The sequence below is a fragment of the Manis pentadactyla genome, chromosome 5, assembly GCF_030020395.1.
Source record: "Manis pentadactyla isolate mManPen7 chromosome 5, mManPen7.hap1, whole genome shotgun sequence".
Taxonomy (NCBI): Eukaryota; Metazoa; Chordata; class Mammalia; order Pholidota; family Manidae; genus Manis; species Manis pentadactyla.
Genome location: NC_080023.1, coordinates 3,609,352 through 3,870,659, shown reverse-complemented (window position 1 = coordinate 3,870,659; position 261,308 = coordinate 3,609,352). Strand labels below are relative to the sequence as shown.

Genomic DNA, 261,308 nt, shown 5'->3' with positions numbered 1-261,308 from the left:
CCTTCCCTCTGCCTTGCAGACCCTGCGCAGGGGCAAAGATGGGGACGGGCGAGGCGGACGTCTGTGTACCTTCCTGGCAGGAGTATGTGTGAGGCAGCCAGTCCGGGAGCTCTGGGACTCCGGAGAAAGGACACTGCTGGCCTGGGCCTGCCTTCTGCCCGCTGCAGCTCCCGAAGCATGGTGCCTGTCCACCCGTAGGGGCCGGGTCTGCCCGGGGGCAGTTCTGGCAGTAGCCACTGTGGGGCAGAATTCTGGTCTTCGGGACAGGGCTGGGGTTCCCATACCCTGGGAGAGCAGGGGGCCTGGCAGAGAGCTGGGGTTCCAGTGAGCCCCAGGGGTCCCGCCAGGGGGCGCTCTTCCCCCGTGTGCGCTGTCGGCGGGAGCTCAGGGCGGTGACGGGGCCCGCGAGGACAGCGTGTCCAGCTGAACTGTGAGCGTCCACTGGCAGGATGGGGCCCCCCCAGACCAGGACTGTCACACGCTCAGTCACTCCTTTATTCACAGGACAAAAGCGCCGAGCGCCCTCTCTGTTCCAGCACTGCTCCAGGCCCCGGGGCACCGCTGTGGGGTTGGCCTTGTGGGGGGGTGGGAGCAGACAGCGGACGACCCAACAAGCAAATACAGAGCATGCGGGGCGCAGCAGTGCCGTGGGGCAGAGGGAAGGGGGGCACAGGTCGTCCCTGGGAGGGCCCCGGGGCGCCCTCCAGCCAGTAATGTCTGGCCGCCTCCCCACAGGATCCCTGCCCCACCCCACACACACCATGGAGGTTCACCAGCCCCTGTAAGCTTCCTGGGCTAGGGGCTCACTCCCAGCCCATGCCAGCTGAGCAGAGGCTCCTCCCAGAGTCCCTGGCGCACCCAAGGCTAGGGCAGCAGGGGACCCGGGAGAGGGACCGGAACAGTCTCAGTCCACCCAGAGGGGGTTTGGTCCCCACACCTGGCAAGGCCCAGCATTCGCAAGGGTGCAGGCAGCCCCCACCCGAACTGGCTCAGCAGCTCACTGGTGGGCGGTGGGAGGGGCAGCCTCTGTCCTGGAGACCAGTGGTTCCACTGGCCCGGCTCTAGCCCCTGCTCTGGGACCCCAGGAGGCCCCCTCACCCTCCGCGCTGCATCGAGGTTGGGGGCCAACAACCCTCAGGCCCCTGTGGACCTGGAGGGCAGCTCCCACCAGGGACCAGCCCTGCCTCCCCCCCCCCCATGGGCTGGGGCTGCTGGGTGGGTTGTCCTGCACCAGGCCGGGGCGAGGCAGCCGGGGCACTGGGTGGGCCCGAAGTGGGGTGGCCTCCCGCAAAAGCACCACACTGGGGAGGCCTCTAGGAATGAGAAGCACATGCCAAGCCAGCCAGTGTCCCTGTGCCCGGGCCCTCGGGCAGCTCACACGCAGAGCGAGCCAGGGCGGGGCCAGACGGCAGGGCTCCGCAGAGCCTTCCTGCCCCGGGGCGCTGGCCTCTGCCAGGAGCACACCATCCAGTCTCAGCCCCTCAGCTCACTTTCATCCTCCTCCCGGAGGCTCCCGCCTTCGCCTGGCCTGCACAGGGGGAGGGTGTGCCTTGGGAGCTGAGGGTCAGGGCTGCCCGCAGGCCTGGCATTGGAGGCCCTGGGCCTCCAGGCTTTAAGGAGGGAACCAAAGACCCCTCCTCCCCCAGTGGCATGAGCAACTGGGCCGCACAAGACCCTGGTGCGGTTCTGGGGGCTCCTTTCTTGGCAGGCACCAGATTATAAGCAGCAAGGGGCACTGACCCTCAGCCCACCTCCACAGCAGCAGGCACCGGGCAGGTCCTGTCACCCAACACAGCGGCCGGGGCCCCAGCCTCAGGCCTAGACTGCGCTTCTCACCCCACCTCTCCATTGGGGGACCACTGTGGGCCAGCCCAGCGTTGAAGGGCTTCCTGGAGAAGGTGCCCGACAAGCTGGCCAGCCTCTCAGCTGCCCAGGAGGTCTCTGTGTCCTCCTGGGGAGGCCCCACCCCACCCAAGGGCCACTGGAGCCAGGCAGAAACAGCCGGGTCTGTGCCGGCCCCAACGTGCTCAGCCTTTCCTCAGGGGCGCACCCTGCACACCAGGTGCTGCTTGCCTGCCAGGAGCATGATCTCACTTACCCCCTTAGCAGGGTGGGGGCTGCGGTGGTACCCCACCCCACCAGCGAAGCTTGTGACTTGCCCAGGTCCCACCTTGCCCTGATCATCTACCCACCTCCCTCTGCTTCCTGGAATGCCCCAGGGTTCCCAAACCTGTGTGTCCTCGCACAGATGGCGACAGCCCAGGGGAGGGCTCTGACCAGGGAGCCGAGGACAGCCCACAGCTGGCTGGCACGGCGGGCAAGGGCAGAGCACAGGCTCGGCGGCACCAGAGGATGCAGCGACAGGGCCTGGGCCCCGCCTGGTCAGGACCCCTGGGAGGGCAGGCCTCCGGGGCCCTGGGTGGCGGGAGGGCTCTGAGAGGCGGGTGGTTGAGGCCCTCACTGACTGTTTCTCTTGAGCTCTGGCAGTTGTGCACCAAGCAGGAAGTGCCGGCAGCTCCCGCGGCCCCGGGCCAGGCCTCCTGGCGCTTCTGGGAACCCCCTCCTCACACACTCACAGGGCAGGAATGTGCCGGGGCCCCAGCCCAGGCTTGTCTGGCCCCGGTGCCCCAGTGAGCCCAGCCTGACATGCCCCTCCCCTGGCCGGGGACAGCAGGTGATGCTAGCTTCCTGGGAGAGGTGCCCGGGGCCTTGCTGGACACCCGGCCAGGAGGGAGGCTATTGGGCAATGACTCTGTGCAGGGGCTTGGTTCAGGCAAAGGAGGGAACAGAAAGACAGGGACCAGGTGACAGAGCTTTCCAGCAAGCCCGCTCTCTAGCTGTCCCCTCCTTCATGGCCAGGCTCTGGACCCTGTCTTCACACTGAAGTTCACAGACCCCAAAGTCCAGGCGCCAGAGCTCACCCTGAGAGGGGACAGTCACCGCAGACCAGCGTGCTGACAGGCACAAGAGCCTGTGAAGCACTCCTGCTGTGTCCCCGGCTTCTGCCTGCAGCCTGTCCACACAGGGCCTGTGCCCACCTCCCACTGAGCCCTGCTCAGCAGGCGTGGCCAGGGCTCCATCTCAATCCTCACAGGGCCCTGGGGTGCCCCTCCAAGCGCTTACTGCTCATGGGCCCTGGACATCCCCCCGCAGCCCAGGACAGGCACTGTCCCCTGACTATAGATGAGACCTAGGCTCAGGGGACTGGAACCCAATGTGTGCGGCTCAGGGCCAGTCCCTGGCCTGGGCACATAAGCCCACGGAGGGCCAGTGAGGGGGGAAGTTTCGCGGTAGGGGATGGGCTAGACAGTGGCAGAGTTGGGGTGGGGGTGGCACGGGTACCAGGTCAGAGGGGACATGGTCACAGCACAGCAGCCACTAGAGCCCTGGGGGAGTGACTGCCACCAGTGACTGGGGGCTCTGGGCCTCCACACACTCTGGGTAGGGGTGGGGTGATGTGGCCCCACAGCCAGGCATGCTGCCCCCAGCCCCAAACCTCAGAGGGCAGGTGGTTCCAGGGCAGGGCAGCTGTTTTGAGCAGGATGCTCCTGGCACTCTCAGGATCGCCCTCAACCCCAGCCACCAGTGCCCAGGCCTGGGGGGCTGAGCTGAGGGTCACGAGGGTGGCTGCCTGAGGCTGTGATGTTCCAGGGTCTGTGGCTACCTTGGGTCCCTTGGGGAACCTGAGCTCAAGGTGCACTGAGGGGCCAAGCACTGCAGGCTCAGGGAAGGGCGGGAAGGCTTCCCTGGAGGAGGTGCCCACGCAGGGCCCACCCTGTTCCTGCCCCTCGGGCCACTGGTCCCCAAGGCTTTGGCAGACAGTTCTCATCAACACCGGAGCCCCACAGGGTGGGGTGTGGGAGGCCAGGCAGGCACCCCTCGAGGCCCCCTCATGCCCCAAGCCCACCCTGGAAGATGAAGAACAGGGAGAGGGAGCAGCAGGACAAAGCTGAGGGTCTGGTTGCCCACCGCTCGGGCAGCGCCCCTGATGGGCGTGGGGCAAGCCCCTTGCCCTTGCCTGGGAGCAGTTGGTACGGAAGGTGCCCTCACGTGACAGGAGCCGTTGGGGACAAGGGGCTGTGGGCACAGCAAGCCCTTGTCTGTCGGACCGCAGAGGCCCCCGGCGGGAGGCTTTGATGGAGGCGGGGAGGGCAGGCGGGCGGGGGGCGATGCGCCGATACTGGATGTCAGCACAGTCCAGTTTCATGACCAGCCTGGATTCCACCCCAGCCGAGGCAGGCACATAAAAACCCAATATGCTTTGATTACATCTTTGAGGGCCATGAGCACAAACAACTGCTTCCAGAGGAAAACCCTGTCGACAGCCATGCTGCCCTGGGCCTGGGGTGGAAAGAGGGAGCGGGGACGCCGGGCCCCCTTTGGGGTGACAGCGGCCCCCATGGCACAGGGCCCACTGCCCAGCTCCCTGCCTGGCCAGGAGTGGCAGGTACTGGTCACGATCTCCATTTTACAGATGGAGAAACTGAGGCTCAGGCTTACTGGGCTGCACAGCCTGAAGCAGGGTTAGTACCTGGACTCCCAGCTCGGGGCTTCCTGGAGCAGACCAGCCCAGACCCTGGAACAAGGGCCAGCAGGAGCCCAGGGTGTCAGGGACAGGCAGGGAGAAGGCCTGGCCCACGCTGCCCAGGGGGGGCGCCATCTCCATGGGGGGTAAGCCAAGACCCACTGGCTGCCAAATGGTGACTCCGTCCAGGCTCCAAGTATGTGTGGGATGCTTCCGGGGCTTCTGCACGGAACCCGCAGCTGGACGGGCCTCCCACACACCCCTTCAGCTCCCTCCACACAGGGAAGTGCCCTGAAACTGGCACAGGGCACCAGACCAGGGGCAGGACAAGGACCAGGGTGGCCACCACCTGGCCAGAGCACTGACAGGGAGCTGGGGCCCTGCTTCTACCTGCTGAAGGGGACCGGCCTCCAGGGGTAGGGCGCACACAGGGCGGGCAGAGAGGAGGAAGGTTGCTGGGTGGGCAGTGACGGAGCTTCGGGGGTTGGCTGGCCGATCAGATTTGCCTGGACCCTTGTTCCTGCTGCCTGGCTGCATGGCCACCCCAGCTCGGCAGCTTGGGCGGGCAGGGTGCGCCAGCCCAGCCCATCTGGGCCTCTGCAGCCAGGACCACTGCCATTTTTGGCCCTCCCACTGCCCAGCCTCGGTGCCCCATCTGTGAATGGCACAGAGTGGAGGGTCCGGAAGGCATGAGGCTGGCTGTGTCCTGTGGGAGCCTGGCATCTGGGCAGCTGCCTCTGCCTCTCCTGGCTCTGGTCTCAGGGGAGGCCCAACCAGGACCCTCACCTTCTGCCACAGCCAGTGCCCCCCAAGGTGACCCAGGCTGACCCCCACCAGGGCCAGACTGCCACAGCCCAGTAACAAGGCAGGAGATCCAGGAGACCCAGAAAGGCTGGCCAGGGTGTGCGGGGGACAGCTCCTTCCTCCCAGTGCTCTGCGCGCTCAGTGACCCCAGCAGGACCAAGGTGGGTAGGGACTGGCCTGTGACGCCCGCACAAGGCACAAGGACCCCGTGGCAGACGTGGCATCATGCTGTGGCCTCGTGCCCACAGGGAGAGCCATGGAGGCACTCGCTGGGCCCCCCAAGGCAGGTGGCACCCATCTGCCCAGGCTCCCACCACTGAGACTCACCCCTGCCCACCCATGCCACCAATGGCCCTGCTCACCAAAGGGGAGGCAGAGCGCGCCCCACTGCGGCCAGAATTCTCCAGCCAGACCCTGGTGGGACTCCAGCCTCCTGGTGCTTCCGCAGGGTCCCCACACTGCTAGTACCGACAGCCACCTCCCAGCTGGAGGCCCACCCGGCACACGCCGGCCTGACAGGCCACAGTATCTGACACATGGGATTGAATGGGCCAAGCCTGTTTGAAGCTTCACCACCTTCCTGACAGCTCAGAAAACCACACACACTCTGGGTGCCAGCTCCCAGGACCCCAGAAGATGCTGACCTCCATTTCTATTCTGCATTCTCCATATGCTTCCTCCAGCCGCCTGCCACACCTCCATCCTCCACAGACACCCCTACACCCACTCAGCCCTCCTCCACTTGTCTGAGCCCCCACAGACCCACCAGCCATGCCCATCTCTGCACCCCGAGGCATGCGCTCAGCCATCTGCACACCACATGGCCATCCACAGACCTGTAGACCCTCAGGCACCTATGTCCACTCCTCTGGCCACCACTGTGCATCCTCCCTCCCACCTAGCAACACCGGACTGGTCACTCATCGACGATTTCCCTGTCTCACCATCCGTCACTGAGCATGGTCGCAGGCACCGTTGGGACAAGGCCAAGCTCTATGGAGCTTCCTCCCTGGCCAGGGGAGACTGTCAGCGTGTAAATGGCCACCTGCTCCCATGGCTGTGATGTGACAGGGTGGGCTCAGGAGGGAACAGGGGCAGGCAGGAGGCATGAGGGGGAAGAGGTGCAAGAGACAGTCCCAGGACAGACCTGGTGAGCTCCTGCTGTAAACCAGGAGAGTCCGGGACCCCAAGGAAGGAGCCAAGGGCCCCCTGGGACAGCTAGGTCTGGGGCGAGCAATGGGACTCTGGGCTCCTCTCTGTCTGGGGGTCCCCGCAGCTCACGGAAGGCCCCAGCTGTGTGTGGGAGGAATGGGACTGGCCTGCGTGGGTGGAGTGTCGACCCCCTTCACACCCAAGAACACGGGGACGAAGCCCTCATCGGCCCTCAGTGCAGCGGGCCAATGGAACTGGGCCCTGAGAGCCACAGTTAAGCTTCCCGGGTGTGGGGTGAGCCAAGGTGAAGGAAGGCCCCCAAACTGGTGCATCTGTGCAGGTCACTGGAGGACCAATAGGTATCTACCACGTAGAGACCAGAGGAAATGGGGCGCACATGCTTGGCTGGCAAGTGAGCTGATGCAGGGCATGGAAAGATGGGGCGGCAGGGACTGGGCCAGGCAGAGCTAGGAGCCCCGAGGCATGCGGACGGACCCTGGGCTGCAGCTGCGGATTCCCCTGAGCTTGGGAGGTATGCTGGTGGCAGCTAAGCGGGTACCTGTGGGGCTCTCGGCAGAGATGGGGACAAGGGTTTCTCCTTGGCTGTCCTGTCTCCTTTCTCCCCGGCCCTGGGCCCAGCGGAGATGGAGCAGGAAAAGAGGTTCAGAGCGAGGACGTGTCAAGTATGCACCCGCTGCTGGAGCTGGGACTCGGCCAAGGTCCTAGTACAGCAGATGGAGTGGGGAGTTGCGGTGGGAGGGGGGAGTCAGGGTCCAGCTGAAGCCCGCCCCCATCCCCCTCCTGCCCTTCCTCCAGCAGGAAGGCCCCTCCCTCTCTCGCCCCCTCTCTGGGCACCTTGTTCATGCCCATGTGTGCCCCCAGGCCACAGAGTGGCTCCCTGGAGAGAACGGGGGGCCCCCAGGACCCTCAGTGGGCGCCCCAGGGAGCTGACCACCACCCTCTGCCTGGCTGACCCTCCAGGGACTGCTGCAGGGTCCACTGTGGGAGGGCCCGTCCAGGCCCCGACCAAGGCTCTTGGTGGCCCCTGCCTGGCCACCAGGCCTCCTCTGGGCTTGGCCCCAGGGCCCCACCCCAGCTGGGACGCCACCCTGCCCCCTTCCCCGGACAGAGATAAGTGTGACTGAGGCAGAGATAAACTTTGCTGTCCAGGCCCTGATTAAGGCAAATCCCAGGAAGTTCCCGCCCCATCCTGAAACCCCATCTGGGGCACGGCTCCAGCGGTGATCCTACCCATCCGGCGCAGGCCTGGCCCCAGGGGCCCTTCCACTGCCATGCCCGGATTGCCCGCCCAGGCATCCAGCCTTCCCCACCTGCCTTGGCAGTGAGATGACTGAGGGCTGGGGGGCTGACACACCCCCACCGGCCCTCCTCACCCGTCTGCCCTAAAACAAATAAAGGCCAAGGATGGGGTCCCAGGCCTTGCTGTGGTTGGGCCAGGGCCCCTCAATGCCCGCCGGGGCCAGCAGGGGCCCTCAGTGAGAGCTCAGTGAGGAAACTGATTTGCGGTGTCTCATCCCCAAATCCGTTGCCCCAGGGTCCCCAGCAGACTGGACTCTCCCTTTGAAATGGTGGGGAGTTGTGCAGAGAGCCGGCCGAGACCAGCCCACCCAGGCCTGGGGTTCTGGGGACCTCCCCATGTGCTCCCTTGAACAAGGTGGTCCACCCACCCACCCCAGCCAGTTCTGGAAACCCCCCTTCATCCCCTCACCAACTCCCAGTTAAGACCCAAACTTAGGATGGGAAAGGCCACAGGGCATGAGGGTGGGGTCAGGGAAGAGGATCAGGCACCTGGGGTGTGTGGGGACAGGGTCACCCTGGCACTGGGACCTTCCAGGCTCAGCCAGCCTGCAGAACAGACCGGTACCCTGGGGTAAAGAGGTCTTGGCTGCGGTCACCTGCAGATCAGCGGCAGAGCTGGGCGGGTGTCATGGGCAGCCGGGCAGGCGGGTGTGCTGAGGCAGACAGCCCTGACTACAGTGCAGGGCAGTGCACCTGGCCCCAGGATAGGAGGACGGCTGGGCCGCCTGGGCTGCCTGGGTGTAGGCAGGCGTGGCCCTCGGTTGCCTGGGGGGCATGCATGGCGCCACCGGGCAGATGACTTAATCACAGGAGGGCTTTGTCCCCAGGCACCCGCGCCCCTACCCGGATCCTCCACCCGCCTTGCCGCCGGCAGCACGCCCCCACCCCCCACCCAGCTCCTAGCAACCTGCAGCCAAGCATGGGCAAATGAGGAGGGCTGGGGACTCTCCACCCCAGGGCCTGGGAACAGCGCAGGGGTGGCCGTGGGTGTGGCCAGGGCGGATCCGTCCCAGGCTGGGCTTGGGGGATGCCTGCCCAGCCTGGCCCATGCCAGTGCCCCTCCCCACCCCCAAGCTTAGGATGGGAGTGGCCCTGGGCTGGCATCCTGGCAGAAGAGGCGCCAGGGCTGGGGGTGGCGGCTTTGTATGCTGCAGCGCCCCCCCTCTTCCTGGGCCCCCACCCTGCTGATCCTGTCAGAGCCTTAGAAAGAGAGACAAAGGCCCAGAAGACCCCAGGAGGGCCAGGACACAGGCAAAGATAGGGCTTTAATGACCCGCCATAACAGTAGGGGCGGAAGTGGCTTGTTAACCCTGTCAGGGCCTTGCCTTGGGGCCTCCCCCCACCCCAGGCCGGACTCTCCTTCACTTACCCCATGATTCTGGGAATGAAGGGAAAATCCCATCTCCAAAGAGAGGGCCAGGGGTCCAGGCTCCCCAGTGCCCAGACGCAGGCGACCTGCCCCAGTCCCCTGCCAGAAGCATCGGGTAAGACAGCCTAGGACATGGCCAGACACAAGTGGGGCCCCATCTGCCATCACCGCCCCTCTGCACCTGCCACCCGCCTGCTCCTGACCAGGACCAGGAGCTGAGCTGACCAGTGCCACCTGCAGCACGGGATCCTGCTCCTCCTCCTGCCTGGGAGACCCCCCAGTGCAGCTCCCTGCAGCCCCTACGGCCTGAACCGAACAGGGCAAGCCTCCCTCCAGGCACCAGTTCCCAGTGGGGGAATGCTGCACCCTCAACCTGAGCCCACCCTGGGGGGTGGCCCTCTACTTCCTGCCCTGGGCAGGGAATGGGCTGGGGTGGAGTGTGGGGCCACCCTCACAGAGCACAGGGGGCAGCGTGGCAGGCTCCTGTTGGCACTGTGGGCCACTTCTTGAGGCGAGTTCAGGTGGGGGCTGGCCCAAGGCAGCTGGGCAGCAGGCAGAGGCCAGGGTTCCCTGCAGGACCACCTCTGCTCTCAGGACCCCAGTGCCAGCACACAGCCAGGCACTCAGGACTGTGTGGCCCACACACATCTCCCCAGGACTGCTCCACTGAGCAGACTGTGGGGCCCTGTGCACACAGGGACACAGTGAGAGGCACCTGGGGTGGCCCGGGACAGTGTGATCCAGCAGGTGCTCTGCTGGTTAGAGGGCAGGCAGACTCAGAGGACTCCAGGGCTCAGGCCTGAGAGCTGGGTCAGGCAAGGAGCCGGGCAGAGGCTGGGAGTCAGAAGCAGGGTGTGGCCCTGTCAAGTTCAGGACGCCCAGTCAAGATGCCCAGTTAGCTGGGTCCAAGTGCAGACACCTAGCAGAAAGCACACAAGTGTGTCCCTCTGTGCGCATGCTATGCACGCATGCCCATGGCCTATGTGTGCCCTCCCAGAGCTGGGCCTGGGCCCCAAAAAGCTACCAGCAAGACTCCGTGTGGCGGGCACTGATGTCAAGGCATTCACTGTGTGCCCGTGAGTCACACACCCAGCAGCTGGTCCTCTCCAGGAGCCCCTGAGCTCTGCCCACCCTAGTATGCCTGTCTTCGGGGCTCCCAATTTCTCTCCCAGGAGGCCTGGCCCTGGTACCCTAACCCCTTCCTCCTTGAAGTAGGTCCTGGGATGGGGGGACCCTGCACACACTGGTCATTCAATCACACACCGTGATGAAGGCCTTTCCCAGTCTCCAGCAGGTAGGCACAAACCCAAGAGCCTCTGAGCAAAGATGTGGGTGACCTCTGGAGTCTAAGCCCCGGGCAATCTACCCGGGTGGAGACCTGCATCGGGCTGAACCAAAAAACAAAGAAATGAAATTATGCCCACAGCGCCGCCCAGGCTGCTCACCTGTGGCCGTGTGCTGCAGGGCGCAAACGCCCTCTGTTTTCACCCAGCCGGCTCCACAGGCTTCCAACATCTTAATAAGGAACGTGGCCCGGCGGGAGTGCGGTGGCCGGCCGTGAATGGCGCCTGTGAGCGCCGAAGAAAGGCCGTGCTCTACAGCGGCCACGGGATAAAGGCCCCAGTCATGCCGGCGGCCTGGCCCGGCGCGAGTGTGCTAAGTTGAAGCTATAAATTACCCACCTCGACCAGCGCCACCACAGTGCGGGCGGGGCGCCAGGAGGGGGGCGTGAGGGGCTCTGTAAATCGGTCCTTTCACCACTGGAGGCCCTACACGAAAGAAAAACTTTGTTTTATTAAAGCAACATCAGGGTTGTGGCCGCCCGGCTGGGAGGCGCCAACAGTCGGGCTGGGCACTGGGCAGGCTGGGGGCTCCCGCCGCACCCTAGCCACAGAGAAAGGCCCCTTCAGGGGTGATGGGCTCAGCCAGGGGGCCGGGGGCTGGCCCCACACCCTGCCAGGCCGGCCACCGCTGCACACTCTCTAGGCAGCCTAGCCTTGCCCCCCAGATGCCTATGGGGCCCCTGAGCTAGTCTGTGCCCAGCCCAGAGCAGTGGACACCCCAAGAGCCGTGTCTGCCCTTCAGAGTCTGGGCTGGGCCAGGGGAGGAAGAGGAGGGGCACCCTGCTGTGGGGCCACAGCACAGGCTGGCCCTCGGGGGCAGCCCTGCACCCCCCCCCCCCCACTCCTGACTGCTCCAGCTCCCAGACGGGAGAGGCCAAGGGCCTTTGGGAGCTGCCTGGGATAATATTTAGACAATTTAAGTGGAAATGAATGGAAATAAGGGGCTTATCTCCACCCCTCACACAGCCAGGAGGGCTCTGGGGCCCTGCAGACCCTGTGTGGTGGGTGGGTGGAGACTCCGGGAACCTCCTCCGGCCACATGTCACCCTCCCACCCCCACTGCAAGAAGGCCCACAGCCCTGTCTCTGCAGGGACTCCCCCTGAGTGAGGTCCTCTGCCCCCCACCTTCTGGGGCCTAGCCTCCTCTAGAGCCTCCCCTTGGAGCACTCCCAGCCCCACAACCACCTTCCCTCCCTCCCTCCCTCCTCTCTGCCCTCTGCTGGAGAAAGGGTCCCCCAACAGGAGAGGTGCCTGCTAGTGGAACCTCACGGACTGAGTCAGGGGGGTGAGGACTTTTAGGACCAGAAGTTGTCTGGCTTCTCCGGCCAATGTGCGTCTCTGGCCTACTGGTTTCCCAGACATGTCAGCTGAAAACAGGGCCTGATAGTCAGGGCTGGGCTTCACTGGGGACTGAATGCAGCTCTCCAAGCCCCTTGCCCCCGCCCTCCCTCCCTACCAGGCCACAAAGAGAAGCCCACACTCCATGCCCCAGGCCTGGTCCAGGGCTGCCCTACTCCTGGCCCGTCTGGCTTTCGCGCTCCCTCAGGTCCTGGCAGCCAGGCCCTCCTGTCTCCCAGCCCTGGCTCTCAGGTGAGTGGAGGTTCCAGGGGCACAGGGGCTGACTGAAGCTGGAGCCAGTGGAAGGAGGGGGCTGCCAGGACCAAAGCATGATGTGCCCATCTACTTGTCCCCATGGTCCCCAGGCTGGCAAAGCTCCAGGGACAATCTGGAGTCCCAAAGCCCAGGCCCATCTGCTTGGCCCAGTTCATGCCACCACTGCCTCCTCTGCCATCACTCACATCCAGACCAGAGGAAGCCCCCCACTCGGCCACTCAACTTGACCAGGCCAGAGCAGAGCCCCATGGCTCACACTGACCTCTGCCCTCAGAGAGAGGGCAGAGGGCACCTACCTTAAAGGCAGACCCCATGGGAGGCCTGGGTGTGGGCCCCACACTGCAGCCCTGCTCCATGCATGCCTGGGCCAGTCTGAGCATGTGCTGTGCATCAGGCCGCACCAGCCTCCATTTATTCCCTGTGGGGATTCAGAAACCAGGCTCCCCAGATGAAGAAATGGGATCCCCGGGGGTCACACAGCCATTTGCAGATGCCAAGCCCATGGGCACCGATGACTCATATCTGTCTTCCAACTTGGGGCAGGGGCCCAAGAACTAGACTGGCCAGGACAGGCTGGCCTCCCAGTGGGGACAGACTGTGAGTGAAAAAGACCCAGCATAGGGTTCACACAGGTGACGGAGTGTGGGGCACCCCAGCAGCGACAGGTCGGGGCTGCCTCGCAGCAGGTGCTCCTGGGTTGAGACCTGAATGATCTGAAAGAGACAGGCTGGAGTGGCTCTGAGCTGTGGGGTACCCAGTGGCCCAGGAGCCCAGCACAAGTAGCCGGGGGGAGGTAGGAACTGGGGCCACCAGGCCCAGGGCACTGGAACTCCTTGTGGGCATGGCATAATGAGGCCTTTGGCTGTGACACAGGAACCACTACAGTGAAGCCTGGCACGTGGACAGGGCAGGTAGGGAGGCAGGAGGGCAACACAGGCCCTGTGGGGAGCTGGGGGCTGAGTGGGTCAGTGGCTGGCGGGGTTCTGCACCCACGTACATGGGCCCTGGGCTAGGTGCTGCCGATCCCCACCCTCCCATCCTGCCCCCAGCCTGGGGTCTCCTCCTTGGTCCAATGGCAGAGCCCAGGCTGGCCTGGAGTGCCGGGTCCTTCTAGGTGCCAGGACGCAGGCCTGGGAGGTACTGTGCCCCAGGGACCATCAGCCCCCAGCAGGCCCCCAGGAGGCAGAAGGCCCTGCCTGTGACAGCCCCACATCACCCTTTGAGGGCTGTAGGAACACCCATGGGCCAGGCCTATGCCAAGGCTGCCCCTCAGCTGAGCCCTGGCTGTCCTCCCAAGGCCACACCGCCATGCCCTTGCCCCATCTGAAACGCTGAAATGCCCGTGGACAGTGGGGGGGCAGGCCTCAGTCTCCCCATCGGGGCTGCCAGTAGAGACAGGGTCCAGGTAGTGACAGCTTCACCGAGCCCAAGGGCCCAGGAGAAGGCAGGCCCTTGGGGGCCCCTCTCGGGGCCACCACCACCTCTTAGTGATCAGCAAGACCTCCAGCCAGAACAAGGGTGCTGAGCCTGCCCCTGCCCTCTTCGGGAACGGCATGCCCGAGCCCGGGAGAGCGGGCAGCCCCTGCCATCACTGCGCTCTGTCTGGGGACGCCCGACAGCCCGGCCCCAACTGCCACCAGTGGAGGGAGCAGACTCCCCAGAGCCTGTGGGCAGGGGCAGGGACCATCGCTGCAGGGCTGGCTGGGGCTGGAATGTTTACATTCGCTGTTTGCCTGAGAGGTGCCCAAGGCCCCTCCTGGGGGGGCTCCTCCCAGAGCCCAGGGGCCCAGGCCCCGCTGAGTCCACAGCTCGACTGGGCTGGGGCGGTAGTGGGGTTCCGAGGCTTGACGGGGAATTCCAGGGCTGGCCTCGACACAAAAGGCTTCCCCCGGCCTGTCAGCTCACCTCCTCCAGGCCCCTGCCGTCGGGAGACCCCGGCCTAAATAGTTGCTCAGCCGGCTCCTCCCCCGCCCAGCCCATCAGGGGCTTCCCAGCCCAGCTCGGAGATTATGCAAATCCCCAGAGACTCCTTAATTAAATCCCTAACGAGGCGCTGGGGCCGGGCCAGGGGCGTCTGAAAGCCGGGGTCACGCTCCAGAGGGGCCCAGCCTGTCTGCATGTGAGGGGCCCGCGCCCCTCTGCCTGGGAACCGCAGCGCAGCCGGAGGGCAGCTACCCGGCCCAGGCCTGCCACCCCGCAGCTCCGCCCCGCCCGCCTCGGGACCTCAGTTTCCCGGGCACCTGCTCCGCGTCCCGCAGCCCAGGCAGGGGGCCGGGCAGGGAGCCGGGGCGGGGTAGGCAGTGCCCCCGCCCGCGCTCCCCTTTCAGGCTCCTGTTGTTGGGCCAACAGCCCAGCGGCCCCTGAAAGGCCGGGATTAGTGCACATTAGCAGCCCTTTGAGCACACCCGGGGCGCCCCTTCCGCCCCCGCCCTCCGCCCGCCAGGCCTGCGGCCAGGAGTCCTCAAGTGTTGGGCCTCGGGTCAGGGCTGTGGCCTCACTGGGAGCCCAGCAGCGGCGAGCAGGGAGCCCACCCCACAGAACCGCCTCCCGGGCACACAGCTGGGGTGGCCCAAACCCCCTTAACCTCCACGGCGTCCAGGCATGGCCTGGACAGAGCCCCAGCCTCCTTCTAGCGCGAGGTGGTCTCCAGATGGGAGGAGGGGCTGCTGCCCACTAGGCCAGCTGGCCAGGGCCGCAGTCCCCATTCAGCCCAGCCCCGGGAGCTATTGCTCGGGCGTTGCCAAGCCCACCTCCAGGCCCTCGCTTGCTCCCAACCTCCTACCCACACAAACATTGCCTCCTCCCTAGCAGCCTGCCTGGATTTCCCCAAGCTCAGCTCCAGGCCCCTGGGTCCCTGAAGCCTTCTCCTCCTACTACCCCTGGCTCCAAGGTCGCAGGAGCAGGTCAGCATCCCTTCCTCAGCACCGTGCCCACATGGGTGCCAGGCCCATGGATCTCACCTTTTTCTCCCAAAATAATTCTTGGGCTCTGAGACCAGTGACTCCCATGGGGGCCAGAGAGGGAGGACACTGTCCCCTGTTGGAACTCAGGGGTGACTCCGCTGTTGAGCGCCTGTTGGACCCTATCCCAGGCACCCAACTCAGATTAAATTATAGGAAGGTGTTCCTATTACTCCCATTCTACAGTTGGGGAAATTGAAGTACAGGGTGGGGAAGCAGCCCAGGGTCACACTGCCAGCATGACCTCGCCTTCGTCCCTGGGGTCTCCTCTCTGGCTCTGGCTCTCACCAGCCACCCACTGTGCGGGGGCACCCCCAGGGGACCTTCCACATGTCCCCAGCACGACAGGCCCCTGGGGCAGGGAGTCTCTACCTACACTGGGCCGCCCCTCTCTGAGCCTCCCTTCTAGCTGAACCACACCTGCCACCTGCGAACCTTGTGCTCGCACACACAAGCTCATGCATGCACACTCATGCACACACATGCACACTACCGCAGCAAGCATCCCCCCACCCTCTCCCCAGGACGAGTAAACATCTTCACCAGAGGAAGCAACAGGCCTGGCTCCTGAGGGAAAAAATGTGGCCAGACCAGACCAGGCAGCCTATGGGCCCCACTCCTGTGCCACCACCCTGGAATCACGATGGCCTCTCAAGCTTGGTGGTAAAACATTGACAACCCCTCTCCACAGGCCTGGCACCCACATAGACAGGTGCTATGGGGCAGCTGGGGGCCGGGCAGGCCTGCAGGCATGGCAGGTACGGCCAACGAGGAGCACCAGCATTAGTGTGTGTGCAGGTGGGCTGATCTAAGTCCCCCCACCCCCCCAGGGAGGGACCCTCGGGGCCTGTGGGGCCTCCAGGGCTGCCCCATCTGCCTCTGGGTTCTTGCCTGAGAGGACATCAGGCTGCCCCGCTTGTGGGACCACAGCTCTGACACGTACGCCCCTACCCTGTGCCCCAGAAGGCTCAGGACTAGCTGCAGACAGGCATGGAGCTTGTGGGAGGCCCAAGATGGAGGACCCTGGTCCCAGGCCCCTCTGGGACAAGGCCAAGCCCAGAGCTTTCCCTGTGCTGGCTGCGGGGTTGGGGGTGGGGGTTGGCTAACTCTGACCCCTTCACCTCTGGAAAGGAAGAGGCGAGGCAGGCCCAGGCCCCCTGGGCCCCAGCCCCCCAGCCAGGACAAGGACAGGCCTGGTCGGATCCCGTGACTCCGGGGAAACCACACGGAGCCTGGGGTTTGCAGCGGGAAACCCGATCAAGTAATGACAGGGTTGGAGCAGGGGTGACGGGCTGAGGGAGTGCCACCACAGGCCTGTCAGCGGCAGAGGACTACCATGCCCCCTGCTCCCTGCTGGACAGCAGATGCCAGAAGCCAGCCGCCAGGGCCCTGCACACTCGCCTGACCCCCTAGGTCCCTCGGCCAGCCCATTCCGGGGCCTCTCCAGGAAACTCCTGGAGCTCTGGGGCTGCTCTACCGGAGTGAAACCCAGGGGGCATCAGGCTGAGGGGGAGCTGTGCCCCTTCAATGCCCCCTGACCCTCTTTGGCCAGTCTGGCCCCTCTGTCTGAGCTCTGAGCTGCCACCAGGCCCCCGGGCTCCAAGGTGAGGGCCTGGGACCCCCGAGAACTCAGGGTGGCGGGTGTCCTGCAGCTGCCAGCCCCCGTGAGCTCAGCCTGCGGACGTGCACAGGAACCCACACACGTGGCTTGTCTCTTAGGGCCTGGTGTCCTCTCCAGGCCTTCGGCAGCTCTGGGAAGCTGGAGGCAGAAGCCGGCCCAAGGTCCTGGGTGCCCAAGGGTCCTGGAGTGGCTGGCCACACCTACACCCCACTCAGAGGCCAGAATCCACTCATGAGCCACTTTACCCACCACCCTGTGACTGGCACATCAGCCCAACTTTCAGAAGGGGAAACTGAGGCAGGCCCCAGAGTGTGGCAGGATGGTGGGCATGCTGATGTGGCCCTTAAGGGCTTGTGGGCACAGGGCACCTACTGCAGGCCCAGCCAGGGCGGACAGCTTTAATTACCACTCTCGGGCCCATTGAGCCGTGCTAATCGGGGCCCGCCGCAGGCAGCTCAGGCGGGTGCCCCCCCCAGGCCCGGGCACGGGGTCCCGGGGTTCTCACGTCCCGCCGGCCCCAATTAAAGTGAGCTCGGCAGGGCTGCTGCTGTGCTAATGAGCTCTGTGGGCCGCTGGGCTCCGAGCCAGGGGGCCGCGGGAGGAGTCGGGATGGGGTTGGCTTGACGAGGTGATTTGGGACCACTCCTGAGGACAGACCCAAGGGACTACCCCTGTCTGTGCCCACCCCCAAGTGGAGCTGTGTGACCCCACCCTCCCCATGAAGGAGAAACACCTGACTAAGGAAAGGCCCCTCCCAGTGCAAAGTCCCCCAACCGCCTGCAGGAAACACCAGGGGTCAGGATGCTCCCATGCAGGGCAGTGGCTGGGGTCCAGAGGGTGAGTGTTGAGGTTACTGGCCTGGCCAGGCCACCCCCACACCCAGCTGGGCTCCCTCACCTGGACAGTGGCCCTGTGCTTGTCCTGCTGTCCAGCTGGAGCTTAACACTTTGTGGTAGACCCTAGGGGGGGGTCACCTCTTGGCATGTCACTCAGAGGGGTGGCCTGGGGCCTGGGGATCAGAGGTGAGGGGCTGGAGGGGATCTGCAGCCCTGTGTAGCTAGAGGCGGCCAGCGGCAGGACCAGGGGAATTTTCTAGAAACTTCTGAAGCCAACCTGGGGTGCCCTGCTCAGACTGGGTGTTGCCTGAAGGGGCTCTGTGGGTTTTGTAAACTTCCCCCAACTCAGAGCTTCAGGCCACTAGTTGCTGTGGCCAGAGCAGGGTCCTGGCTCAGAGTTGAGGCCTGCTCTGTGGGGGTGATGGGAGGGTACCTGGCAGATTGGGTGCTGGTGGGCCTTGAAGGATGGCTAGAGGGGGGCTGGCGTCAGGGTGTCACTATTAGGAGTGCCTCCAGTCTGTGTGCAACCTAGGAGGGGCCACCCCTCTCTGGAGGCCAGGCTGTGTATGTGGGAACCCTGAGGGGCTGGGACTGTAGGCTGGGGGCACACCCCCCACCCCCAGCCTGCCAAGTCAGGGGCTCTCAGTGCTGGGAACTCGTGGCTTTGCCAAGGCCTCTGGGTCTGGCTTGTGGTGCAGCCCTCCTCCGGCTCTAGTTAGGGACTGCGCTTGCGGGGCCCCAGCCTTTGAAGGGGGGTGGACGGGGCCCTTGGCAGGCAGAGGCCCCATCTCAGCCCACAGACGCCCAGGGAGGGGCGACAGGCAGCGTGTGGCAGGTTGGCCGGGAGCACGGGCCCCAGCTTCCTGCTGGCAGTGCGTGTGGGGCCCCTGATCCTGCCAAGCTGACCAGGGAGCCAGGGGGCCCAGGGCCCGATCAGCAAGTCCTACCAAGGACTCTAGCATGGCCCCTCCCTGCACAGACATGCAGACCACACGCGTGCACATGCATGTGGACGTGGGGCACACACGCAAGCACATGGCCACTGGACGCTGGGCCTGACCCACCACAGGGTCAGGGCTACATGAGTATTTGTGGTGTGTGGTGCTGACGAGGCTGGGAGTTTGTAAGGCAGATCCGGAGGTTGGCGGTGGCCCAGTCCCCTGGGCAAGCCAGAACCAGGCAGGGGGCCCAGGATGGGCCCGTGCACAGGAGACTGACCAAAGCCAGCTTCAGGCCATCCAGAAGCACGAGCACCTAGACACAGCCATCAAAGACCCAGTGATGGCAGGGGACCCAGGGACAGGCCGGCCCATCTTACACAGCGGGATACTGATGAGGCAGTGGGAGGGTGGGAGGGTATCACGGCCACTGAAATGTGCTCACAGACCCCAGCCAGGGATCCTGAGAACCAGGCTGGGGAGCAGGGCCAGACCGGCCTGTGGGCCGGGGCTGACCTGTGCCCTTGAGGGCAGTCCCGCAGCGGCCTCCCCACCTCCTCCCCACCGGCCACTTCATCTGACCTGGGGTTTGGATGCAGGGGCAGCTGCGTTCTGGAAAGGGGACCCCCCTGGACTCCCAAGTCTGCTCTGTTCTCACCCCTCATCCCTGAAGTTCCCTGTGGGCATGGGCTTCCATGAGCAGGGAGGGGGATGAGGGCCAGGAGCAGCCCCTGAGAGAGGCTGCTGGGAAGAGGGCCGGCTTCTTGCTTCCAACCACGTCTCCCTTGGGCCCTGGCCCTCCATGCCCACCTCTCTGCTTGGCCAAAGCCCAGTGCCAGCCCTTGTTCCCTGGACAGCCGGTGAGCGGTGAAGGTGCTATATCTGTGACAGCCCCGGACTGGGCCTGTTGCACCCAGGGCAGGTGTCGGCGCCTGGGAAGGGGCCAACTGGAAACCCAATCCCACCTGCCAGCCCCCACCTGCTGCAAACCTGGCAGACTGTCCCCCCGGGACTGCAGATTAGCAGGACCCTCATCCCGGCCCCTCCCAGGTCAGTCTGCCCCAGATACAGGAAGGGCCTGGGCCCAGGGGACGTGGAACCAGTTCCAGGGGGAGCTGGGCGGGGGCAGGGGCTCGGGGCTCGGACTGCCATTTGCACACAGGGCCCACACTCTCGGTGCTCCAGTCGGCAGTGGGGTTGGGGCGGAGGCCTAATCTCAGATCCCAGTTCCCTTCCTGCTCAGATAGTAGCGAGATCTGGGTCAGGATGGGGCTGGGACAAGAGGTGCAGGCCGGTGTGGCTTACTGCTCTCACACCTGCCTGTCCCCAGGGGGTGATCACGAAGGGCCAGCTCACACACTGCCTGCCAGGACTCCGCCTGCAGTGGCCCCCACTGGCGGCCCCCAGAGGCTCATCTCCCCCACTCCCATCCAGGCAGTGCCCCTTCATTGGCCACACGAGGCCTCGATGCCCGGACTCTGGCCCAGCTGCGGCCTCCTCTGGGAAAACCTTCTGGAGCTCCTGCCTGGAGGCTCGGTCTCCCATCCCTCACTGCCTGTGATGGGGCCCCCAGAGAGGCCCCACCTCAGCGTGCCCTGCATGCCTTTGTGTGTCGTGGCCCACAGCACCTGTTCTGACCCCTGTGGCCAAAGTGGGCCCTGGGGATGCCATGAGGTAGGCAGGAGAGGACCTGGGCTTAGCCTGTTCTGCACCCCGGCCCTCAGCACAGCCCCCCCAGAACCAGGCAGCCTGAGGAGGCTCTCAGCTCACCCTGCATCCGTTCCCTGCCACTGGCCTCCAGGCATCCCCACTGTGCTGGTCGCCAGGACAGCACCTCCCCATCTGCCAGGCTGCTCAGCCACAGCTGCCGATGGCCTCTGTGGAAGCGCTCTCTGGGGCCGCACCCCAGCCGCCACCCTGCAGCCCTGGCCCAGGCCCTCTCTGGCCTCTGCTCCAGCCATGCTTTCTGCTTAGGAGGCTCTCCCACGCCTCTTCTGCCTGCTCACCACATCTTGGGGATTTTTCCGGAAGCCCTGGGCCGTCCACTCATCTCCCCAACCTGGACCAGATACACTGGGGCCTGTATGGACGCTGCCCCCCAGGCTGACCCAAGGCCCCTCCTGGGCTCAGCGCAGCGTCACATCTGTTGAGTCCACACTGTGGGTCCCATTGGCTGTTGTTGGCCATTTCCAAGCCCAGGGGGCACCTAGGTCCCAGAATGAGACCAGAAAAGGGGCAGTGGGGGTCCCATGGCCCACAGTGAGGCTCCAGCATCCCCAAGAGCCACATCCTCCTTGCGATCTGTCCCAGATGCTGGCCTGAGCACACCAAAGCCACACAGCTTGGGTTTTCTGAAGGCACCCGCTGAGCTAAGGCAGAGCATGGGCTGCGGCCCCCGGGAAGTGTCAGGGTGGGGCTGCAGAGCCGTGGGGCTGTGGGCAGTAGCGGCCACCACAGGGTGGGGCTGTGGGGACACCATGTGGGTCACCAAGAGACAGTGCCTCCCTGACCCTATAGCCTCTGCAGCCTGGGGGCTGAGACCACTTCTCACCTGTCCGCTGGATGGGGGCTGGAGCCCAGAGCTGCTGCACGTCAACACGTCACATTAAGGCAGGTAGCCTCCAAGAGGGTGCAGACTGATGGACACTCAGGTCCAGGGGACAGTGGCACAACAGGGGCTGAGTGAGGCCCCCACAGTCCCAGGCTCACCCCACTGAGCTCCTTGGATGAGTCCATCAGCCTCAGCCTCAGTGTGGTGGCCCAGAGGAGCTGACCTTTGGGACTTAACTGGGGGCTTCTAACCACCAGCAGGCCAGCCCAAGGGTCTGATCAGCACCCCCTGAAAGGTCACCTCTAGAGGGGCATGTCCAGCCTGGGGTCCCCTGGGTGGCAGGGCCCTTTCCATGTCCTCAGCCTTCCTCTTCCCACAGCTTCCTGCGCAGCCTCCCCATCTGGGCTGCAGAGCAGTCGCAGCAGCTGAGGCCACAGACAGCCTGATGTGGACAAGACTGCAAGTGCATGCTGGTCAGCACTGCTGCCCTCGTGCTCTGCCCGGGCCAGCCAACGGATGCCGAGGCCTCTGCGTCCCAGCCTCCTCTGTGCATGGGCCATGTTTGCACCTGGGGCGGCACGGGCAGGGGCAGCACCAGAATGAGGTGGCCTCTCCCACCTGGGGCCCTGCCTGGGGGGAGACACGCCACGTGCCCCAGCCTGTCAGCCTACTTCTCTGCCTGCTCCTCCCTCCAGCCAAAGATGCCTCCACCAGGAAGCCCTCTGGGAAGAGGATAGCCTGTGTCCCAGCTCTGTTCCGGGGCCTCCAAGGCCCTCATCCAACATCAGCCCTCAGTGTGAGCAGTCACAGTGCGAGGGGTGGGTCCTGACCTCAAGGGACTTCATCGCATGGGGTGGTTGAGGGGCCAGCGGGGTGGGGGTCCGCAGGCCTAAACCCAAGTCCTGCCTTTGCCTAAACACACCGCCCATCTCTCTCACACCCGCAGCCGAGCTGTCAGCAAACGCACCTGCTTTATCTTCACTTAGCAGAAGTCTGACCCTGCTGGCCGTCCCCAGCCCCCGCCTGGCCTGGGCCTCCAGACCCCCCGGCCAGGACCCTGTGCTCACTCACCTCCCTGGCCTAGCAGCTTCCCCAACACACAGTCTGTTGAAAAACTTAATCAGGTCATATCCTACCTGGTGTCCCAGGGCTCCTAGCTCACCCCAATAAAAGTCTAGTGACCAGTGGGCTGCCCCCCAGCTGCTCAGCACTGGCCTCCACGCGTTCCCTCTCTTCCTCACGCTTGCCAGCGGGGCCCAGCCTCAGAGTCCTTGCAGGGGCTGTTCCCTGGGCTTGGAGCTCTGTTCCCTGAACATCAGAGCCGTGTGTCTTGTGGCCAGAACCAGGCCTCGGGCCCTGCTCAGCGTCGCCCTCCTGAGCCCCAGCTCCCCTGCAGTCGGCGAGTCTGGCTGGCCACATGGGCACAGGGGCTGAGGTGCTGGGACTTTGCTCTCCTTGACCCCATGGGGCTTGCAGGGTCCATGTCCCCTGCGCACAGGGGTCTGTCTCCCCCAGAGGGCTCGTGGTCGGGCCTGGGGTGAGAACGCTTGAGTTCCCCACGGGTTCGGCACTGGCTGTGCGCCCCACCTCCGGCCTGGACCACTGTCCCCACCCCCACAGACACGCACACTTTCCGCAAACACAACTCCATTTCCATTTGTGCCATTGATTGTCTGTGCAGACAAAGGCCCCTTTCAGGGACGTCAGAGGTTCAGCAAATAAATAAATGAATGAAGTCTTGGTGGAAGAAGAGGTGGTGGGAAGGGGCTGGGCGGGGGCTGGGGCGGGGGGGTGGCATCAGTTTGCTGGGCTCTGGACAGAAAGGATGGCCAGGGTTACCAGGCGATGTGCCCGCCAAGCCCGGAGGCCTGGAGCTATATTTGGGAGGGCTTGGGGGTATGAGGCCCAGGAAGGGGGTGTCACACATAAAGGCTCCCACAAAGGCGAGGGGCTGGCTTGGCTGGAGTTTGGTGGGCCCTGTAACCCACCCTGGGGGCTCTGGGTGGGGCAGATCGGGGCCGAGGCCCAGGTGATGGAGGGTGGCAGGCCTGCATTTGGTGCCCTGTGTATCCCCACAAGCCAAGTGCCACCCTTGACTATGAAACTTCCTGGGGTTCCAGCTTGGATCCAGAGACAACACTTAGCCCAGAGCAGGGACCCTCCCGACAGATCTGCTCTCTGTGACAGACAGGAGAGAGCTGGCGACCCCCACGTGCTGATCCTGGGACCTCCTCTCTGTGGACCCAGAGCTCAGGCGACACGTGACCATGCTCCAGAATACCAGCCTCCCTGAGAGCCCTGTGCTGCCCCTGACCTGGGCCTGAGGACCCCACAGAGGTTGGCCCTGCCTCCCACCCCAGCCTCCTCTGCCACTGCTACGGAGTCCGTGGGGGCACAGAAGCCTTCATCAGGCCCCAAGAGCGTGGCCCTGAATGCCTACACCCTCCCGCCAGGGCCCCATGGTGCCTCTGGAGTGGGGACCCAGGAAGGTCAGGGCTGCATTCTACAGAGGGGCCTGGCCTACCACGCTGGGAGGCAGCAGGCTATGGGTGAGGCTACCAGCCCTGGCAGGGCCCTGTTGGGTGTCCTGCTGTCCTGCCCTCCAGGACAGACAGAACCAAAGCTAGGCAACAAGTACAGAGTGCTGAAGGGACCCAGGAAGGCTGCCTGGAGGAGGGGGTAAAGGAAAGGGCTACAGGAGAGAAGGCGCTGACCCACTGCCAGGGCTGCAGTTCCAGTCCAGGCGGGTCCAGCCCCAGGGCAGCGCTGACTCCTGGCCATTCTAAGGACAACAATGGCCAGCATTTAAATTCCAATTGAGTCAGCCTGAGTGGCCCCGGGCGTGAGAACCGTAGCCCTCACCCGGGGCTAGAGCCCCGCCCACCACATTCCTGCCTCCCCGGAGATGGCCGTGGCAGGGCCGTCGCCAGGGGGCCGGGAATGCAGTGCTCAATGGCCAGGGACAAGGGCCCATTGAGTGGTGACGGGCTGGATTGAGCCGTCAGAGCCCCTCCATTGGGATCCCTCCTCCAACGCACACCCTCCCTGCGTCACCAATGTCAGTGGCTTGGGGGACCTGCTCTTGCCCACCAGGTCCCAGAGCAGGGCAGGGCCTGGGTCCCCTCTGCTGACTCACTGACTGCCAGGCCCCTGCCCTCTCACCCCTCTCCACCACAGACACCTAATCTCAACCGATCACAGCACACTGCCGCCTCGGGCCCTCAGGGACCGCCCAGTGCCCACAGGAATTGAAGGCCGTGCTCCCCTGGCAAGCAGGGTCAGCTGGTGAACCACCAGCTGTCCCCTGCCCTGTGGCTCCAAGAGGCCTTCCCCATGGCCCACAATGCCCCTGTGCTGGTCCGCTGTGCCTCCCCCACCCTGGGGCTACCTTCCCACCACCCCAGTGCTGTCAGTCCCAGAGAAGCAGGACCCGGCTCCCTGTCCCAGCACCTGTCCCTGGGCCTGGCTCTCAGGGGCCCCCACAGGTATGCGAAGAACCAAATGTCAATGCAAACGAGCAGCAGCACCGCCAGGACCCAGGCAGGGCACAGGTCCCTGCAGCCCCCTCAGAAGGGAGGATGAAGGTGGCAGGGGGCAGCCCTTGTCCTGGCCCTGCTTGGGTCCTGAGAACTGAGACCTATCCTGTGAAGCAACCAGGAGCCACAAGATCCCGATCCCACCTCCCCCCTGGATCTACCTTCTGCCCAAGTGGCCTGCTCATCAGCATCCCTCCCCACCTGGACAGGTCCCCGAGCGTCACTACCCTCTGGGGCTGGGCACAGCCCACTCTGTCCCCCAGACCGTGTTAGTTACCTTGTCTCAAGCCAGGGCAGCAGGATGCCAGGCAGGATGCCAGGAACCCTAAGCCCAGGGGGTGGTGGTGGTGGGTGACCAGGAGGCACAAAGCCCTGGCTGCCAGGGCCCCCTCGGGCTGGTGGTGCCCCTATGCTTGGGAAGGTGAGTCTGCCGCCTCCTGGGGGCACTGGGGTTGGGGGAGCTGGCTACAGGGAGGGAGACAGTTGAGGGAGGCGTCCCTGGCTGGGGTGGGCAGCCGGCCAGGCCTGACACGCATCTCCAGCAGGCTCCGTGGCCTACTGCCCCAACAGGTGGCAGGGACCCCAGACCGAGTGAGGCGCGAGGCTCTGGGCTTTGCGGGAGCCCCCAGAGATGGACAGGGGTGGGGGCTGCAGTCAGGCACCCCTGCAGGCCCCAGCCACGCTGACCACATAGACCCCCAGCGGGGGGCTCCCTAGAGCACTCTAACCATGCCACCCGCACCCTCAGAACCTGATCTGGGAGCACCCAGAACTCAGCCACTTGCCGCCTGCACTGCCCACACCTGAGAAGCCCCTCTGGCCCCCAGCTTCTGCCCTCGCCCTGAGGCCCTCGGTCAAAGCAGTCCCTCCTGGGCTCTCTTCTCACAGGCTGCCACCGCCCTGCCCTCCTCTGTCCCCTGGTCCCTGGCCCTGCCTTTGGCCTCTCTGCCTAGAGCCCCACCTCATCTGTGTGTGTCCACGGTCAGCATAGTGTGGCCTCCTTTCCTGTGTGCTGCAGTCTGAGTCCCACACTCCTCACACCAAGGGGTTCATCTTACAACTGCCACACCGTCTGTCTCCCCGCAAAGGCCAGCCCAGCCCTGGAAGGCCAGCCACGGTCCATGTCATTCAAAGGAGCTGATCACAGGAGGCACGCAGAAGGTAATCAGGGGCGGCTGTGGGATGAGTGGATGACAGCCACGGCTGCAGCCTCTCTCTCTCTCTCTTTGCCCTGGCTGCCAGGGAGCTCAGGATTAAGCCAAGGGCTCAGGGCAATAACTCACCTCCCCAGGTTCTGGAGTATTTCTCTTGGCCAAATAAATCCAGTGTGCAAAAGCTGTATTTATTAAAAGCCAAATCTGCTTGGCAGGAGTGCCTGATGCCCACTTCCCCAGGGTCCATTCGCCTTCCGTCCTGGCCCCAAGGCCCCAGCAGGGATACCGCCTGGCCCTGCCACACTGGCCCTGATCCAGACGGCCACTGGAAGCCGGGCTGGGCTTGGGCCACCCTGAGTCTGGCCTGTGTGGTTTATTCGAAGCTGGTTCTCATGACCCAGGAAGCCCCAGATCCTGTCCTGTCCTCAGGGGTATCAGCACATGCAAATGCACAGGTCACCTGTCTGCACAGGACTTCGGGACTTACCGGAGCTCCAAGCCACCCCAGGCAGAAGGGGTGTCCTGAGCAGGGTGAGTGTCCTGTCCTGGAAGGGGTCAAGCCGAGGAGCCCCGGTGTCCAGGACCTTGGCAGAGCTGCCCTGGGAGTGCTGAGCTCGGCTAAGTGTGGTGCGCCGGCAGGGGAGGGCAAGGGGCCGAGGCCCTGACACCTGGTCCTAGGCTGCCCTGCTGGGCGCTGCTGAAGGGCAGGGCCCTGGGTCCGGGGAGCCAGCTGGGGGCTTCCTGGGCCCAGCAGGCATCCCAGCGAAGATGGCTGTGCTCAGACCACTGTCCATGGGCCATGTGCTACCCGAGGGCCACTAACCCTGCCAGGAGAGATGTGTCCCTGCTGCCAGGCCCTGGCTCCAGCCGGTAGCAGCTGGGGGCTGCGCACAGCCTGGATGTGGGGTGCCTTGGCCAGGGCCACTGGCGCATCCTGGGGACTCTGGGAGCCCCATCCTGGGCAGAGAACAAGCCCTGCGCTCTGCCACCCCTGCCCACAGCTGGCTGTCCCAGGGCCGCACTCCCTGCCTCAGTGGGCAGGAGGACAAGCAGCTGTTGTCCGTCCCTGGGGGCGCAGGTCCTGACTCTTGGCGGTCAGTCCTCCTCCCCTGGCTCCTGTCCCTTTCCGCCAGCCCTGGAGCACCTCTACAGATGCGTGGCTGGGCAGGAGCCCACAGGCTCAGCAAGCTCCCTTGGCCCCCCAGCACCCTAGGCATCCTCCTCAGATAAGGGGGCTCAGTGGTCTGGGACTGAAGAGCAGCTCCAGAGACCTGGGGGTGGGGTAGAGGGGCAGGGGGGCAGGGGAGCAGAGCAGGGCAGGCTAGCTGGGACCCCCACACCTGACAGACCCTCTTCCAGGGCTGGCCTTGGTGAAACTGAAGAAATGGACCCAGATTTGGCCACAGGCTCCCAGTCCATGGGTAAGGGCAGCTGTGTGGATAAGGGTTCAGAGGCCAAGACCCCAGCCATGGTGCTGCAGCTGCCCAGTGATGTCTGCCGGGGCTGGCTGGCACATGGCGGCACACGTGCCATAGCTGCCATCCCGAGGTTTCTGACCTCCTAGTGCTGACACTCTAGCTTCACACACACACCTGGCACCTCAAAGACCCCAGCCCTGGGGCCCTGACCAGGTCTGAGTCAGCAGAGCGGCTGGTGGAGAACCCCCCTTATCCTGAGTGAGCTGGCCCTCGGCTGGGGGACGTCAGGCAGTGGCCCCAGTGGGGAATCTCTGGCCAAGGACAGTGGGCAGGGTCTGACCTCATGGGGTGGTCCCCCAGGGCTGAACTGCAGGGGGTTTGGGCAGGGCCTAAAGCAGGTCTGTGTCCTGCAGGAGCCGGACACTTGGGTGTTGGCCCAGCCTCCAGCCACCTCATCCTCCCAGTGGCACCTGCTCAGTCTCTATTCTACAAACATGCTTGAGACCACTCAGCAAGTGCCAGCAAAGCTGGGACCCCTATCGCCAGGGCCTTCTGGGCTTGGACTGGACAGGAGCCGTGGGCAGCCGGGGCAGATGGTGCTGAGGCCCTGGGACAGGGCTGCGGCACCAAGACGTCCAGAGGTGCAGAGAGTGGAGGGGTCTGCAGGGCTGGGGTCTGGCGCCCCTCCCTCCCCGCCCCGGAGGTTATCTTCAGGGATGGGGAGTGGGACAGGCTAGGGAGAACCTGGACCAAGAGGCCCTGAGGGTGGGTTGGCGCCCACCGAGTCTCCACCTGCCCAACCAGACAGATTTCTGGCACAACCAGTTCTGTGAGCTCAACAGGAGCAAACAGCCTGGATCCTTTAAGCTCTTAACAAGGAGAACACGGTGTCAGAGTTGTGTGTGTGCGTGTGCGTGTGTGTGTATACATGTGTACGTCCATGTGTGTGCATGTGCATGCAAGTATATGTGTGTGCATGTGTTCAAGCACAGTTGGAGGAGAGAGTGGGAGGGGCACTCTGAGCCCCCCAGTCCCTGCAATGTGGGCCAGCACAGCAGCACCCGGGGCTGGGGGCTGCAAAGTCGCAGGGAGCCTGCGAGCTGGACTAGGTGGGAGGCGGACCTGCCACCAGCCAGCGATCCCATCAGGGCCACCTGTCTTGGGGACAGTGCAGGTGGATGGTCAGGGGCAGGGCTGGGTCAGGACTGGCTGCAGTATGTGGGAATGAGGGGGTCTTTAAGGCCCCACCAGCTCTTCCCCCACCCTTCAGCAGGATGACGCGGCAAGAGGGCATGAAAGTAGGACTCGGGGGTTGCCCCAAGCACCACGGCATGTGGATGGCCTTGCCCTCCTGGCCAGCTGGTGAAGACCACACCCAGGACACCGGGCTATGGGGCTAGAAGGTGGCTCGGTGGGGGCAGCTGCACCCTTGGCCCTGTGCCTCCACCCTCTGTGTGCACAGCCTGTACTGGGCTGGGCTGCTCTCTCCACCTGTCTGGGCCCCAGGGTGGGGGGCCTGGACGTCTGGCCTGAGGTGCCTGTGACACCGCAGCTGCAGGCCCCAGCGCCTGGAGGGTAAGCCATCAGCACCTATGAGCCCCGAGGGGTGGGGCGTTGGGGGACAGGCCTCTCCAACCCCTGGAGACTTCTCAGAGGTGCCTTGGAAGGGACAGCAAGTGTCCTGAGAGGGACATGGGGGGTGCAAGTCAGGGCCAGGGTGCCTGGGAGAGCAGCTGATGGGGACAGTCAGGCTCCAGAAAGGCATGGCCTCAGGCATTCAGAGAGGACTGGTCCTTCTGGATTTGCTGTGTGCCCTAGGGCAGGTCGCAGCCTTCTCTGAATCAAGGTAGATGCCTCATCGGTCTACCTGAGCTCATTCATCTCCTTAGTCCCAAAGACCCAGGGACTGGGGAAGGAGCCCTTTCTTGAGCTGGCCAGGACTGGCCAGGGTGCAGGAGCTACTCAGCTTACATGAGCTATCCTGGAAGCTAGGGTAGCCTGGAGTCTGCACTGACCACAGGTTGCCCTCAGCCAGGTCAGTGCCTGTGGGGCCAGGATACCCCAGAGCCAGAGCGGAAGCTGTTGGATGAAACCAACCCTCCTCATAGCCCCCAACAGGCACGCACGAGCACATGCACACATGTGGACACGCGAGCCCAGGCTTGGCCTGGACCTGGGGTGTGCTGGGACCTGAGGCCCTTGCCCTTGCTGGGCATGTGCTGTGGCAGCACGGGGAACCTGCCCAGCCTTGCCCTGACCCAGTTTCCCAGGCCAGGCCCTCCTGCCTGGGCGGCAGGTGGCACTAGAGATGGGGGTGCACAGGGCTCAGCAGCACTGGCGCCCTGGGCCCGCAGCCACTCACTGGGGGTGCCAGGCTGGCATGGTGAGTGGAGAACTGGGGCACAGGCTGCTCTCTGGGGACACGCGAGGCCAGCGTACATACTCACACATGCGCACACAGACATGGGCTGTGTGAGTGTCCTTGTGTGTGCTGAGAGGTGTGTCCCCGTGTGCTCCCTCTGAGGGGTCCAGGCCGACAGTGGTTGCCCCTTCCAGGACTTGGCTGCCGCTGGGCCCACTGTCCTGCCCTTGCCTGTCTCTGCCTTCGGCACAGGCCATGGACTGTCCTCCCTGCTGCTCTGCCTCAGGATGAACTAACTCACTGTCCAGAGACCAAGTCGTATGGCCCTCCACCACCGGCCTGGTGGGGGGCTTCCTGTTGCGCCGTTCTGGAGGCTGTGCACGGGAGCCAGGCAGGAGGGGGTCACAGAGCAGGGCTGGGAAGGCCTCAATAAATGCCCCAGATGAGGAGCGGGAGGGAGGGTCCAGATGGGCGGGGGTCTCAGGGGCACTTCCAGGGCAAGGACTGCCGGGAAGTGGGCAGGCAGGATGCCGTGGGAAGGAGCCCTGGCCTGATAAGCTCCTTTGATCCACACTGAGGCAACACAGACCACGTCCTGAGGAAAGCTGGGCCTGGGAGCAGGGCTCCAGCCCAAGGCCCCTCCCCAGAGCACCCTGCCCCCACCCACTCCAGCCCTGGGCAGACCCTGGCCCAGAGGGCAACTGGTCCTTGGGGCAGGATCAGCTGGATCCACCTGACCAAGACCCAGCAGGGCCCCCCCAGAGCACAGTGACCCTGGCAGCATGGGGGCCTGGTGTGTCCCCACCCCCAGGGAACTGCCGGGTCTTCACCTGGTCCACAAGGCTGTCCCCAGCCCAGCCTCACTATCCAGCCCATTGCCTGGCTCCCCCCACTTTCACCCTAAGCCTGAGGTTCCCCGTGAGGCTGTGCCCTGGCTGTGGCCCATTGGGTAGCTCTGTCCACTCCGGATGGTAGACCAGTGTGGACAGAGGTGTGGGCACCCTTTCCATGACATTTGCCCTCTGCCTGGGTGGTGATCCGCATCCCCCATGTGCCAGGGTGCTACCCAACAGCACCTTCAGTTCCCTGCAGGGTGGGCCAACCAGACAATAAAGCTGTCAGTGGCCTCAGGCCATGGGGAAGTCAGGCAGGCGTGGAGGGGAGGGAGGCTTCGGGCAGCCCTGAGAAGACATCTCTATTAGGGGGCTGCAGACCATGCCCAGCCCCGGGGCCCCTGAGGGCTGGGAGGGGTGGGCTGGCATGGGCAAGGGTGCTCTCGGGCTCAGAGCAGGTAGGAGGCGCACCGTCCATCAGGGCCCACAGAGGGCAGGGCCACCGGACCAAGGAGCAAGCAGGCTGGGAGCTGTGTGGGAAGGAGGTAGTGGGGCACCAGCACCCTGAGTCTCCCTCTGGGTGGGGGTGCCCTGGACCCCACCGTGCCCTGTCCCTGCACAGACCCTCAGGAAACACTTGGTGGGACAGACCCCTTGAGAGGTGCCTTGCCACACCATGCTTCAGTTTCCGCATCTGTAAAACGATGCAATGCTGAACAAGGTGGACAACTCTGGCTTAAATAGACATCCCTCGGCAGGTGCCCACTGTGTGCCCAAGCTGAGCCGGAACGTCAGGACAGCACACTCACTCCTGCCCCCAGGCTTCCGCCGGTTCAGGCTTTCAGGAAGCTCAGGGCCTGGGGGAACCACAGAAGCCCCTGATCTCCTGGGAGAATGGGAGCAGGGCAGGCTCCCTACCACCCAACCTGGGCAAGCAAGTCAGGGGCTGGCAAGACCCCACATGAACTGTAACCTCTACAGATGACCTTGGGAGAGGCCCCCCATGGGCCGGTCACTGCCCACCTCTCCTTCCTGGGGCTGGAGAGGGCGGGTGACGGGGAGCCTGGAGTCCTGGGCCAGCGAGCCCAGCCAAGGCCTCCCCTGGAATGCTCAGACAGGCCCCTTTCTCTGGGAAGCCCTAGACCTCCTCATGCCCTCCTGAGCGCTTCCCCAAGCTGCCTCCTTCCTCCCAGCCCGCCTCCAGGTGGGTGCTGTCAGTCCCCCTGCATAGCTAGGAGACCAAAGCCCTGCATGAGCAGCCACGTTGCGCCACAGTGGCACTGGGCCAATCCAGGGCTGTCCCAGACCCAGGCTTTGACTTTTCACTCCCAGCCCACCCCCGGGCCAAGCGCTGTTACAGCCTCTAGCAGGCTGCCCACAGTGTCACTGGTACCAGCCAGGGCACATGGGCTGAGCCAGCTGTGGGGGCAGCCTGGAGTGGGGACCATGCCCCCCATGCCATATTCTCCTGGGCAGAGAGCCTGGCCAGTGAGTGGGGAAGGCAGGGGGCAGGGGGGTGGGGAAGTCATGGCTCAGGGCTGGCCTGGCTGGGGGGTGCACCTGGAGAATGGGGCTCCCTGCAGCAGCTCCTGGGCAAGCCGGGGCCTCTGCTCAAGTTCACTCTGCAAACAGCTGCATCCTCTATCACCAGCTGACCCTGCGTGGGGGCGGGCCCAGCCGTCCCTCCACTGCTAGGCTCCTGCCTGAGGCTGGGGATCTAGCCTGCTCTCTGGGCTCCCTAAATACAACAGAGAACACCCCACCCTTGCCAAGCACAGCAGAAACCTCCCCAGGGCAGGGCACTTGCACTTGGCCGCTGTGCACCTGAATGGCCATGTCTCCTGAGGTCCAGTGCCTCAGCTTCCCTGCCTGTAAAACACAGCTGATATGGGGCGGGTGTGAGGACCAGCCTGGGGGGGGCTCCCAGCCTCACAGGACGTGGGTTGTCCCAACCTGGGGCTTAGGAGGGATCCCCTGGCCCTGGCCTGGACTGGACAGTACCTCCCACCTGCAAAGGCTGAGGTCCTCACTACCTGCTGGACCCGGATGGCCACTCTGAACTCGCCGGCTGTGGCTGGAAGCGTGGCTGAGGTTTGTCCCTGGGCCACCTGGGCCAGGACCAGAAGGGGCAGAGGCCCGGACTGAGGCCCTGAAGGCAGAGCTCACAGGGGCTTCCCAGGGCAGGTGACACCCCCTGGGAAGGGCCAGCAGGACCCAGAGGAAGGGGCATCTGAAGAGGGTGGGGGCTGCCTGCTGGAGGGAGGGTGTAGTGAGGGGTGGCCTGGTGGCCCGAGGGCTGAATTCCCACTTCGGCTGGAGCCTGTGGAGCCAGGCCTTGTTTGTTCTTAGCAGGAAGGCGGGTGCTGGGGGGTGGGGGAGAGTGGAGCCTTTTCCAAAAAAAAATAAAATAAAAACGCTCATTTAGAAGGCTCCTAAGACATGCTGAACTCCGAAAGGGTCTTGGAAAAAATGCTGAGAAGGTTTAAATGTAAATGGACCCAAAACACCATAATTAAATTTCCCTTAAATTTACCAGAGTTTGGGGTCAAAGAAAAAATAAAACTTAGGGAAAATACACTTGAGGTTTCAGACAAATGCCAAGTGCTTAGGAAAATAGATTTCTGAGCTGCTCAGCAGCTACCGGCCTGGCCCTCGCCAACCCCAGGAGCCAGGGCGGCCTTAACCCCTCCCTGGCCGGCTCCGGCCACCTCTCCACTGCCCTCGTATTCAGGCCCACCCCCGAGGGCCTTCCTCACACCCTGGCTGGCCCTCCCCAGCCAGACCCTCCTCACTGCCAGCTACCCCCTCCCCTCTGCCCTGTGGAGGGGCCCTCTGTGCCAGGCTCCGTGTTGGGAGCTGGGGGCCCCTCACCCTCAACCTGGGTTAGAGTCCAGAGGAGCCAGAGCCTTCATTTCCCCCCAACCCCCAACCCCTCTCACACGCACATCCCCTGAACCCCCTGCCATTTCTCTCTCATGTCCCCCCCAGACCCTCTGCCACCCCACATCTCTCTCACGTCCCCACCACCGCCTCTCTCTCGCATCCCCCACAACCCCCTGCCACCCCACCACCTCTCTCATGCGCACCCCCCTGCCCTGATGGCCACCTCTCTCTTGCTCCTGGTTTTGCTCATCCTGGAGCAACCATATTCTCCAAACTTAAAGTCAGGACTTGAGGTCTAGTGGTCTGAATGAACCAAGAGGCAGAAAGGTCAAAATGTTTGGACTGGGGTTGTCATAGCACATCCAGGAAGACAGCCACCCAACAGCATATGATTCATGGTGTTGCCCTTTTTGCACAGCCTGCCAGGAAGCTCAGAGCTAATTGAGGATCTCATACAGTAGCTACTGTTGGCCAATGGAGTTTGGAATATTTTCTCTTCTCCATGTTCTTTAAAACTCCATTTTCATATAATGAGCAAATCAGTTATTCTTTTCTTAAAACTCCTCCTCAAATTTTTTGAGAATAAATTAAAAAGAAATGACCAATGACCCACAACAGCCATGGCTTCTCTAAAATCTGCCCTTTCTTCTTTGTGAGGAGGGGGCCAGCCCACCCCAACTCAGTATGACCACCAAGGGGCCCTCTTCCTTCACCGTGTGGCACCACTTCCTGGCACCACTGTGCCCTGCCAGCAATGTTTCCGGAGATGGTGGGGTGTGTGCTGGGAGGTGGGGAGCTCCCACAGGAAGATGAGCAGCCCCCTCAAGCTCCCAGAAGGCTCCTGAAGCTCCCTCAGGTCCCCCATCCCTCTGCTCAGCCTTGCGGCAGGGCAGAGAGGAACTCCCAGCGGCAGCCCCATCTCTGAGCCAGGTCTCCTTCTGGGAGGCAGAGCTGAGCACAAGGCTTCAGCCAGGGGCTCCCGCTGCCCTGGATTTCAGGCCAGGCACTGGCCTTGATGGGCACCTATCAGGTACAATGGCGGCCACATCCTGCCAGGAGTGCTGTGGATGGCTGCCAGGCTGTGGATTCAGGTCCACACCAGGGGCATTCTCACTGCTGAGCACACCTCCCTGCCATCAGCCTGGGCCTGGTGGGGGAGGCAGGCAGGGTGGAAGCAGGACTGGCTGTGGGCAGCCTGCCAGGGTCCCTGCACCCAGGCACACAGCAGTAGGCACCCCTCCCACTGCACCCTGCTTCACTCTCACCACACAGGCCCCAGCAAGCCAGCCACCCCACTCTGAGTCACCGACCAGGATGGGCTGGGCTGGGCTGCCCGTCAGCCCCTGACTCTAGCCCTGCCTTCAGCCTCCCACCCTCACCTTCACCTCCACAGGGGCCCTTCTGGGTGTGGGCCTTGAGAGACAGGGTGGGCATGTGGGGGGAGGGGACAGGGAGCCATGAACACTGAAGCAGAGGCTCTCCAGCCCCGCGCACTCGCCCCCTGTTCAGTGGGCCCAAGGAGGGCCTACCTCACTGGGTGCCTGAGGCCTGAGCCAGGTAATGCTGCAGGGGTCTATGGGAAATGCTCCATCACAGGGTCTACAACAAAATAGTGATTACTAATGGCTAGTTTAGAGATGGCATTGCCGCAAGCTAGGAAACATGGGGCTGATGGCAACGCACACAGCAGGCCTCGCCCTGACGCCAAGGGAAGGCCCCGAGAAACAAGGTGCTCCACCTGAACACACTGGCTTGGAAACCGTCACGGTGGACGATACAATTATGTTGTCAATAAAAATGCCTTCAAGCGATGCCCTCCCCTGGTGGCAAGGGTGGGGCCAAGTGAGCTGCCACTCCTTTGGCATTGACAACAGGCAATGCTCAGATGCCCTGGGAACAATTTGGCAGAATCAGCTAAGAGCCACAAAGATGCTCCCATTCCTTGAGCTAAATGCCCCTGACAGGGCCGCCGCAGTGGCAGCGAGGCTGCAGGCAGCACCAGAGGAAGCATCTGCCACAGGTGTGTGGGGGCCCCCAAGAGATAGGCCCACACCTGGACCCCGCAGCCTGGGACCACGACTTTATTTGGGAAAAGGGTCTTTGCGGGTGTTATAAATTAAGCTCTTGAGATGAAGTCATGAATTATCTGGGGAGCCCTACATCCAATGAGAGGTGTCCTTAGAAGACATGGAAGAGTAGAAGGCCATGTGACTGCAGAGGCAGAAACTGGAGGGATGCGGCCACAAGCCAAGGGATGTCTGGAGCCCATGGGGCAGCTAGAGGCAAGCAGAGGGAGCTTGCAGAGGGAGCTGACCCTGCCCGCCTGGACCTCAGCCTGCTGGCCCCCAGAGCTGGGGGGGCTAAATTTCAGCCAGTTGGTGGCAATTTGTCACAGCAGCCCTAGGAGAGGAAGGCTGGCTGTGAAGTATCTGGGGTCGCCCAGGTTTGTGCCAGGTAAGGGCAGCATGGCCCCCAGCCTGCACGCTGAGAGAGGGGGAACAGAGCAGAAGTGGGGGTGCCCGTCTCCACCTCTCTCTCCTGCTAGTACTACCCACTGGCCAAACCCACGCAGAAGCTGGAGGGCAAGGGAACTGAGATGCTGGGGTGATGGGGCAAGCTCACAGAGATGGACAGGAGAAGAGACTGGTGGTACATGGAGAACGGGGAGCAGCCAAGACAGGCCCACGGCTCCTGTGGGCACCTCTGACAAGGAGACCGTCCTGGGGACACAAAGATGGACAGTGTTCCCTCTCAGGGGCAGGGGAGGCAGGATGCCGTGCTCGGGTGTACAAGGGCACACAGGGCACAATGTAGAGGCCCTTCCTGGGCCTCAGAAGTGCCCTTTGGGAGGCTATCCCTCTGGTACCAGCAGATGGCCCCTTATCCTTGCCCTGCCTCAGGCTGACTTCCACAAAGGTTTCTGGAATACAGACCCAAATAATGAGCATCCCCAGAGAAAGGGGGCTGAGGGGCCAGCCATCCACCCAGACCCAGGCATATGATGTAACTGATGAAGCAACTGGTTAATAGATAAGAACAGAATGTGCTGCTGTGGCCCCTGGACAGTATCCTGGGAGAGGACCTAGATGGGGTGGCCTAGGGCTGTGCACTGGAGGGGTCTGGACAGCCCCCTGGGGTTCAGGGGGGTCTCGGGTCTGTCTGGGGGACACAGGCTTAACCAGGCAAAGAAGGCAGCATACGACAGAGGGGCTGATCTGTTCAGGTAAGCACAGGGGTACTTTCATTGTCCATTTTCCTGATGAGCGAACCAAGTCCCAGGAGCCACAAGCCGGGTGGGTCAGAGACACTTGTCTGAGACAATCTAGAGCCACAGCCAGGTGCCACCCTCTGACTTCCGTAGGCCCCTAGCACGCCCTTGGCTTTCCTGAAAGTGGGAAAAGAGCCCCTTTCCTTGTGAAGGTGGGCACATCAGCCAGTCACCGTGGGCCCTCCAGCCCCTTGTTCTCCAGTCTGATGCCTGGCAAGCACCCACTCTCTAAACCTGCCGCAGGCGCTTAGTAAACCCATCAGTGAGCCCAAAGCTCACGCGGAGCGGGCGGACAGGCAGAGGCGCCTTTCTTCCCCTGGCCTTCGCTCACCCAGCCGCGCCCCCGCCCGGGTGCAGTCCTCTGCTCCTCCATCTGAGGACCCGCTGCTCTAACCCTTCTCAGTGAAGCCCCTCTGCCATGCTTCGCTCACTGAGACCACCCCTCTCGGAGTCTCCGCGTTTCCGGGTCTGAGCCCCTGATATGCGGCCGGGCGGTAACTGGGACTGCGCGCTGGGCAAGCAGAGGGCAGCGAGCGGCCTCTCTGTGCGCCCGCCGGGCCCAGTGGAGACATAGAGGGCCTCGCCGGCGCTGCCCCGACTCCCACGCCCTCCGAGACCGCCCGGCGCCCCCGCCCGGTCCCGCCCCCTCTAATCGGCTCGTCAGCGGGCCAGGCTAGCGGCGGCCCCGCCCCCGGGCCGCCCCAGGGGAGAGGCGTGTCCCCGCGCCCCAGAGAGTCGGGGCGGGGCGTGAAAGGGGGCGTGGAAGGGGGCGTGGTGGGCGCGGACCGGCCCCCACTGGCTGCCGCGCGCCCGGCCGCCAAGGCTCAGTGCGCGGCGGCGGAGGCGGAGGCGGCGGCGGAGGGGGCGCGGGCAGCCGGTGCTCCGCGGTCCTGCTCCACCCGCCGCACCGACGCACCGGCGAGCCGACGACTGGAGGAAGGGGTGCAGGCGCTGGGCCGGCGGACAGAGAGCCGGCGTAAGAGCCGCACGCAGCGAGTTGGGCGCCGGCGGCCGCCAGGTCGGTGTGTGGAGCCGGGAGGGCGCGGAGGGGTCGAGGCGGGCGCACCGCGGGGCTAGAGCGCGGGGCGGGCTCGCATCCCCAGCGGTCTTCGCGGCCGGGCCTGGCGCGGCGCAGGCTTCCCGCTCTGGAAAGTTTGCCGCCGCCGCCGCCGCCGCCCTGGGAGGGCTCTGCGGCAGCCAGGGAGGGAAGGGGGGAAGGGAGGGACCGCGGCGGGAGGCGGCCGGCGCCTGGCGGCCCGGGAGCCTAGGGCGAGGGCGGCGGGCGGGCGGCCGGGGACCGGACGCGCCGAGGCGCGGGAGCTGGGCCGCCGCTGTTCCCTCCCCTGCGCGCCCCGGCCCACCAGGGTAACCAGCTGCCCTCCTCCTCCGGCAGACTGCCGAGCTGCGCCCTCCTCCCGCCGGTGCCAGAGCCGGGCCATGGGGGGCAGCATGCCAGTGTGTGTCGCCTGAGGACACCGTGACCCCGGCCCCGCTATGGGAGTCCCGACTTGCGCCGTCGCGTTCTGCGTGGCAGTGGCAGTCGTGACCGGCGTCGCCTCGGGGCCCCAGGGCACGGAGCAGCGCGCGGTGCGGAGAGCGGCAGGTGAGGAAACATCCGAAAGGTCCGCGGGAGGGGCCCGGGGCTGCAGCGGGCGGAGGCGTGAGGGCGGGGAGCGGGCGCTCGCGGGGGGGCTGCTGCGGGATCTGAGCGGGCCCGAGGGCGCGCCCGGGCTGGCACCGCAGGGCCTGGGGCCGGGCTTTTGCCGCCCTCCCTACCCGGGGATCGCGGCCACAGCTGAGGCGGCAGATTGTGGGGCGCCTGGAGCCGCAAGGCTACCACCCAAGCGGCTTCAGCCGTCCCCGCCCCCCGCGGCTCCCCAGTGGAGCGCAGCGGGCCCCGGGCGCCGCTGGAAGGACGCAGCGGCTGCGTTTCCACGATTCCCATTGTTGTTCTGCGAGTTCTGCTCTGACCGCGGAAAGTTTCGTTGTTGGGTGCGCTCTCCACCCCGCTTCGCTCCCCAGTGTATGGCCAGCTTCGGCCAGAGCAGGGGCTCGGACTTTGGAGGAGCGTGGGGGACGCATCAGCCCGCGGCCCGACCCCTGCCCCCTGCAGGACGAGGTGACACCTTCTCGCGCCTCCGTTTCCCTACCCTCCACCCTGCTCTTCTGCCCTGTGGGCGAAGGGTGCGCGCCGAACTCCAGGCGGGGCGCCGGGAGGTGAGAGGGAGGGTGTCGGAGGGACGCGGACCGCGGCCCTGGCTGGCCGTCAGGGTTCGGCCGGACGTCGGAGGTACGCGAGGAGTCCCGCGGGGCGAGCGCAGGAGAAGGGCGGGGGCGCGTCTGTGCGCCGGGCCCGCCCCGCACACGCGCCGCGGCTTTTGAGGAGCAGCGCGCACGGCCCCCCGCCGGCCCGGCAGAGCGCCCCGAAGCCGCCGCCCGCACGCGCGCGGCCAGGCTGCAGGCTGGGCGAGAGGGGCGTCCGCCCCCGGGGACCGCCGGCTCGGGGCGCGGGCGGGGCCGCACGCAGGGAGGCCTTCGCCCGGTGAGCTCGCGCCCCACCCGGGCGAGACCCGAACAGCCGCCCCTTTGTACCTCGGCGCGGCCACAGACCGCGCATTGATGGCGGCCTCGCGGGGAGGTGTGAGCCGAGGCGGCGGGCGCGCCGTGCCAGGGGGGCGGCGGCCGCGCAGGATGGAGGCAGATGGCCGCCCGCCCCTCCCTGCGCCCCCGCGCCCCATTCTCCCGCGGCGGCTGCAGCCTCCCGGAACAATGTCATTTTTTTATGAATGAAGTGGGCCCGGCGCTTGAATGCGCGTGTCATTCAGCGGCGTGACAGAGGCCGTCGGGAGGTCAGCGCGCGCTTTTAGCGCCTGATCTGGCGGCCCCCGCTTCCAGAAAGCCGAATAGGCTGTCGTGGGGGGAGCCCGGCATTAGCATTCGCATTCAGATAAAGATATTACTCCCTACGACCAGGGAATGTCAACTAGCCCCGGGGGAGGGGGCGCGGGCGGGGCTCCAGGCCCTCCCCTGGACCTCCTGCGGCTCCGGGGCTGCGATCCCCTCCATCCCAGCGGCTCGCACCGCCAGGCCTGGGGGCGGAGCTTGCGGTGCCCCGACCAGGGGCAGGCCTGGGGCAAAGGGCGAAGGAGGGCCTCCAGGGGCCAGGGCCTTCTCCCTCAGCCGGAGCGTGGCTGCCCCCTGCCCCCTGCAGTAGAGCTGGTGCCACAGGTCAATAAACCTAATCCGGTTCCTTAAGGAGATGGGCCTGTCAGTGAAATACAGAGGCCCGGCTGCCACTTCCCTGGAGAATGTAAATTAAGGAGCTGGAGCTGGCTGGGGCCAAGGGCCGCTGGACTGCCCTGGCCACCCAAGGCCTGAGCAGGGCAGCCTGCCTTCCCACATGGGCCCGTGCTGAGGGCGGAGGGGCCTGGTCGGGAGTCCCCACCGTGAGCTTCATGGGCTGGCGCTCCCCCTGCAGGCTGACCCCACCCGGCTAGGAGGGGTTTCTGGGGGCTGCAGGGCATGTCCTGGGAAGGCTCAGGCCTCAGCCTCCCCCACCCTTGCTGGTTGGGGCTGGACTTTGAGCCCCAGGATCCTCTAGGTGGTTCATTAACCTGGCTGAGCCCAAGGCTGGACTTCTGGCCTCTAAGCCCCTGCAACCCAGCCAAGGCATACCCTCACCTCTGGAGCCTCCGATTCTAATTGAGGCCCCACCTCAGGCCTTGTGCACCCCGTTTCCCTGTTGAGCCTAGAGGGGAACAAGGGACCCCAGGCACAGGTTTGGAAGGGGCAGGGCAACAGGCCTGAGTGATTAACAAGTGAGCAGGCAGCAGGTGGGCCCTCTTCTGGTAGGGGCTCCCAGCCCCAGGCCCTGCTTGAGGTGTTGAGTGCCACCACGGGCCCCCCCACCGTCCCCTCACCTGTCCTCCTATCTGTGAGGACCAGTAACTGCAGGGTTCTGGGAAGGCAGGGCCGGATGAGCCTGTATGCCCACATTAAGCTGCTTGGCCTCCCAGTCCCAGCTTGTTTGTTCTGTTACAAACTTTTTCAGAATGTTCTGGGTGCGGAAGCAGGAAGGCCGTATCTTCCCCCATGACATCAGGTCCCTTTGGGATGCCCTCCTCTCTTGAGCTCTTTTAAAGCATGTACCTGCTGCATAGCCCAACCTTCTGAGGGGCCTGGACCAGACCCCCCTACCATGCAGGGATCTTGCTGGGCGTCTGCTCCCCCTGCAGCAGAGAGCTCCCCACATGCCCAGAGCCAGGACACTTCATCCCACCCAAGAACCCACATCCTTTGGGGTGGCCGCCTCCAGTGGGTCCCTCTGAATCAAGTCAGACTGATGTTCATTCTCTGGGGTCACCCCAAGGCCCTTCTGATGGTGTTGTCCAATCCCTGTGCACCACCATGCACTGGGGGGGCCTTAACTGTAGTGACCCCAAATGGGAACAATCACCCTGGCGGGGTGGGCAGCCCCCTGGACAGGCTGGCTCCACCCATGGCCTGGGGGGTGTCGGTCCATGCAGTAGCCCTGGTCAGGGAAGGTCTCTTGTCCCCGCTAGCACTTTAATCACATGGTGGCCTCTAGCCGGCTGGCGGCTGGGTTTTTTACCCTGTACTACAGCAGGGAAAACTGAGGCACAGGGCCAGTGAGTCAGGGGAACTCTGCGTGCAGGCTCAGCTCGGCCCCACAGGGGCATTGTAGCTCTTGGGCTGTACAGGTGGGCTACCCTGGGCGTGCAGCCGTGGTCAAACTCACCATGTGGCACGTGGCACCCGCCTTGGCACACACAGTCTTTCCTCCCATGTGTAGGCTCCGGTGCTATATGGGGTTGGTGAGCCCCTTTTTGTTGACCAAAAAAGACTCCTTTCTGGAGCTGCTTGAGGGCTGAGGAACCCCCTGCTTGTGCCCCATTGCTCCCCGGGGAGAGCCTCAGTCTGCCCATCACCTTGGGCTCTGCCCACGCTCAGCATCCTGTAGCCTGGCACTGCCCACACAGCCACTGCTGGGCTCCCATAGGGTCCCTGTGGCCCCGGGTAGGCCTGCAGGACCAGAGACCCTGCAGCTCGTCTCAGCCCTGGTCTGGTGGGTCCCTAGCCTTGCAGGCACCTAGTTGGGTAGGGAGATAGTCAGGATAGGGGTCGGCCCTTGGCTGAGTGCAGGGCCCTGCCCCCTCCTCCCCAGCAGATAGCTGCCAGGCATGGCTAGTTGGGGGCTGTTCTGTGTCCCCCTGGTCTCCTGCTGGACCAGGTTGAAGCAAATACTTGTGTGGATGGCTTGGCCTGCCATCACTACCCGGACCAAACCGGAACGAACCGCTGTTGCCTTTGGGCCAGGGCCTGGTGCTGAGGCCGCCGCGCCAGCCTGTTCTCTGCCTTCTGGGGGGCCTCGAGGCTCCTGGTGCTGGGTGGTCCCCACAGTGGCCAGGACTGGGGGTGTGCAGAGGTCAGGCCAGGAGCCCCACTGTGTGGTCCCTAGGGACACAGACTCCATGGACACTTGGGAGACGCTTCTGGTGGGCATGGGGCTGGTGGGGCTGTAGAGGTGGGTGAACGGAATTGGGCTTGTCCTGGGAGCCACGGGCTGGTGTGGCCAGAATGGACAGCTGGGCCCTCGGATATAGGCCACACATCGGTAGAATGACAAGTAATGGCACAGCCGCCCCAGCTGGGTCTGGGGAGGGAGGCTGGCACAGTAGGATCACCCACCCCTGTCCCGGGCCCTGAGCCCAGGCTGCTTGCCTGCACTGGGCATTGTCTGGCCCTGGCAGGGAGGCCTGGGAGTGATGCTCAGCCCTGCCAGTGGGGTGTCCCTTGGTCTTGGGCCTTCTTAGTCCCTTGGGTAACCATTGGGCAGAGGAGGAGCCCAGGGGGTCACTGGTAGACATGCATCCTCGGCGAGCACCCTCCACCCCAACTTCTCAGCACCTGTCAGCTCCTCAGCCCAGTGCTAAGGGTCCTGCTCTGGGCATCATCCTGTCATCTGTAAACGGGGGTCCCAGGGCCCTTTCCCCAGTGGCCTAGAGGACCCCTCGGCCAGACCTGGTATCCCATCTATTTGTATTTCTGATTCTCTGCTCAGCATGTGTTTATGCCATCGTGCTGCTAAGGTGCAGGTGGCAGGGGCTCCCTTCTAAGTCAGCACAGAGTGTCCTGTGCCCCGAAAGCCCTACCCCAGGCTGGGCCCAGCCCGTGTTCGCCTCGGGTGACAGCCTGTAGTGACTGCTTGTCTCCACGTTGTCTGTGTCAGCACTGCAGCAGCAGAGCTGTCCTGGGGACAGAGACCTGTTGGCAAGGCTGAGACTCTCCGCTAGCCCTTTGTGGGCTCTGGGTGTGGGCTCTTCACCCCTGCCCAGCCTGCCAGGCCCCAGATGCCCCCCTGCTGCAGCCTCTGCCAGCATGTCTGTGAAGTGGGGTGCTGTGGTGCTTCTCAGGAGGGTGGAGTGCCCGCTGTGCTTGGTTGGAGGTACCTGCCTCACAGTCCCGTCTCACCCACAGAGGCCCCAGGACCTGAGCCTAGCCGGCAGGAGCAGCTGGTCTTTGGCAGCGGGGACACCGTGGAGCTGAGCTGCCCCTCGCCTGTGGGTGGTCCCGTGGGGCCCACCGTCTGGGCCAAGGACGGCGTGGGGCTGTTGCCCTCGGACCGCATCCTGGTGGGGCCCCAGCATCTGCGGGTGCTGAATGCCTCCCACGAGGACGCTGGGTCCTACAGCTGCCGACAGCGGCTCACCCAGCAAGCTCTCTGCTACTTCAGCGTGCGTGTGGCAGGTGAGTGCCTGTGGCTGCCAGGCAGCACTCTGCCCTGAGGGGCAGGGTGGCCGCTGGTGGGAAAGGAGAACACCCCCAAGGAGGCAATGTATGAGTGGGAGCTCCAGGCGGGCAGGTAGAGGCAGGCCGTGAGGGAAGCATGCCACTTTGCAACTGAGAAGTGTCAGCATCGGGATGTGGGTGCTGAGCCTTTGCCCCTCACCAGCTGCTCACACGCGCCCTTCCCGGCATTGCAGATGCTCCATCCTCCGGGGACGACGAAGACGGGGAGGATGAGGCTGAAGACACAGGTGAGACTAGGTTTAGCGCACAGCTCAGGGGTTGGGTACCTTTTCCCAGCAGGTGGGCCTGCTCCCCACCTGCCTAGCCCCCACCATCCCCAGGTATGGGGCCTCCTGCTCATCAGGAAGGTGAGAGATGGAGGCCTCGGACCAAGTCCCCAGGGTCACACCAGGTGTGGGGTCCCCTCGGTGTGAGGTGGCCTTGAGCTCTGGGTGGCAGGCTGGGGCTGGGAGGGGACACTGAGCTGCACAGAGTAGCTGGGCCCAGGATGGGCAGTGGGGCCAGTGGGCGAGGTGCCCCTTCCGCAGTGTGGGTGGGCTGCTGCAGGGCCAGCTGTGGGGTTGAGGGGCTTGGGCATTGGGAGAGGACATTGGCCATGGCACCAGGGGCACCGAGTCTGGCTGTGTAGAGGTGGTGCTGACAGTGTTCCCTGGTGACAGGCTGTGGGTATGGGAGACCAGCTGAATGACAATATGCAGGTATTTTGGTCTGAAACTGTGAAGAGCATTTGGTGGTGGAAGAGCGGAGTTTGAGATGCCAAGAGATGGGGCCCGGGGGGCCTCGGATGTAGCAGGCAGGGAGGCAAGGGGAACTTGCCAGGGAGACAGAGCTGGACAGAAACCAGAGAGAGGAGGGGTCCTGGGCAGAGGGGAACCTGGGGGAGGACCAGGCTCCAGGGGCTTGTGTGTCCACCCTGCCTGAGGTGCTGCTGGATTTCTTCCCTTCTCTTTTTTCCCTTGGGCTGCCAGGAAGTTCAGAGCCAAAGTCCCAGCCTGGCTGCTCTCCCCACCCCTCTCCTGACTAGGCCACCCCCTTCAGCTCCTGTTGGTCCCTGTGCCCCGGCCACCTCAGCCTGGTGTGTGGTGGTTCCACCCAAGTGGGCCGGGACCCTGAGGGTCACTGGCAGGGCTGCCACCCAGAAGGTGCGCTCTGTTGTTGAGTAACTGATGTCCCCCAGTCCCAGGGAACAGCCCCTGCCACAGCCTGCTGGCTCTGGTCATCCCTGGGGTCCCTTCCCCAGCCTCCAAAGGCCTGGGCAGACAGCCAGGTGTCTCTTCCCAGTGTCTGTCCATACTACTTCCACCCCAGGCCCCAGCATGCTCACTGTCCAGCAAGATGGCTCTGTGGACAACAGCGAAGTCATGGAGAGGCGTTGCCTTCCCCCGTCCAGGCCTCTGCTGCCTCCCTCCTGGGAACTCGAGGCCCAACGGAGGAAGACCAGTTGGGCTGTGAGGGTGGGGTGGGGTAGGGTAGGGCCTCCCTGACGTCATGTCCTTTCCATGTCGCCATGTCCCCACTCCTGGCCCATCAGGCCCTGGGGCACTGCAGAGGGTGGCTCAGGGTCTCCAGGGGGCAGCTGGGCCTGACCTCCTGGGAAAGTGTCCCAAGACCTGGCCCTGTTCGTCTGTCTGACAGGGCTTGGTGACCTGGATGACTGGTCCCCCTGCCAACTAGGTCTCCCTCTCAATGGGCTTGCCCCCAGTGTGCCTTCCTGGGTGGGTGGGTGTTTTCCAGGGGGATGCCCTGGTGACCTGAAGGGTCCTGGGCCAGGGTGCAGTGCCCTGGGTCCTCTGGGCTGGAGTGGGCACTAGGGGAAATGGACAGGGAAGAAGGCACTGCGGGCCCGGCTCTGAGAGTGCCGGTGGTGGTGCCGAGGCACCTGGGAGCCTCATCTGGCCTGAGCAGGGGCCCTTGAAAGGCCAGTATTCCTACCCAGTAGGGGAAGCTGGGGAGCAGCTTTCAGAGAGGGGGCAGGTGGGCCCCCACCTATCCTGGTATGGACTTCATGTGCTTCTCCACCAGCAGGGGCCCCTTACTGGACACGGCCCGAGCGGATGGACAAGAAGCTCCTGGCTGTACCAGCCGCCAACACTGTCCGTTTCCGCTGCCCGGCCGCCGGCAACCCCACTCCTTCCATCTCCTGGCTGAAGAATGGCAAGGAGTTCAGAGGCGAGCATCGCATCGGGGGCATCAAGGTGGGCCTGCAGCAAGTGGGTGGCACAGGGCCTGGCCATGGCAAAGGGTCTTCTGCCCACTGCCGCTCACTGTGTCTGCCCACAGCTGCGCCACCAGCAGTGGAGCCTGGTCATGGAGAGTGTGGTGCCCTCCGACCGCGGCAACTACACATGTGTGGTGCAGAACAAGTTCGGCAGCATCCAGCAGACATACACCCTGGATGTGCTGGGTGAGGCCCGGGCCGGGGGCGGGGGTGGGCGGGCACAACCAGAGCAGCCCCTGAGCGCCGCCTGCCCCACAGAGCGCTCCCCGCACCGGCCCATTCTGCAGGCGGGGCTGCCGGCCAACCAGACGGTGGTGCTGGGCAGTGACGTGGAGTTCCACTGCAAGGTGTACAGCGATGCGCAGCCCCACATTCAGTGGCTGAAGCACGTGGAGGTGAACGGCAGCAGAGTAGGGCCGGACGGCACGCCCTACGTCACTGTGCTCAAGGTGGGTTCAAGGTGGGCGCCGCCACTGGCTGGCCACAAGCGGCGGGCTGGGGGCTCCCTGTTTGTGAGCCCGTGGGCCTGGCCCTGCCAGGCCCCTTGCCCAGGGACTGGGAAGCTCGTTGAGTTAAAGGGGTGGTGGTTGGGGCCCAGGCTGGGGCATGGGCGTTGGACCTTCAGGGAAGAAGCGCTGGGGGCTGGGGCCCGCCCAGCCCTGGGTGGGGCTGGCTGGGGAGGTGGGTTGCGTCAACAGCAGCGCCCTGCAGTGAGCCCTCTGCCTCCTCTGCTCAGCGGGCCTCAGTCTGGGAGGCCGCCTGCAGGGGGCGCCAGTTCCAGGGCCTGGGGCCCAAGTCTCCTCCCAGCACCCTCTGCGCCTGAGAGGCTGGAGCTGCTCCTTGGGCTGGCCCCACCGGGCGGGGCCAGCGGCCAGCACCCTGCCTGCTGCCCTCGGGGCAGGGCAGCCTCGGCTTTGCCCCAGGCTGCAGGGCTGGAGGCCGTCCCAGTCGGAGTGGCTGCGGCACTCTTAGCGCAAAGAGAAACATCTGTCTGTAGAGACCAGACAGGCTGATGGGGCCGGGAGCCGGCACACCGGCTGAGGGTGGGGGTCCAGGCCGAATCGGATAGGCCTCTGTGAACCCTGTGGGGTGGTGGCTCTGTGCCCTGGCCAGCACTTCCACTGTCGGCCCAGCGGCACCGCAGCGGGTCCAGCCTGGACCCCAGGGGTGGACAGGCCCAGCCTCAGCCCAGGAGGCCTCTCTGAGGGGCACCAGCCAGGGCCGACCTCCAGGTCGTGGAGGGTGGACACAGAGGGCACATCCTGTGGAACCACAACCATGAGGTGCCTCTGTACCTCCCCCAGGCAGCCTTCCGGCTGGCCCAGCCCAGCCCCCATCCATTCCTCCGGGGTCTCCCATTTCCTGCCTCGGAGCCTCGGGATCTGGCCTGTCCTCGTGGCAGGGTCTGCACCGGGCCTGCTCCCTGCACGCTGCTCTGCCTGGCCAGCGGCCACGGGCGCGCCTGAGCGGGGGTCTCTTATCCCCGCAGTCCTGGATCAGTGAGAGTGTGGAGGCCGACGCGCGCCTCCGCCTGGCCAATGTGTCCGAGCGCGACGGGGGCGAGTACCTCTGTCGAGCCTCCAATTTCATAGGCGTGGCTGAGAAGGCCTTTTGGCTGCGTGTTCACGGGCCCCAAGCAGGTAACAACTCTGTCCCACGCCTGCCGGCACGCCGAGCTCCAGCTCCAGCGCCCTGGCCGTGTGCCCACCTGCACGCCCCGTCCTGCTCGCTCCTGCCCCCGTGGCTCGCACTTGCTTCGACATGGCCATCTCTGCAGTGCTGGCGCCTCTGGCCTCTGCTGCAGCCGCCTGCTTCAGGCCCCTGTGGCCTGTGCGGACCCTGCCTGCACCCCATGCCCCCCAAGGTCCTCACCGTGGCAGGGGCTATGCCCCCCGTTCCTGAGCGTCCGCTTCTGCCTCTCTCTTGCCCGGCTCCACTGCTGCTCACCTCCTGTCAGTCTGTCCATCCGTCCCCCTGCCTGCACCCTCCCATGTTCACGCTAACCCACATGCTGCATTCAGTAGCACGCTGCTGGCTGCACGCCTGGCTCTCACCTGGGACAGAGGACTCGCCGGTGGAGGGACTGGCTTCGGGCTCGGTGTGGACGCACGAGGCGGAGGACCCTCGGCCATCGTGGCCGTGGTGGTGGCAGCATTTCCCTTGCAGCCTGGCTGGATCGTCGCCATGTGGACCTGGCTGTGTGGTGCCCGTGGGAGGTGCTGGCGCTCGCCTATCGCACTCTGTTCTCTCTTTGTAGACGGCGGGCGCTAACACTACCGACAAGGAGCTAGAGGTTCTGTCCTTACGCAATGTCACCTTTGAGGATGCGGGGGAGTACACCTGCCTGGCGGGCAATTCTATCGGGTTTTCCCATCACTCTGCGTGGCTGGTGGTGCTGCCAGGTACCGGCTCCTGCAGCTGCTCACTCTGCACCTGTCCTCACGGGTCGCTGGCTCGGGGCACACCAAAGCCGCCAGGGACAGGCAGGGAACCCGCAGCTCATGACCGCCTGCCCCACAGACCCTGCACCAGGCCCTCCTGTGCCTGGTACGGGAACAAAGCCAAACACTGCTGGCCAGGTCCCCGTCGCCTCGGTGGCAGCTCTGGTGTCTCCCTGGGCGGCGGGTGTGGGTGCTGCTGGCTCCGCTGGGCTCCGCTCCTGGGTCTTCCCCTCCTGACTCAGGTGTTTCTGACTGTAGGACCCTCAACAAGTGGGGCCTTGAGGCCTCAGCATCCCCAACTGGATGCTGAGCCCCCTCTGTTGCCCCCGTGCTGGTGGCTCTGGCTGCAGGCTGCCCATGGGGGCCCCCAGGAGGCTGGGCTGGGTCCCCAATGCCAGTGTCTTTGCAGCAGAGGAGGAGCTGGCGGAGGCCGGCGAGGCCGGCAGCGTGTACGCAGGTGTCCTGAGCTACGGGGTGGGCTTCCTGCTCTTCATCCTGGTAGTGGCGGCAGTGACGCTCTGCCGCCTGCGCAGCCCCCCGAAGAAGGGCCTAGGCTCGCCCACCGTGCACAAGGTCTCCCGCTTCCCACTCAAGCGGCAGGTAACAGAAAGTAGCTGCCAGGTTCGGAGCCACCCGTCCACCCATCCCAATTTCTAGTACCTCCCCTCAGCCCACTCCCCTGGGCCCCAGAGTGCAGGGCCACCCTGTGGCAGCAGAGAGCTGGGATCCACCCAGGGACTCAAGTCCGCAGTGTGTGAGCCAAATTCTCTGTGTCCTTGTGATTCCTGCGTGGGCCAGGGTTACTTTGGACTATAAACATTAAATCTTCACTTAGCACCTGCTCCCATGCCCAGCACTCACCCAACCAGACCTGCCTGCTCAGGCAAGCCAAGGCCTTGCCTTGCGGCCCTGCCCCATACAGCCGGATGCCAGCCCGCCCTCCCGACCCAAGCAGGTGTCCCCGGGGCCACACCCCCTGCCCTGTGCAGCCCGGGCACCAGCCCGCCCTCCTGACCCAAGCAGGTGTCCCTGGAGTCCGACTCGTCTATGAACTCCACCACGCCACTGGTGCGAATTGCCCGGCTGTCCTCCGGGGAGGGCCCAGTGCTGGCCAACGTGTCAGAGCTTGAGCTGCCTGCTGACCCCAAGTGGGAGCTGTCCCGAGCCCGGTCAGTGGTGGCAGTGGGGCGGTGTGCCGGGGCTGGGGGCACAAGCAGGGTGGAGCCCTGTGGGGAAGGAGAGAGACCTGACCAGGTTCACATTGGGTCAGGGAGAAGTCAAGGCTTGTTGGTGTGGCCTCTGCTGGGGGTGGGGGAGTAGAGGAGCCTGGGCTGGGTCAGAGGCCCTGAGGTGAGTGCCCTGGGTGGCGACCCCCTCCCACAAAGTGCTGGGTCTGGATGGTGTGGCACAGGGCAAGGGGCCAGAGGGCAACATCCTTCATCCTGGTGAGCAGGGTCTTGGGCGAGTGGGCATGCTCCCTGGAGGTGGTGGTGCTGGCTTCAAAGGCTCTCTGCTTTTCTGCTGTGCTGCCAGGCTGACCCTGGGCAAGCCTCTGGGGGAGGGCTGCTTCGGCCAGGTGGTTATGGCAGAGGCTATCGGCATTGACAAGGACCGGGCCACCAAGCCCATCACCGTGGCTGTGAAAATGCTGAAAGGTGAGGGGGAGCCAGGGCCGGTGCCGGGGGGCTGGTCCTGGCTGGGTCAGCCATGCCTGACACGCCCCTCTGCCCATGCAGACGATGCCACAGACAAGGACCTCTCAGACCTGGTGTCGGAGATGGAGATGATGAAGATGATCGGCAAACACAAGAACATCATCAACCTGCTGGGGGCCTGCACACAGGGCGGTGAGTGAGTGCGTGGTGGGCAGGGGGCCTGGGGGCCTGGTGTCCCTGCTGAGGCACCTGTGCCGGCAGGGCCCCTGTACGTACTGGTGGAGTATGCCGCCAAGGGCAACCTGAGGGAGTACCTGAGGGCGCGGCGGCCACCTGGCATGGACTACTCCTTCGACACCTGCAAGCTGCCTGAGGAGCAGCTCACCTTCAAGGACCTGGTGTCCTGCGCCTACCAGGTGGCGCGGGGCATGGAGTACCTAGCCTCGCAGAAGGTGAGTGGGGGCGGTGGGGAGGGGCACCAGGCTGCCATCACGCCACGGCAGGGTATCTGGGCCTGCCAGGGCTCTGGGGGGTGGGCCAGGGAAGGGCCTCAGCCTTGCCCCCCGCGCCCGCCCAGTGCATTCACAGGGACTTGGCGGCCCGCAATGTGCTGGTGACCGAGGACAACGTGATGAAGATTGCGGACTTTGGTCTGGCCCGTGACGTGCACAACCTGGACTACTATAAGAAAACCACGAATGTGAGCCTGGCCCAGGGCAGGGGGTCTGAGCCAGGGGGAGACCTGGCTGCCAACATGTCCCTCCCCTTCTCCCAGGGCCGGCTGCCTGTGAAGTGGATGGCGCCCGAAGCCTTGTTTGACCGTGTCTACACCCACCAGAGTGATGTGTATGTGGCCCAGGGTGGGGGGCGCTGGTGGGGGTGAGCTGTGGGGGTGGAGGACCCCCATAGTAGCCCCCACGGCCTGGCCCATTCCTCCAAGCCCCAGTGTGGTCCATTCTGGGGCAGGTGGGCTGCTGTGGGCTTGGGTGGCAGAGTAGCTAACAGTTCTGGGCCTCCCCCAGCTGGTCCTTTGGGGTCCTGCTCTGGGAGATCTTCACTCTGGGGGGCTCGCCGTACCCTGGAGTCCCTGTGGAGGAGCTCTTCAAGCTGCTGAAGGAGGGCCACCGCATGGACAAGCCGGCCAACTGCACGCACGACCTGTGAGCGCACTCACCGTCCACCGCCCTGCCCGCACCTGTCCACAGGGGGGCTCCCAGGGACTTAGTGCCCTGGTCTCTGTGGCCTCAGCCCCAGGGTGGGAGAGAGGCCGCCCCAGGCCATTCCTGAGGGAAGGCAGGGAGTGGGCCCCAGGCAGGAGCTGGACCTGAGCACCCCCACCAGGTACATGATCATGAGAGAGTGCTGGCATGCAGTGCCCTCGCAGAGACCCACCTTCAAGCAGCTGGTGGAGGACCTGGACCGCATTCTCACCGTGACCTCCACTGACGTGAGTGAGGGCTCAGCTGGGTGGGGGCGGAGTGGCATGGGGAAGGCACTGCGCTGACTGCTGCTCAGCCGCCTGGCCGCCCACCTGCAGGAGTACCTGGACCTGTCAGTGCCCTTTGAGCAGTACTCACCAGGTGGCCAGGACACCCCCAGCTCCAGCTCCTCAGGGGACGACTCCGTGTTCGCCCATGACCTGCTGCCCCCAGCCCCACCCAGCGGCGGGGGCCTGCGGACGTGAAGGGCCGCCGGCCTGCAGGCTGAGCCCAGTGATGTGAGGGCGGAGCCCAGCCCACTGTGCTGCTGCTGCTGTGCGGCTGCCCACGGGCCCACCAGCCCAGGCATGAGACCTGGTGTGGATGGATGGAAGGACAGGCGACTTCACGCATGCGCGCGCGCGTGTGTATGTGTATGTGTGTGTGTGTGTGTGTGTGTGTGTGTGTGCAGGCCTCGAGCCCCCTGGGTGCCCACCCTGCTATATAGTGACCTCCTGGCCACCTGTGCTGGCAGCACCAGGGGCACTGAGTGTAGAATGTAAGGGGGCTGCTCGCAGGGCACCCCCTCCCCAGGCTCCCTTGCTCCCCCCTGCCCCCAACAGGAACTATGGGGGTGGTGGCCAGGTTCCAGAGTTCAGGACAGGCCAAGGCCCCTCCAAGTGCCCAAGCTGAGCTTGCAGGGAATCCCCCCTGTGGCACAACTCCCACCCGAGTGGCCCCTTGCACCCGTGTTAGCACACAGCCCTCACTCCCCAGCCTCCCCACTTCCCACCCTGCCCCTCGGAGACTGAAATTACGGGTACCTGAAGGCAGGAGCCTTTAACTTCTCTCTGAAAGGTTTATTCCAGAAATGTGTGTACATTTATATAAATAGATGCTGTGTGTATGATATTACACATACATATATTTAAAAAGTCTATATGGAGGAAGAAAGGCCGGTACAGCTGAGGCCGTGAGACCCTGGGGATGTGGGGTCCCTGGTGGGGGGCCCTGGGGGACTTGCTGTTGAGACAAATGCAGATACCAGCAGAGGATGGAGGGGCTTTCCCAGCACCACAGTTTTGTTTTAAAAATTGTACCTGGACTTGTATATTTGTAAAGCTATTTATCGACCCCAGAACCCCTGTCCCCATCCCTGGGCCTCAGGACTCAGTGTTCAGCTGCTGCATGGCAGAGAGGGTCCCGCTTGGTTTAGAGGAATGGTTGAGGGTGTGCCCAGCCCACACCCAAAGGCCAGAACCAGCCTCCTTGCACCCCAAAGGACCATGAATAGCTGGAGGTTGTCCCAGGGAGGGTATTTTATCATCTTTGCAGGAGACATAGATTTCTATAGGGTTTTTCTTTAGGAGACTTATTTTGGGGCATTTCCATGCAGTTAACAATTGCCATGTGTTCCGGGAGGGAAGACAGTTTCCAGCAGGGGCGAGCCCTGCATGCAGGTTCCCAAGTTACTAGATGTTACAAGTTTTTATATATATATATATTATACATATATATATAATATATATATATATAATTTATTGAGTTTTTACAAGACGTGTTTGCTGTAGATTTAACACTTAAGCAATGCTTCTAGACTTTAATAGCCCAGACTGCTACCTTTCAAAGCTTCAGAGAGAAAGCCGTGAATTCAGTTTTGTTACATACTGTTACTACCCCGAGTTCGGGTGGCTGGTCTCTGCTCATCAGCCGGCCCATGGGGCAGTGGCTCAGGGCACTCTGTTCTAGGGTCCCCAGCCTTTCGGGAGCCAAAGGTGTCAGCCCAAATGGCAGATGGGCTTTCCAAAAAATAAACAGATGACTGGTTCACATCCTCTCCTGTTTTCTTGTCCCCTGCCCTCCACCTGGGACAGACAGGGTCTGCCCTGGGAGGGGTCACAGCTAGCCGCTAGGACAGAGTGGGACTGGCTGCTGGGGTCACACATTCTAAAGGTCTCAGTCCAGGACGAGGCCTGGATGAAGCCAGGGTGAGGGTGGCCCTGTGCGTCCAGCTGCATGGTGGCCCAATACTGATAGGGCAGGACCTCGGTCACAGTGGACTTCATTACCTTAGGCTGGGGTCCCCCAGGGCAGGGGAATGTAGGGGACATGGTATCCATGGGAGGGGCTGATGGGACCCCCCATAATGGAGAGGGGTTTGGTGCAAGGATGAAGGGCTCTGGGCCTGCTGAGGCCCCTGGCTGCCCCAGCTCACGGAGTCCAGGTCCCTGTAGCCAGTTCTGAGGCTGCCGCCTCACCCCACCCGCTCGCACCTGCCTACCCAGTCAACTGGGGTGGGGAGGCTTCTAGGTGAGTCTCCCCACAGAGCCTCGGGTAAGCAAAGCCTCACCCCGTTTGAGCCGGACGTAAGATGAGTGCCTCCTGCCTGAGGACCCACCAGTGCACTGGTACTCTGCCTCCAACCCTCAGCTAGTTGGAGTAGAGGACAGTGACAGGATCTGGCCCACTCTGTTCCAGCTGGGTGCGCTCAGAGCAGTGGAGGGGAATGCATCTGGGAGGGCTTCCTGGAGGCTGTGGCAGTGCCCAGGACAAGTGGGGAGACCAGGGTGGATCCGGGGCAGGCAGCCATGCAGACCTGCACAGGTTCCCCCGGAACCCTACGCTGCCCAGGGCTGGCTGTCACTCCCTGACTTGCCCCTCCTTCCCCTGTCCCTCCTCTAGTCTCTGGGTCTCGGGGAACCAGCTGGTCAGCCAGCCGCCGGACGGTGTACACGTTACTCTCAGAAATTCACCTGACTTTTGCTGTGTTCAACTCACCTACGTGAGGGCCTTCCGGGGTCTCGGGGCAGGCGAGGCCGCCAGGGTCTGTTCAACGGGCTGCCAAAGCCTTGGCCCCACTCGGGGAAGGCCCCCGGCACCGCGCCCCAAACCTCGACCCCCACCCCTCCAGCCTGCCCGGCCCCGCATCTGTGGCCAGCAAGGTGGGGACACGCGGCTACTGTGACGGGCGCGCCCAGGGAGGCCAAGGGGGGAAGGAGCCTGGAAGCAGTCGGCAGGGCCAAGGTTTGAGATGGAGCAGGGAGGAGGGGCCGGCAGGCGCAGGCGGGGCGCCCCCTAAGCGCTGCCGACGGCCTCCCCGACCCTCTCCGCTCGTCTGCATTGCCCAGGACAGCGGGGCCTGGGGAGAGTGATGGTCCCAGGCAGACAGACGGGCACAGATCGGGTGGGCACCGGCAACTCCGCCCTCTCCTGGGCCGGCAGCTTCCCTGCCCCGGCCCGCCTGGCCCCCATCCTGCAGCCCGAGCCCCGCCCCTTCCACCAGTCCAAGGCCCGCCCCTCCGCCAGCCCCAAGCCCGCCCCCTCGACCAGGCCCCGCCCCTCCCGCTTCACCTCCCGCCGCGCGGGGCGCAGTCTCCCCATCCTTGAGTCCCAGAGGCCGTGGGGTACGCCTCCGGCCCGGAATTAACTGCAGGAGCAGAGCGCCGACCGTCGAGTGCCTGCCGAGGGTCCTGGGGCCCCGTTCCCGGACCCCCAGGCCCTACCTCGCCCTGCATTGTCTCCTGACGGCCTGGGTGGCTCACGGGCTTGTATCCTGTGGACCCCCGGCCGGCACGCCCTCTCCAGGAGGCGCTGAAAAGTCTTGGGCACAGGGCCCAGGTCAGACAGGGGCACAGGGTCGCGGAGAAACGTGCGCATTATGCCCAGGGCGCGTGCCAGTCGCCCCTGCCGGCTGCCCCTCCTCAGTGCCTAGTCCGAGGGGCCTGCCCTCCCTGCATCTGCTGTGGCCCTCCGGGAGAGGCAGCTGTGGCTGGCTGCTGCGTCCAGGACGCCAGCCCCACCTTGGTGAGCACCCCCAACCCCACCCTGGGTCCACCTTCTCAGAGGCCTGGTGCCTTTACTTGGCCTTCTGAACTGAGGAGGCAGGAAACAGGCTCCAGCCAGGCCCCGTGTCTGTGCACCCGCTGTGGCCCAGTTCAGACCCCTGCTGCCCACACTGAGGGGTTCACATAGCCCTGGTCCATCACCTACTCCTGGCCTGACCCGAAACCAGAGGGACCACACGCAGTCCACAGCACACGGGGTCTGGGTACCTGCCCAGGTCCTGCGATGAACCTGGATGAGGACAGTGGGTCCAGGAGCCAAGCACGGGGAGGGCAAGGACTCATGCCCAGCAGCCCCCTGCCAGTGCTGCACCTACAGAAACAGCATCAGGAGCCATGGCCAAGGCCAGCTGCAGGGCAAGAGTGGATGCAGGCAAGGGCAGGGTGCTGGGCCTTAGCAGAGTGGAAACCACCCATACAGCCCCCCAGAGCCTGGTGTGCATGCAGGGGTGAGGCCACCTGCAAACAGGCTGGTGTCCTGGGCTCAGGGTGGGGAAGCAGGGCATTGTGCCTGTCCTGCTTCTGGGACCCTCTGCCTGGTGGCCCTCTGGGGCTTCCCTGCCCATACTCCAAGTCACGCCTTAGCTGTCCACGTGGGACAGGGCAACCCTGCTGGAGCCCAGGGACTTGGGCTGGAAAAGGGGAGGGACAGCCCTGTCGTGGATGTGGGTGAAGTGGAGGCTATGAGCTAGCCCCTTTACCCATGTACCCCTTAGGCTCTCTGGGCCCTGCCAGGCATTGGGGAGCAGGCTGCAGTGCAGGGAGAGCCCCTGCCTCCTCTAGGGTCCTTCAGATACGAGAAGGCATGGCCCTTGAGCAGTGCTGTCCCCACTCCCCGGGGCCTGCAGAGTTTTTTCAGAATAGACCTGCCCTCTCCTAGCGATCCCTCGGCCAGGATCCCAGCCCTGCATGCTCAGGAAACTGGCTCTTCCTGGGAACCCCTGGCTATGTTACCCACTGAGGGTGGGGGCAACTGGGAGGGCCTAGTTGGGCAGCAGCCCTCTTAGCAACCTGGACAGGCCATCTCTACACAGACAGGTGTTGAGGCCACACTTTATTAACCCTTCCCCTTACATCGAGGTGAGTGTCCAGTCCCCAGCACAGGGTCAGTCGGGGTGCAGCCCCACAGGATGGGCAGGGCAGGCCATCACAGAGCACGGAGACAGCGAGGACAGGCCTTGTGCCCCGGGAGCCGTCACCTGGCCTCACACAGCACCCCCACACCCGCGGTCCACTTGCCACTCTTCAGCTGCAAGGCCAAAACCAGAGCCCGGGCCACACGCCCATCACAAAGGCAGACACTCAGACAATTCTGACATTTTCCACCTTTACTTCTGATGCATCACATGGTTTAGAAATCTTACTTTAAGCTTTACAGGAACATTAATTTGATACTTTAATAAAAATGCTATTTCTAAAAAAGGTGTTTATACACAGCCCTGGAGTGAGGCTCTCAGGTGGAGCTGGCCTCAGGAGCCCCGGAGGACATGGTGACAGAGACAGCCCTGCACGCCCACGTGGTGCAGCCTTGCCGGCCCCAGGGCCCCACTGTGAGAACCACTACCTTTGAAGTTATTCTTCAGAAAGTACAAGGTGCCCTTCATTTTTTAAAAGTCTGGATTTTTATATTCCAAAATGACTCTGGAAGCCACATATCAATTTGCTGTATCTGTACTAAAAATATGGCCATTTAGATGGAGTAAAGGAGGAAACCCATGCTAAGAATTTCTGACTCACTTTCATGCAGGCATAGACACTGTGGGCTCCCGAAAACACACCAGCACCCGCCTGAGGAGGCTCCGGAGGGCCAGGAGCACAGGCACCGGCAGTCATACAGCAAATGGGTGAGACACAGCCACTTCTCAAAAACCTTACTGGATGCTAATCTCAGCTCTGTCATCATGTTGAGGACAGTAAAAGCAAATGGAAAAGCCAGTAGCAGACCATGGCCAACATTACAAAAACAGACTGGCACCTGTGCCCACATGTGTGCATTGAGCCCCTGCAGCACTGAGGGGCAAGTGGTTTCTCCTCCAAGATGCAGAAAACCCGGGGGGACAATTTCAGAGCAGGGGGACGGCTGGAGTGAGTGCCCATGGCAGCTCCTGTCCTGTGGTGGCACAGTGGTGGTGAGGATGTCCAGGGCACCTACCAAAGACAGCGAGGGTGGGCACGGCTGACTGGGCCTGCGCCACTCCCAGGAAAGACATAAAGACATCCACCACCCAAGGGCGCTGCCGGCCACAATGCCCACCTGCCAGCTCACTAACACAGTGTGACACGATTCACAGACACGGATCCAGCATCTAAGACATACTTCTTTCTTGAATAACTGGAATAAAATAACTTAGGAACATGACTGTCACTACAAAGACTCACATTTGAGAACATATAAGCTTAGTCCTATTTTGTCACGTTTCTTCTTTTAGCGGCTGAAAAAAGTGTTTCTAGTAATTAGCAGCTGTTTTCCAGATCTCCCTCCTCTCCTGGTGAATCTGTCCCGCTAGTTCTATTATGCCTTTCAACTCCTATGTTTGGCTCTCCCTGAACGAGTATCCTTGCTAGGGACAGACCCAGCCTTTGAAGGACGAGTGAGACCAAGCTGAGGCCACAGGTGGCCCTGCCCCGCCACCCCGGGGACATGTTCCACCTGAGCTGCCAGGTGGAGGCGGCCTGGCTGATGACAGGGCTGGATGCAGAGCCAATGGAGGCCACCCCACTCCACCCAGAGCAGCCTGAGCGAGCCCTACGCTTTCCACACAGCCCGCAAGCTGCACAGGTCCCACTGGGGGACTACCCCACCACGTGACCAGGAGCATGGCCACTGGCCTGATAGTTCCAAAGGTGTCAGGGGTCAAGGAAATCAGTGTCAGGAGCAGGTGGAGGCCCTGAGGGGCAGAAGAACCATGATGGGGCACATGAGTTCAGAGGCCCGGCCCATGGCTGGCTGCACAGTGGAATCTGTCATCACCCACCGGGGCAAGGAGGTGCTAACAACCCAAATCAGGGCACTCTAAAAGCCACACAGCACAGTAAACTACTCAGACACGAAATGCTACACTTTCAAGGGTTTTGTTAGTACCTCTCACAGCATGATTTAACCTAGACATTACTCACACATTAGGCAGACTGTCACGTGTGAAAACCCTGTCCTAGTTAACTGGTTAAAGGAGAGGGTGGAAATCAAAGATAAATTGAAAGTGAGCCCTGATACACATAACAGGAAACCCATTCGAATGCCGATGTTCCTGCCAGGACTGTGATCTTTCCGGAGGCCACGGAGAGATGAACGGACCTGTTCTCTCAATTGTTTCTAAAAGATGACTTTGGACGTGTGCATGAATCAATCCTATTTATACAGATATTCAGGAGTCCAAGTCCACAGATTAACGGAAGTGTCTTCTCTAGAGCTGAGGAGGGCTGTGTTTGTTAAAATATAATTCCCATGCGGTGTCAGGCTCCATGGCTGGGGAGTGCATGTGGCTGCTCCTCTCTTCTCCTGGAACAGACACCACCAGGGCAGCAGAGGCTGGGAGGCGCCTTCCCACCCCAGTCTGGCCCATGCCTGCTGCGGGAACCAGGGGGCCTGTGCCCGGCCACGACCCCAACCTGGCCACCTGCAAGCTGGGTGCTTGGCCACTGTGGCTGGGGCCACTGCAGGAATCCAGATATGATTCCCTGGAGGGGCGCTGGGATTCCAGACTGTCTGCATCTTCATGGAATGATGAAAATTAAAAATTACTTGATTATGGAAGTTTCTGATTTATTCCAGACAAAATATTAGATTTGTTACCAAGAATCACCTCAAAGCAATCACTATCACAGTGGGCACACAGCAGCTGTGCAGTGGGATGGAAGCAGACCCACCAGGGTCCCCAGGTGCCCGAGAGCAGATGGGCCCTAATTCTTCACCTCCACAGCCTCCTCTGAGGCCTCCTCCTTGGCCACCTTCTCCTTGGCCTTCTCCTTCTCCTCTACCTTTCCCTCTTTCTCCAGCATTGCCACGATCTCGGCCACCTGGCCGGTGGAGATGTGAATGTCTTCTTTGTCCACCAGCTCAATCACCTACAACACAGGGAAGGGACAAGCCCTCAGGGTGGCTCTAGCCCTATGCAGCGCCTTGCCCTCAGAACAGGGACAGGCAGGATACAGCTCCTCTGCCCAGCCACCTCCCCAGCTACCAGGTGCATATGCTGCCGTGCCCTGCCAGGGGTCCCCAGGTCCTGCAGGCTCCAAAGCCCCAGGCCAGTGTACAAGCCAGCAGGGAGAGGGGTTGGAGAACAGGAGGCGTGGGGTATGTGTGCCTCCCGTAGGCTGGGGGCTGCAGGAAGGAGCCCAGTGAGGCTGCCAGGCAGGCTCCCTGCTCGGGGCCACAGGACCAGGCCTGGACAGAGGCTCCGCCAGCACAGAGTGCAGATGCACGCAGTGTGGACATCTGAGCTGCCATCCATGCCAAGGAGGGCCCCAGGCAAGGGGCAGCTGATGTGGGCTCGACCCTCACAGCCTTTGCCCTGGGAGCTGACAACGTCAACATGTGCATCTGGTAACACCTTGCTTTCTAACTGAACTAAAAGTTAGCCAGTATTCCAGGTAAGTGAGTGAAAATCACTAACTGGCTGGGAAAACTAGGGGCCATTGGTACCTCCTGCAAAGAAATGCCAGAGCTTGCAGACCTCCTTATGAACGCGTAATCCCATTCCACATTTCCTGGCACCAGGGACCCAAGTGGCACCCTTGGGTCACCTCTCAGGCCTTAGGCAGCCTCTATGCCCACCAGTTTGCCACCAGGGGTCCCCCAGCTCTAAGGGTCACCCGCACACCTCCTTCTTCAGGGGTCTGCATGCCATTGCCCCACTACCATGCTTCCTAGGTCCAGCCAGGGTCCCCCTGGAGGCTAGGAGGGGTCGGTAGAGGCCAAGTGTCTGGTCAGAAATAGGTGGCTTGCTCCAGAGAGACTACCTCTGGGTGAAGTATAAGCCAGGCATTGAGTGAGGGCTGGGACCAGACCCGGAGGGGCTCATGGGTGGAGGTGCCACAGAAAATGCTGCTCAGGAGACCCCCAGAAGCCTCCCAGGGCCTGGCTGGCTAGGCGGCCTGGCCTGTCCCCAGCACCCACCTTGACCAGGTCGTTGATGTCAACCTTGCCATCCTTGTTCTCATCCAGCGCAGAGGCCAGGCTGATAAGCTTGTTTTCTGGAATGTCCTTGATCTGCTTCATGGCTGCGATGAGCTCAGCGATGCTAATGACAGTCTCCCTAAAGGGGGAGCTGGCTGCACTCAGCCTCACCAGGGCAGCACTAGCCCGGGCGGCCCCTCCCGCCAGAACTCCCTTGCCCTGCCTGTGGAAATGCCCAGCCAACTTGGACACACAAGCAGGAAACACCACTCAGTCTGGGACTCCTATACAGGCATCCGGCAAGTTCTGCCTCTCTACTGGTGACGAGGACAGAGCCCCACAGTCACTATGGCATGCCTCAGGCCTGTCTACACCATGGTTGGAGGTCGGAGGGGGCAGGGGGAGCTGAGTATGGCTATGCTGCTTTCTGCCACACAGGGCAGCATGTCAACCCAGGAGGGACACTGACCTCATCGGGGGGTAAAGGGCCCCCAGCCCAAGGACAGGAGGGCCCTGCAGCCAGCCCACCTGCCCCCTCGGAGAGCACAGCACCTGGCCCAAGGAGTGCTGAATGTCAGCTCCTATGGCCTAGTGGGCTCGTTCATTGGCCCAAGAGCTACTTGGCCACTGTTGGCCACTGCCCCAGACATCTGGGACACCCTGGTGCAGAGGCAGCCCCCCGCCCCCAAGTGGGGGCTCATTACTGAGTGCCTGTGTAAGGGGGATTCAGGAAGAGGGAGGCGGCAGGAAAGAGCCTGACAATCCGAGGAACCAGGAACCGAGGGCGCTGAGGCCAGAGGGAATGGGGGTCAGGGCCGTGGGACCTAGGGCAGCCCCGGCCCAGCCTGAAGACAGCCTGGACAAAGGGTGGGCAAAAGCGGGCCTTGGAGACCAGCCAGGACAGAGCCATCACCCTTCAGCCGATACCAGGGGAGGAGGGCGTGTGCGCGCACACGCGCAGGGTAGACAGGAAGAGAAGCGCCCGCACTCACCTTGCAGGCGCACTCTGAGGGGCCTGGCCCAGCCCACCAGCCTCAGGACCTGGCTCCAGCTGCGCGAGCAGGCTGTCCATCTGCCCGATCATCTGCTGCACACGCTTGCTCAGCCTCTGGCTGGCTTTGGACTCCTCCACATGCATCTCTCTGCCCGCCTTTGAAAGCTCCTTCTTGATCTCTTGCAAATCCTAATAAAGTTATTTAGTTGTAAAAGATGGCTTAGGAAAAAAAAGGAACCTTACAATTAAGTTTACCCTGTAAATGTGATTAAATGGCAACCCAACCCAGAATGAAGGTACAAAGTTCTAGGCTGTGCACAAAGCAGAAACCTCTTAATTCAAACCACAGAGTTGCAAAGTCTTATTTGTATCCATCATGCAAACTTGTTTTTATTTTTAAAAACCCAAATATTGTTTTTGTAGCAAAGGAAATGCAATCTGTTCTGAACCTCAATTTTCTTCATATTTGTTAAAAGAGTAGCTAAATGAATGAAAGAATCAAGGAATGGTGTCGTCTGAAATTCCAAGTCATGATTTTCCCCAGGAATAAACATTACTGAGAAGAATGGGAGGTGGGGTAGGAAGGAAGGAAAGGCTGAGGGTTTCTGGTGAACACCTGATTTCCAAGGGAGGCCCACACTGCAAGAGGGTTGCTATGAGAAAATTCAGAAAACGGCAAATTATTTTTATCAAACTCATAATTAGTCATCTTTTCCTAACAGAACTATGAAAACACAGTTGTTTTAAATCAGATTAGGAAGTAATATTTGTAAATCCAAAGGACATACTTCCCTTTAAAAAAAACAAAAACCACTAGTGTGTCAGATACAAGTCTCTTTCAGGGAATCGTAAGTGAGAATAAGATCTCATCTTTTAGAGCCACAGACCAATGGAACAGAATAGAGACTCCAAACATTAACCCAAACATATATGGTCAACTAATATTCGATAAAGGAGCCATGGACATACAATGGGGAAATGACAGTCTCTTCAACAGATGGTGCTGGCAAAACTGGACAGCTACATGTAAGAGAATGAAACTGGGTCACTGTCTAACCCCATACACAAAAGTAAATTCGAAATGGATCAAAGACTTGAATGTAAGTCATGAAACCATAAAACTCTTAGAAAAAAACATAGGCAAAATTCTCTTGGACATAAACATGAGTGACCTCTTCTTGAACATATCTCCCCGGGCAAGGGAAACAAAAGCAAAAATGAACAAGTGGGACTATATCAAGCTGAAAAGCTTCTGTAGCAAAAGACACCATCAATAGAACAAAAAGGTGTCCTACAGTATGGGAGAATATATTCATAAATGACAGATCCGATAAAGGGTTGACATCTAAAATATATAAAGAGTTCACCCACCTCAACAAACAAAAAGCAAATAATCCAATTAAAAAATGGGCAGAGGAGCTGAATAGACAGTTCTCTAAAGAAGAAATTCAGATGCTAACAGACACATGAAAAGATGTTCCACATCGCTTGTCATCAGAGAAATGCAAATTAAAACCACAATGATATCACCTCACACCAGTAAGGATGGCTACCATCCAAAAGACAAACAACAACAAATATTGGTGAGGTTGTGGAGAAAGGGGAACCCTCCTACACTGCTGGTGGGAATGTAAATTAGTTCAACCATTGTGGGAAGCAGTATGGAGGTTCCTCAAAATGCTCAAAATAAAAATACCATTTGACCCAGGAATTCCACTTCTAGGAATTTACCCCAAGAATGCAGCACTCCAGTTTGAAAAAGACAGATGCACCCCTATGTTTATTGCTGCACTATTTATAATAGCCAAGATATGGAAGCAACCTAAGTGTCCATCAGTAGATGAATGGATAAAGAAGATGTGGTACATATACACAATGGAACATTACTCAGCTATAAGAAAAAAACAGATCCTACCATTTGCAACAACATGGATGGAGCTAGAGGGTATTATGCTCAGTGAAATAAGCCAGGCAGAGAAAGGTAAGTACCAAATGATTTCACTCATCTGTGGAGTATAAGAACAAAAGAAAACTGAAGGAACAAAACAGCAGCAGAAGCACAGAACCCAAGAATGGACTAACAGTTACCAAAGGGAAGGGACTGGGGAGGACGGGTGGGAAGGGAGGCAAAAAGGAAAAAGGGGCATTACGATTAGCATGTATGGTGTTGGGGGGTCACGGGGAGGGCTGTGCAACACAGAGAAGACAAGTAGTGATTCTACAGCATCTTACTATGTTGATGGACAGTGACTGTGAACGGGTATGTTGGGGGGACTTGGTGAAGGGGGGAGCCTAGTAAACATAATGTCCTTCATGTAATTGTAGATTGATGATACCAAAATAAAACTAAAAAAAGAAAAAAAAGATCTCATCTTTTAAGTAACCAGACTATTCATCTGGTACCTTCAGAGGTTCATACGCAAGGGCAGCCAGGGGCAGCCAGCCAGCCTTCTGGGAGGGAAGCCACCCAGCCAGGCAGGGGTGGGGAGCCCACAGATGCAGGCGAGTGGGCGCTCACCTCACTGTAGTCTTGCACATCTTCCTTCAGCAGCTCCAGCTCCTCCTTCTCCTTCATCAGGGACGTCTTCTGCTCCTTCAGTTTCGAACAGGCGTCACTGAGTATGTCGATTTCCTCCTTCGTTATTTCCTCTTCCTGGGAAGAAAGCAAGCCAGCAGAGCAAACACCCCTGGGCAGGGGAAAGCACAGGGGAAGCACACTGGCCTTGCGGCGTCTCGGGCTCGAGTGGCACCTGAGTGGCTTTTGTAGGGGCATATCCAACATGCATGGACATGCACAAGGCCATCTCCCCAAGACAGAAGCCGTCACCCCAAAGGCTGCCTCGAGCCCATGACCCCTCCCTCCAAGCCCCAAGCCAGGCTGGCTCCATCTGGAGCTCAACACCAAGGACTCCCTGGCAGGGGCATTTCCACAGTGCCACTTGGCCCGGTTCTCCTGCTCACGGCAGCATCTTGGCTATCCTAAGTCCTCTGAACAGCCATGTACGTTTTAGAACCAGTCTGTCAATACCAACAAAGAAGTCTGCTGCCCCGTTCATGGCCTTGAGTCTGCAGATCAGTCAGAGGGACTGGCCTCGCTGACACCGCTGCACAGCCACGGCACAGCGAGCCCCGAGATCTGCACAGGTCTCCAACCTATGTGGCATCACTTCCTGGCACTCACCACATAGGCCTTGCATATCTATTTTCAAGTTTTTCCCCAAGTTCGTTTTTTTTATGCTTTTGTAAAAGATATACTTAAAAAATTTTTAATTTCTGACTGTCATTACCAGAACAGAGAAGTAGAACTGATTTTTCGATGCTCCCATCACTTGTGAATAAAGATAGTTTTGCCTCCAGCTTTCTGGTCTACAGGGTTTTATTCTGCATCCACCTGCTGCCCTCAGTGCACTGCTGAGGGGGCCATGCCAGCTGCAGGTGTTTCTGCAGGCCACTCGTGGGGCTGAGGACACCACCTCTGCCAAGGGGCTCCTGTCGTCATCAACAGGGCTGGTTTCTATCATGTGCTCTTTCTGCGTCTGTTCAGATGACCAGACGTGGTTTCCCTCAAGTCTGTTAACATGGTCATTACACTGCCTGCCTGTGTCCTGGACAAACCCCACAAGGCCATAATGTATTATCCTTTTTATAGAAGAGCTACACCTGACTTGCTAAAAGCTTGTCAAGAATTTTTACGCCTGTGTTCATGAAAAACACCAGTCTGTGGTTCTCTGCCATCTGTCCAGTTTGGGTGCCAGGTACCCCAGCTATCAGAATGAGCTGGGGCACACCCCCTTCTCTCCAGCTTTTTGCAGGGTCTGTACACCGCTGGCAGGGTCTCTTCCTTGTGTGTCTGGACCCACCAGCCAGTGCCCCTGGGGACCACATGGGCCTGGGGCATTGTCTGCACAAAGGTTTCCAGGTAAAATTCAGCTTCCATGGAGGTAGAGCTATTCCAGTTCTCCCTCCTGCCCTGGCCCTCAGGATGGGCCTGAGAATGGTCAATACTGATGAACCCAGGTCTGCACCAAAAAGGGGACAAGGGCACTTGTCTCTCCCACTCTTTGTTATGTCTTCAATGAATACAAGTTCTTCATTGTAAGTTTTTAAACTTGGTGCTTCTTGTTAGGAAACCCTTGGCAATCCTTAGGTGGTAACTTCTCCCGAGGGTTCTAAACATCTTTTGGCATCTAAGGCTTTAATTCACTAGAAATGGGACACTCCTCTTTCCAAGACAGTCAACTGTCCTGGCCCCATTTACTGATAGGGACCCCCTTCTCCCAGGATCCACTGAGTGGGCTCAGCCAGGCTCCACCCCAGCCCCTGGCCCCACCACCGTTCACTCTTCCCTTGAGCCAGGCCCTGGCCTCCTCAGGAGCACCCACCCTGCCTCCACCGCAGTTCCCTGCCGACACTCCCTCCCTCCCAGTGTTACCTTCAAGCCTTCCAGGACAGGGGCAGGGTCCTGCAGGGCCTCTGAGGGCAGGACTACGTCAGGCGCTGCCGGCTGCAGCTCAACCACAGGCCTCCCTTCTGCTGCTTCCAGCTCTGCTTCCTTCTGAAATGCAAGGCCGCGTGGGGTCAGTGCCCCACAGCCTTCCCGGGCATCCAGAGCAGCACAGGGGGCCCTGGTCAGCAGGCACACTGCACAGGCCTGGCACATGCCCAGAGCAGTGGTGCCCTGCCTTCCCTGGGTCTTAGCTCAGGACTCTCCACAAGGGCGCCTTTAGTGTGTGACCAGATGCTTTTCCACGACTCATGGGGACATGCACTGATGCAAACCGGGTTGTCTGAGCCCCATGAGGAGGCAGTCACAGCATCTGACTTCATCTTCAGCCCTCTCCTGATGACTCCACGAAGCTGTCCCCTGGACAAACACCTCCAGAACGTGTGTGCCAGGGGGACAGGGTGCCCCACGACCCAGTCAAGGGGAACCCGAGAGCCCCGGGGCACTGCAGTGACCCTCTCTGCCTGCGGCTGGCTTGGCCCCCTGCCCTGACCAGCCCCCACCTGCCTCTGGGGCGCCACCCCAACCATCCCGGAAGGAGGAGAGCATACAATCCCACAGGGCCGTTTCCAGAGCAGCTGGACTGGGGTGGCCTTTGGTGTGTGCCACCTCTGCAAGGCGCCCACTCCGCAGAGCAGGCCGAGCCGCCGGCCACTCACCGCTGCCTCCATCAGCCTCTGCAGCTGCTTCTCCCGGTGCTCCTGCTGGATGGCTGCCTCCTCCTGCAGTGTGGCTTCCAGCTTCGCCCTGTTGTCCACCTGCTCGCCCTCCACCTCAGCCACTTTCACCTGGGCTTCCTTCGCCTTCAGGGAGGGGACACCTGTGAGTGGGCTGGATGCCCGAGTGCTCACCAAAGCACAGCCAGGGGCCCATGTAAGACCCTGTGCCCATCCCACAGCTGCGTGCAGGTGCCACCTGATCCTCCAGAGGGAAGAGAATGCACCCTGGGGCCCCTGGCTGTTGGCAATGCCACAAAGCACTGAGGGCACCTGACATGTGGAGAAGGGACAGCTAAGTGAGTCGGTGGGTGATTCAAGGGCCCTGAGCTGAGGAGGTAGGTCTCCCCCACTAAGCAAACGGCCCCTTTACAGAGTGAGCAGTGAAGGGCAGCACACACCACAATGTCTGGGAGGGTCTGCAACGTGGACGTGAGCTGGTCCTCAGGTGAGAGGGTGTCTGGAAGATACATGGCCCGTGACAGGATCAGCAGTGACGTGGGGATCTCCTGATGCAGATGCAGCTCCAGCCACTGGATGGGAGGGAGTTCAAGACCCAGACTCACATGCCGGCCTTGTCCCACCCACGTCTACCATGACCTGGCAGGGGCTTTTGGTCCTGGAACTTTCCTGTTCTGGTCGGGCTGGGCGGGGAGGGGGTTGAGGAGACAGGAGGTGACACCACAGCAGGAGCTGAGCAGCCAGAGCCACCAGGCCAGGAGCAAACCTCCCAAGGGCCCCATTTCTAAAAGCTCTGTGTACCGCTGCATTTTATAATCTGTGTCCACCTTGGTCAGCTATGCACAAGACACCCAAAGGGTGGTTACTTAGCAGCCCTGCAGGGAGGCTACTGGGGCTGGGAAAATACCGAGCAAGACCCCCAGATTCTCTGTGACCAAAGTTCTCTGCTTAAAAGTGGCACCAAAGCTCCAAAAGTGGCATCTGCAAATTCATTCAACAGGCAAGGCTCCGCACACTGCCACGGGCCAGGCATTAGTTTAGGTTATCAGTGACACACATGTTCAAACAGACAAAAAAAACCCATGACAATGTTTCTCCCTAAGCATGAGGAGAAAATGTTGAGCCAGAGTAAAAATATTCCAGAGAGAAGACATGGGGCCCTTAAACGAGATGCCCTGATGCCAATGTCCTGGAGGAAGCCTGCCCCAGTCACACGTGCCCAGCATGCCCGGCACGCCCAGGCAGATGCAGGGTGGGAGAGCTGCAGTCAGGAAGGCAAGGGGTGAGAGCGCGTTGCACACTGAGCCCTGTGTGTCAGAGGAGGACCTAGGTGCTGACCGGTCTTTGTCCACACCTAGGGCGGGGCCAGCGGGCACACTGTACCTCCGCTGAATCGCTGTGACTCTGGCCAATCCAACATCTCCTCTTCCCAAACTGACGCCGCCAGCTGTGCTGGCAGGTGGCACTGCAGCTGGCCTTTGGGACTTGCCCGAGGACCTCGCAGCTGCTGGAGAAGGTGGCACACTAAAGCCCAAGTAGATGACAGCAGGGGTCCTGGAGGATGGGCAGGCCTGGGCCCTACTGACCCAAACACCCTTGGCCTCAATTAAAGCCATACAGAAACTTCAAGGGAAGTGACCAGGAAAAGGAGAGTGAGTGAGCTCGTGAACACCAACTGAGAGCAGGTAATACTCCGCAGGTGAGAATATGGGTGGTAAGTGTGCAGCAGAACCAGGTCACCACACAGCCTTGCCCAGGCCCCTGACCATGTGGGAGCTGAAGGCCTGGCTGCGGGCCCTGGGCTTGTGGAAAGTTCTCTGCCCACGAGCCTATCTATGCGGGTCAGATGGAAGGGGGCCCCTGAAACTGGGAGCCATGGTGCCCACACCTGTTTCAGCTGGTCCCTCAGGCGGTCTTCCGTGACGCCCAGGGCCCGCATGCCCCGTGCCCGACATGCCGACTGCAATTCCTTGACGTTCAAGCTGTCCACCCCCTCTGCGGCAATCAGCTGTAAAACAAAGTCAACATGATCAAGGGCTGAAAGGCCATTGGAGGTTCATGGTGTTCGCTCATTACACACAGGGGCCAAGTGTTAGCCACTTGCCTACTATACTTTGCCAAGCACAAGACAGATCGCCAGCACCCAGGCCCCAGCTCAGGGCGTGCAGTGACCCGAATCGCCTGACAGAGGGTGGGGACCCTGGGGCAGCACACAGCAGCAAGGACCAGCCCCAGGATGCGAGGCAGCCCACCTCTGCACAAATCCCACGCTTTCTACCCTGGCCCCACCTGCTCCTTGTAGTCAGGGACGGCACTTGGCGACCATAGCTGGCTGCCCGCACCCCTGCTTTCCTCCCTGATCCCCACAGCCCGCTACCAACCCAAACGTTCTTGCTGTTCACAGGACAGAAGAGGAAGGATGGAGAGCATGGGGCAATCCTAACCCTCCAAATGTGCCTCTTGGCTGCAGCCAAAGACCTTCTCCCTGCCTTGGCCTGAAGTCACAGTGACCCAAGTGGGAAAAGCAAACGAGTCCCAGAGACAGAGGTCATAGAGCACAGTGTGTGGGCAACCCTACAAGGAGCACTTGAGACAAAGAGCGGCAGCGGGGCCTTGTCTGGGCCAGGCGGGGGCCACACCTGCCACTTCACTTGACCGCACTGAACCTCACACCAATCCTGGGAGGCAGACGGTAGGTCATTCCCATTGTCTTAAGCTTTTTATTTTGAGGAAACTGTAGATCAACACTCAGAAGTGAGCAACACAGAGATCCCAGGTTTCTCCCAATGGCAGCATCTCAGACTACAGTACAAGGTCACAACCAGACGCCGACTGACACCAGACACCGGGCCAATCAAGGCCGGAAACATCCCCATTGCCATGCGAGCCACAGGCTGCGCCTTCCCGGACACACCTGCCCCAAGCCCACTCACTCATCTGCACTTTGTTCATACAGCTCCATCACTGGTAGCATGTTATACCAACGGGGCCATGCAGTGTAAGTTTTGGGATCCCTTGAAGAGCCACGTGGTTGTTGAACCTATTCCTGTTGGGACCCTTTTCTCTGCTAAGCAGTACTGCCCAGAATCGGTGTCCTGGCTCCCCCATTCACCCACCAAAGGATATCTGGGTTGTTTCAGGTTTTGTTTTTATGAAACAGCTGCCTTTTGTCCATTTGCTTGCCCCCATCTTCCTGTGGGCCCCATGAACACCATCTGGACTCACCTCCAGAGCATCTGACGCATTTCCTTTCACAGCATTTCAGTGGCCGCTCTGTGGGCAGAGACACACAGGGTGCCAGCCCTTGTGTCGCCACTGTTCCAGCCCAGCCCACCTGCAGACATCAGCTGCCACCCAAAACAAGACACTCCACACGCATGCAGGTCCTCCCGCCCTGCACACTTGCTTTGGGGGGTAAGCATCGCAGTGCTGTCACTTTTGCTTCAACTGTCACACTCAATTCAGAAGCCATGTGAGAGGAGGAGGAGAGCCCACTGGATCTCTGGGCCCCTGCATGCCCGGCTCATCCTTCCTGGTGGCCCAGGGTCCTCCCACTAGTTCCTGTTTGGAGCGCCTCCTCAGGTTCTTTCAGGGCAGGTCTCCTGGCTTCCCTTCATCTTTGAAAGTCACTTCCCCCTCATTTCTACACGGTATTTTCATGAGGCAGAGGATTCTGAGTGGACAGTTCTTTTTTGTCACCACATGATAAATATTGTCTCATTTCCTTTTTGCCTCCATGGCTTCTGATGCAAAACCTACTGTCGGCCGAATTGTTCCTCTGGTAAGGTGCCATTCTCTCTCACAGCTTTCAAAATCACTTCTTTGTCCTTAGCGTTCAATTGTCTGACTGGGATGAGCCTTGGCATGGATTTCTTTGGGTCTGTCCTGTCTGAGGTTCACTCAGTTTCCTAAAATTTGTCGCTTTCTGTCTTTCACTGGCTTTGGGAAGTGTTCAGCCATTATTTCCTGCAGCCCTTTTACAGCTCCGCCTCTCTCCTCTCCCTCTGGAGCCCTGAAGGCATGTGCCGGACATTTTGCTGCGGCCCCACAGTTCCCTGAGGCTGTAACCTGTCCCGCAGTCATTCAGTTCAGATGACTTGTGTTCTGCCTTAAGCTCCTGGGCCCTGCCTCTGGCCTCTCCTTTCTGCTCCAGAGCCCACCCATGGCGTGGTTATTCTGGACCACATTTCTCACTCCTCAATTCCCACTTGGCTTTGCCTTAGGCCTTCTCTCTATTTGCTGAGACTGCATGTCCATGTGGCTCACTTTGTAAGCGTGCTGAGGCCACTCAGCAGAGCTGAGGCGGAGCGCTGTCGGTCTCTCCAGCTCTGTACCTGCGCTGGCATCCACAGCCACCTCTCCTCATTCACTCTGACGTCCTTCTGGTTCTTGGCATGAGGAGTGGTTTTGACCGAAACCTGGACATTTTGGGTACTAGATACATTGAGAGACCCTGGGTCTCACCCCAGTGTCCTGCTTTGGCCGCTCCTCTGACACTGACCTAGCAAGGGGCTGAGGGTGGTGTGCTGACCAACCTTCATGATGTAACTGGTCAGCTGGCACCTACAGACCCAGACAAATACCAAAGCAGTTCACGTTTCCCCAGTGGCCCGGCTTCCTCAGGCACACAAACATCCCCAGCCACTACCCTGACCCCGTGTCACTTCTTGCCACTCCCAACACACTGGGAATTAAGGCTGAGCTCTAGGCCCTCCCTCGCTCCCCCGTCCTGGTCCCTGGGCACGCCACGGTCTGATGTGGCCCTCAGCGGGTGCTGTACCCCTTCCAAGGGGAACCACTAAGTGACAAACTCCTTTCAGTGGCACTGACCTCTCGTGCCACCACTCAGTCACAGCCACAGATTACATCCCAGGCCCATTTGGAAACAGGTAGGGTGACCTCTCCATTCAGCCTCCACTGAGCCACAGGGTAGAGGTGCTCCTGTTTCTGCTGGGAGGGTGGAGTCCTAGCTCCCCACTCAACCCCCCCGGCCCTCATTCCTGGCCCTACCTGGCTCCTGCTGAGCTAGCACCACCCTAGAGGGGATGCCTGTCAGGCTGGGGTGGAGGGCCGGGACGCCCCAGTGGTCTACTGGCACCACGGGGGTGGGCAGCTTATTGCACCTACCAGGGACGAAGGAGCCAGCCCCCTTTAGCTTCCCTGACACCACCCAGCGTCCCACCCGTTGAGGCTGAGGTCCCTGCATGTGTGTTGCGAGGCACTTTTCTGTGGTGCCTGGCCAGAGTGGAACAGTTATCGTCTGATGCCTTCGACTCTGTGAGGCAGCCCCTTCCCTGTCCCTGGGCCAGAGAGCAGACTTCTGCTGGGGTCCTCACAGTCTGCACCCAACATTTTGTGTTGCTGCTTCCTCTGTCCCCAAGGCTGGGATCTGAGGGACAAACAAAACCCACGATGCTGTCCCTAGTGTCCCAGGGTTGTCTTCTCCCCACTTTTCAGAGTCTTTCTATGTTTGTTTTTCACTTAGCATCCAGGATAAAGTATGCACTCTCCACCTTGACCACGGGGTCTGGCTGCTATCCCACTTCGCAGAAATCCGAGGCACTGAGCCGTGCGGTGGCCTGCCCAAGGTCACAAAGCTGTGAGCGGCCAGCATTCAGCCCCAGGACACCTGCTTCGAGCTGCCTGTCCCAACATGGCAGGTGAGAGCTGAGGCAGCCAAGGCCTCGCCAAGAGGCAGCACATCAGGGGCAGCCCACGTCAGCCCCGTGCCCTCCAGCAGAGTAGCGTCCTGAGCACCCCAAATGACACAACTCACAATGTGTCAGGGGTCCTCTCTCCTTCAGAAATGCAGTGATAACCCGTCACGTCTAGACACAATGAGGAGTCGTGTTCATTAGACCCATGCCCCTGCTGAGGGCTGGGAAGCCCAGGTGAAACTAAACAAGTGCTCCTGGTGGCATCAGAAAGCTTAGACAGGCAGTGCTGGGGCAGTGGAACAGACTGCTGTGGGCCAGGATGGACCAGGCAGCCATGGGGGTGGGCGCTGCCCATCTGGGAGCCGCTGGGGCATCTGCCAACCTCTGATAGCCTCAGCTAAGAGGCAGAGACATCTGCCAAGCTAAGACAACAGCTCAACTCAAGGGGCTGCTTGGCAGACAGGCATCAAGCCCACCCCCTGGGGAGATGGAAGAGCAGGAAGCCTCCCTGATGCACAGCAGGGCCCCCTGGGCTGCGGGGTGGAGGCGGTGCCCTGAAGAAGGGGCTGCCCCCCAGGATGGGGAGCCAGCCAGTGGGCCCCTCTCGGAGGGAGCAGCACCCCCTATGACCTCTGAAATTTTTCACAGACAGTATTTGCACTTGAGAAAACTAAACACTACAAACAAAACCAAGCAGGAAAACAGAAAGCACCAACAGACTGTGCTGTGACTGGAACAAACTACGATTAGCATGTTCAATAGAAGAGAGGGCAGGAAGGGCAGTTTTACCTGAGAACCAAAATCTTGACAAAAACCAAAAACCAAAACAGAATCTCCAGTGTTGAAATTAGTAACTCAAAAAATGTGCTTAACAGAACCCAAGAATGGACTATAGTTACCGAAGGGAAAGGGACTGGGGAGGACGGGTGGGAAGGGAGGGATAAGGGCGGGAAGAAAAGAAAGGGGGCCTTATGATTAGCATGTGTTGTGTGTGGGGGGCACGGGGAGGGCTGCGCAACACAGAGAAGACAAGTAGTGATTTTACAGCATCTTACTACACTGATGGACAGTGACTGTGAAGGGGTATGTGGGGGGGAGTTGGTGAAGGGGGGAGCCTAGTAAACATAATGTCCTTCATGTAATTGTAGATTAATGATACCAAAATAAAAATAAAATAAAATAAATAAATAAAAGATGTGCTTAAGTGTAACTAGACCAGGAAGAAAGAATCAGGAAACAGAAGTACACAAGGATGAAGTGCAGCAAAGGGCATCTGTGAGGTAGGGACGCAGTAAAGTGCCGGGAGAAGGAGGGGCACCTGGGGGTCCAGCAGGCAGCAGGGGGGGTGGCACTTCACGACAGCAGGAGCCCCACAAGGAGTGGCAGTGAGCAGGCCGGCATGGCACCCACATGTCGGCTGGGGGCAGCAGAGGATTCAGGTCGCAGACAGCCCTGCTGGGGCAGAAGCCCTCCGCACGATCAGACTAATGTACCCCAGAGCACGAGGGCGTCTGAGACAGTGACCTGCCCATCGAGGGGATGGAGTAAACACTTGATTAAGCCACAAGACAAACAGGGAGAGTAAGTGGAGCACAAAGCAGGGGGCAAATGAAAAGGACTGGACTAAATACAACAATTGAGACTAAATACAACAAGATGAGACTGTTGGACCTAAGAGTAACACACACATAAACTAAGGAATAGGCACCTTGAAAGTAAAAGGCTTGCTCTGAAAAAAGCTGGCATGGCTACTGGAATAGCAGACACCAAAGACTTTAAGGCAAAAAACATTACTAGAAAAAAGAGACATTTCATGAGCTCTTTAACAAAAGCACACTTGTGAACAGAGCAGCCGCTCAGCTGTGGGCAGACCGGGCAGGAGGACACGGCGGTCAGCATGGCCCCAGGAGACATCTGGTCATGGGCCAGGACTTGTTTTGACTTCCTTCCTTTTACTCAGGAGCCCCAATTCTATGTCACTATTTTTATGGACATTATCAAAGATCTGGGGCAAAAAACCACATTCAAAGATATTCATTACAGTGTTGTTTAGGGGAGTAAAAATGTTAACAGATTACGATGCGTTCATGTAACAAAACATGGTGTGGTTATTAAAATTCCTCTTTTCAGTGAACACTCAGGAACAGAAGAACGCCTAATGTCACGCCAGCTGGAAAACCGCAGGCTGGACAATTCCAACTCTTAGCACTCTCAGGGTATGCAGGGGGCATGGGGGGTACAAGCTGTGGACAGCCATCATCAGGACAGGTCAGTGATCCGCCGCTCTCACGCAGGACCAGCCGCGTGCCTCACCTTGTCATCTGCCTTGATGGAGCGCAACCGCATGGTGAGCTGGAAGCGCAGGAAGTTGTTGGTGCCGATGGACTGGAGCTCCAGCAGCTTGCATAGTGCCACCAGCTGCGGCCGCGTGAGGTTGTCCAGGGTCAGCTCATCCTCAAACAATTTGGAAAACCGCATGATCTCCTCATTGCTGGGTCTCTCACCCGTCTCCCGGATCTGCAGGAGCAATTATCAGCATGACCCAGGGCAGGGTGCACATTTCCCAGCCAGCTAGCTCGCTGCAGGACTGGCTGGAAGAGCCCCAACCCCCTCACCCTCCCTCAGGGTACTATGCTCCTACTGGGGGCTGCCTCTCAAAGACTCAAACACCATGCAGCCTGCACTGGCCCCTGCAAGTGGCACTCCCTGAGCACAGCGTCTGGCTCCAGGCCTGTTCTACCCAAGCTGGCAGAGCCAAGGCTGCTGGCCGGGCAAGGCCCAAAGGCCTCTCAAGGCTGAATAGGAGCCTTGACACCCTCTCCATGCTGCAGCAGGGCTGTGAGCAGCATCTCCTCCCTCAGCCCAGACCCCCAGATGGTGGAATCTCAGGCCTCTTATCTGCCAAACTCTGCCTCCCTGGGCTGCTGCTGTGAAGACCAGAGACACAGGCAAGCAATCATGAGCGTCAGCAAGGCTCAAGCCCTCAGGACAGCAGGCCTGGCCACACTGGGAATGGGGCCTCTGGGCTAAATGCCTGCTTGGGGCACTTGGCCCTTGTCAGGTATAGTGAAGGAAGGGCAGGAGGACAGGAGGAATGTTCCCACGTAGGGCAGGGTGGCCCGAGGCTCCACCAGCACTCAGGACCAATGTGCTGAAGCCACAGTGCTCAGAAGCATCACGGCACCTTCTGGAAAAACACAGAGAAGTCCTTGGTGGCGTTCCCCTTGGCTGCCTTGTTCTTCAAGGCCATCTCCTCTATGGTGTCCTGAAGGAACTTGGCCAGCTCCAGTTTGACCCGCAGCTCCTTCTTCAGCCTCTCCTCCTGCAAGGTCAAAGAGAGGGCGCTGCCCTCCTGGGCCACTGCATCCCAGGACTGGGGGACTGGCATAGAGGCTTGCTCCTCTGACCGGGACCCCAGCACTACTGCATTTACACCTCCCCCAAGCACCGCCCACATAGACATCTTCCAAACCAGCCCAGGTGTTGTGTATTCTGAAACTTTCTCTTCTATTTTATGATATTAAAATATATTTGTGTGGCCCTCTGGCGCAGAGCCAGCAAACTTTTTCCCTAAAGGCCCTGACAGTAGGTGTTTCAGGCTTCATGGGCCATGTGGTTTGAAACAACCCCTTAACTTCTAAGGCAGCACAAGAGCTGTGGAACCACAGTACACAAGCATGTCCCCAGAGCATCTTCCTACTCAAAGTGGGTGGGGCCAGCAGGGCCCAGGGGCTAGTCATCTGACCCTGCCTTAAAGAGCCCTGGTATAGAGAGACCCTACTTTAAAACACATGTAAGAGAAACAAATCCAAAACCTGGCATGTATTAAGCAATCTCAGCACAGCATGACTCAGTTATGAAGAAAACATAAAACTTCAAAAACATCTAACACCTAAAATGTCAGCTAACAATGAAGCCGTCCTAACTCCTCTTGGATGTGCTCTGCCCCATCACCTTGCTAGACTGTGTCTCGAACGTGGACGGCAGCATGTTGGGGAAGAGCTTCACAGCCACAGGCAGCAGGAACTCCATGAATGGCACCACCACAAAGACCAGGAAAGGGACCAGGCGGAAGAGGTCAGCACAGATCCGGAGAAACTAGAAAGTGGGGAACAGGGTCAGAGGGGGCCATAAGCATGTGACACACAACGGTTGAGAGGCACACAGGCAATGCCTCACAGGGACCAGCAGACAGTTCCTGAAGGCCACTCCCTTGCATGTCCAAACCACATGTTCACAAGCCTCAGGAACACTGGGTAGGGGCTACTGCGTGGGTGGAGCTACGCCCATCACTGGTGCTACCCGTGACCCCACTCCCCAGAGATGCTTGCAGGGGTCCTGCTCTGCAGAGACAGACATGGTGCTACCACTTTTGCTTGGAGGCCAGCAGGACGGAAGTGACAGGCTGAGACCCCACCACCCGCCCCAAATGCTCCACAGAAAGGACAGTGCTGGCGGTGCATCTCTCAGGCTTCCTGAGAAGGTTGGACGCAGGGCTACAGTACATAGCAAGATTAGGAAAATCAAGTGCTTCTTCGACATAAATGAACTACTGCCAATGCCATTAAAGAAACATGAGACTTGCAATTACCAAAAATCCTGAGAACAGAGAACAGCCGCTGCTGGGTCCCCAGCCAGCAACCTTCCCGTCCATCAGTTTGTCCTTAGCACGGGCCTACTCTGCTACAGGAGCCCACAGAGACTGCGCTCCCCTCCACGGCGCCACTGCAGCCCCACCACTACTTAGACATTCTTTGCAAGAGAGACGCCATTCCCAGGCAGGCTGGCTCAGGGCTTGCAGGGTGCCTCTCCCTGCTGGGCCAGCTGATCCAGGGCACTGTAGCGCCACCACCCCGGTGCTCCTGGACCGGCTTGTTTTTCCACTTGTGACAAATAAGTAACCTATAAGGAGACATTCCAAAACCATGCAAATATGCACCTTTCTCCCAGACAGCACACAATCACAGTTCTTCCCAAGCCAGCCTCTACTCGGGACACTCACAACCTGTGATTCCCCACCATTTACCAACTGTGTTTTCTCTCACTTCTCTATTTACAATCAAAATGGTTTCATGGAGTCTTTTATTTTTCAGTTATTTACAATTCATTACTATTTTTTTAAGTGTACAATTCAACAGTTTTTATTATATTCCTAAAGTTGTACAATTACCACAATCCATTTTAGAACATTTCCATCATCCCCAAAAAAGAAATTTCATGCCTAATACTAGTCACTTCCTATTCCCACCCCCAACTTCAGCCTTGGACAAGCACTAATCTACTCTCTCTATAAATTTGCCTATTATTCAATTTATATATAGATGGAATCATATAACATATAGTCTTTTGTGCCTGGCTTCTTTCTCTTAACACAATGTTTCAAGGTTTCATTCATATTGTAGCATGTGTCAGGGCTTCATTCCTTTTCTTTATTTTTTAAATTTTGGTATCATTAATGCACAATTACATGAGCAATATTCCGATTACTAGACTCCCCCCATTATCAAGTCCCCACCACATACCCCATTACAGTTACTGTCCATCAGCGTCGTAAGATGCTATAGAATCACTACTTGTCTTCTCTGTGTTGCACAACCCTCCCCATGCACCCCACTACATTATGTCTGCTAATCATAATGCCCCTTCCCCCCCCTCTTATCCCCTTCCTTCCCACCCATCTTCCTCAGTCCCCTTCCCTTTGGTAACTGTTAGTCCATTCCTGGGTTCTGTGATTCTGCTGCTGTTTTGTCCCTGCAGTTTTTGCTTTGTTCTTATGCTCCACAGATGAGTGAAATCATTTGATACTTGTCTTTCTCCACCTGGCTTATTTCACTGAGCATAATACCCTCCAGTTCCATCAGTACTGTAGCAAATGGTAGGACTTGTTTTCTTCTTATGGCTGAATAATATTCCATTTTGTATATGTACCACATCCTCTTTATCCATTCATCTACTGATGGACACTTGGGTTTCTTCCATTTCGTGGCTATTGTAAATAGTGCTGCAATAAACATAGGGGTGCATCTGTCTTTTTCAAACTGGGCTGCTGCATTCTTAGGGTAAATTCCTAGGAGTGGAATTCCTGGGTCTAATGGTATTTCTATTTTGAGCTCTTTGAGGAGCCTCCATACTGCTTTCCACACTGGTTGAACTAATTTACATTCCCACCAGCAGTGTAGGAGGGTTCCCGTTTTTCCACAACCTCACTAACATTTGTTGTTGTTTGTCTTTTGGATGGTGGCAATCCTTACTGGTGTGAGGTGATATCTCATTGTGTTTTTAATTTGCATTTCTCTGATAACTAGCGATACGGAGCATCTTTTCATGTGCCTGTTGGCCATCTAAATTTCTTCTTTGGAGAAGTGTCTGTTCAGCTCCTCTGCCCATTTTTTAATTGGATTATTTGCTTTTTGTTTGTTGAGGTGTGTGAGCTCTTTATATATTTTGGATGGCAACCCTTTATTGGATATGTCATTTATGAATATATTCTCCCATACTGTAGGATACCTTTTTGTTCTATTGATGGTGTCCTTTGCTGTACAGAAGCTTTTCAGCTTGATGTAGTCCCACTTGTTCATTTTTGCTTTTGTTTCCCTTGCCCGGGGAGATATGTCCATGAAGAAGTTGCTCATGTTTATGTCCAAGAGAGTTTTGCCTATGTTTTTTTCTAAGAGTTTTATGGCTTCATGACTTATGTTCAGGTCTTTGATGCATTTCAAGCTTACTTTTGTGCATGGGGTTAGACAATGCTCCAATTTCATTCTCTTACATGTAGCTGTCCAGTTTTGCCAACACCAGTTGTTGAAGAGGCTATCATTTCCCCATTGTATGTCCATGGCCCCTTTATCGTATATTAATTAATTGACCATATATGTTTGGGTTTATATCTGGACTCTTTATTCTGTTCCACTGGTCTGTGGGTTTGTTCTTGTGCCAGTACCAAATTGTCTTGATTACTGTGGCTTTGTAGTAGAGCTTCAAGTTGGAAAGCAAGATGCCCCCTGCTTTATTCTTTCTTCTCAGGATTGCTTTGGCTATTTGGGGTCTTTTGTCATTTCATATGAATTTTAGAACTATTTGTTCCAGTTTGTTGAAGAATGCTGTTGGTATTTTGATAGGGATAGCACTGGATCTGTAGATTGCTTTAGGCAGGATGGCCATTTTGACAATATTAATTCTTCCTACCCAAGAGCATGGGATGAATTTCCATTTATTAGTGTCCTCTTTAATTTCCCTTAGGAGTGTCTTGTAGTTTTCAGGGTATAGGTCTTTCACTTCCTTGGTTAGGTTTATTCCTAGGTATTTTGTTCTTTTTGATGCAATTGTGAATGGAATTGTTTTCCTGATTTCTCTTTCTGCTAGTTCGTCATTAGTGTATAGGAATGCAACAGATTTCTGGGTATTAATTTTGTTTTATGTACAATATCATGTCATCTGCAAATAGTGACAGTTTGACTTCTTCCTTACCAATTTGGATGCCTTTTATTTCTTTGTGTTGTCTGATTGTCATGGCTAGGACCTCCAGTACTATGCCGAATAAAAATGGGGAGAGTGGGCATCTCTGTCTTTTTCCTGATCTTAGGTGAAAAGCTTTCAGCTTCTCGCTGATAAGTATGATGTTGGCTGTGGGTCTGTCACATATGGCCTTTATTACGTTGAGGTACTTGCCCTCTATACCAATTTTGTTGAGAGTTTTTATCATGAATGGATGTTGAATTTTGTTGAATGCTTTTTCAGCATCTATGGAGATGATCATGTGGTTTTTGTCCTTCTTTTTGTTTATGTGGTGGATGATGTTGATGGATTTTGGAATGTTGTACCATTCTTGCATCCCTGGGATTAATCCCACTTGATCATGGTATATGACCCTCTTGATGTATTTTTGAATTCTATTTGCTAATATTTTGTTGAGTACTTTTGCATCTATGTTAATCAGGGATATTGGTCTGTAATTTTCTCTTTTGGTGGGGTCTTTGCCTGGTTTTGGCATTACAGTGATGCTGGCTTCATAGAATGAGTTTGGAAGTAGTCCCTCCTCTTCTATTTTTTTGGAAACTTTAAGGAGAATGGATATTATGTCTTCTCTATATGTCTGATAAAATTCAGCAGTGAGTCCATCTGGGCCAGGTGTTTTGTTCTTGGGTAGTTTTTTGATTACCAATTCAATTTCGTTGCCAGTAATTGGTCTGTTTAAATTTTGTTTCTTCCTGGGTCATTCTTGGAAGCTTTTTTCTAGAAAGTTGTCCATTTCTTCTAGGTTATCCAGTTTGTTAGCATATAGATTTTCATAGTATTCTCTAATAATTCTTTGTATTTCTGTGGGGTCCGTCGTGATTTTTCCTTTCTTGTTTCTGATTCTGTTTATGTGTGTATATTCTCTTTTTCTCTTAATAAGTCTGGCTAGGGGTTTATCTATTTTGTTTTTTTTTTGTCAAAGAACCAGCTCTTGGGTTTCATTGAATTTTTTCTATTGTTTTATTCTTCTCAATTTTATTTATTTCTTCTCTGATCTTTATTATGACCCTCCTTCTGCTATGGGCCTCATTTGTTCTTCTTTTTCCAGTTTCACTAATTGTGACTTCAGACTATTCATTTGGGATTGTTCTTCCTTCTTTAAATATGCCTGGATTGCTATATACTTTCTTCTTAGAACTGCCTTCGCTGCGTCCCACAGAAGTTGGGACGTTATGCAGTTGTCTTCACTTGCCTCAATATATCACTTGATCTCTGTTTTAATTTGATTATTGATCCATTGATTATTTAGGAGCATGTTGTTAAGCCTCCAAGTGTTTGTGAACCTTTTTGCTTTCTTTGTATAATTTATTTCTAGTTTTATACCTTTGTGGTCTGAGAAGTTGGTTGGTAGAATTTCAATCTTTCTGAATTTACTGAGGCTCTTTTTGTGGCCTCGTATGTGGTCTATTCTGGAAAATGTTCCATGTGCACTTGAGAAGAGTGTGTATCATGCTGCTTTTGGGTGTAGAGTTCGGCAGGTGTCTATTAGGTCCATCTGTTCTAGTGTGTTGTTCAGTGCCTCTGTTTCCTTACTTATTTTCTGTCTGGTTGATCTGCCCTTTGGAGTGAGTGGTGTGTTGAAGTCTCCTAGAATGAGTGCATTGCATTCTATTTCCTCTTTTAATTCTGTTAGTATTTGTTTCATATATGTTGGTGCTCCTCTGTTGGGTGCATAGATATTTATAATGGTTATATTGTCTTGTTGGACTGACCCCTTTATCATTATGTAATGTCCTTCTTTGTCTCTTGTTACTTTCTTTGTTTTGAAGTTTATTTTGTCTGATACAGGTACTGCAACACCTGCTTTTTTCTCCCTATTGTTTGCATGAAATATCTTTTTCCATCCCTTCACTTTTAGTCTGTGTATGTCTTTGGGTTTGAGGTGAGTCTCTTGTAAGCAGTATATAGATGGGTCTTGCTTTTTTATCCATTCTATTACTCTGTGTCTTTTGATTGGTGCATTCAGTCCATTTACATTTAGGGGGATTATTGATAGATATGTACTTATTGCCATTGTAGGCTTTGGAGTTGTGGTTACCAAAGGTTTAAGGGTAGCTTTTTTACTATCTAACTGTCTAACTTTAACTCACTTATTATGCTATTATAAACACAGTCTGATGAATCTTTATTTCTCTCCCTTATTCTTCCTCCTCCACCCTTTATATGTTAGGTGTTTTATTCTGTATTCTTTTGTGTTTCCCTTGACTGCTTTTCTGGATAGCTGATTTTATTTTTTGCCGTTAGTTAGTATTTAGTTGGTCTGCTTTCTTTGCTGTGACTTTATTTTCTCTGGTGACATCTATTTAGCCTTAGGAGTACTTCCATCTAGAGCAGTCCCTTTAAAATATCCTGTAGAGGTGGTCTGTGGGAGGCAAATTCCCTCAGCATTTGCTTATCTGGAAATTGTTTAATCCCTCCTTCAAATTTAAATGATAAACTTGCTGGATACAGTATTCTTGGTTCACAGCCCTTCTGTTTCATTGCGTTAAATATATCATGCCATTCTCTTCTGGCCTGTAAGGTTTCTGTTGAGAAGTCTGATGATAGCCTGATGGGTTTTCCTTTGTAGGTGATCTTTTTTCTCTCTCTGGCTGCCTTTAATAGCCTGTCCTTGTCTTTGGTCTTTGCCATTTTAATTATTATACATCTTGGTGTTGTCCTCTTTGGGTCCCTTGTTTTGGGAGATCTGTGGACTTCCATGGTCTGAGAGACTATTTCCTTCCCCAGCTTGGGGAAGTTTTCAGCAATTATTTCTTCAAAGACACTTTCTATTCCTTTTTCTCTCTTCTTCTTCTTCTGGTACCCCTATTATGTGAATATTGTTCTCTTTGGACTGGTCACAGAGTTCTCTTAATCTTTCATTCATAGAGATCCTTTTACGTCTCTCTACCTCAGCTTCTCTGTATTCCTGTTGTCTTATTTGTATTCCATTAACAGTCTCTTGCACCTCATCCAGTCTGCTCTTAAGCCCTTCCATTGTTTGTTTTTTATTTCTGTTTTCTCCCTCCAGACTTCATCCCTTAACTCTTACATATTTCTCTGCTGCTCCATCAGCATGGTTATGACTTTTATTTTGAATTCTTTTTCAGGAAGATTGGTTATATCAATCTCACCAGGCCCTCTCTCTGGTGTTTGAGTGATTTTGGACTGGACCAGGTTTTTCTGCCTTTTCATGGCGATAGAAGTGATCATCAGCGAGTGGCGCATGTGTCAGCTGGGAGAACAAAGTCTCTTCTTGCTTGCTGGTCACTTTGCTCTTCTCCACTGACTGTGCCAGTTAACCACACACAGGGAGCAGTCTCTGGGTTAATCCCCTGAGCTGCCATGGGAGGGGCAGCCCTTGGGATAGCCTAGGGCACTGGCAGGGGTCACAGATGAGCAGCGTGTGTTCTCCTGTGAGAATGGCACCCCTCCTACCTTCTGGACTTTGCACTGGCTTCCTCTGCCTGTGCTGGGCAGCTGCAGGCAGGGGACAGCCTCTGGGTCTGGCCTGGTTAGCTGTGTGCTGGTAGAAGACTCTGTGTGGTTGCTGTGGGTGGGGCTGCTCCCCGGCTGGTCTGCAGCAACGGTGGGTCAGCCAGTTTGCTTGCAGTGCCAGTGGGTGGGAATGAACGGCAGACTGCTTATCAACATGGGGGGGCTTCAGAGCTGCATTGCCACCCAGGGGTTTAGGGGGCCTGAAGTTCCTTAAAATTCCCAGCCAGCTGGGCTGAGTATGCCAGGATGATTTTGTCTACCTGTTAAATCTTTGTGCCTTTAAGACTTAAAGCACCCGCTTTTCTTTTGTCCCAGGGGAGTCGGATGTGGGGACCCTCTTGCAGTTTCCGTCTCAGATTTTACTTTTCCGTTTCTCTGATATCCAGTACATCATGCAATATATGTCTGTGTTCCCAGTGCAGATTACTAGGGCTGGTTATTTAGCAGTCCTGTGCTTCCATTCCCTCCCTACTCTGATTCTTTTCCTCCCGCTGGTGAGCTGGGGTCGGGGGAATGCTTGGGTCCTGCTGGGTTGTGGCTTTGTATCTTACCCTTTTTGTGAGATGCTGAGTTCTCACAGATGTAGATGTAGCCTGGCTGTTGTACTGTATCTTCTGGTCTCTCTTTCAGGAATAGTTGTATTTGCTGTGCTTTCAAAATATATCTGGTTTTGGGAGGAGATTTCCACTGCCCTACTCACTCCACCATCTTCAGAAATCTCTCATTACTATTTTTATTTAAAACAAATAACATGTTGGCTAAAACACCACAATGAAAAAAATAAAAATAAATGCTGGAGAGAGACAGTTTTATAAAAGTTGAGCTAATAATACTAGGAACATCTTTTCATGTCTCTTTTTATTTTTATGTTCAAATGTTCCCAGATTTGGCCACAGAAAAGACCCTTCAAGTTGGTGCCTGTGTTTTTTTGACATTCCTCCATTAAAAGAGGAGTTTTTAGCAGTTCTAGCAGGGTTTAATTTACATACCATAACATTCACCGATTGTAAGTGTATACTTCAACGATTTCTGGTAAGTTTATAGATTGTGAAACAAACACTAAAATCCAGGTTTTGGATATTTTGTCATGCCACAAATTTTCATTGTGTCCATTTTCAGTTAACCTTCATTACCACTCTCAGCCCTAGATGATCAGTAATTTGATGTTTCTGTATATTTGCTTTTTCTGGATATTTCCCATGCATGGAACATTTAATATGTCCTTTGGTATCTGGCTTCACTATCAGGTGAATGTCTAGGCGTGGCATGTCCTTCTGCTGATCTGGCCACCCTATCATGCCGAGGTAAGCCTCTATGTCCCTGATGATCTCTGCTCTGAAATCTACTCTGTCTGCTGTTCATGTGGCCATGCCAGCTTCCTTTCTTCTGGTGTTAGCACCACTTATATTTGCCATTCTGGAACTTTTATCTATTTGTGTCTTTACATTTAAGGTGTGTTTCTTGTAGGGTACATATAGTCAGAACTTGCTTTTTTATCTAACCTGACAATTTCAACACTTAATAAAATTAAAAAATGGAAAACCACATGGTTGTCTAAATAGATGCAGACAAAGCACTTGACAAAATCCAAAATATGTTCCTCATAAAACCTGATGGAATTTATAAAAAATATACTAGAACTGATAACTGATTTTGTCTGTCTGCAAGATACAGATGAGCAATATATAAAAATCAACTGTATTTCTACATATTAACAATTAGGAACAAATGGAAATTGAAATTTTAAAAATTCCACTTACCTACAATAGCCAAAAAGGGGAAGCAATCCAAGTGGCCACTGACAGACTAATAAGCACATTGTGGTCCACCCAAACAACAGAATACTATTCAGCCTTAAAAAGGGAATTTGGGAGGGCGGAGCCAAGATGGCGGCATGAGTAGAGCAGCGGAAATCTCCTCCCAAAACCACATACATCAATGAAAATATAACAAAGACAACAATTCCTAGAATAAAGACCAGAGGACACAGGACAATATCCAGACCACATCCGCACCTGAGAGAACCCAGCGCCTCGCGAAGGGGGTAAGATACAAGCCCCGGTCCGGCGGGAGCCGAGCGCCCCTCCCCCCAGCTCCCGGCGGGAGAAGAGCAGGCAGAGCGGGAGGGAGATGGAGCCCAGGGCTGCCGAGCACCCAGCCCCAGCCACCCGGGCCAGAGCGCAGACACAGTGCGTGCCCAGGGGGCCCTGGATGCTAGGGAAACAGGACAGCAAGAACAGTGAGCGGGCACCGGAGGCCGGGCGCTGGAGGACATAAGAAAACTGCGCGACCATTTTTTTTTTTTTTTGCTTTTTTGCTGTTTTGTTTTGGCGAGCGCTTTTTGGAAGTCTTAAAGGGATAGGGACCCCAATACTAGGGAAACAGGGCAGCAAGACCGGTGAGCAGAGGCCTGAGGCTGGCACAGGAGAATAAAGAAAAACGAGCGGCCACTTTTTTTTTTCTTTAATTAAAAAAAATTTTTTTTTTTTTAATTTTAATTTTTTTTTTTTTTTGTGGTCGTTGTTTTGTTTTGGCGGGTGCTTTCTGGAAGTCTTAAAGGGGCAGGGCGGGACACTTAATCCAGAGGTAGGGAATCCGGGATCTCTGGGCACCCTAACCCCTGGGCTGCAGGGAGCAGGGAGGCCCCTTACGGAGATAAATAGCCTCCCAGCCGCTCCTGCTCCAACGCGACTCCACCATTTTGGAGTAGCTGCCCGAGCCAGGCCACGCCCACAGCAACAGCGGAGATTAACTCCATAGCAGCCGGGCAGGAAGCAGAAGCCCTGTCTGCGCGCAGCTGCGCAGCACAAGCCACTAGAGGCCGCTGTTCTCCCAGGAGAGGAGGGCCACAAACCAACAAGAAGGGAAGTCCTTCCAGCCGTCACTCGTCCCAGCTCTGCAGACTATTCCTATCACCATGAAAAGGCAAAGCTACAGGCAGACAAAGATCACAGAGACAACACCAGAGACGGAGACAGACCTAACCAGTCTTCCTGACAAAGAATTCAAAATAAGAATCATAAACATGCTGACAGAGATGCAGAGAAATACGCAAGAGAAATGGGATGAAGTCCGGAGGGAGATCACAGATGCCAGAAAGGAGATCGCAGAAATGAAACAAACTGGAAGGGTTTATAAGCAGAATGGATAGGATGCAAGAGGCCACTGATGGAATTGAAATCAGAGAACAGTAACACATAGAAGCTGACATAGAGAGAGACAAAAGGATCTCCAGGAATGAAACAATATTAAGAGAACTGTGTGACCAATCTAAAAGGAACAATATCCGTATTATAGGGGTTCCAGAAGAAGAAGAGAGAGGAAAAGAGATGGAAAGTATCTTAGAAGAAATAATTGCTGAAAACTTCCCCACACTGGGGGAGGAAATAATCAAACAGACCACAGAAATACACAGAACCCCCAACAGAAAGGATCCAAGGAGGACAACACCAAGACACATAATAATTAAAATGGCAAAGATCAAGGACAAAGAAAGAGTTTTAAAGGCAGCTAGGGAGAAAAAGGTCACCTATAAAGGAAAACCCATCAGGCTAACATCAGATTTCTCAACAGAAACCCTACAGGCCAGAAGAGAATGGCATGATATATTTAATACAATGAAACAGAAGGGCCTTGAACCAAGGATACTGTATCCAGCACGACTATCATTCAAATATGACGGTGGGATTAAACAATTCCCAGACAAACAAAAGCTGAGGGAATTTGCTTCCCACAAACCACCTCTACAGAACATCTTACAGGGACTGCTCTAGATGGGAGCACTCCTAGAAAGAGCACAGCACAAAACACTCAACATATGAAGAATCGAGGAGGAGGAATAAGAAGGGAGAGAAGAAAAGAATCTCCAGACAGTGTATATAACAGCTCAATAAGCGAGCTAAGTTAGGCAGTAAGATACTAAAGAGGCTAACCTAGAACCTTTGGTAACCACGAATTTAAAGCCTGCAATGGCAATAAGTACATATCTTTCAATAGTCACCCTAAATGTTAATGGGCTGAATGCACCAATCAAAAGACATAGAGTAATAGAATGGATAAAAAAGCAAGATCCACCTATATGCTGCTTACAAGAAACTCACCTCAAACCCAAAGACATGTACAGACTAAAAGTCAAGGGATGGAAAAACATATTTCAAGCAAACAACAGCAAGAAGAAAGCAGGGGTTGCAGTACTAATATAAGACAAAATAGACTTCAAAACAAAGAAAGTAACAAGAGATAAAGAAGGACATTACATAATGATAAAGGGCTCAGTCCAACAAGAGGATATAACCATTCTAAATATATATGCACCCAACACAGGAGCAACAGCATACGTGAAACAAATACTAACAGAACTAAAGGGGGAAACAGACTGCAATGCATTCATTCTAGGAGACTTCAACACACCACTCACCCCAAAGGATAGATCCACCGGGCAGAAAATAAGTAAGGACACGGAAGCACTGAACAACACAGTAGAGCGAATGGACCTAATAGACATCTATAGAACTCTACATCCAAAAGCAACAGGATATACATTCTTCTCAAGTGCACATGGAACATTCTCCAGAATAGACCACATATTAGCCCACAAAAAGAGCCTCAGAAAATTCCAAAAGATTGAAATCCTACCAATCAACTTTTCAGACCACAAAGGCATAAAACTAGAAATAAACTGTACAAAGAAAGCAAAGAGGCTCACAAACACATGGAGGCTTAACAACACGCTCCTAAATAATCAATGGATCAATGACCAAATCAAAATGGAGATCCAGCAATATATGGAAACAAATGACAACAACAACACTAAGCCCTAACTTCTGTGGGATGCAGCAAAAGCAGTCTTAAGAGGAAAGTATATAGCAATCCAAGCATATTTAAAAAAGGAAGAACAATCCCAAATGAATGATCTAATGTCACAATTATCGAAATTGGAAAAAGAAGAACAAATGAGGCCTAAGGTCAGCAGAAGGAGGGACATAATAAAGATCAGAGAAGAAATAAATAAAATTGAGAAGAATAAAACAATAGCAAAAAATCAATGAAACCAAGAGCTGGTTCTTCGAGAAAATAAACAAAATAGATAAGCCTCTAGCCAGACTTATTAAGAAGAAAAGAGAGTCAACACAAATCAACAGTATCAGAAACGAGAAAGGAAAAATCACGACGGACCCCACAGAAATACAAAGAATTATTAGAGAATACTATGAAAACCTATATGCTAACAAGCTGGGAAACCTAGGAGAAATGGACAACTTCCTAGAAAAATACAACCTTCCAAGATTGACCCAGAAAGAAACAGAAAATCTAAACAGACCAATTACCAGCAACGAAATTGAAGCGGTAATCAAAAAACTACCAAAGAACAAAACCCCCGGGCCAGATGGATTTACCTCGGAATTTTATCAGACATACAGGGAAGACATAATACCCACTCTCCTTAGAGTTTTCCAAAAAATAGAGGAGGAGGGGATACTCCCAAACTCATTCTATGAAGCCAACATCACCCTAATACCAAAACCAGGCAAAGACCCCACCAAAAAAGAAAACTACAGACCAATATCCCTGATGAACGCAGATGCAAAAGTACTCAACAAAATATTAGCAAACTGAATTCAAAAATACATCAAAAGGATCATACACCATGACCAAGTGGGATTCATCCCAGGGATACAAGGATGGTACAACATTCGAAAGTCCATCAACATCATCCACCACATCAACAAAAAGAAAGACAAAAACCACATGATCAACTCCATAGATGCTGAAAAAGCATTTGACAAAGTTCAACATCCATTCATGATAAAAACTCTCAGCAAAATGGGAATAGAGGGCAAGTACCTCAACATAATAAAGGCCATCTATGGTAAACCCACAGCCAACATTATACTGAACAGTGAGAAGCTGAAAGCATTTCCTCTGAGATCGGGAACTAGACAGGGATGCCCACTCTCCCCACTGTTATTTAACATAGTACTGGAGGTCCTAGCCACGGCAATCAGACAAAACAAAGAAATACAAGGAATCCAGATTGGTAAAGAAGAAGTTAAACTGTCACTATTTGCAGATGACATGATACTGTACATAAAAAACCCTAAAGACTCCACCCCAAAACTACTAGAACTGATATCGGAATACAGCAAAGTTGCAGGATACAAAATCAACACACAGAAATCGGTGGCTTTCCTATACACTAACAATGAACCAACAGAAAGAGAAATCAGGAAAACAACTCCATTCACAATTGCATCAAAAAAAATAAAATACCTAGGAATAAACCTAACCAAGGAAGTGAAAGACTTATACTCTGAAAACTACAGGTCACTCTTAAGAGAAATTAAAGGGGACACTAACAGATGGAAACTCATCCCATGCTCGTGGCTAGGAAGAATTAATATCGTCAAAATGACCATCCTGCCCAAAGCAATATACAGATTTGATGCAATCCCTATGAAACTACCAGCAACATTCTTCAATGAAGTGGAACAAATAATTCAAAAATTCATATGGAAGCACCAAAGACCCCGAATAGCCAAAGCAATCCTGAGAAAGAAGAATAAAGTAGGGGGGATCTCACTCCCCAACTTCAAGCTCTACTATAAAGCCACAGTAATCAAGACAATTTGGTACTGGCACAAGAGCAGAGCCACAGACCAATGGAACAGACTAGAGAATCCAGACATTAACCCAAACATATATGGTCAATTAATATTTGATAAAGGAGCCATGGACATACAATGGCGAAATGACAGTCTCTTCAACAGATGGTGCTGGCAAAACTGGACAGCTACATGTAGGAGAATGAAACTGGACCATTGTCTAACCCCATATACAAAAGTAAACTCAAAATGGATCAAAGACCTGAATGTAAGTCATGAAACCATTAAACTCATGGAAGAAAACATAGGCAAAAACCTCTTAGACATAAACATGAGTGACCTCTTCTTGAACATATCTCCCCAGGCAAGGAAAACAACAGCAAAAATGAATAAGTGGGACTATATTGAGCTGAGAAGCTTCTGTACAGCAAAAGACACCATCAATAGAACAAAAAGGAACCCTACAGTATGGGAGAATATATTTGAAAATGACACATCCGATAAAGGCTTGACGTCCAGAATATATAAAGAGCTCACACGCCTCAACAAACAAAAAACAAATAACCCAATTAAAAAATGGGCAGAGGAACTGAACAGTTCTCCAAAAAAGAAATACAGATGGCCAACAGACACATGAAAAGATGCTCCACATCGCTAATTATCAGAGAAATGCAAATTAAAACTACAATGAGGTATCACATCACACCAGTAAGGATGGCTGCCATCCAAAAGACAGAGAACAACAAATGTTGACGAGGCTGTGGAGAAAGGGGAACCCTCCTACACTGCTGGTGGGAATGTAAGTTAGTTCAACCATTGTGGAAAGCAGTATGGAGGTACATCAAAATGCTCAAAACAGACCTACCATTTGACCCAGGAATTGCACTCCTAGGAATTTACCCTAAGAATGCAGCAATCAAGTATGAGAAAGATCAGTGCACCCCTATGTTTATCGCAGCACTATTTACAATAGCCAAGAATTGGAAGCAACCTAAATGTCCATCGATAGATGAATGGATAAAGACGGTGTGGTACATATACACAATGGAATACTACTCAGCCATAAGAAAAGGGCAAATCCAACCATTTGCAGCAACATGGATGGAGCTGGAGGGTATTATGCTCAGTGAAACAAGCCAAGCGGAGAAAGAGAAATACCAAATGATTTCACTTATCTGTGGAATATAAGAACAAAGGAAAAACTGAAGGAACAAAACAGCAGCAGAATCACAGAACTCAAGAATGGACTAACAGGTACCAAAGGGAAAGGGACTGGGGAGGATGGGTGGGTAGGGAGGGATAAGGGAGGGAGAAGTAGGGGGGTATTAAGATTAGCATGCATGGGGGGGTAGGAGAAAAGGGAGGGCTGTACAACACAGAGAAGGCAAGTAGGGATTCTACAACATTTTGCTATGCTGATGGACAGTGAATGTAAAGGGGTTTATAGGGGGGACCTGGTATAGGGGAGAGCCTAGTAAACATAATATTCATCATGTAAGTGTAGATTAGTGATACCAAAAACAAAGCAAAACAAAACAAAACAAAACAAAAAGGGCAGTTCCTGTGTGGTAACCTCCAATGAGGTCTACACAAGGGTATAAAGGGCATATAAAAGTGTAGGCAAAGGGTCTGTTTGTGTTTATACAGAGGATTAAAGCCTATTGGGCTACCCCGAAAATGAACTAAGATACGATATGAAAAAGAACTTCCAACATCAGCACTCTCTGGAAGACTCATGCCAGAAGATGATCATCAAAAAACCCCAACAAAGATCCACGCACTGCTACAGCTGTAGATGCACTCATCCCACCGGTTCCTGGACTTGCCATGGGAATGATGAAGGAGATATCTAAGCTGGCCTGTGCATACAGTAAAACAACAAATTTGACTGCATCTATACTGTTGGAACTCAATCAAGAATTAGGAGAAGTGCAAATTGTAGTGCTCCAAAATCTTACAACTTACAGACTATTTACTGTTAAAAGAACATAAGGGATGTGAACATTCCCCAGGAATGGGTTGTTTTAATTTGTCTGATTTCTCTCAGACTGTTCAAGTTCAGTTGGACAATATCCACCATATCATAGATAAGTTTTCACAAATGCCTAAGGTGCCTAACTGGTTTTCTTGGTTTCACTGGAGATGGCTGGTAATTACAGGTATGCTTTGGTTATGTAACTATACTCCTATTATGTTAATGTGTGTGCGCAATTTAAGTAGTAGCTTAAAACCTATATATGCTGAAGTTACTCTACAGGAAGATATGTCAAAGAAATAATCAATCTTCCCATGTTTTCTTCCGCCTGCTACTTCTATAGCTTTTCTTCTTCCTTCCTAATTACAACCCTTAAATAGAATTCGTGCCTCATATCAAATTTACCGAGTATCATAATTCTTCCAAGTGGTAAAGATACCTCAAGACAAATGCTGGGCATAGAAGCTACAGGGCATAAATATGCAAAGAAATAAAAAGCTAACCATTTCAAACAATAAGGCTTCTCTCTCACTTACCAACTTTACATTTCCCTGTATGGCCCCGGAAGATGACTGGTTAGCCAGAGACGGGTAAGATTCCTCAAGGGAGGAACAACCTAAGACAGGCACAGTCGCAGGGGGGTCATCAGATGAGAAATTGGGGATCAACAGAGGTGAGGCTTAGAACGTCACCCCCCCGTTCTGAGAGAAATCTTCTTCATACGTGGATGTTTTATTGCCCTTGTCTAGCTTGGATTAACACATAGTCTACAGGCACACACCTGATCATCTACATTTGCTCTCTTACAACACTAAACTATGTTTTCCACCTTTATCTTGTATCTACCTACCACTTCAGCATTTTATTAAAAATAATAATAATAAAGAGAGAAATGTGGTATCCACATATAAATCAAGTATAAAAACCAAATGAGTATTCATATTTTAACTGACTGTTTATAGTTCATAATGCATGAGCAAAACCAAAAGTTTCTGTGATGACTGCCCTTGTACTGTTCACTATGTAACTTATTCACTATGTAAGAATTTGTTCTCCATGTAAGAACTTGTTTGTTATGCCTCAGAAGATTGGAGACTGACGAAAATTAGGCTTGGGGTGGATTAATGATTGTGCATTGAGCATTGACTCCCCTATACAGAATTTTATTGTTGTTAACAACCATTTGGTCAATAAATATGAGAGATGCCCTCACAAAAAAAAAAAAAAAAAAAGTATACACTTCCAATGGTAAAATAATAAGTAACCGGGATGTAATGAATATAGTCAAGATATTGTAACAGCTTGGTATGGTGATAACTGGTACCTAGAATTGTCATGTATATAAATGTTGAATCACTATGTTGTACACCTGAAACTAATGTATTGTAATACTGTGTGTCAACTACCCTTCAGTAAAAAAATAATTATCTAAAAAAAAAAAAAAAAGGGAATTTGGGCACATGCTCCCATATGCTAAGTGAAATAAGCCAGTCACAGAAGATCAACCATGTATGATGCCCCTAACGCGAGGTCCCCAGAGAAGTCACGTTTGTGAACACACGAAGCGGAGCAGTGGGTAACGGGTGCTGGGGGAGGGACGGGAGGGAGGTACTGGCACAGCGCATTTTATTGCACTTCACCTTATTGTGTTCACCGATACTGTGCCTTTCACAAACTGAAGATTTGTGGCAGCCCCACATCCAGCAAGCAAGCCTATCAGCACTATTTTTCCAAAAGCATTTGTTCATTCCGCATCTCTGCATCACATGACATTTGCTCTGGTGCTGTAACCAGCAATAGTTGATGTCACCACATCCACACGCACCTAAGACAGAGAACTTAATCGATAAATGTGTGTGTTCTGACTGCTCCACCCACCAGCCATTCCCATCTCTGTCCCTCTCCTCAGGCCTCCCTCCTCCCTACACAGCAACACTGAAACTGGGCCAGTCAATAACCCCGCAGAGGCTTCTCAGTGTCCCAGTGAAAGGAGGAGCCACACGTCTCTCACGTTAAATCAAAAGCCAGAAATGATCAAGCTGAATGAGGAGGCATCTTAGAAGCCAAGACGGGCTGGACGCTGGGCCTCCGGCACCAAACAGTTCACCAGGTTGTGCATGCAAAGGAAAAGTCCTCGAGGGATGTTGAGAGTGCTCCTCGGCGACCACACGAATGATAGAGCAGCCTTATCGCTGATCTGGAGGACATGAGCGTGGTCTGCGTAGATCAAGCTGGCCACACATTCCCTGAAGCCAAAGCCTCACCCAGGGCAAGGCCCTAACTCCCTCCAATACTGTGAAGGCTCAGAGAAGTGAGGAAACCACAGAAGAAAACCAGAAGTTGGCAGAGGCTGGTTCATGAGGCTTGAGGGACAAAACCGTCTCCATGACAGAAAAGTGCAGGTGAGGCAGCAAGAGCTGATGCAGAAGCTGCAGCAGGTCACGCAGGAGTCCAGCTGAGATCATTAATGCAGGTGGCGGCTACACTGAACAGCAAGCACATGCTCACGTGGATCCAACAGCCTTCAGCTGGAGGAAGAATCCGCCCAGGACTTTCACAGCCGGAGAGGGGAAGTCAGTCCCTGGCTTCAGAGCTCCCAAGGACAGGCTGACTCTCCTGTTAGGGGCTAATGCAGCTGGCGGCTTTAGGTTGAAGCCATTGCAAAAACCCTGGGGCCCTTAAGAATCATGCTTAATGTACTCGGCCCGCACTCTATAAGCAGAACAACGAAGCCTGGGGGACAGCACGTCTGTTCACATGACTTACTGAATATTTTAAGCCCACTGTTGAGACCCACTGCTCAGGAAAAAAATTCCTTTCAAACTACAACTGCTCATCAGCAGTGCACCTGGTCACCCTAGAGCTCTGACCGAGATGTACACGAGATCAATGTTGTTTCCATGCCTGCTGACAGAATCCATTCCGCAGCCCGTGGGCTGAGGAGTCACTTCAGCTTTCAAGTCTTATTATTTTAAGAAATGCTATCGTCAGGCTACAGCTGCCTTGGACGGTGATTCCTCTGATGATCTGGGCAAAGTAAACTGAAAACCTTCTGGAAAGGATTCACCATTCTAGACGCTAAGAACATTTGTGATCCATGGGAAGAGGTCAGAATCTCAACATGAACAGGAGTTTGGAAGAGGTTGATTCCAACCCTCATGGTGACTTTGAGGGGTTCAAGATGTCAGTGGAGGAAGCCAGATGTGGTGGAAACAGCGAGAGAACTGGAATTAGAAGTAGGTCCTGAAGATGGGACTGCACTGTGGCCTCTCATGGTAAAACCTAAACACCTGGCAGAGCTGCTTCTTAGGGTGAGCACAGACAGTGGTCTCTTGAGAAGAAATCTACTCCTGGTGAAATGCTGTGAGGACTGTTGAAATGACAACAAAGGATGTAGAGTATTACAGGAACTTAGTTAATAAATCAGTGGCAGGGTTTGAGAGGACTGACTCCAATTCTGAAAGTTCTGCTGTGGGCAAAATGCTATTGAACAGTATTCATCCCGAAAAACGTCTGTGAAAGGAAGTGTCAATTGATGCGACAAACCTCATTTATCGTCTTCTTTTAAGAAATGGTGACAACCACCCCAACCTTAAGCAGCCACGACCCTGATCATCAGCAGCCATCAACACTGAGGCAGGACCCACCACCAGCAAAAAGCTCAGGACCCACTGAAAGTCCAGATGATGGTTAGCATTTTTAGCAATAAAGTTTTAATCAAGCTATGTACTTTTTTTAGACATAATGCTATTGCAAATGCAATGACAATAAAGAAGTTTGAAATACTGCAAGACTTACCAAAATATGACACAGAGATAGTAATTACACACTTAGTACAGCTTAGGTAAACATAACTTTTAAATAAAAGCTCTGGAAAACCAAAAAATTCACCTGACTCGCTTTATTGTGACACTTGCTTTACTGAGGTGGTCTCAAATCAAAATCCACTACCCCCAAGGTCTGTCTCTATTGTGTAATGGGTGCTGTTTCAGTTTGGAAAGATGAATTGTTCAGGAGGACAGTGGTAATGGGTGCACATCAGTGTGAGTGTCACAGTACTGTATACTTAAAATCGGCTAAAATGGTCAATTTTAGGTTGTGTATTTTACTACACACAAAAAATTCCATTTACAATAGCATCAAAAAGTATGAACTATACTCTATCGCTTGGAGAAATGATAAAAGCTCTGTTTTATTCCCCACTGGCCACCCTTAGAATTGCGCCCATTGTTCATGTTTGAGCCTTTTCTGCTTTTCTGACCCCTGCTGTCCCCATCTTCGGACCAGCTGCACCCCAGGGAGCCCTGGATCCTCTGAGTAGGGCAGTCAGGAGCCCAGGTTGGCGCCAGGTGTACTCACTGCTACGGGGGAGTTGTGGCCGCCGGGCAGGCCCTCAGACTGAGAGGGAGCAAGAGGCCCGACCACAGGAGGGCCTAGGGGCAGGACGAGGGTGATTCAAAAAGCCAGAGACCAAGTCACACGATGAAACCCACTTACGAGGCCTCGTAAAGAGAACTCGGGAACTTTCAGCAAAGTGTTTGGCATGGAAGGACAGACAAGTAGCTTAATCATCCTAAGAGAATCACGGGGTGGTAAGGGCGGCAGCCCTTCCAAGGCTCCACTTTAAGCAAGCACTCAGGGGAAAGCTCCAGACGGAGGAGCCATGAGCACACGGAGGGGCAGAGATTAAGTCCCCAGAGCCCTAGGCACCCGCCAACCCAGCGGGCCGCAGCTTTGCTGCACCATCAGCTGTCTGCCACACACTGCCCCAGCCAGAAGGGCACTGAGGCAAACTTGGGTAACTTGGCAAGATCTCAGGCTCCGGGGCACACAGCCTGTGCACAGCCACTGCCCACACCTGTCAGTACAGCTCACACACACTGTGTCAGGGTGTGACCGTGTCTGCTGTTCATCACCATAAAGCCCTTCTCCAGGTAATCCAGGTCTCCTGTGCAGAGGTGGGCATTTGGAGGCAGAAACACACCCACCGAATACTTCAGGCCCATAGAGCCTGAAGCCAGATCACAAAGCTGCTTTCCCAATGCGTCTTCCACAGCAGTGCTCAGACAGTTTTGTCACTCTCCATCTAACATTATTAGCAAACACACAACAGTTACATGAACTAAATCCAAATTTCAAATGTACCTTCCACTTAAACAATGCTTGTACAAATTTTATTTACTTATTTTATAATTTTTTACATGGCTTTTCTTTATCTTTGTAAATATCATTTTAAGGGTCACTTTTCCATTAATTATCAGGACCTCAAACATTTTGTTCAAATGCAAATTATTTATGAGGCCCTAAAGCAAGGGAAAAACAACATAGCTCTACAACCCCCTTCTTAATGCTGACAGTAGGGATCTGGCCCCCCTGCCAACCCCACATCCAAGCTGGGACCTCTCCCTGGGATTTAACCCATCTGCTCCAACTCTTTTTTTCCCCTTAAAGCCTCATAATCTTCCACGAAGTAGCAAACATGTAACTTGTAACTTGCACAGCAGAATGGGGTGGGGTAGGAGCAGAAGGGAATCAGGGTCTTTCTTCAGTGTGAACTTGTAATTATCTAAGCTACAATGGGTGTTGTAATCAATGCCCAACAAATGCCACAGGATGATTCTGAAATGCAAGTACCACTGTTCCTTCTTCAAATTATCAATCTGTTCCCTTCTCAAAAAGCATTCCCAGGAAAAATTCCAACCAGTTAAACAAAAACAACCTATATTCTCAACGAAGTTCATGAGCACAAGTATGTATACTCAGAAGCCAGAATCGCTCTCACACGTAACAGCTAATTTCCCAGCGGCATTAAAATAAAGTCCTTGTTTTCTCCCTAAGGAATCCTCTGGTAGTCAACCTTCAAGAGAAGGGACCGTTCTGAGCCTTTCCTGGGGGTCCTGGGCTGAGAGCTTGAAGCTAACCTTGTACTCTCGGGACGCACCAAGAGAAAAAAGACCAAGAAAAGAAGAAAAAGCAGCTGACAGTGTAACTATCAATTACTTCATGGACAAAATAAGACAGTTCCAGAAGGTCTGAGCTCCTGGAAAACCAAGTCTTTCTCTAAGAGCTGCAGACGACAACACAGCGGTGCACTAGATGCCTAAGCAGAGGCCTCGACAGCCTAGAGTGGGTGTGGGGGCAGCTTCTAGAACTGGTGACACACCTGTGACACCACAGGCTCAGGAGCTCAGACCCCAAATGACAAACAACAAACCCTCAAGGAAGGGAACACACAGCTCTGAAGACAGAGGTCTGCATAGTGAGACAGAAAAGGCAGTTCACCTGAGAATAAACACAGCGGGGTAGACTCAGACCTCTCAACAAGGAAAGGAGAAGCCGGGAGAGAGCAGGACGACATCACAGCGTGGAGGGAAAACAGCACGTGCACATGAACGACCTCTGGCAGGGGAGATGTGTTCGTGGTGGTGCACTTCAGTGGCGGCCTCAAAGGGAAGTTCACGTTTTAATAGGTTTCTCTGATTTTTTTCTAATCACAAGTGCAGGAAAAAAGCCCTAGAAGCATTTTAAGCAACTGCAAGGTGAACCAACTGGGACCTGGAGAGCCCATTACCTGCCTGCGCTCGCGGCGGGTCAGGCTGTGGCCATTGAGGACCTGCCAGAGCATGCGCGCCGCAATCTTGGTGTCGATCCAGAGCAGCCGGAAGCCGTGGTAGTAGTGCCTCAGCTCGTCCAGGACCCTCTGCCCCAGGGACTTCTTCACTGCCACCTCCGTGCGGGGGCTGTACACCGGGCCACCCTCTTCCAGCTTCTTGTTCTTGTCCTTTAAGGACTTGAGGGACTTCTCCACGATGGAGTCTTCGCGCAGTGTGGGTGATGAGTGCCAGCAGCGTGTGGGAAAGTACTGCGGCCCCGTGACAAGCAGACCCGCCGAGGCGGGGGCCCATGCTGCTCGAGCCACCGTGCACGTGCACTCTGGCCTCAGAGTCCGACGACAGAGGGAATCACCTCTGAAGGGAAGAAACACGGAGTGGACAGGAGTGCAGCAGCCAAACGGGACATTCCTGGGAAAAGGAAAACAGCATGAGGGGCTACTTTCTAGGACTGCGCAGCACCAAACACCAGCAAAAGTGACACAGACCATAGCCAAATCAGCCTGACACACCCGACTTCCCCTGTAGATAAGACCCCCAAACACACTTGGGGAGCCCTTTCCAACAGCCGGAGAACACTAGAGCATCCAGGGACAGCGCCAGGGCACGAGGAGCCCAGGCAGGAATCGGAGGCTCAAAGGGACAACTGGACACAAACACAACGAGCAAAGTCCTGATCTCTGCACCAGACAGACCCAGCCTCTGGCAGGGCCTCCCAGGATGGCTCCCACAGACTTGGGGAATTTGGGGAGGGGGACAGGCAGGGCCTCTCCCTAACAGCTGGCTTTCTACAAAGACCTACCATTCTTGAGCAAGTCCTGAAAGTCAGCAAGAATGCAGAAGTCAATGGCAACCCAGACCCATGTATCAGCTGACCAAAGGCATTTGTGTAAAACGGCAAAAACCCAACAAAAAAAATCCAAAGCCCATTTTCTATGGCTACTCTGGTGCTGGCCTCCTCACCCAGGTGTGCCGGCAGGTCCCTGGTGCAGAGCCTCATTTATAACCCAATATTGGAACAATTAATTCTCTTCCTGTCACACAACCTTCACTTTATCTCTCCAAGCACAGCAGGACCCCTTCCCACCCTCACACACAAATTTTTCTCTGGGTGGCTGCTGGCTCTGACTGACTTCAGAGGCACCCCCAGCCTCCTCCACCTGTCCCAGCATCTCTCTGCACCTGGGCGGGTGCGACAGTGAGAAGTTGACCTCTGCAACAGACTTCCCAATGCAAATTCCAGCTGCACTACTTATTTATTTTTATTAAAGTATCATTGATATATAACCTTATGAAGGTTTCACATGAATAACACTGTGGTGTCAACATTCACCCTTACCAAGTTCTCGCCCCCCTACTGCAGCCACTGTCTGTCAGTGTATTGAGACGCTAGTATGTTACCAAGTCCTCACCCCCCTACTGCAGCCACTGTCTGTCTGTGGAGTGAGATGCTATAGAGTCACTGCTTGTCTTCTCCGTCCACCTCCACTACTTATTTCCATGTGACCCTGGGCAAGTAACTTAACCTCTCCATGCTTCAGGGGCATCCTTCGTGAACTTATGTGCTAATATACGTGACCAAGTAAGTGCTTAGCTCAGTGTCTGGAGCAAGCCACACCCACCATAAAAGTGGCAATTATTACTGTCCACTAAAGCGACTGAGAAGCCGCGGGCAGGGCAGGGCAGGAGCCCGAGGTGTCTAGTCCAGCTGCTCCTTCTGCGACTGGGACACTGAAGCAGGAGAAAGCAGGGGCCAGCTCGCCTGTGCTCGCAGCTAGTGGGCAGGTACAGCTGGAGCAGAACACTGTCGGTACTGCCAGCCGATCCCCCACTGGCCTCTTGTGTCTGGAGCCCCTGTTCCTGCCTTCGAAGGACAAGACCAGCCCTGTGGGGAGCCTCTCAGCCCACACTACCCTGACTCGGTCACCAAGGGCCAGGTTGCACAGAGCACAGCAGAGCTACTGGGACCCGCAGCTGCAAGGCTCGGTCGCCGGCAGGCCAGCTATGCCTTCTGTGCCCCGGCTCGCCCCACACAGAAGTGAACCTTACCTCCTGGCTTCATCAAGCATAACCAACTAATTTCCCAACCCTCAACTAGCAAGGAAGCAAGTGGCTTCCCAAGAAGGCGTGATGTCAGAGGGCATCAGGAAAAGCAGAGACACATGAAAACAAACCAAGCAGAGAAGCACCTGGCGTTTCCAAGGAGGGCCTGCCAGGCTCTGAGACCTGGCTGCCTTCAAGCACATTAGAGAGACTGTTATTACTAATGATCAAGCCAGAAAGTTTAGCTAATTTCAAAAAGCAAAAAATTGCCTAATTTATAATTTAAAAAATTTGTCCACATAAAAGTAATCTGGGCACTGCTGCTTTCCCAAGGCAGCTGGGACAGAAGACCAGCCCTGCTCTCCCAAACCTACCAGCACCCAGTGTTGGCGCTGCTCAGAGACACACCCGCCCTCACCTGAGCAGGCCAGGGCCAGCTTCCCAGCACCCAGCCACCTGACCTCCTGCTGCTGCTTTTCCTTCCTTTTTTAAAAAATATATCACCTTCACAGAGGGATAAAACACTGGGCGAAAGCAATATTTCAAGAAGAAACATGTGGTCCCCAGAGGAAGCCTGTCCATTCACATTACAAAGCCCAGGAGTTTCTGCAGAGTCGCTCCCTGTATGTCAGGACACTAACTCCCATGCCCATCTCAATCAGGATATCCTGCCATCACCTTCAAGAGGAGAAAAGCTAAGCAGTGGGCCAGGGAAGAGCACGCACAGGTTCAAGCACCTCCTGCAACTTTAGCGCACCGGCGACACCAGCACCACCCAACAGCAGACACAGGGAGGCAGGCCCACGGAGCCAGACCTGCTCTGTCACAGCACCTCAATGCTTGAAAATCACTGTGATTTCAAGAAAATGCCACAGGCACAACACCCGTGGGAACACGGCCCCTTGCCAGGAGAAAGCTTGCCAAGCTAATAGCCTGAGGCAGGGCCGGGGATGATGGCAACCCTCAGTGTGCCATCTCTTCAGGAACATGACACCTGCAGGGGCAAAGGGATGCCAGCAACAAAAAGGGACATACAATGGAGCAGCAGGCACCATGACCAAGAGGGATGATTGCAAAAGTACAGGACACCTATCTGCCCAGGGATAAGAGGCAAAACAATGTTCTCCTGCCAGACATGGGGAACCAGAGAGCACTGCTGTCTTGACGATGGGTCTCTGCCCTGGGCAAGTTCACTGTGGATTGACTGTGACAGTAGAACATACTTGGGGTGAAAGGGTTATACCCAACTTTATTCCCATGGTGGCAGGTCAATCACTAGAATCCCACCCACTCAGAGCAAGTCTGCATGCAGCAAGCCGGTCTCTGCCTCTGGGCCTTTCTGCCCGTGGCAGCTGCCTCAGTCTCTGTCCTCAGCGCTGCCACCACTCCAGCATCTGCTCTGCTCTCCTGCAGCCTTGCAGCCTTATGTAGCTACCATGTTGCCCAGAGCACTGGGTGGAGCTCTTTATATAGTCAATAACGACATATTGCTGACACGTGTAGTGAGCTAGCCGACCAGGGCCAGGTGAGAATCCTGGCCACAGGAACCATCACTTTACCCACAGCTGCCCACAACAAGTCAGAGACCTAGGGCTCCATACATGCAGGAAGGGCCCCAGGACCCAGGGCGGCACCTGTCACCAGCACGTCAGTGTCTCTGCAGGTCTGGCGGTTGCCAACACTGACATCTAGGAATGGAAGCTGCTTACATCAGCTCAGGTTTCCCATGAGCTTCAGTGCTTCCAGTGTTTCAGGACCTGCCCACTTTCTCTCTGCCTTTATTTGTATGATAAAGCAGGTCAAGAGCAGCCAGATAATGTCTTGGATCAGAAACTCTCCACCTACTCACCCTCTGAGAGGTACGGACCTTTTCAACTGAAGACTGAGATTGCAAAATAACTGTTAAGAAACTAATAATACAAACAGTTATCACCTGCAACTACTTATCCATGTGACTCAGTATTTCTCATACTGGGAGATCCAAATAAAAAAAACTTTCTTGTTATCATTAATCTACAAGTACATGAAGAACATTGTTTACTAGGCTCCCCCCTTCACCAAGTTCCACACACACACCCCATTACAGTCACTGTCCATCAGTGTAGTAAGATGCTGTAGACTCACTACTTGTCTTCTCTGTGTTGCACAGCCCTCCCTGTGCCCCCGCCACACTATACATGCTAATCGTAAGGCCCCCTTTTTTTTTCCCCACCCTTATCCCTCCCTTCCCACCCATCCTCCTTAGTCCCTTTCCCTTTGGTAACTGTTAGTCCCCAAATAAAATTTTTTGGAAGTTAAGACTAACACAAGGCTTTCTTGTCTGTAATACTTAACTTAAAATTCTGAGTTCAGCAGAAAAGCTTTATAGTTCTCATTGCTTAACTTCTGAAACAGTGTTTAACCTTCCAGAAATTAGGAACTTACAAAAAATTTACATGAATAAAGCACAACTTCTATGTTTTAATATAAATCTTAAACACAGATGCATTTGAACCTTAAAAAGGTGCTTCACAGATTTAATACCCATTCCTAGTAAAAATGCTTTAAGTTAAAAACAAGCAGAAATGGCAGACAGTACTCAAAAACAAAAGCTAAGGTCATAGAGTAAACCACTACATACTACATTCTTTCTGTGGTGAATACATGAAAGACTACAGCATCCCAGTAACCAGGCTGGCTACTGAGTAAGGATGGAAACCACAATAGAAACATGTGCACTGGAAAGGAGACAAAACCCAATTAGCTCAAAATGTGCTACAACATGAGTTAAAGTAATAAAAAGGCTGTGTGAAGAGGCAGACACAAGTTAACTTATATGCCAGCACTAATTACTTAGAAATGATAATGAAAACGGAGGTCCACTAACACTACCAAACAGGATATATCTGGGAACTGTCTTAAAGGTAACACATGTGGGAAAGAAAATTGCAAACCTTTTTCTTAAAGAGGGAAAAGGCCCTATTGAAGAAAACTTAAACCTGGAAAGACTCCATGTGATCTCAAAAGTTCATATTCCCAAGTGATTCTATGGGTCTAATGACATTTCAAGTTACAATCCCAAGAAGACCATTTTAGAACTGAAAAGAACTCAGAAGTACACCTAGCAGAACTGTTCAGAAAGGAGGCATGCGAGGCCTGGTCTCCTGCAAGCGAAAGTGGCTAGAAAACTCGCTAAGGTAAGTTGACAGGCTGTGGATAAAGTGAAGGTTCCTGTAGCCAGGATTCTCACCTGGCCCTGGTTGGCTAGCTCACTGCACACGTGTGGGCAATGCACTGTTATGGACTCTACATAAGGAGCTCCACCTAGAGCTCTGGGCGACACAATGGCATGGCTGCAAGGCTGCAGGAGAGCAGAGGCTGGAGTGGTGGCAGTGCCGAGGATAGAGACTGAGATGGCTGCGTGGGTAGAAAGGCCCAGAGGCAGAGACCGGCTTGCTGCATGAAGACTCACTCTGAGTGGAAGGGATTCTTGTGATTGACCTGCCACTGTGGGAATAAAATTGGGTATAACCTTTTCACCCCAAGAATGTTCTACTGTCATCTCTTTGGTCACATTGAATCCATAGCGAACTTGCCCAGGGCTGAAATCCATTGGCAAGACAATTGGTGACAGTTGGGAGGGTTCATTATTGATCAAAGAAAAGAACAGGTTGCCCTCATGGGAGGAGTGTTTCAGTGGCTGCCCCTATGGACAGGGAGACATCCAAGTGTGCTCCTAGGGACATGTGGACTGTGAAGGGGTAGAGGACTGGGGTCCACCCCAAGAGAAAGAAAATTTGTTGCTGACTGAGATGGCGTCACTACCAAGGGCTGTGGAAATGGTAATGGTGTCATGGTGGCCCGAAAGGAAGCAGCACAAGAAGGAGCAGCAGCACGAGAGCACAGGCTGCTGGGTGCCGTGGGGCAGGTGAAGGAGGTGAAGGTGATGGCTGGAGCCATCAGCCCTAGAAATGGAGGAGAGGAGGCTTGACGAACAGGTTGGGGTGGAGGCCCTGCCGGTGCCAGAGGCATCGACCCCTCCTCAGTGAAGACCCCACCTGGTTGAAAGCTGGTGGAAAGCCAGAAGGACTCAGCAACTGCAGGTTCCTCCAGGAGAGGTGAGCCCCCTCCCCAGGCTGTGGAGCCCTCCATGTTCTGCTCCTATCCTCAGGCTCAAGCACAAAAGGAAATACGGTCTGCTTCTTGAACGAAGAATTGAAAGGGTCCGTGAAGGTCACAAGGACCCAGATGTGGGTTGGTTTGAAAAGGCAGGAGCAGACAGAAAGAAATTGGATGACTGGAGCTGTGGCAACAACTGAGACAGGAGCAGCAGTTCCGGCTGCTGAGGATGAAGCAGAGTCTGCACAGAGATAAAGTAAAAAGATTGGCCTGTGTGTCTGCAAGACTCTTTGTTGCAGAGGCTGGAGAAGGTGGGTATTGTAAGGCCCTCCCTCCCATGGTTTTTTTACAATGTTCCAGCCTCCTTGCACAGGGACCATTGCAGAGGACTGAGGGCACATAGATCGAGAGGAAAGAATCCTGGAGGGGTGGAGTGTGGATAAAGTGAAGATTCCTGTGGCCAGGATTCTCACCTGGCCCTGGTCAGCTAGCTCACTGCACACGTGTGGGCAATGTGTTGCTATTGACTCTATATAAAGAACTCTGCCCAATGCTCTGGGTGACACGGTGGCATGGCTGCAAGGCTACAGGAGAGCAGAGGCTGGAGTGGTGGCAGCGCTGAGGACAGAGACTGAGATGGCTGAGTTGGTAGAGAGGCCCAGAGACAGACACCAGCTTGCTGCATGCAGACTTGCTCTGAGTGGACAGGATTCTAGTGATTGACCTGCCACTATGGAAATCAAGTTGGGTATGAACCCTTTCACCCCAAGAATGTTCTGTCCTTTCTTTAGTCTCACTGAATCCATAGTGACCTTGCCCAGGGCTGAAACCCATTGGTAAGACACACAGGTACAGGCCACCAAGGAATGACAGGCACTCCGTGGACATGGGGCAGGCATGGCCAGCCTGCAAGCTGCTGGGTCACTGTAGGTAGACCCCATCCACACAGGGCTGGGGCTGGTCCATACAGCGGTCCTCTAACTCGTGCTAGTTGTCTGCACTTTAAAATGAGAGCCTTCACACCAAAACCCAGTCTTCTGGCTTACTTTCAAACACTCCTCCCCCAGGCCGTCCCCCAGCCTAAAGGGCTGGCCCTGTGGGACCATGCCCATCAGGACAACCATGTGCTGCCAGGTTACTGGCCACCATTTCTAACCCCCCTCCAAGCCCCAGGCTTCTGAAACACTATCTCAGATTAGAGTTTACTCTAGGACGGAGTCTAGAAAAGCACATTTCAAGAGTAAGGATGTTCTTTGCTTGTACGTTAATGACTCCACATCATAAAAAGAAAGATTTCATGACAAAGTCTTATGATTATCAGAAGAGAAAAAAACCTAATTCAAATCAAAGCCAAGAGCTGGGTGACAGTGCTCTGGCAGCAAGCAGGGGGGTCTGTGGCTGGGAGGGGCTTTTAAGCAGCCTTTGTTGTGTCCCCACCAAATGCTGCTCATGGGCCGATATCATTCCACAGAGATGTATGCATGCGAGAAAAGCCACATGGGCCTGGCTGCTCATGTTAGCACTTTACAAACGCCATAAAACAGAAAATACGCTTAAGCATAACTGCTTTAAATAGAACCAAGTTTCCATGTATGACTTGTGCAGTGTGTCTTTTAGGGAATTAAACCTGTCCCAGGAAGCATCCTCCAGGAAAGCTTTACAGCCAAGATGAGCTGGCAAATTAACAAGCTCAAATGTGTAGGAAAACCCAAAAGACCCCACAGCTCCAAGGGTGAGGGGCCAGACAGACAGCATGGGAGGGCAGTCCTGGGCCCTAGAGCAGGAGGAATCATGGCTGCAGAGAGAGACGAGCTCTGCACTGGGTGTGCAGGGATGTGGCCAAGGGCCTGGTGCCAGGAGAGCTCTGCACTTCCCACCACACAGGCAAGGGGGCCAGAAGGGAGACCTCCTTGGGATACTGGGCACAGGGGACGGCAGATGGGAGAGCTCAATGGCCTTGAGGGAAATTCAAGTCCGTGTGCAAGTGGACAGGAAAGTGTGGATGCCACTCCCTCCAGGACGCCCTCCAGCCTCAGAGCAGTACCACAGACCTCCCACCGAATGGAACGACTAGGTCTTCCATTCGTGCCCAGAACCAGGCAGGGGCACGCTCCATGGGGCCAGCACTCGCTCAAATACTGCTCCTCTGAAGCACTACATGTGTTGTGAGGGACAGTCTGTGTGTGTTCAGACAGGGCCTGACACCCACAAAACTGCCTGGCATGACCAATGTCTTTCTGTGCAAATACATGAAAAGCCATGAAAGTGGCATCATGTAGGCATGGAACAGGTGTGTACACGATAGTATGCACACTGTGGTTACTACTGTGTGTTTTCAAAAATGCACATAAAAGACTGGAATAAAATACACCAAAATGCTAGTGATACTTGTAAGAGATTCTGACCAGGATTAAAAGTGTTCATTTATTTTTCAAAGATTCACTAAGGTATGTGGTTACATATTTCAAAATGAAAGGATAAAAAGAAACAACAACTAAGGACATGAATGCAGGGTATATCATCTCCCAAGTTGAGAGCCACATGCCACTTGTGCATTTTCCAGCTCCCCCTTTCAAAGAGGTGAAAAGTGACATTTACTTACCTGCGGCTCATCATCCTTGCGACGCCAGCACAACTGAGGCACCAATCCCCCAGGCTAGCTGCAACAGACACAAGGGAAATAAGAAAGTCAGTCTCAGGCTAGGCGCTTTACACTGACACTGCCTTTGAGGGCATGAAAAGACTATGGCTCTCTTTGGCAGAATAAGTTTCTGGAAGGCTGGTCTCGGTGTTACAACGTTTCAGTGTTTGTAAAGTGAAGGGTCTACTCCAGCTGGGAACACAGTGTCTTGGGGTAGCCCTCGGGAAGATCGGGATCTGGAGTGCAGTAGACCCACAGCTAAGGCCTCAGTTTCACAAGACTACCCTCACTTCACATGCCAGTGGCAAGTCGGGTGGGTCCTCAGGCCACCCACACTTCTGCCAAGTACAAACTCAGAGGTTCCCACGACCCCCTCAGTTTTGCCAGTTGGCTAGAATGGCACAGAACTCAAGGAAGTGCTCTACTTACTATCACAGTTTGTTTTAAGGGGAACCTGCAAGCAGCTTGATGGAAAGGAATGGAGCGTGAGGGCTGGAAGAGGCCTTGTGGGGTCAACATGCACCATCAACCCAGAAGCTCCCCAAGCCTCCCTGCTCAAGTCTTCATCTGCATTACCTAGGTGGGATTGATTACATCCTCGGTCTCTGACGACTGAACTCGATCTCCACACCCCTCCCTGGAGGTGGAGAATCTGGCGAGAAGGTCCAACCCTCTACTCCCAGGTACCTCGTTAGCATAAACTCAGGGGTGAGGAAAAAGCAGCTCACTATGAATAACAAAGACATCCTCTCTCAGGAAATACCAAAGCTGTAAGGAGCTTGGCTAGAGACCCAGATGGAGGACAGACACCAAATGTATTTCTGCAGATTCCACACCTTCCTTCCCCTGGCTTCCAGGAAACTGCATTTTCTGGGTTCTCCCCTCCAGCTGCTCCAGGCAGGATCCTCTCCACCCTACCTCCAGCTCCTCCTCAGGCACACAGTGCCTGCAGACCTGTGGGTAGTGAGACCCAGACATCCAGTGGGCACCTCACACCAACAGCTCCAAGAACAACTCCCAGCTTCCCCAGCCTGCACCTTCCCGAATCCTCCCGTTTCAATAATGGCCAAAGGCTGGCCCTTGCTGCTCTCACACCCAGTGCCTGGCAAATCCAGGCAGCCCACCTTTACGGGGCCCCAGACCCCTCCCAAGTACAGGCCCCACATAGCAACTTCCTCCCAAAGAACACGGTGTGGAAAGGGGGAAAGAATAACTCCAGAGGAGAGAGACCTAACATACACCACCTCAGCCCAGCGATCGAGGTCAGCACTGAGCTCACTAAGTCATACTGCTAGTGGCGCCCTTGTTAGGATGTGATGAGGACACTTTAACCCCTGCGGTCTTCTTCCCCAAAAACCCGTTAACTCACTTGGATGAAAAAAAAAAAACAGCAAACAAATCCCAATAGCGGGGCATCCTAAATATTTTCACCAGTCCACACAGAACTGTCAAGATAAGTCTGAGAAACTTACCAGCCAAGAAGAGACTAAAGAGAAACGGTGACTAAAGGTAATGTGGTGGCCTGGATAGAGTTCTGGGACCAAAAAAAGGCATCCGAATAAAGTATGTGAAGAACAGAGGAAATGTACTTAACAAATAGAATTTGTGCAGAATAAGGAAAGTATGTAAACAAAAAAAGACACCAGAATAAGCAACAGGCAAGATAGGGTGCTCTGAGGGCAGAGGGGAACACTACGAGCTCTGGACTGAAACCTCACTCTTCAGTGCCCTTCCCAGGGCTCCAAGGCAGCCAACCAGCCATTTCTGTTAAAAATTACACAACCGAGTTTCTCGGGGTTCCTTTGTATGCCGTAAAGCACCTTGAAATACATAACTTTACTTGGGTATTCTCTATTTTATAAAGCAAATATAGTGTTTACTCCAATCTTACAAATAAGGAACAAACTCAGAAAGATTAATGTAAAAAGAGACGGAGATGGGTGAGGGAGAGTGCCGACGCCCTAGGCATGGACCCCTAAGAGCCCTAAGTTAGGCGTTATTTTCACGTCACAGCTAGGGCCGCTAAGTCTCGGGGTACAAGAGGACCTCACCCGAGGTCATGCACAGCAAGGCCTGGGTGTTGCTCGCAAATGTCTGCCAGTGTCTGCCAGCCCCCGGCCGTCGCCTATCGGGGGCTCTTGACGTGGCCCCCGGGCACGACCGCCCTCGTGGGTGGACGCCACGTTACACCGGACTTAAGCACCGGCGGAGTGCGCCCACACCGTCAGCGCCTCCCTTCTGAGCCCTTCTCTAACCTGCTCGCGACTCGGCGGCCAGCGGCAGGTCGACTAAGGTCACGGCGCCAGTGAGTCACCACCCGCCGCCCCGCGCGCCCGGCGCTCACCGCGCCCGGCAACCGGCGACCGGGGCGGAGAAGCGAGGCCCCCGAGGCCCTGGCGCGCCCACCCACCCGGGCGCCGGGCCCACGGCCCTCCTCGGCTTCGGGGCCGGCCGCTTACCCCTCCGGGCGGCGGGGCGGGGCGGCGGGAGACGAGCGGGGCCCGGGCCGCGGCAGCTCCGCAGCAAGATGGACGCCATGTGCCAGCCGCGGCGGCCGCTCGCTCCGGCCTCCTTGCTGCTGCCCGCTCCTCTCCTCGCCGGCCCGGCGGCGCCTCGGCACCCCCGCGCGGACCGCTGCGGGCGGCGGCTGCCTCCGGGCGGCTGGCGCTCAACTCAAGGAACCGGCACCGGCAGCGGCCCGGTCCTGCCACAGGCGTCGGGCGGCGCGGGGCGGGGCCCCGGGCCGCCGCTCCCATTGGGCCTCGCGGGCGCCCACTGCCGGCCAGGTGAGGGGCGGGCTCGCGCCGCCTCGGACTCCGGTCCCGGCGTGCCCCGCGGTGGCCTCACACTTCGGCCTTGCGCCGCCCTGAACTATAGGTCCCGGCGTGCATCGGGAGGCCCGCCCCGCAGGCGCACTGCATTCTGGCTCTTGGCAGGCGGCCGCTCCGGCGCATGCGTCCTGGCTCTTCGGAGGCGGAGGAGGAGGCGGACCGGGAGCTGGAGTGCAGCAGACCGAGATCCTTCCACGGCACGCGGCCGCCGCTCCGGGACGTGGGGGTGGGAACGTCGGCCGCGGAGCCGATCGGGCCAAGCTGTCGCGCCCAGCACAGCCTGCGGCGCCCTCGCCCGCGCCGGGACCCCAGGTCTCCCGCCAGCGCTGCCTAGACTCTGCAGAGAGCGGGGCGGGGAGGGCGAGGCCGGGCCGCCCTGACCTTCGGGACCGCCTTCCCTTTCCTGAGCGGGGCCTGGGGCTGGGGGAGGTGGGTCGGCGGCTCCCGGCCCCGGGGAGCAGGTTTTCCCGCAGGCTTCTCCCGCCAGCCTCTTTCCCGGGGCTCGCTCACTGCTCCCCACCGCCCAGCCTTTGCTCTTCTCAGGTCCTCAGCCTGGAAGGGCTTTTCCGTCCTTGTCGCCTGTCTTGCCAATGGGTTTCAGCCCCCGGTAAGTTCACTATGGATTCAATGTGACCAAAGAAATTGACAGCAAAACGTTCTTTGGGGTGAAAGGGTTTATTACCCGACTTGTTTTCCCGGCGGTAGGTCGAGCACTGGGCCGAGCTCTCTATATAGTGCAATAATAGTTTATTGCCTAGAGGTGTGGAAGCGGTATCCTAGCAACAGGCCAGTTACATCATCAGGTGGTTAAAGTTCAGTGAGGATCCTGGCCACAGGAACCCCAGCTTCTCCACATCGCCCCATCCGCCTGCCTCGTTCACTGGTGACACTCGGGCGCCGCCCGGTGAGGGTCCTGGAGGGCACACCTGCTCTGGATGCAGAGAGCGGGCTCTCCAGTCTTCAGAGACCGGTAATGTCAGAGTAGATAGGTAGGCAGATGAGAGCAGGGAGGCGAAAACGGGGCCAGCACAGCTTCGCGGAATGTGGAGAACATAGGTGACCGGGGAAGCCTGCTGGTTCCAGTGAGGAGAGGTGAACGCAAACTTAACCGCGCAGCACACTGCACCCCATGCCCATAAGTCCCTGGTGGGGACCAAATACGGGCAACCGCCCCGGCCCCGTGAGGGTGGAGCAAGCCCAACTCTGAAGACTCCGCCTGTTCTCTGTGCAGCCTCTTCCCACTTATTAGGTATTCATTTTCCTTTTCATAAAAGAGCTCCGGATTGTATCCTCACGGCAATTCACTCTCCAGTCTGCGCTCAACTCTAGAGCGTATGCTTTCGCCTTTCTTTAAACTCTTATCGTCCCATAAACAAGCTCAGCTGCTTTTGCGGCCGTCCTTGACATCTTTCTCGCCACAAGACCAAGAACCCAGCTCTGACCACATGTGGTTGGCATGTCTCCCCAGGGGGTGTCCCGCAGCGCTCGCCCTCACCATCTGGAATAAGTAACCTGTCTGTAGTGGTTTTCCTGACCCAGAACTGTCAGGTGCTGGCCTGGGGTGGGCCTGGTGTCCCCATCTCAGATGGAGCCTGTGAAAATGACCCGAAGTGCCTGTGTTGGCGCTGGGCAAGGAGCACTGTAGATATCACTGTAAGCACACAAGTGCCCCAGACAGAGGCCTCCACTGCCAATAAGGCATAAGGCCAATCCCCTGTCCTACCCATCCTCCAGAGGCAAAGGAGGGACAGGAAGGACAGCTCTCCTTCCCCAGCCTAGTCAGGTCTGAGCCAGGGCATACAGGGCCTGTTTGATAGGGCTAGCCTTTGAATGCCAAAAGTGTGGAGGCACACTTGTCCCAGTGCTGGTAGCTGACATTGGCCCTGAGCTCCCCAGGGCTCTGTTTCAAAGCTGTCCAGGGGCACAGAGGGTTGCCCTGCACAGTGGGTGGGAATCAAAGTTGGTCCCTGAGATGATGCAGGGGCTAGCTGGCTCAAAGCAGGGCTAAGTGGGAAGCAATGACCACTGAAGTAGGCACCAGCATCTGTTTGCAGGACCTCAGAGGACACTGGAGGGAAGGAGGGTAGGCCCCACCCGCCTCTGCGTTGCTGGAGGTACCAGATGTGGGAATGAAGCAATGCTGTTCACCTGCCCTTGCTTGGGATGACTCCTCCCCAGCTAGATGGGGTGGGGGAGAGATACCAAAAATAGGGTCTCCAAACCTTAACAAACAAAAAGCAAATAATCTAATTTAAAAATGGGCAGAGGAGCTGAACAGACAGCTCTCCAAAGAAGAAATTCAGATGGCCAACAGGCACATGAAAAGATGCTCCACATCGCTAGTCATCAGAGAAATGCAAATTAAAACCACAACGAGATATCACCTCACACCAGTTAGGATGACCACCATCCTAAGGACAAACAACAAATGTTGGTGAGGTTGTGGAGAAAGGGGGACCCTCCTACACTGCTGGTGGGAATGTAAATTAGTTCAACCATTGTGGAAAGCAGTATGGAGGTTCCTCAAAAAACTAAAAATAGAAATACCATTTGACCCAGGAATTCCACTCCTAGGAATTTACCCTAAGAATGCAGCAGCCCAGTTTGAAAAAGACATATGCACCCCTATGTTTATCGCAGCACTATTTACAATAGCCAAGAAATGGAAGCAACCTAATTGTCCACCAGTAGATGAACAGATAAAGAAGATGTGGTACATATATACAATGGAATATTATTCAGCCATAAGAAGAAAAAAATCCTACCATTTGCAACAACATGGATGGGGCTAGAGGGTATGCTCAGTGAAATAAGCCAAGCAGAGAAAGACAAGTATCAAATGATTTCACTCATCTGTGGAGTATAAGAACAAAGAAAAAAACTGAAGGAGCAAAACAGCAGCAGAATCATAGAACCCAAGAATGGACTAACAATTACCAAAGGGAAAGGGACTGGGGAGGATGGGTGGGTAGGGAGGGATAAGGTGGCGGGGGGAAGAAAGGGGACATTATGATTAGTATGTATAATGTGGGGGGGGCACGGGGAGGGGTGTACAACACAGAGAAGACAAGTAGTGATTCTACAGCATCTTGCTACGCTGACGGACAGTGACTGTAATGAGAGTTGTGGGGGGGACTTGGTGATGGGGGGTGTCTAGTAATCATAATGTTCCTCATGTAATTGTAGATTAATAATACCAAAATAAAAAAAATATTTGTACATTTTAAATATCACATTTTTAAAAAGGCCTTTCTGCTGTCCCCCCTAAAAAAATAGGGTCTCCATAGAGGGGTGGGGAGGGGTGTGTCTGGCTTTTGGGCACCATCTGTGATGCTCTCTGCAGCCCAGGCAGGGTGGAGTTTAGAGAAATTCATTTTTCCACAGTAACTTTATTGGGTTTTCTGATTAGCTAAAGAACATGTGCTTGTGACCAACAACAAGTTGATAAAAAGTTAATATAAGGAAATAAGTAGGAGTCTGACATCCCACCAGCTTGCCACACACACCGTTAATGCCAGGTGGATGGTCTCTTCATGAGACAGTCTAAGTGTGCAGAATCCTGGCACAGATGATTCGTTTTAACTCTTTTTGCCTTTTTCTTTCTCTCTTCTCTCATTTGAGGAGGGAGTCCTTTTCTTCTTCCCTATGCTCCCCACCTATCATACATAGCCTTCCGTAGTCACTTCGTGTTTATACAAGTGACAAAAATTGAGAGAAATGGGGTGGGACGTCCAGGCAACATTAACAACCCAGTTAAGGAGTTAGAATCAGGTTAAGGATGAGGTTAGGGACGGAGTTAGGGGTTGTGTTAGAGATCAGGTCAGGGAATCAGGTTAGCTATTAGGGCACCAGAGGGTGAGTCTGCAGGGCTGTGCGTTGTTCACTGGCCACACTCAGGTGCTGAGCAGGAAGAGTTGGATTTGACCGGGGTGGTCAGGCAAGTGTTTGCCTGCAAGTGTGATGAAGAAAGAGAGGGACAGTGGGGTCCCAGCTGTGTGCAGGAGAGTGGCTGTAAGGCTTGACAGGGAAGTTTGCACTGGGGAAGGAGGGGAGGTGTTGGAGGTGCTCGGGACAGTGGAGGGTGACAGAATCAGTGGCCTGTGGGGCTGCTGGGCCTAAAGGGGGTTTGGAGTTGGGCACCAGAGGGAGCAAGCTGGCAATGGAGGGCTGCTCACAACTGGGTGGTATGTGGCTTGCACTACTGGCCATGGCAAAGGCTGGGATGTGATCCCAGAAGAGGCGGAGGTGAGGCTAGAGGGTGCAGTCCTTGGGGAAGAGGGTCAGGATGCCTTTGAGCCCCATGGGGAAAGGCATGCTTTCCTCCAGCTGGAAGCACCCACAGCTGGGCCAACAGAGTAGGGGGGGCAGGTGCTGGCCTCCAGCCTCCTCTCTCCCAGTCGGAACAACCGGACAACTAAAGGAGTGGCCCTGGGTTGGAGAGATGGAAAGGGCATGTGCTGGGTCTCAAGAACCTGAGAATGGTGTCTGTGGGGCTCAGGTTGGGCCTCCTGGCTCACCCAGCAGCACCTGTCCTCTCCTGCCTCTTCAGAGAGGAGCCCTGGGATTACTGGGTTTAGTGGGAAACACCGTTCACCAGCCTCCCATGAAGATAGAACTGGAAGTTCAGCGGAAAGGTCTTTCAAGGAAATGTGTCTCCTCGGCCCTTCTGCTTCCTTCTACTTGCCTGGGAGTGTGGGTGATGGATGGAAAGAAACGGTACTGGACTGCTGACCTTGGGTGGTTTTGCATAAGAGCGAGGAAACATCTTTCTTATCCACCTTTGTTGGAAGGATTTCTATATATAAACCGCAGGTAACTGTAACAGATTCAAGAACGGATAGATCCCTGGAAGCTGGGCTGTTGGATCACCATATCTGCAAATGTATATTTTTGTAAACCTTTAAAATTAAAATTAAAGGTTTAATTTTAAAGGCTTTAATTTTTAAATTAAAAGTAACTTTTGCTTTTTAACAGAGCTGCATGGAAGTGGAAGCATTTTCTCATTGTGTGCACACCCATGCAGCTCCCACTCCAAGCTCCAGCCACAGCAGAAGCTGCCCCTCTACCAGCAATGCTTCTCAGATATTAGAAGAATATGAATTTACCACAAATTGCTTATCAGTGCTGTGTTTGATGGGCCCTGAACTTTGGGCCATTATGAATAATGTTGCCATTAACACTCTCAAACATGGCCTTTGTTGCACATACACAGGCCTTTGATAGGAGTGGAATTGCTGGCCAGGATATGCTAAAGGTCAACATTAGCAGACACTGACAGTTTCCCAAAGTGGTTCTACAGCTTCCCACACCAGCAGCAGAGCAGGAGCGAGCAATCACCCACATCCCCGTTAATCCTTGCTTTGGGGGTCATTGTGATCTTGATCCTCCTGGATGGTGTGAGGCATGCTGTGGTTTCATTTTACATTCCTTCCATGATTAAGAATTTTGAGGTGCTTTTTAATATTATTTTTCATTTGGACTTCTTCTATGAAGTGCCTGTGTAAGGCTAGCTTTTTGTCCATTTCTCTATGGATCATATGCCTTTTTGTTACTGATGTGGATGAGTTCTTTGTACATTTTGGATATGGGTCCTTAGTTAGATGTATGTATTGCATTCTCTCCCATTCAGTGGATTTACATTTTCAACTCTTCATGGTGTGTTTTGATGAATACAAGTTTTTTTTAATGATTTAATCTCTTTTTTGGTGAGTACTTTTTGTGATTGAAGAAATCTACCCCAAGGTCATGAAGACATTTTCTTATATTTTATCCTAGAAATTTAATTGTTCACCTTCTCTCACACTTAGGCTTATGATCATCTGGAACTGGTGTTTGTCTTGCATACTGTGAAGCAGATACCAAGGATTATTTCCCCCCTGTGGGTACAAAATAGATCCAGCACCATTTATTGGAAAGACCACGTTCCCCCTTCAGCAGGAGAGCAATGGCCCCAGCGATGTCCATATCCCATTCTAATTCCAGAATTTATTAATATGTTACTTTACACGGAAAAAGGGATTTTACAGAAGTGACTGTATCTTGAGATGGGAGATTATTCTAGATAATCTAGCTGGGCCCAATGTAATCATAAGCATTGTTAGAAAAGGTGGAGGGAGGCAGAAATGAGCAGCAGAGGGAGAGTCCACTACAGAGGAGGACGTCAGCATGATGCAGCGTGTCGAGGTCTGGAGCAGCCATTGCTGGCTTCAAAAATGAAGGAAGGGGCCTTGAGTCAAGGAATGCAGCTACCTTTAGAACCTGGAAAAGGCAAGAAAATGAATTCTCCCCTAGAGCTTCCAGAGAGGAACGCAGCCCTGACAACAACTTAATGTTAGCCCAGTGAGACTTGCTTGAGTCAAGGAATTTCATGGCTTGACATCAGATTTCTGGCTTACAGAACTTTAAGATAATAAATTTGTGTTATTTAAAGCCACGAAGTTCATGAGAACTTGTTACAGAAGCAAAGGGCTAATATATGCCACTGTTTGTTGTAAATCAAGTGGCCATGTTGGGATTCTAGTCTCTTGTTTGGTATTTTTGTTTAAATCGGAGTCCACACCAAGTAGTTGCAATCGCTGTAGTTCTCCAGCTCGTCCTGGCACGTGGTGTTCTCAGGTCCCCAGCTTGCTCCTTTCCTTCAGGCTCGCTTTGGATGCTCTTGATGTCCTTTGATGATTGTTTGTGCAGTCAAGCCTGAACTTTCCCTTGTCCTTTGAGAAATAATGGGTTTTCTCCCCTGTCCTTTTAGAGAAATCTTCCTTGACCAAAGGTCATAAAGGGTATTTAAAAGATTTAAAGGTTTTCTTTTACTAGTTAAGACCTTGACCCATCCGGAGTTTTCAGGCATTTTTGCATGTGGTGGGAGATAAAATCCCAATCTCACTTTTTCACCCTGCAGATAATACAGCACTTTCCCAGGTCTCCTCATTGACTACTCTCCTGTCCCCTAATTTGCCATGCTCCTCTGTCATATATCATGGGTCTGTCATGTAGGACTCTGTTTTTGGGCTCTTCTCTTCCCTTCTCTCTCATTGGTGATCTGTACCACTACAGCTTTTTTTTTTTTTTTTTGTCAAAGATGGCAAAAATGCAGTATTTTGATCACTGTCTCTCTCCTCACCACCCACCCCTCTGGTTTGGCTAGGAAGTGCGTTCGTGTGGCATGTAGCCCAGCAGGCTGAATCCTGCTTGGGGCTTGATGAGCTTCTTGGATGTGTGAGTCAATATTTTTGTCAATTTTGGGCCATTATTTTAGCAAATATTTTTTTCTGTCCCATTCCTATACCTTTTCCTCCTTATCAGGCTCCAGCACACATATGTTAAACCTTCAATATTGCCCATCAGGTACCAGCACTATCTCTGCCAGCATTTTCCTCTCCATTCTTCAGACTAGACAATTCCTACTGGTCTGTCTTTAAGTTCACTTAATTTTTCTTCTGTCACCTTCATCTGCCAGTCCCATCCAGAGTGATTTTCTCATGTCAGTTACACACTTTTCATTTCTATCATTTTCATTTGGTTCTTTTTAACATCTTCCATTTTTTTGTCAGAATTCCTTTTCACTCACAGGCTCTCTTTTCCTTGAATTGTCGAGTATCTTAATACAATTTTTTGAAAGTCTTTCTTTGTCAAAACTAACACTAGGCTCAGGGTTGATTTCTACTGATTGCCTTTTTCCTTGATTATGGCCACATTTTCTCTTTTCTTTGCATGTTTAATGACTTTTTATTGTATATTGGCTATTGCAGCATCTCTAGATTCTGTCATCTTCCCCTGAAAAGGACAATGTGTGCTTTTCCAAGGCCAGACCCTAGAAGACTGCAGCTACTGCCTTCCTCCCCTTTGGATTTCCTCTCTGGTGGAAAGGCCGCCTCTGGGTTAGAAGGACACTCAATCAGCTTGGGGAGAGGCCCACCTGAGGAACAACCAAGGCCCCCTGCCAATGAGCAGCAACGCTGGAGTAAGCTATCTTGGCAGCCCATCTGTGGCCTCCGTGGAGCCTCTAGATGACAGTAGCCCTGGGCAACCAGAACTATCCAGATCACCCACTCCTGAATTCCTGACCAGAGAAACTTAACGTGATAATCAATGTTTACTGTCGTCTTGAAGCACTGAGTTTTGGGGTGATAGGATCCTCAGCAATAGGTGACTGGAACAGCCACGCCTAGAGAATGTGCTGCTCTAAGGTGCAGCCCCAGTGCAGATCCTGGCCATCGGCCCTGGAGTCACAGCTGCCCAAGAGATGTGGTACATGGGGCTTGGCTGGGGTTTGCACCCTGGCCTGCTCAGAACTTCCATTGCAGTTGTTCTCTGCTAAGTCCAGGGGCCTCACCCTAAGCATGGGCAGCCAGGGACAGTGGGGCATCTCAGACTCTCCCCTGCACCCTTGCTGCTCCTCCAGAGCTCTGCCGCTGGATTCCAGCTGCGCCACTGCCCCTCGGCTCAGTGCAGCAGCGTGCCCTGGCTGGACTCCAACCCCCTGTGCCATGGTGGGAGCCTGCCAGAGAGCCGGGTGATGCAGGTGTTCCTCATGCACTTCACTGCAGTCCTGCCTTCCTGTTACCCACACCTGAAAACAAATGCCTCATCTGTTTTGTCCATGTTAGGTGGTTTCCAGTGACAGGGCCACTCTGGTACAGGAATCTTTGTTACAGCCCACAGTGGAAGTCTCAAACAGATTTGCTTTAAGAGATCTTTTCTACATTTGTGGGAAAACTGGTGAGCTCTAAATCAAGTCTTGAATTTAGCTAATGGTCATGGACCAACGTTCCCTAGTTTTGACAAAGTTACCATGCAAATATAAGGTGTTAACACTAGGGGAACAGGTGGGCAGATTCTATATTATCTTAGCAGCTTTTCTGTAAATGTAAAATTATTCCAATAAAAAAGAAAGGAAAAGGATCCTTCAGGTGGTGGGGCTGGAGGGGAGGAGAGTGCAGGCTCCATGTCCTGTGTGGCTGCCCAAGGCCCGCTCTGAGTGCCCTACTCAGGCCAGTGAGGTCAGCACCAGTCCAAAACAGAAGCCCTAGGAGCCCCCCAAACTGTTACCAACATCTCCCTGCAGGCCAGGAGCTCAGGAAGTACTCTCTTATTTCTGCTGTTCTGGGTTTAACTTCCCACAATTTTCATAATTAGAAAGAGAAGGGCTGCCTTAGCACAAAACAGTGTTTCCTCACCCAAAGCCTAAGGGAGGGCTCCCCGCGCGCGGGGCGGGGCGACACGGCGATGGCCGCCAGTCTTCCCACCACTGCCGTCGGTTGTCTGCGGCCCGGAGTGGCCACAACCAAGCGGCAGGGCAGGCGGCCGCGTAGTGTCAGGAGCAAGACGCAAAACCGGAGAGGCCCCCAGAGGGAGGGGCCAGAGCAGGGGGGCGGGACCCCGAGGCGCGCGGCCAATCGGGCGAGGCGGGGCGGAGCGGCGGAGGCCGCGGGCCCGCGGGCCCGGCAGGTCTCTAACCCCTTGGCTCCAGGGCTGGGTCAGCTTCCTGTCTCTCCGCCAGGATGTGCGCGTTGGCCTGCCCCGCACTACGGGGCCCCTGGCTTCTGGAGGGAGGGCTGCGCGGCACGTGGAAGCAGACCTGGAGGAGGCCCTGACCTGCTACAGCCATCCCTTCCTCGCTGCTGTTCCCTGAAGTGGGTACCGCTCTGCCATCACATCTTACACACACGGGCCTCAAACCCTGCCCAGGATCGTACAACTAGTAAGAGAGATGGTGTGAGTTGAATGGTGTCTCCCAAAAGATCTGTCATGTCCTAACTGTGCAAGGATGCGACCTTTTGGAAATAGTGTCTTGCAGATGTAACGGAGTTAAGACAGGTCATTAGGTGGGCCTAATCCAGTGGCTGGTGTCCTTAGGATAAGACAGGTGGACACAGGGAGAAGGCTGTGTGGAGGGAGCGGAGTGACGCCCACACAAGTCAAAGGGCACCAAGGCCTGCCCACTACGGAGCCAGGGAGAGGCAGGGAAAGATTCTCCCCAGAGCCCGGGAGGGAGCATGGCCCTACATACACCTTGGTTTCAGGCTTCTGGCCTCCAGGACTGTGTAGAAGTAACTTTGTATTGTTTTGTGGTAATTTCACCACCGTGGCCCTAAGGAACGGACACACTCGAAGGGAACCAGCACTGGAAGCCTGGCAATCCAGTTCTAGGCAGCATTGCCACCTGGAGATAAACATGGGGCTGTAAGTTCTCTCCAGTGGGACTCAGCCAGCCTGGCAGGGCATTAAGGCAGGCTTCTGGAGGAAGTGGTATCCCTGCAAAGATCTGACATGAAGAGAGAAGTTCTGGCCAGGGCTTGCTCAGAGTGCATGTGTGCAGCTAAGGGATCATGTCCAGTGAGGTTCAGCTTAGCCTGGGGGCTTTGGGGAGAGTGCTGGGCTGGAGATAGGGCTGGATGTCCTCCCACCTCTTGAAAGTCCAACGCAAGACTGGCTGGGGAATGGGTTTCATGTGAGGGGCACTGGGAAGCCATAGTAGGCTTTTAAGCAGGTAGGGTGACATGGTCAGTTTGTGGTTAAGAAAGCACCCACTCTGCTTGACTCCTGGCTCAGTGCAGAGAATGGACTGGAGGTGGGGAAAGCGGGTGGGGGGAACCAGTGAGGAGAAAGCTGCCTCCTAATTCCAAGTAGGAAGCTGAACCAAGGCCCTGGTGGTCAGGGGGCAGATCGTTTAACAGGAGAGGGGTTTAGGAAGCAGAATCCCTGGGAGGGATGGGGCGGAGATGAGTGGACTCTCCTGGAAGCAGCCTTTGTAGGGGAAGGTTGGTCTGCAGTTGCCCCAGGACTGAACCCAAACCTGGCCCTGGGCTGTGGTTTGTGGAGGTGACCACTGAGACTCTAATGACAAGCACCTCTGGCGCTCCCATAGGTCAGCCCCAGGGCAGTCAGAGAGAGGGGTGGGCAGACAGGGTGAGGAGGCCTTCTGTTCAGGCCTCTCAGCCGGGACTTGGGCGGGGGGGCTTCTTAGACAGGTTTCTGTCTCTATGCCATCTCCCCTGTCTGACAGGGATCCCCACTCTCAAGAAGGGTTGGCCCTTGGGACCCTGAGGAGCTGGCAGTGCTGCCCACTGGCTCCTGGTGGCTACAGCTGCTGCTCCTGTGGGCTGTTCAGAGGACTGAAGTAGTCCTAGGGCTGAGCAGGAGCTGAGGTAAAACCAGGCCTTGGGAAAGGCAAACTTCCAGCCTGGAGAGCAGAGTGGGCAGTATTGGGAAGGGGCTGCTGAGAAGGTCTAGGGGTGAGAGGCCCCTGCCACTGCCTTGCTTGGGTTCTGGGCCTGCTCTGGGCTGGGGGATGGGCCTTCGTTCCCTCTCCTCCTTGGAGGCAGGGGCCGCTTGGGGCATGGGAGGAGGGGTGGCTTGAGACTGCCAGTTTCCACTTGGAAGCCTTCTTTATTTGGCCAGGGATGGAGAAAGGCTGGGGTCAGAGTGCATGCATCCCCATGGAAACAGCAATGAGCCTGGCCCCTTGGGGACCCTGGTCCTGGTGGGGGATGGGGCTCCTTCAGCTAAGGGGCCTGGGCCTTGCCTTTGGCAGCAGCTCTTATAGGGAGGTGCAGGTCATGAGCTGCAGGGCCTAGGGTGATGAAGTGCAGGGAGGCAGAGTGGGTTTCAACCAGGGCCACACAGAGAATGTGGAGGGGAGAGTGGACTGTGCATCCAGTAGTTGTATGCCTGGAGTGGGTGGTTAATGGCCAGGGACGGATAACAGGCAGTCAGAGGTGGTCAGGGGAACCTCCATTCTGCTTGACTCCTTGTTCTGGGCTCTGGTGCTGGTCCCATGGCCAGCAGGCAGGCCTGGGGTCCCCTGGTCCTAAATGCCTTGTCCAGGTTGGTCCTGGCCCAAAAGGGTGAGGCAGAGCAGCAGATGGGAGCCCAGATGGACAGCTGAACCCCCACAATCCTGGGCAAGGTAGCCCTGCATTGTCTGCAGTCATCTCCCCTGAGTATGGAATTTTCGTTTAGAGAAGTGACAATAATCTCAGAGAGACCAGAACAAGGTTTGGCCCAATCTGCTGCTGTCCTTGAGTGTCCTGCACACCCCTAGGCATAGGGCTTTGCCTCCTAGCCCTTGCCCACCTGAGGCCTTCTGTCCAAGAACACCTATTCTCTCAGCCTGCAGTGCAGGGGAAGCTACCCAGGCTCTCAGAACTTCCAAGCTGTGTGTGTGCCCAAAGAGTTGCCCCCAAAGTACTGCCCACACGTGGGAGCCTCACATGCTGATGAGGGCCTCCTTGCCCTGGAATCTACCTGTTGGGGGCTTCCGAAGTCCTGTGAGGGCCTCTTTCTTCTTTGCGTTGATGGACAGCAGGTCACTTGCTCTCCATGGGGCAAGGCCCCAGATATGTGCAGGACTAGGGGCTGTCTAGCTGGCTAGACTCACTGAAAAGGGTTCAGGACCTTCACGAGACAGCCAGGCTGGGCCCAGGGAGACCTACACTGGGCAGGAAAAGACCAGCCAACCCCAAATAACTTTCTTCAAGAAAATCCAAACACACTTGCATGTTTGAATAAATTTACATACTGATTGCACTATTCTAAATGCAGGGTATTTTTGGAAGAACCTTAATTCCAAATCTTGGAAATCAAATGAGATGGGGTGGTATTTGTCTTGTACTGGAAGGATTTAAAAGGTGCTGGGGAGGCAGGAAGTTTTCAGGCTTGTGCCCCAGAGGGATCTAAGACCTGCAAGAAGGTACCTGTTCTACTCAAAGCCAGAAGGATACAGCAAAATGCAAATGTGAACCGGCCTCCATCCAGCTAGACACCTCCTGGGGCTTCTCGTGGCCAGAAGCAAGTCCTGGCAGTGACCGCTGGTGTCTCTGCTGGTTGCTCAGGATCCCCAGAACCCTGCAAGGGTTAAACACAGAGCAGGACTTCACCAACAGTCCTTGGACAGCGGGTGAATAATTCTGTAATCCCTTTCAGCTGAAACACTAGGGAGGGTGTCTGCCCACCCCAGCTTGCCCTAGGCCAGTTCCTGCTTTGGTGCTAAGCAGATGAAGCTGGTATCTGGTTGAGGTAGGGAGTATGAAGTGTGAGCTTCTCTGAAGTGACAGTTTCCTTCCAGAGTCCTGCACTAGCAGAGCTGACCAGGCCTTTGGACCCCATGCCCTCAGCCACCAGGAAGGCCAAGACCTGCAGTAAGGTGGTTTTTTGCAGCTGAGGCAGACTCTGTAGGAGCTGGCAGCTGGAGGCTGGGCAGGAAGCCCCTCTCTGAAAGGAGACCCTAGTGGCACCACTTCGTGGCCATCACCCCACCCCACTGTCTTCACCACAGCCAGAGTGATCTTTCCAGAGCTAGACTCTGACCACTGGCTGGCACTCCCCGCCTCGCAGCCTCACTAGAATGGCACATCACCCCCCGCAGTTTCAGGGACTGTGTAAGCATCTGCCTGGGAGGAGGGGGGATCGGTTGACCCCACGCTCTGCAGATATTCTGCAGGAAGACCACTACGCCACCGTGCAGGCCAGTCCCTCTCCGGCCTCTTTTCCCCGTCCCCTGTAGCTGCTGAGTCTGTAGGAGCGTAGGCGTGGGTGGGGACTTTTGCGGCCTTCTCTGCAATCCCGGCGCGCCCACCACAGTGCTCCCCTACGAGTTCCTACTGGGTTTCGCTCGCAGGGGCATTTGGAACTTGACCTCCGCCTCCCAGAGCCGGGTGGCCTGACCAGGCCCCCGCCGCCGCGCTGCCTGTCCCGGGCGCTTTCCTCCTACCCGCGAGGCAGGGCCGCGAAGGGGCCCTGGGTGCCGGGCCTGGGACCAGCCGGCACAGGCCGCGGGGCGCGAGCGGGCGCCCGGCGGCGAGGGCTGTGGACGCCGGGGGCCCACGTCCGCGCGCCGGCGGGGGCGGCCGCGCGCGGCGGGCTCGCGCTCAGCGCCTGGGAGCGCGGCCGTGACGTCAGCACGCGCCGCTCGCTCCGGCCTCGCGCTCCCAGCTCTGGACTTTCGCCTCACCGCCGCCAGCGCGCGCCCGGACGAGGAGCGGGAGCAGCGTGCGCGCTCGCCGCTGTTAGAAGCGACTCTCGAGCCCGGGATCCCGGGGTCCCGCGGCGCCCGCCCGTGCGCGCCCGCCACCCCCTCGTCGGCCCCGCCCCGCGCCGATTTGAAAAGCCCGGCCGCGGCCCCGCGAGCGCGGTAGCCAATCAGCGGCGCGCACTTTCCCGCGGCTTCTGCGAGGCGGCGGCGGCCCGGCGGCGGCGGCGGCGGCGGGCGGGAGGCGCGGGGGCGGGGTCGGCGCCGCGCGCGGAGAGCCTCGGCCTGGCCGCGCTGCGCCCGCCGCCGCCGCCGCCGCCGCCGCCCCCTCCGCGCCCGCGGCCTTCCCTGCCCGCGGCCCGGCCCCCGCCCCGGCCGCCGCCGGAGCCGCCGCGCCCGGAGAGCCGCCGCCGCCGCCGCCGGAGGATGCGACGCACAACAGGTCACTGGTGCCGCCGGCCTGGCCGCCACGGCGGGCCGGGGCCAGGGCCGGGGCGAGGGGCGGGGGCGGGCGGGGACCGGGCGGGCGGCGGCGGCTAACGGGGCGGCGGGCAGCCATGTTGGGCCCGGCGGCTGCACCTGTGCCGGCCGCCCGCGGCCTTTGTTCGTGGGGCGCCGGCGGGCCGGCCGCCTTTGTGCAGCGCGGGCGGGCGGCTCCGTGGCTCCGGCCGTTGGCGGCGCGGGCGCCGGGCCTTGGCAGGTGGAGGCGCGGGCCCGGGCGCGCGGAGGCCTGGGCGCGCGGGCTGCGTCTGGCGGGCGGCTGCGCCGCGCTGCCGGGCGCCTTCCAGCCGGGCGTGCGGGAGAGGCTGGTGCTGAGCGTGGGTGGAAAGCGTGGACCGCCGCAGCGCCCGGCTTCTCTCCCTGTGTGCCCAGAGCGGGAAGTCACAGGTTTGACATTCAAGTTGAAAGTTAGTATCACACCCGCCCTGCGGACGGGAATCAGTAGGCAGAGGGGAGGACTGCGGGGCGGGCGCTGCCGGACCCCGCGAGGCAAGGGCTGGTCGGAGAGGGCGTGAATTCGGCTGGGGGCAGGGAAGTTCTTCGGGACCCACGCTGTGACTTTGAAGGCCTTGACTTTTAAAGGAGTTAAGCAGCAAGATACGTGTTCCTTAATCACTAAACAACTTAGATACCTCAAGTGGGTACCACGCATCTATTAGGTTGACTCTATTTTATGTGTTTTTAAGTACGTTATTTCCACATAATGGAAAATGTTAGAAGCCACACCATCTCTGCAGCTGGGACTTTAAGTCTTTTATTTTTCCAAATGTTTTAAATGTCTTACATATTTAAATGTGATGAGAGCATCAATACTAAAAAAGCGCAGATCCGAGCAATAATGAAGCAAGTCCAGTGAGCACAGCTCTCCTCCTGTACTTGATGTGCGCTCCTGCACCCCACACCCGCCCATAGTTCAAATCTAAACTGCCTACTGGAAGTGAAGAGGACTCATGCCTTAAGCACGATTACTTTGAGTCATTTCCTTTCCTTTTCTTCCATTTTCTCAGACGCCCCACAGCCTTCAGTTTGGGGCTGATGTTTGGTAAAGGGAGGTCTTGCTGTATACAGTTGTGAGTTTGCATAAGCTTTTGTGAACAACTCTGATCTATTCAATACAAAAATCCTCCCCTCCTGACTCCATTATTACTAATTAGACTGGTCTGTGATTCCAGCAGTATCAGATAAGTAACTTTATGAGTTTTGAAGAATGATGGGCAGTTTATTCTTGTGTGTGCCCATAAATAATCACATGAAGTTTGTGGAAACACACAGGAAAACAAGGTAAACAAGCTACCAGTGTGGCAACTAGGCTTACGGTTTTTATGCAGCCAAGCTATACAGAGCCATCAAATAGGACCTGCTTGAATATAAGGACCCAAGTAGAGAGGAAGTGAGAACTGCAGCATTTGAAGCCAGGTATTAGAGACCCTGTCCTCCTTAAGGAAGAGTAGGTAGAAACTTCCTCTGATTCAGAGGGCTTCCCCTCCTACAAGTAGTCCAGCTTTTAAAAGGTTTACTTATATGGCAGAATATAAACTAGTTGATTACTTCGATTTTTGTGGGTTGATGTTTCAGTTATTAAAACAAGTACATGTAAGGGGAATTAGACTTAAGAAGTGCTGATATGAGGATAGAAAACACTGTAATAAAACGTGCTCTATGCCAGATGGGGAGTTCTTGTCACCAGGCACATAAAAGGATGTGCTAAGATGATGCTGAAGCTCATGATCTGGATTTATTCTGCCCTGCCTTCTTTAATCCAGACAGATAACCTTTCTAAGTGGACATTTTAATTAATCAGTGGAAACTGAAGATACAAGGCTACATCCTCACTTCTTCTGCTATACAGGGGTTCTCTTTGTTTTGGTGGACTGCTTGGATGTGGAATGTATGCAGTTTCAGATAAGCATCATAGTCTCCTGTGCTTCACTGTTCTTTTTTGCTGGACTTCAGTAAATATGTCCTTATTCCTTGAATATGTGGTGCCCTGTCCTGACTGTAGGCTTCTTTGTGGACTCCTGTTGGGTGTGGACCACTGCTTGTCCTGTCTAGTGCCGAGTACCTAGCCTTTTAATGGCCATGTGTGTCCTTTCTCCCCAGTTGGGTGAGCTCTTGGAGTTAGCAGTCTCACAGCCTGGGCAGCCTAACTTCTGCTGGTGCCTCCTCATGGCTCGCACTCAGTAAATGCTGAATAAATGGGCATATGACTTAGGAGAAACAACCAACCATTTTAATGCCAGCATTTGGCCTCTTTGCCTCTCTTTTTTGTAAGCCATGCTGGAGCAGAAAGGGACCCTCTGGAAAAAGCTGAATATGGAGAGTTAAGGGACTGGCCTAAGGTTACTCTGCTTTAATTAATGAGCCAAGACTGTGTTTGCCAGGCAGCCCTGTTTCCTTTCCTTTTCTCATCATAGCTAACTCTAGTGTTAAATAAAAATTATGCAACAGTGCAAGCATGTAAGTACAACAAGTATAGAACAGACCTGTACTCACCCTCAAGATGAAGCAAGCAGTGATATTTCTACTGTAGCTCTGTGTATCACCAACAAGGTGAAAAGAAAGTACAAAATAAAAAGCAAGAGGTGACATGGAAGTTCTAGAGCATGAGGCTCATACTTTACAAACTATCCTTATGTGATTTGTTAATTTTGCTATAGGAATGGCTATTCATAGTAAGCACTTTGGGGAGGAAAGTTGGCTTCCCAGGAACTCATCAGCATTTTGCATCTGTCTGTTGGTTGCAATATAGCTTTTTGAGGGAGTTGATTTGATGACATTTGGTTTGCTAGTTATGAAATCAAGACAGCCCTCAAATTAGTTCTGCTCTTGTCTGTCCTCCAGAAAGCAGATAGCCACAGATGAGTTTTTTCAAGTTATCTTAATTTCTGTAATATATAATGGTTTCAACAAAAGAAACGAGTACAGAAATTGCAAAGTGTCCATTGAGCTGAGTGCTGGCCTGTAGCTCAGAACCCCCTATAGTGAAACTTCCCTGGTGGGTATGCAGGGAAACAATGTTTTGTCTTACTGGAAGGGGTTGGGATCTCAAAGTTTAAGTTGACTGGGTTGTCACTGAAAGAGTCTCTTTGAATTAAGTTTATTTTGCTGTTAAAGAGTATATTTCTATATCAGCAGTGTTTCCACATTTTGATTAATTTTTCAGGTGTGTTTTGCTGCTGTCTGTGGAGGCCGACTCATCAGAAAGCATGATCTGACTCCAGTTTTCCAACCCCAGTCAGCTCTCTGCACCCTGCCTGGTCTTTCTAAAATGAACATGGTCAATAGAGGCTCCACTCCTCATGGCTCTCTGTTGCCCTTTGGGGTTCAAGACCAGTCTCACTGGCCTTTGCTGCTTACTGCATTTCTCGTTTTGCCCTCACCTGGTCTCTCCTCTGGTCTCTGGTAGCTGCGCTTTTCCCTGGGCCTCTTTGCAGGGCCCCAACTCTCCCCTGCCACACGCTGTGACTGTGTGGGCCCAGCGCAGCTTTTCCTATGTTTCCTCTGTTTGCTGTCAGCCTGGACCTCCCTCCCAGACAGCCACCTCGAGTGCCTTGCCTGCTGCCCAGGGCCCTCGTAGGCACACCTCGAATGTTCTGTGCTTTTGACTTGCTCTCTATTCTTGCTCTGCTTTGAGTCCCTCAAGCCACACTTGGCCTCAGGCCGTTGCACTTGCTCTTCCTTCTTCCTAGAATGGTCTTCCCCAGACACCTGTATGGCATGCTCCTTGTCTGCCTTTAGGTCTTTGCTCAAACTTCCCCTTCACAGGCACCTTTTCTGCCCACTGGTTTATAAAATACCCCATTGCCGTCTGGTACTCCTCATCTGTCTTAGCTTTTTCCCCATGGTACTTAGCCTCTGACATTCTGTGTTTACTTATTTGTCTGTCTTCTGACTACATTGAGATGTCAGTAAGGGTGGGAATTTTTCTCCTTTTGACTTTGATTACTGTCATACCCCCAGTGCCTAGAACGGTATCTGAGTGACTGGCAGTCATTCTGTGGCTTCTTGAGTGAATGGACCCTCAGCCCCTTGTACAATGTCCAGCATATAAGAGGCCTCAGAAGTGGCTTGGATGAGGGGGGTGGTGTGAGCATGCCTGCCGTGTGTGAAGTTGGAATGGTGGAGGGCCATGGACAGGTGGCTGAGGCCAGAGAGGAGGCTTGTGCACCAGAATTAGAGAACAGTCCCAGGGCACTGGAGGCAGGGGTGGGAGGGGTGAACAGATGCTAGAGAGAGGGTCGAAGGGGCATGGATGGGCTGGGGCACAGCACGGGGCTCAAGATTTGAGAGAGCTTGCCCCTGTGATTCTGGTATTCACGATGAAAAAGATTGGGTGGATGGGGCACCATTTTTATTGCATTGTGAATTGGTCAAAAGGAGGTGGGCCTAATTTTTGATCAACCTCTGTTCCTTCCAAAAAGAAGCCCCCATCTTACCTCCCAGGCGAAAATGCATCCTGGTGCTTTAGTGCTCACCCAGAAGTGGGAGCTCCCTAGATGTTGGTGTGTGGCCCCCTTCCTGGCCAGTCCCTGGGCTGCCCCGGGAGCTCACTGTCCTCTGCTGCAGTGCCAGTGACAAGCCGTGCTCTGCCTCACGGCTATGTGTTCCGTTGCTTCTTCATACACTGTCCCGGTTGGCACTACTGTGCTCTTTCAGCCCAGCTTCAGTGCTCGCTCCAGTGTTGCCAGCCCTGCACCCATGGCACTAAGCACATTTGGGTCACTTTTGCTCCCAGGTCCATCCTGTTTGTGAGTGCTAGGCCCTGTCGTGACAGCACATCATGTGGGCTCTTGCTCCATCTTCTCTGGAGTATGAGTTTTTCCAGGTGAGGGCCCCCTGACTCGTCTTCTGGGCTTGGGGCAGTGCCCAAGGGTACTCAGTTGCGAGTGGACATAGCTTTTGAGTCTTGCTTTCCTAAAGGTTTTTATTTCATAAAAATGGGAATTCCGAGTTTTTTTAAAAATTAAAATTCATTAGAAACAGTGGCTTCTGTGCTGCAAGCCCCAGAAGGTTGGAAGTCCATGCCATCTGTGGAGCTGTTCCTTGTGCAGCTTGGAACATCACCTCTTTCCCTCATCTCACTGAGTCCTCACAGCAGGGAGAACTCACCAGAGGTACAGAGTCGCCCAGAGTCCAGGCTGCCAGTGGCGTGCACTCTGCAAGGCCTGTTCCCTGCCTCTGTGCTCTGGGAGCTCGCTGTTCTGTTTGACTATGGGGCTCGCTGTGGGTGGGTAGGAGGATGGGCCATTATAGTTTTGTTAGTGTAGCAGGGTACTTGTGTCCTACATTTCTTCACTCACTGTGTACCAGCTGTGTGCCAGTGATCAGCCCAGCTTCATGTCTCTGGGCCCATGGAGTTGACAGACCTGTGAGGGGACCAGACTGGAGGGACAGTGGACAGATGCGCACATCTTTGAAAAGCCTGGGGAGCAGTCCTGCCAAATAAGTGAACCTGAATCTGATGAAGACTCAGCGTCTGACAATCCCCTTAGAGGAAACATGGGTGAAAGGACACATTCAGCAACAGCAGCCCCACAGGAGCGCCACGAGCAGACCTCAGACTGGGGGGACCCACGAGACCAGAAGTCTGGTGTCTGCAACAAGGGAAAAAGGAGGGGCTGTGGGTGATAGATTGGAGCCACATCAATTCTTTGTACCATGTGGGGCTTATGTGTATCCAGGACAGGCTGTTAGACACAGAAATAACACCACTTGCAGTATTTGGGGCAACTAGAGATTGAATCACTGGCTAGATTTATTATTAAAAAATTCTTATTAGTTGTTGTAGTGGTTTTGTTGGGTTTGAGAACAGAATTTATACCTTTTAGATAGGCAAACATGGTTTCCGATGAAATGATACAGCACCTGGGGTTTGCTTCACAACTCTGAAGAGGGTGTGGTGCATCTGTGGCTGGGTCGGACTGGCCTAGGTTGATGGTGGTGTAGATACATGGGACTCTACTGATTCTGTCTGCCTTTATATGTATTCAGAATTCTCCATAACAAAAAGAAAGTCATGAAGGAAACTTGGTACATCTAGGAGCATCTGCAGGGAGATTATACCTAACTGGGGCCCGGGTGTCAGGGAAGACTTCCCGGTGGGATTGATCCCAGGGCAGAGACCTGAAGAGGGGTGGGGGAGGGCCTGGTAGGGGCAGGTGTGAGCATTCAGATGAGGGGTCAGCTGGTGCAAAGGCCTTAGGGTCAGAGTGACAAGAAGGCTAGTGTGGGTGGAACAGTGGGTGAGGGGAAGTGTGTGCAGACCAGGGCTGCAGGGGCGGGGTGGTTCCTTTGGGCTGTGTCAGGGATTTTCATCCTAGGAGCAATGTGAGGCCCTTGGAGGGCTTTAAGCAGGGATGGCGCCGGGCATGCGTGTGATGGGAACCTGTTTTCTTTGGAAAGTGTTTCTGAGTCCCCGTGGAGTTGGTGGCAGGAGGGTTAGGGGAGAGGGGCCATAGACCAAGCTGAGGTAACTGTCTGTGTTAGAATCCTTCCCATCATCCCTGCTTTGGGAGCCCTGTAGCACTGAACAGACCCGTCCCCCTGAAGTTTGATGTGGCCGTGTGATTTGCTTGGGACAGTGAGAAGTGAAGAGTGGCTTCTGACTGGACGTTCTAAGGCATGTGCTTCGTCATGGCCCCTTTTTCCATCTCTTATGGTTGAAACACACAGATAGGTGCTGCGAACAAGAAGAAAACCTTTGGGTGGAGCCAAGTCGAGTGGTTGCTTTGAGGCTTGTTCCGGGCTTGTTCCCGGCCATGACCTAGTCCAGTGGTTCTCGAGTTCTGGTCTCCAGACCGGCAGCATCAGTCGCCTGGGATCCTTAGAAATGCAGATGCTCATTCCCAGCTCTGGAGTGGGGCCCTCCATGCCGAGAGCTGGTGCCTGGTGAGGTGGTTAGGAGATTGTGGTGTTGGTCCTGGTGCAAGGTGGTGGCGGGCCAGCACGGAGCTCGGGTGTGGGGAGAAGTAGACAGTCTCAGTGGGGAAGTGTTCTGGAGTAAAACGGGAGGTTCTGGAGTAAAACTGGGGAGGTTGGGCAGGGGCAGAGTCACAATGGCCCCAGGTGTCTGTCTGACAGAGCCCAGGAGGGTGGGAGTGCCGTTCATCTCTAGACAAGCATTTACACTCACTTCATTTTCAGGGTTCAGAAACAAGGAAAAGCCTATTAAGGAACTTCAAAAAATTCTGTCGAGTTTTTGGCTGAGAGATCAGTTTCTCAGTGAAGCCCACACTGTCCCTCCAGTTGAAGTGGGGCCCTCTCTGCCTTCCTGGTCCCTCTGGCTGCTTGCTGTTCTCCACAGCACTCATCACCCAGTTTACCTGCCTGTCCTGTCCTGCACGCCTGAGCAGAGCTGGTGGAGGTAGGCCTGCTCTCTGGCTCTCGTCTATACGCCGAGGGCCGGGCTGTGCCACAGGCTCTCAGTGTGCACGATGTCGCTGTGGCCAGAGCAGGGGGCAGGCAGTGTGCCTCGGACTCAAGGTGACAGAGAGGGAATGCGGCCAGCTTACTGCCCTCAGGGTTCCGTCTGTGTGTGACCTGGGTGTTGCTGAGCACTGGTGGGTGGGTGACGAGACCCTAGCTTCTCACATATCCGGTTCTTCTCCCATTGGTGGAGAGGAAGGCGTGAGCTGGTCTAGGGGGGACCTGTAGGCAACCTGCTCTTCCTCAGAAGCAGGTCTGCCTGTACAGAAGCCGCCCAGTGAGCCTACTGAGGACCTTGCATGCTGGGCTCTTTCCCCTTGGTTCTGTATCTGTGCTCTGTATTGGCACAAGATGAGCTGGGATCATGCATTGCGTGAACAGTTTATTGGACTCATTTCTGCTGAGTTCTAAAGTCTGTATAAAACAGTATTTCTTTAAAATTCAGCTGCTTAAAACTCTCTGAAAAAATAATGGTTCTTGTTTGTCCAATATCTGCCTTTGGAAGCTGAGCGTGTGTGCGTTTCTCAGACACTGGTCCGCTCCTGGGTGTGGGGGGCTGTCTGAATTAGCAGATCATAGCAGTGAAGGGCAGAGATGGGTGGCCCCGGTGCCCTCCCTGCTCTCAGGTCCCTGCCATGGTTGGGGAGTGTTACCGAGGACCGTCTACTGGCTCAGAAGAAATAGTAACAGAACAAATCACAGGCCATTGCCCTCTCTTCCTGTAGAGAGGGGCCCTGGTTATTTTTGTAGGCTGGTCAACTTCTGAGATAGAGAACATCTGTGTCTTGATGGCCCATTACAGGTGAAAATGCAATTATTTTATTTTATTTTATTTTTATTTTGTTATCATTAATCTCCAATTACATGAAGAGCATTATGTTTACTAGGCTCTCCCCTTCACCAAGTCCCCCCCCACAAACCCCATTACAGTCATTGTCCATCAGTGTAGTAAGATGTTGTAGATTCACTACTTGTCTTCTCTGGGTTGCACAGCCCTCCTCGTGCCTCCCCCCACATTATACATGCTAATCGTAATGCCCCCTTTCTTTTTCCCTGCCCTTATCCCTCCCTACCCTCCCATTCTCCCGAATCCCTTTCCCTTTGGTAACAGTCCATTCTTGGGTTCTGTGCTTCTGCTGCTGCTTTGTTCCTTCAGTTTTTCTTTGTTCTTATACTCCACATATGAGTGAAATCATTTGGTACTTGTCTTTCTCCACCTGGCTTATTTCACTGAGCATAATACCCTCTAGCTCCATCCATGTTGTTGCAAATGGTAGGATTTTTTTCTTCTTATGGCTGAATAATCCATTGTGTATATGTGCCACATCTTCTTTATCCATTCATCTACTGATGGACACTTAGGTTGCTTCCATTTCTTGGCTATTGTAAATAGTGCAGCGATAAACATAGGGGTGCATCTGTCATTTTCAAACTGGCGTGCTGCATTCTTAGGGTAAATTCCTAGAAGTGGAATTCCTGGGTCAAATGGTAACTCTATTTTGAGCATTTTGAGGAACCTCCATACTGCTTTCCACAATGGCTGAACTAATTTACATTCCCACCAGCAGTGTAGGAGGGTTCCCCTTTCTCCACAGCCTCGCCAACATTTGTTGTTGTTTGTCTTTTGGATGGTAGCCATCCTTACTGGTGTGAGGTGATATCATTGTGGTTTTAATTTGCATTTCTCTGATAACTAGCAATGTGGAGCATCTTTTCATGTGTCTGTTGGCCATCTGAATTTCTTCTTTGGAGAAGTGTCTGTTCAGCTCCTCTGCCCATTTTTTAATTGGCTTATTTGCTTTTTGTTTGTTGAGGTGCGTGAGCTCTTTATATATTTTGGATGTCAAGCCTTTATCGGATCTGTCATTTATGAATATATTCTCCCATAGTGTAGGGTACCTTTTTGTTCTATTGGTGGTGTCCTTTGCTGTACAGAAGCTTTTTAGTTTGATGTAGTCCCATTTGTTCATTTTTGCTTTTGTTTTCCTTGCCTGGGGAGATGTATTCATGAAGAAGTTGCTCATGTTTATGTCCAAGAGATTTTTGCCTATGTTTTTTCTAAGAGTTTTATGGTTTCATGACTTACATTCAGGTCTTTGATCCATTTTGAATTTACTTTTGTGTATGGCATTACACAGTGACCCAGTTTCATTCTCTTGCATGTAGCTGTCCAGTTTTGCCAGCACCATCTGTTGAAGAGACTGTCATTTCCCCATTGTATGTCCATGGCTCCTTTATCATATATTAATTGACCATATATGTTTGGGTTAATGTCTGGAGTCTAATCTGTTCCACTGGTCTGTGGCTCTGTTCTTGTGCCAGTACCAAATTGTCTTGATTACTATGGCTTTGTAGTAGAGCTTGAAGTAGGGGAGTGAGATCCCCCCCACTTTATTCTTCTTTCTCAGGATTGCTTTGGCTATTCAGGGTCTTTGGTGGTTCCATATGAATTTTTTAACTATTTGTTCCAGTTCGTTGAAGAATGTTGTTGGCAATTTGATAAGGAGTGCATCAAATCTGTAGATTGCTTTGGGCAGGATGGCCATTTTGACAATATTAATTCTTCCTAGCCAAGAGCATGGGATGAGTTTCCATTTGTTAGTGTCCTCTTTAATTTCTCTTAAGAGTGTCTTATAGTTTTCAGGGTATAGGTCTTTCACTTCTTTGGTTAAGTTTATTTCTAGGTATTTTATTCTTTTTGATGCAATTGTGAATGAAATTGTTTTCCTGATTTTTCTTTCTATTGGTTCATTGTTAGTGTATAGGAAAGCCACAGATTTCTGTGTGTTAATTTTGTACCCTGCAACTTTGCTGTATTCCAATATCAGTTCTAGTAGTTTTGGAGTGGGGTCTTTATGGTTTTTTATGTACAATATCATGTCATCTGCAAATAATGACAGTTTAACTTCTTCTTTACCAGTCTGGATTCCTTGTATTTCCTTGTTTTGTCTAATTGCCATGGCTAGGACCTCCAGTACTATGTTAAATAACAGTGGGGAGAGTGGGCATCCCTGTCTAGTTCCCGATCTCAGAGGAAAAGCTTTCAGCTTCTCGCTGTTCAGTATGATGTTAGCTGTGGGTTTATCATATATGGCCTTTATTATGTTGAGGTACTTGCCCTCTATTCCCATTTTGCTGAGAGTTTTTATCATGAATGGATGTTGAATTTTGTCGAATGCTTTTTCAGCATCTATGGAGATGATCATGTGGTTTTTGTCCTTCTTTTTGTTGATGTGGTGGATGATGTTGATGGATTTTCGAATGTTGTACTATCCTTGCATCCCTGGGATGAATCCCACTTGGTCATGGTGTATGATCCTTTTGATATATTTTTGAATTTGGTTTGCTATTATTTTGTTGAGTATTTTTGCATCTATGTTCATCAGGGATATTGGTCTGTAATTTTCTCTTTTGGTGGGGTCTTTGCCTGGTTTTGGTATTAGGGTGATGTTGGCTTCATAGAATGAGTTTGGGAGTATTCCCTCCTCTTCTATTTTTTGGAAAACTTTAAGGAGAATGGGTATTATGTCTTCTCTGTATGTCTGATAAAATTCCGAGGTAAATCCATCTGGCCCGGGGGTTTTGTTCTTGGGTAGTTTTTTGATTACCGATTCAATTTCTTTGCTCGTAATTGGTTTGTTTAACTTTTGTGTTTCTTCCTTGGTCAGTCTTGGAAGCTTGTATTTTTCTAGGAAGTTGTCCATTTCTTCTAGGTTTTCCAGCTTGTTAGCATTATAGGTTTTCATAGTAGTCTTTAATAATTCTTTGTATTTCTGTGGAGTCTGTCGTGATTTTTCCGTTCTCATTTCTGATTCTGTTGATTTGTGTTGATTCTCTTTTTCTCTTAATAAGTTTGACTAGAGGCTTATCTATTTTGTTAATTTTCTCAAAGAACCAACTCTTGGTTTCATTGATTTTTTCTATTGTTTTATTCTTCTCAATTTTATTTATTTCTTCTCTGATCTTTATTATGTCCCTCCTTCTGCTGACTTTAAGCCTCATTTGTTCTTTTTCCAGTTTCGATAATTGTGATGCTAGACTATTCATTTAGGATTGTTCTTCCTTCTTTAAGTATACCTAGATTGCTATATACTTTCCTCTTTAAGACTGCTTTTGCTGCGTCCCATAGAAGTTGGGGCTTTGTGTTGTTGTTGTCATTTGTATCCATATATTCTTTGATCTCTATTTTAATTTGTTCGTTGACCCATTATTATTTAGGAGCATGTTTGTGAGCCTTTTTGTTTTCTTTGTACAATTTATTTGTAGGTTTATACCTTTGTGGTCTGAAAAGTTGGTTGGTAGAATTTCAGTCTTTTGGAATTTACAGAGGCTCTTTTTGTGGCCTAGTATGTGGTCTATTCTGGAGAATGTTCCTTGTGCACTTGAGAAGAATGTGTATCCTGTTGCTTTTGGCTGTAGAGTTCTATAGATGTCAATTATGTCCATCTGTTCTAGTGTGTTGTTCAGTGCCTCCGTGTCCTTACTTATTTTCTGTCCAGTGGATCTGTCCTTTGGGGTGAGTGGTGTGTTGAAGTCTCCTAAAATGAATGCATTGCATTCTATTTCCTCCTTTAGTTCTGTTAGTATTTGTTTCACATATGCTGGTGCTCCTGTGTTGGGTGCATATATATTTATAATGGTTTTATCCTCTTGTTGGACTGAGCCCTTTATCATTATGTAATGTCCTTCTTTATCTTGTTACTTTCTTTGTTTTGAAGTCTATTTTGTCTGATACTAGTACTGCAACACCTGCTTTTTTCTCTCTGTTGTTTGCATGAAATATCTTTTTCCATCCCTTGACTTTTAGTCTGTGCATGTCTTTGGGTTTGAGGTGAGTCTCTTGTAAGCAGCATATAGATGGGTCTTGCTTTTTTATCCATTCTATTACTCTGTGTCTTTTGATTGGTACATTCAGTCCATTTACATTTAGTGTGACTATTGAAAGATATGTACTTATTGCCATTGCAGGCTTTAGATTCATGGTTACCAAAGGTTCAAGGTTAGCTTCTTTAGTATCTTACTGTCTAACTTAACTCACTTATTAAGCTGTTATAAACACTGTCTGGTGATTCTTTATTTCTCTCCCTTCTTATTCCTCCTCCTCCATTCTTTATATGTTGGTTGTTTTATTCTGTACTCTTTTGTGTTTCCTTTAACTGCTTTTGTGAGTAGTTGATTTTATTTTATGCCTTTAGTTAGTATTTGGTTAGTCTGCTTTCTTTGCAGTGATTTTATTTTCTCTGGTGACATCTGTTTAGTCTTAGGAGTGCTCCCATCTAGAACAGTCCCTCTAAAATACCCTGTAGAGGTGGTTTGTGGGGGGCAAATTCCGTCCACTTTTGCTTGAATTGTTTAATCCCTCCTTCATATTTAAATGATAATCGTGCTGGGTACAGTATCCTTGGTTCAAGGCCCTTCTGTTTCATTGCATTAAATATATCATGCCATTCCCTTCTGGCCTGTAAGGTTTCTGTTGAGAAGTCTGATGATAGCCTGATGGGTTTTCCTTTGTAGGTGACTTTTTTTCTCTCTCTAGCTGTCTTTAAAACTCTGTCCTTGTCCTTGATCTTTGCCATTTTAATTATTATGTGTCTTGGTGTTGTCCTCCTTGGGTCCCTTCTGTTGGGAGTTCTGTGTACTTCCATGGTCTGATCGATTATTTCCTCCCTCAGTTTGGGGAAGTTTTCAGCAATTATTTCTTCAAAGACAGTTTCTATCCCTTTTCTCTCTCTTCTTCTTCTGGTACCCCTATAATGTGGATATTATTCCTTTTGGATTGGTCACACAGTTCTCTTAATATTGTTTCATTCCTGGAGATCCTTTTATCTCTCTCTGCGTCAGCTTCTATGCGTTCCTGTTCTCTGGTTTCTATTCCATCAATGACCTCTTGCATCTTATCCACTCTGCTTATAAATCCTTCCAGAGATTGTTTCACTTCTGTAATCTCCCTTCGGACGTCGTCCCTTAGCTCTTGTATATTTCTCTGCAGCTCCGTCAGAATGGTTATGACCTTTATTTTGAATTCTTTTTCAGGAAGACTGATTAGGTCTGTCTCCTTCTCAGGGGTTGACTCTGTGATTTTGGTCTGTATCAAATTCTTCTACCTTTTCATGGCAATAGAGATAGTTTGTGGAGCTGGCGCGTGTGACATCTGGGAGAAAGTCCCTTCTTGCTGGTTTGTGGCCTTCCTCTCCTGGGAGAACAGCAACCTCTAGCGACTTGTGATGGGCAGCTGCATGCAGATGGGGCTTCTGATTTTTGCCTGGCCTCTATGGAGTTTAGTTCCCTGGTTGCTGTGGGCGTGGCCTACCTCAGGCTGCTGCTCCGATATGGCGGAGCTGCGTCGGAGGGGAAACGACGGGGAGGCTGTTTATCTCCATGAGGGGCCTCAGCTGTGCTGCTGCCCAGGGGATTAGGGTGCCCAGAGTTCCCCGGGATTCCCAGCTTCTGGGCTAAGTGTCCCTGGACGCTTCCGTCCAGCTGTGGGGTCCCTGTCGCTTTAAGACTTTCAAAAAGCACTCACTTTTCTTTGTCTCAGGGGCGCCGGCTGCAGGGACCCGCTCACATGTCTTACTGTCCTGTTTCCCTAGTTTCCAGCACCCCAAGCACACACTGTGTGTCTGCGCTCTGGTGTGGATGGCTAGGGCTGGCTATTTAGCAGTTCTGGGCTCCCTCTCCCTCCCCATTCCAACTCCTCTCCTCCTGCCAGGAGCTGGGGTGAGGCTCGCTCGGGTCCTGCCGGGCCGCGGCTTGTATCTTACCCCCTTCGCAAGGCGCTGGGTGCTCGCAGGTGTGGATGTAGTCTGGCTGTTGTCCTGTGTCTTCTGGTCTCTCTTTTAGGAAGAGTTGTATTTGTTGTATTTTCAAAAATATATATGGTTTTGGGAGGAGATTTCCGCTGTCCTACTCACGCTGCCATCTTGGCTCCCGAAAATGGATTTTTATAGGACCTTGCCTTTAGTCCCATTTCTGCCTCTCCAGGATCCCAAAGAACATCCGTGACAGTGGCATGAGAAGGGCGAGCACTGGGTGCTGGGGAGACACTGCTGGCCCTTTGAGCTCGGCCCCTGTTCTTGGCTGTGCCCTCATGGCCCCCACCAGCTGCCTCTCTTTCGTCTGCTCTTGGCTCGAGGTCTCTGCAGCCACCAGGTCGTGGCGCTACCTCCACCTCACCTCTCCCTCCCTTTGTGAGCTCCTGGCACAGGAATGAGGTGCGGGGTGCGCCATGTGGCAGAAACTGAGTTCTGGGCTCCAGCCTAGACTTTATAGGAACCTTATTTGGGATATGCAATTTCTTGGCACACCAAGGCAAAATACAAAGCTTAATTATTCTTACCTTTATAGTCAGATAATACATTTTATGAAAAACTTGTATGATATGGACAAATGGAAGGAAACATAGCTAAAAATCTCACCCACCTGTTTAGGTATATTTCCAACTTTTCCTTTATCTAACCAAACCCTGTACCCTAAAGGCAGTTTTTTTGTGAAGATCACAGCGAAGGGTGACAGGCCTCTGTGTCGCTCTGCCTCCCATTCCACCGAGGCAGCTGCTCTTCTCTTTCAGCTGTTTCTTGTGGTTATCTGCCGCAAGGTAGACTAAAACGGGTAGATAGTCCTATTAACATATGTAAAATGGCTTGCTTGTTTTGCTGAGTTGAGAATTTGCAGTTTTATATGTTATGTCAAGTCTTATCTGTGGGGGTGACTTAGTTTTCTGATTCCCTGGCCTCCCACTTCTCCTTGCCCACATCTTCTCTATGTTGTGATGTTTTGGTTTTCTATTCCTGCATGATCAACTATTCCAGAATGTAGTGGCTGAAAACACAGCAGCGTTTATTTGTCTACAGGTTTTCAATTTTGACCCTGTGTGCCAGGGTTAGCTTGTCTCTGCCCTAGGTGGTATCGTGTTTCATTCATGTGGCTGGCATGTTGGTATTGGGTGTTGGCTGGAAAGGGCCCTCAGTTCTCTCCGTATTGGGCCTTCCTACAAGGCTGCTTGGGCCTCCTCACAGCATGGTGGCTGGTTCCACGGAGGATGAAGGGACACCTGCCAGTCCTTTCAAAGGCAGGGGCTTGCACAGACATGCCTCACTTTGGCCATGTTCTGTGGGTTAATGCTGTCACAGGCCCAGGCCAGGCTCAAGGGTGTGGAGAAATATATGTTATTTCTTGGTGGCAAGAGTGACAAGGAATTTTTGGCCATCTTTAATCCACAGTTTTATGACAATTTTTAGTTTAAATGAGTATTTATCAATCCTTACATTGTTCTGCTAAACTGTACACTGTGGTTGATAATATTTGCTTTCTTGGGTAGCGTTTTGTTTTCCAATTGGAAATAATTATGTTGTTTTTCTGTTTGCTTAGTTTTCCATTTGTCAATTACTAATTCAGCCCTGGGTGTTCCCAGTGAACCTCAGGAAAATCTCTGATGAGGGTCAGTCACACCTGATCTGCCAGCCCCATGGTTCTCTTGGTGGCCTTCCTCCAGGGGCTGCTGGTCTCCTGCCGGCCCGACCCCTGTGTAGGCTTGCACCCAGCTGCACCTCTTACCTTCTGAGATCTGCCTGTTTCCTGGGCCTGCGTCCTCCGTCGTACAGGACCTCTGAGACCTGAGTGTCAAAGTGATCTCTGCCATGCTTACACTTCCTGATAACTTGGCTGGATGTAAAATTTCGACTGGAAATAACCTCTCTGAAGTTTGGCAGCACTACTTCATTATTTTTGGGATTCCCAGGTTAGTTTCTTTTATTAAGAAACCTGACACTGTTGGGGGTCTCTGATCTCATGTGTGTGACCTGTCCCTCCTCCATGCCACGTGGGTCTTTTGTGTTCATTATGCTGGACACTTTTCAACCTTTTGATTCTGGGACATCTTGAATTATTTTGTTCATAATTTTAAAAATCTTGACTCCATTTATTTATATTTTTCCTCAGTTTTTTTTGAAGTATAATAGACTAATAAAAATGCATATTTAAAGTGTACAGTGTGATGATTTGATATATGTATGCATCGTGAATGATTTCCACAATCACATTAAAGCATCCATCACCTCACAGTTAGCTTTTTGTGTGTGTGGTGAGTTCATTTAAGATTTGCTCTTAGCAAATTTCAAGTATATAATACAGAATTATTAGCTATAGTCACTAAACTACATATTATATTTTTGGAACTTAAAAATGAAAATTTGTACCCTTTGAGCAACATCTCCCCATTTCCCCTCCCCCAGCCCCTCACAACCACCATTCTGCTCTATTTTTTTGTGAGTTTGACTTTTTTTTAGATTCCACATACCTGTGAGATCATACAGTATTTGCCTTTCTTTGTCTGACTTATTTCACTTAGAATAGTATCCTCTGTGTTCACTCATGTCACAAATGCCAAGATTTCCTTATTTTTTATAGTTGAGTAGCCCCCATCATGTGTGTGCACATATATACATGTATGTGTGTGTGTGTCCATACATATGTGTATCACATCTTTATCCACTTGCCCATCAGTGGACACAAAGGTCATTCCAATCAGCCATCATAAACTGCTGCAGTGAGCATGCTTTGTGGTGACAGCCACCCTGACAGGTGAGAGGCGAGATAGCTCACTGTGGTTTTGGTTTGTGTTTCTTTGGTGATGAGAGATGTTGAGCCCCTTTCATGTACCTGCTGGCCTGTGTGTCTTCTTTGGAAAAATGTCTGCTTGGGTGTCTTTCGTAAGTTTTTAAATCTTCTCACATAGCCTTCAACTTACTTTCTCTCCCTCGTTCCTCCTGCCTTTTCCCTCCAGCTCCCCTCTTCCTTTTCCTCCTTTGTCTTCCTCTCCTTTGACAAGTCTGTAAGGAGATGTACAATATCTGGTTGTCTCTTTTTGTCCCCTTAGCAGTTGTGGAATGCTGTTACAGAAAGTGCTATAGTTTTTAATTATTTTGGATCTATTTTTATATTTCTGTAATGTTCCTTTAAAAATCCAAAAAAAATACCCTTTAACTATATAATATATTCACATGGTTTAGAATGAAAAGGTATGGTGTGAAAATCTCTATAGTACCCCCTTCTGCCACCTGATTCACCTCCCAGAAGCAGCAGTGTAGCCAGGGCTAGATAGAGTGCACTGAAGAAGACGTCCGTGAGTGCCTCTTAAAGGCATGTGTCAGTGTATTTTCTCCCATTCTCTGTGTCGTGTATTCCTCTGAGTTCCTAGTTTTCTTTTGCTTTTAAATTCTTGTCTCTCATAGTAAGGCCTAACAGAAGGTCCATTGTTAAGATGGGAGGTCCAGGAGCTAATGGAAGGTCTCTGGCAGGGGCAGTGTGCTTCACTGGGGGCCAGCTGGTTGTGACCCCACCATCAGTATCACAGGAGTCCTCTGGGTCCTGGCAGGTGTCCTCTGGCTGGACTTTCTCATGACCCTGCTGCTTTGAGCACCCCTCCCACGTCAGTTGAGACCCCTCTGATGTATGCTGCCCCTCAGCTGAACTCCAGTCTTTCTCCATTTAGGGCAGGGCCAGGCTGTGACTGCCCTTTATGTGGACTCAGAGCCAATTCTTTAGACATAGGGCTCAGTTTTTGCAGCAGATGCTCCAGCAATATGTAGTGAATTTTCACTAACTATACTTTAAGTATGTTTTAGAGGGAAAATAGGAAAATGTTTTACAGACATATGAGAGATACAACTTTAATGTTTACTACCTTTCTCATTCAACAAGAGATTTGGTATTTTAAAAATTGAAATAAAATTCACACAACATAAAATTTCACATTTAAAACATGTTAAAGCATATAATTAAGTGGGTTTTTAGTATATTCTCTGTGTCATGCAATCATCACCTTTAATTCCTAAATATTCTCATCATCCCAGGAAGAAGCCCCCTACTACTGAGCAGTCACTCCCTGCTCCCCTGCCTCCCCTAGCTCCTGGCAACCAACAGCCTACTTCTTGTCCCTCTGGATTTGCCTATTCTGGACATTTCCCATAAACAGAATCATATGTGGCACCTGTTCATCCTTCCCTCCCCCTGATCCTTCCACTGTCTCTGCAGTCCTGCCATTTCCAGAACGTCATATTGTTGGGGTCACACAGCTTGGAGGCTTCTTTCCCTTAGTGATATGCATTTAACGTTCCTCCATGTCTTTTCTTGGTTTGCTCGCCCATCGCTTTTTAGAGCTGAATAGTATTCCATTGTCTGGATGGCCCACAGTCTGTCTGTCCAGCACCTGCTGAAGGACACCTTGGTTGCTTCCAATTTCTGGTGGTTATGAGTAAAGCTGCTGTTGAACAGCTGAGCAGGTTTTTGTGTGAACATAAGTTTTCAACTCTGAGTAAACACCAAGGAGCTGGATGGATGGATTGAGTAGGAAGAATATATTCAGTTTTGTAAGAAGCTGACAAACCACCTTCCTGTGCGGCCGCACCGTCTGCATTCCTGCCACCATGAGCGAGCGTTCCTGCTGCTCTGCAGCCACACCAGTGTTTGCTGTCATCAATGTTTTGGATTTTTGGCCATTCTAATGGGTGTGGTGGTGTCTCACTGTAGTTTTTTAATTATTTTTTTATTAAGGTATTGATATACACTCTTATGAAGGTTTCACAAGAAAAACAATGTGGTTATTACATTCACCCTTATTATCTAGTCCCCGCAATACCCCATTGCAATCACTGTCCATCATTGTAGTAAGATCCCACAGAGTCCCTATTTATCTTCTCTGAGCTACACTATCTTCCTCATGACTCCACAGACACCATGTGCACCAATCATGATACTCCACAATCCCCTTCTCCCTCCCTCCCCACCCGCCCTCCCCCACCCCTCCCCTTTGATAACTGCTATGCCCTTCTTGGAGTCTGTGAGTCTCCTGCTATTTTGTTCCTTCAGTTTTGCTTTGTTGTTATACTCAACAAATGAGGGAAATCATTTGGTATTTGTCTTTCTCTGCCTGACTTATTTCACTGAGCATAATACCCTCTAGCTCCGTCCATGTTGTTGAAAATGGTAGGATTTGTTTCTTTCTTACAGCTGAATAGTATTCTGTTGGGTATATGTACCACCTCTTCTTTATCCATTCATCTACTGATGGACACTGAGGTTGCTTCCATATCTTGGCTATTGTAAATAGTGCTGTGATAAACATAGGGTGCATATGACTTTTTGAATCTATCTTGCTTCCTTTGGGTAAATTAATAGGAGTGGAATTCCCTGGTCAAATGGTATTTCTATTTTTAATTTTCTGAGAAACCTCCATATTTCTTTCCACAGTGGTTGAACTAGTTTACATTCCCACCCGCAGTGTAGGAGAGCTCCCCTTTCTCCACATCCTAGACAGCATTTGTTGTTCTTAGTCTTTTCGATGCTGGCCATCCTAACTGGTGTGAGGTGAGAGCTCATTGTGGTTTTAATTTGCATCTCCCTGATAATTAGTGATGTGGAGCATCTTTTCATGTGCCTATTGGCCATCTGAATTTCTTCTTTGGAGAAGTGTCTGTTCATATCTCTTCCACCATTTTTTAATAGGGTTATTTGCTTTTTGGGTGTTGAGGTGTGTGAGTTCTTTACATTTTTTGGATATTAACCCCTTGTCAGATATGTCATTTACAAATATATTCTCCCATACTGTAGGATGCCTTTTTGTTCTGCTGATGGTGTCCTTTGCTGTACAGAAACTTTTTAGCTTGATGTAGTCCCATTTGTTCATTTTTTATGTTGTTTCCCTTGCCCGAAGAGATGTGTTCAGGAAAAAGTTGCTCGTGTTTATATTCAAGAGACTTTTGCCTATGTTTTCTTCTAAGAGTTTTATGGTTTCATGACTTACATTCAAGTCTTTGATCCATTTTGAGTTTACTTTTGCGTATGGGGTTAGACAATAATCCAGTTTCATTCTCTTGAATGTAGCTGTCCAGTTTTGCCAACACCAGTTGTTGAAGAGGCTGTCATTTCCCCGTTGTATATCCATGGCTCCTTTATTGTGTATTAATTCACCATATATGCTTGGGTTTATATCTGTGCTCTCTAGTCTGTTGCATTGGTCTATGGGTCTATTCTTGTGCCAGTACCAAATTGTCTTGATTACTGTGGCTTTGTAGTAGAGCTTGAAGTTGGGGAGCGTAATCCCCTCAGCTTTATTCTTTCTTCTCAGGATTGCTTTGGCTACTTGGGGTCATTTGTGGTTCCATATGAATTAAAAAATATATATATATATATATATTTTTTTTATTTTGTTATCATTAATTTACAATTACATGAAGAACATTATGTTTATTAGGCTCTCCCCTAACCCAAGTCCCCCCCAAGCTCCCATTACAGTCACTGTCCATCATCATAGAAACATGTTGTAGAATCACTACTTGTCTTCTCTGGGTTGCAAAGCCCTCCCCTTTACCCCAACCCCCACATTATACATGCTAATCATAATACCCCCTTCCTTCTTCCCTGCCCTTATCCCTCCCTACCCTCCCATTCTCCCCAGTCTCTTTCCCTTTGGTAACTGGTAGTCCATTCTTGGGTTCTGTGATTCTGCTGCTGTTTTGTTCCTTCAGTTTTTCTTTTGTTCTTATACTCCACAGATGAGTGAAATCATTTGGTATTTGTCTTTCTCCGCTTCACTTATTTCACTGAGCATAATACCCTCTAGCTCCATCCATATTGTTGCAAGTGGTAGGATTTGTTTTCTTCTTATGGCTGAGTAATATTCCATTGTGTATATGTACCACATCTTCTTTATCCATTCATCTACTGATGGACACTTAGGTTGCTTCCATTTCTTAGTTATTGTAAATAGTGCTGCGATAAACATAGGGGTGCATCTGTCTTTTTCAAACTGGCGTGCTGCATCCTTAGGGTAAATTCCTAGAAGTGGAATTCCTGGGTCAAATGGTAAGTCTATTTTGAGCATTTTGAGGGACCTCCATATTGCTTTCCACAATGGTTGAACTAATTTACATTCCCACCAGCAGTGTAAGAGGGTTCCCCTTTCTCCACAACCTTGCCAACATTTGTTGTTTGTCTTTTGGATGGTAGCCATCCTTACTGGTGTGAGGTGATATCATTGTGGTTTTAATTTGCATTTCTCCGATAACTAGCGATGTGGAGCATCTTTTCATGTGTCTGTTGGCCATCTGAATTTCTTCTTTGGAGAAGTGTCTGTTCAGCTCCTCTGCCCATTTTTTAATTGGATTATTTGCTTTTTGTTTGTTGAGGTGTGTGAGCTCTTTATATATTTTGGATGTCAAGCCTTTATCGGATCTGTCATTTACGAATATATTCTCCCATACTATAGGGTACCTTTTTGTTTTTTGATGGTGTCCTTTGCTGTACAGAAGCCTTTCAGGTTGATATAGTCCCACTTGTTCATTTTTGCTTTTGTTTTCCTTGCCCGGGGAGATATATTCATGAAGAAGTCACTCATATTTATGTCCAAGAGATTTTTGCCTATGTTTTTTTCTAAGAGTTTTATGGTTTCATGACTTACATTCAGGTCTTTGATCCATTTTGAATTTACTTTAGTGTATGGGGTTAGACAGTGATCCAGTTTCATTCTCTTACATGTAGCTGTCCAGTTTTGCCAGCACCATCTGTTGAAGAAACTGTCATTTCTCCATTGTATGTCCATGGCTCCTTTATCGAATATTAATTGACCATATATGTTTGGGTTAATGTCTGGAGTCTCTAATCTGTTCCACTGGTCTGTGGCTCTGTTCTTGTGCCAGTACCAAATTGTCTTGATTACTATGGCTTTGTAGTAGAGCTTGAAGTAGGGGAGTGAGATCCCCGCCACTTTATTCTTCTTTCTCAGGATTGCTTTGGCTATTTGGGGTCTTTGGTGTTTCCATATGAATTTTTGAACTATTTGTTCCAGTTCGTTGAAGAATGCTGTTGGTATTTTGATAAGGATCGCGCTGAATCTAAAGATTATTTTAGGCAGGATGGCCATTTTGACCATTTTAATTCTTCCTAGCCATGAGCCCGGGATGTGTTTCCATTTATTGGTATCATTTTAATTTCTCTCATGAGTGTCTTGCAGTTTTCAGAGTATAGGTCTTTCACTTCCTTGGTTAGGTTTATTCCTAGGTATTTTATTCTGTTTGATGCAGTTGTGAATGGGATTGTTTACATGATTTCTATTTCTGCTAGTTTGTCATTAGTGTATAGGAATGCAACAGATTTCTGTGTATTAATTTTGTATCCAACAACTTTGCTGAATTCACATATTAGTTCTAGTAGTTTTGGAGTAGATCCTTTATTTAGGGTTTTTTATGTACAACATCATGTCATCCACAAACAGTGACAGTTTAACTTCTGCCTTACCAATCTGGATGCCTTTTATTTCTTTGTGTTGTCTGATTGCCATGGCTAGGACCTCCAGAACTATGTTGAATAACAGTGGGGAGAGTGAGCATCCCTGTCTTGTTCCCGATCTTAGGTGAAAAGCTTTCAGCTTCTTGCTGATAAGTATGATGTTGGCTGTGGGTTTGTCAAATATGGCCTTTATTATGTTGAGGTACTTGTCCTCTATATCCATTTTGTTGAGAGTTTTATCATGATTGGATGTTGAATTTTGTCGAATGCTTTTTCAGCATCTATGGAGATGATCATGTGGTTTCTGTCCTTTTTGTTGATGTGGTGGATGACGATGATGGATTTTCGAATGTTGTACCATCCTTGCATCCCTGGGATGAATCCCACTTGATCATGGTGTATGATCCTCTTGATGTATTTTTTAATTTGGTTTGCTGATATTTTGTTGTGTATTTTTGCATCTATGTTCATCAGGGATATTGGTCTGTAATTTTCTCTTTTGGTGGGGTTTTTGCGTGGTTTTGGTATTAGGGTGATGTTGGCTTCACATAATGAGTTTGGGAGTATTCCCTTCTCTTCTATTCTTTGGAAAACTTTAAGGAGAATGGGTATTATGTCTTCTCTGTATGTCCGATAAAATTCTAAGGTAAATCCATTTGGCCTGGGGGTTTTGTTCTTGGGTAATTTTTTGATTACCAATTCAATTTTGTTGCCAGTAATTGGTCTGTTTAAATTTTGTTTCTTCCTGGGTCATTCTTAGCAGGTTGTATTTTTCTAGGAAGTTATCCATTTCTTCTAGGTTATCCAGTTTGTTAGCATATAGATTTTCATAGTATTCTCTAATAATTCTTTGTATTTCTGTGGTGCCTGTCTTAATTTTTCCTTTTTCATTTCTGATTCTGTTGATGTGTGTAGATTCTCTTTTTCTCTTAATAATTCTGGCTAGGGGTATATCTATGTTGTTTATTTTCTCAAAGAACCAGCTCTTGGTTTCACAGATTTTTTTTCTATTGTTTTAATCTTCTCAATGTTATTTATTTCTTCTATGATCTTTATTATGTCCCTCTTTCTGCTGACTTTGGGCCACATTTGTTCTTCTTTTTCCAGTTTCAATAATTGTGACTTTAGGCTGTTCATTTGGGATTGTTCTTCCTTCTTTAAATATGCCTGGATTGCTGTATACTTTCCTCTTACAACTGCTTTCGCTGCGTCCCACAGAAGTGGGGGCTTTGTGCTGTTGTTTTCATTTGTCTCCATATATTGCTTGATCTCTGTTTTAATTTGGTCATTGATCCCTTGATTATTTAGGAGCTTGTTGTTAAGCCTCCATGTGTTTGTGAGCCTTTTTGTTTTCTTTGTACAATTTATTTCTAGTTTTATACCTTTGTGATCTGAGAAGTTGGTTGGTAGAATTTCAATCTTTCTGAATTTACTGAGGCTCTTTTTGTGGCCTAGTATGTGGTCTATTCTGGAAAATGTTCCGTGTGCACTTAGGAAGAATGTGTATTCTGCTGCTTTTGGGTGTAGAGTTCTGTAGATGTCTCTTAGGTCCATCTGTTCTAATGTGTTGTTCAGTGCTTCCATGTCCTTACTTATTTTCTGCCCAGTGGATCTATCCTTTGGAGTTAGTGGTGTGTTGAAGTCTCCTAAAATGAATGCATTGCATTCTACTTCCCCCTTTAATTCTGTTAGTATTTGTTTCCCATATGTTAGTGCTCCTGTGTTGGGTGCATATATATTTATAATGGTTATATCCTCTTGTTGTACTGACCCCTTTATCATCATGTAATGTCCTTCTTTATCTCTTGTTACTTTCTTTGAAGTCTGTTTTGTCTAATACAAGTACTGCAACACCTGGTTTCTTGTTCCTGTTGTTTGCATGAAATATCTTTTTCTATCCCTTCACTTTTAGTCTGTGTATGTCTTTGGGTTTGAGGTGAGTCTCTTGTAAGCAGCATATAGATGGGTCTTGCTTTTTTATCCATTCTATTACTCTGTGTCTTTTGATTGGTGCATTCAGTCCATTTACATTTAGGGTGATTATTGATAGATATGTACTTATTGCCATTGTAGGCTTTGGCTTCGTGGTTACCAAAGGTTCAAAGGCAGCTTCTTTACTATCTAACCATCTAACTTTAACTCACTTTTTACACAGTCTGATGATTCTTTATTTCTCTCCCTTCTTATTCTTTCTCCTCTACTCTTTATATGTTAGCTGTGTTATTCTGTATTCTTTGTGTTTCCTTTGACTGATTTTGTGGATAGCTGGTTTTATTTTGCCTTTAGTTAGTATTTGGTTGGTGTACTTTCTTTACTGTGGTTTTATTTTCTCTGGTGACAGCTATTTAGCCTTAGGTGTACTTCCATCTAGAGCAGTCCCTTTAAAATACATTGTAGAGATGGTTTTTGCGTGGTAAATTCCTTCAACTTTTGCTTGTCTGGGAATTGTTTAATCCCTCCTTCAAATTTAAATTATAATCTTGCTGGATACAGTATTTTTGGTTTGAGGCACTTCTGTTTCATTGCACTGAATATATATCATGCTATTCCCTTCTGTCCTGTAAGGTTTCTGCTGAGAAGTCCAATGATAGCCTGATGGGTTTTCCTTTGTAGGTGATCTTTTTTCTCTCTCTGGCTGCTTTTAATACTCTGTCCTTGTCTTTGATCTTTGCCATTTTAATTATTGTATGTGTTGGTGGTGTCCTCCTTGGGTTCTTTGTGTTCAGAGATTTGTGGACTTCCATGGTCTGAGAGACTATTTCCTTGCCCAGATTGGGGAAGTTTTCAGCAATTATTTCTTCAAAGACGCTTTCTGTACCTTTTTCTCTCTCTTCTTCTGGTACCCCTGTAATGCGAATATCGTTCTGTATGGATTGGTCACAGAGTTCTCTTAATATTCTTTCATTCCTAGAGATCTTTTTATCACTCTCTGCCTCAGCTTCTCTGTATTCGTGTTTTCTGATTTCTATTCCGTTAACAGTCTCTTCCACCTCATCCAGTCTGCTCTTAAATCCTTCCATTGTTTGTTTCATTTCTGTTATCTCCCTCCGGACTTCATCCCTTAGCTCTTGAATATTTCTCTTTAGCTCCATCAGCATGGTTATGACTTTTAGTTTGAATTCTTTTTCAGGTAGATTCGTGATTTCAGTTTCACCAGGCCCTCTCTCTGGTGTTTGAGAGATTTTAGACTGAACAAGGTTCTTCTGACTTTTCATGGTGTTGGGCATGGTTGTCAGCAAGTGGCACATGTGTCAGCTGGGAGAACAAAGTACCTTCCTGCTTGCTGGTCACCTTGCCCGTCTCTGCTGCCTGTGCCAGTTAACCACACACAGGGAGGAGCCTCTGGATTAATGCCCTAAACTGCCGTGAGCAGAGTGGCCTTTGAGATGGCCTAGGGCAATGGCGGGGGTTGCAGGTCCGCAGCGCATTTTCTGCTGCAAGAGCAAAGCCCTTTTGTACCTCCCAGTCTCTGCTGTCTGTGCTGGTGAACCACACGCAGAGAGCAGCCTCTGGGTTAATCCCCTAAACTGCTGTGGGCGGAGCGGCCTTTGAGATGGCCTAGGGTACTGGCGGGGGTCGTGGGCCAGCGGTGCGTGGTCTGCCATGAGAACAAAGCCCCTTTGTGTCTCCCGGACTATGCACCAGTCTCCACTGTCTGTGCTGGTCAACCACACGCAGGGAGCAGCCTCTGGATCTGGGCCAGTTAGCCAAGTGCAGGAGAAGCCTCTGTGCTAAGCTGGGTGGTTGCTGTAAGCGGGGCTGCTCCCTGACTGTTCTGCAGCAATGTCAGGTCAGGCCGGGAAGGAACAATAGGCTGCTTACCACCATGAGGGGGTTCGGAGCTGCACTGCCACCCAGGGGGTTTGGGTGCCTGAAGTTCCTTAGAGTTCCCAGCCTGCTGGGCTGAGTGTGCCAGGATGATTTTGTCCACCTGTTAAATCTTTGTACCTTTAAGACGTCTAAGGCACCTGCTTTTCTTTTGTCCTGGGGCAGCCGGCTGTGGGGACCTGTTCGCAGTCTCAGTCTCCTACCTTGCTTTTCTGCTCCTCCAGTATCCAGTGCACCATGCAGTGTGTGTCTGTGCTCCCGGGGCAGACCACCAGGGCTGGTTATTTAGCATTCCTGTGCTTCCACTCCGTCCCCACTCTGTTTCCCTTCCTCCCGCTGGTGAGCTGGGGTGGGGGGAGTGCTCGGGTCCCGCCTGGTCACGACTTTGTATCCTACTCTTTTCCATGAGATGTTGGGCTCTCGCAGATTTAGCCTGGCTCATGTACTGTATCTTCCAGTCACTCTTTTAGGAATAGTTGTATTTGGTGTATTTTCAAAATAGATATGGTTTTGGGAGGAGATTTCTGCCACCTTACTCATGTCGCCATCTTGAGAATCCCAGAAGTGGTTTTTTAATTAGGGAAGTCTAGCATATCAGTGATCCCTTTCGTGGACTGTGCCTTTGATGTTGTGTCTAAAATATCACCACAAAGCCAAGATCACCTAGGCTGTTTCTCGTTATCTTCTAGAAGTTATATAAATTTCTTGTCTTTCATTTATGTCTATGACCATTTTGAGTTAATTTTTATGAAGAGTATAAGGTCCTTGTGTAGATGCATGTACCTGACCCATCATTCCAGCAGCATTTGCTGAAGAGCCCATCTTAGCTTCACTTAGTCGCATTTGCTCCTTGTCAAAGACCAGTTGACTCTGTTTATGAGAGTCTATCTCTGGGCTCTCTGTACCTTCCCACTGATCTGTTTGTCTGTTATTTTGCCAATATGACACTGCCTTAATTACTGTACCTTCATAGGAAGTCTGGAAGTCAGGTAGGTGTCAGTCCTCCAACTTTGTTCTTCTCCTTAAATATTGTGTTGGCTATTCTGGGTCTTTTGCTTCCCCGTATTAACCTTAGAATCAGTTTGTTGATATCCACAAAATAACTTGCTGGGACTTTGATTGGGATTGGTTTTAACTTACAGGTAAAGGTGGGAAGAACTGACATCTTGACAGTATTGACTCATCCATGAACATGGGTTATCTTTTCATTTATTTAGTTCTTTGATTTTATTCATCAGAGTTTTATAGTTTTCCTCATATGTGTCTTGTACATATTTTGTTAGACTTATTCATAAGTATTTCATTTTTCTGGGTACTAATGTAAATGGTGTTTTTGATCTTAGACTCCCACTTGTTCATTGCTGGTGTATAGGGAAGTGATTTACTTTTGTACATTAGCCTTGTATGCTGTAACCTTGGCTATAATCACTTATTCATTCCAGAAATTTTTTTATACTTTTGGATTTTCTACATAGATGGTCATGTCATCTGTCGAGGAAAGACATTTATGTCTTCTTCCTAATCTGTGTATTTTTTATTTCCTTTTCTTGTCTTGTTGCATTAGCTAGGACTGCAGAATATTTTTATCCTTTTTTGTTCAGTGCTATAACCTAGCACCTAAAATTCAGTGTCTGGCACATCGTAGGCACTCTGTACATTTTTGGAAGAACATGCCATGAATGTTTTGTCTCTTGATCCCTCTTGTATGTTTCTCATTTCCTTATCAGCAGTGTGTTTTGGTGCCTTGTTAAGCTAATTTACTACCTATTATGTGTCTAGCTGTGCTCAGTCTGCTGTGTTTTTATTTCAGTGCCTATATTCTTTTTCCAAATCTGTAAGTTATGAGAAAAATGATTTCCTACTTTTATTCTGAGGAGGACCTTCCACATTGCTCTCACTGAGCTCCCCACCTGGTGGGGATGGGTTTGCATGCTCTGTGACCTCTGTCCTTAGGTTGCCCCAGCAGGGAGGTCTCCCAGGCGTCATCCCCTGAGCAGTTTCTAAGCTGCCTTTTCAGCCCCACCAGTGTGGCTCATTCTAGACCCATTTCTGCATGTATTTCTTAGTTCAGGATTTGAGGGTGGTTTTGCCTGCCTCAGGGGCCTGTGGTGCTGTTTGGTGAGGGCCCAGCCCTGGGCCAGCCACGGGGGAGGCTCAGGTGATGACGGCCCCATGACAGCAGGAACCCTGGTCTGCTCTTGGTGATGCTTGCTCTTCTTTCTCCTCAGTCCTTAGAACTGCCCTGTGGGCTGGCCCTCTGTCCCCAGGACCTGGAGTGCAGGTGAGAGGCCGCAGTCACTTGCCACAGGTGTAAGCAGTAGGTGGGGATTCCAGCCTCATGGCAGCCCCCATGTTGCTCCAAGCCACTGCATCTCTGCTGTGTGTTCAGGCTGCCCAGCCCAGCTCTCAAATTGTACGGTCCTGCCCTGGGCACCCTGTGCTCTTTAAGGCTGATTGCTTTCCCATCTTCATTTCTGACCTGGAGATTTCCTCCTTTGAGTTAACTTCTTTCTTTAAAAAAATAATTTGGGTACTTTCACCAGAAATCTCTTAATGTGTTAACGTGATGATATAATGTTAATGAGAGTTCCTGATGTTGAATCATCATTTTTGGATAAATCCTCTTTGGCCGTGGTATCCTGTTTAATACAGTAATGACTCTGTGCAGTTTGATTTACATCTATCTTGTAATTTTTTTTATAATCATGCTCAACTGATCTTGGTCTGTAGCTCTTTTTTGCACTTGTTTTTCTTGTTTTGGCATGTGAGTTATGCCAGCCTTGTATATTTTGGGAAACTTCCCATCATTTTCTATGTTATGGAATAATTAAAACAATAGAAATTGATGTTTTTACATGATGAATGACACACAGTGATCACAAAGAGCGAGCCAGACTTGTATATGTCAGTATGGGGACATAATGGTGTGTTGACTGATTGAGTCGCAGAGCCAAGATATGATCTGACAGCCTTTATAAGCATATACCTCCTGTGCAGCAGCTCTGTGCTAATGGATATGGACAATGGGCTGGAAGGATTCTTAAGAGAATTGGTGATGGGGCTGCATGCAGGGGATAGTAGTTGGCGCTTACCCTTATTGATGGTGGTTTCATCTCTTTTTAGCCGTTTGCTCCTCGGCACAGACTTGTGGGGAGCCAGTACCCAGGGCTAGACTGCGTGTGCTGGCCTGCTGCCCTCCACCTTCTGGCCATACGACGTGGTGCCATGGTCCCTGGGCCCATGAGGTGGAGCAGTGGCACCCTCCTCACCAGGCCTGGCATGCTGCTCGGGAGTGCCCACGGTGGCAGGCGGTCTGGGACCCTAAGGGGCTGCATCCATCGCCTGCGCTAGCTCTGGGGTGCGGGGGAGCACCGCAGGGCAAGCTTCCTGCACCGTCTGCTGTCGCCATGAGCCAGAGCTCTTTTTTCTTTTATATGAAAAAGACTTGAAGCACATGCGGCAAAGTGCTGAAAACTGCCTTTCTGGAGTCTGTCCTATAGGTCCTTGTACTTTCTACTTTTAGAAGCTTACCCCCCACCCTAAGACTGGCTGCCCGCTGAGGGGCAGTGGGCCCCCTGGCATGGCTCTCGGGCTCTTGAGGTCCTGTACCTCCTGGTGGGGTATTTTTTTTGTTTTTTTTTTTCCTGGTTGGGTTTTCTTGAAATGCTAAACAGAGTGAAGATTTTCTGATTTATTGGTGTATCTTGGGTAAAAAGCAAAAACTCCTAGAAAGATGACACTAAGCTGTTAGGGGCGTCATGGAGTATAAAGGCTGATTCCCTCTGGGGGGGCCGTGCCTTCAGGAGTTCTCACCGGCAGAGTTCTGGGAAGTAAACAGCTGAGTCAGATCAGGAAGAAACGTGGCAAGATACATAAGAACAAGGAGTGTGAGTGAAAATAAAAGCAACAGTAAAAGTCCACTTGCCAAGTCCAGATACTTAGAAGTTATGTTCAGTACATTCATGGACTTAAACTTAAAGATACCAACACTGTGAGCAGGCTTGAAGGGTCATTCACACACAGGTGGTGGCTGACACGGGCCTAGGCTTGGAGTTGAATTCTGGCCCTGTGACTTCCTAGCCTTGTGGCCCTTGGTGCGTTTTAAGAAAAGCCAGAAACCTGAACTTTTGTGAAGATATCCTAAACCTGAAGCGTTGGCAGGTAAACTGTTACCTGTCGGCCCTGCTTGGCATTAATTTTCTCAGTAGTTGATCTAGCTAGGACTGCGCTTTGCATCACAGTCTACATACAGTTACAGCGATACTCATGTAAAACAAGCCTCACAACTGTCTCCATTTATTTACTCCCTCCTGGTGGTCATATGAACAACACAGGTTTGAACTGCATGGGTCCATTTGTATGCAGATCCTTTTCAATAACTATATTGGAAAACTTTTTTAAGAGTTGAGACAATGTGAAAAAACATTTTCTTTTCTCTAGTTTATTGTGAGAACACAGTATATAATACATATACAAAGTATGTTTATGTTTTTATTTTACAACTGTTTATGTAATTAGTGAGGCTTCTGTTAAAAAGTTCTATGTGGATCTCAACTGTGAGGAGGTTATGTCAGCTGTTATGTGCCTGTTAAGTTATATGCCCTACAGTGTTACAAATCTTGCTTTAGTTACACGAATTTTAAAGAAACTAAAAGGAACAAATGGTGTTTTATGTTTACTTGTATATTCACCATTTCTGGTGCCTTCATTTCTTCCTAAAGACCCAAGTTTCAGTCTGGTCTCATTTCTCTTGAACCTGAAGAACTTTCTTTAGCATTTCGTCCAGTGTAGGGTACTGGTCACAACTTGCCAGCTTATTTTTCCCTGGAAATGGATTTTGCCTTCTTTCTCCAAGGGTACTTTTCCTGGATGTCAGGTTCTGGGGGGACAGTCATTGTCTTTTCCCCTATCTTAAAGCATGGCATTCCATTGTCTTCTGGCCTCTGTTTCTCATGAGAAGTAAGTGATTATCCATATGATTGTTTTGTATGGCTTTTTCCCCTCTGACTGCTTTAAGGAGTTCCTCTATCTTTGTTTTTCAGCCTCTTAGCTGATGTGCACCTGGGTGTGGGTTCTTTTATATTTATCCTGTTAGGGTTTTCTGAGCTTCTTGAATCTGTAAATTTATGTCTTACCAAATCTAGGAAGTTTTCTTGGCTGGTTTTCTCCCAAATGTTTTTTCTGTCTCACTTTTTCCCTCATCCCCCCATTGTGGGAGGGATCCAGACATCTTAATACGTGGTTACCAAAGGTTCAAGGATAATTCGCTTACTATCTAACAGTCTAATTTAACTCACTTTGTGTGCTATTACAAACACAACCTAAAGGTTCTTTTTTTTTCCCTCCTTTTTCTTCCTCCTCCATTCTTTGGGTGTTATGAATCATATTCTGTGCTCTTTGTCTATCCCTTGGGTGACATCTATTTAGCCTTAAGAATACTTCCATCTATAGCAGTCCCTCCAAAATGCACTGTAGAAGTGGTTTTTGGGAGGTAAATTCTCTCAACTTTTTCTTATCTGAAAATTGTTTAATCCCTCCTTCAAATTTAAATGATAACCTTGCCAGATACAGTATTCTTGGTTCAAGGCCCTTCTGTTTCATTGCATTAAGTATATCATGCCACTCCCTTCTGGCCTGTAAGGTTTCTGTTGAGAAGTCTGATGATAGCCTGATGGGTTTTCCTTTGTATGTGATCTTTTTTCTCTCTGTAGCTGCTTTTAAAAGTCTGTCTTTATCCTTGATCTTTGCCATTTTAATTATTATATGTCTTGATGTTGTCCTCCTTGGGTCCCTTGTGTTGGGAGATCTGTGCTCCTCCATGGCCTGAGAGACTATCTCCTTCCCCAGATTGGGGAAGTTTTCAGCAATTACCTCCTCAATGACACTTTCTATCCCTTTTTCTCTCTCTTCTTCTTCTGATACCCCTATAATAAGAATATTGTTCCGTTTGCATTGGTCACACAGTTCTCTCAATATTCTTTCATTCTTAGATTCCTTTTTCTCTCTGTTCTTCAGCTTCTTTGTATTCCTCTTCTCTAATTTCTATTCCATTTACTGTCTCTTCTACTACATCTAATCTGTTTTTAAATTCCTCCATTGTATGTTTCATTTCGGATATGGAATTTCTTAATGATTGAATCTCCAACTTAAATTCGTTCCTGAGTTCTTGAGTATTTCTGTGTACCTCCATAAGCATGTTTATGATTTTTATTTTGAACTCTCTTTCAGGCAGATTGGTGAGTTCAGTTTCATTTGGCCCTTTTTCTGGGGTTTGTGAGATTTTGGTCTGAACCATGTTCTTTTGATGTTTCATATTTCTGTGTGGTGCCCACTAGTGCCCACAAGCTCCAGTCTCTGGAGCTGCTCAGCCCCTAGAGTGAGGTTGGGGGCCATATGGGAGCAGAGCTGGTGCCTGGGGAGAGGAAAGATCTGTTCCCCGATTCCCGTCTGCGGTGCCTGTCTCTGGTGTCAGAGCCAGTGGGCAGAGCACACAGGTGTAACCCTCTGTGCTTGGCATCCCTAGCTGTTGTAGGCGGAGCTTCCCTCTGCCTGGCCTGACACCTGCGCAGTGACTGCCGGTTTGCGAGCCGGTGCCGGCAGGTAGGAGGAAGGCGCAGCAGGCTGCGTGTCACAGTGCGGGGCCTCGAAGTTCAGCAGGCAGCCAGGGGGATGGAGCGCCTGAAGCTCCCCCAAGTTCCCAACCAGCTGGGCAGAACCACCCGGACAACCTCGTCCAGCTCTCCCCTCCCCCGCGCAGCAAGCTCCGTGCAAACCCCGCCCCTTCAGCCGCCCTCTCGCTAATGGGAAGCCTCTCAGACCGCCTGCCTCTCCCTTGTCCCAGAGGGTCTGGGTGTGGGTCCCCATCCTCCACAAATGGCCACAATCTGTCTCTCAAGCACTCCACCTCTCTGAGCTCCCCAACCTCCAGAGCACCACACAGTGTAGGTCTTTGCTCGCCAAGCAGACAGGCCTCCAGGGCTGGGTGTTCAGCAGCCCCAGGCTTCCCCCCCGCCCCCCTCCGTTTCTCTTCCTCCCGCCTGTGAGCTGGGGCGGGGGAGGGCTCGGGTCCTGCTGGGTCAAGGCTTCGGTACGTTACCCTGTTCCGTGAGGCCTGCTCTGTTCCTGAGGCCTGTGTGCAGTCTGGTGCAGCCTTCTTTCTTGTTGCTGTTTTAGGGTTAGTTGTAGCAATTAACTATATTTTCATATTATTTGTGGTTTTGGGAGGAATTCTCTGTCTCACCTCTCAGGCCACCAATCTTGAATCTCCCAGTCATCTTGATACTGTTCTACAATGGCTAAGGCTCTGTTCCCTGTTTAATCTTTTAAATAAAAGTTTTTTTTTTTAGACAAGATAATTTTTACTGATGCATTTTCAAGTTTCTTGACTCTTTAATATGCTATTAAGACCATCCAATGATTTTTTAAATTTCAGATATAGTATTTCTCAGTTATAGAATTTCCATTTGGCTCTCTTTCATAGTTTTTGTTTCTCTGTTACTATCTAATTTGTTATTTTACTATGAGTATATTTTCCTTTATGTTCCTGAGCATGGTTAAAATATATACTCTGAAATCCTTATATGTTGAATTTCAATATTTGGGCCATGTTGGGTTTGTTTCATTTGTTTCCTTATTTCTTCATATGTTTAGCAATTGGGGTTGTATCCTGGATATTGTGAATGAGACGCTGGGTCCTGTTATGTTCCCCTTAAGAGTGGCCTTTTATTTTCAATTACTATTAAAATAGGCAAAACATAGACGTCACCCTGACGGCTGTTCCTCAGCACGCAGGTCAGGACAGTCACGTGCCCGTCACCCCAGAGCTCCTCCCGTCTCGTGCATCTTGTACCTGCTGATGGCGTCTCCCCTCCCCCAGCCCACCTCCCTCCCTCGCCTCTGTGGCTCGGGTATGATAGGCCTGCCAGCACTGGGCCACGCCGGACTGGGCCCTCCGTGATGGGCTCGTCTGCCGAGCATCATGTCCTCAGGTTCGCCGCGTGGGACACGGGCCACAACTGCATCCTCGTGGGGGCCGAGGAACACCCCCTGCCTGGGCGGACGGCCTTTTGCTCGGCCACCCGTCCCTCCACGGACACCGGCTGCCCCCACGTCTCCGCTGTCAGGAACACTGCCCCCGTGGGCATGGGTGCAGACGACTCTCCCAGGCTGGGGTTTGTTCCCGGATGTGGGGTCGCTGGGTCGTGTGGCAGTTCTATTTAGTTTTCTGAGGAACCTCTGTGCTGTCCCCACAGCGGCTGCACCGTTTTTTGTTCCCATCCGCTGTGCACGGTCCCAGCCTCCCTGCACCCTCGCCCGCACTGCGGAGCCGTCCTCCTGCGGGTCAGGTGGGATCCGGGTGTGGTTTTGCTTAAGAGTGGCGTTTTGGTTTGTTTTCTTGTCTGGCAGTTGGACTCTTGTTTGCTACGTTATAAGCTAGGCTGTTTGGACTGTGCCCCATAGGTGTGCAGCCTGGAATCTGTGTGCAGACTTTGGGGCTCCTCGTCCATGGCTCTTTGGTTTGAAGTTCTCCTTCTCCCTATGTACAGCTGTTGCGGTTGCCTCAGACTTCCGTCAGTCACAAACCTGAGACCCAAATGTCTGTCCAGTGCTCTTCCTCCCTTTCCTCCTGGCTTCTGGTCTCTCTCAGTGCCACTGCCTAGTGTTTTATATTTTTGTTCAGTAGTCTGCATAAGTTGGAATAGGAGCCTATTGTGATTTACCTTTAAAAAATACTGTATGAGTCACACAAAATGTTTTTATGTGTGATCCAGTATTGAAAGGCAGTACAGGACACATGAAGCCCAGCTGGGACTTGGGTATTAGACTTGCCCTTTTCCATCCCTTGCTCCCCGAGGAGCTTTGGATCGCAGACCCTAGCACCCCTGTGGCTGCACTTCAGGCTTTTCCACCTGGACACTTTTGGCATTTGTTGCGAGGCCTATCCTGTGCATTGAGGGGTGTTCAGTGGCCACCTTGACCCTGTGCAGTAGATGTCAGCAGCCCCTGAGTGGTGGCCATCAGGTTCCTAGATGGTGCTCAGTGCCCCCGTGGAGCAGAATGGCCTCATTTGGGAGCTGCTGGGCCTTGTGGGCATCTCTGCTCCTTGTTCTTAGCTCCTCCCCTGAAGCTGTTGGCTGCCCTTCTCAGAGTCTCACTGGGGGCCGTCAGGTGCACTCTTGGTGCCTGCCTGGACCTTGTTCCTAGCCGCCCCTTGGGGTTCCGGTGCTTTTCTGGGTGTCCTGAGCTGGGGACTGTAGACCCCAATTGCCACATACAGCCAGAGGGTGAAACTTCCTAAAACTGCTCCCTCTACACCTGGGCCTCACGGGACCAGCGTGGCAAGCTGCCAGTATGCGCTGTGGCTCAGCCATGCCGCTCTGCCAGGCAGTCTGCAGGTGACAGCAGCTACTGCAGCGCTCCTGGCCGCATGCGTTTCACCTGAGCCTGGGGGAGGGTGGGTGTGGGGGACAGTGTCAGCCCCAGCATGGACCAGAGCCGCCTCCGGGTGCCTGCATGTTCTGACTCAGCTTTTTGCCACTCCTCCCTCCATCATTCTGGAACTAATGCGGTGGCAGGCATTGGAAGATCAGGTTTTAAGCTTTGCTGACCAATGACCTTGGGCATGTTGCTGACCTTCTGCCTGGTAGTCCTCAGCTGTGACAGGAGTGGCTGCTGGCTTTGTTTCTGAACCCTTCCCCTTGGCCTTTTCCCGCAAGGCCTGGCTTTGTCAGCTGCCTTGGGCACGTGCACAGGTGGTGCTCTGAGTGAGGTGTGCGTGATTTAGCTTCCCCCTGAAGAAGTATTCCTGTCCCTTTCCTTTCAGCTTTATCATTCTTTGACTCTGTTGTTTAGTGATATTAGAACTGCCTCTTTCTAATAGGACCTAATCCTTAAAGAAAACATCATAAATTCTCTAAAAAAAATCCCCACAAAACATGCAAAGTTGTAGGGGTGTTGGCATACTTGAATCTAATATGTTTCTTTTTTTTTTCTCTAGTACTGTAGTGTTCTAAGAACAGAAGCATCCGGGCTGAATGGAATTTAGCTTCAAAAAAAGTCCTGTTTCTGTTCAGAAAGTTGTAAAGTGCATAAGGATGAAGCAGGCACCAGAAATCCTTGGCAATACAAATGGAAAGACTCCGAACTGTGAAGTGAATCGCGAATGTTCTGTGTTCCTCAGTAAGGCCCAGCTTTCTACCAGTCTGCAGGAGGGGGTCATGCAGAAATTTAATGGCCATGACGCGCTTCCCTTTATCCCTGCTGAGAAGCTAAAAGATCTAACCTCTCGTGTATTTAATGGAGAACCTGGTGCTCATGATGCCAAATTGCGTTTTGAGTCCCAGGAAATGAAAGGAATTGGGACGCCACCTAACACCACCCCTATCAAAAATGGCTCTCCAGAAATTAAGCTGAAGATCACCAAAACGTACATGAATGGAAAACCTCTCTTTGAGTCTTCCATCTGTGGTGACGGTGCTGCTGCCATGTCCCAGCATGGAGAAAATGGGCAAACACCAGCAAACAAGGCGAGGAGGAGCAGGAAGAGAAGCATAAAGTACGACTCCCTTTTGGAGCAGGGCCTTGTTGAAGCGGCTCTGGTGTCCCAGATCTCCAGTCCCGAAGACAGGAAGGTATCTGAGGATTCTGTCGGGTCGGGCAGGGCAAAGTGGCAGCTCCTGAGCACGGGACCCCAGTGAGGACACTTTCCGGTGCGGGGCATGGGGCGGCTGGAAGGCGGGACAGGCCACCGGGCCTCTGCTCTCCACCTGGGCCTGGGCACACTGATGGGAGCCCCAGCTTGGCCTGAGAGCCAGCCGTGAGGCCAGAGAGGCTAAGAGCTCGGGACTTAAATGGCTGAAGGAGGTTCTTCTGAAGGTAAAACTGGCCTCTGAACCTAGGCCCAGCCAGTTCCAGAGCCCAGCCTTTAACCCTCAGGGATCCCCCCTGCAAAGCCATCTTTAGCCTGATTATGCTCAATGGAGGCGCACTAGGATCTTGGGGGGAGGCAGTGCGGTGTGGCGCAGGCCCTTCCCACAGAGTGCGCAGGCCCCTCACCACCCCCTCGCCAGGTGGCCCAGCAGGTGGTCCGCCTCTGGGGGGAATGGAGCTGTGGCTCCCACCTTCCCATTCTTGCTTTCTAGCACAGAGCCCAGCACCTGCACACATGTGAACAAGTGTGTACTCACCGAACGCAGGGTGGAGAACCCTAGTTTACGAGGAAGGAACATGGTGGTTTGTGTCACCATGTCTTAAAGTGACACTCAGCATGGCCCACTGCTTAGATGAGTGCAAGCTGTGTAACACACCAGGGAGGACTAGCCTTGGGAGGAGGTGCTTGGGGCGCTGTGCAGCCCTCTGTCCACCCAGGTCCTGACAGTCTAGGCCAGCAGGGTCCAGAAGGCGTCTTCCGGTCTTGAGTGGAAGCTCAGGCCCACTGCCTGAAACCAGTTTGGGTTGGTATCATGACTGAGTTTGGAATATTTAGTTTAAAACTGTAGTTGGGAATTTTCATTTACAATTTCCATTGACAGGGGAAACAGCCAGAATTCCCTTGAAATTGTTAAAATAATGAAGATTTTAAGGGTTTAAAAATTTTTTTTGGGTAGCTCTTGCCACCACATTCACAACGGTGAGGTCTTCAGGAGGCCAGCCTAGGGGTGCCCGTTGGGTGTGTTTGTATATGTCTTTTTTAAATTAATTAACTATTTTTTATTTTGTTATAATTAATCTACAATTACATGAGGAACATTATGTTTACTAGACTCCCCCCATCACCAAGTCCCCCCCGCCATTACAGTCAGTGTCCATCAGCGTAGTGAGATGCTGTAGAATCACTACTTGTCTTCTCTGTGTTGCGCAGCCCTCCCCGTGCCCCCCCCACACATTATACATGCTAATCGTAATGCCCCCTTTCATTTTCCCCGCCCTTATCCCTCTCTTCCCTCCCATCCTCCCCAGTCCCTTTCCCTTTGGTAACTGTTAGTCCATTCTTGGGTTCTGTGATTCTGCTGCTGTTTTGTTCCTTCAGTTTTTTCTTTGTTCTTATATTTCAAATATGAGTGAAATCATTTGGCACTTGTCTTTCTCTGCCTGGCTTATTTCACTGAGCATAATACCCTCTAGCTCCATCCATGTTGTTGCAAATGGTAGGATTTTTTTCTTCTTATGGCTGAATAATATTCCATTGTGTATATGTACCACCTCTTCTTTATCCATTCATCTACTGATGGACACTTATGTGTATGTCTTTTGTTGTTCATTTTCAGATTCCAGCTAAGAAAGAGTCCTGTCCAAATTCCAGCAGAGACAAAGACCACCTGCTGAAGTACAGTGTTGGCGATCTGGTGTGGTCCAAAGTGTCTGGCTACCCTTGGTGGCCATGCATGGTCTCTGCTGACCCTCTCCTCCACAGCCACACCAAACTTAAAGGTACTGCGCTTCTGGGCTGTTCCCATCTCTTCCACACTTTATCTTTCTTAATTCCCCAGTTTCTTTCTTACTCTTCTTCCTTAAATAATCCTACTGTCGGTCCTTTTTTCCTCTTTTTATTGTGGTAAAATACACGTATAATTGACCATCTTAGCTGTTTCTAGGTGCACTGGTCACAGGTGTCCAGCACATTGACATTGATTGCTGTGCAGCCATCCTCCCACCCCTCCTCAGATGCGCTCATCTCGTGAATCTAAATGTCCCCCTAAACACTCACCCCTTGTCCCCTGCTCCTGGTCCCCACTGATGACTGCCTGTCTCCTTTCTGTGGCCTTGGTGTGCATTTCCCAGATGATCAGTTCTGAGCATCCTTTCATGTTTGCTCTGGAGAAATGTCTATTCAAGTCCTTTGCCTATTTTTGAATCGAGTTTGTTTCTTTGTTGTTGAGTTTACTGTGGTTCATTTTTCCCACTTAACCTGAACTTAGTAATTGATTCAGATGTGACACATTGCCATTTGTTTTTTTTTATCCAACACAGATACATACTTTATTTGATAGAATTAGTATTAAAGGAGAAATGGTCTTTGCCTTGTATTGCTTTTCAGGTTTTATGATATATAATTTTTATTATTTAGATATACATTTGATTGCTTATCTCAACATAATTTTCAGAAATAGTATTTTATACTAACTTTTGAATTACAAAAATGTCCCAGCTTATTTTTTAGGCCTGTGGGAAAAAGGAAACATACTGGATTTATCTTTGGTGTCATGAAACTTGGGAATATAAATTGGTACATTGAACAGTTGAAGAACATTTTAAGAATGTAATATGCTGTAGATACAGATTAGAGCAGATGCTAATTTAAATAATAATTGGATAACTAATAAAACAAATAAAAACTTGTATTTTGGAGGAAAAAATTCAAGACATCTGTTGGTTTGAGATTCTCCTGGAAAATTGTCCTCAAGTTTGAATTTAATTTGAGGAAGGTGAGCACAGAGTTGAATCTGAGCAACTTAGTGCCCATTGGGATCCTCTGAGAGGAAGGACAGCTTCCTTATTGACCGCTTCCCAGCCACACTCTGGGAGGCACTTATCACATCAGGACTGTTCACCATCAGAGTGGTCCTTGTGTAGATTCTCCCAGTGGCTGCTGGTGTCTCCCTCATGCCTGCCACATCCCACTCTGATTACCTCCGGCGCTTGGGGACCCTCATGCCCTTTGAGTTTCCCACAATCTAGAGCAGCCCTCCCTGCCCCCAGCCACATTCTCGACTGCTCTGGTCTCTCAGGATCAGGTCCAGAGCCAGGCAGGAGTATCAGGCAGGTGTTAGTGTGGGAAGCGGCTCAGACTGGGCTCCTCACTGAAGACCTTGCAGGAAGAAGAGGTGCAGTGACCACAATGTCCTTCTTGGGAACTGATTTGGGGTGCAGGGGAGGGAGCCCTTGCAATCACAGGCAGATCAACTTTAGAAGATGATGACGATGCGTTTGAAATGCTGCAGCAGGAAGAGAGGCAGGGTGTACTCCTCAAGCAGGAAGGGCCCTCGGATGGCCTTTGAGAAGCTAGGGGCCAGAGGAGCTTACGAGAAGCCAGGGTGACAGCGGAGCACATCAGGGGCTCCTGATGTCGGCTGTCCCATGTCCCAGTGAAGGCACGGTCCCTTTTTGGCACTAGTGAGTGGCATGGGGCCATGCTCGGACATCGGTTCCCTGACAACCTGTGCTGGTGTTGGCACTTCACGATGACCCACTGGCTTGTAAAATGGTAACTATCCACTGTTACCACACTTCCTGTGTTTAAGTAGCTGGTATTTCTCTGTGGACATTAGCTCCTAAAAATTAGTTTTTTATTCTAGTCCGTGCTCTTTAATGCTCAAATCGTCTCCAGCTTGACGTGTTCTTTTGACATGGCTCCATTAGCCTTGGAGCAGTTCCTCACAGGTGGCCCAGCCAGATACTCCAGGCCCATTTTGGGCCTTGTTTGCCTCAGTCCTGAAATCAGCCATTTCTTGGAGGAATCCTACATCTTTTCAGTAGAGAATGCCATGTGGAAGCCCAGATGTGGGTATCTCCGTCTGCTGTGGGAGATGGAGAACTCACTGGGAGTATGAGGCAGGCTCCAGGCAGTGCTGAGACCTGGTCCAGGTGGTGTTCCTGGTCCATTCATGACTCCCCAGCACTTGGCGTGTGACATTCCCTTGATGGGGATGAGGCGGTGAGGGTGGGCATGCTTGGGAGCTTCGGCCTCCTGGCTGGGGAAGGACAGCCATAAAGAAAGGATTGCTTCTCAGATGGAGCTGGCTGAGCGTGGGGTCTGTGAAGCAGGCACCTTTTTTCCCCATAAGATGGAACTTTCACCTTAACCTGATTCCTACCCAAGTTCTCTTTCTTTATTTTTGGGCATGTGTACTTCTTTTTATGTTCAAGCTTGGGATTTGTAGATGTGCTTGAACCTGGATCTTAGTAATGCACTTACATTAAAATTGAAGTATAATATATGTTCAGAAGGGACCACAACTCATAAACTGCAGCTCAATCTAGATTCTTTTGAAAGTTCAAATTTCCTTTGAAAATCTAAGTTAATGAAAGTCTTAATGTAAGCATTTTTGTGACATAGCAGAAGAACTTGGCTACTGTCTACCAGGGCACCCAGATGGACTAGCAGCTTTGAGGCCTGATACTTTAAGTTGGAAATGGGAGATAAATGTGCATTTTAGACATAATACTATGAAGAAAGCTGGATTCTGTTGTATCTGGGAGCTTTACCATTTCCCTGGCACACCTGGATCCTGCTAGTCTTTCCTAGTAATCACTTTCACTAGTAATCAACTCTTGTTGTCACTTTCTCTAAATTATAAAAGGGAACCCAACCCTCATTACTTTATTTCTAAATCCCAGCATTTTCTAAAAACATAACAGGTAATCTGGCTTTCTCATTTCTTGGGTTATTGACCCAGAGGTCGTCAGTGTCCCTAGCCCCACTCTGAGCACAGGGTGAGTCGCCAGCACAAGGTCACCCAGCTGGTCTGTGGTGGGGCTGGGATCGGAACCTGGGCCATCTGACACCAGGATTCCCCTGCACTGCTGCTTCATCCCCTCGCTCTTGGACGGTCCTTTTGCTGATGGCCTCTCTCATCTTAGTTTGGTGCCTTTTTAGGTGGATCTTGGAAGGGAGGGGAGGAAGGAGTGCATTTGGTCAGCCTACTTTCCCAGTGGCCTGGAACCTGACCTGAGTCTGTCATGCACGCTTCCCTCTGGCGTGGGGTGTAGTGGGGATGAAAGTGGTAGGATTTATTCTGAGGTTAACAGACTCAAACAGCACCAAGTAAAACAACTTAAAAGCAGCCCCAGCTCCCTACCAGTAATTATTAATAGATTTGTCTGATTCCATCCCAACTTCAACTTTAAAGTTTAAATGTTTTATTTTAAAAACTAGGTCAGAAAAAGAGTGCGCGCCAGTATCACGTGCAGTTCTTTGGTGATGCCCCGGAAAGAGCATGGATATTCGAGAAGAGCCTTGTAGCTTTTGAGGGAGAAGGACAGTTTGAAAAGCTATGCCAAGAAAGTGCCAAGCAGGCACCCACGAAAGCTGAGAAAATTAAGGTGATCTATGTTCCTTATGTACAATTTTATACAAAAACTTTAATTTTTATTCTTAATTATTTTGTGTTAAACTTGATGGTTGCTTGAACTATTGCAATGGCTGCTAATGTCTGTCACTGTGTGCTTTTACCCAAGTATGCTGTATTGTAAATAGGACAAGCATCTTTAGAGACATACTGTTTCTTTTTACTCATTTGCTGACTCCCAGAAATCATTTATCTTATAATTTTAATTTTCCTTTCTATATATAAGTAGTATATAATATTAATATATTAATATGCCATACATTACATATGTATATGACATTAGTTAAATGTGACTGGAATCAATTTCTAGTTTAAAGAAACAGTTATTATATTGGGCTGAATTCTGTCTAAAACTTTCAAGTTAATTGGCTTTGATAATTTTGGTTGCTAAATTAACAATTCTAAAAGTATCCTTTAAAGTGGGCTTTTAAAATTTGTATAATTAAACTTATAATGTCCTATGTTTTTCTTTTCAGCTGTTGAAACCTATTTCAGGGAGACTGAGGGCCCAGTGGAAGATGGGCCTCGCTCAAGCGGAAGAAGCCGCAAGCCTGCCGGTGGAGGAGCGGAAAGCCAAGTTCACCTTCCTCTATGTGGGCGACCAGCTTCATCTCAACCCTCGTGCAGCTCAGGAGGCAGGCATTGCTGTGGAGTCTCTGGGAGAAGTGGGGTCCTCAGGAGCCACTGAAGAAGCTGCCGGTGACCCCAAGTCCATGAGGGAAGAGGTCGTTCCTGTCAAGAGGAGGAGGAGAGCCAAGCTGTGTAGCGTTGCTGAAAACCGAGAAGGTGACCCTGGGACTTGTCCTCAAAAGATGGCAGAGGCTGAACCCAAGAGAGGGCTAGCGTCTCATCCTGGGAGGAAGAAGGCCACAGCCTCCACCCCTCGAAGCAGGAAAGGGGATGCGGCATCTCGGTTTCTGGTCTTCTGTCAAAAGCATAGGGACGAGGTGGGTATCCAGCAGGTCCTTGGCTGTGGTGTTGAGATGCTGGGGAGTTCCTGAATTTGAGGGACAACCTGCAGTGCAGAAATCAGCTGTTTCTCGGCAGGCTGCAGTGCGCCTCATGTGGGTTTTAGATCTCATAAGTATGTGTTATTAGGGAATGGCACTTACCTGTGTGCTCTGGATTGCTAAGACATTCCTCCCAGTGTAGATGGGAGTGGGCTTCATGGAGCTGCCCTTTGTGAGAAACTAGGCCATACTCTTAAAATCCAGCCTGGCTTAGCATCTTTCTATGGCCCTGTTCTGTAGATGCCAGGACGGGGCATACACACATTCAAAACCTGTGTCTACAGCACTGAATGCATTAAGCACTTATTTCCATGATGTTTAAAAGACTAATATGTCAGTGATGAAAACATTTGTAATTTTCTTGTTTTCACAGAATCCATAATCTGTTAGCACATTTTAAAGGCTTCTATTGTCAAGAACTGAAGGGGTTTGGCTCTCAGTTTTGGTTGTGTTCACTATTACTTGAAGCGAGGGGGCTTTTCTCAGGAACGTAAGGGTGGTGTGACATTAGAAAATCTATTGTGATTCACTCTGTCACAGATTAAATGATCATCTCTGTAGATGGAGAGAAGGCATTCGATACATTACCAAGCCAAGATTAGAAGGAAATTTCCTTAATCTGTTATGTCTAACAGAAACTTCCAGCAAGCATCATACTTATTAATGAAACTGTAGAAGCATTCTTGTTAAAACAATGATGAAGAGAGGCTGCCTTTCTGTCACTACTTATATTAAATGTTATAGTGAAACTACTAACCAGTGCAGTAAGATAAGAAAAAGAAATAAAAAAGGCATAATCATAAAGGAAGAAATACAGTTGTCATTGTTTGTGGAGGGCTATGTAGAAAACTCGAGAATCTACAGAAGATCTTTAGAAGTAATAAGTTCACTGGGACTGGCAATTATAAGATCAGTATACAGAAGGAGCAACAAAGGAGAATAATACTAAAAAAGATACCATTTATGGTAACAATAAAAGTAGTAGGAACTGAGGAATAAATATAACAATCATATTGGAGAAAAGTAACTGGTGTTCTAGCAGGACCTAAGTAAGGACAACATGTTCATATGCAGGGAGGCTCAGTATTCTGAAGTTGAAGTTGTCCGTTCCCTCATAGTAAACCATAAATTCAGTATAACTCTAATAAACCCCCAACAGGAATTTCTTTGCTCTTTGTAGTGAACACTAGCAATCCCGTTTGAAGAGAAGCTCAGCCTGAGAACTTGTCTCAGCACATAGGAAGTCCTGTTCTTGAAAATGGAGCCATTTGTGTTGGGGGTGTTCCAGGTAGTGACAGCACCCAGGAGCAGACCCCCAGGCGCAGAGGCGTAGGGAAAGGGCTGCAGGCCGGCTGGGTGGGCCCCGGGCCACCCTGGGTGTGTGGCACTCAGTGCTCTGTGGTCTCCAGGTCTGGCCCCAGTGCCTGGGGCTCGAGGCTATGAGTGTTGGTGGGGAGCCCCATCTGGGCTGGTGGGGGGCCGTTTCTTACACTGGGTTTCCAGAGAAATTTGGCAATACCTGGTGAGATTGAAGCCATATACCACCTTTTCGTTGTGTGAGGTCCCTCCTAGGTATTTCCCCTCATGGCCCAGGAGGCTGCATGATGCTCAGAGCTGAAAGGCCAGCAATGGAGTGACAGGCTGTGGTGTGCCTTGGACAGCAGGCACAGTGGGCTCGCCGGAGGCCCAGGAGGACATGTTGTTGAGTGTGTGCATGTACCGCGGTGCACATGAAGTCTGGAAAGGGCAGCACGCCCACTCTTCAGTCTTACCCACCTGTCCACCTACATCCATCCAGAAAGAGGGACTGTGGCTGTGCAGGCATGGGTGCTGAGATGGTGGGGGAGCTGGGCCACCACTGGCTTTGAAGTGGTCCAGAGCACTGAGCAGGGCCACATGGGGCCTGCCGGTGGGGGCAGCCAGACCTCCGTTGCACTTGCTGAGCAGCAGCGGCTATCACCCTTGGAGGCAGGCCTGGGCCCTGACTGATGAGGGCCACCTAGCCACATACCAGCCTGCTTCTAGTCTGTTTCTCTGTGGTCTCTCCACTCATTTGAAATTAAGAAAGAGTGGGTATTTCCAAAGACCACCATTGTTTTTGCTTTGGGGGCCTCCAGTTGCTCTCAGATGGCCCTTCCAGCACTAAGAAATGTGCCAAGAATAAGGAGAAGCCTGTCACTCCGGAGGCTGCCGCCACCCCGCAGCCCCAGAGGCTCCCAGCACAGCTCTCAGGGGCTCCGTGTGCTGCTCCGGGGCCCACTGCACCATGCTGCCCCTGAGGGCCTGCTGAACGCGGCAACCAAACAGGGCAGTGAAGAGCCGGTTCTTTGTTAGGGACCATGCCCTGCTTGCCCACAGCGGCCTCCCTCGCGATGTCTTTTACAGAAGTCCTAGACTTGGGAGTCATGTGCTGCCGCTTACACACTGTGTCAGCTACCCTGGCCAGCACTGTTCAGCCGCGAGGCACAAGTATGAGGGGGCCCTCTTAGCTGGGCACCCCAGCATTCTTCCTGAAGTCAAAGGGTGGCACGAAGCTTCAAAAGATGTGCATGCATCAGGTAAGGGCATGGTTTCTGAGGGATAGAGGCTCTCTGTACGGGTACTGTTTTAGTCAGCTGTTTGGACTTGTGGTATTTGGTTCCCTGTGTGTTTTTGTACGTCTGAAATAGTTTATTAAACATACAGAACTAGCCACTGTTGAGTGCTGATCAGCACATCAGATACATTGTCAGTATGTTATTGTGAAAAATTGTGTTCAGTTTTTATAAAACCCTTTTGAGGTTGGCATAAATTTCTCTGTGTCTTATAGCTGACTAAACTGATCTGAGATGTAAGTCACTCTCCTTTACCAGCGAGGTGATACAAGCAAGTAGAAGGGGGACCTGCCCCTAACTTTGCATGTGCGATGCACACGGGTGTGCATTTGGGACTTGGAGCTGTTGTCCTGTTCCATTATGCAGCCCTCTAGAGGCCTTAAGGAGCGGTCATTGATTTGTTGCCTAAGATGCCGGAAGGTACTTTCTTGCTCCCACTGGAGCACATATTATATGGGGGGGGTGAAAATGAACAGGAGACCCCCCAGAGGGTAGGTGCAGGGTGGCATGGCACTTCTGTTAGCTTTACTTCCTGCCTGTGGCACAGGGAATAGGAACATGAAAACAACACTGTGGCCGCAGCTTCCAAGGAGGCCCCGCTGGGCAGCCTTGGGGAGGAGGCTGAGCCGGCCCCGGCCTCAGCCCACAGGGACTGCTCATTGTGGAGCTCATGCGTGGCGTTACCAAAGGAGTGATGGAGGTGGAGGAGGAGTGGGTGGGTGCTGGGTTGGGGCTGAGGAGGGCACCGCCAAGTGGCAATGTGGCCAGGGCAGGTGGCTGGGCAGGACGGGGCAATCTGGATGGAGGAGGTGGGCACAAGCCCACTTGGGAGGGGAGCTGGCCAGACTGGCTCGAGTTTTGGAGTGGGGGGAAGGGAGGTCCCTGGGATATCTGGGTGTCTGGCCCGACGACAAGGTTGGGAATCTTGTTACAATTGATGCCGATGGAGGACACTGTAGTCGGACAGGTGGCTGAGGGGGTGGCAGGTCCTTCAGTGAATCTGCTAATTGAGGAGTCTCCAGGTAGATGGTTGCAGAAGGCAGGGCCCTGTGACTCTGAAGCTCTGCACAGGAACTGGTGCCACGCAAAGGCCCATGACCCCTGACGTTTGGGTGTTGGGGCCAGCGAGCTCGCCCCTTGTGGAGGTGGGCGGACACCCCAGGCTGAGAGGAGGGAGCTGGCATGCAAGGGGCTGGAGATGCCCAGGCAGGCACGGAGTGGACACAGTGACAAGAAGGGGCTGTGAGAGCACCCACTGGACGGTACTGCAGAGGACGTCCCTGGGATGGGCTCACAGCGGGACCAGGGCTTTCTATGGGGCGGACTTACCTTGTCTGGAAAGCTGTCTGTCTGCATTTGCAGGCAAGGCATTACCTGTGTTGGCAGGCAGGTGGTAGATTTAGGTGGTAATAGGAACCAGCCAGCATTAACCCACTGATTCCTTACCACCACCAGGTGAAGGCAACACCCCGTGCCACCAGGGAAATGGAGACCACACCTCCATTCACCCAAGCTCACAAAGGCGCTAAGCAGAAGAGCCGCATTCCACCCTGAGGCCTGGCCACAGAAGTGCTGACTGGTGCTCCAAATCAGCCTTCTTTGAAAGGCCTGACGGCAGTGGGGTCTTGTACAGTTACTCAGCTCTGCTGTGAGAGCATGAAAACAGCCATAGAAAACATGTAAATGGATGCCTATGGCTAACTTCCAGTAAAATTCCATGGACCTTGATACTTGAATCTCCTATAGCTTTTATGTGCTATGAGATACTGTTATTTTCCCTCAACCATTTAAAAATGTAAAATCGATTGTAGTTCACAGGCTGGACAGACACAGGCGGTAGTTGAGATCAGCCTGAGAGCCACAGTCAGCTGCCTGTGGATGACCCTCAACTTGGTTCACATAGGAAACCCATGGGAAATCTTTGAAATACTGATGCCAGGCTTGCTGAGTTGGGGTGATCTTGGGTGGGACTTGAGCGCCATAGGATTCAGAGCTCCCCAGGTTATGACAGTGCACAGTCAAGGCCAAGCACTTCAGTGTGCCCAGAATCTCCTGGTGGCCTGTGCCAGCCCGTGGCAGGCAGGTCTTGGGTGGGGCCTGGACTCTGCATTCCCAGCATGCTCCTGGTCCCTATGCTGGCAGCCCCATGGGGTGGGAGGGCCACAGGGAGGTTCTCTGTCTTGGCCGTGCAGTATGGCTGTCCGGTGTGCTGGCCTGGGCTCTGACAGTTGAGGGCAGGCTCCCTGGCATACCACCTCTACTTACTAGCATCCAGGGTGTGGATGTGGAGGATGAGGAGAGGTGCACGGCTGGTGGGAGGTTGAGCCATGGCCTCACCCCACCGTCTGTAGGGGGTGTTTCCATTGGGCTCCTGCTGCTGGTTTGCAAGGGTGCCTAGAAACTTGGAGCTCACTAGTAATTCCTGGGAAGCTGTTTATCATTTTCTGCATTTACACAAATACAGTTAGCAGTGTTTTCCTTCAGTTTTCAGTGAGCTGTGGCATCTATTAAGCACTAGTTTTCTTTGATGCCTCTATAGACTGTGTCCATGACATGAATGAAAATGCCATGGGCAAGTTCTCAAGGGCCAAGTTCTAAATTTTGTGCAAAACAAAACAAAAACCCAAAGGAGCTTCAGGCATCGGGCCCTCTCTTCACACCCTTCCTGTGTTTGCAGGTAGTTGCCGAGCACCCAGATGCCTCAGGTGAGGAGATCGAGGAACTGCTTGGATCCCAGTGGAGCATGCTCAGCGAGAAGCAGAGAGCGCGCTACCACACGAAGTTTGCCCTCCTGGCCTCTTCACAGGCTGAAGAAGACACTGGTAAACATGCATCCGTGTTAGGGTGCTCTGCTAGGCAGCCCGTGCATGGACAGAAACTGAGATCCCATCCTGAAGCATCTGCCCTTCCCAGCTCTGACTCGGGGTGGGCCAGCAGCCAGAGTGCATGTGGTCATATAAAGCATTGCTGCCATCTGCGTCTCCTCACTCGTCCTGAGTGTTCGGTGTGGCCTCTCTGGTCTGCCAGCCCTGTGGGCAGTGGCCCTCTAACCTTTGCAGCTGGTGGGTGCTGTGAGGGAGGACATGAAGAGGGGCTGGGTGGTCTCTGGATCCAGGCTTATGGGACATGGTAGGGTCAGACATCAGGCCTGTGTCCCTCATGAGGTTGCCCCCCAGCCAGGGCTGCACCAGCTCCTCCCAGGGCTCAGCTCTGGAGTGGGGCTCAGACTCCGGGCACCCATTCTTGGTTAGTTTGCTCCAGCACCGGCTGGATGAAGAGGGAGACCATGAACTGACCTGAGTGTCATCCTGGGAAGGGCTGCTTTGCTCTGGGTATTGGTGAGAGGAGGATACTTAACACTGAAGCATTGGAGGGAACTGGGACAGCAGTCGTGTTTGTCCTCTGTGCACGCTTGGCACACGTTGTAGGAAACTGACTTTCTTAATGGAAAAATAAGGGTGGCATATTTGAGTGCCAGTTTAAAACACAAAAGGATTCTATGTCTCCCAAGGTCCGTCAAAAGAATGTTTACAGAGGCCAAATGTAAAGTGTGTCAAGACTCAGGGATGGCCAAGGCCCTGGGTGCTCCCCAAGCCCTGTGCGGTGGTGTGTGCTTCTAGGGCAGCACTGCGTGGCTCGGAGCGCCTTCTGCCTGGCCTCTTTGTTTTGTTCTCCATTTTTTCATCTTGATTCAGGGCCATCTAGGTCTCCACATCAGCCATCTAGTCATATTAATACTGAATTCTGTCTGGTTTGCTCGGTATTTGTTGCAAACACTATGATCTTGAGTAGTGAGTGAGGATGTTTAGAACCAATGTGTTTTCTTAAAAGGCAGAAGTTTGCCAGAGGCTTCACCAGTATGCCAAATCTAGAAAAGTGGCCCTTTTCAATGCCAAGCTTATTTACAAGTGAGCTGGTTTCCCTAAAAAAATAAGTGGTCTGTCATTGTATCGCGTTTTGTCAGCTTGGACTGCTGCCGCCGAACGCTTAGTGGGCAGGAGGATGACAGGGTGAGTATGAGTCAGGTGTGTGCTTGCCTCCGGGCCTTTACCCCTCCCTCCCAGGGCCCCCGTGCTACCAGCCAAGATGGCGGGCCATGTCTGTGGTGTCTGCTGTCCCATCGTCTGCGTTAGGGATTCAGATGCATACACCATGTTGCTTATTTGTGGTGAGATGACTTCCGTCTTTTTCTGCTGTGGTGTCCCTTAATGTGGAGGACCATGACTTCATCTCACCTGTGGGGGGACGAGGCATTGGGGGACTGTCACAGGCATCTGTAGCTTAGTGAACCTGTGCCAATGATGGGCACCCCGACTGAGGTCCTGGCAAGTCAGGTGGCTGTTGCTGGGCAGATCCTGCTGCCCTTGCTCTGCAGGCCACTTCCTGGTGTCCCTTGCAGCCAGCTGACAGTGCTGTGGCCAGAAGCTGGAGCTCAGGGAAGGTTGCTGGCTGGCTGCCTCAGATCAGTCTGTAACTGGCAGCTCAGCTCTTCTCTAGTGTCAGCCTCAACCTGAGGCAAGGCCCTGATCGCGTGTGTCAACCCGGGCCGGGTGACACCTTCTGAGGGACACATCGTGCCTGACTCCACCCCACCTGGCAGGGAGGCTAGAAAATGACATCGCCCTCCTACAAGATGCTCAATGGACATTCCAGAAATAAGTTCTTGAACCTTGTAGAGCAGCCATGCAGATGAAAATGCTGGATTTGTACTTGAAATAAACACTGGCATGTTCAGTGAATCATCTCTTTAGAATTTACACTGTTACCTTACATCTCATTTTTTTGTATCAATACTGTTTGGACACCTTAAGTCTTGGATTAGTTGGTGGCTCCTGGGTGCATCTAACACATGGCACAGTTAAGCAAATGTGCAGAAAGCCCTTAATTTCAGGTACCAATGTGTAATGTGCTACTTTCTCTAAGGAAATGTATAAAAAGTAGCAAGGTGTATAATTTTTAAAGTGCGCTTAAATTCCACTAGTCTTTGAATGTTAATATGTTGAATGGGGTATATTTAAAGTTAATGCTATTATACCTTAAAATATAATAAATACCAATATAATAATCTCCACGTTAAGTAAGGATTTTCCACTATTTGATGTTACAGGAAATGCTCCTTTGCAATTTGCAAAATGCAAAGAAATTTGATCTGTAATCCTTAGGTCTAGGAAATGCACAGGACAGGGGACACCCACATGGGCTGGATTTGCACACGGAACGCTGTGGCTCGCGCTCAGCACTTGGGAGTTGCTTGTTGGCATGGTTTTCATTTGTGATGCCCCGTTCCTCCATTCCAAGGTGACTTAAATGGGAAGAGAAGAAGCCACAGCAAGAGGACACAGGGCCCAACAGAGGACGCTGAGGCTGAGGACACACCCCGGAAAAGGCTCAGGACCGGCAAGCGTGGTCGGCAGGTAACTGTCCAGGCTCATCTGGCCAGAGGGGTGATGCTGTGTGACCCCAGTGGCCTTGTCTCCCTAATGGTTGCAGATGGGATACGGGAGGTTGCCTCTCAGTTCTCCCCGGGTGGTGCTTAGGGGGTGTCCTTCTGGATGCAGTGAGGCTGCTTTCCTCCTGGGACCCCTGGAGGAGGCTGCAGGCGGGAGCAAGTTCCTACCTGCCGGACTTCAGCGCAAACTGCTGATACTCTGTCAGCTGAGAGTTGAAACAGATTCTGAGTTTATATTTATTATTTTATTATAAGAGTTTGCACAGAGTAGTTGTATATTTTTTATTTTGAGTAAAGCTTCCTGCTGTCTTTTACTGATCTAAATTAAGAAATTGGTCTTTTTCTTGTTTTATTTTGAAGAATGGAAAATAAATCACATATATTGCTGAAGTGTAAATATGTGGACACTGAAATCGTATGTCTTATTTCTTGAAAGCCCTGTTTACAGTTCCCACGAGCAGGCATGGCCCGCCCACCCCATGATCTGGCCTGCAGAGCATCCTTCCTGGGCACCTGTCTGGCGAGGTCGCTGGTGGGCTGGTGTCTAGCAGTGAGGTTGGCGACCTCACCTTGGGTTACCTGCAGCCACCTGGGAGCAGCCTCTGTGGCCCCTGCTGTTTGAGCAGCTCTTTGCTGGCAGCCATACTGACACTGGTTGCTTTGAAATATTTGTATGAATGATTTACCTAAAATAAGTAATTTAAACTTCAGTGTCCTTGGACATTGGAAATAGCAAAATTCCCATTTGGTAGCTGGGTAAACATGTTTTTTACTAACCAGTAGCTTAGGATAAAAAGGGAAGCGGCATCTCCCCTGGTTTGGTTTTTATAAACTTAAATGAGCCGTAGAGTGTGTGATTGCTGATATGCTTTGACTACTCTGTCAGTGACCGTAACCTTTCTGTGTGCTCTGTACCTCTCACCTTGTCCTCGGGCCTGTGACCATCCTAACGGGCCCATGCAGGTCGGGGGTGAGTGCGAGAACTCAGGCTCTGGGGTGGCAGTTGGCCCTAAGGCAGTACCACCCCAGAGCACTGGAGAGAGGTCACCTCCAGCTGCATTGCTCAGATTCTGAGTACCGGACAGTGTTCGTGATCTTTCTGTGTTCATTCTTTCTCATCTGTGAAGTGTGCTTTATCAATAGCCTTTGCTTGTGAGGCATACCCAAGGTGCACCTCCCAGCTGGAAACCCTCAGTACAGTGATGGGGGGGGTTGGTGGCAGATGTGATGAGGGCCACTCTGAGTTGACTGGCAACCTCTCGGGCAGCAGGGGTGATTTCCTCCAGGTCGCTTTCCACTTTGCATTCAGCGGGAGCTTGGGAAGCATATTGGACGTGGCTCATTTGCAGTGTCTTCCGCATCACGACTTGCTGGTGACTTGCCTGGGGAGCCTTGGCCGGGTGAGAGCCAGGCCCCAGGAACGCCACTGGCTTCTGCTGGTGGGAAGAGTGCAGGCTGTGTGGCAACTCAGCCTTTGGGCAACCTGTTTGAGTTCACACAGTCAGTTTCCCTTCATTTCCTTTGTTCTCCTTTTCCTTGTTTCTAACAACAGAGAGAGTTGATCCCAGACAGAATGGCCCGAATGAGCTCCTGCAAGGCAGCAGAGCCGGCCTCCTTGCCCAAGGGCCAGGCAGGTAATGTTGGTGGGCTGTCCTTGTGGGACCTTCCAGGCGGGGCAGGGCTGGAGGACAGGCCGGTGGGGTTGGGAGGCTGGGCTGGGAGGGGCCCAGGGGCCCGGAGGGACCCACAGTCAAGCTAAGACCTGGAGAATAAGGTGGGAAGGAGGGACTTGTGCAAAGTAAACCATTTCAAAGTAGTTGTGTTAGGGATTCAGTTAAATTTTATTGAAGTTACCTTTCTACAGATTGTTCCTGGCTTTATTGTTTTCAATTTAAAATTACACTAAAATGATTTAAGCCAGGGATGTTCAGGCTTCTCTCTCGATGCCAATTATTGTTGTAAATTTCCCCACTTTTCAACATCTGATCTGCATGTGTATTAGCTAAAAGTAAAAGTAATGACTAGTTATTTCTATTTCAAATGTTGAAGAAACTAGCTTCAAGCATTTGTGCAAAATAACTGTTGAAACAATGAAAGGGAACCAAGCTACTTTTTACCTTTCTTTCTTTTTTTTTTTTGACGTATCTGTCTGATTGTTTATTAAATAAAGACAGTTTAACATCTCCAACTCTTAATTAGAAAGGAAAACAAAATTTAAGGGAAAAAGTAAGTGAAGATTAGAAATGGTTGTTTCCCTTGTTTAGCACAAGGTGCTGTACTGGTTTTTAAAAATCATTTGAACAGACTATTAAAAATAAAGACATTTGTGAGCAGTTTGAGCACTGAGTGGATATTTGATGATACAAAGGGGTTGTTCCTTGTAATGATATTGTGGTTATACCTGAAACCATATGTTTCAGAGATATGTACTAAACACTTTTTATGGGTGAAATGCTAAGTTGGGGATGTGCTCCAGAAGGGCCTGGCCAGGGGTATGTGGAGCAAGGTGAGGATGGAGCTGTGCTGGCCCCAGGTCATTGGCTCTGGGGACCAGGCAGGGTGGCTTTGGGGTTCATTGTACAGTTTATCTGCCTTCTTTTATGCTCAGGTTTTCCACAGTAAAAAGTTAAGCCCTTAGTATAACAAAGGAGCCCAGAAGATTCTTTTTTAGAACTTCATTTATTAGAGGGGTAATTTTAAAGCAGTGAAGAGATTGAGGGTTTAAGATTTCAAACTTTATAAACCAAAATTGTTTTACAGCAACGAAACATCTGTCCGATGCGTGCAAGCCACTGAAGAAGCGGAATCGGGCATCCACAGCAGCGTCGTCCACTCTTGGGTTTAGCAAAAGCTCATCTCCTTCTGCATCTTTAACTGAGAATGAGGTAAAGTGATAATGACCTTGGCGTTGCTGTGAGGGCCTCTAGTCACCTAAGTTGGGGTGTGAGTAAAGGTATTCTCCACAAATGTGGGGAGTTTTAGGTTCTCTAAACTATGTATAAGTCAATAAATTTTAGTCTATTTGAGCACTTCAAATATAAATGCACACACACACAGTGTACATATAAATGTATGTGGATATCCTTCAGTACTGATACAGTTTACTTGTCCTTGAACTCTGTCTCTAAAATGTTGTGTTCCATAAAGCCCTTGCCCTGGGATCCCCCGTGGCCGTGAATGTGCTCTAGGCCTGGCGACACACTGCGTCAGTCGAGCTGCCTCTGGCCGCTGCACTGACCCGGCTGGGGCGAGGGACGGTTCACACACTCTGCCGGGTTTCTGTGGCTCTCTGGCCCTGGCTCGTGGAGGAATGCCCTCGTGCCTTCTATGGCTTTGGGCCCACGGCTGGGTCCTTCAGATTCTGGCATACTCTTAGATACTTCACTGTTGAGGTGAGTCAGAACTGCCATGTAATACAAGTCCAATTTTCTGGGTTTGCAAGACTTGCATAGCAGAATAGCTGTCTGTGGCTCTTAACCACCATTGCCTCGTGACATTGGCTTCATCATCAAGGCTAAGTCTTTGCCATTGCTAAAACACGATGAAAACAGCCTCAGAATGTGGACCTGACCCTGTTCCGTCCAGAGGGAGTTTCGGGTTCTCCATGTCAGTGACCTACCCGAGGGGCTTATTTCCATGTTTTAATTTCTTGCTCTTTTGTTCCCTGTGATTCTCTTCTTCTCATCGTAGACATGAGTCCTGTTTTTAGACTCTTTATGAGGAGATGTTAAACGGGGGCTTTTTTGGAACAGGTGGTAAGGCAGGGGTGTGTAGCACCCTCACCCTGGTGGGTCAGAAGGAGGCGGGTCCTCCTGCCCCTCTGCCTTTGCCACTACCTCCCTTAGACGAGGGGTGGGCTCCCTGCAGGGCGGCGTCTCCACCACTCCGCTTCACTGAGCGGGGCCCTGCTCAGGGACTCGAGGCAGCCCAGCAGGTGGGGAGCTGCCTGTGCGCGGGGCTGGGCCTGCGTGTAGTTGGGTATGTGTAGGCACTGAAACACTGCCTGCATTTGGGCACAGCCGGGAAAGTGCAGTGAGAATTCCTCACTGAACTTCTAGGAGCTCATTGAAACATGGAAGGAAAGGCAAAGTCTATACAAAATATTTTTCCTTTTCCCTTTTTTTCTTGTCCAAGTTCAGATTAGTATCCGAACAAATGGAAGGTGGTCTGCAACTCTAACGAAGAATACTAAAATAAAGTTTCTGTCCCATAGGCCCTTCTGCTTAAGCCGGCTTTTTTGTTCAAATATTTAATGAGCTTTTCTTGCATCATATTTAAGTTGAGTTTTCATACTGTTGTCAGATAAAATAGAAAGAAAAACACACAGGCCACTGACATCTTGTCAGTCACTCCTGATGTGTGGTGAAGGCTTGGGTTCAGAGCAGCGTGCCAGAGGGCTGGCGGGCGGGCTGGAGGTGAGCGCAGTCTTAGGCCTGCCTGGTGGTCTGACATTCATCTTGACCAGGGTGAGTTCAATCCTCTGGCTTTCACTTTTGCTCTGAACTTGGGAAGACTTGGATGAAACATTTTACAATCGTTAGACTTAATTGATTTTTAATTCTTTAGAAGCTCAGCAGTGGACAGGTTACTAAATACACTAATGGTATACACTGAGTGCATTAAAATCCTACACACCTTCCTGCATTCTTAGGTGATACATAGATTCTGTAGTGTGTGTTCAGCTCCTTGTATGTAAACACTGCAGCTATTCTTTTCTCTCAAGCCACTTCTGTGTGGCTTGTATAAATCTGCCATTAGAGTTTATTTTTATAGGCTATAATCACATGGGTTGCTGCTCACTGAAACCACTCGGGTGAACAGAAAGGCTTAGCTGTCACACATAAGCACCACCCACCTACAGCATGTATGGCACACAGCGTGGCGACTGCCTGACAGCGCGTGAGGCTGAGGGCAGTGCTGGTGCAGTTCTCGGGGAGCTAGTGATCACGGGGATGCCGTCGGGCTGGCGGGCCCTTAGCCAGCCCCATGGCCTTCGCGTGTTTGTGCCGCAGGGATTTACATAGGGTTGGTGTTCAAGACACCTTAGGTCAAGTTGTAGTTTAAATTCTATGTGATAATCACTTACTACATTAGCCCTCTACCACTAGTGAGGAGAATTGGTGACAGCCACACATCTGCATGATGGAGGCCTCTGAGGGAATCGGTATGATTTAAGTGTTTTGTAACTTCGTTTCTTGTTCCCTCAGTAGAGCAAATTCTTACTTTTTCGCCTTCACTGGTAACAGCTTTTATGGGAGCCCACATCAGTCACGCTGGACTTGAGCTCAGCTGCCCTGCACCGCGCTTAGCGTGGTGGGACGCTCCGCGAGGCCCGCCACGGCGGCGCAATGGCACACCGATGACGGCGCCGTCGTGGCTGCTCTGTGGAGGACACGCGTAGTCTGTTTGCACTGCTATTAATAGACACACACAATGGAGAAAACATAACAAATTTTAAGACCAAGGTAAGATACTTAAACAAGGCCATTTAACCAGCCACATCCATCTCATAATAGAAACACATTCATATTCCAGTGCTCAGTGTAGACTCATGTCGGAAGGATGCCCTTCAGCTGGGGGCTGTCCCGGACCTGCGACAGTGCCACACCAAGGGCTTCATCCTCCTCTGGCTCATAACTTACTGAGATGCCAGCTTCTGCACCTCCAGAAACAAAGAGCAAGTGGCACATTAAAGGAGGCTCGCCAGCAACGCTCACTGCCGGGATGTCTTCAGTGCTATAGACAGGAGACCAATTTCCAACACAAAAGGCAGGAAGAGTCTGGATTCTGTCTTTTTTACTAAGCAGTTTTACTATGACACTAGATATGGTAACTTTGTAGGGCGAATCCCATTTATGAGACCATTGTGAGCATTTAATTCTTGACTCAGTGACCTGTGCTGAGGACACCGTAGTTGGTCATCTACACCAACTGCCTCATCAGTCGCTTTTGTAGGACATCAGCCATCGTATTCAGTGTCTCGATCTTGGGTCCTACCTGGCACCGTGTCCCAGGTCCATATGTCTGCGCAGTGAGGAGAGGCCTTGTGCACCCTTCTGACCTTGGGGGCAGAGGCAGGCGCTGGTCACCTTACCTGCGGGCAGCGCTCGGCTCCTTCCCAGCAGATGCTTCAGACGTGTTTTACCTTTAATGGAAGTTTATGACTAGTACTTGTGTTCTAAACCATGAAGTATGTGACGCATGTAAAACACTTAGGTGCCTGGCGCCTTGCAAGGACTTGGTGGTTTGCTGTTGTGACAGTAATGGTTATAACAATAAAAGTAATAAAATCACCATCATTCCATTTTTATCTAAAAATATAGATTTTGCTTTGGCATGAAAAGTGGTCCTCTTGACTGCACTATGCACATGGGGATAAAATAAACATAGAAGTGGCAGATGTTGGGCTGGTTTGAGTGACGCTCAAGTACAGGCCTGAAGCTGAGGGCTGGCTGGGCAGCCCTGCCTGAGTGTAGTGGGCACATGGCCTCACAGGCAGGCCTAGTCCTCGGTTCTGGGATGCTCAGGACTAAGCTAGGGCTCAAAGAAAACCACTAACTAAATCAAAAGGCAGTATGAACATGGCTCCAGTGCAGGGAACAGCCACCCAAAGTAAAGACTCCAGCCTGACTTTGGACAAGAATTAAGACTTTATTTGAGATTGTTGCAGATGAATTTCAGTGAGTGGCCAGCCGGTTTCCAGCATGTGGTTGGTGCATTCCTCTCTGTAAAGAAGGGGACAGCTGTCAAAGTGACTGAATGCCATGCCCATGGGTCAATCAGGTGGACAAGTTCTGAGGTCATATGTGTTCCTCGCTTCAGAGGCGTTGTCCCCTGGGGTATTGGCAGGTGGCCTGCTGGGCGTCCTGCAGAGAGCATAGTCCCACGTGGGAGAGCAGGACCCTCTGCTCCAAACCCAGGAGTAGTCTGGCTGAGAAGTGTGGTCAGAGGGCCACTGCGGCTTCTGGAAGGTGAGTGGGAAAGGCACCTGTTCTGAAAGAGCTTAGGGATGAGCAGGAGTTTGCTGAGAGCACAAACTACTAATTTAACATGGAAACCTTCATTTCCTAAAGGGATCAAAGTCACACGGATGCATTCTGGGGTCATGACATTTGAACCGCCCGTTGTGGTGCATTTAGTTTATGCTGCACGTGGCGCCATTGCCCCATTGGCTGGCTTCAGAACCATCCTGCACATACCACGTCTGTGCTGGTGAGGGAGGAAGCTGTACCTAAGGGTATGAAAGCTTAGGTCATAGCTGTGCTAAGAGTGGAAGTTCGCCACCAAAAGAGAGCAACTTGGAGCAGGGCGGGGAGCAGGGCCCTCTGCCTCCTGGGGGGCCTCCACTTCATAAGCCGCCAGCTGTCTGTCTGCGCTTGGGAGGAGGACCTTGGGCATAGTTGTATCTCAACATGCTTGCTATATGTCGCATTTTATACACCTCCCAACTGAAAATAACCCGTGCTCTTAAGAGGGTGTTCCTAAAAGCCAGTAAGAAGCCTGAGCAGAGTTCCAGGAGCTCAAGGCAAAGGGTGTCTCTGCACTATGTGTACCCCCCCAAGGGAGGTGGGCCTGCTTCCAGAGGATATCTGTGAGGGTCCTGGCTTGAGAGGCGTCTTGACTCTGGTTTTCTCAGAAAATTCATGCAGAAGCATGGGGAGGTTTAAACAGAGTGCTCAGGGATTAGGGACAGGGAGACAGGCATTTCCAGAGGCTGATGTAGTTGGGGAGCAGCTGGATCCACCAGAGGAAAGGATGGAGAAAACTGGCCCAAACCGTCCATACAGTCCATTACTCTTGGCCTCTTTGGCCCTGACCTGCTCTCCCAAGTTTGTGACCAAAGGTGTGTGAGGAGGGCAGGCAGAGCTGGCATTTGCCCGACGGTGGGCAACGCCGACAGCAGCGAAGAGCCTGTCTGAGAAACGTTATGCAAAGGAAAGGAGATTGTAAACAAGCGATCTCGTCCCAGTGTGGAGAGCGTGCCTCTGTGGGTATGAACTAGAGAACCTCCTCCAGCCAGTTCTCGGCCCGAAGTCCGATGTGAGTGGATGTGGGGTGTGGCCACCCCAGAGCTGTGGCTTTCCCCATGCAGCAGCGCGAGCGCTTGTAAGGAAACCTGCGCCTGTGGTCCTGTAGGAGGAGGAGAGGGCTTGGTGACACTGCGCGTGGCCAAGGGGGCGAGGCCAGGGCTCCGGTCTGAAGGGCAGGTGAGGAGCAGGCTCGCCCTGCCTTGGGCGCGCTCCCACAGCTTCTGTCTCGCTTCACTTCTCAGCCGGCCTGCTCCATCCTCTGGCCCCTTTAAGTCACTCGTGTGTAAGGTGGTGCCGGCCAGGGAGATGTTTACGTGGCAGTTTTTACTGACCGACTGCCTGCAAAACTAGTGTTTCTTGCTTTTAAAGTCAAGAGTTTCATCTCAGTTTTTAAAATTTATAAAACAGAGAATGTAACCTCTGTTTTCCATTTAGATTTTGAATCTATAGTCTTCCCAAAAGAATTCAAATACCACTCTTATCAGAAGAGTTTTCTCAACATGCTCTCTGATCTGTTACTGGCTTCTTATTGGCTTTTAAGGTTTTGTTTTCAGAAATCCGATTCGTGTACATTTTAGGGTTTTTGGTCAGTGAGACTGACTTTGATGCTGTAATTTCGCTATCTAACCTAGAATATTAGAAACCACCATCAATTGGTTCACCTGCAATGGAGAACCGACTGTCATCCAGGGGGACCATTACGTGTGTTCATCCTGCCCCGCAGCCAACGGGTGAGGGGCATGTTGCCCTTGTCTTGAGAGACACCTGCTAACTGCGGGTTCTGTGTTAACTCTACAGTGAGAGCTGTTCTCTGGCCTACATGCAGCCATGGGGCTTCACATACAGTTCTCTGGCAGATACTTACTGTGCAGTGTGCTAACCAGGCATGTTGTCTCTTTGAGGACTGATCGGGGTGGTGGGGGTGACCCAGCTGCAGGAGCTAATGGAAGCCACTGAAGCCACAACTAGAGCTTTGCTGGTTTTCGAGTCCACCACAGGCAGGGCACAGCCTGTTAAAAGTTTGCAGCTGGCTGGCCCAGGCCCCTCTGTGGCCCACTCTCCGAGGTATACCATTGCAGAGGGCACAGCTGGGACAAAGCTGGGCTTGATAGGACATTTCAGAGACTTATTTTTAGCTGTGACAAGGGCTGGCCTCAATCTGGAGCAGCAGTGACAAGACCTGACTGTGTGGCAGCCACCCTGTAGCTCCTCTGGGCTGTCGGACGACACAGGAGACACCTAGGCTAGAGATGGCATGGTGCACAGTGAGGGTGTGTGAGCTGGCTGTGTGTCCTCGGTGACTCGGCTCAGCCCTAGCATTTAGGGGCAGCTAGCAAGGTTCCTGTCTGTGCCACCTAGAAGGGTCGCTTAATAAAAGTCAAGGTGAACTGTAGTATTTCAGGTGATAAATGACTAAATGAAAGATCACTTTAATTCCACTCTAATATTTCACTGTGCTTTTACCCTACAAGACCCGTTGGAGGCTAATCTTTTGACTTTAGGCTCATTTGATTCACGGAGCATAGGATCCTTGTCATCTGAGAATCCGAGATACTGCGTGAGAGTTCTCCTGGTCACCATCTGTTTTTTCCTTTACTAACGCGTTAACTTAAACAAAAATAATGTTGGTTCATAGAAATATTTCTTGTTTAAGGTCTGTAATTGTACTTCAAAAATGTAGTATTCAACTTGTGAAGGGATTTGCTTTGTCAAAAAAACTTACAAGTTCACTATGTGTAACACTGGGGGAGGCACGGGGACCTTTCCAGTCCCGGCACGGAGGACTGGGATCTGCCTGAGTCACCTGTGTGGCCACACCGTTCCCAGAATTTGGCTCACATATGTCCCCTGGGTCACACCTGTTCGTCCCCCGTCAACACACTAAGGAGGCTGCACGTTCCCAGCCCCTGGAGTAATGCATTTCTCAGGCAGACAGTCCATCTGGTACTGTCACGTGCTGACTAGAGTACAGGGGGCATCTCCCGACTGAGACCCCGAGCGGTCAGGAGCAAGCTGCTGGGGGTCAGGGCCCAAGCGTGGTGGTGGTGGACTCGGGAAGCAGTGGGGGAGTTCTTGACGGAGTCTGTGTCCGTTCAGTCACCACGTGTTTCTTTTTCCAAATGCATCCTGTTGGATACGGACTAGCCCGTAGATGCCGTAGACTGAGGTTTGGGCCTGTTGGGCCCCTACGGGCGAATGTCGCTGTCACATACGGCGTCTCCGAGTAAGTACTGTCCCCTGGCGCACGTGCCGGTGGGGCGCCCGCACAGCCCTTCTTGCGGGCTGTTGGACCCTGGCTGTGTGCTGGTTGTCTGCTCAGCTGCTGGGAAGGGCCTGGGGTGAGCGTTGGCCTCTCTTGCGACCTGTGTCATAGACTGTAATGTTGTAAGGTCTGTGTTCTGTATGTGTATCTTAGACCCTGATCAGGAAACAAGCCTCATGTGTGTCTCAAACACTTTTATTTCCATTAAAAATGTGTACCCAGTGTTTTATCTCCTCAAAACATTGTTAATTAGGAAATATCTCCAAGTGGAAACGTGGTAACTTTCTCTGTAAATCTTAAATAAAAGGTGCTGTTCCTTCCTTTGACCCAGGACTGGTCTGTGTTTTCTGTCTTTCTCTCCATGCATTTTTTTTTTTTTTTTGCTTTTAAATTTGCTCTCCAGGCAAGTTGAGGGAAGAACATGGGTTGGGGGGTAGGGCACAGGGCCCTCATCCCACTAGCCCGTGTGGACGGCCCTTGCCTTCGTCCTCAGTTCCTCCCTCAGGCGGTGTGGCCTCGGGCCTCCTGGGCTCCCGCAGCGCAGCTGGGTGGGGGCGGCTCTTCCTGGCCCGGGCAGCCTCTCCTCAGTGCCCAGCCCCCGGGACCCCAGAGCTGAGGGGCGCGTTCAGGCTGGGTCTGAGCTCAGAGCACGCCTTGGAGCTGCCTTTCTGGACGTTTCCGTCAAGGAGGTGAGCTGAAGGGGGCTCTGGGCCGTGTGACGGCCTCAAAGGGCGAGGCTTGTACTTTAGGGATCATTCATGCTGCTACTTCCATTGTCCTGGAAAAGGTGAGGAGGTTGAGTTTAAAGGCTGCTTTCTTTCTCTTGAGACTGTTATCGGGCATGTGGCAAACTGAGGAGAGTAGCTAGGCTGGACCGGCGAGCCGCACCCCTGCGTGGGCACCAGCTGGAGCCCAGGACTCTGCAGGCAGAGCCTGCCCCTAACCCTGACCTTAGTCGGCAGGGCCCTGAGCGCACGGAGCTCAATCGGGAAAAGGCTGAGCAGGTCTGCTGTAGGACTGGGTGGACTGCCTGGCAGGTGGTTTTAAATGTGGCCCAGTTTCCAGTCCAGCTCTGCTACCAGCAAGCAGCCTGCGTCACAGTTCACGTCGTCAGCACGGAGGCGGGCCATGCAGTGTGCCTTTGCTCTGCTGGGAGGTTCAGTTTTCAACACCTGCCTCACACCAAATAAGCACTAATTGTGTTGCTCTGTTTTTTAAAAAATCTGAGTTTGGTAATATAAGAGTTTTCTAATTAAAAATTTACTAATTTCTATCTAAAGATGTATCCTTAAAGGTCAAGTGAGGGCAAAACGCTGTGCTCAGTGATGAGGGATGGGCTCAGGCTCTTCTTGATGGTCTCTGAGAGATGAAATACAACCTGTGAGTTGTTTGTCCTCTCAAAGACGCCCCCCCTTCCTCCTGGGCCTTCTGGACTCGGTGTTCACAGAGTGGCAGGCCCTACCTTGCCGTCCCAGCCTCCCCCACTGGCAGGGAAATGGGCATTGGTGTGACCATCTGGGACACGGTTTTCTGGCCTTGGGGTTAGCCCTGTAGCATGTGAGCGTGCTTCTGGAACAGCGTGGTCTCCACCACAACAGTAGTGAGCAGGAACGTCATGGCACGAGGCTCATGTTTTGACACTGTACTTTTGTTCTTCTAAAATCTTATTTGGCATTAATGCATTTCTCTAACCTTAGCAGACTGGGTAAGAAAGGTGCAGAGTCTCGGCCCCAAAGCCTATCAGAGCAAACTGGATTTTTACAGGAATTACTTCATTTCTGAGTGTTACTAAGAGTGTAGAGTCTTGTGCTCTTGCATGCATACATAATGAACATTAAGCAGGGTAAAGTCCATTTCTGAATTTCCACACAGCCTAACTGACACCCTATTTCTAGGGGAGGGTGTGCGCATGCACGGTGGGAGGTGAGCCCCAGTGGGCACGGCTCTGATGCCCTGTGACCGCCCACTGCCCTCTGCTCTAGTGAACTGTTGCCACTTCCTTCATCTCCAGGTCTCGGACGGCCCAGGAGACGAGCCCTTGGAGTCCCCATATGAAAGTGCAGATGAAACCCAGACAGAGGTGTCCGTGTCGTCTAAGAGGTCGGAGCGTGGCGCAGCCGCCAAGAAGGAGCATGTGTGTCAGGTGAGGGAGGCAGGGTTCCTGCCCACCGTGGCCGCAGGGGGCCTTCTGGTCTCTCCCTCATGCCAGGTGTGCTCCTGCCCTAGCTGCAGCCCCACCACCCCTTCTCCCCACAGGTGTGCGAGCAGACTGGCAGCCTGGTGTTCTGCGAAGGGCCCTGCTGTGGCGCCTTCCACCTCTCCTGCCTCGGCCTCTCCCGGAGACCAGAAGGGAGGTTCTCCTGCAGTGAATGTGCTTCAGGTAAGTTTGTGGCAGCCGGGCATCATCCAGGGCTTGTCCCCTCCAGCCCTGGATCTCCTCCCAGGTCGCCTCCTCAGCAGTGCCCTGGCTTCCATCTGCCCGGCACCTCCCGTGATGCTTGATGAGTGTGTTGCTCAAAATTTAGTTGGGTGTCAGGTGACTGGTGGAGTGCTGGGGGAATAGGCAGTGCGTCTGCATGAGCCTTGCTCTGCCCATGTGGTGGCCGTGGTGGGGCACCGTGACTGCAGAGGGTACAGCATGACCAGGACAGGTCACCTGTGGAGCTCTTCAGTGAGACGCAGTGTGACCTGAGCTTCAGGCTCCATGCACGAACACCTCTGTATGAGGCCGAGGGTCGCTGCTTGTTGCGGTGCGTCGGGCTCACCACCACCGCATGGCCTGGGGTCGATGGGAAGGCAGCTGCTGCGTGGCCCCTGCTGTCTCCTGGCTGGGCCTGAGCATCTCCCAACTCTCACCAGAGCATGTCCTAGGTTGGGGAGAAACCTGGCGTCTTCCATAGAGTTCCCTCACACCAGGGCTGTCCAGGGAACACCGCCACGTTTCTGGGGGCCTGTGTGCCTGTGATTATCAGTCATCTTTCATCACAGTTGGTTAACTGTTCTCGAGGAGGAGAGTGAAAGCCTTTGTTCAGAGGGGCCCCCCCTCCAAACCTTGGGCCGCCTGGCATGGGTGTCCCTCCTGGGCTGCTGAGCACTCTCTTGTTCCCATGTGAAGCTGGCCCCAGATCACAGCAGAGCAGCCCTCGGTGGCTGGGAGGCTTTCTGAAGCATGCCTGGGCTGGTTGGCAAGGCTGCAAGGAGAGCCAGAGGCCTCGGCCCCACGGGCTGCCCAGCAGAGTTGCTTGATCCAGTGGCTTGAGAACTACAGTGTAACTGTGCTGTTCACTCCTCTCCTGTCCTCTGTCCCTTCCTTTAACTGTTAGGGGTTCACTCATGCTTCGTGTGTAAGGAGAGCAAGGCAGACGTTAAGCGCTGTGTCGTATCGCAGTGTGGGAAGTTTTACCACGACACGTGTGTGAGGAGGTACCCCCTGACCGTGTTTGAGAGCCGCGGCTTCCGCTGCCCCCTCCACAGCTGCGTGAGCTGCCATGCTTCCAACCCTTCCCACCCAAGACCCTCAAAAGGTACGGCAGCTGTCTGGCATGTCACATGGGCACATGGAGGGCGGTGTGTCCCCTTCACCTGTCATTTTTCTTTTCAGTGACAGTTGTCCTGTTACTGACTTCACAGAGGTTGGGTTTGGGGTTTTCTTGATGAAGGACCATCTTCCCTTCTTCCTGCCCTGATGGTCATCTTACAGATACTTAATTTCAGGGTGGGGAGCCTTGGAACCATTGTGATACGTTCTATTTGATCTGGGTTTAATGGTCCTTCATATATGAGAAAAGTATCCTAAAATCAAGTTGTATCTGCCTTATGTCATGTTACAGCGTGGGATTGAGGGTGGCAGGTTATCCATACATGGCACTGTGTTTCTTAGCCAGGGGCCATTCGGCCATGTCTGTGGATGCTGAGGCGGCACCGATGGACATCTAGTGGGCGGAGGCCAGACACAGTCCTCCGCATGCCCCCATGCCAGCAGTGCCCAGGCTAGAAACCCTGGTTAATCCTATTTTAGAATACAGCATTTTAAACACTCAACCACTTCCTTAAACATTGTTTTGAAGCATCTTTGCCTTGAGGAACCTGTTTCCCCCATCCTGGTTATTCCCCATCACACACCCCTTGTGCTTCCGTGCCAGCTCTCCCCTCTATGCCGGTGCAGCCCCTTCTCTCCACCCTGCAGTGTCACTCCTCAGCCTGTGTCTCTGCCTTCAGGGAAAATGATGCGCTGCATCCGCTGCCCCGTTGCCTATCACGGAGGGGACACTTGCCTGGCGGCGGGCTGCTCAGTGATCGCCTCCAACAGCATCATCTGTACAGCCCACTTCACTGCTAGGAAGGGGAAGCGGCATCATGCCCATGTCAACGTGAGCTGGTGCTTTGTGTGCTCCAAAGGTGAGGGCCGGGGGTCCCCAGGGACCTGGGCGCCAGGCGAGCTTCGAGCTTAGCCAGCTCTGGCCTTGGTCCCCATGATGTCCGTGAGTCTTTACGCGGAAGAGCGTGCTTGGTACTTCTGTTACCCATGATCCCCTCACAGACTCGTGGGAAACTGAGAGTGGTGAAAATAGAATTTGCTTATGTGTTTAAGCCCAGATTACTGTTTTTGAACTGATGTCTAAGGCTTAGGTGCGCACTGCCATCTGTTGAAGTGGCCGGTGTGGGCTGAGGCGCGTCTGCCTTGGCTGAGTGGCCTGCTGCCTATTGCAGGGGGAAGCCTTCTGTGCTGTGAGTCCTGCCCGGCGGCCTTCCACCCCGACTGCCTCAACATCGAGATGCCCGATGGGAGCTGGTTCTGCAACGATTGCCGGGCGGGCAAGAAACTTCACTTCCAAGACATCATTTGGGTTAAACTTGGAAACTACAGGTGTGAGAACCAGAATTCCGTGCGTCTGTGTCTCTCCTTGTTCAAATGTGTTGTGTTTACTTTATAGTACTGACAGTATTGAAATGATTGTCACTCTCTCTGAAGAGTCTGTGAATCCTGTTTTTAATATTTATAATAGATGGTGGCCGGCAGAAGTTTGCCATCCCAAAAATGTTCCCCCAAATATTCAGAAAATGAAGCACGAGATTGGAGAATTCCCTGTGTTTTTCTTTGGGTCTAAAGATTATTACTGGACGCATCAGGCGCGAGTGTTCCCGTACATGGAGGGGGACCGGGGCAGCCGCTACCAGGGGGTCAGAGGGATCGGAAGAGTCTTCAAAAACGGTACGGAGGTTTGCGGGTGCCCTTTGCTGACCCTGATCTCTGCCTTTGTTAAGCCTGGTTTGGTATTGGTGCTCCTGCAGCACCTCACGTAGGAAGGTTTGCAGGCGGAGTGTGGGGTGAGAGGCACCGTTTGGCAGATCTTGTCACATTGGTTTGTGATGAATTTCACTTAACTTTCTTACAGCTACTTTTAAGTTATTTTTAGTACTGACTTAAAGAAATCCTTTACAGCTTGCCTTAGTCAGCTGGGGACATGGAGGAAGCTTTCTGCTGTCTAGGCCTTGTGCACAGGCTGGCAGTGGCTCACCTCATTAGCAGACGCTGGGTGTCAGGTGCCCCATGAAGGGCCAGGTGTGGGCAGCAGACAGGGCACCCCCCAGACTCCACGGTCCAGGGTGAGAGGAATGGCAGTGTGGGCGGCCAGAGGGGCGGGATGGGCCCTCCGGCTGGAGGAGATGCACTTCCTCAGGCTTGGGGCCAGCACAGGCGTGTCTCACCTGGGCCCCAGTGGCCGCACTTGAGGGCAGGTGCAGCAGGGCCAACCCTCAGCATGCAGGAGGCACTTGGGTCTAAGAGAGGGCAGGCATCAAAAGATGAAAATTTTTAAGAGAGATGTTAAAATAGGCAGCTTAATGTGTTCAGTGTCATTCATCGGGGAAGCCGTCAAAGCAGGATGTCCTGACCCTGCGCCAGAGGCCCGAGGAAGCGCAGCTGCCCAGGCAGTGCGGGAGATGTCTCCCAGGACAGAGCTCTGTTCTTTCTTCAGTGTTTTCCCTCCCCGACAGAACAGGGTGCATTTTCAGCATCCGCCTTAGGAAAGTGAGTCTGCATGTTGCCACCTGACCCTTAGCTATGAGGTCATGTGTGTTGGGGAGCTGGCGGAAGTCCGCCGGGTCCCTGGGCCCCCCGCAGGGAGATGGCTGAGCAGCCTGGGCTCTCTGGCCCGCCAGGCGCTCCTCCATTCAGGATGTTTTGCAGCTTACAAACACCTGCCCTTTGATGGCTTCCCATGACCTCCAGTTCTATGGACACTGGAAACTACGCTAAGCAATGACATGAAAGCTCAGAGCTGACAGGGTGGATGTGCCATTTGCTAACATCTCTTACTCCTGTTTCACTGCTTTAGCACTGCAGGAAGCTGAAGCTCGTTTTCGTGAAGTCAAACTTCAAAGGGAAGCCCGAGAGACGCAGGAGAGCGAGCGCAAGCCCCCGCCTTACAAGCACATCAAGGTGGCGTGTGGGGCGCAGTGAATGGGAGGACTGCGGCCAGGTGGGGCTGCTGGCGGGAGGAGTCCAAGGCGGGCAGCAGACACTGTCACCATCAAGCATGTGTCCGACTGGGCAGGGGGTTCTGTATGGGAGGTCGCGGTTTGCTTAGGGTGTAAGGCTCAGCTGGTAGCCAGTGCAGGGCTGGAGGCACAGCCCTAGCCAGGCTGCCTGGGGATGAGCCCACCTCCTGGGCCACCCTGTCACCAAGTGCCAGTGACAAGCTGGGAGAAGAGGCCATCCTGGTCTAGTGCTTAGCCCAAGTCCGAGGCAGGATGATCTTCCCACCTCACCGGCGGCGGGAAAGACGGATGTCGGCATTCTTGAATACAGTGCCATGTTGACTCCTGGGAACTCAGGGGCCCTGGTGGGAAGCCCATGTCCACAGGCCTCCCGGATGTGGGAAGGGTAGCTGGGCCGGTGCCTTTCAGAGCACTGGCGCCTCTCACAGCCTGGTGCCCAGGCCCTGGCGGTCCCTTGACCCACGTGTGCGGGCCGCCTTCAGCTGCTCGAGGGCTCTGCCTTTGCTTCTGGAATCTGGGCTGCTGTGTTGGTGTGCATAAAGGAAGCATTCTCTGTATTAGTCTGTATTTAGTATTATCTTTGGGATAAGTGCTCAGGAGTGGAGTTTCTGGAACTGGGACAAAAAGGAGAACAATTTCAGGTTCTCAGTGTTTCCAGATTCTTCTGCAGCACTGTACAGCCTAACACCACAGCAGGAAAGGTTGTCTTTCACCGTGGTTTCCCTTGAATTACTTGTTACTCCCTTGGCTTTTTAGTGCTCTCTGGTGTTTTATTGTGTAGTTGCTCTTGTTCCATTAATAAAGTTCAAGTCCACGTGGGCAGAGGCGGGGCCCTGTGCTCACCTGTGGGGCTTGGTGCAGGTGCAGCCCCAGAAGAGAGCAGGTTGCTCTTACAGCAGCCTGGCTGGACAAGCTTCGGCTCTCTCCCACAAACAGTGACAGAAAATAGTGTGGGGGTAGGGGCTGCACTGAGCCCACCTCCTAGAGCTCCCAGCTCAGGGGTGTCCCATCTGCAGCCTCTGCTACGAGGGGTCGCTGCTGGGATCTGGGCAAGGTGCCTGTGAGGCACTGGGCAGCATGCAGGAGTAGGAAACCCCCCTGTGTGGTCTGAGTCACCCTCCTTTTCCCCTGCAGGTGAATAAGCCTTATGGGAAAGTCCAGATCTATACAGCTGATATTTCAGAAATCCCCAAGTGCAACTGTAAGCCCACAGACGAGAACCCCTGTGGCTTTGATTCGGAGTGTCTGAACAGGATGCTGATGTTCGAGTGCCACCCACAAGTGTGCCCTGCAGGAGAGTTCTGCCAGAACCAGTGCTTCACCAAGCGCCAGTACCCCGAGACCAAGATCATCAGGACCGATGGCAAAGGATGGGGCCTGGTCGCCAAGCGGGACATCAGGAAGGTGTGCGCCATGCCCCCGTCCTGCTTTTCAGAGACTGTGGTACAGTGGCTCACTTAGATTTCCTGAGTGTGCTGTAACATCCTGAGTGATGTTAAAATGGTTTTGCAAAATGATTTCTGAGTTATTGGAACTAAATATTGTAAAACCTGACAACAGAGACATCCATCAAAGTGAAACTCATTAACTCCCCTAAATGCATGTTCAGACAGAATCTTGATGTTGCTTTTAGGATGTGAAAGATTTGTAAAGGGGCCACTTTCCTCCAGTATACAGCCAGGGTGCTCAGGAGGGCTTGCGCGGGAAGGCATGGGACAGTAGGACTGGGCTGTTGGGAGCCATGTGGTCCATGAGATGGGCACAGCCTGCCTCTGTCCTGAGGCGAGCCCCCCTGCATGGCCACCTCGTACAGGGACCGAGGGAAAGTGCTTATCTTGTAGCCTAGCTGTGCTTGGCTGTGGCCTTGGGCAGTGGCTCAGACCCCAGGTCTGTCGCAGGCTGGTCCCCAGCAGTGGCAGTGGAGGGTAGGCTGCTTGGAAGTGCGCACGACTTCAGCAGCCTCGCCCCTCTGCTCGCCGCACCGCCTGTCAAATTCTTCCTGACCCTCCTCTCTTCTGGGAAACTGACCTGCGAGGGTGAGTCATGCGGGAGCTTGGAGGGTATAACGCCAGTGTCCCCAGAGACAAGGCGCTGCAGGAAGCAAGGGTCAGGATCCTGTTGTTTCAGGGCGAGCACCTGGAAGGGCTCCTCAACCATCTGTACCCCACAGCATAAAGGCGTCTGAATATACTTCCACTTGCAGGGACTTGGCAAGGTGCAGCCCAGCCCTAGTGGTGCGGGGCTCTAGTCCTGGGCAATGGCCTCAGGCCAGCTACTTCATGGCGCTCTCTGCCTTGCAGGGTGAGTTTGTGAACGAGTACGTCGGGGAGCTGATTGATGAGGAGGAGTGCATGGCGAGGATCAAACACGCCCATGAGAATGACATCACGCACTTCTACATGCTCACCATAGACAAGGTAATGAGAGCCCTGAGGGCTGCCCACAGCACGGGACCTGCCCTGCTGAGGCCTGTCTCCTTCATCCCTTTCAAATGCCTCTGCTTCTCCTCTGAAGCCCAGTATCTAATGGCAGGTGCCTGAAGGCCAGAGCCCCTGGGCACAAGAGCACCCTGGGAGCCTCATGTGTCCCTGACCCACACATGCACACCAAGGGTTGGTGAAAGGAGGGGAAGCACAGACCAGGGGAGTCGCACACCTTCCTGGTCACATCGTGGAGCTTCTGGTTGCTCACTGCCTGTCTGGAGCCCAGATCTGTGTGCCGTGCAGAACACAGGTCTGCTGGAGGGGCCAGCACTGAGGAAGGACGGGTGAGGTGGCTCGTGGACGGGGCCGTGGACAAAGGCAGGCACGTCTGGTATGCCGTCCGTTTTGTGGTGGCTCCTGGAGGGCAGGCGTCCTTGATTCCCAGCCACACAGTGGGCAGTCTGACCCCAGGACACAGTCTCTCTGGTGCCTGAGTGTGGTTCGAGGGGAGGGCAGATAGTGCATGCTTCTGCTGCTTGCTTTTTATCTCAATTTAGCAGAAAAAATGTGGCTATTTTTAAGAGTAAATCAATCATAGTGCTTGAAAACAAGGTAGAACATAATCACAGACCAGGAAATCTGAGTGACTCCTGGAAAACAGAACCAAGGTATGAGAATCCCGAGAAAGAAGGCTGTCATGGAAGAAGGGTGGTTCTAGAGGCCCGTGGGATGGTCCCAGAGAGGCCGGCCCCAGGGAAGCCTGCCAGACAAGCAGGGGCTCCCAGTCACTGCCAGCTGACTGGTCATGGGGCCCAGTCTGGTCGGTGGAGATACCAGAGCCGCTGGGCCTCCTGACGAGATGCTGAATTGTGGTGTCGTGGTTTGGAGCCGGCAGGGCGTCTCTGGGACAGTGAGGGGCTCCCAGCTGGATAAGGTGAGGGTGCTGAGGCTGGAGATCCTGGTGGAGGGAACGCTGTGCTCAGGCACTGATGTGGAAGCCCACTTCCAGAGGACCGGGGGCATGTGCGCACCTACACGCATGTGTACGTGTGACACGTGCGCATACGTAACAGGCAGTAGAGAGGAAGCGAATGGCAGGTGTTGCCAGTTGGTGTATCTGGGTGAAAGGTGTACTGATGCTCACTGTGGCTGTGCTCCACTTTGACCTGTAGGTGTGAGACTTTTAAAAATGAAAGCACTGGTTAGAAAGGCGTGGTCCTGGACTAGATGTGGGCAGCTCTTCCTCCTCTGGGCCTTGTCAGGGCCAAGCCACCAGCACGTTGCTCTCAGACCCTGGCCACACAGCTCCTCTGCAGGTGGGGCCTGGCACACCCAGTGGGCAGACAAGCAGGGACCCTGCGCTGCAGAATGAAAGGAAGACCTGAGTGTGAAGGAAGGAGAACTGGCCACCAGGCCACTGCAGGGTCTTGTGACTCTGAGCAGGATGGCAGGGAAGGGGGCAGACAACTCTGCCACACCATGGCCAACTCCACAGCCACAGTAGCAGGTACACGCAGGTCCCCAGGGGTGTGGGACATGGAGAAGGTAGGGGCTTGAGTTAAAATCTGTGTAGGGACCCCCCACAAGCCCTCTCAGAGGCCTGGGTGGTGGGCAGTTGGAGCTGAGGCGCCTGTGGAGACCCCTCAGAGGGCTTTAGCTCCCAGAGGTCAAATGTACTTTCCCTCAGCCATCCTGCTCCTGTTTTGGGTGGAGTGGTGAGAGAAGTTATCTTAATAGAAATAGAAACCTTAGGTCTATGCCTTGCTATGTTTTAGAGTCTTAATTTAAACTAATCATGTGCTTTAAAAAAAAGGCCAAGCTGATCATTTAACATATTAAGTTGGTTCCTGAAATGGAAATTCACTTGGGGCACCTGGTTAAAGCCAAGATAAAGCCCATGATACATGAGGGACACTTACACAATTCATACCTCACACATTTCCTGTAAAAACAAAACAAATGTAAGTCCCACCTAAATGTCCAGAAAGCACAACAGAAGATTCCGTGAGTGAGCGGACCCATCAAACAGGAGCCTTAGCTTCTGCTGAGAACCTGAAGCAGGAAGACCAACTCCGAAAGAAAATATTTTGTAAGCATATTAGAAATGGTTAAAGTCATAGAAGCAGGTTTAGGGATCACAAGACTTTGAGGGGCTCTCCGGCAGGTCTGAGCCTTAACACTGGGAGGTACCCTGTAGTCATTGAGGTGAACTCAGCAGTTGGTCAGACAGACCTGGAGGCCACCGAGAAGAGCATCGAAGCGACTGCCACGCTGCTGCAGAGAGGTAGGGACCCCGTGCGAGCAGCTGATGGACGACAGGATGTTCAGTGGGTGTTCCAGGAGAGGCAGGAAGACACAGGGAGAGGACGCGTGACAAGAGTCTTCTGGAATGTGTGACATGTATCATCTTGATGAAGAAACTGACCAAGTTTTGAGTGGGATAAATAAAAACAAATCCACACCTAATATGTTGTTTTAAAAAAAACCCAAACCTGTGGGCTACCAAAGACTATGAATATGAAAAGTAACAGAGAGAAAAATAGCACATTCCAGGGAGCAGCTGTTAGAAAAGTGCAGCTCCTTGGTGTGTAGGAGCCAGCAGCCGCGGCGGGGAGCTCTGGGAAGTGGCCCTCGGCCTTGAGTGCCCCGCCACACCGGCACTTCGGACAGATGGAGAGATGGCCCGTCTGGCCGCCAGCATGACTTGCCTGAAGGAAATGGTGGTGGCGCTTCAGGAAGAAGAAAGCTGAATTTCAGAAGGTAAGTCAAACGTGCCAGAAGGCCAGGTGTGGGATGAGCCTGCAGATCTGTGGGCTTATGTAAACAAGGCACTGTTGTGCGCTTCTCCCACCACTTGTGGAGCAGATGGTGGCTTGGCAGGTGCGTGGGCAGGAAGGGCGCTGGATGAGAGGGTCACAGAGGCCAGCAGGTGGTGGGAGGACCAGGGTGAGCTTTGTGGGGATCGAGGGGGAGGTTTCCTGAACTTTATGGTTTGTCAAGTATGCATGTTAAACTACATGGAACGTTACTAAACAGAGAAATGGAAGGTCTAATTTCCATATCATTAAAGGGCATAAAGAAACATCAGTCACCCCAGTGGACGTGAAGTAAGTGGGATGAAAAGAAAAAAGCACTTGGAAAGCATAGTGTAAGATGTGAAAAGTACATATTGTCAGTGATCACAGTAAATGTAAACAGCTTAGTTTCTAAGACTAAGATGTAGATTGGCTAAAACACAGGAATCCAACTGGAAGCTCAGTAACTTACATAATAAAAATAAACCAGGTTGTAAGTAAGAGTATTAAAAAGTTAGAAACTTAGCAAATCCTAATCCAAGGAAGGATGTTATTGGCTGTACACTACTGGTCAGACAGACACTGGGAATAGTGTCACTGGGCAGCTGAGGGTCACTGTGGTGAAGGCGAGGCTCCCTAGTCGTCAGCACCAGGGCAGGGGCCTGGGTGGGTCCTGCCAACCCCTCTTCATGGGCTTCAGTCGCGGGGATGGAGGAGACCTGGGGAGACAGCGCTGAGAGTGAGTCCACAGCTTGGAAAGATGTTACTGGTACTTCAAAGAAGAGCACTATGGGGGTGGGGGGGCCATAGTGCAGTAACACCTCATCTATAAAACTAAAAACCTATAAACAAGATTCTAGGAGAAGATGGTGCCTGCTCACTTCCAAAGCTACACATAACAGTACAAAGAGCACGTCCTCAATGGAACTCAGGGGGACACACAGACCCATCAGCCTGAAAGGTCCTCCCCAGGCGACCCGAGAGCCCGCTGAGAACAGAGTGTGTGGATGTCCCACGGGGCAGAGCTTGGCACCCTTAGGCAAGCGCCCACCCCTACGAAGCCTGCTCTCAGTAGAACTGGGAGCGTCAGAAGGGCCAGGAGGGGTCCTGGGAAGCTGTGATAGAGCTTGGAAAGGGACAACTTCCGAGAATGAGGTGGAGACAGGGCTCCCTGGGCTGAGGGCAGAGAAGGCCTGAGACAGGGAACCTGGAAACCACCCTGTCCACCCCAACTGCTCCAAGAACTCCAAGGATTCCAGAAGGATGATGAAAACCCTGGCAAAGAGCAGCAGGACTTCCCTGTGGGTGGAGAAAAGGTGCTGAGGAAATAGTGCCACAGAGCAGATGAAAATTATGCCCCAGTCTTCCACATGATTTTTTAAGATGTGAGGAATTAGAGCCAGCAAGGCTGAACTAGGGACTTGGAGGGCTCGGGACTGATACGGTAGGAAAAGACGATGGCTTCCAAAGCACAGCGCACACCAGGAGTACCTGGGGACACGAAGCCCAGGAGACCTGAGGGCTGAACGAGGTGCCGTGGAGAGGAGTGAAGGACCTGGGAGGCAGGAGCAGAGCCTGGAGGGTGGGGGGCAGGCTGGGAGCATCTGTGCAAACAGGCAGGGGGTCACCCTGCTGGGGTTCCGGACCACGAAAGGCAAGTCTGGGTTACTGACAGAACACACTGTACTTCAGGGAGATCCACTCAGCCTGGCAGCAGCATAAGACCTTATTACAATGATTGGACATAAGAACCCTTCGGCCAGCCGGACCCACAAACTGACTGCTTCCGCAGGGAAGAGAATAAGGCTGGCTCGAGTGCTCACGGCAGCCCCTGGTGCCCGAGCACAGGTGCAGTGCTGATGGTGAACAAGACTGAACGGTCAGCTGGGGGGCTCTTCAGGTGGGACAGCGATGGTACCTGGTCTGAACACAAGGGAACAGAAGGGGCCGGGAGGAGCCAGTCCTTCCAGGGAAAATGGCTAAAGGACGTGTTTCAGACAGTCAGAGGGCAGAGAAGCCCCAGCAAGGGGACCTGTGGTGAGTGCGAAGCAAGAGGCAGGGATGAGGACAGGAGCAGACATGCCCAGATGCCCTTTCTGACAGACAAGGTGGGAAGAGAGCAGCATGGGACCAGCTCATCTCTGATGTCTGAGAGTCAGAGCTGACGAGTCAGAGAGTAGCTCAGCACACCGGAGCATGAAGGTAAGCCGGGAGGTGATGCTGGGAAAGCTGGGTTGTAATGGTGGGGGCAGGGGGGAGGGGCCTGGCTGATGGCATGGTTGGCAGTGATGATGGCCGGGGTACTCCTGGAAGAGACAGGGAAGGGGAGGCACGTGTAGATCTAGGGCAGGTCTATAAAAAGCAACCAGTAGAAGTACCAAATGGTTAAATGAAATGTTATTGTCTTAGGCAAGTAAATTACTTTTTTGGGGAAAAAAAAAAAAAAAAGCAACCAGTAGGAAACGTAAAAAGTTCCCAGCATAACAGGAAAACTAACCTCAGAGTGAAAGGCTTAAAACCCATATAAACAATAATAGATTCGTGCCCAATCTACCAGTCATATCTGTAAAAAGGAATTGGATTAATTCACCTGTTGAGAGATTTCCAGATTGCTTCATAAAGCAAAACCTAATTCTCTGCTGTACGTAAGAAACAAAGTGACTCTGAAAGGTTTAAAATAAAATCGTGCAAAGGTGTACCAGATGAAGTCACATTTTCTACAGTTACGTTTTCTCTCAGACAAGCTAGAATTCCAGCCCTACCACATTCAAGGACCCAAGAGGCCTTACAGTGCAAATGGACCCCACACAGTGTCTGCAGGGTCCCTCCTGCAGCAAGAAGCCAGACAGGTATGGGAGAGGCCAGGAAGGGCCACTGTGCGTGGGCTTCTCACAGCCACAGGTGGAGACCATGGACAAACCACGAACTAAGCCCTGACTAGGGAGCACAGCAGGACCAACCAGGATGGAATTAAAGACAAAGTGGACATTCAGAAGTTACGTACAACTAATAATGCCATGTTTTTATAAACACACAAAGCGGCACCATGTATTTTTCAAGGACACATATTCAAGGTTGACTCATGAGCCCAGGGAAGCCAGGGTGGTGTGAAAGACTTCTGAGTGAGAAAGGGTTACTATGAAGCTAAAATTCTAGTGTTATCCTATGAGAAAGGCTTGACACACAGTTATCAAGAGTCTGGTAATGTGTGTCATCTGCAAACCAGTGGGAAAACCATCAGTAAGACAGGAGACAGGGCATCCACAGCTGAAAAGGGCACATGGCAGAGGAGGGGGCTGCCTTACTTGCCGCCCGGGAAGCCTGATGGTGCTGGAGGTGGCAAGGACCTGTGGTCCCACTGTCCCAGGCCTGCTCGGGAAGGGAATCTGTGAGCCCTGAGGAGGCTCAGACAACAGACTGCAGCACTGCCACAGGAAAAGGATGCAAACAGCTTAAACGTCCATAGTGGGGCCAGTGAGCATCACTAGGTCTGTTAAAGAATAATATACAGCTGTTAACAGGAACAAAGTTAGGTCATTACATTTATATAGTTAAGACAAAAGCACATTCAGATAACAATTCTATTTTAATGAAAGATGGGAGCATGTAGAGGGATGCATTGGAGATGGCCTGTCCTGGGCAGGAGGCACCCTGGGGGCTGGGTCGCAGAGCAGGGCACCATCCACAGGCAGCCAGCCTGGCTGGCAGCTCAGGCTTGGGGCTGCAGCTGCACTGCTCTTGAGGACCCAGGAGAGACACGTCCCAGGACTCTGTGCTCACGCGTCTGTGTCCTCTGGGACACAGCTTTGCACTAGCCCGTGACTGACACCTGAGTGCCCAATCCCCAGCGCTGCACCACCCCATGCACGTCTCACATTGGCTGCTGGGACCTCTCCAGTCACACGTGTGGTCTGGAGGCTTTTGGGCTCCCAGTTCTTGTGTTGCTGGCCACTGCGCCAAAACAGCTGTGAGTCTCCTCATGCCCAGGGGTGTTGCAGGTCAGCAGCTGGTTCTGGCACACAAAGGTGGGCCCCCACGTGCCCACACTCGTGACTCCCACTGCCATCCCAGATTACTTTTAGCCGTGTTGCTGCCACGGGGCCAGCCCCTCCCCTCTTGGCCAACAGTCATGTCAAAGTCAGATTTCATGGTCGTTTAATCTGCTTTTCCTCAACTGCTTAAGAATTTGTGCATCTTCCCCTACCTTGCCCGTCGGGACTTGACCTGTGGGGATGGTTTGCGTCCCTTGCTCATTTTGGACTTGGGCTCGCATAGCTCGTCTGCCAGGGGGGCTGCCGGCCGCTGGTGCTGGCCCTCAGCATCCGGGCCTCCTGTTTGCTCCAGTCCCTCATCTGTCATCTGATAGGTGGTGCTGGGGAGCGCTCCCCCGGGCTTGGTCCTGCCCTCCATGTGGACCTGACCTGCCCTCCAAGAGCGAGAGAAACAGGACTGGTTTGGGGGTGTCCTGTCCGAGTGGACGAGGGAGACCACGGTTTTCAGTACAACACGGGTTGCCTGGTGTGTCTCATGATGGTGGGGATTCCCTGTGAGGGTGAGTTGACCACACATTGAAATGCAGCTTGAAACGTGAGCTGTGCCTTACAGGACCGTATAATTGATGCTGGCCCCAAAGGAAACTACTCCCGATTCATGAATCACAGCTGCCAGCCCAACTGTGAGACGCTCAAGTGGACGGTGAACGGCGACACGCGGGTGGGCCTGTTTGCAGTGTGTGACATTCCTGCAGGTATGTCACCTTGGCACCTGCGGTGCAGGCTGCCCCAGAGGCTGTGGGTGGAGGCAGGTGGTGATGTGCGAATGTTGTTTTGAGCATGTATTTCACAAAGTGAAACTAGACAGTGGTGATAGAAGTCCAGATGTGGAAACAGCAGTCCATTTTGTGGGCCTGCCGAAGCTCCATGGCTTTATGGAAAGGACGGTGTTTCCAGCGTGGTTTGTCTCCTCCCCCAGGGACGGAGCTGACCTTTAACTACAATCTCGACTGTCTGGGTAATGAGAAAACGGTCTGTCGGTGCGGGGCCTCCAACTGCAGCGGGTTCCTTGGGGACAGGCCAAAGGTAAGGCCACCACTCCCGCACCTCCGAGCTCGTGTCTGCACTTGACACCTGTGAACATGTCCCTCCAGTGAGGAGAGGTGCCCCTGAGCTGCCGTGAGAGGCAAGAGTTGGGGTTCTGCAGGGTGTGGGTAAGGGTGGCAGAGGGGGCAGGAAGCCAGGCCCCACTGTAGCAGGCCTTTCTTGTGTGTGGGAAGGCCACATGTGGGCATGAACAAGAGACCCAAGATCACTGTCGTTAAGGCGTGCCCCCTCTGAAGGATCTCGGGCAGGCTCCTTGGCTTCCTCCTGCCTCAGGTCGTTGGCTGTCCTGGACGCTCAGGGCTCTGCCCCCGCCACATGGCTTCTCCTCGTGTCTGTCAGTGCCTCCTCGTAAGCACCTGTCATGTTGGATTAAGGGCTCACCCTGCTTCAGTGGGACCTCATCTTAACTGCATCTGCTTAATTGCATCTGTTGCAGTCGTTTACAAATTAGGCTGCATCCCAAGTTTCTGGGATGGACAGGAAGTCACCCTGTTCCCCAGGACTACACTTACCGCCTCCCTGTGCTTCCTGGAACCCAGGCCTGAAAACAGCAGGTGCCACAGACCTCAGAGCAGCAGGAGCATCTGCAGTGTTACTGCTCTGACCCTGAGAATAACTTCACAGGACCAGTTGTGTTGGTCCTGCCACTGGAGGAAATCCAAGCAGAAAGGACTGAGGGTGTACCCCATAGGGCGGGAACTGCTCACTGGCCATATGACCAATTAGCACATGTGCAGGCCCATGTGGATGGCTGCAGCTGGAGGCATTGTTGCAGGAGGCTCTCCACAAAACCTGTTTTCTTTTCAACATCCAGTTTTCTTAGGTTCAGTAGAATAGCAGCATGTCTGCAGAGCAATCCCGCTGGGCCCTTTCCCGTCCCCATGCGCACCGGCTACTCCCTTGCTTCTCATGTCAGGGCCTCTCCAAAGATTCTACGGTTCCTGTACTGTTTTCACTTGGGCTCTTTCGTTGCTGCTTCGGTCCACGCAGTCCTCACAGTGAGATGTTTCTAATGCTTCGTTCTAGACCTCGACAGTGCTTTCCTCCGAGGAGAAGGCCAGGAAGACCAGGAAGAAGCCCAGGAGGCGCAGGGCCAGGGGCGACGGGAGGAGGTCAGAGGATGAGTGCTTCCGGTGCGGCGATGGCGGCCAGCTGGTGCTGTGCGACCGCAGGCTGTGCACCAAGGCCTACCACCTGGCATGCCTGGGCCTGGGCAAGCGGCCCTTCGGTGGGTGCTCAGGCTGGCCGGGCCTGGCCACAAACCCCCTGCGCAGATCCGGTGCCGGCGTTGGCGGGGGGTGCAGCTCAGTGGCCGCTGCTGAGGAGCCGCTGCACCGGCCAGAGGGTCTCTGACAGCAGCCCCGGGCCTGGGGGCTCTGTCCACAAGCCGATGCCCAGCCAGGGCTGAGCCCCAGAAGCCAGGCAGGGCCTGTGGTGCGGGAGAGGGGGTGGCTCAGAGCAGACCTTTACCGGCCCACTCGCTGCTCAGACCCTGGGAGGGGCCGGGCACTGTCCTCAGCAGCGCTACTTCCGTCTCAGAAGACGGGGGCGTGGGCTCTGCCTGCTAGCACGACCTCATTTCAGAGGGCGGGTGGGCATTTGTGGGAAGTTAACTACAAACGTTATTTACAAATTATATAAATGTAATATCTCTGAAGAAAACTAAGAGGTTCCTACTGAAAAGGTATAGATGTTTAACTTAAAAAAAAAAAAGATATATTTCATATGGTAAAAGGTGACAAAGCAAGGTCTCACAAATGTTAAAAAAAATAAAATGCTTAGAGTGGGTGTTAGTTCCCCTAACCTCCCGCTGGACGCCAGTGCCCAGCAGACAGTCCAGGCTGCAGCCAGGTCAGCAGAGGGGCCGGCGCAGCAGACGCCCAGCGTGCCGCCCATGCCCAGTCCTGCTTCTCGAGAGGTTTGGACGGGTGGATGGACAGCAGTCTCATGTCCATTCGTGTCTACCCGACTGGACGGCTTTAGGATGTTTTAGCCACGAGATGGTAGCAGCTGTCTGCCACCTGCTGCTGCTCACATTCTGTCTCCTTGCAGGGAAGTGGGAGTGTCCATGGCATCACTGCGATGTGTGTGGCAGGCCATCCACTTCATTTTGCCACTTTTGCCCCAATTCGTTTTGCAAGGAGCACCAAGACGGGACGGCCTTCAGCTCCACCCAGGATGGGCGTTGGTACTGCTGCGAGCATGACCCAGGGGCAGAGCCCGTCTGCAGCGCCAGCACTGAGAAGCGCCTGGAGCCCCTGGAGCTGAAGGGGAGGCGGCGTCGGCGTCGGCGGCATCGGCGGGTCATGGAAGGCAAATAGCGCCAGGCACCGGCCTGGCCACAAGCCAGCCTGCTGCATGGGCCGCCTGGAGGACCCAGCTGGAAGCCGCACGACAGAGGAGGCCTCCCTGGGTGAGCGCCTCCCCCCACTGAGCCACCTCAGCAGCCCCGCTGCGTCTGCACTGACAGCCATCTGAGCCACGTGGCTCGGAAGGTTCCAGGACAAACAAGCCTTACTACACAGCATTACCGCTACACTTGAATTTCTACAAATGTCAAGGCTCCCTCCTGCTCTATTTTTTTAGGTTAATTATGCTTGAAAATTGGCATATGAAATGTTTTTATGTCACCTGAAATGTAGGAAGTAGTAGTTTTGCTGAAGGATCACTATTCTCTCTTTACCCTTAACTATGTTACTCGGCCTGCTTACCTGTTGTCACTCAGGAGAGACCAGGGTAGGGTCTGGGCAAGACTCAGACCTGGATTCCTTGGAGACCATGATTTTGACCATTATTTCACTCTTGGAAACAGTTGTCTACTTTCTGTGCTAATGTGAAATCCTTTCTCACGATGCTCCTTCCTGTCTGGTGAGAGGCCGGCCCCAGGAACCATGACGGTGAGAGTGGTGTGAACTTCCCCCATAGTCTCTCTCGGGATGGATCTGAACCAAGTGCTGGCAGGCCGGCCTTGCACATGGACGGTCGCGCTGAGCCACCTTTCCCTCTGAAGCTGGCCACTTCTCACCTGGGCCTATCTCCTGAGCACTAGGTTCTTATACCAGCATTTGGGGGAAGACTTTGTATATTTTTTTCACTTGGTTTTTCTTTACCAGTTTCTCACTTTTATCCTCAATATATTTTTTGCTTAACTGGTTTTACAAATTACCACTGGCTGCAGTGTACTCACTGATGAGACTCTGAGTTCCCACAGAAGAGGAGCCTGGGAGGGGGCGTGGCCCCGTGGGGGTGCCCCTGGAGGTGGTCACTTGGGAACAATGGTTTTAAGTCGTGTGCTGCCCTGCACACCTGAGCGATAGGCCAGCAGGGCACTGCCAGGTTCCCCTTGGGGCCTAGACCCAGAGCACGTGGGAAATGTGCTTTCCCAGAAAATGTCCTTTTCAAGGGTTGGAGAGAGGCTCCAAGTTAGAACTTTTGCCACTTCATCCTGCTTTGTGGGTCTGTCCAAGGAAACCTGGCCAAAGATGTCTATAGGCTCTGGTCTCGTGCCACACTTCTGGGAAGGACTGAGCTCTATGGAACTAGATCTTCTCTTTGGGAATTCTCTTCAGCCTGGGGAGTTGGGAGCACCTGAGAAAAATGGGGCGCACCAGCCAGGCACCCAGGCACCCAGGGAGGGAGTGCAGAGGACTAGGTGCACCTTCTCCGCTGCTCCCTAGCAGAATTTGAGTAGTGCCCCTGCTGCGCAAAGCATGCTCACGGCCATTCACAGACACGGTCCTCAGCCTGTCCTCGGTGTTGTTGCCATTGCCTGGTAGAATTGCTGGGTGTGCACGGACCTGAGGCCCTCCTCCCACCCTGCTCCTCCTTGGCTTTGTGGCCAAGCACTCTTGGAGCGCTCCCTGCCTGTGGCCGTCCCATCAGCACCCTGGAAACAGTGACCACACCTAGCACCAGAAGGAAGGACAAGAGGCTCGTCACCTGCTGACAGCTCCTGCGTTAAGGGGCTTAGTTATCTGTGGAGACACACCTGCTGGATAAGACACGGGAACTATGGAGTATTTGGAACTCTGATTTCTCTCAAGTTAAGAAAATGCTCGACTGATTTGCAGATTTATGCTCCTGGGCCCTAAACTTGCAAAGCTGTTCTGGTAGTGGGCCTGCAGAGGCTGGGCAGCACCCTACAACTACCCGGTTTGGGGCTGGGCTAAGGGGCAGCCAAGGCCTGGCAGAGGTGTGCTGCCATGGCTGTGGCCCTGCTCTTCGGGGCCAAGGGCCCCGGCACAGGCTGGTGCTGCCGCTTGTCCTCTCCTACCAGCTGAGGGGTGTCTCCATCAGTCAGACATCAGACTGGCTTTGCAGTGCACTTTGGGGAGCAGATTAACTTACTTTTGTATTTGACAATAGGAAAAATCTTGTGATTTTTGAGTTACTTTGATATTTCCAAATTCCTTTAGTATCTTTCTGAAGCAAATACTGGAAAAATTACTTTAAATGAGGTTGCCCTCTTTCCAAAACCTGTTGGACTAATGAGCAAACAACACTAACTTGAGAACCTCTGAAAAGCCCATTTATGAATCTGCACAGGACAAGCCTTTGGAACAGCAGCTGAGCTTGAAGGGCCTTCTGCAACCCTGGGGCACAGCCCTGCCTGTGGCCTTGGTGGGGAGGCTGCAGTGTCAGCTGCCTCAGGGCCTGGCCTCTGTGGCCATCAGCTCAGCCCTTTGTCTCCAGGAAGCAGACACAAAACAAGAACTGCCGAAAGACCCCAGGACTTCTCGGCATTGGGACAGACCAGGGCCTGCACCGAAAACTGCACCGCGCCAGCACTGACCTCTGGGGATGTGGGCGCCGCTCACACCGTGCAGGTCATAGGATGTGTCCAGCTTGGCGGTCCTCAAGCGCGACCGCTGCAGGGGGAGGCCTGGTACCCACGCGCACAGAAAGCACGTTTGTCCTGTCCTCCAAGGAGCTGTGTGGGCACCCAGCCGCGCCTGGTTCCCGGGCCCCACACACTCAGGGCTGCGCTTCTGGCACCTTCGAAGTATTTATCTTGACATAGAAACCGTAATGTGTGCAGCGCCCATCTTCCAGAGCTACCTGACTGTCAGGAATTAAAGACAAGCCTGTTTTAATGAAAGTTAATGGAAACACCTGTCAGTTGCCAGCTTCTTAACCCTGAGAGAAGCACAGTCTCTCACAAATGTTAGGAGAGTGATGCCCATGGGTGTCCCAGTGTCCACTATACCCTGAGCAGGTGTGAGATGCCTGTCAGCAATGAGCCATGACCATGCCTATTGGTGCCTGAACTTCGCACAGCGTGCAGCCAGGCTCCTGCCTGGAATACTGGGCACTCAGCAGCTCTGACAGACCTACAGAGACTTGGCACCCACTTTGGGGCAGAGATGCTGAAATGTAGATTGGAGAATTGCCAGCTGGGGCAAAGTAGCATTTAAAGCAGGAAGTTGTGTTTGGAAAATTGTGTATGAGTATTTTTGTATTAAAAACATCTTAAAGGCTTTTTTTCTTAAACTTATTTTATATGGGATTGCACTTTGAAATTCTGGGCTTTCTACTTTTCCAGTTACTCTGAATTTGACCACCCCCCTTTGGGGCAGGGCTCCTGTCCTTAGACCCCATTCGGCTTTGGACTTACTGGGAGAGGCTAGTGGCCACCAGAAGTATACATGTAACAGATACCGGAAATACTAAGTAGAGTTCTGATTTTGGAAGTTTTCAAAGAGTATCTGGCTCCCAAATCCCCATGGAAGGTGAAGTGGTCAGGAGGGGGGCTGATGGCTGTTCCCAGCCCTGCACGTAGCTGAGCACCAAGCTCTCCTTCGCCTCCAGCACAACCTCGGACCAGGTGCCCTGCCCTGAGGGCTGTGGCTGTGGAGCGGAGGATGAGCTGGCTCAAAACACAGCTCTGGGCTTTCTTTAGAAAAGCTGAACTTTAATTCATTTCTTACAATGAAAACAGTTGCCTGAAGTCTGAAATGCTCACAGCTGCACAGAAGGCAACTAGGAGACCCATGGGCGGCGAGTGCTCCTGGTGTCTGCCGTGCCGGGGCCCTGGCGGGCGGCCGCCCTGCACCCGGCTGTCCCGGGGGCCACCCCGGCCCCCTCCACATCAGTCAGAGAGCACTGCACTAGCAGAGAAGGGCCCACCTCACGGTCAGTGGGATGCAAGAAAAAATAAAGATAAAAGTCTAACAGGCAGAGCTGCTAAAACTCAGAAGTTACTTCTTTTTTGGTGACATTGAAAAATGTAATATTGAATCCAAAAGTATCTTCAATCACACAAAAGGGAACCCATGTTAAAATGTAAAAATAAGTCCGAACCACCCCAGAGAAAAGCATCTGAAGCTTAAGTGAGCCAGGCTGAGCCACACTGGAGCTGGTCGCCCAGGAGGCCAGCAGAGTGGAGTCCCTCGGGGCCCAGGGCAGGCTGCCAGGGGCATGCAGGCGGCGCCTAGGACACATTGGCCATGGGCTTGTACTTCTTGAAGCGCGTCCACTGGCCCGTGGCGTAGTTCATCTCGAACACTGTGTCCACCAGCATGGTGGTGCTGCCCTGGCCGTCTGACTTGGGCAGGTCCTCTGTGTGCTCGCTGAGCTTGATCTGGATCACGTCACCCTGCTCCTGGCACGGGTTCTCTGCAGAGGGCAGGGGCTGCTAGGCAGGGCGCCTGGGGCCAGGGAGCCCCCTCCCCGCAGGGCCAGCATCCCCACCCATGGGGCCCACACAGACCCACCTCGGGAGCCCGCCATGAAGCCCAGGATGAGGGCCTTCTCAGGCCGTGTGACTTTGTTGGCTGTCTTGAACATCTCCTGGGCAGCGAACATCTGCTCCCTCTGCAGGTGGGAGAGCCAGTGAGGGTGTGGGACCAGCAGCAGACCCACAGCAGACCAGCTGGCCCCCACTGTAGGCGTGGCCGTGACACCTACCTGTGCCCCCCATGGCCCCACCTACCGTTAGGGACAGGTTCTTCTTGGGCTGTGGCTGGGCGGGTGGCTGGGCCTGTGGGGCCACCATGGCCACAGGGGGCGTCTGCGTGGGGAGGGCAGCAGCCGGGGGTGTGGTGGGCGTTAGGGGCGAGGCAGGCGGTGCAGGCGCAGCAGGGCCGCTGTTGTACATGGGCGCCCTCTGCTTGAACTGCGACGGCAGCGCAGGGCTTGGGGCTTGGGGCTCCTCAGGCGGCCGGCTGGCCTGCAGGCTGGCTTCCCGGGAAGATGGGGCTGCAGGCACAGGGAGGATGATGGGGGGCCGGCAGAGCCAGGGGGCCCCCTTGCCCCCCCCACATACTCCCCACGCCACATGCCAGGCGCTGACTACCAACCTGGCCCTGCCCTGGGGCCCACCCACCACTGGCACCCATGAGCCCATGTGCCCTCAGGCCGTGGCTCTGCGCTCCCAGGGGCAGGACCGATGGGCAACGTGTAGCTGGGTGGTGGGCACAGCCCTCTGAGATCCCCACCATATTCAAATGTCTCTGGCCTTCCCAGACTGTCAAGACAGGATGCCTGGCCTGGGGGCCGGTTCCCTGCCCCGGGTCACTGGGGAGAAGCAAGGAAATCTGTCTCCCCAGCCCAGGAGAGTCCCTCTGGCTGCTTCCTCCCTGGGGCCAAGCTCCTCAGGCAAAGCCGAGCCCAAGGGAATAGAAGCCTCGGAGCAGAATCCACTAACTAGAGTCTATCCTTTCTTCAGATACCTTCCTCCCAAAATTCTGGGACTGCAGGGACCCCTGCACACTGAGGTCCTGCCGCCTCAGCAACTGCCAACTGCTTCCAAAGTGGGGCTCCTCCCAGGAGGGCAAAGCAGGCAGAAACTGGGACTCATTTCCTGAAACTTGTGCTGGCCAGAGAAGACAGGAGAGGTGTCCTGACCCCTGAGGAAGTGCCATGCAGATGAGTCCAGGGGAGGTGCTGTCCCTCCCCACAGGCAGGAGCAATCCTGGTGGGCACTGGGGAGGAGCCTCGGGCAGACTCCAGCCACTGCCACGGCTCACCTGGCGGGGTCTCGGAGCTGGGGATATACGAGGAGGCAGGCACCACGCTGGGCGTAGCAGGCAGGTAGCTCGTGGAAGGCAGTGCAGGCTCGTTGTTCAAGGCCCCGAGTTTCTAGAAGACAGCGTTTACGGTCCCTCCCAGAAGAGGCTCCCCCCCGACAATGAGCTGTGCTCTCCTCTCCCCACGGCCAGGAAAGGGGCCTCTCCAGGCCGCACATGCCCCGTGCCCAGTGGCTGGAAACCTGGTGGCAGGCCCTGCACCCTGCCTGGAGCTGCCTCAGCAGAGGAGGGAGCTGGGCTGCTCCTGTTTGGTTAAGGAACCTCCCAAACCAGCTGTTTGAGGAAAGAAAGTCCAATAACTTATTTTCTTACCACAAAAACACAAAAGGAAGACGTGCTCAGTAGGAGAAAATGAGAAGAACAGGAGGAAAGTGACCTGTCCCCCAGAAACGGCAGGTCAGGCCCTGCCAGCCAACATGCCACCATGAGCTGCCTGTGCCGCCTGCCCCCCCAACGCACAGGTCTGAGCAGCAATGGGCACCTCGCTGGTGAAGTACCACATCTGACAGTCACAGCCCACCTGCCCTCGGGCCTGCACAGCCAGCAGCACCATCCCTACTGGGCAGAGGGGAAGCCCCAGAATAGCAGGGAAGAGAGCAGCCACAATTCCCTTCCGCAAGAGCTGGTGTGCACACGCATTCCGAACCCCAGTGAATGGCTCGCTTAGGGCCAAAGGCAGCGCCACCTCACAACCATGTGCATCCATCCATCCATCCGCACACACGCACATATACACTCGCATGTATCCTCTGAGACAGCGCCTTTTTAGTGGCTTCCTGTTGGAACATGAGGGTGCACATGTGGGCCATGCATGCTAACACCCTACCTGTGTGGACACCAGGCCAGCTGCGTAGTCTGGGGTGGCGTTCTCGATGACTGTCTCTTCCTTGGCTGGCTTTTCCACCACTTCTGCATCTGTTGACACAACCGGATCCTCGTCTACTCCTGGCTTTGGCCCACCCCATGAGTAGGCCTAACAGACAGCCCCCTGGAAGGTGCGCATCACCCCCCTGGACTCAGCCAGATAGTCCAGAAGCATGACACCAGCGTGCACTTCACACATGGCCTCCAGGCCAAGAAAAGGAGCCCTTAGGAAAAGGGCTGCCACGTGGGGCCCCTGCTCTTCCTTTGAGACAAGAGCCAGTCAGGAGGCAGCCTCCACAGGCCGGGAGCCTGGGGGTGCTGGGCCCAAGCCCAAGGCCACCCCCTGTGTGCAGGCTCTGAGAGCAGGTCCAGACACGCACCCAGCGTCTTCCTTCTCCTCTTCGCCTCTCGGCCAGCACCAACCATGTCCAGCTCAGAGATGTCCAGCAGCTGCCAGAACAGACACAAGGCTGGCGTCAGCCACAGCATGAGTCGTGCTGAGGCCAGCCCTGCAGGGGTGATGAGGATGGGACGCCCACCTTCACTCCCCTCTCCTTCCGCAGGGGTGTCCTTGAAGGTGGGATGGGGGTCCGGTTCCCAGCAGGGCTGAAGACACTGGGGGCGGTGGGACTTCTGAAGGGCGCCTGCTTCGGGATGCCTCTGAGCGGGGCTGCCGGGAGGACGGTGGCCGTCAGGGGCTGCCTCGGCAGCGCACGGGGAGGCAGCCACCCAGGACACACGACCCCACCTCCCTGCAGCCAAGCACTTGGGCACTGACTGGATGGAAAGGCCACAGGAAGTGACGACGTCATAGCCAACCCATGATATTTTTGCGAGAAAGCCTGAACAAAAAATGGTGTCACGTCTGCAACCATCCTCCCAGCATGTCAAGTCTTCCATCAGCACTGACAGCCTCAGCCTCTGCTTCCTCTCACATCCCTCGGCGAGAACGGGTTTGTTATTAGCCGGATGCCCTGCCCTGCGGCCAGCATCGCCATCACCCTCCCCAAAGGCCCGGTCCCGAGTCCGTCAGAGAGTCGCCTGACACCCAGGGATGGCGGCTCCTCCTGAGCAGGGCCTGGCCCCTCCCCAGGCGGGTCGCCCTGGCCTCACACACTGGCCTGGGTGCACACAGTTCCTCCGTGGCAAGGCCAGCGTGGATGGAGAAGCACCCTGGAGTGCTAGGCTGGTTGCTGGGTCGAGGGCACAGTTACTTCCCGCCCCTCAGGGCACCTCACGGGCCAGTGGAGAGCTGGGGGAAGAGGCGTTTGGGTTCTCCCAAGGTGGGAGCACCCAGGGTGGGAGGCAAGGGGCAAAGGGGGGCCCATGTTGACCTGATGTGCGTCTGAGGCCACCCGGGGGACAGTCTGGGCCTGCGCAGTGATGAGCCGGCCGACACGGAGTGCGCAGGGCTGTGGATCGGCATGTGACCATGGCAGGCAAACTGGCAGCTGGGCCCCACATGGGGACCCCATACGGCTACCTTTGGCTCCGAGGGGCACGGCATCTGTTTTTCCAGGTAACCTGCCCCCTGCCGTCTGGTGGGTCCTGGGCCTCAGCAGTAAGCAGTGTGGCAGAAGGGCAGGGACATGGAACTTGGGTGGACTGTGTCCTGCTCTCTGCGCTGCTTGCCCAGTGCCCTCGGAAACAACCTCCAGGGCAACCCTTTTCCCCGTCATAAATACCCGTTCTGCTTACGGTGGGCAGTCCCATCAAAAAGGTACCGCGGCTCACGAGGAGCTGCAGCTGGGAGCACGGGGAACATGGGGGACGCAGGGGGCTGTGGGCTGGACAGGACCAAGGGCGGGAGGACTGGAGTAGGTGTGGCCACCCCAGGCCGCTGCAGGCGGGAGAGGGACAAAAACTAGTATTTTCCTCAAATTCTGGCTTTCACCTCAGTACAGTCCAGGTCTCTCTAAGCAGATGCTTTCTATTTCACACACGCTTACTAAGGGGCTGGAAGGACCTCCAGAGCTTGCTACAAGGTGCAGCGGCGCTAAGCCCTAGGCAGCTGGTGAGGAGCCCTGCGGCGCGGCACGCCAGCTCTCCAGCGGGGACCCGGGGCAGTGGGCATGGCCTTACTTGTGGTGTCCATCTTGCGGAGCAGTCCCCGGCCCTTGGCGTGGAAGGGCACCCCTGCACTCCTCTTCAGCTGCTGGGCCGTCTCGGTGGCTGTAAGCAGAAGGCTGCCTGTGTCAGTCAGCACAATGACAGGACGCCTTGGACTGCATGTGAATTCTGCAACTAGCCCAACTTCCACAGAAGCATGAGCTGTGAGTGTGGCCGCAGGTGGCCCTGGCGGCGCATCCTCGTCTGTGGTCATAGCACAGCGCAGCCCCCATTGCAGACGTATAAACATGAGGAAAGGAAGGTTCCCTGCCAGGGCCTGGTGAGGACTGGCAGCGGCAGGCGGAAGGATGGCACGGAGGGGCCTGAAGCCCAGGCTGAGTCCTGCCGGCTCCACAGGGCCACAGAGCAGCCACTGGCCCCAGAACACTGTCCATTTTGAACCAAGAAGCACGATGCCTACTGAGTTTTGTTCAGTCTTTGAAAACAGGGTGTTATGCTTGTTATTAACAACAATTTCATGACCATTCAAAATAAAACAGTTCCCTGAAATTGTTAGTATTTGGTTGAAGGAATCTATTTCCTTGCCTTTCCCAAAAATCTCTCCCACACATTTAAGTGCCACTATCTGAGAAAACGTTAAGTGAAAGGACCAGAAATCCTCACAGCCAAACCGGAGCCCCCTGAGCGAGGACCCAACCTTTCAAAGCCTCAAGGCCACCGCGCGTCACAGCCTGACTCAGTGATCCTGAGTTTTGCTTCACTTTTTTTAAACAAATTACAGACATTTTGCCCTGAAAGTTCTCAGGTTTCTAAAGCAGATTTTTAGGACACAGTTTAGCATAACAATAAATACATTTCAGAAAAAAAAAAAAAAACTTTGTGTAGAACCCAGTCTTGGGAAGGCAGGTTCTGTACCAGACACTCTAGACGACTGGCCCTGTAAAGGCCGCACAAGGGGAGGGGGTGGGGGGCGCGCGGGGCGCACTCACACTTCTGCAGCAGCTCGGCCCGCAGCGTGGCGCTCTTGGGCTTCCTCTTCAGCTGGAAGTGCTTCGCGGGAGGCGCGAGGGGCCCGGCGAGGGTCGTCAGGGCGCTCTTGTTCAGGTACCGGCACTCCAGCGGCAGCATGGCCGATGCCTCGCACTCGCCCACTGCTCGGTTCAGAACCAACGCAGCGAGCGCGTCAGGGGGTGCCCCTTTCCCAGGCCGCAATCTTCACGGCAAATATGCAAATAGGACCCAAAAGGCAGCTTCCTACCAGAGTCCTGAACCTTCTGCTTCGCGTTCAAATCAGAAGTGAGACCCACGAGCATGGTGCCCAGTGTCTCAGCTCTGCCACCACCCAGCCATCAAGGCACTGACACGGGTGGGGGCCAAGGACGGGCAGCCCTACTGTGGGGTGGGCTCACAGAACCCCCGAGCCCCATCCTGGCCTCGATTGGGCTGTGGCCTGGGAGCCTCAGGCACCGGGCGGGGGGGACGTCAGGGCAGCTACGTGTGGAGGTGTCTCATGCGTTCAGAGAGCACCAGATGACTCTGTGGACTCGCCCCAAACAGGTCCGCCTGTCTGCCCAGCAGTCAGACTCGGGAAAGCCCTGGGGAAGGCACACCCACTGCCCCTGGGCTAGGCACCCAGGCCTGCATGGGGAAGGCAGGGCAGCCCTCTGCCCAAGAGATGTCACCCAGTGGGTGTGGACTCTCTTTAAACTAACCCCAAGGACAGACACTGCAGGTCTGTTTCCAAGTGCTCTGAAAGCATCTGTGTAGTGCGTGGGCAGCTACAAATCGAGTGAGACCCGTTAGTCACCTCCCAGACGAAAAGATGTTGGGGGCCACCAGGGGGACGGCCAGGCCACCGGGCCTGCAGGACAGGGCACAGGCTCTGCCTACCGGTTCCCATCCTCTGAACTAGAGGAACCTGGACCCAGCTCACGTTCTAAACAACTGAACTGCCGATATTTTCAACACACATCTCTGAGCATCGACTGTGCCAGGCAACGTTCTAGGCTCTGGAGATGCAACCTGGAGGCAGAGCCCATGCCCTCATGAAGCTGAGTGGGGGGACAGTGCTGATCGTGAAAGTAAGGAACACATTTCAGATAAAGCAGGGGCAGTGAAGAGGGGCCTCGGTGCTGCGGTAAACAGGCCAGACAGCAGCTGACGAGCTGAGGACAGGGCGATGGCACCGTGGCTAAGCACACCGCACAGTGCAGATCCACAGTCGGGTCAAACTCCTTCTTGAGGAGACGCTCGAAAGGAAGGCCTCTTCCCTCCTCCCAGCACAACCAAATGTGTGCGACATACCCTTTTCTCTAAGTTCTCCTAAAATATCTTGAACGTTGGGATTCTGCTCTTCAAGATCAAGGTTAAGCGAGCCTGTGTCAGGAAAGGACTTGAGGATGTCAGCAACCATGAGAACCCAGGGGTCCGAGTCCAGGGTGGCCAGCTGGATGACCTCTGCCAGGGCGCCCTTCATCTGTCGAGAACAGAGGGATGGCGGCCCTGAGCGGGATGCCAGCTGCCCCACTGCCCCAGCCCCACCCTGCCCCTCATGGGAGCCCATCGCCTGAGAATGACCTACTCAGCCACCTCGCCTCTGAGCACGACTGGAACTGTGCAGAGGGAGCCCCTGGCCACCCTGCCCGAGCTTCTGCGGACACACAACAGTGTCCAACCTCTGCAGCCAGTGTCCCCGCACCCCACCCCACCCACCTTCACAGGGGCTGTGGGCTTCCTCATCCTCAGCGACCCCACCTCCAGGCTATTCCACTTCTTCGGGTCACCATGCCCGCTGCACCCAATACCCTGCCTCGGCCTGTTGCCCACCCTCTGCAGGGGCAACCACACCTCCCCACAGGCTCCCAGATGGTGACAGGCAGCACTCAGCCTCCTTGTGTGCGGATCCCACAGGCCAAGGAAGGTCACCCAAACCAGCCACACAGCCCAGCCCCCTCCTTCTCTGGATGCATGTTGCTAGACTGCGACAGCCTCCATTTAGGAGATCTGATGAAGGGGCCCCTGGGGCATGGAGAGCTGGACCCGGGGTGGTAATGGGGAGCCCCAAGACAGGCACGCAGGTGGCCCCGATGTGCTCAGCTAAGGACTGGGGTCTCAGCCATCTGGGGGGGCAGCAAAGAGCCTGATCCCGCCCCGTGACCCACCAGCCCTGCATCTGCCTGGGGGGCTGGCATCAGCAGGCTGGGACTCAAGCTGGTAGAAGGCGAGGCGACCAGGGCCTCATGCTCCCCAAAGAGCAGCGGCCCCTATCACTCTCTCCTGGGTACAGGGGAGAAGCTGCAGAGACCAGTACCCTAGAGGACCAGGGTGATGTGGGCAAGGGAGCTGGCACTCCACCCATGGCACCTCAATACCAGTGTCTGTCCGCTCCTCTGACAGGTGCAAGCAGCGCGGGCAGCCACCACTGTCAAGCCTGAGCCACTGGGGCTGTGACCACTGTGTGTCCAGGCTGAACCCCCAACAAGCCCTCTGACTCCTGCCCCTGCCGCCCAAGCTCTGTCCTAAGAGGTCCTGTGCACAGCCACCTATCACCTACAAACTGGCACCTCCAGCCCTGCCCAGGGGGCTCCACCGCGGCTGCAGCAGGAGAGCACGTGCAGGAACACAGACTGGACCCCATTTGGGCACTGCACTGCCCTCAGGAGGCGGGGACCCCCAGCTGGCCTGAAGAGGCCACGCTGGCTGCCACTTTGGCCTGCCACCCCCTCTCAGGATCGGGCCAGAGCTGGCCAGGCATGGGGGTGGGGCCCTGCCGGGATAGGCCCCTCTCTGCCAGCTGTAGCCCACCACACCCACACCATGCCCTGTGCCCAGCCGGTGGCCCCAATTCAGAAAGGCCACCTCTGCAAATAGGGAGAAGTATGTTGTTTTGATATGTGGCAAAAATGGAAAACATTTACTTTTTAACACCGGTGCTGGGGAGCTTTTTGTTGTTGTTATAGAAGGTCCTGTCTCAGCCTCCCCTTCTACTCAGCTAAGCATAAGCTCTGTTCTACATTACAAAGGCACAGAACAAAAATTAATTTTATCTGTCATTTACTCTACAATGAATTAGTGGCAAAAATGTGGCTCAGTAAAGATGGCAGGTTCCACCCTCAGCAACCACCCCAAAGCACTGGGAACAACACCCATGGAGAGAGAGACACTGTCTGAGGACACAGACCCCTCACCCTGATGGCAAGCAGACCAGAGAGGCTGCAGACACAATGGGGCCCAAACAGGGCCAGCCCACCCCACTTGCCTCAGGAGACCAGAATCACAAAGGTGGGCTGTGTTGGCAAAGTGGAGAAGAAACTGAAGCCCTGGCTCCAGCTCCAGGCACTGTTGAAGTGGAGGTAAACTGGTTCGGCCGCCCAGGCGGGCTCCTCAGCAGAAAGACAAACCACATGACCAGCAAGCCCACTCTACGTGCAGTCCCAAAAGAACTGAAAACACCGGTCCACCCAAATACTTGGTATGTGAATGGCCTGATGCCTAACAGCCCGAGGCCATCCCCTGCTGAGCAACGCACAAGGCGTGCTCCGCCCGAAGTCCTGACAGAGGCCTCATCCAGAGAGACTGAGAGGACGCGAGGCTCTGTGCAAGGAGCTGGTCACAGAAGAACACAGAGTGGATGGGCCACCGCACCACACAGAACATGTGGAATGGAAAACTCCACAAATGCAGGAGATGGAGAACGGCTTCTGGGAGCTGGGGGTGGGGAGGGCAACTGCTCACGAGGCAGGTTACGGAGCGACAAAGACGTTCTGGCACCAGAGTGACGACTGCATGACATAAATATACCAAAACCACTCAACTGTACACTTTGAAAGAACAAATCCCATGTGAATATATCAATGTGAAATATTTTGAGGGGAAAAATGGGGGGGGAGTGCCAAGAGGGCATCCTAGGCACACCCCAACAGAGCCCACGGCCCCTCCAGAATCTGCATCACACCTGGGCCCCTGCTGGCACCCACAGCGCAGGTGGGAGGGTCCTTGGCCCTGGGGGGCACGGCGTCCCCAGAGGTCAGAAGTCTGAGTGCCCAAGAACCACCGCTGAGCTCGCTCTGGAGGAGGCCTGTCAGCAAGTCGGCAAGAACCAGGCCTGCACAGGCACAGCCCTGCTGAGCCAACCTGGGCAGGGCAGGGGCAAAGGAAGGCCTGTGTCCAAGGGACAGTCGCTGTCACCCGGAAATGGCTCCGACCCTCCTTGACGTGAAGCTCCTTAGAACAGCCAGGGCAAAAAGTACCTGCTTCACTCAAAACATGTTACAACCCTAAAAGGAACCAGAAGAGGAACAAGAGAAATCAAAGAGCAAAAGCCAATGTTCATCAGACGAATGCTTCTGCAGAGCACAAGATGCTCTGACTGGTTACATGGCCAGGAGCTTTTAAAACTCCAAAACAAGGACAAAAGGCAGAGAAATGACCTCAAGACCCAGGAAGCTGACAGGAGGCGACAGAAACAGCAGGTAAGACCAGGCCTGGAAATAAATGCTGCAGTGACAAGGAACCCGCGAAGGCTGGGAGATGGCGCTGTGTGCAGCACCCTCAGCCCACGAGGATGGGCATTCTCCCCAGCACATCTGCAAGTCCAGGGTAACTCTACTCAGCCTCCAGAAAGATTATCTTCAGATAACTGAGCAACGGAATTCTAAACTTCTTTTTTTTTTTTTTTTTTTTAGATAATTATTTTTTATTGAAGGGTAGTTGACACACAGTATTACATTACATTAGTTTCAGGTGTACAACACAGTGATTCAACATTTATATACATGATAATTCTAAGTACCAGCTATCACCATACCAAGTTGTTACAATATTTTGACTATATTCCTTATGCTATACATTACATCCCGGTTGCTTATTTATTTTACAATTGGAAGTGTGTACTTTTTCTTGGTTGTTGTTGTTAGGGCATCTCTCATATTTATTGATCAAATGGTTGTTAACAACAATAAAATTCTGTATAGGGGAGTCAATGCTCAATGCACAATCATTAATCCACCCCAAGCCTAATTTTCGTCAGTCTCCAATCTTCTGAAGCATAACGAACAAGTTCTTACATGGAGAACAAATTCTTACATAGTGAATAAGTTACATGGTGAACAGTACAAGGGCAGTCATCACAGAAACTTTTGGTTTTGCTCATGCATTATGAACTATAAACAGTCAGTTCAAATATGAATACACATTTGGTTTTTATACTTGATTTATATGTGGATACCACATTTCTCTATTATTTTTAATAAGATGCTGAAGTGGTAGGTAGATACAACATAAAGGTAGAAAACATAGTTTAGTGTTGTAAGAGAGCAAATGTAGATGATCAGGTGTGTGCCTGTAGACTATGTGTTAATCCAAGCTAGACAAGGGCAATAAAACATCCACGTATGCAGAAGATTTCTCTCAGAACAGGGGGGGTGAGGTTCTAAGCCTCACCTCTGTTGATCCCCAATTTCTCACCTGATGGCCCCCCTGCGACTGTGCCTGTCTTAGGTTGTTCCTCCCTTGAGGAATCTTACCCGTCTCTGGCTAACCAGTCATCTTCCGGGGCCATACAGGGAAATGTTAAGTTGGTAAGTGAGAGAGAAGCCTTATTGTTTGAAATGGTTAGCTTTTTATTTCTTTGCATATTTATGCCCTGTGGCTTCTATGCCCAGCATTTGTCTTGAGGTATCTTTACCACTTGGAGGAGTTATGATACTCGGTAAATTTGATATGAGGCACGAATTCTATTTAAGAATTCGTTGTAATTAGGAAGGAAGAAGAAAAGCTATAGAAGTAGCAGGCGGGAGAAAACATGGGAAGATTGATTATTTCTTTGACATATCTTCTTGTAGAGTAACTTCAGCATGTATAGATTTTAAGCTACTACTTAAATTGCGCACACACATTAACATAATAGGAGTATAGTTACATAACCAAAGCATACCTGTAATTACCAGCCATCTCCAGTGAAACCAAGAAAACCAGTTAGGCACCCTAGGCATTTGTGAAAACTTATCAATGATATGATGGTTATTATCTAACTGAATTTGAATAGTTTGAGAAAAATCAGACAAATTAAAACAACCCATTCCTGGGCACTGTTCACATCCCATATGTTCTTTTAACAGTAAATAGTCTGTAGTTGTAAGATTTTGGAGCGCTACAATTTGCACTTCTCCTAATTCTTGGTTGAGTTCCAACAGTATAGATCCAGTCAAATTTGTTGTTTTACTGTATGCACAGGCCAGCTTAGATATCTCCTTCATTCCCATGGCAAGTCCAGGAGCTGGTGGGATGAGTGCATCTACAGCTGTAGCAGTGCGTGGATCTTTGTTGGGGTTTTTTGATGATCATCTTCTGGCATGAGTCTTCCCGAGAGTGCTGATGTTGGAAGTTCTCTTTCATATCGTTTCTTAGTTCATTTCCGGGGTAGCCAAATTAGGCTTTGATCCTCTGTATAAACACAAACAGACCCTTTGCCTACACTTTTATATGTCCTTTATATCATTGTGTAGAACTCATTAGAGGTCACCACATAGGAACTGCATTTTTTTTTTTTAATCATTAATCTACACTTACATGACGAATACTTTGTTTACTAGGCTCTCCCCTATACCAGGTCCCCCCTATATACTCCTTTACAGTCACTGTCCATCAGCGTAGCAACCTGTTGTAGAATCACTACTTGTCTTCTCTGTGTTGTACAGCCCTCCCCTTTCTTCCACCCCGCTATGGATGCTAATCTTAATACCCCCCTACTTCTCCCCCCCTTATCCCTCCCTACCCACCCATCCTCCCCAGTCCCTTTCCCTTTGGTACCTGTTAGTCCATTCTTGAGTTCTGTGATTCTGCTGCTGTTTTGTTCCTTCAGTTTTTCCTTTGTTCTTATACTCCACAGATGAGTGAAATCATTTGGTATTTCTCTTTCTCTGCTTGGCTTGTTTCACTGAGCAAAATACCCTCCAGCTCCATCCATGTTGCTGCAAATGGTTGGATTTGCCCTTTTCTTATGGCTGAGTAGTATTCCATTGTGTATATGTACCACACCTTCTTTATCCATTCATCTATCGATGGACATTTAGGTTGCTTCCAATTCTTGGCTATTGTAAATAGTGCTGCGATAAACATAGGGGTGCACTGATCTTTCTCATACTTGATTGCTGCATTCTTAGGGTAAATTCCTAGGAGTGCAATTCCTGGGTCAAATGGTAGGTCTGTTTTGAGCATTTTGATGTACCTCCATACTGCTTTCCACAATGGTTGAACTAACTTACATTCCCACCAGCAGTGTAGGAGGGTTCCCCTTTCTCCACAGCCTCGCCAACATTTGTTGTTGTTTGTCTTTTGGATGGCAGCCATCCTTACTGGTGTGAGGTGATACCTCATTGTAGTTTTAATTTGCATTTCTCTGATAATTAGCGATGTGGAGCATCTTTTCATGTGTCTGTTGGCCATCTGTATTTCTTTTTTGGAGAACCGTCTGTTCAGTTCCTTTGCCCATTTTTTAATTGGGTTATTTGTTTTTTGTTTGTTGAGGCATGTGAGCTCTTTATATATTCTGGACGTCAAGCCTTTATCGGATGTGTCATTTTCAAAGATATTCTCCCATACTGTAGGGTTTCTTTTTGTTCTATTGATGGTGTCTTTTGCTGTACAGAAGCTTTTCAGCTTAATATAGTCCCACTTGTTCATTTTTGCTGTTGTTTTCCTTGCCCGGGGAGATATGTTCAAGAAGAGGTCACTCATGTTTATGTCTAAGAGGTTTGTGCCTATGTTTTCTTCCAAGAGTTTAATGGTTTCATGACTTACATTCAGGTCTTTGATCCATTTTGAGTTTACTTTTGTATATGGGGTTAGATGATGGTCCAGTTTCATTCTCCTACATGTAGCTGTCCAGTTTTGCCAGCACCATCTGTTGAAGAGACTGTCATTTCGCCATTGTATGTCCATGGCTCCTTTATCAAATATTAATTGACCATATATGTCTGAGTTAATGTCTGGATTCTCTAGTCTGTTCCATTGGTCTGTGGCTCTGCTCTTGTGCCAGTACCAAATTGTCTTGATTACTATGGCTTTATAGTAGAGCTTGAAGTTGGGGAGTGAGATCCCCCCTACTTTATTCTTCTTTCTCAGGATTGCTTTGGCTATTCGGGGTCTTTGGTGGTTCCATATGAATTTTTGAATTATTTGATCCAGTTCATTGAAGAATGTTGCTGGTAGTTTCATAGGGATTGCATCAAATCTGTATATTGCTTTGGGCAGGATGGCCATTTTGACGATATTAATTCTTCCTAGCCATGAGCATGGGATGCGTTTCCATCTGTTAGTGTCCCCTTTAATTTCTTTTAAGAGTGACTTGTAGTTTTCAGAATATAAGTCTTTCACTTCTTTGGTTAGGTTTATTCCTAGGTATTTTATTTTTTTTGATGCAATTGTGAATGGAGTTGTTTTCCTGATTTCTCTTTCTGTTGGTTCATTGTTGGTATATAGGAAAGCCACAGATTTCTGTGTGTTGATTTTGTATCCTGCAACTTTGCTGTATTCCGATATCAGTTCTAGTAGTTCTGGGGTGGAGTCTTTAGGGTTTTTTATGTACAGTATCATGTCATCTGCAAATAGTGACAGTTTGACTTCTTCTTTGCCAATCTGGATTCCTTGTATTTTTTTGTTTTGTCTGATTGCCGTGGCTAGGACCTCTAGTACAATGTTAAATAACAGTGGGGAGAGTGGGCATCCCTGTCTAGTTCCCGATCTCAGCGGAAATGCTTTCAGCTTCTCGCTATTCAATATAATGTTGGCTGTGGGTTTTTCATAGATGGCCTTTATTATGTTGAGGTACTTGCCCTCTATTCCCATTTTGCTGAGAGTTTTTATCATGAATGGATGTTGAACTTTGTCAAATGCTTTTTCAGCATCTATGGAGATGATCATGTGGTTTTTGTCTTTCTTTTTGTTGATGTGGTGGATGATATTGATGGACTTTCGAATGTTGTGCCATCCTTGCATCCCTGGGATGAATCCCACTTGGTCATGGTGTACGATGGTTTTGATGTATTTTTGAATTCGGTTTGCTAAAATTTTGTTGAGTATTTTTGCGTCTACGTTCATCAGGGATATTGGTCTGTAGTTTTCTTTTTTGGTGGTGTCTTTGCCTGGTTTTGGTATTAGGGTGATGTTAGCTTCATAGAATGAGTTTGGGAGTATCCCCTCCTCTTCTATTTCTTGGAAAACTTTAAGGAGAATGGGTATTATGTCTTCCCTGTATGTCTGATAAAATTCCGAGGTAAATCCATCTGGCCCGGGGGTTTTGTTCTTTGGTAGTTTTTTGATTACCGCTTCAATTTCGTTGCTGGTAATTGGTCTGTTTAGATTTTCTGTTTCTTTTTGGGTCAGTCTTGGAAGGTTGTATTTTTCTAGGAAGTTGTCCATTTCTCCTAGGTTTCCCAGCTTGTTAGCATATAGGTTTTCATAGTAGTCTCTAATAATTCTTTGTATTTCTGCGGGATCTGTTGTGATTTTTCCTTTCTCATTTCTGATACTGTTGATTTGTGTTGACTCTCTTTTCCTCTTAATAAGTCTGGCTAGAGGCTTATCTATTTTGTTTATTTTCTCGAAGAACCAGCTCTTGGTTTCATTGATTTTTGCTATTGTTTTATTCTTCTCAATTTTATTTATTTCTTCTCTGATCTTTATTATGTCCCTCCTTCTGCTGACCTTAGGCCTCATTTGTTCTTCTTTTTCCAATTTTGATAGTTGTGACATTAGACCGTTCATTTGGGATTGCTCTTCCTTTTTAAAATATGCTTGGAGTGCTATATACTTTCCTCTTAAGACTGCTTTTGCTGTGTCCCACAGAAGTTGGGGCTTAGTGTTGTTGTTGTCATTTGTTTCCATATATTGCTGGATCTCCATTTTGATTTGGTCATTGATCCATTGATTATTTAGGAGCGTGTTGTTTAGCCTCCATGTGTTTGTGAGCCTTTTTGCTTTCTTTGAACAGTTTATTTCTAGTTTAATGCCTTTGTGGTCTGAAAAGTTGGTTGGTAGGATTTCAATCTTTTGGAATTTACTGAGGCTCTTTTTGTGTCCTAGTATGTGGTCTATTCTGGAGAATGTTCCATGTGCACTTGAGAAGAACGTGTATCCTGTTGCTTTTGGATGTAGAGTTCTGTAGATGTCTATTAGGTCCATCTGTTCTAGTGTGTTGTTCAGTGCCTCTGTGTCCTTACTTATTTTCTGTCTGGTGGATCTGTCCTTTGGAGTGAGTGGTGTGTTGAAGTCTCCTAGAATGAATGCATTGCATTCTATTTCCTCCTTTAGTTCTGTTAATATTTGTTTCAGGTATGTTGGTGCTCCTGTATTGGGTGCATATATATTTATAATGGTTATATCCTCTTGATGGACTGAGCCCTTTATCATTATGTAATGTCCTTCTTTGTCTTTTGTTACTTTCTTTACTTTGAAGTCTGTTTTGTCTGATACCAGAATTGCAACACCTGCTTTCTTCTCTCTGTTGTTTGCTTGAAATATCTTTTTCCATCCCTTGACTTTAAGTCTGTGCGCGTCTTTGGGTTTGAGGTGAGTCTCTTGTAAGCAGCATATGGATGGATCTTGCTTTTTTATCCATTCTATTACTCTGTGTCTTTTGATTGGTGCATTCAGTCCATTTACATTTAGGGTGATTATTGAAAGGTATGAATTTATTGCCATTGCAGGCTTTGAGTTTGTGGTTACCAAAGGTTTAGGGTTAGCTTCTTTACTGTCTTACTGTCTAACTTAACTCGCTTGTTGAGCTATTATAAACACAATCTGATGATTCTTTGTTTCTCTCCCTTCTTATTCCTCCTCCTCCCTTCTTCATATGTTGGGTGTTTTGTTGTGTGCTCTTTTTAGGAGTGCTCCCATCTAGAGCAGTCCCTGTAGGATGCCCTGTAGAGGTGGTTTGTGGGAGGCAAATTCCCTCAACTTTTGCTTGTCTGGGAATTGTTTAATCCCTCCTTCATATTTAAATGATATTCGTGCTGGATACAGTAGTCTTGGTTCGAGGCCCTTCTGTTTCATTGCATTAAGTATATCATGCCATTCTCTTCTGGCCTGTAGGGTTTCTGTTGAGAAGTCTGATGATAGCCTGATGGGTTTTCCTTTGTAGGTAACCTTTTTTTTCTCTCTGGCTGCTTGTAATACTTTGTCCTTGTCTTTGATCTTTGCCATTTTAATTATTCTGTGTCTTGGTGTTGCCCTCCTTGGATCCCTTGTCATGGGAGTTCTGTGTACCTCTGTGGTCTGAGAGGCCATTTCTTCCCCTAGTTTGGGGAAATTTTCAGCAATTATTTCTTCAAAGACATTTTCTATCCCCTTTTCTCTCTCTACTTCTTCTGGAATGCCTATGATTCTTATATTATTTCTTTTATATTGATCACTCAGCTCTCTTAAAATTCTTTCATTCCTGGAGATCCTTTTATCTCTCTCTGCATCAGCTTCTCTGCGTTCCTGTTCTCTGTTTTCTAGTCCATTAATGGTCTCTTGCATCTCGTCCATTCTGTTTTGAAGTCCTTCCAGAGCTTGTTTTATTTCTGAATTCTCCTTCCTTAGTTCTTGCATATTTCTCTGCAAGTCCATCAGCATGGTTATGACTTTTGTTTTGAATTCTTTTTCAGGTAGACTGGCTAAATCTATCTCCCCAGGTTCCTTCTCAGGGGAAGATGTAGCAGATGCCGAAGCGGTCTGGGTTAGTCTTGTCTGGATCATATTTTTTTGCCTTTTCATGTTGACAGGTGCTATTGACTGTCAGCTGGGAGGGCCAAAATTTTCACTTACTACTGGCCTTTCTTTACTGGGGCAACTGCGACCCCTAGTGGCTTGTGTTGGGTAATTGCGTGTAGAGTGGGTCTTTGTGTCTTGCCTGGCCGGGAGGGAGAAATTTCCCTTTCTGTGGGCGGAATTTGTCTCAGGCTGCTTCTCTGCTTTCGGAGCGCCCGGTGGGGTAATGGATGGGGGGGCTGCTTGACTGTTTGCCTCCGTGAGGGGTCTCAGAGCTGTTGCCCAGGGGGTTAGTGCACCCGGTTTTCCCTGTAATTTCCAGCTGCTGTACTGTGACCTGGGTTGTTTCCGTCAAGCTGTTAAGTCCCTGTCCCTTTAAGACTTTCAAAAAGCCCCCGCTTTTCTTTGTCACAGGGGCATCAGCTTCAGCACCCGCTCAGAGGTCTTACTCCCTGTTCTCCCAGTATCCAGGGCCCCCTGGGCACGTACTGTGTCTGCACTCTGGCCCGGATGGTGGGGGCTGGGTGTTCGGCAGCCCTGGGCTCCGTCTCCCTCCCGCTCTGCCTATTGTTCTCCCGCCGGGAGCTGGGGGGAGGGGCGCTCGGCTCCCGCCGGGCCGGGGCTTGTATCTTACCCCTTTCACCAGTCGCTGGGTTCTCGCTGGTGTAGCTGCAGTCTGGCCACTGTCCTGCGTCTTCTGGTCTCTCTTTTAGGGCTAGTTGTGTTTGTTGTATTTTCAAAAGTATACATGTTTTTGGGAGGAGATTCCCACTGTCCTACTCACGCCGCCATGTTGGCTCCCCTAAACTTCTTATAAGATTGTTTAAGAACATTTCTCTTAGGAGAAAAAAAATATTTTTTAAAAGGACAAGAGACTAATTTTGCCAAATGTTAAGATGTACTATAAGTGCTTATGATTAGATGCCTTCCCTAAATCTCACTTTATTCCCAAATAAACTTTATATATAGATCAGATTTCAATTTGAAAAATAAGGCCATGAAACTACTAGAAGAAACCATAGAAACCTTTATCTTATGATTGTTAAGTGAGAAAGGCCTTGGAAGTATGATTCTAAACCAAGGACCATAAAAGAAAAGAATCTGGCTTTTACTACACACGTTTTCTTGCATGGAAAAACACGAACTCCAAACCCTACAAATGAAAAATTTTTTAATGACAAACTGGGGAAAAAAATACCTGCAACTCCTACCACAGACAATTACACACACAACACACACACACACACACACACACACACACACACACACACACACACACACACACACACACACACACACACACACACACACACACACACACACACACACACACACACACACACACACACACACACACACACACACACACTGTTGACTGTTTGCCTCCGTGAGGGGTCTCAGAGCTGTTGCCCAGGGGGTTAGTGCACCCGGTTTTCCCTGTAATTTCCAGCTGCTGTACTGTGACCTGGGTTGTTTCCGTCAAGTCAATAGGAAAAAGGTTATCATTAGAAAAATGATTCAAAACTCTTAAAAATGCAAAGGATACTGAGCCTCACTCAACATTAAGAGAAATACAAAATAAAACCAGAATGAGACATAATTCCCTGTAGATCATTAGGGCAGGTCCTAATCCAATCTCCAGGTGTCAGCAATACCAGGATGAGCAAGACTGATGGGTACAGCTGGGCGACCACTGTCAGCCTCTCTGGAGGAGCTGGCAGGGTGGCGGGGCTCTTCACGGGACGCCTCCCGGGTCCAGCCACCTGGAGCCAAACCCGGCACTTGCCACGGCTCCCCAGGACAGCGTGGGCACACCCCCCATGCCTGTCCTCTCTGTCAGTAAGGTCACAGTGGCCACCTGCACACCATCCTGAGGGGCAGCGCCTGGCGCGGGGCAACAGCTGCCGATCTTTCCACCAAGCAGGTGACCACACCCTGACTTAAAAGGTCATGACCTCTACAAAGGTTGCAACGTTCATCACGATGTATATATAACACCTGTGCTTTTCACCTAATTGGCGCATCCAAGAATTTACTCACTAGCCATCGTGCACACCTGTACAAAACGACACACATGCTGAGAGGCAGCAGACAGAGGCTACCGCAAGGGCACGGACATGGAGGTATCACCAAGACAGAGCTACACTAAGGCAAGGAAGTCATCCATCCCACAGACACTGAGGCCCCACTGAGGCCGGGCCGCGCGGGGGCATCAGCAACACCGGGACGAGCAAGACGCAGGACCTGGTCTCAGAGAAGCTCACAAACAAAAGAAACTGAGAACTCACTTGTATTCACAAAAACCTACCATTATAGGTTGAACTGTGCCCCTCCAAAAAGATATGTTGGAGTCCTAACCCCAATACTGCAGAATCTGATCTTATTTGGAATTAGAGCCTTTACAGAGGTGATCAGGTCAAATGAGGTCATCAGGGCAGGTCCTAATCCAACCACTGGTGATCATGCAAAAGGGGCAGGAGGGGCGACACTGTGAGACACAAGGGAGGATAGCAGCGTGAACTGAGGATGGGATGGCCTGCCAGCCGGAGGGCGCGAGCCGCTGGAGGCGAGGAGAGGCGGCCTGGCTTCTGGCCTCTCGCAGCTGCGAGGCAGCCCACTGCTGGGGCCGGAGCCACCCAACGTGCGGTCCCTTGTTACAGCGGCCCTCACGAACTCGCACAACAACATGAGGCAGATGGACGGTTTTTTACAGATGTTAAGGGAAAAAAGGCAGGAAGGTTAAAGACAAAAAGACCACTGTTAGGGACTGCCCATGTTCCCTCAAATCACATGCTGAACCCCTAATGCCTGGTGCCTCGTGAGGAGGAGCAGCGTGCGAAGGGCGCCTCAGAGCTCTGGTGGCGAGAGCACCAGACGAGGAGGCCACTGGCTGTGAGCCACGAGGAAGGCTCCCGCAATACGCTGGCCAGAGCCACAGCTGTGGCCCTCCCAGCACCCAGAGCAGGCAGAAAACGATGCCTGCACAGCCAGGCCTCGGCACACCAAGGTGGCACCTTTAGACTGAACAGAACCTCCCACAAGGGTCCTGCCTTCTGCCATGCTCCCCACTCTCTTAGTGTGTCTCCAGGAGGAGACAGATGCAAGTGAGGAGCTTCTGGTTCTTGCCAAAAGGCTTCCGGACACTCACACGCGGCACTGCCGTCTGTGGGGGGGACAGCTGGTTCCGCCTCAGCGAACAGGTGGGGATGGAACCTGGGCTCAGGACACAGAAAGGTGAAGCGGCCTCCTTGACCTGTGTGCGGGAGGCTATGAGGTGAAGAGAAACAAGAAGCACATCTAATGACTTCAACAAAACAACCAGAAGCCAAAGAATGTACTCCTAGGCATTAAAATTAAGATTTCTGTTCAGTAAACCAAATGGAAGAAGTTAACAGGCAGGTAACAGAGTGGCACGTACAATCTGTGATGTTCAAAGCCAGAAGTGTTTTATATCCAAATTATACAAAGAGCCTCTGCAAATCAACAAAAGGGTAGCAACCACAGACACAGGCAGATGCTATGACAGGCAATGTACAAAGCGGAAATCTGAGAAGGAAAGGAACACAGGACAGAGCCCCAGATGTACACAAGGTAGCACTTTCCAACCATCTGATCTCCAGAAACAGCAAAGAGGCAAAGCCACGTGCCAGGATGTGGGGTGGGGGTACAGGCACCCCCGGTCACTGCAGGTCAGCGTGTGGATACACGATGTCACACTTGAACAGATACATTCTGTCATTCAAATAAATCATGTTATTCTATGGGCTAGAAGCTTCGTGTCACAGCACAACTTGTGGCAGCCACGCTGGAGGCAGCCTGCTACCCAGCGCTGGGGAGGGACACTCACAGGGACAGCAATGGTGGGGGCACAGGAGAGCAGGGCAGGGGTCAGCACACTTTTCTGTGGAGGGCCAGAGAGTGACTGTTTTAGGGCTTGTGGGCCACTTAAGCAAAGAGAAATGAGACATACTTTAACAACCCTTTAATAATGTACAAAATACTCTTTGCTCACAGATCTTACAAACAGATCCTAGGCCTGTTTGCCAACCCTTGGATCAGATGAACAGCAACACGGGTGAGTATTGAAAATAGTATGCTTTGTTTAAAAAAGCTGATTGAGAAATATGAGAGATGCCCTCACAAAAAAAAAAAAAAAAAAAAAAGGACAGACTTCCAATGGTAAAATAAATTAGTAACCAGGATGTAAGGTATAACATAAGGAATATAGTCAAGATATTGTAACAGCCTGGTAGGGTGATAGCTGGAACCTAGAATTATGTATATAAATGTTCTACCACTGTGTTGTACACTTGAAACTCATGTAATGTAATAGTGTGTGTCAACTACCCTTCAATAAAAAATAATTATTAAAATTAAAAAAAAAAAAAAAAAGAAAAAGCTGATTGAGCTATGTAAGATAACATAATTTAAATCAATTAAAAACACACCCCGAAAGATTTGAACAGATACTTTACCAAAGAAGACTAGGATGGCAAGACAGGCAAGAGAAGATGCTCAAGGAAATGCGAACTGACAGCCACTAGAATGTCTGGACTTGAACTACCAAGTGCTGACAAGGACTATCAGAACCCTCATCTACTGCTGGTGGGAAGTGGGACAATACAAGCCCCATGCAGAGCAGTGTGGAAGTTTCTCTAAAATTCAAACAGTCTGGCAGAGGACCTGGCACCCGCCTCCTGAGTCTCCCTGGAAACGACAGCAGTCTACACAAGGGCACATCCATGCACGCGGCAGGCTTGGTGCTTTCCTCAACAGTGAGTCATGCATTCTTAATACACACAACACTGGTGAGTCTCAAAATAAAGATGCTGAAAGAAGCCCGGCGAAAAGGCCCCTAGGGTTCCTTACTCTAGAAATGCACGAATCGTGATAGAAAGTTGCTCAGTGGTTACCTCAGCACAGGAAACGGGAAAGGGACGGGGTTGGGGGGAGACACGGTGTGAACTGCCTGTTACCTTCATGGTACTAGTTTTACAAGTGTGCACATCACATTGTACACTTTTTAAGTATGGGTAGTTTATGTCAGTTACGCCTAACACAAACAAAACCCTAAAAGCATATACATCTTTAAAGATACATATTAAACAGAAGAATTGCCACCTTGGAGGGAAGTGGGAGTAGGATGTGGGGATGAGGTAAGAGGAGACTCTCTGCAGGAAGGAAAGGATGGGATGACAAACGATACCCCATCCAGCCTGTAACAGAGGAAAACAGTACAGACGGGAAGAGGCTACACAGAAAACATAGGGAAGGCTCACACACACCTAACTGGAGACTCAAGAGAGGAAGGGAAGAGAAACAGGGACAAAAATGGTTTTTGAAGAGGTAACTGCTGAGATTATTCTAGAGTGAATGAAAGGTAATCCCCATTTCAGGAAGCCCAACAAATTTTGTAGGATACATTAAAATTTTTTGCACTGAAACATGTCATAGGGAACTGCAGAACTACACAATGAAGCCACGTCCTGGCCAGCGGGCCACAGACCATCACAGCAGACCCGGCTCTGGCATCAGGTCGTGCCCCCTGTGATGGCGGAGGTCTGGGAGAGTGTCTTAGGTCCTGAGAGCAAAGGCAGGCCAGTTCATTCTCACAGATACAACTTCAGATTTCCAAGAGCTGTGATTTTAGACAACAGTTTCTCAGAGACCAAGACTGCCAGAGTCACCACAGGGCTTGTCCTGACACTTCACAGCTGCGAGGTGTCCTCGGGAGAAAGCGCTTCCTGCCCACTCTGCAGCTGGCCCTCTCGGTCTGGCATTTCAGGTGATAAATCTACAGCTACCCGGGCCACCGGCTACTGGGACCCCTGAGGCTGCCTACGGAAGCGTCCGAGTTGGCTGACTTCACATATTCAAACAGCTACCTCGGTCACTTCTGCCCTCCCTGAATCTTCCTTCAGTGCCAGTGTAAAGGCCAATGTGGCTTTATTCCCTCAGAGCCCTTTCAAATTTAGCTAAGCCATCATGATGTCAGTCTTCACATTTTACGACACTGTGCAGTTAGGAAAACACCTCGTGTTTGTCTCCTGAAATCACTTACCTTCATTTTCAAGACATCAATCTTACTTACCAGATAAATTCTTAAGAGAGCAGGAGCCTTAACTTTCTTCTGTACTCCTCACTGAATAAACTATAATACTGAACTGTTTAAAACTCTGTTCTTCCTCCCTGGTATAAGTTAAGAACTGCTGTTTATTTTGTTCGTAAGAGAAACACAAGCTATAGCAGATACTATATATAACAGTTAATTTGTGTCAACCTGACTGGGCCACAGACATCTAGTCAAACATAATTCTGGGTATTTCTGGGTTAGATCAACATTTGAATTTGTAGAGTGAGTAAAGCAGATTGCCCTTCCCCATGTGGGTCGGCCCCATCCAATCAGCTGAAGGCCTGAACAAACAGGCTAAACAAGGCAGAGCTTCCTGACTGGGCAAGGGGGGACACTGGTCTTTGCCATTCTTTAGATCTGGCCTGAAATATCAGCTTTTTGGGTCTCCAGCCTGCTGGCCTTCAGATTGGAACTACTAATCAGCTCTCCTAGGTCTCCCAGGCCAAAGCAGACTGCAGACGTTGGGACTTCTCAGATTCCATAATCATTTGTGCCAATTCCTTTTAATAAAAGCCAATCTCTCTCTCTCCCAGCCCCACTTCCTATAAACATGTACGTGTATGTTTATGCATCATACACGTCATGCACAGATATGTAAAGTACACATAAACCCTAGTGGTCCTGTTTCTCTGGAGAACCCTGTCTAACACCGCATGGAACACATCTAGCCCAGTCAGTCATCTAGCTTCCTGTAGCTATGGTTCTACCTAGAAAAGATTAATCTCCAAAATGATATTCCCAAGTTATCAGACTTTAAATAACTAAAAAAAAGATAACTAAGATAGCTAAGCGAATTAGGATGTTTGGAAAGTATTTTTTTTTAATGCCAAGATAATAAACAAAAATACTTTTCAGAAAAGTGAACTTCCCAGAATGGCCTAGTCCTTTTGCAATCTAGCTAACTGAATCCCTTATTATAATTTCTTGTAATATGGGAAAATTCCAAAAACATGTTTAAAAAAAAAAAAACAGAAAGCTGGTATACCTACCCTAACGGTGAACAAAAACAGACTTTAAGGGCAAAACATTACCAGATATAGAGATCACTATATAAAACCATGGTTCAGTTCACCAGGCAACTATAACAGCATAAACTTGCATGCATCTAATAACAGTCTCAAAACATAAAACAAAGTTGATTAAACTATAAGGAATAGACAAATCAATAATCATAATAGAGATCAACATGCCCCCTTCTTTCAGTCACTGATAAAAGGTTTTTTTAAATTTTTGATGTGTAGACCTGCATAACATGGTTAAACAACTTGCCTAGTAAACATATTGGGCCATGGATCTCAAAACCAGACAACAAATGTGCTTTTCAAGTTCACTCTCAAAACGTTTACAAAAAACTGACCATATACTTTGCCATTAAGCAAATCTTTAATTTCAAATGACTGGAATAATATAGACTATAGTCTCTGACAAACAGCACAGCTAGAAATCATTAATAAAAACATAACTAAAGACTTTCCCCTTCCAATGTATAGAAATTAAGAAACATTTCTAAATTACACAGGGGTCAGTGAGGAAATCATCAATGAAACTAGAAATATTATTACTGGGTCATGAAAATACTATCAGAACTTATAGGAGTCAGCTAGAGCTGTGATCAGGAGAAAACTTATGCCTTTACATGTATATTTTAGAAAAGAATGCTGAAAAATGAAGTTGGCACCCATCTTAAGAGATTAGGAAAAAAGCAACAAAACAAACACAAAGAAAGTAGGAGGAAAATAATGAACATGCAAAAATGAATGAAACAGAAAACAAACACATAATGGAGAATATCAACAAAGCCAAAAGTTGTTACTTTGAAAAGTCTTGTAAGACTGACAAACACCTGGTATGATGATCAAGAAAAAGAAAAATGAAAAAGGAACATCACTGCATATGCTTCTGATGCCTAAAAACAGATATAATTAACAACTTTATGCTAATAAATTTGAAACTCTAGTAGAAATGGCCAAATCCTTAGAAAAATGTAACATCTTTATTTTAATTTAAGAACATAAAAAACAAAATTACTCAAAAATCCTCTGACAAAGAAAATCTAGGTCCCCCAAATGGCTTCATTACTAAGTTCTACTAAACATTATAGGAAGAAACAATTCTATTATTAAACAAACTTTCCAAAGAACAGGAAAAGTAGAGGACATGCTACAACACCTTTTATAAGGGTAGCATAACTTCAATACTAAGATTTGATAAAGACAGTCTGGGAAAGCAAAATTAGAGGTAAATCTCACTCATGAACGTAGATACAAAATTCCTATACAAAATAGTAGGACAATACAGTCTAATAATATAAAATGACCAAGTTAGGCTTACCTCAGGAACTCAAGCTTGGTGTACAACTAATGCTATTCTATTGATATGGCAAACTATATATCAATAGGTATTTTAAGCATTTACTAAAGTTCAAAATTCATTCATGTTCACACCTTCTAGGATGGCTGTATCAAAAAGATAATAAAGGGTTGGCAAGGATGTGAGAAAATGGAGTACTCAAAAATCACTGGTGTAAAATGTAAAAATGCTGCAGCCCCTGCAGAAAACTTTGTCAGTTCCTCAAAATATTAGAGAGTCCAATATGACCCAAGTATATTCCTCTCCTAGTATATACCTGGAAGTGAAAACTTATGTCCACATAGAAAATATGTCCATAAAAAACTTGTCATGAATCTTCACAGCAGCATTATTCACAATAACCCTAAAAAAAATGGAAACAACCCAAATGCCAATCAACTGATGAATAATCGGTGAATAAAATGCGGTCTATCAATATAATGGCATAGCATTCTGACACATGCTATAACATGGATGAACCTTGAAAGTATGACGCTAAGTGAGACAGTCACAAAAGATCACATATTGTTCGATTTCATTTACAGGGACTGTCCTGAAGTGGTAAATCCTTAGACCCAGAAAGTAGATAAGTGGTTGCCTAGGGGGCTGAGCAGGGGTGTGGGGGATGCTAATGGGTACTGGGTTTATTTTTGGGCTGATGAAAATGTTCTAAAATTGACTAGGATGATGGCTACATAACTCCGAATATACTAAAAACCACTAAATTTTAAATGAGTGAATTGGATGGTATGTAAATTATATCTAAATACAGCTGAATGAATTAACAAAACTCATTCATAATTTAAATAAATTTTTAAAAATCTAGGACTAGAAGAGAATTTCCTTAACCAAATAAAAGGTATCTACCAGAAATAACAGGAAACAATACTTACTGGCAAAATATTAAAAGTTTTCCCTATGTGATCAGAAACAACACAATGTACCTTGCTGAGTATAGTAAGGCAAGAAAAAAAAAGGTAATTGGAAAGAGAAACAAAACAATAAGTACACAGAAAAATAGTCTACAGGAAAATTACTGCAATTTATAAGACATTAATTAGCACAGATACTATTCACAAACTATTCTAAAAAGAAAATAAAATTTTAACAGATATTACTACAACACGAAAAAAATACGAAATACTTAAGAATGTATCTGACAGAAGATGAAATGCCTCTATGGAGAAACTCATAAAACTTTGTAACAAATATTAAAGATCTAAACAGAGAGATACACCTGTATTTAACAACTTACAAGATTCAATACTATTAAGATTGACTTCATCCCAGAATAAACTAACAATTCGACTCAGTCTTCATCACAACCGCACTGGCTGTATGCTGCGTCTGTGTGACCTGAGAAGTGAAGATGGGGCGCACATGGAAGCGCAAAGGGCCAAGAATAGCCAAACACACGCACCCCTGCAGAACAAGGGGCTCGGCTCTGCTGGCTGCCAAGGCTCATTACGTGTAACGCTAGGGCTCCGCGGGTCACTGGCACAGCGATACACTGATAGCCTGAACTAGGTACTTTGAAAGGGTGCAGGTACTTTGGAAACAAAAACAGCACAGAAGCCAGGACAAAACCATAGCGGAAATGACAGCGCTCATCAATGGGAAAAGACAACAGTTTCACTAAATGGTGCTGCACTAACTGGACATCCATATGGAAAATAACTGGACTCCCAGCTTCACACAATTATTAATTCCAGGTAGACTGAGGAGTCAAACTTTAAAGCAGAAGCTGTACTCCTCTGCCAAGAGGACAGGTAGCTCCCCACCCCCACTAAGGCAGGAGGGCAGGTCCCAGACGAGACACCCTCGGCCCCGCCGGAGGGGCGGGCGAGATGAGCGCAGCGGTCTAGTCACAGCTAAGAGCTTCTAGGCGTCAAGGATTCCACGAAGAAAGCCAAATCAAGCCATAACTGGAAGGTATTTGTAACATATACAACTGAAAAAGGACTGCTCTCCTGCACTTATTTTTTAAAAAATCCTAACAAGCAATGAAAAAAAAAATTTGGACAGTTACAAAAAAGAAAATCAAGTAGTGAATACCACATGAAAAGACATTCACCCACGTTAGTTACTGAGGCAAGTACAAATTAAAACCACTTAACATCATGGGATATAATGTACTGCATGGTGACTATCGTTAGTAATACTGTATTGCATATTTAAAAGTTGCTAGGAGTAAGTTTTAAAAGTTCTCATCACAAGAAAAAGAATTTTGTAGCTCTATGTGGTGACGGATGTTAACTGGACTTTACTGTAGTGATCACTTGGCAATCTGTAAAATGTTGAATCATGCTAGTCATCTGAAACTAATATTATGTTGTATATCAACTGTATCTTAATAAAACAAAAAGGGTGCAGGTACTTTGGAAACAAAAACCCTCCAAGAGCTCTAGACGCCCACCCGGCTGGCGGGTTTTGGAGGTGTTTAATTTGATATAACCGTTTTGAAAAACAATTTGGGGTAATGCCATGACCCCCACAGTTCCACTCCTAGATAGCACACCCTAGAGAAATGTGCGCTTACAGACACCCCATCACACACACGGTGGCGGCGGCAGCAGCACCCTTCACCGCAGCCAAAGGCCGGCCACAACCCAGCTGCGGCGCCGCGAGTGCACGGAGACCGCTGCGCGCTCGGCAGGACGGCACCCGGCAGCCCGCGGCGAGGGGGAGCCGCCGCCAGGGTGTCCGCCAGGGCGGACACGCCACAGCACCGCGGCGTCAGCCTCGCACCGGGTACCAAAACCCGCTGGGCAATGCCCGCGGAGCTGATGAGCTACAAGATCGGCCATGAAACGACCCCAAGGCGGGGAGAGGGGCGCGAAGGCGGTGGGGGGGCGGCCGCCCCTGCGGGCCTAGCGCCGTCGGGATTGCAGACGTGGGTCGCCTTGCTCTATTTTTCATTGAAATGAACAACTGTGCGGTGTTGTACATATCTCACAATAAAAAAGAATCATTATAGTAACAGCAGCTGCAGCAGTAGTTGGGGAATGTTTAACTATGGCGCTTAGTATTTTGAAAAACGACTGTTTACTTTGCGAGGAAACACAACATACCTCTACTGAAAAAAAAAGAAAACCAATCTCACATACCCACTAACCAGAAAGATAAAAAGACCTCAGCGTGCAGAGAAGACCGAAGAGCAGGGTGGCCGAGGCGGGCAGACGGCCGTCGACCAGGGCTGCAAGGCCCGGGGCGCAGCAGCCGGGGGGCCACCCCAGCCTGGGACGAGCCGGCCCGGGAGCCAGCGTGGCCCTCGCGCCCCCGAGCCCCAGGCGCCCGCTTCCCGACCTGCCCCCGGCGGCGCCCCACCTTCCTCGGCAGGAACTGGGCGAGGGGTGCGGAGTGAAGCGGGGAGACGCGTGCGGGCGGAGCGGGGGCCGGGACGGTCGGGGGAGCGCCGTGGGGCGGGGGCGGGGGCCCGGGGCTCGGGTCACAGGGAGGCAGCCCCGAGGGGCGCGACCGGCCTGCGCCCGCATCGCCGCCCGCCGCCGCCTCACCTCGTCCACTGTGCGGCGCGGGAGGTGCAGGGTCCCGAGCAGCAGCTTGAGCTTCACGGCCGACGAGAGGCCGTGGAAGCAGAGGCGGATGTTGTCGATGACCGCTGCCGTGAGCAGGGACGCGATGCTGGGCGGCGCCCACAGCTCGTCCGTGGCGCCGAGCTTGTTGTGCAGCCACAGACCCGTGTCGCTCTCCCGCATGGACGCCATCTTGGGGGGAGAAAGCCGGGCGCTGCAGAGCCGGCATCTTATGAGGACAGCTACGCGCCCGCGGCGAGGACCCCCAACATGGCGGCGCCCGCCGGCGGGCCGAGGTGACGTCACCCTAGGGGCGGGGCCTCGGCGAGGAGCTTCGTGGCAAACCCCAGGAGGCCGCTCCGGCCGCCGTCACGTCGCAGAGGCGGCTGTGGAAGATGACGTTTGAGGCGTGGCGCGCTCGTCGCGGGGCCGTCGGTGTGGGGGCTGCCGGCCTCCCTCATGGTGCTTCCCTCCTGCTTCCGAGGGCGCCGCGCAGACACCGGCCCACTTAGGGGCGCTCCGAGTGGGGTCAGGCTCTCAGTCACTCGCTCGGCTCCCGTGCGCGCACCGAGCTCTAGTGGGCGTCCGGCCCCGTCCCGGGTGCTGGGGATCCAGTCTTGAGCGCATCAGACCTAAGCCGCGCTTCCGGCCTGCGCGAGGGCCGGGCCGGGGCCGCGCAGGGGAGGAGCCGCGCGCTGGAGGGCGGTGCGGGCTCTCGAAGCCTGGCAGGCCCGAAGGCACTGAGCAGGAGTCCTCGAACCCGGCCCGCCAACCTGTGGCCAAACCGGCGCCCAGCGCTGGCCGCTTGCCGGGCGGCAAACTCAAGGAAGGGCTGCGTGGCTCTGCCTGCAGCTGCTCCACGACCTCAGGGGCGGCGTAGCGGGGCTTCCTGGGCCCTGTCTTGACACCCACACGTGCCAGGCTTCAGCCTGCCCTTTCCAGACGCAGAGGGGGTATCAGCGGTCGGCTAACTTTGAAAGGAAGCCAGTCCTGCCTGGGAGGAGTTCTCATCACCCCCGGGCTCCAGCCAGCCCTGGGCATACTAAAGGAATGCCCAAAATCTGGGCTTCAGCCAAAAGGTGAGTTTTCTCTGGCCCCAGCCCCCCTCCTTTCCTCCAGACCAGCTTTCTTGCCTGCCTCCGATGGTCTCTGTCGCAACGCCAGAGCCAGGAACAGCTTTCTGGCGGACAGAGACAGCAAACTCAGAGGCACTCCCGAGCATGGTCATAAGCCCAGAAGAGTGGGAACTTATCTGCCTGCTCATGACACTGCCGGGGAAACCTCTCCGAGGAGGGGACACTGAGCCGAGGTGAAAGAGGCCGCAGGCACAGGGGGCACCTTAGTGTCTCAGGAGGGTAACTCCCCTTTCCTCGCCTTTCCAACGCGTGCCTCTGACCCTCCCCCATCACAGCCTGGACCTCATCCTCTTGAGAGTTTCTGGGCCCAGATCTCCCCTTCAGACCTACCCCTCTGCCCACAGAGCCTGAAGCCTCCTTCCAGTCATGGGGACTGCTGGGTGTCAGGAGTACCCACTGCCTCACCTGCACCTGAGCTGTGGAGAGGTCAGGTGACCCCAGATCAAATCCTACAGCTCACTTCTCTTGCCAAGTACCTCACTACTCTATAGTGTGTTTGGAATATGTCCTGAAGTGTCTTTGACAAAGTGTTGTTATGTGTGTGTGTGTATGTGCCTTCAGCGGACAAGGAGGAAATTGTGCCAGATCTTGTATGCACCATAATAAATGCTTTCCATTCCCCTAGGATTAAACCTTCACATTGCTTCCACTTGCCCACCCCATAGATAATCTGCAGTGGGGACCCTTGCATGAGTCCCTGCAGGAGTGTGTGTGAGTGTCTAGGAGGCACCCTCTTCAAAGAGGGATAGTGACCAAAGAGCGCCCCGGTAAACTTAGAGCCTCTGCAGGGGACTGCACCAGTTACCCTCCCACAGTGGTGTGCCACAGCCAGCTCACAGTCTTTCAAGAGACAATTCTTAAGTTTTCAGGAATTTTACAAGGTTGTCATTAACCACAGCCATTACTGAAAAGCTAAACTTCATTGTATTAATTTTACTACTTTACCTTTTACAAGACATTTGACTCCTTTCAGTTACCCACTGTAGACGTTACTTATATCTGAACAGTGGGGACGCCATGTAACATCACATTGCTGCTCGCTCACCTCATCCCATCCACCTGCATTGATGTCCCCCTGGCAGCAGCAATAGCAGAAGTGCTACACCATGGATATTGGCAGATGCTGCAAATCAGTGCTTGATTGGTTGTTTTATTGATTGTCTAGACTTATGGGAATGACAGAGAAAAATCCTGAGAAGATTAAATGTAAAAGTGTGTTGTGTCTGTAGTCATTACATTGTGAATAGCACATTCGGTATACTGAGGCAGTATTTCCTCCAGTATTCAAAAACTTACCTACCTGAGCAGAGAGGTCCCTTGTGTCTAGGGCAGAAGTCCTTTGTGCCACTGACTAATGGGTGCAGTTCTCAAATAAGTGGTGCTGAAGCTAAACAAAAGTTTCAGTTTAATAACTATAATCTCTTTGAGAGAGAAATAGTTTTAGTTGATCACATGAAATTTAATGATAAATACATTTATTGGGGAAAGAATAGATTGGAATGTAATACTGTCAAATAATGAATGATTGAATCTTAACAATTGGTCAGCTGAAATGAAACTTCATTCCCTGTATGTAAACTGTGTGCAAATATTCATGGCAGCCTTATTCATACTAGCCAAAAACTTGAGACAATCCGAATAACTCTGACCCTGTTTGTAGTTTTCTGTAGAGTGTGTGGTATTTGGTATATGAGTCCTCAGTTTTATGTCCTTGAAACTAATTCTGGATCACCAGAAAAAATTCTGCTTAACAAAGGGAGGAGACAGACCACTAGGAGGAAATATTTACAATGTCAAAGAGCAAATGGATTAATTTAAAATGAAAAGGAATGTCTGTAAATCAATGAGAGAAAAGAGAAAATTCAGTAGACAAATGGGCAAAAGAATAGGCAGAAGAGAAACCCACGTACTTGAGAAGCATACAAAGAGATACTTAATTTACTAGTAACTTGAAAAACCCAAAGTAATATAACAAGATACCATTAGATTGCAAGGCTAGAAAGTTAAAGTTTTTGTTTTTAAATATTGATAGCCACAATTAATATACAATAAAGAAGCCATGGATATACAACAGGGAAATGACAACCTCTTCAACAACTGGTGTTGGCAAAACTGGACAGCTACATGCAAGAGAATGAAACTGGATCACTGTCTAACCCCATACACAAAAGTAAACTCGAAATGGACCAAAGACCTGAATGTAAGTCATGAAGCCATAAAACTCTCAGAAGAAAACAGGCAAAAATCTCTTGAATATAAACATGAGCAACTTTTTCCTGAACACATCTCCTCAGGCAAGGGAAACAAAATAAAAAATGAACAAATGGGACTACATCATGCTAAAAAGCTTCTGTGCAGCAAAGGATACCATCAGCAGAACAAAAAGGCATCCTACAGTATGGGAGAATATATTTGTAAATGACAGATCCGATAAAGGGTTAACATCTAAAATATATATAAAGAGCTCACATGTGTCAACACACAAAAAGCAAATAACCCTATTAAAAAATGGGTGAAGGATATGAACAGACACTTCTCCAAAGAAGAAATTCAGAGGGCCAACAGGCACATGAAAAGTTGCTCCACATTGCTAATTGTCAGGGAAATGCAAATTAAAACCACAATGAGATATCACCTTACACCAGTTAGGATGGCCAACATAGAAAAGACTAGGAACAGCAATGCTGGCAAGGATGCAGAGATAGGGGAACCCTCCTATACTGCTGGTGGGAATGTAAACTAATTCAACCATTGTGGAAAGCAGTATGGAGGTTCCTCAAAAAACTAAAAATAGAAACACCATTTGACCCAGGAATTCCACTCTTAGGAATTTACCCTAAGAATGCAGGATCCAAGTTTAAAAAAGACAGATGCACCCCTTGTTTATTGCAGCACTATTTACAATAGCCAAGAAATGGAAGCAACCTAAGTGTCCATCAGTAGATGAATAAATAAAAAAGATGTGGTACATATACACAATGGAATATTATTCAGCCATAAGTAGAAAACAAATCCTACCATTTGCAACAACATGGATGGAGCTAGAGGGTATTATGCTCAGTGAAATAAGCCAGGTGGAGAAAGACAAGTACCAAATGATCTCACTCATATGTGGAGCATAAGAACAAAGGAAAAACTGAAGGGACAAAAACAGCAGCAGAATCACAGAACCCAAGAATGGACTAACAGTTACCAAAGGGAAAGGGACTGGGGAGGATGGGTGGGAAGGGAGGGATAAAGGGAGAAATGGGCATTAGGATTAGCACACATAACGTGGACAGGGGGCCACGGGGAAGGCAGTATAGCACGGGAAGACAAATAGTGATTCTACAGCATCTTACTATGCTGATGGACAGTGACTGTAATGGGGTTTTATCAAGTGGGGGGGACTTGATAATGGAAGGAATCTAGTAACCACAGTGTTGCTCATGTGAATGTATATTAATGATAACAAATGAAAAATATAAATATTGATAGCCAGTTGTCCCAACACCATTTGTTGAAAAGATTATCATTTCTCAAATGAACTGCCTTTGAACCTTTTCTAAAAATCTGTTGTCTATGTGTGTGAGGTACATTTCTGAACTCTTTTTTGTCCTGATTTAATCATCTATTTTTGCACTACTACCATACTCTTGATTACTGATTATTATAATCATTCTTCAAATCAGGTCATGTTTGTTCTCCAACTTTTTCTTTTGCAAAGTTATTTTGCCTATTTTAGGTCTTGTTAACCTGAAAAAAAAAAAGAAAGAAAGAGTCAATTATTTTACCAGCAGAATGGGTTTACTCAGAAACAGCAGAGAATTGCAATTCAGGACACACAGCTATGGAAAAACTATAGGCATGTCCAACAAACAAAACAGAGGACCTTTATTTTGTGGAAAAGGAGGAAGTTGGGACTGGTTGTTTTGAATGAAAGTCATTGAAGAAAAGCAAGAGTTTGGATGATGAAGGTCTCATTGGCTGAGTTTCTTGTAGGAGATGCAATGTACTTTTTTCCCATTTGGGGCCTGTAATTGATGATTCCTTCCTGTTGAGGATTCTTCTGTTAGGTAGAAAGGTAGACTTGAGCAGCAGGGGAGAGGGTAGATAAGGTTTAAGGAAAGAACCACTCAAATCTCACCTCATCATAATCTCATTAAAATAAAATTTCCACTGCAGTTTTGCTCCCCTGTGGGCTTTGCTGTGTGCATTTTAAACAAGAACCAAGAAGAGCAGGAGAGCAAATGTGACCCGCAACATATTTGGTTCCGTAACTCAGATCGCTACTCAGAGCCACTCGCACTCCCCCGCCCTGGTTGGAGGCACTACTTACCTATCCTCTGGGAGCCCTTCCCCTCCTCCGTCTCTCACGGACAAAAACAGCCACAACCTGCAGGCATAGGTGGAGTACTTAAATGCTTTAGGGTGGTCACCACAGGAAGACTGCTGTGACAGGATAAGTTGGTTGCAGACTGGGGAAGATTGCATTAGGCACCCCGCTGAATGCAAGACAACACCCGTACACCCTGTAAACACCCACTTCCAACCCTGCTGCAGGTCCGCAAGCAGTGTTTAATATGCCCACGCACAGACTTCTTTTTCTGTGTTCTCAAATTTCTCCTACTTGCTGCATTTCTTTTCTTCCCTTCCTCTTCGCTTTCTGTGCTATCTGCGAGTCAGCTAATCAGACCCTAACCATATCAAACGCTCAGACACAGGAAAGCCAGTTCAAAGTCAGTAGGACAGCACCAATCTTAAGACTCCCATGAGAGGCCTCCCTCGGACCTGGTCCGGGGTGATCCCCTGGAGACCCTTGTCTCATGATCCTCCAGCTGTGAGATGTCCCCTGGACCTGGCTGGAGGAAGTACCCTCTTGGACTCATCTTGCAGGAACCCCTTCCTGGGAAGCAGGTCATGATTGGGTCCTTGAGAATGTCATCCAGGGCAACCTGAGATTTCTCCCTTTACTCTTTTCACCAGCGGCTCCCCACACGAGCTAAGAGCCTTCTCACTTGCCTAGATTCTATGACCCTTTGTCTCTTTTGCACTCAAGAGTTCTTTTATTGTTGTGTTTGCCCTATTTTCCATTTAGAGGAGAACAGAGATGTTTACTCTCAATGGCATCTGAAGGTCCGTCTTAACTGCGACCGACTCCCCTCACAAACCTGCCTTTCCGGCTGGTGCACACAGACATCTGCAGGAGCAACAAAGCCCATGGCCAAAACCTCTCCCCAATCCCGACAACTTTTTTTCTCACATCTGCCTTAGCCCATTGGGCAACCCAAGATAATCTTTCCCAACAAATTTGGTGGTCCCTCTGGGTCCAGACCTTGACTTGGCCCCTTCCTCTGGTCCCTGGTGAGGCTCTTGGATCTCTGGAAGGCTTAGCTGGCCAGAACCCTCCCTTTATGCCTTTTGCCGACTGGAAGCTCAGCTGAGGGCTTCCTCCTCCTCTCCCTCCTCCTTTACCACAGCACCTGTACTGCTACCAAAACCGTGGCCAATGGAGACCCAGCAGGTATCAGACCAGAGTCATCTCGAGGATCACGCCCCTAGAATCCTAATCTCCCATTTCCTCTGTGTGTTTGGAACGGCCCCACCCCTGCCCCTTCTAACAAGGACAGTCATGGGTACCACCCACTCAGTGCAATGCTGCCACCTAATGCATGAGGTCACTGGGGAGTCCTGGAGCCAGGAATGTTGCCCCCTGGGGATGCTGTCCCTCCAGCAGATTGCAGGGGGAGGAGTATGCCAGGTTCTTTTAAGGGTTGCCCCGCAGGGTGTCCTAGAGGTGCCGCTTGGACTCCGTCTTTGATCACTGAGCCTTACCCTAATGGAGTGCTAGGGCTCCCCCACAGGCTGGATTTAAATATATGGGAACTGATGGAAGTGAAAAGGTACCATATCTTTGGCTGTCATGACCACACTGGGTGGAGACGTCTGTCTGGAGCACTGTTAGGCACTAGACCACATACTAGGCTGCTGGGTAGTGACCTTGAGATGTCGGGATCTCTTATTCACCGGTCCTTGCCATTAATTCTAGATGGGGAACTAACACCCAGGTCCCTGTGCTAGCCCATTGGGTTGCATCCTCTGACAGTGGGAATGCTTTGACCCCCAGAACCTAAGCCTTACATGCAGCGTGTAGGTCTAAAGCCAGTGCCCTCCATGAGGGTGACACCCCAGAACCTAAGACTTCTGCAGAGGGCGGGGGTCCAAACAAGCCAGTACCCTTGGAGAAACCTCTATCTACTTTGCCCCCTCACCCTGGGCCCCCTCCACCAGACTGCAACCCCCTGGGGACTTCAGCCCTCCAAACACCCTGCTACTCCCAAATCCTCCCATATTCCAAGTCCTCCTGATGTCCCCAGATGTCTCCCTAATCTGAAAAGCCGCGCAGTATGTGACAGCAACCATTACCTCCACAGAGCGTCTGTCCCCTTGTGGAGGCAGCAGGGGAATTCAAACCCCAGCTGGTGCATAAGTCCTTCTTTCCCACTGAACTTTAACAACTTAAAACAGCCTTGGGAAGCTACACTGACAATTCTGGTGGTGGTACAGAGAGTTTCCAACATGTGACAGTCACCTGTGACCTGGCTTGGGGAGACCCTGGCCATCCTGACTCAGGCCCTCAGACCTGGAACTGGGGAGAGTGATGCCCACGCCTGACAGATCCTCATTATCCCACAGGACACACAGCTATCCACCCCCATGGATCCCAGATGCGATATAATAAGTCTGACCTATGCTGGTTTGGGGACCATTATTTGATACGTATAAAGGCTGGGCTTAAGGCCAGCAGGCAGAAGGTTATCAGCTGTGTGAAAGTTGCTGCTGTGACCCAAGGGCCCGCTGAGAACCCAGCCACCTTTCTAGAAAGGCTTAAAGAGGCACTCATTAAACATACCAAAGTGGACCTGTACTCATATGAGGGCAGGGACATCCCGAGAGACAGATTTCTGACCCAGTCAGCAGTGGATGTTAGGAGGAAACTCCAAAAGGTAGCTCAGGACTCAGAGGCCATGGTGGGTGACATACTTACCATAGCAACCTTGGTGTTTTGCAGCTGAGAGCAGGTCGTGGAGGCCAGGGCTCAGGAGAAGGAAAGGAGGAGAGGCGAGGCACCAGGAGGAGGAGCAGAAAAGTGAGGCCGGGCACACCCGGATGACAGCGGCCTCCAGGGCCGCGGGCAGCCCAATGGCACCCAATCCACACCCCAGGGTGGCTGCACAAGGTGCTGTATCTGTTATCAAGCAGGACATTGGGCCAAAGAATGTCCCCAAAGGGATAGGCCACCTGTCACTGCCTGCCCAAAATGTGGAAAGGCGGGGCACTGGGCTGCCTTTGGTCCCCTTGAACTGAAGGGATTGGGGGTCTGAGGCAGCACCAGGCCTGCTGCTGCCCAGTGAGCATGGATGCCCTCTCTAGTCGGCCCCACCACAGGATATCACCGCCACTGGCCTGCAGCCCAGGGTACCAATGTGTGTAGCAGGTGGGACAGTAACTTTCCCTTTGGATACTGGAGTCACCTACTCTTTTCTGACTTCCTTCCCTGAAACCCTCACTCACGAGCCTGCACTGCTTGGGACTTACCTGTAAGCCACCTTCTCTTCCATTTACTCCCCCATTGTGCTGTCTGCCGGAAGGCCACACTTTTTCCCACAGCGTCCTGCTAATGCCTGAATGTCCCGGCCTGTTAGGCTGTGATATTCTACAAAAACTGGGAATTGTGAGAATGGCCCTCCCATCAGACTGCTCTAGAAATGCTTGTGCTGACTGGAAAGGAGAATCCGGGACAGAGCCCAGAGACCTGGGAGAATGCTGTTCACCCTACCGTCTGGGAGCCGCCCTGTGACACCTGAACCACAGGATCCTGCCATGTCCCCCTCGGGCAGCGCGGTCTTTGTAAAGGGAAGCCCACTGCCCACGCAGTCATCGGATCGGTCTGCCCTTCAATCAGTCATCCACTGACTGTTCCGTCTTGTTCACGAGAACAGAGCACCGTCCACTCTGGAACCCGGCCTGAGGCACCCCTCTCTTCCAGACCAGTGTGCCACCCTAATCAAACCATACCCACCACTCAGTTGTTTCTCCCCTCACAGCAGCCAATTTAGCTGCCCAGAGTACTCAACTTCAAGGGCAGAAATTTCCAAATGGACAGGAAGTGCCAGCATCTTAACCCCCCTGTTCATCCCCTTTCACCCCCCGTGCCCCTGTTTGGGCCTATGCTGGGTGTGCAGACCTGGAGCCTGTTTTAAGCTCCCTACCTGGTGGGCTGGGTGCTGCGGGTTCTACAGTAGCAAACATGTCCTTGGCTGTGGCCGATACATCCTGCCTTCATCCAGTGCATCACCAGTCAGAGTTGGCCAAATGGGTCGGACCCCTTCTCTCACCAGCCGCGGGGCCCCCGGGTCTCCTGGGAACTGTGGGGGCGCCACTGGAGGCTCCTTCCTAGGGACTCAATCCCAATTCTTTCAGGAAGTAGCTGAGAATTTCTGGCAAGCAGCTGCTGCCTTCACAGGGCTTCAGAGCCGACTAGACTCCCTTGCTGGGGTGGCTCTTCAAACTGCAGGGTGCTGGACTCCCTGCTGCAAGGGAGGGGGGGCCTGCCTGTGTCTGAGGGGAGAATGATGTTCTACGTCAGTCAATCAGGCCGAGAACAGGACGACGCCAAGAGGTCCTAGACTCTGTGGATAAGACTCGAGCTTTGGGCATGGCAGCCCCAAGCTGGAAATCCTGGCTAATGTCACCCTTGGTACCTCTCCTCATTTTACTGATCATAGCCCTTGCTGCTGACCGCCTTTATGTGACCTCTTTATTCAATGTCTCTCCTGCCGGCTTCAGGCTCTGCATCTACAAACAGTGATTCAAGACAGCTGTCACCCAGTTCTGACGTGCTTGCCCCCCATCTCTGTGGGACCCCTGGAGCGACCAGAACCTTCATCCAGGCATGATGTCCCACATCCCAGGCCCCACAGGACTTAGCCAACCAGTCATAAACCCCAAATCCTGATTAAGAGAGCAAGCATTGGGACCCAGTGCATGTCCACTGCCCCTCCATCAGCAGGAAGCAGCTAGAGCAGTCGTTGCCCCAGTGCCCAAAGAATTGGGCTCCACCTGCTTGAGGGGGGAATGATAGGTAGACAGACATGAGCAGCCAGGGAAGGGGAAGACAAGGTTCAAGGAAAATCTGCCCAGGTAGGGGTCCCACATGAAGACAGCAGAGGCTTTCCAGGGAGATAACTTCCTTGCCTCTCTTGATCGGGCCAACCCAGTCCCAACCTGATGGAACAAAACAACCACCCAAACCATCCCTCATCATAATCTCATTAAAGTAAAACTCCATTGCACTTTTGCTCCCCTGTGGGCTTTTCTGTGTGCATTATGGTTCAAGGACCGAGGAGAGCAAACACAACCCACAACATACTTGGTGCCGTGACTCGGGTTGTTGCTCCCCCACCAAGGTGTGCAGAATACAGCCCCCTGAGGCTCTGACTCCCCATCAGTCTCTCAACTGAATTCTTTGCTTTGGGATGGCAAGAACTGAGAAGAACAAATGTGGCCTGTGGAAATCATGCTGGGGTCTGCAGTTGACAGTTCTCCCTGAGGATGAGGTGCAGCGGTGTGGCTCCCATCACCCCGACTCCACCTTAGTGACATTTTCCTTTATTAATTTTCACAGTCCTCTGCCTTTCCATGTACATTTTAGAATCATTTGTCAATTTCTAGACAAAAATTGTGCATAGAGTTCATAGTGCACATTCATTTTTTATCCTTTTTTATAGTTACAATATTTACTTATTACATTATAATTTTTTATTAAAGTATCAATATTAAATCTTGTTGCTTTCAAATGTATATCACAGTGGTTCAACAGTCCCTGTGATCAACTTATATTATGATTGTGAATTATTGTGACCTTTCATCCCCTCCCCCTCCTCCCCACCCCCTTGGTAACCACTAGTCCCTTCTTAGTCTATGAGTCGAATCCTGTTTTGTCCCTTCTGTTTTGCTTTGTTCTTATACTCCACAAATGAGTGAAATCATTTGGTACTTGTTTCTCTGCCTGGCTTATTTCACTGAGCATAATACCCTCTAGCAATACCCTCTAGCTCCATCCATGTTGTTGCAAATGGCAGGATTTCTTTTCTTTTTATGGCTGAATAATATTCCATTGTGTATATGTACGACTTATTTTTTATCCATTCATCTGTTGATGGACACTCAAGTTGCTTCCATATCTTGGCTATTGTAAATAGTGCTGCAGTAAACAGGGGTGCATGTGTCTTTTCAAATCAGGGTTCTTGTTTTCTTTGGGTAAATTCCTAGGAGTGGAATTACTGGGTCAAGTGGTATTTCTATTTTTAGTTTATTTGAGGAATCCTATTATCCTTCTTAATGTTTACTGGACCAATACTGATGTCCCAATTGTATTTCTGTTTTTAGTAATTTGTATCCTCTCCCTTATCTTTCTTTTATTTATTATTACTGAGGTATAATGACATACATTACATTAATTTCAGTTGTACAACAATGATTTGATATTTGTGTATATCGTCCTCTTTATTTCTTGGTTAGCCTAGACACCTATCAATTTTACTGATCTTTTCAAAGAACCAGTTTTTACTTTCATTAATTTTCTCCCTTGATTTCATCAAAAATTTCCAGAATTTCATTAATTTCTGCTCTAATTTTTAGTTTGGATTTAAATTGCTCTTCTTTTGTAGTTACCTAATGTAGAAGCTTAGATTATTGATTATAGATATTTCTTCTGTTGTAATATAGGCATATTAAAAATGCTATAAATTTCCCTCTAAGCACTGCAAAAGACAATGTAGGCTGCAGCCTGTCGGTGGGGCTTGCAATTGACCTTAGAAGAAGTTAGCAAAGCCTGGAAGGAGTGCCTTGTGTGCTCGAAGAGGGACTTACACCGAGTCCCACAGCAACATGGGACCAGAGTAAGGGGGCCAGTACCCCTTGTCAGGTGGCAAATAGACTATATTGGGCCTCTGCTGGCATCAGAAGGATATTGGCATGCCATGACTTGTGTGGACATGGCTACTGGACTATTGGTTGCTTTTCTTGCATGTCGTGCAGATCAGCAAATGACCAAGAGAGGCCTGGAGCATCTCTGTGCAGCCTGTGGCTGCAGGTGACAGAGCAATCAAGGCACCCACTTTACTGGACACGCATTACAAGAATGGGTGCAGCAATTAGGAATAAAATGGAAATTTCATGTACCATGTAATCCTACCTCTACCGTGGCAGGCATGATAGAGAGGTACAGTGGTTTGTTGAAATCTGGCCTGAAGTTGGACACCAATAGTCTACGGGGTTGGTCAGTTCGCCTGTGGACAGTGCTGTGCATTTGAATGAGAAGCCACGTAAAGGAGCTTTGAGCCCTGTGGACGTGCTCACGCACCTTGCCGCCTCTCCTGTACAATTGTACGTCCAAACCAAAGAAGAGCTATTGAGGCCAGGATACGGCCAGCAGAGCAACATCCTGCCGCCCGCCCCAACTGCATTAAGCCCCGGGGACACTGTTGAATGGCCCTGGCCGTGGACATTTCAACACATGGACTAGTGATGGCTGGCCCTTCTGGCCCCTTCGGGGAAAGGCCTGGAAGCTGGCCTCCTGTGTATTCCTGGAATATCAGTTGAATGGCCCCCAAAGGTCACGGTATTATACCTGAAACGTCCAGGAGGTCAGAGCATCTTGCGGGGAAGTTTTGTTTTATCTTTACAGCCAGTGCATGTACCTCCCGTAGCCCTGTGTATCGACCATCTGTAACGCCCACAGGGAGGGGGGTGAAAGTCTGGCGTACTAGACCAGGACGAGATCCCATTCCTGCCACTGTCCTATCACAGGGCCCCTCTCTTGCATGTATCCTACCTGATGGACAAGATTTGCCTATGCTGGTGTCATTAAAACATGTATCTTATCGCCCTTACGCTTATTTTCTCCTACAGTCCTTGTGGCCTGGATGCGCCCCCTGCCTGAATGTGCAGCTGCCACGTGATGGTGGCTCTGAACCCTCGGCTCCCGCCTGCCTGGGGAATGGACGGGCTATGAACTGAATCTGCATGGGACTTTGAACCTAGCTGAATCCTCCGGCTTGAGGATTGTCCATTTTATTGCTGTTGCTATTGTTATGTCATTAGTTGGGCCACAGTGCTCCAGTTTTCTCATGCAGGGACCATTGTGGAAGAAGGGGAATAAGTAGATTATAAAGCGAGATTTCTGGAGGGGTGGCCTGTGGGGAAAATTGTAACACTTCTAGAATATCTTGCCTGACTTTAGTGCGTCTGCATATCCCCAGGGGTGGAGAGAAGTTCATCTCCATGTCAGTGAGTGATTACCTGGGCAACCGAGGGCGTGTCTGAACCTGAGAGGTTAAGGGGAGGGGCTGGCTTGCTGGCTTCCTTGCTTCTTCAGGAGCAGCGGGGAGAGCCGGCCCAGGACTGCAGTTTGTAAGCAATAAACAGGTTTTAAACTTTATTTCTCCCTTTGACTGACTGATTTCAGTTTTTAGAGGTATTTTGCCCCAGGATTTCCTCTCCCTGAACTTACAAGCCTGTTAGGCGTGGGTTTTCTCTCCCCCTTCCCCCTGCAACACACATATCAGCCTAGGCCTGTGGGTTAGGATTTGGTGTACTAGGTCTCCCTCTCCTGCTAACTGTGTGGTGTGTGTGCACTAGATTCCAGAGCCTAACTAGCAACCAGTGGAGCCGCACAGCCCTGGCTCTCACTTCCTCTCCCAGCCCTTTTCTACTGTCAAAGTCTCATCTGGGTCACCCAGACATGACCAAGACCAAATTCTGCCACTGCCCCTTGGGCCCATGCCCCCAACTCCCCCCACCCCCCGTCAGACTTGATGTCTCCTTGGCCTCCTTCCTTCCCTCAGACCTGTGTCCCTCTGTGATTGTTACGGACTCCGCCTCCCCGTACCTCTGGTGAGGTGAACAAGGGGTAACGGGGGGGTCAGTGAGGGCGAAGACACCTGCTCTGGAAGGGGAAGGCTCCGAGACACCACCCAGGCCGAGCCCAAGGCCAGTGTGAGACAGCAGATCCGGCATTGCCCAGACCCCTGAGATGGCATTCAGCACCCCAGCCCCACACCTTGGTCCCAGACAGGCAGCAGCTGGAGTGGTTGGCCAGGGGTGAGGGCCCTGGAAAGTGAGTGTGAGCACTGAGGCATGAACTTAGAGGTTCCTGGTGTCAGTATACAGTCCGTACGTAACGCCGGCAACGCCCTCACTGCAACCACCAGCAGGACCTTGGCTCTGAGCCTGGGCCTGGGGATCCCACACTTCTCACCTCCATTTCTGACAGAACCGGCCACCGCTCCCTGCACCTGTTCCTCATCTCTGAAAGTGGTTCCACATCTGTTGGCTCTTCCTTCCTTCCACGCAGCCACCGGTATGTCCAGTCACCAGCCAGCTCTCTTTTTCTGCTGCCATCTGCCTCTGGCCTCCTGGGGGCCGCAGTGGCTTCCTGATGAAGTGACCCCCTGTCCCACCTCTCCCGAGCCCTGTTGAGGGCAGCTCCTCCCAGGCCTGGCCATGTGGCCCGTGCCCCTGAGCCTGCACAGGCCAGTCCCGCTCACCTGGGCCTCCTGCTTTCACTCGGCCCACCTTCTGGTGCCAGGGTGAAGCCAGATGCTGCGGAGAGCAGAAGAGACGCAGGCTGCTGCCCCAAGGGCCTGGCGTCCCAGCGGGAAGGTGCCGACGGGGCTTCTCACCTGCAGCGTGCTGGCCGTTCGGGGTGCGGCGTTCCTGCGCACTGCAGGGCGTTGGGCGGCACCCCAAACCGCTGCCTGCTAGACTCGGTAGCACCTTGACGCCATCCACGACAACCCAAAATGTCTCCAGGTACAGATATTTCTAAATGTGTCTGAGGGCAAAGTTGCCACCCACCTGAACCCTGGACACAATGGACAATTGACACACTCTATACAGTGAGTGTGAAGGTGGGAAGTGTAGGGGAAAAATAAGTATAGGCAGGGTCGGGGCTGTGGAGGCAGGGTACTGTGTCCTGAATTGTGCCCCATGTTCAGATGCTGAGGCTGTAGCACCCCACCACCCTATGTGGCTGTATCTGCAGATGGGCCTCTAAGGGAGAAATTAAAGTTAAATGACAGGATTCGTGTCCTTACAGAAGAGGCACTACCACCATGAGATACCACCTCACCCCTGATGAATGGCTGTTATCAAAATGATGATAAATAACAAGTGTTGGGGAGGACATGGAGAAAGGGAGCCCTCCTACACTGTTGGTGGGAAAGCTTATTGCTGCAGCCACTATGGAAGGCAGTATGAGGTTCCTCAAAAAATTAAAAATAAAACTACCATATGATTCAGTAATTCCACTTCTGGGTACCTATCCAGAGGAAACTAAACCACTATCTCGGAAAGAGATCTGAACCCCCATGTTCACTGCAGCATTATTTACAATAGCAAGACATGGAAGCAACCTAAATGCCCATGGATGGATGAATGGATAAAGATGTGGTGCATATCAAAATGGAATATTACTCAGCCACGAAAAAGAATGAAATCTTCCCATCTGTGACAGCACAGATGGCCCTAGAGAGTATGAAGCTGAGACAAACACCATATGATCCCACTAATATGTGGGACCTAAAAGAAAGCCAAGCTCAGAGGTACAGAGAAAATGCTGTTTCCCTTCCAGAGGAGGGAGGAGGGGGAAGGGAAAATGGACAATCTTTTTAATTTTAAGTAAATTGAATAAAAAAAGAAAAGAGACACCAGAAAACACGCCTCCCCCCACCAGGGTGCACCCCCTAAGGAAAAGGCCCTGCGAGGACACACTCAGAGGCTGGCCGTCACCAGAGGCCAACCCGGCTCAGACCTGACTGCAGTCTCACAGCCCTGAAGCCCCCAGGTCTGTGGGATTTTGTTGCAGCAGCCGGAGCCGACTGACGTAGACACAGATAAGGCGGGCCGGCAGCCGCCTCGCTGGGCGGGTGGGCCGGCTTTCACGGAGAGGCAAGGCAGGGAGGGAGAAGCCCGCGGCTGTCCGTGGGGACCAGCAGGCCCGGCTTGAGCAAAGGCCCTGGGGCAGGAGAGGCAGAGGGTCCGCGGCAGGAGGGTTCGGGGCTGGTGTGGCTGGGCAGGGAAGTCACAGGTATCTGCATCCCTGCCGCGTTAGGGCTTGACGGTCGCAGGTGTGGCAGGGTCTGTGGAGGGCTGTGAGCAGAGAGAGGACTGCACGTGATGATTTAAAAGGTCCCTCTTTCAAATCACTATGTCATAACAGCAGTATTACTCATAAGGGCTAAAACATGGAAGCAACACAAGTGTCTACCTGCAGAGGAGTGGCTGAGCACAAGGTTGTCCACCCACATGGGAATATTATTCAGTCTTGAAGAGGAGGGCATTGCGGGCATGTCTCACACAGGGAACCTGGTGGACACAACGCTGAGATAAGCCAGACACAAAAGGATATGCACTGTAGGTGCCACTCATACGACGCCCTAGGGGGGGTCGTCAGAGACACAGAACAGAGGGTGGGAATGAAGGACCGGGTGGGAGGGGCTGGGGAGCTGGTGTTTAACTGGGGCAGTTTCAGCTGGAAGATGCGAAATCCTGGAGATGATGGTGGGGACATGCGCTCAACCCACTGACCTGGGCATTTAGGAATGGTTAAAATGGCATATTTTATGTTGTGCATACTTTTACAATTCAAAACGGGTTATAAAAAAGGTCCTTCTGGTTTTCTTCCGGAGGCTGGACCACCAGGAGGCAGGCAGCAGGGAGACTGCACGGTGGAGGACCGGGTGAGGGCAGCAGGCGCGGGAGAGAGATGCTGGTGGCTCCGAGTGTGAGCGGCCAGGATTTCCAGAGGGACGGACGTGGGTTTCCTCTGAGCATCTGCAGGGATGCACGGCCCTCCGCCGAGACGGGGAAAGCTGTGGGCAGAGCTGAGTTTTCTGGGGGAGAAGCCGCAGTGGAGGGTGTCGTTAGCTCCGTGTTGGGCTGCCTGTCTTTGAGGCCTCTTCTCCTAGTGATGTGCGGGCAGCTGGACACGCGAACCCGGAGCTACACGGCTGGCCTTCACAACCGCAGCTGAATTCAGTCACAAAGGATGGGGTGTAGGTGGAGAAGAGGCCCAAGACGTGGCCCTGCGGAAGCGGGCGCAGAGGCCTGCCTGGCAGCGCCGCGACGGGGCACCGTGCAGCGCGGAGGGGAGGGACCTCGCGCCGCTGATGGCCTGTGGGAGGTCTGTGGACTGGTCCCTGGGGTCTGCGGGTGGGCCAGGGCAGCTCAAGGGCGCGGCGGGGCAGGAGCGGGCGGGGGGGGGGGGGAACTGGACAGCGAGGGGAGGTGCGGGGGCTGCGGGCGCGGAAGTCCGTTTCGTTTGGGTGTGAAAGAAACCAGCCCGTTTGCCGAAGGAAGGACCAGGGGAGAGGGAAAATCCTGTGCGCCCGGGGAAGCGGAGGAAGGCGGGCCGGGGCGGGGGGGACACCAGCCCCGGGGGTGGGGCGGGGGGCACCTGGCTCCCGCACTCAGGACCCCGACAGCCCCGTGGCCGCCCAGGGCCCTCCCCCGACATCCAGCGGCTCCGCCCCTCGGGAGGGGCGCACGGTCGTGGCGAGGGCGCGGCCAGGGGCTCGAGGGTGTGTGGAGGGCAGGGATGGTCAGCTTGGCCTGTGGGACGACAGGAGCCGTAAGGAGAGGATCCCGGGGCGCGGGGCAAGTGGGAGAAGGGGCGCGCTGATGGACCCGGGGTGCCACGGGGGCACAAGCCGGGTGCTCTCACGCAGCGGACCAGCGGCCACTTCCTATCAGGACGCACTTGGGTCTGCAGCGCTGCGGGGTCGGGGGGAAGAAGCGCGGCTGCGCAGTACCGGCCGCCTGAGGTCTAGCCGGAGCCTTACTTCTGGGATGGGCCGGTTCCCCTTCCGCACAAGGAGGCGGCGGCGCGGGCGGGCGGGGAGCGAGGCACAGGAGCCGGTCACTAGCTTGGGGCGGCATGGAACCGACAAGCAGAAAAAAAGCCAGTGTCTTGTGGCGTCTTGGGGGCGCGCGTCCCGACCAAGTGGCCGCGGGGCTGCTGCGCGGTGCCTGCGCGGGGCTCTGCCTTCTGCGCTGCGGGCGCCAGGCCGGCCGGCTCCGCTTCCCGCTCCACCTGTGGCCGTGACCGCGCGCCCCGGGCGTGGGGCTCCGGGTAAAGGGCGCGGAAGTGAGCACGTCCGGGAACCCGGTCCGCAGGCACCTAACCCCTCGGGGCCTGCGCGCATCTCTGGACATCCCTCCCCGCCCAGGTCGGGGCTGCAGTGCGGCCCTGTCCGCGAGGGCCCGAGGCTGGGCCGGACGCTCGGCCCGGCGTCTGCCAGAACCAGAGAGAGTGGCGGCCACGAGCGCCGCCGCCTCCTCTGGGTCAGGAAACCCGCGTCCGGCCGGGGCCGCGGGCATCCGCATCCCGTGCCTGGGCGGCAACCGGCCCCAGGCCCGGGGATGGGCCGGAGGGGCTGCGCTCGGCACCGCCCACCAGGAGGGGAACCTGGCGCTGCCCCGCAGGTCGCGGCCTCTGCGTGGGCTCCGGGCCTCGTAGAGGCCAAGCAGACGCCAAGAGCGACCATCCTTCTAAGATGAGGGGGCTTCCCCGCCGCGTGGGCTGGGCCCAAAGGTGACCCGGCATCCGCGCGCCTCCGGCGCCCACTAGGTTATTTCCAACAACCCTGTTCGTTCACGGGAGGCGGAACTGGGCAAAGGGCACAGAGAAGCCAAGCTCCCCCCCCCCCCCGAAGTCACAGAGCGGGGACCTCCAGGCTGGGGGGCGGGGGGCGGAGAGAGAGGCCGGGCAGGCGGGGGGGAACCTCCCGGCCCCTCTCGCCTGAGGCCAGGACAAGGGCCGGCCAGCCTGCCGAGCAGAGGGGGGGCAGACCTCCGCCGAGAGCCCACCTGCCTGGACCCCGCCGGCCAGGGGCGTGCGGGAACCGTACCTTCGCTTTCAGTGGCCTCCCAGCCCCTCGCGTGCGTCGGCCGCAGCCTGCGGATCCGCCCAGGGACACCCCAGGCCCAGCGCCACGAGGCTCTAGCCGAGTATTGCTTTACTCCCGCCCGCGGCGGCTCTAGAGGTTCCGCCCAGACACCGCCTCCTTCGGGCAGTCCTCCCGCCTCCATCGCCCGTGGTCCTGGACGGTGGCGGGCTAGACACACGGAGTCCTGGGGCCACCTCGGTCCCTTTAAACTGGAGGATCGCGCGGTCTCGGGGTTTCCATGACGACGACTTCGGATGGGGGATCCGGGCGAGGTCCGGCCGGGGCGCATGTGCAGTGCGTGCGGCGCGCAGCACGTCTTCCCGAATCGCGCGCGCGGCTGTCGCGGGGCTCCTGAACCGCGGTGAGGGCGGGGTGGGAGTTCGTGGGCCGGTTTTGGGGATTCGCGGATCCAGGGGTGGGTTGGGGGTTTGGGGACCCGGGGGCGGATTGGGGGGCTCGAGGGCCCGCGGCTGGGGGGATCATCGCGGGCCCGGGCGGGGATTGCGGGGTCCCGAGGCGCGGTGGGTGGTCGCGGGGCCGGGGCCGGGCGGGTGGCGCGGGGGCCCGGGGCCGGGCGGGGGTCGGCGCCGCTGACCCCCGCGGCTCGCTGCAGGGCGGCCCGGCTCCCTCCGCTCGACCATGGCGCCCCCGCCGCCGTGCAGGCCCCCGAGGAGGCCGCCGCGGCTGCTGCCATTTCTGCTGCTGCTGAGCGTCGCGCTGCTGGGCGCCCAGGCCCGCGCCGAGCCCGCCGCCGGGAGAGCCGTCCCCGCGCAGAGTACGTGTCGCCGAGGGTTGCGGGGCTCTGCGCCCACCCGCCGTGCTGGAGGACCGCGCCCCCTTTGTTCCTAAGCGGTCCCGCATCCCTCCCGCAGCCTGACTCCCAGGCAGTCCCCTCGCTGGGTGGTGCTGGGTGAGGCGGGGCTGTGCGCGCCCCCAACAGCCTGATCCGCGCCCCCGCAGGCCGCCCGTGCGTGGACTGTCACGCGTTCGAGTTCATGCAGCGCGCCCTGCAGGACCTGCGGAAGACGGCCTACAGCCTGGACGCGCGGGTGAGCCCCCGGCCCCAGCTGGGTGGGTGGAGGGACCCGCCAGTCTCCCCATGCCCAGCACTGCATCCTGCTGCCCTTACCTGGCTTGTTATACGACGGGCATTCCCGCATAGGTCTCGGCCTTGAGTACCCCCTTCAAATGCCTTGCGCACTGTTTCCAAACCCCTTCTCGTTGGACACTTCCCTGTGACCCCCAGCTTGGCCCTGAGGATGCCAGTCCCAATCCAGCAGTACCCACGTGGGATGATAAGATCCAGCAGGCAGAAAGGAAACTGAGGGAGGGGGGAGAGCTGCTCCTTTTCTCTGGGTCAGGAAGGAGTGTGGGGCAGGGAAGGTCAGCTTGGGAAGGGTGGTCCCTTGGGAGGGATGGGTGCCTGGCATGGGCCAGGGGCACCCCTCAAATAGGGAATGAACATTGATCCCCCCAACACTCTTTCTGTGTCCCAGCCAAGGGGATTTTCACTTATGACAGATGTGTATTCCTTCTGGAAGAGGGAGAGAATTCCCAGAAATGGAAGGAAGGGGACACCCCAACCGGTTCCCCTTTTCTGGCCAATTTTGAAGGGCTCAGACAGAGGGCTGAGGGGCCTTAATCTCATTGAGGAGCCGGGCCCTAAGAGGAACAGCTCCCAGCCACCCCTGGGGATTGGGGTATAGTGTTAGAGGGTGGAGAGGGCCTTGAGAGGGGCACAGCAGCAGAGTGGGGATCAGCACGGGACCCCAAGGTAGAACTGCCCTGGTGGTGGGGGGGGCCTGTTCCAGCCAGGAGCGGGCGGGTCGTGGGGAGAGGAGGGGAGGGGCCTGGGCTACAGAAGGTGGCCTGTGCTTGGGGGCTGGGGCTGGGTTATCACAGGGTCTCAGGAGCCTGCCAGTAGGTTTTAGGGTAAGCCTGGAAATGGAGTCCCTGGGGGAATGGGGGTCGCTCATGGCCCCTCATGGCTCCTTGTTGCTTTGCAGACGGAGACCCTCCTACTGCAGGCAGAACGCCGGGCTCTGTGTGCCTGCTGGCCCCCTGGGCGCTGAGAACCCTCCGCCAACACTCCCTCATCAATAAAAACCCGGCCCCGAAGCCTGTGTCCTGTCTCGCTGCTCTGGCCACTGGAGCCCATGTGTGTCGTCCCCAGGAGACCCCGGTTGGGGCCCTGTCTGGGCCTTGGTTTCCCCAGCTGTCTTATGGGCTGAGACCCTCTGGCACGTGTTCCATGCCCGCACCATTGCTAAGAACATAGGTGTGTCCAGCCACATGTGTGGACCTGGACCCACAGGCACTGGGTCTGTGGACCCAGGGACCTGTTCTCTTGCTCACCTGCCCTTGTTTTGAGGTTGGGGGAATGTAAAAGCTGGTCTAATCCAATGGAGCAGCTGCTCCAGCACTGAATGCCCCCAGGCTCCTCTGCACTGCAGTGGGGAGGCCTGTGGTGGGGCACTCCATGGAGGCCCAGCCCGTGGACCCCACAAAGCTGAGCCTGCTATGGCTGAGGAGCCCCAGGCTGCCAGAGAGGAAGGGAGGAGGCGGCAGGAGGGCAGCCCAGGGAACCACGTGGGATGATAAGACCTTTGCTCTGCCTGTTGGCTCCCTCCTGGGCACCAGGGACTCCTGGGTGGGGACCTGGGCCTGAAGGCAGGCATCACGCCAGTGGGCAGCGGCCACAGTCACATCCACGTGTGTGTGCACAGTGCCTGCAGGTGAAGCAGGCAATCTTTCCTCCCTCCTTTCTTATTCCATGGATGTTATTAACCAAAGCAAAGCTTTGTAACACCCAGGAACACAGTAGGACGGCGACTACGAGTGCCTGCTGGAGGGCGTTTAGTCCGGGGGCTTGAGCTCCTGTTGTGGCTGCCTCAGCGGGCGGCCTGGTTTCCCCGCACTTCCGGTCTGCTGCCCCGAGAGCTGAGCTCACAATCCCCATCATGGACTGTCCCCAAGCCTTTGTGAAATGTACGCAGACACCTACTCAGCTGCTGCTCCAGGCTCCTGAGCTCTGCAGGACCTGCCCCCACCCTCACTAGCCTCTCAACATTGACCTGTCCTGTCCTCAATGCTTTTCTGCCCAGATGTGCCAGCTTGCATGTGTCCATCCAGGTGTAAGGGCCTCCGTGCACATAACCAGAGTCCTATCTTGGTTGTGGTGGGAGGCTGAGCTAGATACTGGAGGCAGTGATGGCTGGGAGCTCAAAAGGCCACAGAGAGGTGGGGAGCTTGCTGAAGCCATGGCAGTCTAGGCTGGCCTTGGGCCTGGGCAAGGGTGGGGTGCAGTGGCAAGGACCAGAATTCTGGCCTGGGGCCCCAGAAAGGAGCCCAGAGGTGTGGGCGCAGGTGCCTTCCCACTAGGAGCATGGCCCAGAGGGCGTAAGCATTGGTCCCATTGGTCGGCCTCAGTCACATGGCTATTCCAGTGGCAAGGGATGCAGCCTGTGTTCTGGGCTTAGGTCGCCAGATTTAGCAAATACAGATAGAGGGCCAATGCACAGTATACAGTGTACAAGTGGCTTTAGTACATTTCAGTATTAAGTCCCCTGCAATATAAGCACATG

At 52.8% G+C, this 261,308-nt stretch overlaps 5 protein-coding genes, 1 long non-coding RNA gene and 1 other non-coding gene across 31 annotated transcripts; 5 read left to right on the top strand and 2 right to left on the bottom strand.

Moving 5' to 3' along the window:
* The first annotated feature begins 37,299 nt into the window (after positions 1–37,299).
* FGFR3 (fibroblast growth factor receptor 3) lies at positions 37,300–52,880 on the top strand. 10 transcript variants are annotated; one of them, XM_036921429.2, is made up of 18 exons: positions 37,300–37,505; positions 37,881–38,090; positions 42,986–43,255; positions 43,492–43,545; positions 45,344–45,513; positions 45,599–45,722; positions 45,795–45,985; positions 47,794–47,938; positions 48,387–48,577; positions 48,998–49,146; positions 49,511–49,632; positions 49,714–49,824; positions 49,894–50,084; positions 50,210–50,332; positions 50,408–50,478; positions 50,655–50,792; positions 50,974–51,079; positions 51,170–52,880. In XM_036921429.2, exons 2-18 carry the CDS (start codon positions 37,982–37,984, stop codon positions 51,314–51,316), a joined length of 2,412 nt encoding a protein of 803 aa, XP_036777324.2. In that variant the 5' UTR covers positions 37,300–37,505; positions 37,881–37,981; the 3' UTR covers positions 51,317–52,880. The 10 variants fall into 10 exon arrangements, with proteins under 10 accessions (XP_036777324.2, XP_036777325.2, XP_036777322.2 ...); XM_036921430.2 differs by having other exon boundaries at positions 45,341–45,513; positions 48,390–48,577; XM_036921427.2 differs by having other exon boundaries at positions 45,341–45,513.
* Positions 52,881–56,202: 3,322 nt separating this feature from the next.
* Positions 56,203–109,508, bottom strand: LETM1 (leucine zipper and EF-hand containing transmembrane protein 1). Of its 3 annotated transcripts, none has more exons than XM_057502056.1 (14): positions 109,262–109,508; positions 106,764–106,821; positions 97,985–98,431; positions 75,795–75,938; positions 75,025–75,162; positions 74,154–74,357; positions 68,072–68,191; positions 66,624–66,755; positions 66,166–66,309; positions 65,435–65,557; positions 63,521–63,655; positions 61,001–61,191; positions 60,009–60,147; positions 56,203–58,957 (listed from the first exon to the last, which is right to left on the bottom strand). In XM_057502056.1, exons 3-14 carry the CDS (start codon positions 98,312–98,314, stop codon positions 58,793–58,795), a joined length of 1,965 nt encoding a protein of 654 aa, XP_057358039.1. In that variant the 5' UTR covers positions 98,315–98,431; positions 106,764–106,821; positions 109,262–109,508; the 3' UTR covers positions 56,203–58,792. The 3 variants fall into 3 exon arrangements, with proteins under 3 accessions (XP_057358039.1, XP_057358038.1, XP_036777303.2); XM_057502055.1 differs by having other exon boundaries at positions 65,435–65,554; positions 97,981–98,431; positions 109,262–109,498; XM_036921408.2 differs by having other exon boundaries at positions 97,981–98,431; positions 109,262–109,497.
* On the top strand, positions 109,457–208,347 carry NSD2 (nuclear receptor binding SET domain protein 2). 12 transcript variants are annotated; one of them, XM_057502045.1, is made up of 24 exons: positions 109,457–109,588; positions 109,680–109,859; positions 119,133–119,265; positions 160,636–161,269; positions 162,905–163,067; positions 166,513–166,679; positions 167,182–167,652; positions 172,987–173,131; positions 175,608–175,723; positions 177,311–177,392; positions 178,519–178,643; positions 188,063–188,194; positions 188,308–188,431; positions 189,375–189,575; positions 190,270–190,449; positions 190,762–190,918; positions 191,058–191,263; positions 192,390–192,493; positions 193,687–193,956; positions 194,853–194,969; positions 202,376–202,517; positions 202,742–202,848; positions 203,896–204,097; positions 204,922–208,347. In XM_057502045.1, exons 4-24 carry the CDS (start codon positions 160,673–160,675, stop codon positions 205,188–205,190), a joined length of 4,077 nt encoding a protein of 1,358 aa, XP_057358028.1. In that variant the 5' UTR covers positions 109,457–109,588; positions 109,680–109,859; positions 119,133–119,265; positions 160,636–160,672; the 3' UTR covers positions 205,191–208,347. The 12 variants fall into 12 exon arrangements, 11 of the variants coding, with proteins under 11 accessions (XP_057358028.1, XP_057358027.1, XP_057358032.1 ...); XM_057502046.1 differs by lacking the exons at positions 109,457–109,588; positions 109,680–109,859; positions 119,133–119,265 and adding exons at positions 123,931–124,044; positions 153,762–153,883; XM_057502047.1 differs by lacking the exons at positions 109,457–109,588; positions 109,680–109,859; positions 119,133–119,265 and adding exons at positions 123,932–124,044; positions 158,891–158,983.
* On the top strand, positions 202,150–202,277 carry LOC118930347 (small Cajal body-specific RNA 23). Its single transcript, XR_005032006.1, has one exon. It is a non-coding gene; the product is annotated as a small Cajal body-specific RNA 23 (non-coding RNA).
* A 703-nt stretch (positions 208,348–209,050) lies between the features above and the next one.
* Positions 209,051–238,811, bottom strand: NELFA (negative elongation factor complex member A). 2 transcript variants are annotated; one of them, XM_036921437.2, is made up of 11 exons: positions 238,578–238,811; positions 216,135–216,306; positions 214,820–214,981; positions 213,843–213,932; positions 212,300–212,430; positions 212,141–212,210; positions 211,723–211,811; positions 210,837–210,948; positions 209,801–210,066; positions 209,583–209,682; positions 209,051–209,484 (listed from the first exon to the last, which is right to left on the bottom strand). In XM_036921437.2, exons 1-11 carry the CDS (start codon positions 238,785–238,787, stop codon positions 209,300–209,302), a joined length of 1,587 nt encoding a protein of 528 aa, XP_036777332.2. In that variant the 5' UTR covers positions 238,788–238,811; the 3' UTR covers positions 209,051–209,299. The 2 variants fall into 2 exon arrangements, with proteins under 2 accessions (XP_036777332.2, XP_057358040.1); XM_057502057.1 differs by lacking the exon at positions 238,578–238,811 and adding an exon at positions 238,178–238,323.
* Positions 238,812–239,426: 615 nt separating this feature from the next.
* Positions 239,427–252,215, top strand: LOC130683762 (uncharacterized). Its single transcript, XR_008997665.1, has 2 exons — positions 239,427–239,674; positions 251,687–252,215. It is a non-coding gene; the product is annotated as an uncharacterized LOC130683762 (long non-coding RNA).
* A 5,659-nt stretch (positions 252,216–257,874) lies between these two features.
* Positions 257,875–259,842, top strand: NICOL1 (NELL2 interacting cell ontogeny regulator 1). 2 transcript variants are annotated; one of them, XM_036921198.2, is made up of 4 exons: positions 257,875–258,139; positions 258,338–258,499; positions 258,685–258,773; positions 259,731–259,842. In XM_036921198.2, exons 2-4 carry the CDS (start codon positions 258,364–258,366, stop codon positions 259,794–259,796), a joined length of 291 nt encoding a protein of 96 aa, XP_036777093.1. In that variant the 5' UTR covers positions 257,875–258,139; positions 258,338–258,363; the 3' UTR covers positions 259,797–259,842. The 2 variants fall into 2 exon arrangements, with proteins under 2 accessions (XP_036777093.1, XP_036777094.1); XM_036921199.2 differs by having other exon boundaries at positions 257,878–258,085.
* The last annotated feature ends 1,466 nt before the right edge of the window (positions 259,843–261,308 follow it).

What these genes read in the sequence shown, in the direction of transcription:
- NELFA (XM_036921437.2), bottom strand. Translation starts at nt 238,787, where the DNA reads ATGGCGTCCATGCGGGAGAGCGACACGGGTCTGTGGCTGCACAACAAG. An exon ending in CTGGCCTGGTGTCCACACAG is followed by an intron (nt 210,949 to 211,722) that starts GTAGGGTGTTAG and finishes GCTGTCTTCTAG; the next exon opens with AAACTCGGGGCCTTGAACAA. An exon ending in CAGCTCCGAGACCCCGCCAG is followed by an intron (nt 210,067 to 210,836) that starts GTGAGCCGTGGC and finishes CTGTGCCTGCAG; the next exon opens with CCCCATCTTCCCGGGAAGCC.
- NSD2 (XM_057502045.1), top strand. Translation starts at nt 160,673, where the DNA reads ATGGAATTTAGCTTCAAAAAAAGTCCTGTTTCTGTTCAGAAAGTTGTA. An exon ending in ACAGGCTGAAGAAGACACTG is followed by an intron (nt 173,132 to 175,607) that starts GTAAACATGCAT and finishes CTCCATTCCAAG; the next exon opens with GTGACTTAAATGGGAAGAGA. An exon ending in GTGCTTTGTGTGCTCCAAAG is followed by an intron (nt 190,450 to 190,761) that starts GTGAGGGCCGGG and finishes TGCCTATTGCAG; the next exon opens with GGGGAAGCCTTCTGTGCTGT.
- NICOL1 (XM_036921198.2), top strand. Translation starts at nt 258,364, where the DNA reads ATGGCGCCCCCGCCGCCGTGCAGGCCCCCGAGGAGGCCGCCGCGGCTG. An exon ending in GAGAGCCGTCCCCGCGCAGA is followed by an intron (nt 258,500 to 258,684) that starts GTACGTGTCGCC and finishes GCGCCCCCGCAG; the next exon opens with GCCGCCCGTGCGTGGACTGT. An exon ending in CCTACAGCCTGGACGCGCGG is followed by an intron (nt 258,774 to 259,730) that starts GTGAGCCCCCGG and finishes GTTGCTTTGCAG; the next exon opens with ACGGAGACCCTCCTACTGCA.
- FGFR3 (XM_036921422.2), top strand. Translation starts at nt 37,982, where the DNA reads ATGGGAGTCCCGACTTGCGCCGTCGCGTTCTGCGTGGCAGTGGCAGTC. An exon ending in CGCGGTGCGGAGAGCGGCAG is followed by an intron (nt 38,091 to 42,985) that starts GTGAGGAAACAT and finishes TCTCACCCACAG; the next exon opens with AGGCCCCAGGACCTGAGCCT. An exon ending in ATCGCATCGGGGGCATCAAG is followed by an intron (nt 45,514 to 45,598) that starts GTGGGCCTGCAG and finishes GTCTGCCCACAG; the next exon opens with CTGCGCCACCAGCAGTGGAG.
- LETM1 (XM_036921408.2), bottom strand. Translation starts at nt 109,340, where the DNA reads ATGGCGTCCATCTTGCTGCGGAGCTGCCGCGGCCCGGGCCCCGCTCGT. An exon ending in AGACCCTCCCAGACATTGTG is followed by an intron (nt 66,310 to 66,623) that starts GTGTGTGCTGCC and finishes CCCTCCCTGAAG; the next exon opens with GCGAAGGAAGCCCAGGTGAA. An exon ending in CTGTCCTGGAAGGCTTGAAG is followed by an intron (nt 63,656 to 65,434) that starts GTAACACTGGGA and finishes CTTTCTTCCCAG; the next exon opens with GAAGAGGAAATAACGAAGGA.